At 47.0% G+C, this 285,887-nt stretch overlaps 5 protein-coding genes across 10 annotated transcripts; 4 read left to right on the top strand and 1 right to left on the bottom strand.

Annotated features, from left to right (window-relative positions):
- The first annotated feature begins 5,928 nt into the window (after positions 1 to 5,928).
- On the top strand, positions 5,929 to 54,479 carry Cdc14b (cell division cycle 14B). Of its 2 annotated transcripts, XM_026380490.2 has the most exons (14): positions 5,929 to 6,090; positions 7,363 to 7,453; positions 8,163 to 8,238; positions 10,698 to 10,790; positions 22,146 to 22,222; positions 26,516 to 26,582; positions 29,634 to 29,696; positions 32,424 to 32,511; positions 32,815 to 33,045; positions 38,528 to 38,666; positions 38,818 to 38,983; positions 39,688 to 39,785; positions 49,082 to 49,198; positions 53,841 to 54,479. In XM_026380490.2, exons 1-14 carry the CDS (start codon positions 6,042 to 6,044, stop codon positions 53,875 to 53,877), a joined length of 1,392 nt encoding a protein of 463 aa, XP_026236275.2. In that variant the 5' UTR covers positions 5,929 to 6,041; the 3' UTR covers positions 53,878 to 54,479. The 2 variants fall into 2 exon arrangements, with proteins under 2 accessions (XP_026236275.2, XP_077648391.1); XM_077792265.1 differs by lacking the exons at positions 49,082 to 49,198; positions 53,841 to 54,479 and adding an exon at positions 48,270 to 48,319.
- A 9,078-nt stretch (positions 54,480 to 63,557) lies between these two features.
- Positions 63,558 to 89,982, bottom strand: Habp4 (hyaluronan binding protein 4). Of its 2 annotated transcripts, XM_026380486.2 has the most exons (8): positions 89,534 to 89,982; positions 84,837 to 84,999; positions 77,638 to 77,799; positions 77,355 to 77,423; positions 75,953 to 76,036; positions 68,976 to 69,147; positions 65,987 to 66,169; positions 63,558 to 64,665 (listed from the first exon to the last, which is right to left on the bottom strand). In XM_026380486.2, exons 1-8 carry the CDS (start codon positions 89,880 to 89,882, stop codon positions 64,609 to 64,611), a joined length of 1,239 nt encoding a protein of 412 aa, XP_026236271.2. In that variant the 5' UTR covers positions 89,883 to 89,982; the 3' UTR covers positions 63,558 to 64,608. The 2 variants fall into 2 exon arrangements, with proteins under 2 accessions (XP_026236271.2, XP_026236272.2); XM_026380487.2 differs by lacking the exon at positions 77,355 to 77,423.
- Positions 89,983 to 127,889: 37,907 nt separating this feature from the next.
- Znf367 (zinc finger protein 367) lies at positions 127,890 to 152,421 on the top strand. The gene is made up of 5 exons (XM_026380488.2): positions 127,890 to 128,291; positions 139,538 to 139,688; positions 142,397 to 142,516; positions 147,357 to 147,495; positions 149,998 to 152,421. Exons 1-5 carry the CDS (start codon positions 127,890 to 127,892, stop codon positions 150,218 to 150,220), a joined length of 1,035 nt encoding a protein of 344 aa, XP_026236273.1. The 3' UTR covers positions 150,221 to 152,421.
- Positions 152,422 to 153,752: 1,331 nt separating this feature from the next.
- On the top strand, positions 153,753 to 205,177 carry Slc35d2 (solute carrier family 35 member D2). Of its 4 annotated transcripts, none has more exons than XM_077792237.1 (12): positions 153,753 to 153,898; positions 164,745 to 164,778; positions 167,772 to 167,858; positions 173,859 to 173,926; positions 176,721 to 176,792; positions 177,517 to 177,585; positions 181,045 to 181,147; positions 182,296 to 182,388; positions 189,685 to 189,752; positions 200,879 to 200,957; positions 203,597 to 203,679; positions 204,566 to 205,177. In XM_077792237.1, the coding sequence occupies exons 1-12, from the start codon at positions 153,753 to 153,755 to the stop codon at positions 204,666 to 204,668; spliced, it is 1,005 nt and encodes a 334-aa protein (XP_077648363.1). In that variant the 3' UTR covers positions 204,669 to 205,177. The 4 variants fall into 4 exon arrangements, with proteins under 4 accessions (XP_077648363.1, XP_077648365.1, XP_077648364.1 ...); XM_077792239.1 differs by having other exon boundaries at positions 204,349 to 204,648; XM_077792240.1 differs by lacking the exon at positions 153,753 to 153,898 and adding an exon at positions 164,573 to 164,620.
- A 22,493-nt stretch (positions 205,178 to 227,670) lies between these two features.
- Hsd17b3 (hydroxysteroid 17-beta dehydrogenase 3) lies at positions 227,671 to 258,158 on the top strand. The gene is made up of 11 exons (XM_077792398.1): positions 227,671 to 227,824; positions 230,688 to 230,734; positions 241,167 to 241,242; positions 242,628 to 242,735; positions 244,068 to 244,135; positions 245,799 to 245,834; positions 249,251 to 249,285; positions 250,459 to 250,540; positions 251,432 to 251,497; positions 254,497 to 254,646; positions 258,048 to 258,158. Exons 1-11 carry the CDS (start codon positions 227,671 to 227,673, stop codon positions 258,156 to 258,158), a joined length of 933 nt encoding a protein of 310 aa, XP_077648524.1.
- The last annotated feature ends 27,729 nt before the right edge of the window (positions 258,159 to 285,887 follow it).

The raw sequence follows: 285,887 nt of genomic DNA, 5'->3' as shown, positions 1-285,887 counted from the left end.
GCTAAGTAGACCAATGTCTTGTGAGGATGTCTCGACTCCTCTTTTCCTTCCCTTAGTTCTAGGCCAATGGATTGAGGAGCACAGGTAAACAGACTAACACGTGGATATGGTTTGTGTCTGTGCATTCAGATCTGCAGGCACCTGGAATTACTTTTGCAAACTGTCCCTGGCATACTGGAGGAGTGCAGGACACGTTCCAGATGGTGCATCTGCAAACAGCAGAACCACCCTAAAAAACCATGTCTTTTTGTAAACCTTTATTTCATTGATTTATTTTTATGTGGTGCTGAGGATTGAACCCAGTGCCTCACACATACAAGACAAGCACTGTATTGCTGAGCCACAATCCCAGCCCCTTATTTATTTTTCAATTAAAATAACAACAACAAAAACGTTTTGTAGCTGTAGATGGACGCATGCTTTATTTTATTTGTTTAATGTTTTGTTGTGCTGAGGACTGAACCCAGTGCCCCACACATGCCAGGCAAGCGCTCTGCCTCGAGCCCCAGCCCAGCCCAGCCCTGCACTCTTTTTTTTTGACTCATGAGCTTATTTCATCCCGGGGCGCAGAGCAGGCAGAACCACTCACCAGCGCAAGCAGGAGGTCCAGCAAGGAGCCAGGACGGTTGTACCTGTGTGCTTCTCCTGTGTGTTTCTCACCCCGTCCTCTGCCCGTTCCCGGGGTGCTGCTGGTTGTTTCTCTCTCCCTTCCTATTCTCTGTTACTTCTGAATACCCATCCTTGGTTAGTTTAGACACAAATGTTGCTATCTTCTTTTTAGTCTGGGAGTTACCTTTTAAAACCTGTTTTTTCTCCTAAAAACTTTCAAGCTGTCTTCCCGTATCCAGGTTTTTAACCTGAGATTTTTCTTTTTTCTTCCTGGGGGGCAGGAGGGTATGGCACGAGACCTGGATGGACGTCCTCCCTCCCCCACCCTGCAGTATGGGCAGGGGACTGTCCACACCAGATGTCCAGTACTCTTACCCGGTGGTGGGGGGACGCGTCAGCCCCCTGGGCGATTCCAGGTGTGTGGCTCTAGTTCTGAGCTCCTGTACCATGGCGGCAATGCCAGAACTGCCCAAGTGGTTCTACATTTTAATATTTCAGCAGGACAAGGTCCTGCTTGTGTTGTTTTTCTTCTAGAACAATTTTAGGAGATGTTTGCCAGGTTGCACGGAGAGGCCTGTGGAAGATTGAACTTGCTCCCGGATCAGATCCTGATTTTGATCAGAATCAGTTTGAAGAAAGATCATCATCTTTGAGCTATTGAATCTTCCCATTGATATACTTGCTTTATTTTTTTCTCCACTTAGCCATAAAGAATAGGCACATCTTTTATTTTTTTCTTGCATTTCATGATTGGCTAATACAGGGATGTAGAAAAGCTCCTGGTTTTCTGAGTTGCTCGTTGTTATCTAGAAGCTTTGTAAAACTTTTAGTATATTTGTCCTTAATAGTTTGCCTACAGAATCTCTTGCGTTTTCTAGGGACATAATCACTGTCTGAAAACAAGGTTCGTTTCTTCCTTTCTGATTATCCCTTTTGCTTATGCTGGCGTCAGAAAGCACTTCCAGAAGTCATGAGAGGGATTTTTGTCTTGTTGTTTCTTCTTGTGGCTTCTCCAGTTAGGTGGGAAGTGTGGTGCTTGCTGTGGTTGGAAGATGGTCTTTCCCAGGTGAAGGAGTTGTCTTTTTGCCCTGTTGGTGCTGAATTTCACACTGACACACTGGACTGGGAGTGAGCGTTGGTTTTCTCCTCTTGGCAGTCCTGGGGGGTGGGCCGCATCTCTCCTGTGCTAGACCAGCTCTCTATCACTGCGCCATGCCCCCGCCCAGGTGCTGACTTGAGGCACTCCCTTTTTGTGTGTACTCAGTGATAATCATGTGACTTTCTCCTGTAATCTGTCCGTGTGGATAGACTTTTTGCTTTTTATGACAAGCCACTGGTGAGATTCATTTTCTTTCCAAAGGCAGTTGGTCATTTGTCTATCTTTTCTGAGTTGACGGTTAAGAGCTTTTATGGAGTTTTTTCCCCAATGGGTTGCTGTATTGTAGGCATTTTTATCTGTTGTGATGATTAGCTACTTGCCCCTTATTAGAGAAGACCGCCTTTGTCACAGAGCTGACATACCAGCTCTCTCACATGCTGAGCATTCCTGTGGCCCTGAGGATTGAACCCAGGGATGCTTAGCCACTGAGCCACATCCCCGGCTCTATTTTGTATTTTATTTAGAGACAGGGTCTTGCTAAGTTGCTGAGGCTGGCTTTGAACTTGTGATCCTTCTGCCTCAGCCTCCTGAACCACTGGGATTATAGGTGTGCACCACCGTGCCCGGCAGGAGCCAGGTCTCATGAAGTTGTTTGGATTACTCTTCGCATGAGGGCATGTCTGTGTAGCTGAGACCTGAACACCAGACACTGCGGACTCGAGTCAGTAGCCTGTGTGCAGACTCCAGCCACTTCCCAGCAAGCTGCATGACCTGTACAGGCTGGCACTTGCCTCGGGAAAATGTCAGTGGTCTCTACAGCACCTAGCTCCACACTCTGAGTAGTTGCCTGCTGTCATTGTTTTAATGGGTAACCTCTTTATTTAATCAGTACCTTTGTGCCATTTCTTCCTTTCTGCCCCCTGGCCACTTCTCAAGGACAGCCAGAGCCATGCCCAGTGCCTGCTCCTGAGTGTTCAGATGCCTCCTGCGGTTGGGCCTCTTTTTTTGGTACTGGGTATTGAGCCCAGGGGTACTTGACCACTGAGCCACCTCCCCAGCCCTATTTTGTATTTTATTTAGAGACAGGGTCTCACTGAGTTGTTCTTGCTGAGGCTGGCTTTGAACTCAAGGTCCTCCTGCCTCAGCCTCCCAGGCTGCTGGGATGACAGCGTGCAGTACTGCCCTGCATGTTGGGCCGTGTTTTTCTTTGCCTGCAGTGTGGAATCTCCTTTGCACCTGCCTTGCCTGCCTGCCAAGCCAGCTGTCCCGCCGTCTAGGGAAGCCCTGCTGTCCCCCAGCTGCTCCGCCAGGGCCTGAGCAGTCAGCCCAGATCCAGGGGGACTATGGAGTGTGGCAAGCCAGTGTCTCTTGATCCAGGAAGAGTTCTTTCTGTTCACATGCAAATAAAGTAGTCCCCCCTGATCTGTGTGGTATATTTTTGGACCCCCACCTACCCCATGGACGCCTGAAACAGCAGTGGTACTGAGTCTTATATCCACTATGTCCCACCATTTAAGGGGGCACACAGGTTTACACCAGGATAATAGTGTCAGCTGTGGACCTTTAAGTACAGCTTTGTACAGAGCCCTGTGTCTTAGCTCCAGGTTCCTAACAAATGCCCCTTCAGCAGCACGCTAGTCGCTAGTCTCTGGGGTGGGTTAGTACAGTGCTGGTAACCAGAGAACACTGGCATGAGGTAGAGATGAAGGAACCAAACTCCAGCACTGGACTCTCAGGGAAAACCTCAACCTCACCAAGAATGTTTTCTGGGTTTTTTTTTTTTTTTTAATTGGGTCCTGGGGATTGAACTCAGGGGCACTCAACCACTGAGCCACCTCCCCACCCCTATTTTGTATCTTATTTAGAGACAGGGTCTCTCTGAGTTGCTTAGGACTTCCCTTAAGTGGCTGAGGCTGGCTTTGAATTCGCCATCCTCCTGCCTCAGCCTCCGGAGTTGCTGAATTACAGGCTGTGCCACCACACCCGGCCAATGTTTTTATCCTGATGAAGAGTCAGCTTCGGAAAAACTTGTTGGCTTGCACATTGAACTTTTCAGAATGTGGTCATTTTCATTAGGTAATAATATATGTCACAAAATTAAAAAGCTGTAAAAAGGATGCTATTTCAGACACCAGCTTCCTGTCAACAAGGCATCCTCGAGTACCAGTTTCTTGTGTCTCCTGGAAAGGTTTCACATACAGTTCTCTACTTGCTGAAATGTGTGTAAATGGTAATTAACAGTCTTATTTTGGCAATCTTTCCAGTTTTCATAAACATTTTTGCCAAACTGCCCTTTTGTGGTCCTTCAGGAGGCTGGCCAGATTTCTGTTCCTGCCCACAGGCAGTGTGTGTGGATGCCTGTTTACCCACAACCTTCCTCGCACAGAACACTGTCCAAGTGCCTTTGATTTTTTTGAGGGAAAATATAGTACTTCATAGATTAAATGTGCACTTCTGTCATATTTGCAATCTCATAAAATTGGGCATCTTTGAGGTGAATTTAAAAATTCTTTCCAGTTCTCCTCTTAAAGTTTATGTATTGAATGCCGTGAATACCATTTAAGATTGTGTGTCAAAGTGTGATTAATTTAGCAGTTGATCTCCTGTGGCTTGTAGGTATTCTATTACTTAGAAAAGTCTTAGAACAGCCAGGATCACACGCATACTGTGTGTTTTTTTTTTCCTCCACGTAAGATTAAAATGTGGACATAGGTTTAGAGAGATCTTGAATGGCTGCTGGGAAGGATATCAGAGGTTTTGTTTTTAAATCTTGGTAACAGGTAATTCCTAAGGGCAGGCTTATCTTTAGATCTTGCACAATTTTGAGGCAGTGCCTCCATCCTGCTGGACCCCGGGGGCGGGGCTGTCGTGGCTGCGCAGTGGGGCCTTGGCCTGAGCAGGGGGCGTTTCGTAGGGGCCGGGGGCGGCGTGGCTGCGCAGTGGGGCCTTGGCCTGAGCAGAGTGCGTTGCGCAGGGGGCCTCGTGCCTGCGCAGTGGGGCCTTGGCTGCTGCAGGGGCATCTTCATGGCTGCGCAGCTGGTGTCGTCCTGGCTGCGCAGTGGGTCCTTGGCCACCCAGTGGGGGCTTGGCCGCACAGGGGGCATCGTCATAGCCGTGCAGTGGGGACTTGGCCAGCGAAGGGGGCGTCGTCGTGGCCGCGCGGGGGGCGTCGTGGTCTTGCAGTGGGGCCTTGGCCGTCGCAGGGGGCGTGCTGGCCGCTCAGGGAGGGTCATCCTGGCTGCGCAGCTGGCGTTGTCCAGGCTGCACAGTGGGGCCTTGGGTGCACCACTTGGTCGCACAGGGGGCGCAGTTGCGACCGCTCAGTGTAGGCTTAGTCGCACAGGGGGCGCAGTCTCGACCGCGCAGTGTGGACTTGGTGGCGTAGGGGGCGCAGTCGTGGCCGTGCAGGGGAATCTTGGCGGCACAGGGGGCACAGTCGTGACCTTGCAGGGGGACCTTGGCCTCACAGGGGGTGTCGTCGTGGCCGTGCAGGGGGACCTTGGCCCGCGTAGGGGGAGGCGTCGCGGCCGCGCAGGTGGACCTGGGGCGCGCAGGAGGCATCCTGGCCGTGCCAGACGGCCTTGGCCACTCAGGGGGTGTCGTGGCCCTGCAGGGGGACCTTGGCCCGGTCAGGAGGCATCGTGGTCACGCAGGGGGTCCTTGTGGCTGCGCAGTGGGGCCTTGCGGCTGCGCTTGGGGTCATAGGTGCGCAGGACCGTGTGGCTGCGCTCCCTGCGCACGGGGTGGGTTATGGTTGCCCAGTGGGTTCTTGGCCGCGCAGGGGTGTCATGGTTGCGCAAGGGTGTTAAGCCTGCCCGGGGTGTGCCTTGGCTGCCCACGGGGGTCTCGGCCGTGCACGCGGGTCTGGGCTGCCTCTGGTGCACGCCCAGGACCCTCCCCTCGCGAGCGCCTGCGGGCTGCAGCGCCCCCTGGCCGCGGGGCGGGCGGCTGAGGGCGGCGGACAGGCCCCGGCCTGGAGCCCCGCCGTCCTCGCGCCGCGCCCTGGTGCCCTGGGAGTCCTCCTGGGCCTGCCCCGTGGCGCTCTGGCCCGCGGCCTCTGACGCCGCTGCGCGCAGCAGGCACCCTGTCTGTCCCGCGCGTCGCCGCCCACCCTCGGGGACCTCCTCGGGGACCCAGTTCTGCACTTCCGGGTTGGCCCGCGCCTGTCTGTCATCCCGGGGCGGTGCTGCGCAGCGCGGTGCTGTGCTGGGCGCGGCCCTTTAAACTTTCTGTTTTTAAACTTGGGGGTGTGGTCGCGGCTCCACCTCTCCTCTCTGCTGGCTGTCCCGACCCTCGGGTCCCTCTGTCCCCGCCCTCCAGATGCCCCAGCGTTATGAGCCGCCCGGGCGCAGGGTCCGCTCTGGTGGCCGAGGTGATCCAAGGTGAGGCGGGGGGGGGGGGGCTCTGGGACTGAGGTGGCACTAGGGTAGGCATCTGGGCGCAGGGCTCACTGGTGGCTGAGGTGACAGGGCCGGCGGGAGGGCGCCCCTACATCGGAGGCACGGGCGGTGCCCACGAGCCCTGCACTCGCGGGCACCCTTGGGCTTGGAGAGGTGGGCGTCCAGGGCAGACCCCAGGGTCCGGCTTGGCGAAGCCTCCCAGGTGGACAGGCCCGTGTCCTCCCTGCCCTGCAGCCACCCCACGTCCCGAGCGCAGTCCTGGGTGCTGTGCGGGATCAGAGGTCGCTGGTGGTTGGAAAGGAGTGAGCCTGTCTGTCACCCGCTGCCAGGAATGTGGAGTTGAGTTTATGAGGAAATAAATGTAGCAGTTGGCGTGAGTTGAATCGCAGACCAGGGGGAAAAAAAAAGTTTACCACTGGGGGAAAGGATGCCAGCTGGCGCCCTGTTTCTTGTCTGAAAGTCACACGCGCTTTGAAGGCTGCCTTCATTTTTGCCACGTTTTGAGTGTAAGTATCCCCTAGCACGACTGGAGTTACTACCGCGTGCAGAGGACTTTGAGGACTTGGGCCACCTTTTTTTGGGTGGGGGGAGAAGGGTGAAGCTTCTGAACATAAACATTCTCGTGCCCCATACCCTCTTGTCTGCAGTTAAGAAGCACAAGTTCATCTGTCTCATTATGCAGAAACCTCTCATTTCTTGGGTTTTAATTAATATTAATTTGTCTTATTGTTTAAAAAACACAAAGTAGTGATTCCAAATTAAAAAAAAAAACAGCAATCCCTGCCAACAGTTGGGTAAACATATGGTTTGTTTGGCTGTTTTCTGCTAGCTGCGAACAGTAATTTTGAAAGCATTCTTACCGAAATGACTTTCCAGATGGCTGGAAGCTTGAGCTGAAGCTAGTAGTAAAGCACCAAATGTATGCTGTGCGGTCTTTGTTGAAATGTCTTAGTCCAGGGGAACTCAAGTTTTAGTTCCTTCAGAAGTCAGACCTTATCACTAGATGTGATGTCACTACTGATGAAACTTAGGTTTAAAGGCAATTTTTCCTTTAAAAATTTTGCTTATTCTTATCCATCCACAGTCAGAATATTTTGAAATTATCTTTTGCCACCACTACCATCTGAAACATGCATGGAAAAAAATAAGACTCTTGACTTTATCTGAGGAATAGTTGCACCATGCTATAGGAAACTTTTAAAATTTTATTTTAAATAACTTGAAGGAAGGAACATTGCAATTTTTCCATTTCAGATCGCCTTTGTTTTGCCATTCTCTACAGCAGACCAAAGAGTGCATCAAATGAACATTATTTCAGCATAGATAATGAACTTGAATATGAGAAGTAAGTATTGCTTTTAAAAAGATTTGTAACTTTTTTTTTTTTTTTGAACAATCTAAAGGTATGTTTATTACAAGCAAAGCCCTGGAAACTCACAAAACTGTTGGTTGCTCATTGCAAGATGCTTTTTAAAAAAACAAAAAACTAGTAATAAAATAGACCTTTAAGGAGGGAAATGAAAATGAAAGGCCTTTCCTATATTTAAACCTGTAGATTCAGTATTTAATAGTTTGCACTGCAATGAGACAGTGTATACTAAGTTAAACATGGGTTTCTCCAGTAGAAAATATGAATAGAAGAACAACTTGCTTATTTTGGAAGGTATTTTCATGTTAATTGAGGTTTCAGGGAGGCTGTGACCCCTGTTGTGTGTGTGTGTATGTGTGTGTGTGTGTGTGTGTGTTGTGTGTGTTACTTTGTTGAGGATGGAGCACCAGGGCCTCAAGTGTGCCAGACAGGTGCTCCAGCACTGAGTCACCCCCCAGCCCCCTGGTTGCTTATTTTCAGTAGGCATTGCTTACCGGAACTTGCCTACCACTAGAAGGGGTGCTTTGAATTGTGTGACCTGATCGGTTGGTTTGGTGGATGCACTCTGGTCCTTAATTTGATCTTATACACACACACACACACACACACACACACAAACACAAAGGCATTTGTATTCAGAGTATTTAGAATATACATACATGCTTTTATTTTTTTATTTTTAAAGCTTCTACGCAGATTTCGGACCACTCAATCTGGCAATGGTTTACAGATATTGTTGCAAGATAAATAAGAAACTCAAGGTAAAGTCTTTTTTGTTTAAGATTTGACCTGAGTAATTATTGTTAATTTAGTCTTGGGAAGAAATTAAGGACAACTTCTCTTTTTTTTTTTTAAGGTTTTAAAAAAATTCATAGAGGGTTTGAAAGCATTCTTTCCCTTTAAGAATACCATTTCTTACTGAAATGACTTTTTTTAGGATGTCACTGTAGTGGTGTTTAGGACAAACATTTGTTTGTCTTGTAAAGTCATAGTGCTTATATTTATTTTCTAGAGTTTTGTTGGAACAGTTAAAATTTGGGCCAGCTGATTTAACTTGGGTTGCTGATGCTCAAATACTTGAAAAGTCAAAGTGGAGGTTGGTTAATTCAGTAAGACTCTACTGTCTGACTTAATGGCATGAGAAATTCTTTCCGGGCTTTGGTCATTGTTCTTTCTTTATTGTGATGAGGGATTGCTAGCAAACTAACAGGAAAAATGGGCTCTGCTATCTCTCCTGTCTTAGAATCCCCATTATATAGTACTAGTTGTGACTCTTTGACCTTGTATACTTCATGATTGAGGGGGGCAAAGACAAATGGCATATCACTGAAGATTATTTCTCTTGGCTTAAATTTTGACCTCATTCTTTTAGAAACTTTGCATTATTGGTCAGGCACAATTGGAAAGGTTTATGGTACCACTTGCAAGCAGTAATGCATTGGTTTACTGTATATTGTCTGCATTTGGGAAGCAGGTCTTTTTTAAAGAGTTGTTCAGTGGATTGTCTACCAGGCAACTTTACAAATTTTTTCACTTTCAAATTTTAATTTGCCTTAATTAAAAACGTTTGAGTAAGGAACCCCCTCCCCCCCAAGCATCACCTTGTATTCCTCCTGGGCTCCCTTAAATAGGAATGTGAACATTCCTCTTTTCACTTGCCAGTGGCAGGTATTTTGTTTCCCACAGGGCTGGGAAGCTGAAAATAATTCCTTTTATTTGCCCCTTCTTGTATTTCTTTGCTTTAATTTTGAAAGAGTCACTACTATGCCTAGCTGTCTCTGGACTCTTATCCTTTGGTCTGGGTCAACCAAAACCAATCTCAATTCTTTTTAAAAGTAGTTTACTAGGACGACTTACAATGTGAAGACTGTCCTGTTGTGCTACTAGATGGCTGATGGTTGGTTGGGTTGGTTGGTTTGGCACTGGGGATTGAACCCTGGGCTGCTCTGCTACTGAGCTACCTCCCCAGCTCTTATTTTAAATTTTGAGACAGAGTCTTGCTATGTTGCTGTGGCTGGTCTTGAACTTTTGATCCTCTTGTCTTTGCCTCCCAAGTGGTTGGGATTGCAGGCATGTGCCACTGCCAGGGCTTTGTTTTTTTAATTATCATATATATAATTTTTTTTAAATCAACTTGTGTCTCTTACTCTATGTAAACCAGTAAAGGAAACTGTGTCTGCATTCATCAAGAAAGCGCAGAATATTGAAACACTGGAAAATGGACTTAGAGAAGCCAGGCCAGATACACTCAGCTGAATGTGTCCCTTTCCCTCCTTCCCCCAGTTTCTTTTCCTCGCAGCAGTGAGGTGCAGCGGGGAAGTGCTCCTTTCACCTCTGACTGCCGTTTCTCTCTGTATTAAACTCTGTATTAGACTCTGAGTATGACGTGCATGTTGGGGTGCAGTGCATGCAGACCACGGGTGTGTAGCTCTGCACATGTGCAGACTGAATTCTTTGGGCAAGTGTCTTGAGCAGCAGTTCCAGGACAAAGTCAGCAGCCCCAGAGGAGCCCACTGGAGCCCCCTCCACGGCCCCTCCCAGGATTCCACTCTTCGGGTTCTAGGCGGCATGGAGTATTTTTGCACTGTTCTGTAAACTCTTGTATTTTTGTGTGTGTGTGGTGCTGGGGATTGAACCCAGGGCCTTGTGCATGGGAGGCAAGCACTCTGCCAACTGAGCTACAGCCCCAGCCTCTACCTTTGTGTTTTAACATAGTGGTGCTTGGATTACTTGAAAAAGCGAACAGGAAAGAGAAGTTGTGTGGCAGAGGTGCCGTCTCCTTTGTTGTTGCCTTTTAGACTTTGAGACGTTTGCTTACACACCCACACACATGACCAGTTGTGGACAACGTGGAGACCCGTGGCTGAACATCACAGCCTGGGAACGCCCAGCACTGTGAGCGGCTGTGGCATTCAGATTGAGCACGGTCCTGAGGGTCCTTGGTTTTACGGCCCTGCAGGTCCTCTTGGAAATGAGCCAGCGGTGGGCTGTCAGCCTGGATCAGGACGCGTCTCTGTCCCTTTAGCCTCCTGTTCATCCGTGCTTCAGAACATGCCCTTTGTGGGAAGGTGCCTGGTATCTTTGGGTAGCAGTGTTGGTCTTTCCCACGGCCTTGCTAACGTGTGTGCTTCTCTGGTGAGATTGTGAATTTGTGTTATCACGAAGTGAAGTTTTAGAAAACTCAAAAAGGAAATGCTAACAACTATTTATTTTCACGCAGTCCATTACAATGATAAGGAAGAAAATTATTCATTTTACTGGCTCTGATCAGAGAAAACAAGCTAATGCTGCTTTCCTTGTTGGATGTTATATGGTAAGTACTTCACTAGTTTCCTGACCTATTCATAAAAACGTATACTTCGGTGGTTCTTTAAATCTCGGGTGGAATTTCGAAGTCACTTTTTCTAAGGTTCTGTCTTGGTTTGTTTCTAAAAACAAACCAAGGGCATATATTTTGCTTTTTATAAACCAACCAGCTGGGCCAGGGTTGTGGCTCAGTGGTAGAGCGCTTGCCTGGCATGTGTGAGGCACTGTTCAATCACCAGCACCGCATTAAAAACAAACAAAAAAACCCTAAATAAACAAAACAAAGGTATTAAAAAAAAAAATTGACCTGCTGAAGGAGACGGTGCTTAGGTGGGGGTGGGGAGCCTAGGGAGAGTTTTCTTAAAAATAAAACAGAACACTGGGTAAATGTTGGAAGTGAGTAACTGCTTTTCAAATCTTACTGCTCTTCTCCCTGCCTCCGGGGTGCTGGGGACTGAGCCCAGGCCCCAGGCATCCCAAGCAGGCACCCACCAATCCATCCACCACTCAACGGCGCTTCCAGCCCTCTGCTGTTGCTTTTTTTAAACTACTAGTGGGGAAAAAAATAACCTCTTGGCATAGTTATGGACAGTTTCTTGTCATGTTTGTTCCCAGCTGGGTGTGACTTGGACTGTTCTTGGTTGTGTCTTGGCACACAGAAGCTTTTTTTTTTTTTTTTAAATGATTAATGTGCTCGTATTTAGAAATCCTTCAGGATTTTGCACTTTTGGTTGGTTCTGGGTGATTGGTTAGGACAGCGCCAGGGTAAGCTGATTAGGACATGCACTCCAGTTTGTTCGCCCAGCTCTGCTCAGATCCCAGCCAGAGGATTACAGTTTGGCTGTGACAAGCCTTTGAAGCCCTCCCCGGCTGGAGAAAGGAGGAGGTTGGAGCAGCCCTGATGGTCTCCTAGGAGCAGGAGAGAGTGGAGGAGGAGTGTCGGGTATGAGGTGGCCGGCCCCGGAAGGTAGAGCGCCCAAGCCATCAGCGACACTTTGACTGGTCAAAGTCCAGTGAGCTCTCTGTTGAAGCCTGGTAGAGATGAGTGATGATCCCTATAAATTCACCTGCAGCTCCGATAACCTTTGCTGGAGTCGTGGAGGAATTTTACAGGTGGTAAAGAGTTTTCACAGTCAGCTTGCCTGGCGACGTTAAGACCAAAAACCCAGAGGAAGAATCATTAGGAAGAAAATACTCCGAATGGACTGTCCACTTCATCCTTCCTCTAAACTCCGGGCTTCTGTAGGGATCATGGTCTGTTCATCATTGTATGTGTAAAAAGACTTGACAGGGAGTGGGGAGAGGATGTCCCATGTGTCCTTTTGGATATAAAGCATTCATACTTTATTATTTATCTTAAAACAAAAGAGGTTGGGCTTCAGAAGGTTTAAATAGGGACAGTCATGCCCGGCCTCCGTTAGCCCTTCTGTCGGTTGGTCGGACGGTCGGTGTGCTGTGTATTAGATTCCTTTGTCTTAAGTGCATTTCAAAGTTTTGCCCTTTTCGTGGCCTGGTAAGTGGCTTTCCTAGTTCACCCATCTGGTGGGAGAATCTTTGGTAATTGAAAGCAGAATGAAGCCAAAATTCTTCTGCACCTCTGTGAAAAGAGTAGGAACTCAAAGAGGTTTTTTCCTCTGCAAAAGAATAAGTGTGCCCTATTGTTTCGTGAAATGGGGAACTTGTCTCTATTCTATGGATGTGCCACTGACTGCTTCCTATTTGCTAGATTTTGGGGTCCCAGTGCTTAGCCTTCTCATGCCAAACTAAAGGTGAGATTGGAAATGGAAATGGAAATGCTTTGTAAAGCAAATTCATGATTAAAACACAGTTTGTAAATTTTGAAATTCTGTTTTTGTAAAAAGTAATATCATGCACAAAAACCTATATTTGCACCCTTGAGAATTTTAGGAAGAACCTTTATATTTTATAGAAGCAGGACATATGTATGCAGTCATGTACATGCATGTTATAGGTTTTGTGTTTATAAGCAGTTTTATTGCCTGCTTCTTTTTTTAGTCAGTGATCTGTTCTTTTGTATTAGTACATATTTTATCATCTTTATGCCCAGATTGTATTGGTGTTTTCCATATTGGCCTCAAACGTCCAAATGATCTAATCTGCAACCACATGCATGAGGCTCAGTGCCTTTGCCATCTCTTCTTGATAGGATCCTTTTTTTTTTTTTCTTTTTTAAATACCAGAGATTGAATCCAGGGGCATTTAAGCCACATCCTGAGCCCCTTTCATTTTAATTTTTAAAAGAATTTAAGCTTTACTTTTTCTTCATTTGTTTTTATGTGTTGCTGAGGATGGAACCCAGTGCCTCACCCGTGCCAGTCAAGCGCTCCACCACTGAGCTTCAACCCAGCCCTGCCCCCTTTATTTTTTATGTTGAGACAGGGTCTTGCTAGGTTCCTTAGAGTCCTGCTAAGTTGCTGAGGCTCGCCTTGAATTTGAGATCCTCCTGCCTCAGCCTCCTGAGCTGCTACCGTTACAGATGTGTGCCACCAAGCCTGGCACAATCACTTCTTGATGGCACTGACTTATCAACGGGGCCAGCCTTGGCATCTGGTAGAATGGTCTCTTTGCTTTTTGAGTTTCACTTTTTTTCTTGTGGTTTCTTTTAACTCCACAAAGCTACTCCATTCTGTGTATTTCTTGTGTACTGGAAGTTAAAACAGAGGCTTATCCATTAACAGTAAAGGTTGCACAACATCAGAAAACATGAAATACTTGGATCACTATTAACAATGCTGAAAATGACCACTGGGTTGTGGGTAACCATCCAGCCCCTCAGTGTGTGCCTTTCTCCTGTGACTCACAGCCCCCTACAGGTGGGTTTGGGCATCGTCACATCAGCTCTCAGTCTGGTGTTTTAAACAGCAGTTTATAAAACAGTGATGCTTTGGCCAGCGACGGGCCGTGGCCGCAGGTTGCAGGGCTCAGTGATGTCTTGTGGTGTCAGCACACCCTGTGATGTTTGCACAGTGGTGCAATCACCTGAAGGTGACCCTCAGACCTCATCCCGGGGGTGAGCTGTGCCCCCTGCGCTTGCCCACACCAGGCTCCCCGGGGGCTCGGTGCGTATTCCCCTCGGCTTTGTTGACTCCCTGGCTTTCTTTTAAGGGAGTCAAGCTTTCCTTCTTCCAGTTGGACTGTTGGTCCCCCTACCAAGTGTCCAAATGAACAGGCCGAGTGAACGGTCATTCCCCTCTAATTGCCAGTTTTCAAAGGAAGGAGTTTTGATTGCTGCAGAACAAGAATTTTATGACCTGTTTTAAAATGATCTAAACAAAGGCTGGGTGGGTTTTGAACACATCTGCTAAACATTTTTTACAATGCACAAGAAGGGGCTGGGGCTGGGGCTCAGCGGTAGCGCACTTTCCTGGAATGCATGAGGCACTGGGTTTGATTCTCAGCAATATATATATATATATATATATATATATATATATAAATGTCAATCAACAACTTGTATATATATATATATATATTTTTAAAGATGTGCAAGAAAACATCTCATTAGCTTTTGGGGAGTTGGGGATTTTCTAAATGAATGTGCATCTTTGCTGGGTGGGATTAAACAGTGAGTTTCATGTCCATGAGTTCAGCCAACCGCACATCAGAAAATACCTATTTTAAAATTGCATCTGAAAGGGCTGAGGATGTGGCTCAGTGGGAGAGTGCTTGCCTGGCCAGAAGGCGGCCCTGGGTTCCAGCCCATCGAGACGTGTGCGGAGCACACAGAAGCTCTTTTTTTTCACTGTTCCCTGGATCATAGACTGCAGTAACTATTTAGATAGCATTTGTGTTGTTTTAGGTGCTGAAAGAAAATTTAAACCACATCAGAGGATGTGCATGGGCTGTAGGCAAATACCATGCCTTTTGATATAAGGTTATTTATTTATTTTTTTAATTGAGGGAAGTTCTGGGACCAGTCCTAAGGATCAAGGGAGAGCTACATGATCTTTTGGTTGGCTAAGCCAATGATATACTTACCACATTTGTATTTAGGAATCAAAATTTTGTTGTTGTTGTTTTGGCAGCCATTCAAGAACTGAAGTGATTTAAAAATCACTTCAAGAATTTTTTAAAAAATGAAGCATATATCAGTTACATTAACTTTAAATTGTTAATTTTTTTCTTTTTTTTAAATTGGTGCATTATAGATAATTGTCACTTTATCACAAAGTTTTAGATGTGTACTTTTTAATGGAGGTGGTGTGCTGGGTCTAGTAGTAGGTAGGAACAACGATTTCTAGTTGCAGAAAAACATTTGAGGGGCTGGTGGTGTAGGTCAGTGGTAGAGCATGTGCTACCTACCATGCCCAGGGCCCTCCGTTCAGTCCCCAGCACTGGGAAAAAAGAGAGAGAGAGAGAGAGAGAGAGAGAGAGAGAGTGTGTGTGTGTGTGTGTGTATGTGTATGTGTGTGTATGTGAGAGAGAGAAAAAGAGAGAGAGAGAGAGAGAGAGAGAGAGAGAGAGAGAGAGAGAGAGAGAGAGAGAGATTGAATGATTTGAAAGAGACCGAGGATTGGTAGATGGCGTTTAGTGATTTAGTGAACTGACTTCAGAGAATTCAAGTTTTCCTGCTGTACAACATTACTGAGCTCTTCTACAGATTAAATGTACATTTGAGGGCTAGTCTGGAAAATTAACCACCATTTCTAACATTTTTCTGTGTGTAAAGTAAATGCAAAGCATTCTGAGTAAAAAATATATAACATAAGCAAACTGTTGGCATATAGCTTGCAAATTTGCTGTTTTCTAGTATTTGAGAGATAACTTTGGCAGAGGTAATTATGGTAGTAACGTGTCCGTTTCCCTGGTCAAGTTTTATTTCTATATATATTTTTTAAGTTTTCAGTAGTTTTTATAGCTTTGGAATGACTTGCCGTGTAAACATTTATAGGGATAATGATGATACTAATTAAATTCTAAGAGGATGTTAACTCCGCAGTCTGCAAGTGGAATCCCAGATTGCATCGACTTTGAGATCACCTCAGCAGACAGGCACTCGGGGACCTCATCATTATTCATTGATCATTGTTGGAACCTATGGTCCACTTTTTAAGTGATGTAATTACTTTGGACTTAAAATTGTGGGTGCTGGGGTTAAGGTGGCTGCAGGGGGTGTGGGGAGCCCAGGGGGAGGAGGGGAGGTCAGGAAGCCTGGGGTCAGAATTCAGTTCAGCAGATAGGTCCCCCACACCCATCTGGGGCAGCTGAGACCAGAGGTTGATCGGGTGGGGCACCCAGGGCTTGGCAGGTGTCATCTCTGCAGACCTCCTCCCTGGTGATGGTGAAAGGCGGCAGGGAAGGTCGCCTCTGGGCCACTGGACACGGCTGCCACTGAGAAGCAGAGGCTGCCCCGGAAGAGGCCCCTGGTGCAGGTGTAGGCAGCGGCAGCCGCACTGTTACCTTACTGACCCTTCTCACCTCCAGCTGCCCTGTGCGTGCTGGCGGCTCTGAGAGGTGGCTCTAGGCATTTTGATCCTTGGCTGCAGGTGTGACGAGGCTCAGGACTTCAGGATTCCTGCCTTTTTCAGTGGGGTTTCTTGCCTGTAATAAGGCAGCGGCAAAATGCCCGTGAGGAACAGCCTGAGCAGCCCTTGACAGGAAGGCCACAGCCTGCCCTCTGCACCTGACTCGTGGGGATTCCCACCCGCCCAAGTTCAAAATCGGGAGAGCTCATAAAAAAGGAAATCAAGATTTTTACTTTGTTTTAAAAAATGTCCCCATTCCTCAAAACAGTGCATCCCATGTGCTCTTGTACCCAGGGGCAGTGCACTTACTTTATTAGCTGTGTCCTGCCTCTGTGGACCTGCGCCTGCCACTTCAGACTTACAGTTTCCTTTTTCATACTTTGAGGATCATTACACCGACCCACCAACCCATAGTCTGCCTGAATAAATAAAAGTAGTTTGAGGGCTGGGGCTGGGGCTTGGTGGTAGAGCGCTTGCCTAGCATGTGGGAGGCACGAGGTTCGATTCTCAGCACCGCATATAAATAAACAAATAAAATAAAGATCCAGCAACAACTAATAAAAAATTAAAAAAAAATAATTTGAAAAGTTAAAAAATTTTGAAAGGTAAGATCATCTGATTAACTTTGGGGGAGGTGGCTAGAAATTCTTGAACCTAGGGGCGCTTAACCACTGAGTCACATCCCCAGCCCTTTTTATTTTGGGACAAGGTCTTACTAAGTTGCTGAGGCTAGCCTTGAACTTTCTAGCCTCCTGCCTCCTTAGGATTACAGACGTGCCTCACCACGCCCAGCTCCATCTGATTTTTTAAAATATATTTTTAAAATGTAGATGGACACAATTCCTTCCTTCCTTCCTTTGTGGTGCTGAGGATTGAAACCAGTGCCTCGATGTGTGAGGCAGACGCCCTCCACTGAGCTGCAGCCCCAGCCCCTCCATCTGATTACTTTAAACTGTGGTTTAGGGTGTTTCCCTGCCCGTATTTGTGCAGGAGCTGTGGTTTCTCAAGTGCTCTTTCCCCGCTCACTTTTTTCCTTCCAGCCATTCAGTGTGGACTTCACTGACTCACCAACATTCTGTGATGACGTGGAAAGTGGTTTTTTTTTTTTTTTTTTTTTAAGATCAATCAAATTCTTGGCATAGGAAAGACTGTGTCATTTGGCTGACGTGAAAACAGTTTTAAGGATTTTAAATGCTTGCAAACATTGTGACATTTATCCACAGAGATATTTGGAAATAGCTCACTGGCTTCTCGGGCTGTGTTTGGTGTTGGGGTTTCATGTCTTTTGTCTTTAACTCTGGATGTGAGCTGTGTGATGTTGTGGTTTTAAACTGTACCAGAGGAAGTCCGGGAATGTAGATAGAGCTTTAAATGTCATCTACAGGAATAGAGATAAGAAGCCCAGGCCTGACTGGGTTTTCATCACTTGAGGCCTTGCTCGTCCAAGGTGAACTGATGAGGGATGGAGTTGTGGTCCTTCTCCTCAAGCCAGCGATTGCGTCTGTCCAATGTCAAGTGAGCAGGGCTTTGAAACACGGGCCAGAGGTTCTCTCAGGAGCTCTGGGGCATGCAGACCATGGTTTTAAAAATGGAGGTGATGGAAAGTTCTAGAAATGCTTCCCCCACTTTTTTGGTGAAGAGTTAGGGTCTCACTCTGTGGCCCAGGCTGGCCTTGAACTCCTGGGCTCAGCCTCTGAGCGGCCAGGGCTCTAGGCGTGTGCCACCACACCCAGCTAGCTGTGGTTTTATTCAGCAAAAAAGAACCTTGTTCCAGGACCTGGAAGAACACTGCTGGCTTCTAAAGTACTTTCTGCACAGCATTTGGTTCTTCCTGAAGGATTGCTGTTTGCACCTCACAGAGCTCCTCCTTGTAGGCCCATGTAGCCGTGTCTCTGTGCCTGTCACTTCTGCAGGCTGACAGGGGCGGTGAGCTGCTTTGTCACCTGCCGCCAGCAGACTCCCCGCACACAGGGCACACAGCAGTGTCAGACAGCAGCACAGTTCCCTTGTGCTTCCTCTGGTCAGGGTTCCCAGGAATGGCTTCACCTGCCTGGGTCTGATTCTGGATCTCTCCTGCGCTGCGGTTACCTGGAGGGTCCACTTCTAAGGTGGCTCATTCACAAGCCTGGCAAGGTACTGCCAAGTGTTGGGCACAGGAGTGTCCTCCCAGAGTGACACTCCTGCCCTGTGAGGGATCCAAGTGAGCGAAAGGCATACGTCGGACTGTGGTTCTGCAGGGCCCACTGGAGGAGGGGACTGCACGAGGTAGAAGCACAGGGGTCTTCTTGGCTGTCCTGGAAGCCACTGCCACAGCTGTCACTCTCTTGGTCACCCTTTGTTGCTCCCTGGTGCCCAGCAGTGCTGTGGGATTGGGGTGTGCACTCTGCATACATAGCTTCTGATGAGACAGAAGAATTTGAGAAACGCCTGGTGTCCAAACTGCTAGGACAGTTTCCTAATCTGAGATATTGTGTTACTCTAGGAAGCGTTTAGTAGGGTTCTTTTAACATATGTATCTAGAATAATTTCGCTTGAGAAAGCCTTTTGAATCAGGAGGATGAGTAGGCAAGCAGAAAAGCAGAATTTATAGATTGTTAGCAAATACTCCATTGCTAGTTCTATAAGGAGATTTAGTCTAAATCTGCAGGTTTCTTTTAGTTTGTCTCATTGTACCTTATGTGTGCACTCCCCAACATGGGTTTTATTTTGGGGGGGGGGTGTTTACTCAGGTGTGCTCTGCCTACCTGCTGAGCTATATCCCCATCCCTTTTTATTCTTTTATTTTGAGAGGGGATCTTGCTAAGTTCTTAAGAGTGTGGCCTTGAGGACTTGGGATTCTCTTGCCTCGGCCTCCCAAGTGGCTGGGATTACAGACATGCACCACCATGCCCAACCCCAAGTGGATTTGAAAATTATAGTTTTTCAAAGTTCATCAATAAGAATTTAGGTTCCCTTCATGGGAAAAAATATTACATTGTCCTTGTATTCTTTGAATTTGTGTTCTAAGACTAGCCCACAGTTAGTTAATGTATTAAAATGATTTTTGTTTTGAAAGTTACAAGGAGATTGTATCCCATTGCAGTTTTGGTAATTAAAGCCAAGAACCACAGTCTTGAGTAGGAAGGGTCATCTTAAATTGTTGCTTTATGCAAACTTACATAATTTGAGAGAAGGTCTTAGAAACATAGGAGAATTCTGAAGGGTTTCTCTGGATCCCATTGGGTATATTTAGGTATGTACACATTATTCATCTAACCCTGTTTTCACTGTCATTGGCTTCAAGGTATGAGTGTGTTTTCTAGAGTTATGTATTTGTTCAGGTAATTCCACTATAGAATGAAAAGCAACCATGGACTGAAACCTCTAGGACTCTGAGCCAAAGAAAACCTTTCTGATTTATAAGTTGATTAGCTCCAGCGTTTTCTCACAGTGATAGAAAGCTGACTAACACAGTTGCAATTGGAACAAACGCTGACAGATTTATTTTCCAGGAACAAATGAGAGCTCCATGGCTTCTCCTGCAATGGCCCAAAATAGATATCCCCAGGGGTTCCACCGGGAAATTGGCATTTGTGAAGGAGCCCTTCCATCATATGAGAGCACATTCTGTAGTTTCCTAAGGATCATCAGTGACATTCACGTAAAACCCAGCACTAATACTAAAGCGCCAGCTCTCATCTCCTTCAGTATCGCCACCTCGAGGGCAGGTAGTGGAGCAGTGACAACAGCTGTGTTTGGCGGCGGCTTGATGATAACCAGACTTTAATGTAAAGTCCTTTTTTGTGCAAGTTCACTGAGGAGGGCACCTCCCGGGTTCTGTCCTTTGGTGTTGAGTGGACAGTGAGTTTGCCTTGCAGTGCGATTTGGCACTGTGTGTTTAGAACCCTGTCATTAGCCAAAGCTCTCTGTCTCTGGAAACCTGCTTTAGTGACCACCTTCTGTCCAACTGCCACTGGCTTTTTTTTGGGTGTGTTTTTGGAGGAGATTTAATTTAGATCATTTTCAAGAAATAATTGTAAGCCATTTTTCTGAATGAATAATGATAAAATAGTCAATGGAGTGCTGAAAAGTGGAGAGTAAGTAATGGATGTACAGATAGGTTCATAGGATCATCGGTGATGTCCTTGAGGTTGGTTCATGATAAATGACACTCTGCTGAGTTAGTGTTGTAACTTGGAAATTTGTTTGATATTACATAAGATTGAACAAAGCACTGCTTTATTCTTGGAATTGATCTTCTGTTAGTCATTTTGTGGGTTCGTATGCTGCTCTAGATAGGTAGGTATTAGAATATCCTGTCCATTCGCTAATGATTGGGAAAATGTTTCTTTTATGAGTGTGTGTGTGAGTATGGGTATGTGTGTGTGTGTGAGTGTGTGAGTGTGTGGCAGGCATTGGGGCCGCAAACCCAGGGCCTCATGCATGTGGGCCAGTGCTCTACCGAGTCTGTAGCCACAGCCCCACTGATGAAATGCCGTCTGTAATCTGTCAACTCTTGGGAGTAGTTTTAAGATATGATTTCCCTAGATCTTGCCAGCTCTTAGATTTCTACAAAAATAATTCTTCTAATCAAACAGTATTTTGTATTTTATTTCAACATTTGATGAAATAGTTTAGACTTTCTACCTATTATAAGTGAATTTCAGTTCACCTACGTGAACAGTACATCAGAGTTTGTATATAATGTCTAAATTGGAAGCTAAAAAGAAACCAGCAGATATGGAATGCTTATAATTTGTTTGTAGAAACAGTTGACATGTATAGGGTAAGCAGGAGAGATAAAAAAGGTTTAAGTTGGCTTTTTTAGTCGTTTCTTTTTCACTTTTTTTTGGTGCTGGTGACGAACGCCAAGGCCTGGGAATGCCAAGCACAAGCTCTGTGAGTCACAGCCCCAACCTGGTGACCTTTTTTTTTTTAAATTAGTGAAATGTAAATCGCATCTTCCAAGTCATCTGGATTTTAATCTAATTTTGATAATGATATAGGGCCAAATCTAATGCACTTGTGTCTTTGTCCCCCACATGTGACTTGAAAATGCCCTTCAGTAAGGTTGTGATGTCCCAGGAAGGCTCAGCGGGGTCCTGGAGATGACATTCAGATGGCGGGGTTTCTAGAACAAACATATAACTTGTAAGAAGGAGCAGAAGGAGAGAATTAGAATAGTAAAATCCTTTAGCAGCACTAGAAACAAAAAGACATTGGAACAATGTAAAGTACTGAGAGAAAAGCACTACAGACCAGAAATCCTGTACATGGTCCAGCAATAAATGTCAAAGCCGAAAAATTGGAATTGTAGGAAATGCAAGGAACACCATGAGGGTCAAATGCTAGGGCATACACTGGAGTGCTCTGTCACATGAAAACCGACCCGTGACATAGTTCCAAAGACAAAAGAGGCAAATGGGAGTTTGTGTAATACTGGATCAGCATCTAAATGGAAAGGGCCCAACAAAAATCTTTGTCCTGGGCCGAGGTTCAGTGGTAGAGCCTTGCCGGCTCAGTCCCCAGCTCAGTCCCCAGCCCTGCAAAAATAAGTAAAGGCGGGGCTTGCTTTGGTGGCTCCTCCTTTGGCACCTGCCCCTCCCCTCTCTCCATGGGTCCCTTCTGTGGATGGGGGTGCAGTGAAACCCTCATTCTGTTATTAAAATGGCGCCCTCACTGGCACCCAAGGTCCATATGAAGAGTTCTCAAAGTTCCAAGCCCTCTAGGGCGCAGATTGAAACAGATGAGGAATTCCCAGCCGGGCACCGGGGGCTCAGGTTCCCCGGGAAGTCTGAGAACGCCGCTCAGCCTGTGGCCAGGACTTGTGCACAGCTTTGCCGCCGTGTGTCTTCGCTGAGAAGTAAATTGCCTTTTTCTTCTCTTTTCAAATGTAGGTTATATATTTGGGGAGAACTCCTGAAGATGCCTATAGAATATTAATCTTTGGCGATACATCCTATATCCCTTTCAGGTAAATATAAGAATGATGGGTGGATTTGGTCACTCAGACCCTTCAGGAATCTCTGGGTGGTGTTTCTGAAAGCAGAAGACCTGGTGGGTAGCATCGTAGGGTCTCTGGGTCTCTGCAGTGACACTGTTGACATTTTGAACATCGTAGGGTGTTGAGCAGTGTCCTTGCCTTCTGCTCAGCAGACCTCAGTGACACCCCCACCCAGTGATCAACACCCAAAGGTTTCACGGTTTCCAGTCCCTGCCGGGTGTGCCTGGAAGTGCTGGGGTGGAGGGGAGCCAGGTCTCCTCTTGCCTTGATGGAAAGAGGCTTTGTGATCAGCTGAGGCCCTGAGGGGACAGTGCTCAGCGTTAACACTGGCAGGTGGCTCCTGAGGAGTTGAGCAAGGCGATGAGACTCCCCCGGGACCAGGAGTCGACTCTGTGGGGCTCAGGCGGACGATGGCAGGGTCTTTTCATAAAGCAGTGACATCCTCACCTCAAACTTACCATGAGCTTGTCCTAAAGGTATTTTAAAGAAAAGTTGTTCTTTTTCTTTAAATAAATAAAATTGAATTGTATGAGTTTCTCTACTCATTTATCAAGTTGCTTGATTTAGCTAGATAATCTAAAGCCCTGTATGGTGCTTAACGAGTAGTGAATGTGTGAAATAACTTTGCTTGTTGCACACTTGATTGAGCCATGGTTGCCTTGTTCTTCCATCCACAGATTGGTCGGTTGTTGCGGGTTATTATGCAACCTGGAAGGCCTTTAAACAAAGATCTAAGGTTATGAATCTGATGTTCTTGGGGCTGAGCCTTGGATTGGGTCTCTCTAGCCACAGGCAGTTTCCTCCAGGAACTCTGTGGACGGCCCATGGACTTGACTCCTTGAGGGAGACTTTAGGGACAGTCTTCAGAATCCAGTATTGCATTGGAGGGAAGACTGTATTAGTAATTGAGCAAATTAGAAGACATGGTTTGAACCCTCTGTCCCCAGAGTGTGCCATTCATCTTCAGCCCATAATAAATCAGCAGCCATGTGTTTCAAAAAAAAAAAAAAGAAAAAGAAAAGAAAGAAATGCTGTATTTGTGGTTCCCGAGTCACAGGGCCTTGGGTCACCCTGTTGATAGTTTTTCCCAGTTTACAGCATGAGGGCATGCATTTGAATAAACACAGGTTTGCATAATCTTAAGCAAGGATTGTGACACACTGTTGATGTGAGGAAGGGTCTGTGTTCATACAAGCCCTGAGAACAATAAATGTTGTCCACTGCTATTTCTGTGTGTAAAATCATTGAAATTTGGCACTGAGAAATGAAACCAGTCGTTTCTGGTGTAGGATCACCAGCCAGAAATCCTCTAAACAACCAGACTTAGCTGGAAGCCATTCAGCTTTGTGAAGTTGGAATCTCTTTAGACAAAGATAGCCAGAAACTTGATGCACTTTCTCAAAGTGTGGTCTGAGTAGTGACCCCAGTCTGTGAACTTTCTGTCAGCACCCTGTGCTGAGATAAATAAATTGAGAGTTAGATTTTAGAGACATTTATAGTAATTTAGTAATTTTGGATCTGTGAAAATAAGTAATGGAAGTTTATACATATATATAAATTAGTTTTTTTAAACCCTTCCATTTTTCTAATAATTCGGGTTTATACATATATATGTACATATATTTAGTTGTTGATGGACCCTTATTTTATTTTCTATGTGGTACTGGGAATCGAACCCAGTGCCTCACACATGCTAGGCAAGTGCTCTACCACTGAGCCACAACCCTAGTAATTCAACTAAGTTCACTGCATCATTGTGGGTATGCAATAGGTTATTTATATTTTACATTTATTGTACTTTGCAAAAGGAGCAGCCTATAATGGACTTAAAGTATTAAAATGTGGTGCTTCATCCCATTTTATTGTTCTGTAGGACTTTCTAATTAGAAAGAAGGCCAGTTTGGATTAAGCCTGACAATACTTTGAAAGAGATTAGATCATTTTTATCTTTGCCACTTGAAGGGTAAAGAATCAGTGTAACAAAGTATGGATAACAGCAGCTTTTGCAAGAGTAGCATTCTTTTACAGCAAATAAATTTAATGTTCAGAAGCAATATTTAAATTTAATTGAACCTGTCTCTTCAAGCACTGAGTTTAAAGTGTGCTTCCTTATGTGATTTCTATTGCAATAAATATTTAGCTAAGTAAGAAAATAGTGGGCACCGTTGTGTTTTCTGGTTCCCTCAGGTGCTCCTGTTCCTTGGTGTCCTCGGTACCCCTCTGGGCTCCTGAGCTGGTGTGTGTGTGTGGCAGGGCTGGCACCCAGGGCCTGTGCCCTGTTGGCAAGTGCTCTGCCACTGAGCCACGGGCCGGGGTTTCCTTTCTCTTCTTGGGCTCCGCCTTCTTTTCTGGAGAGATGTGTAGGAGGCTGTCTGTCTGGAGCTCACCTGGGGACATCAGGCAGATGGGGCTTGGGCTCTGCTCTGCTGCTACTTGGTCCATGTACAGCTTTTAAAAACACTCATCCTAAGTGCTCAGTACAGCCCAGTTCTGTGTGGTCTTGAACTACCAAAGGATGCAGAAGGCCGCCACCACCCCCAAGATGCCCTCCTGCTGCCCCTGTCACCTCCCAAGTAGCCTTGGCTGTTCCTTCTGTCACCACCAGCTTGGCTTCCCTTGAACTTCAGTATCTGGAACCCTTGGTCCGTCTCCTGGGAAGCTGGAGGCTGGCCTTTCAAAGGCACCCTGTCAGAGGTGTCACGGGTCTGTCCCCGAGAGGCTGTGGAGGGGGCTGCCATAGCCTCGAGTGCGTGGTTTGTCTTTTGTTCCTTCTTGTGTGTGTGGTTGTGGGGATCGACCCAGGGCCGAGGCGAGTGCTCTACCACAGCCCTGCACCCCCAGCCCCGTCTCCTGTTATTCTTGGATGTTTTGGGGGTCATTTGCAGTTTTTAGTCCTGATTTGAAAGCTGGTATTTTTTAAGCTAGTATTCGGTGTTGCTTTGCCATTTCTGAGCAGCCCCCCCCCCTTGTGGATCGCATCTGTTTTCCCGAGTTTGATAGGTGATGTTGACAAGAGCTGCCCGCCAGGCTCCCGTCCAGGTTCAGAGCTTCTCTTCTGCCTGTTTGAAGAAGGCCGCTTGCTTGGGTGGGAGGAGGCGAGGGAGGCGCCAGTTCAATAATAACAGTTCAATAGTAGAATATTTTAACTGAAAAAGATGTGCTTTCTTTCCCTCACTGTTGGTTTAATATTGTTTCAATCAACAGTCCCTTAAGGTTTGGATAAGAACTAAGAGTTAATGTGTAGGCTGGGTGAATGACACGTGTACCCTGTAATTCCAGCTACTCTAGAGGCTGAGACAGGAGATCACAGGTTTGAGGCCAGCCTCAGCAACTTAGCCCAGATCCTGTCTCAATATAAAAAGGGCTTGGAATGTAGCTCCATGCTAAAGAGAGCCTGGGTTCAATCCCCAATATTGTGGGGGTGGGAGGGATTCAGTTTAATTTTTCAGGTATTTGTGTGAAAACCCAGCCAAGGTGAACAATTAATGATGCCTGTGGGCAGCCTGGTTCCACCTGGGGCCCAGGTGAGAGCTATTCCAGGAGGCCTGGTGTTTGGCCTACCTAGAATGATCACAATCAAATTCTTACCTTTTCTAATTTCAGAAGATTTTATCCTTTAACAGCTCAGGGTAACTCAAAAGCAAGCCAATAGGAGGGTAGCTTATTTTCTTGGGTACAGTCTTAGCCGATGTGAAGAGATGAGTGGTCAGATCACATCTGTGTGGTGGTCGGAGGGAGCTGTCTAGTCAGCTGTCGTGAGCACTTTTCCAGAGTGGAGTGTTCCCACCCAGGGGAGTGGGTGCCTTTGTCCTGTGGTCTTATTGTCCTTCAGAGTCAGAAGAAGCTTCCATTAAATGGTTAAAGTCTGAACATAATGATGGCAACAAAGTGCTTGCGAGTTTTCGCCGATTTTCCAGATACTACCTTGACTTCTCAGTGTGTCTTTCTGCTTGGAGACACATGCACAGACACAAGTGCGTATTTGGACACACATACACATGTGATTCGGCATTCAAACGCAATCTTTTCTGATAATAATTTGATAAGAAAAAATATTCAGATGCCCCTCTCTTTTGTGAGGAGGAGTAGATGTTTCTTGTCTAAATTCAAGAATGAATCCAGGTCTTAAACCAGACGCCACCCAGAGAGGTCACCAGACAGTCAGACGTATTTGATTTTAAATCCTGGTCAGCTTTGTTTTGAGGTGAGTTTGCTGCGGAAAGTGCACTGAGTTAATGTGTTTCCATACTTTGGGAATTTCAGAGATGCTGCCTACGGAAGCTGCAATTTCTACATCACTCTTCTCGACTGTTTTCATGCGGTGAAGAAGGTAAGTGACTCGGAAGTGCTCCCAGGGCTGTGCTAGAAGTGAGGACAGCTCAAGGGTCACCCAGCTTTCTTCCCCAAAGATCCATCTGCTGGAATTTTTTTGCAGGATGTGTCCCCTGTCAGAGGCATTCCATTTTCCAGCTCACATCAGAATGACACCAAACCAGGAGAGTTTGTTCTGGGTGCTGCTGCGCACGATTGGGTACAAGGGCAGGGGTGCAGCTCAGCATTAGAGCATTTGCCAGGCAGGTACAAGCCAGGCCCTGGGTTTGATCCCCAGCAGCCCCAGAACTACAGAGCAAGGGCGGGGGGCAGGGGGTGGAAAGGATATTAAGAGACAGTTTAGGAATTAGGTCCTAGATCCAGAATTCATTTTGAGCATGTTGTAATTTGAAAGAAACATTAAGTAAATAGATGACCAGTTCCAAATTCTCTTTTATTTATGTGTTTTATGTGTCTGAGTCTCACTAATACTACTCTACAAACGTACGTCTATAATACAGTAACTGAAACACAGATTTTGTTTTTCCAGGTGTTCAGTTTTCGGTTCAGCATAGGAATTTGGTTACTCAACTAGTTAAAGACTATGTAAAACTCAGTGGGTCACTGTTACTTCATCAAAATGGTTTTCAGGGCGGGGATGGGGAGTTCAGTGGAAGAGCATGCACTCAGCGTGTGGGAGGCCCTGGGTTCAGTCCTCAGCACCCCAAAGCCCAAACAAAAGACAACTGCTTGCCCAAACTGTCTCAGATAACTTGTGTATTAGGCCGTGTGTGTCTGTGTCCAGGGGACAAGGTCAGATCACAGTGCAAATCAGCAGGGCTGTCACACCACACCTCAGGCCTGCTTATTGGCTGGGGACAGCACAGGCACTGGATCAGTAGCTGCAGACAGAAGAAGCTTCCACCAGAAGCTCAAGTTCTGTGGCGGCTTTTCAGAGGCCGGAGGAACTGGGTTTTGCTTCCTGGTGTAATGAAACAGACTTTCTGGGAATCTGGGCAGAAATTGTGTCTTTAAAGGAGACTAACTGGCCTAAAACCCAGAGTCTGACCGTGGACTCCTTTTCCTGGACTGGGCAGTGACACGTGGGTGTGATCCTGGATTTCAGTCCAGTGACTGGGCAGGTGGAGCTCTTTGTGTAGGTGCCACCAGCCCTGAGCCAGCTCACGGGACCCGGGACCTCAGCCTAGGCAGGTGTTGGCCCAGGGGAAGGGGACATGGAGGCTGAGGGACGACAGCTGCAGATGACAACTTCTCGTTCTGGTTGTGGTCCCTGCCAGCTGGGCCCAGAAATGGCTAACGTAGCAGCCACATCCCCTTCAAGAGGAAGGAAGGGAACGGTTGAGGGCCTGGGACCCGTCCACTCTGACACCGACACCGTCGCAGTTCATTGTTGTTTACTGACTTGGGGGTTGTGTTCCTCGTTTGATCTGTGTTGCACCTGAGCCCAGTTAACTCTGTGCTAGGACGAAGATTCCCTTTTTACCCAATATTTGGTTTTATTCGAGGGCTCACATGTCTGAGTTTCAATTTAAACATTTTTCGTGTGTGGCTGGTTTTGAGGGTTACTGTAGATATGAAATATCATTGTGATTGTGCTTTGATTTTAGTGCTGCTTCTTGTAGGATGACCTTATAAAATTTAAAGGAAGGGACTGGGGAAGGGCCTCGTGGTAGAGTGTCTGCCTAGCCCATGTGGAACCCTGGGTTTGATTCCCTAGCACCACCAAAAAAGAAAAATTCAAAGACAAATAAGAATTGCAAGTAAACTACATTGGGAGAGGGCTGTGCTGGGGGTCGAACCAGGGCCTTGTGTGTACCAACCACTGAGCTTCCCCCGCAGCCCGTAAACCACATTTGACTGTGTCATTCTGTAGGAAAATCTCCAAATATCATGAAGTACATTAAATATATAAATGTCTTAAATTCAAGGAAGGAAAATTCATCATGGATTTGGTCTTGTACCACTTACCCTTGATTTCATTTTCCATGATCAGTAGCAATCTGAAAATATTAAATGGAAAATTCCAGAAATAAATAATGCCTAAATTTCAAATAACTTTTAGTACAGTATATTATAATTGCTCTATCTTATTCTGGGTTATTGTTAAACTTTTATTGTGCCTGATTTATAAATGAAACTTCATCATAGGAACGTTTGTATAAGAAAAAGCACAGCATACTTAGGGCTCATTGATTTTAAGCACCCACTGGGAGTCTTGGGGGACATAGTTCCTGCAAATTACGAGGAGGAAGTGCTGTAACTCTGTTTTATAAAACAAGGACTTTTTGGTGGTTGTTCTACCTCCTTATTTTACATTGATATTTCTGAAGACGGGGTTTACAGGAGTCATCCCTTGTGAACCAGTTGCCGTGGTGTTTAAGAATTCTAGCTCCTGTCCTGTGTGGCTCAGCCATCAATGAGCTGGGCGAACATGCTCTGCGAATCTTGCTTAATGTCCTCTCCTGCTGTGACTCAGCAGGGTCACAGGATAGGACAGAAAATTTTCTTATGAAAAGAATACTTTTTTTTTTTTCCTTAAAACTTTGAATTTTCGTGTTACATCTGGGCTGTTTTAAGTATAGGGAACATTGGTCTCTAATAAGACTTTAAGAATTTGCAAGTGAAGGAGTTGATGGAATGTGTGGGCTCTGTTTGGGGTGGAGCGGCCCATGGTTTCTTTCCTCTTTAGTAGCTACTTAGAGACCTTTTGGGTCGAGCATTGTGTTTTTGCTCTCAACGTCCTAATCTTCCACCATGGTGGGGTTGAGCTAATAGTTGGTTAGGATTACTTTACAGGTATGATTATTTCACTATGTATGGATAGGATCTTTGGTGAATGGAAATATAGACACAAAATTTCCTTAAACGTTGTCATGAGTCATTTCCAGATAGTGGAAGCATTTGAAAGGCATGTCCCCACTTTGTTTGAAAACTGTTCAGTGGACAGAAATCCGAATGTAATAATGCTTTTCTGGGATACCTCTTCGTTATTAGGAAATTGTTTCCTTATTTGCATCTTTGTTCTTAAAAGCTTTCTTTTGGATTTTAGGCAATGCAGTATGGCTTCTTAAATTTCAACACATTTGACCTTGAGGAGTACGAACACTACGAAGTAAGTTTTCAAGAGTAATGTTTTCAGCCCCCTTCGCTCTAGGGTGCTATAAATGACAAACGTAGATATTTAAGGTGCATAATGTTTGCACAGTAGAAGATGATTACCACAAGGTAATCGGCACAGCCATCACTCCCAGTTGGCTTCTCGTGTGTTGGTGAGAACACTCGGGGCTGTGCTCGGCACATTCTCCCATCATATAGTACCTGCTTCGCCAGATCTGCAGAACTTACTCATCTCACTACCCAGAGCCCATGCTCTGATGAAAAACCCCATTTCCCCCCCTGTTTTCAACTCTATTCACCTGTGGTATTTGCAGAAGTAAGTAAAAATCTTATGTTTTGAAAAAAAATTCAGAATGGTTTGTATGTGTAGACTAGCCCTTCATGCCTTCCCCCTTACCCGTCTCTCCAGCCCTGGTTCACAGGGGTATGGCGGGCGGGGGTTAGTGGTTGCAGCATGGAGGAGAGTGCGCCTGTGCATTATTTGTAATATTAAGTTAAAAAATGTTAGCATTGTCTACTCCCATAGACTGACAGAGCGAGACAAAGTTTATGAAGCCCTTGGCATAGGGTGTGAGGAGGTGAGTGGTCACTTCCCATCTAATGACCTCTGAGAAATGTCACTTTTGTTTGTATTAAGTCAGGACACTTGTCTCGCAATCATAGGAAGCAAACACAAGTGGCTTAAGTGAGCAGAGATATTTTACTGGATCCCATCAATTAAAAACATAGGAGTAAGGCCGGGCGCTGTGGTACTTGCCTGTAATTCCAGCAGCTCAGGAGGCTGAGGCAAGAGGACTGCAAGTTCAAAGCCAGCCTCAGCAACTTAGTGAGGTGCTAAGCAACTTAGTGAGACCCTATTTCTAAATAAAATACAAAATAGGGCTGGGGGTGTGGCTCAGTGGTTGAGCACTTCTGAGTTCAATCACTGGCACCCCCCCCAAAAAAAAAAAAAAAAAATCCAGGAGCAGATATTCCTGATGCTCAAGCATGAACCTGTCTAGTGCTCAGACACTTAGAGAAGCTGGACTAAAGCAGGCGCTGTTCCCAGACCAGCCCTTGAGAGCCATCAGGGTGACTGCAGCAGCCTCCACCCACCAGGTCAGCACACTCAGGAGAGAAGAGTGCTGAGTTCCAGCACAGACCTGGGAGTGCGCCCGTCGGCCTGGCCCAGCACCAGCCTGTGCTCCGTGGAGGGGTGTGGAATCTTCTGGCCAGACTTAATTCTCTGGCCTGCCCAGAAGCTGGGGTACTGGGGTCAGCCTTATCAGACAGTCCAAACAAAAATGAAGAAAGTTGGGGGTGTGTGTGTCAGGTAGGCAGAAACCCCACAGGTACCATCTACATTTTTAAAAATAGTATTTTTATTTCTAAAACATTTTAAAATGTTGAGCCTGGTGTATTGACACACGCCTACAATTCCAGTGACTCGGGAGACTAAGGCAGGAGGACCACAAGTTTGAGGCCAGCCTCAGCAACTTAGTGAGACCCTTCTGAAAACATAAGGGCTAGGGACATTGTTGAGCCACAGCCGTAGGGGCTCCAGCAAACTTCCAGCTGATTGGCTCACAGCGGCCCCAGCAAAATGCCGCAGTCTGGCTGGGCACAACTCAGGAGCCACTTATCAAGCAGAAATGAACTTTATTTTTAGAACACACAGGCCACACCACAGAGCTCTTCAGGAATTCCCTCAGAGCCCAACTGCCACCACTGGCTTCTGGTGAGCCTCTCAACCCACCACTCCTCCCTCTCTTGAGGCCATTGGCTGGGTTGCGTGGGCGGGGCCAAAAGAGTCCCCCAATGAGCAGCTCCGTGGTCTGAAAGGGCGGGGAAACAGCCCAATGAGCATCACTGCAGAGGAGCCAATCAGCTGGAAGTTTGCTGGGGCCGCAGTGAGCCAATCAGCTGGAAGTTTGCTGGGGCCCCTTCGGCTGTGGCTCTCAACAGGACATGGCTCAGTGGTAAGCATCCCTGGGTTCAATCCCTAGTACTGGGGCAGGGAGGGAATAAATAAGTAGTTTGGTTTTTAAGGCTCCTTTCTCCTTGTGGGTAATGGGAAAGGTGTGTGCTGAGGCCTCCTTCAGGTGGAAGCACTTGGAGATTCTGGTTCATGTTTTTGGTACCGGGTGGAACCCAGGGGTGTCTAACCCCAACGCACACCCCAGCCCTTTTCATACCTTATATTTAGAGATGTGGCATCACAGAGTTGCTTAGGGCCTCGCTAGGTTGCTGAGGCTGGCTTTGGATTCTCGCTCCTCCTGTCTCAGCCTCCCCAGCTGCTGGGGTTACTCCTACCATGGTTATTTTGAGCCTCAGACCCTCAGATAATGGAGAGGTGGTTCCTCTGGCAGCATTTCATGCGGTCATATGGAATCCTTAAGAATAAGAGATTTGCAATTGATGAATTAGGTTAATAATGATAGTTCTTGCAGTGGTGTACCAAAGATGTAAAAAGCACATTTTAGGACTCACCGAGTTTAACTTTTCTTTATGTCTCTATAACAGTAACTCACCCCAGACTCTGTAGAGTGTATTGGAGTCATGCACTTCCTTTCTGTGCCTATCCCTATAAAATCGAACGTTTACAATAAAACATGTTTTCTCTATCTAGGTAAGCCAAACGCTGGAACACCAGCTGGTGTCCTCCCTCGATGTCGCCCTAGTGAGAAGGGAGGTGGGAGGAGAGAGAGCCCACAAGTGAACTGTGCTGCTCTTCCCTTTGCAGAGAGCAGAAAATGGAGATTTAAACTGGATAATACCAGACCGCTTCGTTGCCTTCTGTGGACCTCACGCAAGATCCAGACTTGAAAGTGGTATGCCGTCCTGTGGGGCCAGTGGATATAAATGTCCCTTCTGTGTTTTCCTTTGAAGAAGACCAGAGAGTTAAACTCAGCTTGACTGAGTTTTTATTATCCAAACACACTTGGTCATTTGAAGTCATCATTCCACTTGGATTTTAACTCGTTTTATTCTGTTTTTTACAGTTAGAATCCAATTGGTATTACTCCCTAGCCCAGATACTGTTCCCAGTGTGCATGTGTGAATGTTACAGGTGAAACTACTGTTCATGGTTTTCTTCCTGCCTTTCACAAGATCTGGTGCATTTCTTTATGTAGGTTACCACCAACATTCTCCTGAGACTTACATTCCATATTTTAAGACTCATAATGTCACTACCATTATTCGTCTGAATAAAAGGATGTATGATGCCAAGCGCTTCACGGATGCTGGGTTCGATCACCACGATCTTTTCTTTGCCGACGGCAGCACCCCAACCGATGCCATTGTCAAAGAGTTTCTGGATATTTGTGAGAATGCCGAGGGTGCCATTGCCGTGCACTGTAAAGGTGGGTTCCAGGGGTGGTTGAGGGTGGCGTGCACGTGAACGCTCGGTTCCATGCCAGGACACATGGCACGGCCTATATTTTTAAAGCAAGGCTTTCAAAACCCTGGATCCATGTGAAAAGTCTAGTAAATTATTTTTATAATGAAAGGCACTCATCTATTTGCCAGATACCCATTGTGTGCCTGTGGTATGGCCAGTTCTGGGAACGCCGGTGAGTACGGCAGATTCTCAGGAGAGGTGGTCTTCATGGAGACCTCTGTGTTTTCCGCAGTTACAACAGTGCCTGGTATATAATGTTTTCCAAATGAATGGCTGTGGGATAATGCAGCATATAAATATGCTAGGATGTACTGAAGTCTTAAGGGATATATTATTGTTAAGAAAAATCCAACATTAGGGAAAAACCCAGCAAACTCTGAACTCCAGAGTTAATCACTGTATTTGTAGTTACAACTATAGCCACAATGTGATAATATCCATGTTCAGTTTCCAGTGAAGAATTCTCATGCATTCAAAGAAAGCAGAAAAGTGTAATCAATTCAAAAGGAAAAATGAGTGAACAGAAACTGTCCCCGAGAAAGACAAGCCATGGGCCTGCTAGACAGGTATTTTAAAACCACTTTTTTAGACGATGCCAAAGAGTAAAAAGAGAATGTGGAACATGTCAAGAAAATGATGCATGAACAAAATGGACATATCAACTTAAAAAAATATAGAAAGCAGGAGGAAACCAGGAAGAAATTCTGGAAATGAAAATTTTATTGGAGGGATTCCAGAGCAGTTTGGGGAAGCAGGTAAAGAGTTAGTGATTATAAAAACAGAAGCATGATGGACGGGCTCAGGAGGTCAAGGGTAGTGTGTTTTCTGTCATGCGGAAGCTAAAGAGGAAGAGGAAAAGGAAAAGAACGGTGCGGGGTATCTCACCAGAATCAAAGGAGGTCGATAAAGGAAAGGGACCGAGGGGAGGGAAGGGACTGCCGAGGAGTGATTTGTTGTGTCTGTGTTGTGTGTGAACGTGGCGCAGCAAGTCCCAGCAGCACGTACAGCTGTGACACAGGAATTAAAAACTGTGGGAAGAAAATAGAACTGTGAAGAGACAATCGATTCCGAGGAAGAGAAGGATAACAGGGAAGAGCCCTGAGCAGAGTCCTTGGGACACAGTCCGGCTGCCCTGCTGTGGGTCCTGGGAGCTCCGGGTGGGGGGGGGGGTGGAGAAGGGACTGCACAGCTGAAAACGTCCCAAACTGATGAAAGACATGAATATGGACATCCAAGGAGCTCAGCCACTCCGAGAGGACAGACTCAGCTGCTCACATGAAGACACACTGTAATCAAATTGCCTAAAGCTGGAGACACAAAGTGCTTTGAAAGCAGCCAGAGAGACAGAGGTTATTCACCGTCTCAGCAGAAACCGTGGAAGCCAGAGGCAGGGGGTTGATAGATCCAGTCAGCCCAGAACCCTAGAGCTTCCCTGTAGTCTGCAAAAGTCCCTAAAAAATGAGGGAGACACTGAGACATCCCCAGGTAATCAAATGCGGGGGGGAGTCGTTACTGCTAGACTTGTACTACAAGAATTGCCCGAGAACATCCTTCAGAAAGCAGAAATGAAAGGACACTAGGCAATAACCTGAAGGCACGGGAAAAATAAATGTCTTTGGTTAAGGTAAATAACGAACAGTTATAAAGCCTAGTCTCACTGCAACTTATGATAACTTGTAAAATTGCTTTTACTGCATCTTTTTTTGGGGGGGTGGTATCTGGTGTTGAACCCAGAAGTACTCTACCGTAACCCCAGCCCTTTTTATTTTTTTACATTGATACAGGGTTTTGCTAGGTTGCACAGGCTGGCCTTGAACTTGCAATCCTCCTGCCTTAGCCTCTTGAGTCACTGGGATTACAGGTGTGCTCCACCGTGCCCGGCTTATTACTATAATTGTTGTAATATAAACATTAGAGTTTGCAAAATAAGCAGTGGAAAAACAAAATAAAATGCAACCAAACTCAGGAGTGGTTCTTTAAAACTTAGCTACGTTGCTAAGCTGCTTGATGGACAGAGATCACGAACGTCAGGAATGGAAGTGGAGACACTACTGGGGTTTCTACAGGAATAACAGGACAATAAGAGAGTCCCCTGAGCAATTCTGGGACAAGCTGGGTAATCCAAATGAAATGGACCCATTCCTAGAAACAGAACCTACCAACCTTGAATCATAATGAGAAAGAAAATCTGAACAGGCCACTAGATCATGAGATGGAGTCAGCAAGCCAATTGTCCCACAGGGCAGCGCTTGCTAAGTCTTCGGGCGAGACCAGAGTTGCCCTAAGACCAGAGCAGACAAAGCTGACGTGAGAAAAGTTGACTAGACCAGTAGCCTTTGCAAACATTGATGGAGAGATTCAGAACAAAGTGCCAGTAAACTGAGTCAGCAGTGTACTGAAGGGATCATCCACCATGAAGTAGTGTTTATCCCAGGGTTACAAAGGTGGGCCAGCGTACAAAGACCAGTACAATACTCTACGTTTACACAAGGAAGGACGGCCCACATGAATGTCCATCAGTGCAGAAAAGACATCTTGGGCTGGGCATAGGTGGTGCATGCCTGTCATCCCAGCATCTCATGAGGCTGAGGCAGGAGGATCATGAGTTCAAAGCCAGCTTCAGCAACTTAGCAAGGCCCTAAGCAATTTAGTGAGACCTTGTCTCTAAATAAAATACAAAAAGAGCTGGGGTGTGGCTCAGTAGGTAAGTGCTCCCCAGTCCAATCCCTGGTATCAAAAAGGAAAAAAAAAAAAAAACATTCTAAGGAAATATTGGTGTCTGAATTACCTGTCAGACTCAAGCAATTGTCTTAAAAATGGCCAGTAAGTTCAAGGAGAATATAGATAATTAAATGAAATCAGGAAAATGATACATGGAAAAAAGATTGGTAAATTTTATGGTAAGTGTTTTAGCTGTACCTTAAAAAGCCACTCAAGCAGACATAATCCAACACTGGTCATTTCGTTTTTAAATTATACGGTGCAGTCAAGCTTATTCTCAGCCAGGGCACTTTTGCCTCCCCCAGGGAACATTTGGCAATGGTACAGAGACATCTGTTTCTTAGTGTTCACAAGTTGGCAAGAGGTGCTTGTTCTGTCTCGCGGGTAGACATCAGGGAGTTGCTAGACTTCCCACAAGGCACAGGATTAGCCACCCCACAGGGCCATTCCCAACGCGGTGGAGGGCCCTGGCTGAGGTCTAGTTAGAACCCGAAGAGGATTTGACGCAGGAGCGCTGGATGAAGACCCTAGGAGGCGGGAAGCGGAGGTGCATTAAGAAGCATGTCTGTCTTGTGGGCTGCTGGGACAGAGCGCCACACCCTGGGTGTCTTAAGTAACAGACCTTATTTTCCCCACAGTTTGGAGGCCTGTGACCCCAGGCAGCCTGAGGTGGTGATGCCCGCAGGGTTGGGCTCTGGCACAGTTTCTGTCCTTGACTTGCTGAGTACTGTCTTCCCTGAGCTTTCTCAGGGCTTCTTGGGTCTTTTCCTTTTCTTGCAAGAAAAGGCCCCTCCCTTCCAACCTCGCTCAACCTTATTTCTCTCCAAATATGATCACTTGAGCAGTTAAGGCCACGTACACTGAGGTAGTGGTGAGTTCAGGTCCTGTGATTCTGCTTTCTGGCCCCTCAAAATCCATGTCTTTGTGGCCTTCACTCACTGAGTCACAGCAGCCCGATGTCTTCGTCCATTTGAACACCTACTCCAAGTCCACAATGTTATCTGGGGCTGGAAGGTAGCTTGGTTGTAGAGCGACTGCTTAGCCCATCCTCTAAATCAGGTTCGAGAGACCCTGGAGGTGAAATCCTCCCTGCGGCAGGTCTCCTCTGCAGCTGTGAGCCTGTGAAATCAAGCAAGCCGTGTGCTTCCACGACGCAGTGGCCGAGGAAGTGTAGGGTGGACACTCCTCTTGCAGAAGGGAGAGGTCAGGAGAGGCCCCCAAGCAAGTCCAAAACTAGCAAAGCAAACACCATTGGATTTTTTTTATTAATATTTTTTAGATGTTAATGAACCTTTGTTTCATTCATTTATTTACATGTGGTGCTGAGAATTGAACCTAGTGCCTCACACATGCTAGGCAAGTGCTCTACCATTCAGCCCCAGCCCCAGCCCCACCATGCTCTCTCTAGAACTTATTAGGGTGGTTTTTCTCTTTTTTTCCTTTCCTCTCAATATGGCTAGCCTGAGAATTTCTGAACCTTTAGTTTCTGGTTCCTTGTTGCTTACCAAGTCCTCTTCACCCATCATTTTGCACTCAACTAGCCATCAAGGAGAAGCCAGGCTGTACCTTTTCGCTTCTTTCACCGATTTCTACTAAATCTCCAGGGTTCTCATTCACAAACACTGCCTTCCGAAAAACACGGGGTTGTGTGCTGCTAATTTGCCACTTAATTACGACTTCCCTCCAGTTTCCAGTAATGCATCCTGCATTCCACCTGAGGTGACCTGGCGTCACCCTCAGCATCCGTATTCCTAGCAACAGTCCTTTCAGGGCCTCCTGGGCTGGTTTTGTTTCCCCCTCCTCTTAGCAGTATTGGCAAATGAGCTAAAGGCCTTGCCCGTGCTAGGGAAGCATCTTCCGCACAGCCACACCCTAGTCCACAGCTTTTTTTAACATGCCTCAAAACTCTAAAGGCCCCTGTAATTCTGACCTTAAAGCCACTTCTGCACGCTGGTGTATTTGTTACAGCAGCATACCTTTTCTGATCCACATAAGTATTAGGATCTTCTAGGGAACAGAAGCAATAGGGGTGTGTGTGTATGTGTGTGAGAAGGAATTGGCTCACGTGAACATGGAGTCTCGTGAATCCCAAATCTGCAGTGCAGACTGGCAGCCACTGTGATTGGGCCCTTGGGTGAAGCGCAGATGCAGCTGGGAGGAGACTTCTCTGGGACATGGGTCTTTTTGTTCCATTCATTCCTTCAGCTGATTGAATGAAGCCCACCCACATTACGCGTGTGCTCCCTGAAAATTCTTCATTTAGATGTTAAATTCACCCAAGCACTCCTTCCCAGCAGACACGGCACACGACATTAGCCATCTCAGGGTGTAATGTCGATCGTCTGGACACGAGGAAAAGAGGGCAGTTGCAGTAGATCTGGGGCTGGGGGCTGGGGCTGTAGCCAGGGCTGTAGCCCATCGGCAGAGTGCTTGTAGGTCCTAATTGGATGCGATTTTAAGGGCAAGACTTGGGTAAGATTCAGGGCCCTGCTTGAGAATCCAGCGACTCTCAGTCTCAGCTACACCTCAAGTTATGGGGGGGATTTTAGAAACTCTGTCCAGCACCAGTCTTTAAAGCTTCCCGAGGTTCCAGTGTATAACCAGCCCTGAGACCCAGTGGTGAGATAAGCAGGATCATGGGAAGTCTTAAAATTATTTTTCACCTGCCCAGAAAATTTTAGAGTTTGCAAGACGAGGTTTCATCCGCTGGTTTGTTTTCCTAGCTGGCCTTGGTCGCACAGGCACTCTGATAGCCTGCTACATCATGAAGCACTACAGGATGACAGCCGCCGAGACCATCGCATGGGTCCGCATCTGTAGACCCGGCTCTGTGATTGGGCCCCAGCAGCAGTTCTTGGTCATGTAAGTAGACAGGAAGCTCTTGTCATTGCTTGGGGACACACACATGTCTGGAGACTGGGGAGTTAGTTTCTAGTAGGGGCAGTCTGGTCGGAAAGTGTCGCTCATGGATCCTTCTGGAAAGCTGTGTTTTGTTGTTGCTTGCATGCTGTAGGAAACAAGCCAGCCTCTGGATAGAAGGGGACTACTTTCGGCAAAAGTTAAGGGGGCAGGAGAACAGAGCACATCGGACAGCGGCTGCCTTCTCCAGACTCCTCTCGGGTGTTGATGACATTTCAATAAATGGTGTGGAGAATCGGGACAAGCAGGAACCTGAACCGGTAACTGAGCGGTCCCCAGCACTGTCCCCAGCACCATCCTCAGCGTGCTATTGTCGGTGCTTTATGTGCTGTTGAGCACCTTGTAGGGCGATGGAGAAAACTAGTCAGAAATCAGAAAGCACATATTATTATTAATAACAAAGCACATATTCTCAATCGAGGGGCCATGGTCACATAGTTCTTCATACGTATAACCCTCGCTAGGAACATTGTCCACACAAGAGCTAAAACAAATTTGTGTGTTGTCCCCAGAATTAAAAATTGGTTTTAGTTCTCTAGATGATCTGGTGGTTCCCTGCCCTGGCCCACCTCTCCCGACTGCTGACTCGGGAACTGGGAGAGGACTCATAGAGGGCTGTGGTACCACCTGTCGTAAGTGGCATGGTGACATTCTATAAAGAATGATTCCCAAACTGAAAACCCATGTGCCACTCCACTGTCCGTAAGCTCTGTCACCAGAGGGCCATCGGGGTTGGTGCCTGTGAACTTGATATGTGGCTCGTTCGATTTTGGAAAGAGAAAAATGTTTTAAAGTTGAGCAGAAACTCGTGTGTGTGTGTGTGTGTGTGTGTGTGTGTGTGTGTGTGAGAGAGAGAGAGAGAGAGAGAGAGAGAGAGAGAGAGAGAGAGAGAGGGGCTGCTATGCTTTTCTGCATTAATAAATGCGACCTGCATGGTTAGCTTGGTGTCTTTGTACTTACACAGTACAGCGATGATGAGGAAATCAGTGGAGTGACACAAGGTGACAGACTCCGGGCCCTGAAAAGCAGAAGACAATCAAAAACTAACACTATCCCGCTCACGTGAGTCTGGTTTCCTTTGCTGTGGTTGGTCCTGCTTAGTGTGGGTGGGTGGTCGCGGCAGAGTCCCCTGCACTCTCCTCCAGCCGTCAGCCGCCAGCCCCTGGTTGCCCTCTGCGGTGGGTGCTGATGGTGGTCAACATCCAGGGCTGCTCGCCTGGGAAGCCCTCGGCCGCCCGCCTGCCCACGTCTTTGTCATAACCCTGGAAGCTGTGCTGGGCCAGGCCAGCCTGTGCTTGGTGGACCACGGTGCTGCCCTCGGGGGACGCCAGCAGAGTTGTGATGACGACTCTTGATGTCCACTACCCACCACAGGTTCCCTGTTCTGCTCCAGTGGAACCGTAGAGTCATCGTGGGAAGTGGGGACTGCAGTGAACTGGTCTAGATGATACTTGGGTAGATTTCCTGTTGGGGAGTTATTTTCAGATTGCTGCAGATACAGCTCGTGAGACTAGGAAGTGCCACCGTGGAGGGTGTGTCCCCGTGTGTCTTCTCTGCACGTCGCCGGCTTGGAGTCAAGCTCACGGCCATCCTGGGCTGTTGGGTGGTGTGGAGGGTCAGATTCCATGGCCATCGTACTTTTCCTAGGTTTTCTCGGCGAGTGTCCCCCTGACTTGGGTCCCTTCCTCCTAGTGACCTCCCTTCACTGTGGGCCAGCAGGTTTCTGGCCTTCGTCACGAGGAGCGCGTCATTTATTTAGGAACATCCTGTAACGTGGTGAGGAGCTGACCGCTTAACAAATCATTGACGTGAGCAGGGACAGGCTTTCTTTTTAATTAGAAGTGGTCCAGTGGTGCCACCCCGTAGATTCAGGTGCTGAGGTCACATTACACAGCAGGCTCCCCAGGAAGGTCTTACACAACCCCAAGCGGAGAATCAGGTCTTCCATCCAGAGTGCCCTGTGAGTGGTGCTGACGTCAGGTAGGCCCCTGCACAGCCGTGCCTTCCGTGGGGTGCGTGTCCTGTGAGTAGATACGTGGAGTGCACTGTGGGATACACTTCAGACTCAAGGCCTTTGATTTGATTTGATTAATTTTTTTTCTTTATTTTTTTGGAACGGGGTTTTGCTGTGTGGCGAGGTGGGCCTTGAACCTCCTGGACTCAAGCCGTCCTCCTCCATGCCTCCACATGCCCAACTCATTAAACTTTTTTGGGGGGAGGGGTACCAGGGATTGAACTCAGGGGCACTCAACCACTGAGCCACGTCCCCAGCCTTTTTTCTATTTTATTTAGAGACAGGGTCTCACTGAGTTGCTTAGCGCCTCACCATGGCTGAGGCTGACTTTGAATTCGCTATCCTCCTGCCTCAGCTTCCCAAGCCGCTGGGATTCATAAGCTTTTTTTTATCTGAGGCCTTAGTACTTGTTTTTGTTTAGAAAATCATCGTCCTGGAATTAGACGTGATGGGGGAGGGTAGGGAGGAGGCCCGAGCAGCCTCTGAGACTCTTCAGTGCCCTTGAGTTCCTGGGGAGCTCCTCATAATGTGACTGTATTTGGGGGGGGGGCTGTATGTAGCTTTAGAGAATCTGCCCACCCAGCAGGCTCCCCTGTTGCAGATGCGCTTAGGCTGCTGACCATCCTGTGACTTGCAGGCTCTAGAAAACTGACGCTTTGGGCTGTGTCCAAAGTTTCTGTTTTGTTCTTTGAGGATCTGCAGCATGGCAGGTGTGGTGGCACATGCCTGTAATCTCAGTGGCGAGGCTTGACTCTGGAGGCTGAGGCAGTAGGATCACAGGCTCAGCAACGTAGTGAGGCCCTAAGCAACTTGTGGCTCAGTGGTTAAGCACCCCTGGGTTTAATCCTTGGTAACAAAACAAAAAAGAAATTGCACTAGCCCTTTATTTCTTAATAGGTCACTGCCCTCAGGGTTAGGATTGGAATTTAGATTCTTCTTCTTTTTCTTTTTCTTTTTTAACATGGTTTAATTTTTATTGATTAGTTTGATTGGTTACCAGGGATTGAACTCAGGGGCAGTGGACCACTGAGCCACCTCCCCAGCCCTATTTTGTATTTTATTTAGAGTCAGGGTCTCCCTGAGTTGCTTAGGGCCTAGTTTTTGCTGAGGCTGGCTTTGAACTCGCGATCCTCCTGTCTCAACCTCCTGAGCCACTGGGATTACAAGTATACACCACTGCACCCGGCTTAGATTCTTCTTGGTAAAGTTTCCATTAAGTAGGGCCCTGTAGGAGATGTCCTTTAGTCGCCCTCTCCACGACCTTCAGGGGTATGTTTTCTAGAGTTCCAATCACTTGGTGCTCAGTTCTGGGAAAGTTGAGATTATAAAATTTGTAAATGGTAAGTTTTCTTTTTCCCCCTTCAGTACTGAGCCACGTCCCCAGCCCTTTTTATTCTTTAATTTTGAGACAGGGCCTGCTAAGTTGCAGAGGCTGGTTGTGGACTTGAGGTCCTCCTGCCTCAGCCTCCTGAGCTGCTGGGATTGCAGGCGTGGGCCAGTGTGCCCAGCTGAAACTGGTGTTCAGATTTTAACTACCCGGGGAACCTGCAGGTGACCCTGGATGTCTTTCTTTTCACCCGGGTACAGGATGGAAAGTCAGCTGGAATGTTTTGGCAAATGATCGTATGGTTACCTGGACTCCCTGCTTGCTGGCTGCGGATATCCAGAGTGAAGGTGGTAGGAAAATAGGTTCTATTCAAAGCCCACTTGAAGGAAGAAACTTGCTGCATCTCTGGAGGCTCTGAGAACCAGGGAATCTCTCAGGGGAGAGGCTACAGGGTGGGGCCAGGGCAGCAGAGCCACGTTAGCCACTGAGAGCAGGCCTGGATGGCGGTCCGCCTTCTCCGCCCTCAGGGTGTGTGGCTCGGCTGGCCTTCCTGGTGCAATGGTAAGAGCAAACCCACCCAAGCAGAGCTGGTGCTGCTGGGGGTCTGCCTTGTAACTGGGACCTGCAGACCAGACCAGACCCACTCCTCCCCTCCCGGCTTAGGAGTTCACAAATTTGTAGTCCACGCTTTAGAAAAATTTGAGCATTTTGTTTTTTCTCTTTAATCTCTTAATTAGTCTAAAGTCCCTGGGGGCTTTTAAATGACACAGTGAATCACCTTCCTGGCCCTTTACTGCCTTTTGGCTTGCCCTCCTCCACTTCTCAGACCCTTTTGCCCTGGGAGAGGTTAGCTTTCTTACCTTTTTTCCCTCCCAGGTCTTTGTTGGTATTTTAGAAATGCCCCACCCCACCCCAGTGTTGAGCCGCAGCCTGGGTGGAGAAATCTAAATTCAAACGCTGTCCCCCAGTTTGGGCTTGACTCAGCTGTTCGTGCCGGGGAGTCACTTTGCCTGGGTACTGGCCCTTAGTCATGTGGACATACCTGCAGGAAGGAACGCTTGGTGAGAAACAGTCCTGGGGACTCTAGGAGAAAGCACGTCAAATAGTGTTCCTTTGACGTTTCCTTTAGAGAGGCCCATATCTGGGGAGCAGTGAGGTTACTAGAAATGGTAAACGGGCCGCTGCCTCAGAACCTGTCCCAGACATGACTTCGGTGGAGATAGAAATCACGCAGCAGGACATTGACCTGCTGGCCAGTAGTTTCTCTGTGGTGATTGAGGGGGTGGCTTTTAAAACTCAGCCAGGCTGCTTGGCTTTCCGTATGCCGAGGGGTTTGCCAGGGTTTCAGGGTAACAGCTGCAGGTGCAGGTGGGGATGGGTGGGGTCTCCGGTGTTCCCAGGTATTCTGTCTCTATGCTAATGTGGTCTTATGTCATCTTAACCCGGAATTATTAAATTCACTGTTTTGCAGGAAGCGCCAACAAAATGACGTAAGTATGACTTGGGACAAGTTAGGTTTTATTTTAGGTTCTCCATTTACTATGGTCCCCTTCCTTGGCACAGAGCTTTTAATGACCACGATGACAAGGTCAAGAGAAGAGGTGGCCAGTGAGGCCAGCCTGGCACTTCTGACTCACTCAGCCCAGTTCTCTGCACACAGCATGCACTCCATAGAACCCTTTGTGTCTGGTCACATGTGTGTCCAGGGGACCTTTGGAAGTGCTCTATTGGAGGGAGCTACTGTCCTTCCAGGTGTGAGGAGGTTCCCAGGACCTGTGGACGAGGAAGCAGCCAGCGCCAGCCATCCTGGCCTGCATGGGGAGGCAGACCAGAGCATACAGTGTGCTGTCTGCTGCCCTGGGTGGGGTGTGGCTCGGGGCCCAGCTGCCCCTGTGCAGTTTGCCCGAACTCCTGGATGAGTGGGCGTCAGAGCTGTGTCCATGGGCAGCTGTGCCTCCTGTGAGCTGGTCAGGTAGTCTAGGCCCAGCTCCCACCGCTGTGGTCCGCTTTATTGTGCATTTAACTGTGAGCGGTCTAGGATCGTGAAGTTACGTCAGTGTGGGCGGTTACTTAACTAGAGACTGAGTCTGACCTTTTGTTCTGTGAGCGGTAGAAAGTGTGGTGGTGCATTTTCAAAGCGCAGCATTTAGCCAGTTGCAGTAGCCTGTCCCTCTTGCTTACCCTGATTCTAAAATGAGCGTAGATTTGCCCGAGCCTCTGGTCAGGGCCGAGGGTAGCTCTGCATCAGGTGGACAGCGGGCAGGGCGCCCGCCTGAGCTCGCCAGCCGGTTGGGGAGCATGCCCTGCCCGCAGAGTCTGGTTCCCTGCAGCCCCTCCTTTTCTCCAACAGTTTCCAGGTGTTGAATCTGTTTTGCTGAAGACGATGTCTCTTCCTCCATGCAGAAGGTTAAAATCCGTTTGGCCCTTTTCGTCCCATTTGCTGCTCCTGCCCGGTCAGGGTGTCTGCGGTTCCCACGAGGCTCGATGGATTAATTTGTTTGTTTCCTACGTGACGACTGTGGCGCCCCCCAGTGAACACCTGTCTTTCCCTTCGCCCCTTTCCAGATGCCCCCTAGCTGTGCTGACCTCGGCCCTGTGTGGTGTGGCCGTCTGGTGGATTGTGTGTGACTACATTCTTCCCGTCCTCCTCTTCTGTCTCGAGGGTCTCAGAGCACAGTAGCCAGCGGGACCCTTTGACAGGTGGCTGCTGTAAGTCCCGCTCCTTCTCCCTGGCTCTCTGCTGGCCTGGGGCGTGGTCTGCCATGCATGCTGTCCTCCATGCCGGCTCTGCTGCTTGGTGGCTGCCCCATTCACAGGTCCTTCCACAGGTTCTTTCCGGTGCCGGGGCTGCTGGCAAGGAGGGAGGGCTTCGCTGCTCCTTTCACGCAGGATCTGAAAAATGACACGCCCTGTTTCTAAGTCGCACTGAACTCTCCCCTGATATTCTGAAATGGCCACTTGTTAGCGCAGCCATTTTCACCTGTTCCTGCTTCCTGTCAGGAGCGTCTCGCTGGGGATCACGGGGGTTCCAGTCGGTCGCCTCTGCTGCCCCCCTCTCGTTCTCTGTACCTTGAGCATGTCCTCACTGACGTGGCAAAAAAAGAATTCTCTCCCTCTGGTCTGCTTCCAGCAGCAGGGTGGTTTTGTGGGCTTGTGGAGCCTGTGACCTGGCCCTGCCATCACACAGTGGCTCTCCAAAGTCTTCCATCTCCTTCCTTCTCCTCTGTAGGAAGCGCAGTGGGCAGAGCTGTTGACCTTGACTTAAAGGACATAGAAGGCAAGAGGCTGGGTGCTTGTGTCTGCATCCCCTCCGGCGTCTCTGGGCTCCGTTCTTGTCCTTTCTCAAAAATAACCAGAATCTCTTCATTCTCCTGAGACCCTTCATCCTTGAAATGAGTGGAGACACTTGCTCTCTGCAGGAGAATGTGGCGAGAAGTGTCGGTGGGACGTCACAGTGAAGACCCCCCCCACTGAATCAAGACCTGTGACCCTGAGGCTGGTCACTCTACATTCTTTATTCTCTAAAATTTTTTCGTTCACTCATATTTCACAAATGCTTTCTGGTCCCAACTTGGAGTTGGAAATTACAAATACTTCCTTCTAGGATCTCTTCCAAAGTCAAATTCCACGGCCGCCAACTCGGGTGCTTTGTGGTTTCAGTGAGTGTTTTCACATGGACAAGAAAGGTTGAAAAATGAAGCAGATTATGCTCTTTGCATCATGAGAAGGAAACCCCTCTGCCTGTCCTTTCTTAGGGCACTTTTTGGAGTGTCCTTCGCTCCTGGCGTCTCTTCACCCTGGCGGTTTCTGGTGTACGTGGTCTTTTGGGTGCGTCTCCTTCCTTCTTTCAGTGAGCTCTGAGGTCCACGTATTCAGGAGCCTGGGCGCTTCCTTGACTTGCTGACTTCAGACTGTCCAGGTGGCCACGGTGCTCCAGTCGGGGAGTTGGTGCTTGGGCACTTCACTCCCAGGGTCCATTGCTGCCGGCTTTTCCCAGCTGGCTCTGAGACACCTGACCCCATGGTCGTCGTTGACGCCTGCCCGTTGCGCCCCACACCCAAGCTCAGTGTCCAGGTTGGCCTTTTAACTGGAGTGCACAGAAGCCAGGAGCTGTCCGTAGTGCAGTGACTGAGCAGGTCCTACCCACGTGGTCAGTGCCTCCCCCTTGCTTGTTTCAGAGGGTCTTTGCTCTGGAAGGTGACCACTCCAGGCCCATTCTGGTCATCATCTGTGGGCAGGTGAAGGAGCCTGGCCTGGTGGGTTGGCCGTGCTGAGAAGCAGTGTCGGGAGCAGCATGTCCTGTTCCTGTGGCAGCCTTGGGTCCTGGGAAAGGTGTCTTAGGGTCCTCGTTCCAGACCCCACCTCAGGGCTGCCCAGGGACAGGTGCGTGGCACCCTCAATGGGCTTCCCTGGCCGTGGAGGTCCAGGCCCTCGCAGGCCTGACAGGCAAGACACTCGGCTTTTCAGCATTTTGCTTTGCTCTGTGCCTTGTGGTGCGGGTGTCCCTGTGCCCACATCTGAGGGTCCTGCGGGCCCAGAAATGCTGCCAAGTGAGGAGTGGACGTGGCCTGAGGCAGAGGGGAATGGGGCTGAGGAACTCCTCAGGGAGGACAGGAGGGAGGAAGATGTGTCCTGAATGTGGCTCCAGAGCCTTCGGCTGGCCTGGGTGTCACCTCTGGGCGCCTCTGGAAGACTTCAGCGCGCGGTGGGGGCTTTCCCACTTCGGTGCCTGCCTGCAGGTGTGCCGAGCACGCGGTACGCGCACAGATGGTGGGTCTCCCCGGTGCAGCGACTGCACCCTGAGCGTCTGCCCTGCTCTTCTTAGTTTCAGTATTCCACAGAAATCGTTATCTACTAGTTCAATATTTCATATCAATTTATGCACATCTTACAGGGAAATAAGTACTTTTTAAAGGCATTTTCTAATCCTAAGAAAGACTTCCCAGCGGATCCCGAGCTTTGTTTTCAGCAGTATTTTAACCTTTCAGTAAAGACGAAGGAGTCAGAGCTCAGGTTTCCTCAGCAGGCAGTGTACAGGCTCTTGGGTGGTTTTTTCCTGTTAATGATTTTACGGCGTGGAAATGTCTAGGCCTTTGGTTATCAGTATCCCTGAGATTTGGGAACAATGAGGCGTGGTATTCAGAGAAGCCAGCAGACCCCCGTTCTCTCCACCTGACAAGTGGCTTGGGGGACTGGTGAGAGTGGCCACCCCGCCGGACCTGGACCTCAGAAGGAGTTAGGAGGTGGCAGTGGAGTTTCATTTTTCCCTTTTCAGTTTTGGCCTCAAACTTGCAATCCTCCTGCCTCAGCTGCCCAAGTAGCTGGGATCGCAGGTGTGCAGGACTGCCTCTGGCTTGTGCTGTTTTTCTTTATGCAGAATCCCGAGTCAGATCCTTCACAGAGACGGGTAAGAGTCTCTTCCTCGCCTTATATCACCAGAGAGAGTTTTAGCAGTCGGCCAGGAGGAGTAGCGTTCGTAGCCCAGTGTGTGGTAACAGTGGTTGGTAATTATTTCAGAATAGCTTGGAGCAAGGATTTTGACATGTGTGCGAGGCAAGGGTGAGGCCATGGCCCTGATCCGATGGCTACGTGTCACAAACGTGTGTCGAAGTGTCACGGTGTACCCCATAAATGTCATGAGCTTGTCCCTGTCCTCGGGAGCGGAGCTCAGAATCCAGGCAGTCCGTGCCTCAAAAACTTGACCACATGAGATCCTGCATGCGGCGTTTCTGTCTTGTTAGATCATTCCCAGGGACGAGACCTTAGGAGAAGCTGGACCAAGCGTTGGCTGATTTATCCAGGGTTTGATTTCTCTGTGAGGTGGAGGGCTTGCTTCAGGGGACTGAGACATCTTACGGGGACGAGGGCAGCCGCCGCCACAGGAGGACCGCCTCCTCTTCCCTGGGGGCTTGAGGCCCCTGGCAGAGACCAGTCCCAGGCTGTGCCGTGTTCAGGAAGACCTGCTGTTTGAGCGATGAGCTGTTCCCATCTTACCGAACATCACTTGTGCTTTGGTTTGGCTGATCCTGCCACAGTCGGGCCCTGGCTTTGGGTGTTAGCTACCGAGGTGGTGGCAAAGGCCCAGGAGGCTCCGGTGGGTCCTAGTGGCTGTTTCACTTTGCAAGCTGGGTCCTGACCAGTTCTCACCCTGAGGCTCAAACAGTGAGAGGAGGAAGCTTTTCCAAGTCAGTGTTTTCCCTTTCAGATGAGTGAACGTTGACACGCATCAGTGAGTGAGAGCTGTTTGGTTTTCCAGTGGTGAACTCAGAAGTGAGGACGTGCCTCTGCAGTCTCGGGTATCTTCACAGTGACAGTTCAGGGAGATGAAAACAAACCCTGTGAGCAGGGCTCTGGGTGGCCGTCACCTCGGCTCTTCTTTCCGATTCTTGCCCTTGCCTCCTGGGCAGTCTGCTATGGCAGGAAGGTTTTGTCTTTTAGAGTTAAGGCAAGTTTCACGACATTTAAAAGATTTCACTCTCATTTTAATGATACACAGAAATTTAGTAAGCAGTTACAATCCAGACAAAACTCAAATTTTGCTTGAAAGTATCTTAAAACTTTGAAATGTTACAGGAAATTATTGATTTGTGTTCATCACATATACTTTGAGCTGTTATCAGTGAGTATTGTGTAGCTATTCCTAAATTTATATTCAAATATTTCAGAATTCGGGGTTTATGACTTGTTTCCATGACTAGAAATCTGAGTCTGTCTTCACAGATTCGTTTGATGGGTTCTTTGGTGTGGGAATCGGTTATCATGCCCGGCATTTGTTCTCCAAAAGCAGAGCACCCTGGTTATCTTTGTTTAACCTTCAAAGGGAAATGAGATGCTTCATCTCAAAAAGGCTTGGTGTTAAAATGTGTTTTGGGGTATTTTTTTGGCAAACGTATTGATAGACAATTTCATCATTCTCTAGAAAATAATTTGCACTGAAGGCGCGAATGCCTTCCTCTGTCAAAGTGTCTGAAAGTCGTTGCGGTGAATATAATCTCATTTTTTTCCAACTGTTTTCAGAGTAATTCTCCAGTCCAGTGTTCAGAGCTGTAGAACACCTGAACCTGACATTTCTGGCAGTGCAGGCATTACTAAAAGAACCACCCGGTCTGCTGCGAGGAAAGGCAGTTTTAAAAGGTGAGAAAAGAATCTTGTTCTTGGGAACCGCTCCCAGCACGGGTTTCCGGATTGCTCTTTTAGGCCCTCGCTCTCAAGATGGCAGGAGACCGCAGAGGGCAGGGTCCCTGCAGTGGGAGAGGACTCACCGGGGGCGTGTGAGGTTCTGGGCGGTTGAATGCAGGCTTTTGTTTCCTTTTGTGGCTCAGGAAATTCTTACCCCTGGAATGTGGGCTGTGGAGAGTTGAGAATGTGGTTGTTCTGAAGAGTTTTTAAATGGAGTTTCCAAAGTGCTGTCACAGCTCCGAGGCGTCTTGCTGTCCGTCTTCTAGAACACTGACCATCTTTCTGTCTGCTAGCTCAACTGTTGGAGCACTGGCTGCAGTTCAGCTGGTGGCCAGTGTCTGCCCGTGCAGAGGCCCTTCCTGACCCGAGGCCTGCCGGTCCTCGTGGCCACGGTCCACATCCAGTGCTGCTCCTGCGTCCTCCGTTTGTGATCCAGTTTTCATCACCTCTTCCTTTAAATATAGGCCCTGACTGGGACGTGGACCTGTCCTAGGACCACACCAGCCACTTGCCACTGTCCCTGTTTACTTATCATGGACCAAAGGCGGACGTTGAATTCTGAAAGGATTCTGAGAACACGTTCTCTCTGAGGGACGCATTAGTAATGTGGTCACAGCTGTCTCAGGCATGCGAGGTGGGGCCCCTGTGCCACTGCCCGGCTCTGGTTTTGTGCTGTGGTCACACAGGTCTCTTACCAGAGACCATTGGCGGCCTGTGGAGAAGCAGAACCAGCCACTCGCGTGTCCAGGTCACGCGTCCGCACGGTCTCCCTGCTTCTCTTCGCTGCTCCCTGGTGGCGCTGGTCGGTCCCTGATGGGTGCCAGGAGCAGCAGACCTGGTCTGGGACTCATGTGCGCTAGTGACCGAAGAAGTGGCTCAGTTCTGACGCCTTTCCTTCATGGCCGACTCCTTTATAAATGTCCACTCCTTACTCGATGTACACGGGAAGGTGACAGTGCCCCTGCTTGAGTGTTTGAGAATTGTCGGGCACTGACTCATGATTTTGGGGGCTTTTAATTTTTCATGAGAAATGTATCAAATATTCACACTGTTTTCTCTGACCAATTCCACTTGACAGGAGGCTTAGAGAATTGCTGGCAGAAGGTCAGATTTGGGTACTCCATCCTCAGCATGATGTCAGAGTGTCATTTATAACAGCAGGGAAGAGGAGATGGCCCAAGCTGACCCATCAGGTCAAAGGAGTTGAGAGGAGTGTTTTTACTTATTGTTGGTTTGGGTGATGCTGGGGATCAACCTAGGGCCTGATCCATGCTGGGCAAAGCTTCGGACATGTTTTTGAAGAAAATCCAGTGACCTGAGTAAATGATCCAGAAGCAAAAGGAAAGGGCCACACAAAAAAAAAACCTGAGATAGTGCCCTGATTTTGTGTATGCACGTTATACTGTAGGAAGAGAGGTGCACAGCCACAGCCACCCTGGCAGATGTACGGATTTCTGTGTCTAGAGAAATAAGACCAGAGGAAAGATGTGTCATGACACTAACGTTCTGATGTATGATTGACACAACAGCTGGGGACTGTGTTTTTCTTCTTTATCTTTTTTTTGGTACCAGAGATTGAACCAGGTGCACTCAGCCACTGAACCACATCTCCAGCCCTTTTTAATATCTTGTTTAGAAACAGGGGCCTCTGAGGCTGGCTTTGAACTCATGATCCTCCTGCCTCAGCCTCCAGAGCCACCAGGATCACGGGCGTGCGCCACCAGGCCGGCTCATTTTCTTATTTTCCAACTTTTCTATGCTAAATGGTAGGAAATGGGAGTGTTTTGATTCTGACACTTTTTAGGTGAGGCAAACCGTCAGAAGTTAAAATGGTAAATCTCAACATGCTCTGAATGGACACCATCCTCCTTAGGTGTAAGCACCGGGCTTCCATCACAGCGTCGCGTTTCTTGGGTACTTAATTCTGATTTTTCTGGGTTGTGCCTTTTTAGGTTGTGGAGGAACAGAGTCCAGTCACAGAGCTGCACGTGCCCAAGCGCTGCCGTGTTCCTTTAAGGAGGGTGGGCCGTGCACCAGTGTCGAGATTTTTTGATGTCACTTGGGTGGTGCTCGTTGCTCAGGAGAGAGGGCTTCTGATGCAGGGAGCCTCCGCAGAGGGCGCTTGGGGGTCCTCGTGGGGAGTTCAGACCCAGTAATCCAGGCTCAGCAGTGAACTGGCCCAGAGCAGGCTCCGGGAATTTGGGGCAGTGTCAGAAACCAAGAAAGACTTCTTTTAGATTTTGAGATGCACTTTCAGAGGGGGCGGTTTAGAGAAGCAAAGGAGTAAGACAGCGAGTGAGTGGGGTTTTCAGGTTCTGTTCAGCCACCTCCTCCCTGGGGTCGGGGTTTCACCTCTGTTCACCTCACCTGTTTTTAGAAGAAAGACAAAGAGACCATTGCAGCGTCCACACTGCTTCTGGGAGCACGGGAGCCAGGGCCGCCGGCCGGGTCATCCTGAGTACTTGTTTTTGGTTGGAGGGTGGCACAGGAACAGAGGTGGCCCTGCTGTGTGGCCTGACTCGGGGAGGAGAAGTGTGGGCTAGACCCGCAAGTCATCCCGGGACGGGGCTGAAGTCTTTTCTTTCAGCACAGTGTCTTAAAATCAGGACCCTTTCCACCTGCGTGCCTTGTCCCCTCCGGGCACAGGCAGACTGCCGTGCCATCCCTCCTGTGTGTAGGTCCTCTGTCTTGCAGGTCCCGCCTCCTCCCTCGACCCCATCTTGGGGCGCAGGAGCTCCAGGGATCCTCTACACATCTGTTCCTCCAGGCTCCAGGATGGGGTGGGGGGGAGGGGCTGTCAGGTGTCACTTCACTCTGAACTGGCTCTCCTCATGGCTCTCCTCATTTGGGCCGTTGGCTGAGGGGGTCTTCAGCCTTGGAGAACTTTTTTCCAAACCTGTTCAGCGAGCTTACTGGGTAGCGGGTGGGGACGGGAATGTTGTGCTAAGTTATTGGGAAAGAGACGCCTCCATGTTTGTCCTGGCAGGTGATCATTCTGTCACGTGTCCCTTTGGACACACCATGCTAAACCTGAGCCACGCGCAATGCAGTGGCCCAGGCACAGCAGACACAGAGGGCGTGTGGCCTGGTGACTGAGAGCAGTGGCCCTCAGTGCCCATGAGACTCTGTGACGCCTCGTTCCCTTTCTCAAGTCCAAAAGCAGAATCGTGGGCTGCTCCTCCCACTTCCGGCTGAGCCAGGGGACCACCTGACATTTCTCTCTTAAGAACTAGAAAGCGCAGTGGAAAATCAGCCTCTTCCTCCCGTTCTTGGGTTCCCCGTGAGCTGTCTGGAGGCGCGTGGTGTACCGTGTCCCTCTGGGGCCTGCTGGCCTGTGCTCCGTCCTGTCTTCACCCCGCTCTCCCACTGAGCGCCCTTTCTGGAAGTCCCTGCCTGTTCTTTTGGGCAGTCTTATTTCTTAACTCTCCATCCCATGTTCCAAGGAATCTCTTGGACAAGTGACTCTCTCATTGCGAGTGGCGTCTTTGGGAACCACCGTTTTGCTCCCCGTGGCCTTGGGCTGCTTTGTTCCCGGTGGTTCCCGTGGTGGGGGGAGGGATGCTGGGGATCCTTCTCCAGCCCCCAGCCCCCGACTGGGGGCTGTGACCTTGGCTTCTTCGACTTCCTCAGTCCTTTTGCCAAGTCCCCCCTGTCCTGCCTGTGGCTGGTCTGGATTCAGAAGTCGCAGACGGAATGCCTTTCTGGTGGCCTGTGGCCACTGGGGTTGATCCCGACCTGCAGGGTCCCAGGGAGTCCTCTCTCCACATGTCTTAAATGCTGCTTCTCTCCCATCTCTCGAACGTGGGTTCACGACCCTTTAAAATTCCAGCTCTTTCCCACTTGCCTCCACCAGGTGACCAGGACCTTTTTACTCTGGGCTCTCGGAAGGGGACGCAGCAGGGGCATCCGAGTGCGGCCTCCTCCAGACAGGGAGCCTTCTTGTGACTCTCGCGTTTGCTTTTCTCTGCAAGTTGTGCCCGAGTTGGAGGAGTGACGAGCGCACATGGGTGGGGCTGGGAGAGGGGGTGAGGATCCAGGAGGGTCCTCATCCAGCAGGACGGGGTCCTTGGGTGTGCTCCACTGCCCTGCTGGGCCATCCCGTCACAGATGTGCCCAGTGGGCCCTGCGGAGCTGGGAATGGCCTGTGGTGCCTGGGACCAGTTGGTGGCCTCTGCAGTAACCTCCTCGTCTTTCCTTCTTTCCGCCTTCCTCGCAGCCGCGTTCCCCAGAGGGAAGGAAGGATAAGGAGAGCGCTGCAGCCAGTGCCCTTGGTGGCAGTATGGTACTCGCCTCGCTCTGCCACCCCTGCCCTCCCATCTCCGTTCATTTTTATTTATTGTTTTTATTTTTTGAATTATTTTTTTTTCAGAATTGAGCCCTTTTCCGCTCGGCCCTCCTCCTCTCTGTCTGTACTTTGTCATTGTGGGGTGCTGTCCCTTCCAAAGCGTCTGTCATTCAAACGCACCTGAAGCCTGCTCTCCTCCGCATGTCGATCCTTTCATTGCGTTGCCTCCCTCGTCCTTGGTAACTGCCTCTGGGACACTTAAAACCTCACGGTAAAACCCTTTTCTTCTTCTTTTTTCTTCTTTCTCCCCAGTCCCTCTCTGTCAAGGACTAAAACAGTCCTGCGTTAAGTTAAAAACCCGTGACCAGAAGTGCCGGAGACTCTGGGAACACAAAACTCCGACAAGACGTAGCACAATTTCTTTGAGAACAAAACAAACTGCAGACGCCTTAGCCGCTTTCCACCCAAGAAGCTCGTTCGGAGAAGGAAAGACCCACCGGCGTCTGGTGCCACTGAGCCCGGGGTGTGGGCGGCGCGCGAAGGGCCCGGCTCTCCTTTCTCTAGCGTTGTCTCGAGTTAAACCACAGAACACTGTTGTAACCCCAGCTCAGGTGTCAGTCGCCGCCTCTGCCGTCCAGAGAGCTGCCCGGTGTGTGTGGCCTATGTCCCCATGACCGCAGTCCCCTTGGCTGCTGGCCTTCAGGAGAGTGGAGCATCTGAGGGTGCACCTTGATGCCTTGGTCTTCTCCTGCCCCGCAGCCCCGCGGCCCCGCAGACGCCTGCGTGGTCCTTTCCACACGGGATGCTGTTCAGTTCCCCGTCCTCCCTTTTCCCTTTGACATACTGTTGTGACGTTCCCTCTGTGAAGTACCCAAGCTGCTTGTCTTCCACCAAAGAGTGCTTTATTACTAGAACCTGTGAAAGCCACACCTGCACACTGTCGCACGCTGTCCCCCCCCCCCCCCCCCCCCGAGGTACTTGGGCCACCTCAGGCTTGCCAGAGAATTTGAATGGAAGCTTTAGAAGACTCGGGAGGAGAAGCTGGTTTCGGAGTTGGAAGGCGATGGTGGGTCCATCCTTCCCGATATCATTTAGGGACTGAAGAAGTGGAAGGCTCTGCGCTCCTGCGTGGCCCAGCCAGGCAGAGTAAAGTAGTGTTTTCCTCTAGACGTGAAGAAACAATCCCGCACGCACACACACGCACGCACACACGCACGCACACACATACCCACACACATGCACACACACACATACCCACACACACATACCCACACACATGCCCACACACATGCCCACACACATGCACACACACATACCCACACACATGCACACACACACATACCCACACACATGCCCACACACATGCACACACACATGCACACATGCACACACACACCCACACACATGCACACACACATGCACACACACACATGCACACACACACATACCCACACACATGCCCACACACATGCACACACACATGCACACATGCACACACACACCCACACACATGCACACACACATGCACACACACACATGCACACACACATGCACACACACATAGTGGGGCTTTGCCCCAGGAAACAGCCATCTCACATTGTGGTGGCTTTAAAAAGAAAACTGTCAACGGGTTTTCAGAGTCTTTCTGAACCGCGTGGGTTTTCCTCCTCAGCCATCGGGCCGAGGCCACCCCCCGGCTGACAGGGTTGCTTGGGGCTTCAGTAGTTGGCAGTGAGCCCCGACCGATGCCTCTGGTCAGGGGGTCCAACAGTAACTGTGCCTTGTCCCCTCACCTCCTGGAGCACCACCGCCGGTGGCTGTGACCGCAGCAGTCACGCAGTTTATCTGCTGCTTAGAAAAACAGGCCCATGATTCAAGAACATTTTGCAAGCACCTTCCCTGAGGAGCGAGCGCTTTTCCTCCGTGGTGGCCACGCTTTCCTGGCTAGTCTGGAGAGGGCGCTGTTGGAAGGCGGCCCCGGGCACCACCTTCCTCCAAAGACCAGATGAATGTATGGGGGCGGGATCCCACGCACAGAGCGGCCTTGCCCATGAGTGGGACGCGGGACGTGGGACAGGATGAAGTCATCGAGAGGTGGCTGTGCCTGTTGCAGGGTTTCTGCCTTGGAGAGCAGCGTGGCCTGGACAGGCACTGAGGGCAAAGGCAGGGTGCCAGTATTTCCACACCCAGTCCTGTCAGGCCAGCTTCTAAACCTTAGGGACTAGGTCACAGGAAAGCAGTGGCTTTCTGTGCCTGGAGGCAGACAGGCCCAGGAGCTGGCTGGGAGGAGGAGCATCCGTGGGCTGAGGCCAGGCTGAGCACGCCAGGAGTGGGCTGCAGTGTCTCAGGGACACCTTGCCAGGGCCACCTCCTCCCCAACTAGCCACATGCCCATCTGAATCGGGCTCTCTCCTGCACCAGAATGAGCATGCATCTACCCACATGCTCCTACCAAGCTGGCCCCTCGTGTGGGCAAGCCAGCTGGGTTTGGGCCAAAGCCTTTGGTGACCACAGTGCTTTCCTCTAAGTCGCCTTCTCGTGTCGGCCTCTCAGCTCTCCAGCTAAAATCGCTATCACTGTGGCTCTTGCCAAACATCCCTGTGTCACTAGCTCACTGAAATGAGTCGGAGGCTGCTTTGGAAGACACATTCCTTGGGGTGCCCGGAGAAGCAGGGCCAGGGCCCAAGAAGGAGCTCATGGAAACCTCACTAAGCTTACGGGGACCCGGGTAGGATCCAGAAGTCTCTGGGTCTGACACTCGAAAAGTTTTTCCTGCTGTGAATAAGAGCAAACCCCGTCCACCTGAAACCACAAAACACCCGCATCTTCTGGGCCTCCAACCTGGGGGTCCTGCTGAAGACCCTGTGGCTGTGGAAGACGAGGCAGTGCTCGTCGGGCTGAGCCACGAGCGAGCCTTAAATAGCTTGGAAAGCACACCCAGCCGCTTCCAGGGAAGGTAAAACTAGAAACACATATTTATAGGTGCCCTTGACTCAGGTCATCAAGAGTCAGGGAGAGACCCTGGGAGCAGTGTCTACACAACTGGGCTCCTGGAAGTGTGGATAGACCCATGGAATGCCAAGACAGACTCGAACCCTGCTCCCTGCAGGGGACAGGCCGTGCCTCGTTCAAAGGTGGCCTTACTTCCCCATCTGCCCCACCCACCCGCTGCCCTGTCCCGGGTGGTTTCTACCTCTTGGCTCAGGCCCAGACTTGTCTCCGAGGTCTTCCCAGTGTCCCCCTGAGGCCCTGGTGCCTGCCCTGGGGCACAGTGTGGGCCTGCAGGCGCTCCGGGTGCCCTGTGCCAGGAGTTCTGGAGCCTTCTCCCCTCTGTCGAGTGGCCCTCTGTGACAGGTGAGCAGTGTGCTTACCTGATGTGTTCTAGAAGGACCCAGCTGCTGCTCGCTCTCCCTGTTATCTTCCCTTAGTGCATTTAAAAAGCAATGCTCATCAAACTTCCACCTTAAAAACATGGGATTTTCCCAACAGTTCTTAGCAACTGAGATGTCCCGGTGAGGCCCCGCTGCTCCTCCATTTCCCCCCGCCTCTAAGTGGAAATACTAGGGACGTGTCTAAAAGACTGGACAGTTCGCCCATACTGTGTAGGACATTACCTCCGTATCACCCGTAGAGAGTACTGCAGTTTTATATTAATTATTTGCAGACTTTTATCTAATGTGCACTCATGTACAGATTATTAAAAGTTTTAAAATGTAACTGATTAATCAGTATTTGAGCAATCATTGTTTTGATTTTTTTATTAAAATGTATATTTCTAATCATATTTTTTAAAGCTGAGAGAACTGGTTGAATGTTTATTTTCCTGACGGTATTTTTAAGATACAGCTTCATAATGGCCTGTAAACTTTGCATATATATGTGGTTTGATACATACTGTTGCATTTGAAAATCTTGTGTATTGGAACTGGTTTTATACGAAACACTGAATAGTGGAAATTGTACAATTACAATCGTGTAATTAAAAGTATTAACCAAAGAGGCTTCTGGTTTCTTCACTTACTGAGCATTCTGTCAGGGTACCCTTCTGTGTTGGTTTGTCAGGGCCACCAAAACAGCTCCACAGTCCAGAATGTCCTCTCTCCCAAGGTCAGGGTGTGGCAGGCTGGGTCTGTCCCGAGGCCACCACCTAGCTGGGCCCTCTCATGGGCCTCCTCTGCCTCCCTGTCCCTGATGTCTCCCTGTCCTCATCTGTAAAAGCCCTCGCCAGCTGGACTCGGTCCTACCCAGTGGCCTCTGTTTCCTTAGCCCCATCTTTCCGCAGCGTCCCCAGACACAGTCAGACCTTAAGGTGCCAAGGGGTGGGCTTGGGGGGACTTAGACTTCCAGGGACACAGGAGTAAGACAAGTGGGGGCTCCCATACAGTCACTGCACACACCCTCCCCTTCCAGGAGACCGGGACATCCGGGGTGTGGGGCACAAGCGGAGGCCCCCCTCATAGGAGCGTCTAGGGCTGGGCAGGAGTGGCCCCGAGCCCCCCACGCCTGACCTGTCACCCGGGATGCCATTTCCCCATTTCCCTCCTCATGGTCCCTCGCTGGGCAGGATCCTAAGACCCAGAGCCTCCACCTCACCCAGCCGGAGCCCACCCGGGACCCCTCATAGAGGTTTTGTCGGAACTTGGCACCCTCCTGAGCCCTGTTCTGCTCCCCAAGGACCTGGGCTTGGCTTCACACTGGGACACAGATTTTCAAAGTGAAAATCACGCAAACCTGTCTCCCTGCCCCTCCAGACTCCCGCACTTTGCTCCCCAGGGTGGGGCAGCAAGTGGCTCTGTCCTCTGTGCAGAGCTCCTTATCTGCTTGTCCCCCTACAGTGTCCCCTGAGGCGTGTCGGGTGTGGCACGCAGCTTCAGATAAATTTGCCGTGAATTTTAGGGAATTGTCTCTAGACGTCAGGCAGAGATGGATTTTGTAGCAGGTTGTGGCGGCTCCGGATCTGTTTTTCCCTTGTGTGTCCATAATGCTGTTATTTTAAAAGAAACAAAATATTTTGACTGGAAGGGGGACGTCCATCCAGCAGAGGTAAGTCTCTTGTGAGTGGTTTGTGCACAGACCAGGCTGGGGCTTGTCAACAGGTGGACGTGCCCCTTGGTGAGGCTCTGTAATTGAGATGGCAAGTCCTGGGTGTGCCACTATTCTGCCACCTTGGGGACCCGTAGTGTGCCTCTGAGCCTCACCTGGCTCACCTGTGGAATTGGCCAGTGAGTGTCCGGTTTGGATTACAGGAAGGGCCTGCCCAGGGCGACTGGCCTCGGCTCTGTCTTCCCCTCCCCAGGCGCCTGTGGGCACTCGCGGGTCACTGGAAGGAGTTCTCCGCCTTTTCCATAGTGTCCTGCGACAGCCTTGTCTGCCTTTTGGCCATGTGGTGGCTGCCCGCCTTCCTGGGGATAGCCCTGTGTGCATCTGTCCTGCGTCCGTCTTTCCTGGGCCAGGCTGGTTCTCTCCTGGGGTGAATTGTGACAGGAGAGGTTTCTGGGTCACAGGCCGGGCATCAGAGCGCAGTTTGACACGGTGGTGAACGTGGGGCGCGGCCCAGACTGAGCGCCAAGCCCCACTCCGCCCACTTGGTAGCCTTGTGGCTGGGCCCTGTCACGCCCCTCCCTGACCTTGCTTCCTCTTGTCTGAAGTGGGTGACATTGTCACTCTGGCAGGCTCTGTGTGGAGAGAGCAGGACGTGGGCCCCAGAGTCGAGGGTGGTGGGCCGCTGTCCTGACCCTCAGCTGTTTCATGATCTGGTTTGGGACACTTTGCGTCCTAAGAGGCGGGCATGGAAGGGCCCTGGCGCCTCTCGGTACCTCCACCAGCTTATTAGAGGAAGTGGGTCCTGGCGGGTGAACCCTTCCCAGCCCCTCCCCCAGCGCCCTCCTCGGGGACACTGGCCCGGGTGGACATGGAGGAGGTCCACCTGCGGCTCACCGGCCACCTCGCCCCCACCGCCTAACTGTGCCTCATCTCTTTGCCAGCAAGTCTGCATGACCGTGACGAGTTCCTGGGTGACGAGTCCTCTGACCATGGCGGAAACCCCAGGTGAGAGGCCCCGTAGGGACAGGCTGCCTGCCACCAAGGTGCTGGCCGTGGCCCTCGGAGTCTCAGAATGGCCACAGGCCATCTTTTCAAACAGAGGTTTTGGGTGGGAAAGAGGGAGGTGGCACGGTGTTGAAAACGCCGTCCCACCCTGGGCGAGTGGCTCTGAAACAGGCCACTTCCCACGCAGGACGGTTCCCTGCGTGGGACTCTGGAAAACGTGGCAGTCGAGGACCCCTGCCTGCCCGGCGCCGCACATCCCCAGCCAGTGGAGAGCGACAGCCCCACCCCTTCCCGGCCGGCTTCACGGGCTGCGCTGTCCCCACCTGGCACCCGCCCGTTGGCTTCCAGTGGAGACCTCACGGTGCCAGGCCGTGATGGCCACAGCAGACGTGCCCGGGCCCTGCCGGAGGGACTTCCCTGCCCCGTTCTGGTCCAGCCCGAGCCCGGTGGGCAGGGGCAGGGCAGAGGAGCCCCTTCACTTACAGAGGGCCCCTGCCTTCCTGTCCTGCCACAGCCTGCACCCGGGGTGGGGCAGCCCGTGCGCCTCTCGTCCCCGGAGGGAGCCCACCCGGGACCCCTGTGCCGGCTGGGTGGCTGCGTGTCCTCAGGAGCCATTCGGTGTCCCCTGGCATCGTGGGGCAGGACAGGAGGGGAGCTGACTGGTGGCCACCCTGGCCCCCTCTCCCTTGGAGCCTTCTGCTGTGGCCAGGAGTGTGGCCAGCCTGAGACCCGTCCCCACCTGCCCTCCCTGAGACGGGCTCCGAGGGACCTTCAGCTCTAACTGTCCCCTCCCTCTCCTCCCAGCGACAGTTGGCTGTCTCGGGCTCTCACCTTCCTGGACCGGCTTTTAATGTGGCTGGGTATCCGCAGGGACTAGACCTCTAGAGACCATCTCCCCGGCCCCGTGCGGCGGTTCCCACTGCAATTGAAGCCTGGGCCCCAGACCTGAGCCTCAGCCTCCACCGCGTCTCTGCCTCCTTCTTCTCTGGGTGGGACCGCAGCCCCGCCTGCTGGAGGTAGCCGGTGGCACGACGGGGTGGGGAGGCCCCTGTCCAGGGGCTTGGCTTCTCCAACCTGCTGACGTGAGGTGCCCCTCTGCCTCCTTAGGACTCTGCCGGTCTCTGAAGGTCGCATTCCACAGGCCCACTGTGGCGTCCCCGGCTGGGCACTGCCGGCCCTGGGGACACTGTTCCTGAGGTGCCTGTGCCTCCCGGGGATCCCCTGTCAACTCACAGGGCTGGGTGTGTCCTGACGGTCACAGAGTCCCCTCCCCCTTACCACAGGGTGTTCCCACCTGAGGCCTTCTGTCCACCTTTCCCTCTTACTGGAAGGTTCTCTGGGGTCCCATTCACTCCCACTCTCCAGAACAACAGGTTCTGCCCAGTTTGCATCCTGAGGGTTCCGGCCTCACCACAGAGACTCCCACACCCTCCTCCCTGGTGCTCTGCTGCACAGGCATCAGCCAGTGTCCCAGAGGGCCCAGCACGGTTGCACAGGTTATTCATCACACAAGTCCAGGGAGTGTCAGGCACACCAAGGTTGACGTGACATGACAGTGTGCAGGGTGACTGCTCTTGAGGAAAGATTTGTCCCTGCCTCAGGATGTGAGCACTCGGTGGGGTTATGTAAAGTTGATGTCACCACATTCTCACATGACAGACGTCCCCCAATTCTCAAATGGCTTTGTGTGTCACAACTCTGGAGTCACCCTTCTGAACTGGGGACATGTTTGCAAAGAAACGATACTGAGGAGGCTGCCGTCTGCTCCGCTGACTGGACCCACTCATCCCGCAGGGGCCTGCTGTGCCCACGGGACTCGTGTTCTGTGTGGTTCCATCAGGGACGTGCCTGACACCTAGAGTCACGGGGAGCCTGTGGCCCAGGCAGGGGTGGGCCCTGAGGCCCTGGAAGGGCAGAGCGTCTGAGCCGACTCCCAGGTGCCTCGCATGTCACCTGTGCAGGAGTCCAGGGAGTGTCCTGTGCCACTCCTGGTCACGCCTAGTGCCACCCTGGACAGGAGGGGAGCTGACTGGTGGGCCGAGGGTGGGCCTGCTGCACCTGGTACCCGCTGGGTGTCACTGGGGGGGGGCAGCCTCCTTTCCAGCCCCCCCACACCCCCGTCCGTTGCTGCCCGGGTCCCAGCAGGGGTGGGGGAGATGGCGTCCTCGCTGGCTACCTGACAGGCTTGTCCCCCAGTGGTCCCTCGGCCACGGGTGCAGGGCAGCAGGCGGGTGGCGGTGGCCCCGAGACCTGGCGTGAGCTCGAGGCGCAGCTCTGTGCTGAGGGTGCCCCCCCCACGGCGGGGTCAGGACAGGGGGCCTGTGGGAGCCTGGGGGTCAGGGGCCAAGGAAGTGTCTGGATGAAGTTGAGGTCCCCAGGAAGCTCCCCACTATCACCGGGGTTTATTTAATTTAGTATTCAAATAGTCCTGCTTGGAGGATCACGGGTTCAAGTCCAGCCTCAGAAACTTAGCAAGGCCCTAAGCCACTCAGTGAGACCCTGTTTCCAAATAGTGTTGAGAAGAGGGGCTGATGGACATGGGGCTCGGGCCAAGCACCCCGGGTTCAATCCCTGGTACAAAAAAAAACCCCAAACCCCCAAATCCCACTCCTGGTTCTCCTCCACACCCTCTTCTACACCAACCCGTCCCGAGCCACAGCACTAGCAGGTCACTTCCGGCCATGCTGGAGAGGACTTGGGGACAGAGCAGGCCCTGGAAGGTGTGGTCCTTGCAAAAGACCCAGGGGACCCCGCAGTGGGTGAGGAAGAGGGCAGATGTGTCCCCGCAGAGGCGGTGGCCACCGGGGAGCACTGTGGGGTGGGCTGCTCCTCTCGGAGGACACTCTGCTCTTTCCCTGTCTGAGCCGCGGCCAGCTCCTCAGCAGCCGGCACCACGGGGATGGGTTCAAGGAAAGATGCCCAGGTCTATGCAAGACCCAGAGTGCCTGAGGGCCTGGCTTGGGTGCAGGGGGGACACCAAGGTGACAGAGCAGCTGGGGTGGGTGTGCGTTTCCCTGGAGGCACTCCTGGCCAGCAGCAGCCTCCAGGTGAAGGCCACCTCTCCCCGGCTGGTGGGTCAGAGTCGCAGCCAGTCTGAGTGGAACACCCTCTGGGGGCTGGGGAGACGGACACTCCTGTTGGGAGTGTCTCAGGGCCTGGCCCCAGCTCTGTCACTAGGGGCAGCCCTGGGACCTCACCCTCCTCCCCTCCCACAGCTGCTGCAGCTGGGGATTCAGCGGGATCAGATTGTCCAGGGGCTGGACAGAACTCAGAGCTGCCCGACACCCACTCTCCCAGAGCGCCTTGGGCCTGGCAGACTGGTTTTCCTGGGTGGGGTCGACCCGCTAGGTGTAAGTCCCCAGCTGGAAAACCGCTCCCGGTGCCCTGCCTCATGCCAATACCCCTTCACCTGCCCCTCTAAGGAGCCTGGCTGGGACTTCCAGCCACAGGGGCCACACTGGACTGTCAGCCAGTGACCTCCTCTGCCCTTGGCTTCTGTCCTGCTGTCCTCTGGACACCCAGCACAAGCTAGAAAGGCCACACACAAAGCCATGTCCCTGTGTCCCGCTCGGTCAGCAAGGCAGCCCTGGGGAGCAAGCAGAAGCCCATTACAGGTGCAGAAGTGGCCAGGCGTCCACTGGCCCTGACCACAGGAATCTCCAGGGTTTGAGGACGCAGCCGCCCAATGTCAGCTCCAGTGCTGTGGCCTGTCAAGGTCATTCACTGCACCAAAGGGAATTTTCTCAGAAGGGATCTTCAAAGTGACAACGTGACCACCTCAGACCTGCTGAGTAATGACACCGCCCTGGCCTGGCGCCAGCTGGGGACTCTGGCCTGACGTCCACTCAGTCCTCACGTAGGTCAGGCCTGCAGCGTCTTCCCCAGAGAAAGATCAGCCAAAAGACCTCAGTGACGGAGACGGCAGGCGGTGCCCGGGCGGACGACCAAAGGACTGCTTCTGCACACGCTTCAGAGGCCACACCAACCTTTATTTGCACCTGGTCCAGTTCAGAGCCACCAGACCCGGGGCCAGCGCTCCAGTTCATCCCAAGCACAGAAGGCTGGACCCCGTCCCCTCTGTGGAGTGGCTCGCCCCACTCCAGCCGCTGTCACCACTGCCCTGCTGGTGCCTGGCGGGCCCTGGGTCTCGGCCACATTCAGGGTGGGACTCCAGCGAGTGCCGAGCCTCTGAGAGGCTCCGGACTTCACCCGAGTGACAGGCCAGCACGGGGTCAGAACAGGAGTGTCTCAGGGCTGCCCGGGGGCGCTGGGCACGCAGCTGCGGGATTCTGACACTGGTTACGAGGGGAGGCTGCGCTCTTCTCTCGCCAGGAAGCCACCTCATTGGTGGGTTACATTACAGGACTTAAGTCGCAAACTCCACGTTCATCCTAAAAAGCCCCCAGACACTAAAGGTCCATGTACAGGTACGCTAAATGAGTGTGTGTGCGACACACGGAAACCACGAGGTAGTTTAAATGACCATTAAAAAACCAATACTGCTATTTGTCACTGAGGGTGACCACTGGCTGCATAATAGCTGTTTAGGTCACTGGTCAAATGAAAACCAGAACTCAGGAGTTTGAGGAGAGTAGGACATTTACAAGTGGACAGTCCACGCGAGGCTGGGACTCTCCCGTGGGTCAAGTTCTGGGTGTCCTGGGACTCGGGGATCTGCCTACACAGCTCACTAAGGAACGACGGGCGGTGTTTACAGCGTGTCTGCTCCCCGCACCCCTGGGGAGCTGGACAGTATGTACACGGTTTACACGTTATTCCCGAACTTCACGTGGGGTCCTTCAATAAAAAAACAGCCTTCTTCACCTTGGGACAGTGCCCGCCTAACCCAACTCGAGCGGGAGTTGCGCACAAGTGTGGGGAGACTCCGCGGCCCGCACCCCAGACCAGAAAAGTGCCAGTCACACGACACGGGAAAGCAACATCTATTGTTCTTAGAGTCTGACTCTTCCCACAGCAAAAGTCTCTTCATAGGTCCTCCAGTGCTGCCCCAGGTGGCCAGGGGACGGCTCCTTCAAGCCAGAGCAGGGAAGTCTTCAGGGTCGTCGGGGTTGGGGGCAACGTCTCGGGTCTAGAGCAGAAGAGAAAGGTCAGGCTGTGTGCCCTCCCACCGTCCCCTGTGGCTGGCACCAGGAGCTCCCATGACAGGAGCAGGCAGTGGGGCCCTGGCACACACCCTGGGGGGCAGAGCCGAGGGGAGGTGGCGGGGTCACCCTGGGCAGGCATCTGATCTTCCCTTGGACACCCTTGCACAGGGTGGGGGTGCCTCCCATTTTCCTGCCAAGTCAGGATCTGGTATGAACTTCATCCAGTCAACATCTGCTACCCGCTAGGCCCACACAGGATGGGCCAGGGCAGCGACTGTTCCCAGGAGCTCACAGCCTTAGGGACAGACACCGGGAAGGCTGAGACCTTCGGTCAGATGCCCTGGAAACTGGGCCCCCATCAGGGACCTCCAGTACAAAGCAGTGGGGCAAGTCTCCCTGAGGTAAGCCTCAGGTGGAGGCTGGACTCTGCCGCTGGACAGGAGCCAAGTGTCTGCTGTTCCCAGAATGGACCTTAACGTGCACCTGGCCTCAAGTTAACCCAAAACAAAAGGCATGTTTTTGCATTTAGAGGGAAAAAAAAAACCCAGGCACTTCTGCGGGGCGGATCCTCGGGTGGCTGCAGGGATTCTGGGGCCCAAGGACGGCTTAGACCAACACCGCTCCAGGCCAGCCACAAGCCTCAACCCTGGGTGTCCGTGTGTGTTCAGAATACACTTAGGACATGCTGAGCGTGTGCGTGGTTCTGTCCACTGGCGAGGCCGATCCGTGGCCACCAGTGAGCTACAACTGCAAATGGACAAAACGCCCAAAGGAAGAAGCTCCTTGGTCCCAGGCCCTGGCTGGTCCAGGAGGAGATGTGGCTTATACTGGAGGAAGGGAGGCTGGACCTCCCTGAGGTCAGCAGGCGGGTCAGCACGCTCAGGCCCGGGAGGACATGCAGAGGGAGGCGCTCCGAGCAGCGGGGAGGAAGTGGGGGCAGAGCCCCCCACAGAGGGCCCTGGAGCTTCCGGGGGCTTCTGCCCAGCCTGACAGCACTGTCCGGTGGTCTGGGGTCAGGCCCGGAGATCTCGGCCTACGCTCGCTGGAGGGAAGGTTCCTACAGGTCACAGAGGACACTGGAGCTCCCTGCAGTGACCAGGGCCAGGGTACAGAGGATCTGCCCCTGACTGACCTCTAGAAGGCTCCATCACCCTCCCAGACGCCCTCCCGTCAGCCACGCTGCCTAGAGGAGAGGCAGCTGCAGAAGTGACACCCTCCAAAGTCACCGCGGCGGGCTCAGCGTGTCCCGGTGCCCTCGCCTCCCTCAGAAGGCCACTGCGGGCTGCAACACAGCCAGACACTCACCACCACCTCTGCTCTGGGTCCGTAGTTCTCCACCCTTCTGATCCTTCCCCGGCCTCCCCGGGTGCTACCTCTGGCTCCGCGCCCAGGACGAGGCAGGTTCCCAAAGTTGATCTCCAGCTGGGACGTGATGTCATTGGCGGCTTTCCGGAACACGTGGGCCTCATCCTCGTCGGCCTTCACCATCTGAAACACACGCCAGCATCTCACATGCACAGCGTCCCCGGGTCCCCTGGCTGGTGTCCAAGGGACAGCGCACCTCCTGTATTCGCCCTGGGAGCTAAGGTGCCACTGTGGGCTGGGAAGAGCCATCCCTGCAGTGTGTCCCTGACCCTGTCTGCAGGACTGGACAAAAGTGGCACTGCTCTGGCTCCTGCTCAGTGAGTCCTGTGCGCGCCACAGTCTCAGGAGTCTCACTCTCTGAACCGTGAGGGTGGTGAGGAGGTGAGGTCTGACGTGACCAACAGCAATCGATAGGAGTGGTTTAAGTGTACTTGGCTGAGGTCAAGGTTTTAATTTCTGCATAGTTTGTTTTATTTGTTCACAAACATTACTTCGATAAATAAGGAAGATATCTATTCCACGAACAGAACTTGATAAGGAAAGTCCCTTCAGGGCTGGGGTTGGGGCTCAGTGGTAGAGCGCTCCCCCAGCACATGCCAGGCCCTGGGTCCCATCCTCAGCGCCACATAAAAATAAAACAAAGGTATTGTGTCCAACGACAACTAAAACAGAAATATTAAAAAAACAAAAACAAAAACAGAAAGTCCCTTCAACATGGGCACTGACTGGACACACTATATGTTAAGAACCACACAACTTACAATGAGAAATTCTGACTCGAAATGTGTGGGAATTTGTGAATAACCAAGTATGGTTACCTGAGCATCGCTACTGGTGCTGCACAAAACCTGCCTTTAGGAACTGCTTTGTTAACACGCTCTACGTTTCTGTCTTTTAAAAGAAACTACAGTAAATCTCCAAATCTGACTTGGCCTCAGTTCATAAGTCAACCCTCCAGGAAGAAGAACGAGCCCTGGACCTGGAGGGACTCTCCAGAGCCCCCGATGCTCCGTGTTCCTGCAGCCTGCCCCAGAATGCACTGGGGTTTCCGCAAGAGCTCTGCTTCCTTGGGGCCACATGTGCATGACAGACTTGAGGTTTTGAAACGGTTGTCTCCTTCAAGGTTTCAGATTAAAACAGTGTAGAGGCTTTGGGTGGATGGACGCCTTTTAAAAAGGGGAAGGCAAGAACAACTTGGGCGGGCGTTCTGCACACCGGGAAGGAGTCAAACGAAAGAGGCAAGTCCTGCCCTCCTAGAAGACATTCCCCATCAGCACCACGGCCACTCGGGGGCTCCTGGTGTGAAGGCCCTCGCCACAGACCGAGGCCAGCTCCGCCTAGGGCCCAGGCCGGCTCCCTGCTGTCGGGCCCTGGCCGAGCCTCCTCCGGGGGCTTCCTCCACAGACCACAGGGTCTTGTCCCAGGCTTCCTGCCTCTCAGGCGCCCAGAACGAGGTAAACTAGCAGCCCATGGCTGGGCTTAGGCTGCTTCGAGAACAGTCTCTGGCTGGAATCTACAAGGCCACACGATGAGCAAGGACCAGAGGGTCGAGGGCCAAGCCGACCCACTGCCCTGATACCCCAGCGGCCTCGGGAGCCAGGCAGATCGGGGGTCGGCGGAGGAGGTCTCTGGTCACCTGAGGCGGCAGCTGCCTGTCTCCCAGCCCCATGGCATCCTTGTTCCAAGTTTTATTTACATGCTCAGGACAAAAAGGACCACGAAAGCAGGCGAAGAGGCAGCCGGCCAGCTCGGGGCCTGCACGGCACCTCCTGGACGTGTCCAGAGGTCTCCAGGAGAGGGGCTGCTCTGGCCTCCTGCTGGAAAAGCCATTTCTGCTGGAAGATCTGGGGCTGACCAACATGGGCAGCGGGGACACTGCATCATGAAGGGCCTCTACAGAAAGCGGTCCCTCCGAGAACACAACCCAAGGAAACGGGAACTGTGATGGTCCAGATCTCAGTGACCCGCACAGGCTCCGAAACCCGCCTGTGGTGCTGCTGGGAGAGGATGGGACCCAAGGGGTGGGGCCCAGTGGGAGGGAGTTGGGCTGCTGGAGGGGACCCTGGGATCCTGGCCCTTCCCGACTCTGTCCCCTGGCCCTCTGTTTCTACCATGATGTTCTGTTTCACCAGAAACCAGAGGGATGGGCTGAACCAGGCCAAGCAACCACAGACTGGAACTCTGGAACCTGGGCCAAGCTTGTCGACTCCCAGTCACAGCGACGGCAAGCTAACACAAACCCACAGCATCTGGAGCTTCTACCGAAAATCAGTGAATGCTATCCAGCAGAGGAAGAGCCTGCTCCTCGCCGTCATCCACACAGGGACCAGGTGACAGATTCTAAATTCTACCACTGGAATGCTTCAGTGTACCCTGAAGGTCAGTAACTTAAAGAGAATGTAATTAGTGACTCGAAGACCAGCTTATCTCTTGGTCAACATCTGTAAACATCCCTAAACACCTGTAAACACCCGTACAACTTCCAGCGTTTGACGAACAGCTCAGTGTCAACCATGCAAACTGGGGCTCGGAACCCAGAGCCTCCCTGGCAGCCCTCCAGGCCACGGTGGCCACTGCCACCCAGGAAAACTCCTGCAGTGTGGTGGTGGGAACAGAGCTGCTGACACCAGGCCCCAGGCTCCCAATGTGGGTCCCAAGGGCAGTGACGCGCAATGCTCATGGGGCAGGGGCAGCGTGGTCTAAGACAACACGGCGGCCACGCTTTGCAGTGGCGTGTCCAGGAGCTGCGCCACCTGGGAGAGGAAAGGTCGGTGGTCAAAGGGTGTGGAGTGCCACACTTCCAGGCGAGCAGAGTGCCACCTGAGTGCCGGGTACCCCAGGCCACCAGGTTGGGTTCCCACCACCACCTGATGACGCCTGGCCACAACGCCCGCCCGTCACAGCAGGAGGAAGCCCAGCGCCTGCTTACGTCATCTCGGTACCGTGACTTGTGGATGACCACGGCCTTGGAAGGAACCGACGATTCTGGCTTCCGAATGTTGAACTCGGGCTTCGGCCTGGTCTGCTCCTGCAGGTTTTTCCACTCGTCTAAGGTCATCTCCTGAACTTGAGTTTCCTCCTCCACCTCCAACTCAGGAACTCTGTGAAGAGGGACAATCGTGGAAGAATCACTGCCGCCGGGACTGAAATGTCTATTTTAGCAAAGAAATAGCTCGGTTTAGTGCACTTTTGTGGATCTCAGGTGTAATTAAGAAACTCCTCTGCGTCGTGGGCTTCCCTGTTTCAGTCCCGTCCTTTCACGTGTGGCTGCAGAGCATCTCGGGATGTGGGGACGGTGGCGTCCCGATGCTAGGATCATGGCACCTCACCACCCGCACTTCCCCTCCTGAAGGCGGACAGACAAAATGAGACCACAGGGAAGAAAACGCAAGAAGACCCGGGAAGAGCAACGGGAAGCCGCGAACGCACACGTCTGAGAATGTTCTCCACTGACACAGGCCTTCCAGTCTACGTCCTCATTCTGGTCACGTCTCTAGTACGCATATCTAGTAGTCTGTCCTGGGAGAGGACAGAGAAGTGCAACCCTCCTTCCAGTTTTTTCTACACAAATTGCCACTATCAGGAATTAGCAAAGGTGACGTCATTATAGAGACTCGGCAGGTGTTAAAAGGTAAATGGCTGCATACGTAAACAGCGTTGTGCCAATAAGTCAAACCAGTGAGATGAAGTAGGCAATTCCCTGAAAGGCACGACATACCAAAGCCTATTCAGCATCCAGGCTCATCAGCCCCATGTCTACTGGAGAAATTTCAATCTACAGCAAAAAACACAGACAAAACCTTCCCATAAAGAAAACTTCAGCTGGGCATGTTGGTGCACACCTGTAATCCCAGCAGTTTGGGAGGTGGAAACAGGAGAATCACAAGTTCAAGACCAGCCTAGGAGGCCCTAAGCAACTTAGTGAGACCTGACTCAAAATTTTTAAAAATTAAATAAAAAAGAACTGGAGATATAGCTCAGTGGTCAAAAAACAAACAAATAAAAAAGCTTCAGATGGCTTCACTTGTGAATTCCAATAAACACTAAGAAGTGCAAATTCCATACAAACCCAGAAAAACAGAAACTTCTGGGCACTCTTCAACTCCCTGTAAGAAGCTAGCATTAACTAGATACCGAAATCAGGAAAACACGCTATTAGAAAGAAAGGCTGTATAGACAGTGTGCTTCACGACGTTTCAGCCAAATTCTAGGTAACCAAACCCAAGGAAACATGGGAAAGAGAGCGACGGGGCTCACTCAGGAATGCAGGACTGACGTGACACTCTGACATCACAGGTCGGGTGTGGCAGTGCCCGCCTAGGAGTCCAGCAACTAGGGAGCTGAGGTGGGAGAACCACTTGAGCCAGGAGTTCAAGGCTGGCCTGGGCAACACAGCGAGACCGTCTCAAAAAAAAAAAAAAAACAACAAAAGAACAAAAACAAAAAACAACAAAAAGCCCCACTAATGAATCAAATCAGCAAGTTTTTTTCTTTTTTGTTTTTGTTTTTTGTGGTGCTGGGGATTGAACTCAGGGTATTATGCCGTAAGGCAAGCACTCTACCAACTGAGCTATAGCCCCAGCCCCTCAAATTAGCAAGTTGTAAAAGAAAACCATTTAATAATCTCAACAGATACAGAAAAAAACACTTTAAAAATTCGACATTTATTCCTAACAAAAACTCCCAGTAAACCAAGTACTATGAAATCTTCTTAATCTTTGTTTGTTTGTTTTTTGGTACCAGGGATTGAACTCAGGGTCACTCGACCACTGAGCCACATCCCCAGCCCTATTTTGTATTTTACTTAGAGACAGGGTCTCTAAATAAAAGTTGCTTAGCACCTCACTGTTGCTGAGGCTGGCTTTGAACTCACGATCCTCCTGTCTCAGCCTCCTGAGCCATTAGGATTGCAGGTGTGCACCACCGTGTCCAGCTAAAATGTCATTTTTTAATGGTCAGCGAAAATGAATGCTTTTCTCCTAAGCTCACTCACAGGCAAAGATGTCTCCTCTCAACATTCCAGTGGGAGTCAATAAGACAAGAGGAGGAAGCAAAAGGCATAAAATCAGAAAGAATATTAACATGGTGTGTGCAGAGAATACAAACATCTACATAGAAAATCCAGTAGGAGCTGCAGATTAGTGGAGAGAATTAATAAGGAGTTAAGCCTGTAGGATACAAAGTTGGTATGCAAAAATCATTTTTAAAAACATGCTAGCAAAAAATAAATGAAAGACATTTAGATCAACAGAAAAGAATTCGGAGCTCAGGAAAAAGCCTCATATTTTGGTCAACTGATCTTTTATATTTTTAAGACCAAGGTGCCAAAGACAATTCAAAGGAGGAAAAATCTGTCCAACAGCAGTGCCAGGACGACTGGACGCCACATGCAAAAGAGGGAGTGGAGCCCTGCCGCCCGCCGTAGAGAGAGCGTGTGAAACTCCGCAGTCCAGGCCCAGGCCTTCCTGACCTGGCGTGAGCAGTGGCTTCCTCCTGTGTCACCAAAAGCACAGGCAAAGAAAAGATTAAGACACCAGCATTATCATTTTAAAATTCTGTGCTGCAAAGGACACCATCAAGAAAGTGAGAAGAAAACCCATGGAATGGGAGAGGAAATCTACAGATCATTTATCTGATAAGGGACTTGATCTAAGATCATCTGACAAAGGATTATGAATTCTAACATAAGACCCAACTAAAAACCAGGCCAGGATCTGAATAGATATTTTTACAAAGAAGATACACAGATAGCCAATAAGATGTGCCACATCATTATCCATCAGAGAAATGCCAATGAGTCAGACCAGGGCCACCCACTAGGACGGCCAGAATCAGAGACACACAAGTGCTGGTGGGAACATGCAAAGATCAGAGCTCAGGCACATCGCAGGGCCTGAGGAATGATGTGGTCACTTTGGGAAACAGAAACTGAAACATAGAGTGAAGCAGTTGAGCCAGAAATCTTACTCTTGAATGTATACCAAGAAAAATCAAAACATGTCCACGTCAAGACATCCCGAGTGTGGCAGCAGCATTGGTCATCAGTCGCCAAAAGTCAGAGAAGACCTCGACGTCTAACAAGGGATGAAGAGATAAGCAAGATACAGTACATTTGTAAAGGTGTCATTTGGCAAGTAAAAGAAACGAAATGCTAACACATGTCACCAGGGCAAGGGAGCCTGCTGCCCTCCAGGAATTAGGGGATGAAAGAAGTCAGGCTGGACAGGCAGGATCACAGTGACCCGAAATGTCCACAGGGGACAAAATAGGACACCAAGCACATCGGGCCAATTCTCAGTGGGTACTGGGACAATGAAATGTCTTGGAACGAGATGGGGTGACAGGTGTGTCACACTGTGGCAGTACATGTCATGAGGACTATGCACTTCAAAAGGTTAAAACAGTAAATTCTGTACGTATTTTACCACCAAGAACAACAAAAACCAATTTTTTAAAGATAATACGCAGAAGAGGAAGAAGTGAGGTGTGATGCCCTGTGACATGCAGAGCCTGACAGCGCCGGGCCACGTGGGGGCCACGTGGGGTCACTCAGGTTGCAGGTGGCTCCGGTCTCAAGAGGCACAGAACCAGCGAACTCCCAAACGGTGGGACACAGGATGCCCGGGTCCAGGGGTGGCCAGAGCTGGCTGGGTGGATGCTAGAGTTTGCCCAGGATGAGGAGGTGACGGGGACCGCTGCACACACACAGCTGTGAGGAAGCACTAAATCATGTATGCAAAATGGCCGTTCATGTTAATTATATTTTACCGCAGTTTAAAAAATACTGGAACACTGAATTACATACAGTGACGGACTTGTATAGTCGGATAATTCTCTCTCATTAAAATTGTTTAAAAGTAAAAAAAGAAGACAGGGAGTGGGGGAGGTCTATCTGCACCTTCACCGAAAGGCTGGCATGCTCAGGGTCCTGCAGCCACCACTGGATGACGACACGAGACACGCAGCTGACATCAGGAAGGACCCTGACCATAGGCCCCAGACGCGCATCTGCAGGACTTCAGTGGCGGTGGAAAACCTCTGTGGCTGCGGCTGCGGCTGCCTGTGAGGTGACAGTAGGAACTGTCTGGTGCCTGGCAGGGTTGTGCATTCACAGATGTCCAGGCCCCACAAGCACACGCCCTCGTCCAACAGGGGACGTGCACTTGGCTCTGCACATTTCATGGTGTGAAGATCTTACATCCAAACGGACCAAAAATACTGACTTTCACACGTCAATGACATGCACTTTGAGCTACGGGGAGGAGAACGGACACCTTCGGTTCACGGTGAAGTGTGCCCCACACAACACACTGATGATGACAGATGAGAGGAACAAGAGAGCCGAGCTGTAAAACTTGGGTAGTAGGAATAGACGGTTCCTGTAAAATGCCTTAAAGTGTGCTGTTCGAGAAGTTTCCTAACAAAATGTAGGAAAGTACGAATTAAAATAGACCTCAAACATAAATTGGCAACAACATGAAAAGCTCTTAAGAAAAGACTCTATGGGAATAGCTCAGCCCACTTAGAGAGGAACTTGATGGAAAAATTATGGTTAATCACGTGCAGACACTAACCAGCCAACAAGGACACAGGGCTGTCTATACACTGGAGCATCTCCCAGATCCGGCAAGGGAGGAGGGGGGGACAGTGTGTGACCACTCAGGAAGTGCAAAGGCAGGCAAGAGCGTGTGTGACACATGCACATTCACACACTCGAAATTGGAATATAAGCTAGGAAAGAACAGGGATAGAAAATAGTCGAAAATACCACGTTTTTCAGACTGAATTTTGGAAACATGTAAATCTTTTACATGATTACCAAATGAAAATCAATCTCTATAATTTGAAAGCAAAATGAATCAAAATTAACTTAAATGTTTGTCAAGCTGGTGATACAGCCATTGACAGGCTATTTCAAATGGCTTTAAATACAAATTTGATGGCTGTCTTGTCCTGAGTGACTTTTCAGCAGCTGTGTTACTGCAGGCAGTGTGGGCTGGAACCCTGAGTTATATACAGTGACTGCTGTGTACGGAGCGGATGCCTGATGGGGTGACACCACGGAGCGCCAAGATCCCCCGTATTTAAAGAAAGGAGAAGCACGTAAGAAAGGTCAGGTAAAGACCCTCCATACTCGATCTGATCGGCAGGTACTGAAGGAACGTGTTTCATCTCACGATGTTTACGTATCTGTCTATTCCAGCTCTGTCCACTGAGCGCCCCAAGGATCATCAGAAGCCTAGGAGTGGCTCCTAATGAAGGCTGCCCTCCTAAAAACGATACACTGATGGCAAATGACCACTGAAAAGGTGCTCAACGTGGTCAGTCATCAGGGACAGGCAAATTAAAACCACAATGGTCAAAAGTTATAAAAGCTGACCCGGCCACGTATTGGCAAGGACACAAAAGAACGAAACTCTCGTTTACTGTCAGTGGGAAAATGATAACGATGCAACCGTGCTGGGAAGAGTTGGGCAGTTTCCCCCGCTGCACCCCCAGGTGTTCATCCAGAAGAAACTAAGGCGGGGCTGGGGCTGGGCTCAGCGGTGGAGCCCCTGCCTAGCACTGAGAGGCCCTGGGTTCCACCCTCAGCACCACATAAAAATAAAGAAAGAAAGCAAAGGTATCCTGTCCATCTACAGCTAACAATAAAAACAAAAAAAGGAACGAAGGCAGACGTCACAAGTGACTTGTCTACACCAACGTCTGCAGTAGCTTTTGTAACAAAGACTGGAAGCAATGCAAACAGCCACCACCTGATCACACAGACAGGTGTGTCTGAGCGACAGCACAGGCTCAGCCACGGGGACTCGGAGGCACAGGCTGGCCACAGGGAAAGACACTGAGAGTGCAGCAGCCGCAGACAAGTCTCAGAGTCCAAGCTGTCCAGACCCACTGACGCAGAATCATGACAACTGCCAACTAATACGCAGTGACAGAGAGCAGAGGGTGGGAGAGGAGTGACGGGAACGCAGGACACTCCAGGAGGATGTATACTTTGGTGTTGATTCAACCAAGTAGTTTTAAAAAAGTTTTTGAGATAATCAGGGAGACTGATGCGCTGCCCTGCTATTAACAGTGTTAAGGAAGCGTCGGAACTTCTGGATGGACTGAGGCCCACCCCCCACATCACGTCCTGAGCGGTCGTGAATGACGTGTGGCATCTTGGGGGTCGAAGTGGAGGGGGAGGAGGCAGGCACGCCCTGGAATGGCTGTGACCTGACAAGGCTTTAAGCAGAACAAATTACAGGGACCTTCCTTACTTGCTTTATATAAATTTTCCCATCATTTTTTATGCAGAGCTAAAAGTAAAGAAATATTAAGCTTCATAAATCTTCATTAGGCAGCTTGTGACAGAACTGAGAAATCAGAACTGGACGCTATAAATTTGGGGATTCTTTCATAACTAAGAAAACCTAATAAAAGTTAATAAATTCCAGAAGGTTCAGTAAGAACAGATTTTGTATTGACACAACACAGGAAACACTTAGTATTAACAGGTTTTTGTCTGAGATTTAGTTCGTATCTAAGAACTGGATCCAAGCAGTACAAGGCACATAAATGCAACCTTGAAGTGACCCAGGCACCTCAAGCAAAGCAGGTGGGACTCAAAGCCTATGCCAGGTGACACCCTCCACAGAGAACCAGCCAGGCCCGCACTGGAGGACACAGCGGTAGGTGCCCTTGAACCTTCTCCTGGTGACTTGCAGGTCCACAAGCCATGCCACGTACGGCAAGATCACCAAGGACAGGCTCCTCAGCCTTGTGCCCTAAAATACACGTGACGACATTCTGTGACTCGCGCTCCCTTGAGTCAATGAACAAGGCCCGCCGGCCGGGATGGGACGAGGCCAGGCTCTCAAGGAAATTGGCCTATGGCCCAAAGGGAGGGGAAGAAGCCCCTACCTGGCTGGAGACTCCTCTTCCGGGAGGCCCTGGGACTCCTGTATCGCCGCCGTCTCCTCCATCGGGGCAGCCAGCTCCGCGTCACTGAAAAACAGCAAGAGCCCTCTGTTCACAGGGTACAGGCACACATCACTCTCTGTATCTGGACAGACGCACATGCTCATGTCCTTTTGCTGGAGAAGCTACACACTCAGGTCTCCACATCCAAACCAAAGAAGGAAAGTCTGAATTGCTTATTCACGTAAATGACTTGCAAAATGGTTAAAGTTCTTTGGCAAAAATGATTTTGTGAATGATCTAAAACTAAAAAAACATAAATTATTAGGAAAAAATATTCAGAACTCTTTTTTTCTTGAATCGGGGATTGAACCTAGGTTTACTTAACCACTGAGCCACCTCCCCAGACCTTTTAATTCTTTATTTAGAGGCAGGGCCTCCCTAAGTTGCTGAGGCTGGCTTGGAACTCGCAATCCTCCTGCCTCAGCTGCTGCACCACTACACGCACTCAAAACTCTCATTTTCCATTTATTAAATGGAGCCATAAGAATTCTGAAACTGTAAGTATTAAATGATTTATTAAACATAAGATTATTCCATACCAAACTATTTGAAAATGCTAACAAGGTGAGACAGACCCCACAAATTGAGCAGGTGTGACTTCAGACAGTCCGTGACAACTGCTCCGGAAACACAGCACTGTGCAACCTGGCTTTCTATGCCATCCCCTCCAGACGCACCCATGAGGGAAAATAGCTTGGGTTTAAATTCACATCTTGTCTGAACATTAATCCTATCTGAGCATTATTTTTAAAGGTCCCAGCAAAAGAAATTTCGCTTTCAGTAAACTGCTATAACTGCATGTCCATTAGAAGTATTTTACAGTCTACAGACAGAACCCAGGTTTTTTTTTTAAATCCTATCTCAGGGAAAAAAGTTTCATGAGGGCTTTAAATACCAATCAAATAAGTATAAAAATAAATAAGTTACATAAGTTGAATTGTAATAATAGATCATTTCAATTTAAATAATTTTTAAATTCTAAGCTCCAAGCAATTATGATCAAGTTTTAAAACCTGTTTTTAAAAATTTGATTATCTTTTACTTTTAAAAAACAAAAAAGGATCCTAAATGAAATGCTGGGGAGGGGCACAGCAGTGGTCTGCTCCTAGAGGCTGCTTCAGGAACCCACAGCTGCATATCACAACCCGGGGGTCCCCTGACATCCAGTGGCCCTAAGGCCCACCAGCAGCTACAGGGCTCAAGGACAACTTTCTCTTTATTCCCTTGGCCACAGAACAAACCAAGAGGACTTCATTCTCAAAGAAAATTTTAAAAAGCAAATAAAGATCCATAAACCCCCATCTAAATGGAGGCTCCCTGAGGGCACACGTCTGCAACTTACCTGGTGTCTCTCCCGGACCCCCAGGTGCGAACTCCACACCCACCTGTGCCGTCTTCAGTTCTGAGAGCCCTGGAGGAAGAAGGAATATCCCCTAAGCTGGAAGCTGGTCTCCAGTCAAGGTCTAAGTCATAGAAGGCTGATTGTAAACGGTGTTCCAGGGTCAGTTTCCCACGAGAACCCACAGAACACTAACAGAAGCAACTGAGTGCTACCACACAGCGCACACACCCACGCTCCACGCTGCCAGGGACGCGCAGGCGAAAGGGCATTTAGGGAGACTCACGTTTTGTCGCTCCCAGCATATCTTTCAAAATCCCGTTTCCCTCTCTGGTCAAGGGGGTCGACAGCTCGGTTCCCAGAACCACCTCTGCCCCTGCTCCGCATGCCCCCTCTTGGACCGCCGCGTCCTCTCGGAGGTCTGTCTCGGTCAAACCTGTCAACTGGTCTGGAAGACATGGGTTCAGTAAAACCTGGAGAACTGGACTGAAGGTCTGAGAAAACAATCCCAGAAGGATACCCTGGCTCTAGTACGCTGGAAAGGACGGTGGCTGGCATAAAATGTCACCCTGTCTTCACTGTGTGCCCACCACACCTGGGGTCCTTCTGAAGACCTCACATGTGGAATTTCACAAGCAAATCTAAGATATACACCTGAAGAGAGTGACGCAGAGCAGGCAGGTGACTGGCTCAAGGTCAAGGTCACGCAGAGCTGCCGAGTGGGGGGTCAGTCCAGACCCCAGACAGGTCTTGAACTCACCTGCGCAGGGCGTCCTGATCCCTAAGGAGACTCTAAGGCTCCGTCCTGTCCCAGTGCTGATCTCTGCTTACTGATTTCATCCAGTAAGACAAATGGCCGACTTTACATCATGCCCTCCCAGATCTCCCTCGCCCACAGCCGGTGGGTGACACTTGGCATGGAGAACACTGACCTGCCATAGGCCGACTTTAACCCTGTCTTGCTTCTCGAACTTCCAAGGTCAGCAGAGACCTGTGTGTTAAACCCGATCATCGTCTCGGTCTGGTCTAACCTCCCTGTGTCATTTCCCTCTGACCTTTCTGGATTCCCTCTCCCAACCTGTCCTTGAAAAAATTGTTTCTTTACATTAGTCACCCAAATGTGGCACCAAGTCCTGCGTTTCTCGGTCCCCCTCCACTTCTCAGTGCAGCCACTTCCAGATCACACCCCACAGTGAGCACAGAAGCTCCAGAGAGCCACCTCCTTGCCCCGGCACTGCTTAGCCACCGCGTGCCACTCCCTTCCCGCTCGCAGCCTCCGTGACTTCACCGATGCCACCGGCCTGTCTCACGTGGGTCTCCCCGATTCCAGGCCACAAGGCCAGCTGCCTCCTGGACATCTCCAGCTGGACATCTCCCACCCGGCAGAGACATGACCTGTGCTGACCCCGGCTCCTGCCACGGTCCCTAACGCACAGGTAAGAGAACCCACGCCACTCCTCCACTCCCTCCTGCCACCCGCCAACACCCGCCCTCCTCCGCCTGACCTGAGGCTCCCGCGGGAAAGGACCACATCTTTTTTGTTGTTATAAAGGTTAATATAAGTTTTTTAATTTTGTTTTTTATTATTAAATGTGGTGTCTTTATTTATTTTTAACTTTTAAATATATTTATTTATTTTTATGTGGTGCTGAGGATCGAACCCAGTGCCTCACACACCCAGTGCCTCACACACCCAGTGCCTCACACACCCAGTGCCTCACACACCCAGTGCCTCACACACCCAGTGCCTCACATGTGCGGGGAAAGCGCTCTACTGCTGAGCTATAACCCCAGCCCCTATTTTTAACATTTTTATACAATTTTTTATCTGTTCTTTTTAGTTACACGTGACGGTAGAGTATGTTTTGACATATCATACTTGCATGGAGTACAACTTCCCATTCTTTTTTTTAATATTCTTTTAGTTATAGATGGACACAATATATTTATTTACTTATTTTTATGTGGTGCTGAGGATGGGACCCAGGGCCTCACACATGCAAGGCGGGGGTTGTACCATTGAGCTCCAGCCCAGCCCAGACTCGCCATTCTTGTGGTTGGACATGAGTGGAGTTTCACTGGTCCTGTACACACATATGAACACAGGAGAGTGGTGTCCGATTCATTCCCCTGTCTTTCTGTTCCCATCCCCCCAAGTTTTAAATTTTTAATTAGAATTTTTAAAACATTTAAAGCAACCACAAACTATTTGTCCTGGCATCAAGCAACCTATTGGTGTTAGTAACTTAAATACCTGCACTAGCCGCCTACCTTCAGGGATAAAATATAACATTAAAAAGCCACTAGAAAGGCTGAAGTTCGGTGGTAGAGAGCTTACCTCGGCCCTGGGTTCAATCCTCAGCATCACATAAAAATGAATAAACAAAATAAAGATATTGTGTTCATCTATAACTAAAAAATTAAAATAAAAAAGCCATTAGAGCCAGGTGCAGTGGCCGACACCTCAGGAAGCTGAAACAGTAGGATCGCAAGTTCAAAGCCAGCCACAGCAACTTAGCAAGATCCTGTCTTAAAAAAACAACTAGAATAAAAAATAAATAAATAAAAAGAGCTGGGGATGTGGCTCAGTGGTTAAGCAACCCTGGGTTCAATCCCCATACCAAAAAAATAAATAAAAGTCACTATATGGTAGTGGGTAAAATAAACAAAACTCACAATTTTCCTTACTCAAAAAGAAGAAGAAACACAGAAGTATCAACTGTTACTTTTATGCCAATCTCTCACAAGAAACAGGATCCTACATCTAACTCTCCCACCCCAAGCCGAATCTTAAATAGAAATCTTTATAAAACCTGATTCTAAACTACAGTCAGTGTCTCAAGAAGGGTTCTCAAACAGTAACAAAAGAAAGTAAAAGTGAATCCTTAGCCAGGAAGTTCAACATGCCAATAAAAAGAAAAAAGTCTACCCCCAAATTAAGAGGAGACGAAGAGCAAAAGCTTACATGGAGAGCATGTGGTGGAATCGGGTCTGACTCACAGACATCCACGTACCATATCAGCACCCCAAACCCTTTAAAATAAGAGTGATCGAGCCGGGTGCAGTGCGCATGCCTATAATCCAAACTGCTCGGGAGGCTAAGGCGGGAGAATCACAAGTTCAAAGCAGACTAAGCAATTTAGCAAGATCACATCTCTAAATAAAAATATGAAAAAGGGCTGGGGATATGTTAAAAAAAAACCTGGATTATCTCAGTTATTTTGTTACAGTAAGGGAAAGCTGGCTAACACACCTAATGAGACATGAGTACCAGTTTTACAGATAAAGAGACTGAAGTTGATGGAGGGTAAATGATCAGTTAGTGTTTAACGGGCACAGGGATTCAGTATGGAAGGTGGAAAAGGCCTGGGATGTACTTAATGCAACAGAATGGCTCGTTGGGGTGGATTTTATGGGTATACTGTACCACATCTCTTTTTCTTAAGCTTATTTAGGGGAGGAAAGGTAGTTAAACATCTGAGTAGTGGCTCTTTCACAATTGGAACTGACTTCAAATGACTAGCAGTAAAGGAAGAGCCAAAATATATCCAGTCAGTGGCAGACACATTTCTTAATAGTCTATATTTTAAGAGTTCAATTAAGTTTATTTGGAGCCTAAGGAAGAATTCCTACTGCATTGGAAACCACAGTTGTACTCCCAGATATTACGTGTGCCATGTGACGGAGCTCAGCTCAGGCGCTCAGACACACTGGGAGTCAGTCCCAGAACTGCTCATGGTGTGACTCCCCAGGGGAAATGCGCTGTCTCCGCAGAATAAAACCGGTGCCACCTGCCACCAGCACATGCACTGCTGAAAATCTGGGTCCTGTTTCCTCATCTACAAATCAAGAGGGCTGACTTTAGATAGACTTTCAAGACTAGCAAGGTTCCAAAATTCTTTTTTGTTTGTTTGTTTTGTTTTAATATTTTTTAGTTGTTGATGGACCTTCATTTTGTTTATTTATATGTGGTGCTGAGAATCGAACCCAGTGTCTCACATGTGTTAGGCAAACACTGTGCCACTGAGCCACAACTCCAGTCCCAAGGTTCCATAATTCTGTCCAATAAACATGTATCATAGAAATTCCAGGTAAGACTAGTTTTCGATATTAAATTAAGAAATCCAACTTTATTATGTTCATGTTTGGAGAAAATGCTGTGAATGCTCTCACCTGACAGGCTAGAGGATGGTGACTTGTCACTTTCAACAGCTCTCCCACCGCACACACATTTTACTTGCCGTCACATGACACAACTGTCCCACCTTGTCCCACCTTGCACTGAAGCATGAGGTGGGTCCTGACCTGGACACGTGACGCCACCTGACAGCCTCTGCTGCAGACACCACGGGGCCCCGACCTCCAGGACTCCATCTAGGGACCTCCTGACGTAGACCCTCCGCTGCTCGCTGGGTTGACGGATTATAAGGCAGAGGCCCGGACGCCGAGCAAAGGTCTAACGCTACGGAAGGTTATATTACACAGCAAGCGCAGAGCAGGGAAAAGTACTGACTCTCTAAGAAGAGAAGGCCGATGTGTCAAGAGGAAAAGAAAGAATATGGAACACTCCACGTACATGATTATCATCTTAACATCAAAGTCCATCAGTACATAGAGAGGAAGTGGGCTGGGGCTGGGGCTCAGTGGTAAAGCACTCGCCTGGCAGTGCCAGGCCCTGGATTCGACCCCCAGCACCACGGTGGCAGGAAAACGGGCTAAAGTGCTAAGAGTAATCATATTAGGTGGCAAAATAAGTGGTTTTAATTCTCTTTATAATTTTCTTTTTTTTTTTTCCTGAATTGTCTAAAGTGACTATTTTTGTTAAAGATCTTATGGACTTTTATTAAGCAGAAGAGTATATTTTAAGAAACCAGGGAACATCTTTTCTGATATCACAGGACTTATGAAAAAATTCAAATTTCCTTGAAAGTAAAATGCCCTGCATATTCCTAATAGGACATACGAGAAGAACACACTATTTCCAAGTTCCTGCCAAAAGTACACAACCTTGTTCCCTGAGAAGCAGCAGACAAACTGGAGTTTTGGGATGTGCTACACAAAGAACTGGCCCACGATCTTTGAAAATACAAAGTTCATAAAAGATAAAGGAAGACTAGGAGCTATTCCAGATTAAAGTCAGTGACACACAATGTACACTCCTGGACCCTGAACCAGAAATATGTTCTCTTTGGCTAAAAGAACCTTGCTAGGAGAATTGGGGAAATTTGAGCAAAGTCTGTAGATTTCATGATTTAGGGCATTAGATCGCAGTACTCATGTATCAATGCTAATGAGTTTGATAACTGTACCATGGGTTTTGGTTTGTTTTTGCAGTGCTGAGACTAGAGCCCAGGGTCCCATGCATGCCAGGCAAGTGCTCTACCACTGAGCCACATCTTCAGCCTCTATGCCATTTTTTAGGAAATATACGTAATTTTAGCCTTTCTCTCAAATGACAAAGGAAAAAACTGTGTGTGTGTGTGTGTGTGTGTGTGTGTGTGTGTGTGTGTATGCGTGCACATATCAATGTGCAAAGAAAGAATGAATTTGGTAAAAAGTTAATATTTGGGAATCTAGATGAAGGGCATATGGGAACTGTTCGTATAATTCTTGCAACATTTGTAAATCTGAAATTATTTTAAAAGAAAGAAAAATCCACGCTCCCACGTCCCACCTTACCTGTGAGTACTAGCTCACTTAGGCATCTTTTCAGGTCACACACAGAGATTTGCTTTATCCTTTTTAAGGGCTACATGCTCTTACCACTGAAAAGGAGGCGGTAAACAGAATAAATCTCTGATGTGAGGGGTAAAAAAAATAAATGTTTCAAAATTAAGTAGCCCAAGAGGTTTTTCATAGACAAGTAGACTGTGGCCATTACACAGCAAATTTGATGTTATCAGCAAAAATTAAAAAGGTCTCAAATCAAGCTTTTCTGTCACTCTCTTCAGCCTGGTGGCCTCCATTGTCTCAGAGTTCTGCATGTGATGCAGGTGATCAGACCTGACAAAGTCACTTCCTGCATGGCCTCTCAGACTGAGCCGCTCTCTGCTGCGCTGTTGTTTGGTGGGTGGGAGGGTATTTTAACAGGCACCTAACTTTTACAAAGCCATGTACTCTGGTTAAAACCAATGGCCAGGATCCTAGATGGAATTAGTCAAGAAGCTGCAAGACTAGGAACAGTGGCTTCCTTGACACTGAACTGAACACTCTTCTGATCAGCCTGCCACGTCCCTGGGTGAGAGTCAGATTCTGTATCTGTGGATTCAACCAACTTCTAATCAAAAATATTCAGGGAATGGTGGCCCACACCTGTAATCCCAGTGGCTGGGAAGGCTGATGCAGGAGGAACTTGAATTCAAAGCCAGCCTCAGCAACTTAGTAAGGCCTTAAGCAACTCAGCAAGACCCTGTCTCTAAATAAAAAATAAAAAGGGTTGGGGATGTGGATAGTAGTAAAGCATTCTTGGATTCAAGCCTCAGTACAAAAAATAATTAAAAATTTAGGGAAAAAGACTGCATCTGTACTGAATAGATACGGGCTTTTTTCCTTGACATTATTCTCTAAAAAATACAGCACAACTATTTACATTGTACTGAACATTATGGGTAATCTAGAGGTGATTTAAAGTATACAAGGGGATGTGTGTAGGTTTTCTGCAAATACCACATCCTTTAATAAAAGCGACTTGACCGTCTAGAGATTTTGGTGTCCTTGGGGACCCAGAAGCCAATCCCTGGGAGATACTGACAGATGAGTGTATTTCCCTTTAAATGTGATGCACTGGTTTTCTCTGTTTTAACCTAAACTCCGTTAGGCACTTTAGGCAGCAAGCACCCACCTTACCAGGACAAGCACAAGATATACATAACTGCCACTAGGTACAGATGGGGCTCAGATGCCTGTGTGCTGCCATCCTTCAGGAATGACCCAAGAGTGCACCTACTACCTCAGAGTGCTCCCGAGAGAAGACACGGGGGTCAGAGATCAGCATTACATGTCATCAGGTTTTCCTTCAAACTTCATCAGGAAAGCCTGTTGACTGCCCCGGGAGCTAGGAATTTGCTTAAATCTGTTTAGCAATGCTAAATCAAAATCGTAATTATACCCCTAGCTCCAAATCAGTCCCGAGCCTAGAACTGTAAAAGAAATTTTAACCAGTTCAACACACTCCCATGTAATTTCATTAGAGTGTTTTTCATAGTTACCAAAACCAGTTTCTGGGGGTGGGGATTAGGCTGGGATTGACCCCAGGACCTCCTTCATGCCAGGCCATTATCCTACCACTGAGCCACCTCCCCAGCCAGCCATTCCCTGAACAATGATAGAAGGTCATCTGTGAGGCCCATGGGAGATTCCCCCAGTGTCACCTGATTGGATTCAATGGCATTGACAAAATAACCCCAGGATGGCCACCACAGAAAGGCCAAGGCGCACGTTCCCTGAGGCCCTTCAGTCCCCACTCTGGGAGGGCGCAGTACGCACTTTTCATCTGTAAACTTCTCGGCTGTGAAGTCCGCCTGCCTCTCTGTCTCGTAGGGTCGATATTCTCTGTAGGGCCTCCGCTCTGCTCTATCAAGCGTCACCTCTGTCCCCCGGCTGTCGTTCCATCCTTGCTGCTCCCCTCTCCTCGGAGCTCGCTTCTGGCCTGCAGCAGAAAATCAAGGCGCACAGTTGAACACAGCGCCCTCCACAGCGCCTGCACCTGCGCGGGAAGTGCAACAGGTACTTCTCATTTTCCTAGAAATCAAGGTCACCCCAAAATCCAGCAAGCCTGAGAAATTTCTATGAACAAAAGGTGCTACTACCACTGCCTAGAGTGGAGCCCACTGGGGGTTGAACCCAGGGCAACTTCACCACTGAGCCACACCACCAGCCCTTTGGTTCTTTATTTTGAGACAGGGTCTTGCTAAGTTGCCCACGTTTTGCTGGTGATGCTCCTGCCTCAGCCTCCCAAGGGGGAGGGATTACAGATGAGCACCTCTGCACCTGGAGACGCTACTGCTGTTTGATAAAACTATACTACTGCTATGAATCATGCTTTCCCTTGTATTCTAGAAAGTATTAGGTAAATAAACCACACAAGCCTCCTTATAATATAGGTATCTCACAGCAACTCTGACACAGCTACTGCTTTGCTTCACTAAATAAACTATATTTCATAAAATCAGCTTTACCAAAACATCATCATAAGCCCCATCCAAAATATTATAGGGGAAATATACTACATTCCAGATTGTACTTTCAGATTTCCAACTGCACAGAGCCAAGGGCAACTACGGTTAATCACAGGCTACTAAGATTTTCATTTTTACATACTTTGGAGTGTTTTCAAAATGAAAACAGATTTTTTCTGCTGACAGGATTTATACAGTTGCCACCACAGCTCTCAAGTATGAGCCCATCTGGTATTTTATCACTCAGGAGCCAGAGAGTTCTCAGAGGGCATCCCTTTTGTGCACTCAAAGTCCAGCTGGCCTGGGGCAGGGACAGGATGCTGGGGTAGCTCTAGTCTTTTCCTCTCTTCCCTCTCCCTTTCTTACCCACCTCTAGTTTTTATGCTTTAAAATTTTTAACCAAAGTCTGCATTTGAAGCCACCTATTACTTGGTAAACACGTTGTGGAGAACTTTGTCACATCGTAGACCACTTTCCAGAACGATCATCTGCTGTGGCATGTATTCAGAAGGTCTTCTCTCAAACACGACGTACAATTTGTATTATGGTGACTTCGATTTTTCTTGGTAGAAATTACCCTTCACATTGATTCTATAGCCATTAAATATTATTCAAATTGATGGGTGTATTTTAACTGAATTCTCATCCCACTTAGATACACACTATAATTCTTGAGAAATATATGCATACACATATTGCATTTTCCACTAACATTCCCTACCTAAATTTTATGGTCTAGACACAAGTAAATATTATCAGATCTTATTTAAAGCAAAAATCATGTCTGTAACATCACTAACACAAAACTGTGCCACTTACTACTTTTTTGGTACCAAGGATTGAACCCAGGAGCATTTAACCACTGAGCCACATCTCGCCACCCCCCAACTTTTGGTATTTTATTTAGAGACACAGTCTTGCTGAGTTGCTTGGGGCCTCGCTAAATTGCTGAGGCTGGCTTTGAACTCATGGATCCTCCTGTCTCAGCCTCCCAGCAGTGCCACCACACCCAGCACAACTTACTACTTTATTTTTCTTAAGTGTAAAAAGTTGCATGACAGATCTAAGTCTAATCAGCTATGGTTTCAATATCCTATTACTAGAAATATTGAATCCAATTTGCATTCTGTAGTGAGGTCACAATCTAAGCTTGTGACATGGTTAGGATATGGGAAAGACACTATCATAAACAAAGCATTAAGCTTTTATTGCAGAAACATACATTATCAAGAGAACAAAATTAGAACAACTATTTGAAATTTAAGAGAGAAAATGTCATTATGAATATCAACTAACAAATCAAAAATGTAAAAGGTCTACCCAGGACCTGACAGACCTCAGCACATTTGTCAACAGCAATACTTTCCCCTAATTTGTTTTAATTTGGCTTCAGATTCCCTATTTGTAACCTGTAGTTTTAAAAAAAGGGGGGGGCTGGGGTTGTGGCTCAGTGGTAGAGCGCTTGCCTGGTGTATGTGAGGCCCTGGATTCAAGTCTCAGCACCCCATAAATATAAAATAAAGGTCCATTTACAACTGAAATAAATTTTATAAAAGAAAGGAAGGAAGAAAAACATCTCCCATCCAACTACAGAAGCATGTGGGTGTTTATTCCACCTACTTTCCACTTTCTCTAAGTTATTTTTTAACTATATCAATAAAATTTGGACTCCACCATCCAAAACTTAAAATATTACATTTATTACACATTTTATGATAGTCTCTTCCAACATTTCTGGATATAAATTGAAAACTGTTCAATACAATTGGTTACTTAATAAGATAATTTACCAATACCCCGAAAACATTCCATTCTCCCTCCAAAATGCAAAGAGGAAAAGATAACCAGCAAACATTTTTTTCCCTACCACTTCGTTCTAAGGGATCAAGAGTGCAACTGCACCTCGCTTGTCTTTCTGTGCTGGATCAGCAGCTTCAAGTAGGTACTGCAAACACTGCAATTCACCAGCCCTTTCCAATAAAAGGCTGGCACATGCACTTTGATTACTTATGTAAACCCAAGCCCATAGGAGAAACAGTCCACAGTGAAATTTACATTAAGATTTACTATAAAATACAGTTGAGCTTTGGCTCAAAGACCATTTTGAAAGGCTAGGAAAAAGCAAAGCTTAAACAGCCTCTTGTGATTCAAGAACAAATTTACTGGGCAAGGTTTAGCCCAAGGGGTTATGCACATCACTAGACCCTCCAGGATACAAAAACCCAATGTTTCTCTAGGATAAATCTTACAACTTTCACAATTTTTTGAAATGTTTCTATTACATGTCAAACCTGTTTGATATTTATACTAAGCATTCCACCTGTAACATTCAAACAAAATTAAAATGTTGAGGGTAGAAAAGCTCAGTTCCTATTAACGCTTGAGAGTGGCTAACACCCACTACAAATTTAGTACACTAACTACATAAATGAAATTAATGAGATGTCTGCTCCTGAAATTACATATTCTTGAAAAATACCTACAATGACAAAATTCCATTCTAACCACAAAATCAACTAAAGATCTTTAATAAAGAGCTCAAAAGCCAGACTGACTAGACTGTGAACAACTGACAGGAAAAAAAGCTATAAGCGTGTGTACTAGATTACAATGTCAAGCGAAAGAAGTAGGTTGCAACCCAGTTTCTAACATTTAAGTTTAGAAAAATATAGAAAACACTGTACATTTTTTGTGTATAAATTTATGCATATAAATGCACAGTGCTAACAGTAGGAAAAATTGGGGTTTCACTTAACCTTACATTTTGAGACTTTGAATTTTTCAAAACAAAAATACATTTGAGCTTTAAAAGGGCTAAAAATCAATATATTAAAAGCACTAACTGCGGTTTCACACTTCTTTTAGCATATTTTCATTTGTTAAAAAATACATTTTAAAAGCATCAGCTTCCTCAATTCTGTTATTCCTATGAATCCAAATGAATTTGAGAAAAACACAGAGCATAATACAAAACGTGCAGTATATTTTGTCTCACTGTTTTGATACGGTCAGACACTGCGGTATCCAATAGCATTTTTTTTTTTTTACAACTTTCAACATCTTTATTGTAGTGACTTGATGATGCTGAAGCACGTTTCTGAACTTAACTTCTCACAAAGGTAAACATCACCTAGTTGCAAGCTCAAAGCCAGTCATTAGACCAGGAGTGTTCTCCTGGGCTGGATGCATAATTGTTATCAGGAATGTGCCAATAAAGCTGACTCTAACTCACTTCCAAACACTCTTTCCTCAGGCCCACTACCTTATTTCAGGAGCACGGAGGACACAGGTGGAGGCCAGCCGACCCAGGCCCTGACGCAGTCCAGGTGAGACCTCGGGCTGCGGACAGCACCACGCGAGCCGCGCGCACTCGCTCCTTCTGATCGGAAGGTTAAATGCGCTTTCCCTAAAGCAGCCTCGCGTCCACCGCGAGTCACACATCCCACCAACACTCCAGGCGGCACTGGAAGACAGCACCGGGCGGCACCTGGACGGCCGCACGAGCACCCGCAGAGGCGCAGAGGCGCAGAGCGCGCGGAGGCCGGGCCCCGCGGCAGCCCGCCACGGTCGCCTGGGGCCCCTCCGTCACAGAGCCGAGCCCGGGCACCGCGCGGCTCCCGTTCCATCCGCGGGGCCGGCGGCGCCCCCTCCTTCCCATCAGGCTTCTCCGCCGCTCCCGACCCGCAACCTGCAGCGGCTGGGCGGACGGCGGCGGAGGTCCTGCCGGCTCCAGCCCCCGGAGTGCCCGGTGCTCGCCCCCCACGCGCCCCAGCAACTTGGCCGGAGTTGCGCAGGCCCAGCTGCAGGATCCGCAGACCCTCTCCGCTCAGGGTCCGGAGAGCGCAGGAGGGACGTGAGCCCGACCCCTCGCCCAGCCTGCCGGCCCCGCGACCCTCACCCCCGCCCAGCTCCGCCCGCGCCCCTTCCCAGGGAACCCGTCTCACAGCGAGGCGATGACCCCTCACTCTCCTTCCTCCCTCGGGCGCCGGGCCGCCGGACGCCTACCGGGCTGCTGCGGGCCACCTCCGGGACTGTCCGGCGGCGCTCCAGCGAGGCTCTTGCGCTCCTTCTGCGACTCCCTGCGACCGCCCGCGCCGGGCCTGTGACCCGAGGCCCCAGCCGGGCTCTTTCCCCCGCGGCCACCGGCGGCCGCCGCCGCTGCCGCCGCCTCGTCGCGCTTCCTGCGCTGCAGCTGCTGCTGGCGCCGGCGCTCGGCCTCGCGCAGGATGTCGAACGGGTCCGACTCGTCGTCCAGCAGCTGATGGAAGCGGTTGGCCACGACGCAGCCGAAGCTCTCTTGCATCGCGGCGCCGGCGGCGGCCGCAGCCACAGGACTCCCCAGGGCGCCCTTCATGCCGCCGCGGCACTGCGGCCCGCCGCGGGCAGCCCACGCGCGCGAGTCTCAGCGAAGCCGGCGGCGAGGACCCATCCCGCTGCTGCCACCGCCCTCCCTGCCCGGCCCGGCCCTACCCTACCCGGCCCGGCCCGGCCCGGCCCTCCGGGCCCCCGCCCGGCGTTGCCGCGGCCCGCCCCGCCCCACCGCCCTCCGACAACCAATCAGCGTGCGATGACACGCCCCCTTCCCGATCCAGTGCGCCCTGACGCCCAATCACCGGCCGGCGGCTGTCGCGTCACGCGACCTCTATGTCCCGCCCCCTCAGACTCGGAAGGGGGCGGGGCCAGGGGCGGAGCCACTAGGGAGACCCGGGGCCGCGGTGCGGGCGGTTCGGACGCCGAGCGGGTCACCGGTACGCGTTTTCTCCGGGACTGGCTCCGTGCTCATTACCAGCCACACGTCGTCGAAGGTGGCTATTCCTTTAGCCGTTTGGCGGCTACGTGTTGAACTCGTACTGTGCGCCGCGTATTGTGTCGGAGGGTCCCACTCCGTGTTTTCCCGGACCTCTGGCTGCAGAGGGAAAGAAGGTGCGCTGGAGAGGAGGCACGGTTCTTCACCGCGCAGGGACCTGTCCTGCTGGAGGCCTTCCCCTGGGAAGTGACGGTGAAGCTGAGAGTGACAGTTAGGGGCCGCAGGGAGGCCAGTGCGGACGGCGGGGAGAGCGGCGGAGTTCAGCCGCGCTGGCCCGGAGTTTGGGCAGGGCCTTACCGGCTCCGTGTCGGAGCGTGGGAAGCTAGTGGGAAGCAGGAGCCATTTGCGTTTGAAAAGGCCTCTAACGTGAAGGAATCCCGTCGGAGGAAGGGGTCAAATGGATGCTGGGAGGCCAGCAGAAGGAGGTTGCTGAAGTCCGGGGAAGAAGTGACGATAACAACTCGGACTAGGGTGATGGCAGCGTAAGTGAAGAGAGTGAGTGGACTCCAGAGCTGTCCGGGAGGTTCTATCAGCCGGCCCTGGCCTCGCGCCTACGTGTAGGGGCGATGGAGAAGAAGGAACAGGGTAGGAGGGCTATTTTTCTGACTTGGGGCTTGGAATGGGAGTACTAGTCACAAAGAAAGTGAACACTGGAAGAGAAAATCGTGAGTTCAGTCCTGGCCATGTTGAGGTTTGTTTGTGTGTGTGTGTGTGTGTGTGTGTGTGTGTGTGTTGAAATATTCAGTTAAGGCCTGGAGCTCAGAATGCTGAATTGGACTTCCTCCAGGAAATCTTGCCCAGGCACAGGTACTCTTGGCTGCCCATGCTAGTCATTCTCTCCCTCTTACATTTTCTAATCTGTTCGGGTATCAGGTGGCTGTAGGCCCCAGGGGAAGTGGGGCTCCTTCCAGCTTCAATCTTGATTAACCTTAAATCATTTATTGTAATTCCATTCCCTTGCCAGTGGCTGAGGAATAGTCTGTGTCACAAATCTGGCAGGACAGAGTAGAGGGGAAATATTCTGGTAAACTTTGTCTTGCACCTAAACAGGGATTAAGAAAGAATCCCTAGGTGGTGCACACCTGTAATCCCAGCAGTGCAGGAGGCAGAGGCAGGAGGATGACAAGTTCGAGGCCAGTCCCAGCAGTTTAGCAAGCCCCTAAGCAATTCAGCAAGTCCCTAAGCAACTTACTGAGACCCTGTTGCAAAACAATAATAAATAAATAAATAAATAAAAAGGACTAGGGATGTAGCTCAGTGGTAAAGTGGCTCTGGTTCAATCCCAAGTGCCAACAAAACAAAACCAAATCTTTCCCACAGCTTCCCCACTTTTGCACTTTGGTCCTTACTGAATGGGGAGGACAAGTTAGTTGCTGCCTCTTGTTGTGACAATTGATGGATAAGCCCTAGGTCCTTGACATTGTTGAGCCACTGACTTGGCTCATTTAGGAACCCCTCTACCTCAGACATCACTATATAAGATGATCAATGCATGAATTGTTGAAGCTATTCTGAGTTGTGTTTTTTTTTTTCTTGTATCCAAAAACAGCCTGTTAGAGCATCTTGCTCAGGTGCTTCTTGACCACTTTTGACTTACCTTCAACAGCAAATGAAAGGAAATTTTTAATCCTAAATATTTCAAGAGTCTGTGTTTTATTCACTTATTCAACTGTCATTCTTAAGGAGATCAAGGATGATTTCTTGTCTCATTTGTTGCAATTTGTATTCTCAGGGCTTGGCACTCTGGCAGCTATACAGTGGGTTCTCAGTAAAATATGTTGAATGACTGAAGATTTCAAGATATTTAGTCATTTCCTTCTTTGAATCAACAGATTTCTACCCAAAAGAATTGAAAGCAGTTATTCAAACAAAAACTTATACTAATATACAAAGACACTGTTCACAATAGCCAGTGAGTGGAAACAACTCAAGTACATCAGCCGATGAATGGATATATAAAATGTGGTACAGCAGATGATTATTTGGCCATCAAAAGGAATGAAGCATTGATGCTACAACATAACAAGCTACAAGAGAAGCATACCTTGAAAACAGTAAGTGAAAGAAGCCAGAAGCAAACGCTGCATATGGTTTCATTTGTAAGAACTGTCCGGAATGGGCAAATACCAGGGGCGAGATACCATCTAGGAGATGTTGGAGAATAACACAGAGTTAAATACAGGGTTTCTTTTAGGGCAATGAAAGTGTTCTGAAAACAGTGGTAATAGTTAACAAAATTGTGACTGTACTATATGCCACTGAATTGTATGCTTTAAAATTGTGAAAAAAATTGGGGTAAACAGATAAAATCCATTAAAGAAAAATGAAAACAAAAAGTGTGTACTTTGGAATTAGATCAGTCCCAGTTGTACCATTAATTAACTCTGTGACCTTGAACATGCTCATTTCTGTGCCTCAGTTTTCTCATCTGTAAAATGGAGACATCATGGTCTCTACCTCTGCGGGTTGTTGTAAAGACTGAGTGGGATAATGCACGTCATTCAGCACAGTGCCTAGAACAGACCAAGTCCTCAGTCAGAGTCATTGTTATCATCATCATTATTAGTATCATCATCATTGTCATCATCTTGAATCAGGCTCAAAAGCAAGTAGAGCCAAGTCTAGAAATTTCCAGATATTCTTAGTGCACCAGCATCACTGCATGTATGCAAGATCACAGTTTGAAAAACATTGCTTCAAGCCAGTGTTGTCATCTTTAAGCAGTCTGCCGCCAAATGACAGCACCATGAAACCATTCCACTTGAGAGGAGGGCATGCATCTTCCCGCTGGGACTCTGGGCCAGCCCACTCCTGACTTCTTTGAGCTTTCTTTCCAGCAGAGCCAACCACTGTAGTTTTCAAGGTGTGTCCTATGACCCTCCATCCTGATTTCCAAATCACGGATGTCCCAAACATTTTAAAGTGCTTAGAGCCACTAACATACAGATAAGTGGTCTCTAGCTGGCATTAGCTAAATCTTTTTTTAAAAGATTTTTTATTTTAGTTGTAGATGGATATAGTATGCTTTTTTTGTTTGTTTATTGATACCAGGGATTGAACTCAGGGTCACTCAACCACTGAGCCACATCTCCAGCCCTATTTTGTATTTTATTTAGAGTCAGGGTTTCACTGAATTGCTAAGTGCCTTGCCTTTGTTAAGGCTGCCTTTGAATTCTTGATCCTCCTGACTCAGCCTCCAGAGGTGCTGGGATTATAGGCATGCACCACCATGCCTGGCTTCTTTATTTTATTTATTTTTATATCTTGCTGAGGATCAAACCCAGTACCTCGCATGTGCTAGACAAGCACTGTAGTACCCAGCTACAACCCCAGGCCTGTCCATGGATTTCTGAAGGAGCTTTTTATTACAGCACATCTAGGGTAATGTATTAAGCACCCTCACATTTTTCATCAACCATTTTCCTACTGAAAGATTGCATCCTTTAGTGCATTTCCGAAATACAACTCTACCATACTAGCACGAGTTGTTCACAACACCACTTTCTAATAATCCAAGGTAAGAAAACAGTCTTTAGTGTAGAAAAATGAAGCACACCAAGAAAAGCAATGAAAGGTGGATGCTGCACAATACTAGCAGCCCTTGTGTGCTTATGGGATGTCTGTGTGTACGACAGTGGTTATTTATTACCACCAGTGGAAATGCAGTGAAGCTTAACCACATACCAACTGTAAATTAATCTGAGTTACTCAATAGAGTAATTACATTAGAAATAATTTAAAATGCACTAAAGTCTTCCACACTCTTAAAATTCACAGAACAAATCAATTTAGAGTTCCAAAGTTTGATTGCTTTCAATAGCATGCAGGGAGCAACACCTAGGTAAAGGCCAAGGAGGAGGGGCTGGGCCAGACTGCACTGAATGCAAGTTTTTTGTTAATTGCCAAAGAACTGCACACCACCTATTAGTTTTGCCACTAAATTACTGCTGTTGATCTTTTCTCCTCTATAAAATTAGAGTGATTAGTCTGGGTGTGGTGGTGCATGCCTATTATCACAGTGACTCGGGAGGCTGGGGCAGGAGGATCATGAGTTCAAAGCCAGCCTTAGCCATGGTGAGGTGCTAAGCAACTCAGTGAGACCCTGTCTCTAAATAAAATACAAAATAAGGATGGGGATGTGGCTCAGGAGTCGAGTGTCCCTGGGTTCAATTCCTGGTACCCCTCCCCAACCCTCCAAATCAGGATGATTATAGTTCATCTTATGTGGTTGAAGAGAAGACGAAAACAAAGAAGTGAATTGAAAAAGTTCAAAAAATGTTTTATTGAATAATTGTTTCTAATTATATGATATATGCAAGAACAAAAATATTTTTCCTAACTCTTAAGGTGTCTGGCTCTGTTGCCCAGACTGACCTCACACTTTCGAATTTAAATGATATCTACTTGGGACACTGAGGCAAGAATAAGACTTCAGGTGCCCAGCAACATACCTTGCCAATTGAGTTGATGAGGACAAGATCGATGAAGTTAATGGATCCTAGTTTAGCTATTCCAAGGTTGATCAATGAATTCAAGTTCAGTTTGTCACAACAGGTGAATAAAGCAAGTACAAAGTCCCAAGGGCAGGCACTGGGGACCATGAACCATTAGTTCACATTTGGGATGCTGCAGGCAACTCCCAGCAAGCTGGAATCCATTTATCATGACCAGACACAGAAGGTCAGAATCAGGAAAGGCCTCTACCCCCACCTGGCACTACCTCCCTCCTGGGTGGTTGAGGTTCTCTCAAACTTTCTTATGACAAAGTGTCACTGTCTAGCATAGTGCTTTGTACTAGCAAAGTGCTCAAAGCAATGACAACATTAGAAGTTTTTATTCTTTCAAATTCCTTCTATTAAAAGGTTGATCCTCAGTTGTAACTTCAATTGAGACCAAATAAAATAATTTGGGATTTAGAACCTGTTAGTCAACGATTCATTATTTTGACAAGTAACAAAAAAACAACTTCGAGGAGGAAAGATTTATTTTGGCTCTGGGTTTCCCGAGTTGGCCAGCTCCGTTGCTGTGGGCCCAGGTGGGACAGCACATCATGGCAGAGGGCCTGGCTGAGGAAAAGTATTTAACTCATGGCAGCAAGAAACAGAGAAAGAGAGGAAGGGGTCGGGTTACGAAATGCCCTTCCCTGCCAGGCATGGTGGTCCACGCCTGTGATCTCAGCCACTCAAGAGGCTGAGGCAGGAGGATCGCAAGTTCAAGGCTAGCCTCAGTAACTTAGCAAGGTCCTAAGCAACTTAGTGAGGCCCTGTATTAATATTATAGATAAAATGGACTGGGGATGTCACTCAGTGGTATCTACCCCAACCCCAGTTCAACCCCAAGTGCCAAAAAGAAAGAAAGAAAAATACCCTCTCCAGGCACACCCCAGTGACCAACTTGCACCAACCATTCCTCACTGTGGACAGTTTCCACCAATTCCCAAGAGTCCTTTCAGCTGTCAGTGAATTAATCCACGGACGAGGCCAGAGCCCTCCCGACTCCACCACTTCCCCCAAAGCCCCACTTCTGGACATGGCTGCATTGGGGACCAGATCTTCAACACATGAGCCTTTGGGAACATTCCAGGTACAAACCCTGACAAGCACTTCTTATTTTCTCATTTATCCTGGATCTCTTTCTGATTGAAGAACAGAAGACCCATCTAGAAGAGGGAAAGCAAAGACCTGTTGGCTCAAGAAGAAAGTCCAAGGGTGAAATTGGCGCGAGTAGATCAGGGATGAATCACAGGGAGAGCTGACCCATCTCTCTGCCTCCTCATTACTCTGCTTTATTTTCATAGGTGTTTGCTTCACTTTTACCAGTTTCTCTCCTCTGATAAGCCCTGTTGTGCCATGAGGAAGCCTTAGTCTGAACCCCAGCAGGAAAAGAGAGGGGGCTTTCCTTTCAAAGCTTGCTGACTCTGACCCATCTTGGGTGACAGGTTCACCATGGAGCCATCGCGGTAGCAAAGGGCATCTGATTCCTTGGTCAGGCAGGCCCAGGTCCCGTCCAGGCAGGAATCTGATTGGAATCAGCCTCCCATGATCCACTGGGACTGGTAGCTGATGTGGGGGCCAGTGGAGTTTCCCTGGGGAAAAGAAGCTTTCTAATAACAACAGGTAGGAAGAGATGCTGGGCAGGTGACCGGAACTCCCCACAGGCTGTGATCTGCACAGACATGTCGATGGTGTGCCCCTTGCGGCCTTGGACGGCATGACCCTGTTATAGTTCCTCCTCCTTTCTCTTCCCTAAGGTCAGAAATCACTAGCTCATTTCTGAATCCCTTGTTTCCCTTCTTCCTGGCTTCATCTGCAGTTCTAGGACAGACACCTTTCATTCAGTAACTATCTGTTGCTTGGATGAACGAGTTTCTTGTTTGTATACGTGTACTCACAGTACATAATTTTGCAGGTGTTAAAAATGAAGTCAAGGGCTGGAGCTGGGGCTCAGCTGTAGCATGCTTGCCTGGCATGGGTGAGGCACTGGCTTCGATTCTCTGTACCACATATAAATAAAGGTGTATCAACAACTAAAAAAACATTTTAAAAAATGAAGTCAAAGTGCAACAGATGAATTGATGAGGAATACAAGTCACCAAATCAAATGGATGCGATACTATTTAATTTTTATGTTTACATTTGCTAGTGATCACAGCTGAATCTTATCATTTACGAGGTGCCAGCCGTCATTCTAAGCATTTGTCTAGCCCGTGACCAGCGCTGGCTTCATGAAAGAAGGTTCGAATTGTGAGAAAACGCTAGGGAGTTTTAAATTAAAGAGACAAGACTCTAATTACCTTTAAAACCAGCTCCAAGACGGCTTCTCCCAGCTCCAGCCTCGAGCCACCAAAAGTGGTAGCGAGAGAGAACACGCCAGGGAGTGGGCTTTTATTGGGAAACAAAAAATTCTGGGGAAAATCCCATCCAATGAAGATTAAGGGGGGGGGGCAGCATCCCAAGGTCAGGGGCGATGATTGGGTCTTTGGGGCAGTGGCCAGACACGCCTCTGCACAGACAAGCCCTCAGACCTGGAGAAGGGTGGGGAAAGCTCTGACACAGCGGTGCCTAAGCGCCTCTCACCCAGCCAGGGAGGTGACTCAAATCACGTGCGAGGATGGCCTCCCACACATTTGCTCTCTGTTTAGTCCTCACACCAACCTGATGACATAGGGGGATGAGTGCCTCTTTAAGTGGGAGATCGCGCTCAGGGACGTAGGCATCCTGGCTTGAGTCATGCTAATACTCACTGTGCTAAGCACTGGGTCTCCTTAAAGACCAATATAAGCCAGGGACAAACGATTTTGTGCACTTTTGACATTAGTTCACAGAAAAGTCCTAAGGGGTGGGGGTTATGTGAGGATCCATAATTATATCACTAATCAAAATCACATGAGGGATCACTTAGGCCCTGGTTGGGGCAGGGGGGTATACTTAGATGTCCCCAAATATCGTTCTGCAGGGTGAAAGCTAAATTGCGTCCATGCTAAGACTGGACTAAGATGTCAAAATAAGGCTGTTCTTCTACTTATATTTCAGAAATGTGTTCCAAAGTAAGCTAACATTGTTTTCCCCTAAGTATGTTCTGTGGGCCAGCAGGTCCCTCCCACCCAGAGCTTGTTAGAAATGCAGAATTTCAGGCCCACGACAACATTTGCACCTTACGACATTCCTAGGAGATGCCTGTGCAGAGGAAAAGTTGAGAAACTCTGAACTAATTAATGTGAAAACAGAGTCAGCCATTGGGTCTGTGGGTGCCATGCGATGGAAGCTTGTTCATCCGTGGCTGAGGCAGGTTACCTCATCTGGTACCTGGAACATTTGAGGTGTTCAGCCAGGGGAGTAGCACATGATTAAAAAGAGTCCAGCCAACCAAGAGGGACAGAGAGTCTTTGGCGGGAGCACAGGCCCATGTGTTCTGGGGCTCCTGGCTATCCTGCCACTTCTCAAGTTGAGAGCTAGAAAAAGCCAAAGCCTAGCAGCCAGTAAGGTAGACAGAACAAACAGAACACCTGGAGCTAGACAGTGAAGGGAAAAGCAAGCCTCCCCAGAACCAGGAGGGAGCAGCTGTTTCCCTCGCTCCCTCTACTGGAAGGGCTTCACCTCCCTCTACTGCCAAAGGAAACTATTTAAAAGGTTCAGATCCTTTTCACAGAGCAGGCAATGAAGGGTGGACTGTCAGGGGATATCTTTTTCTCTTTTGGAGCTTCGGGATGGGCTACGGATTGATCCTAGGGTCTTAAGCATGGTTAAGTGCTCTCCTATTGAGCTACATCCCAGCGCCTCCTGTTTGTGAATTTTATTTGAGACAGGGTCTTGCTAAGTTGCGCAGGCTGGTCTTTGAACTTGTGGTCCTCCTGCCTCAGCCTCCGAGTGGCTGGAATCACAGGAGTGTGCCACCGATATCTCAATAAGGGCACATCACAGTGCATTTTACCACTTTCCTACTAATGGACATCATGGCATGTCCCATTTTTCACCTTTCTCAACAAAACTTCTTAGAACGACCCTGAGCACATGTATTGTCACACTTGAAGGATCATCTCAAGAGAATTTCCAGTTGAGGAAAAGAACATGAAGAGATCTGTGTTCCATTCTTGGGTTAATCAATCAAAGTAAATCTTGGGCTAAAGTCGTCTGGGGAAAATGTGGACATCAGTGGCTGCCTGGATTACTGGAGAGGGCCCAGGGCTTTATTTTTAGGTGGCCTCCGCTGCTTCCTTAATAATCTGCAGAACCAGGACAACTTCTGTTGGAGAAGTCTTCAGAGGCCTGAAGCTTCGTCTCCCATGTGAATGTCATTGAGGCCCAAACTCCTGCCATTCAGGCCTCCGCCAGTGTCACCTCCCCTCCCTCTCACCCAGGGACCATCCTTGCTCTTTGAACTTCTTTATTTGGCACCTGAGGATCCTGTCTTTCTCCTTGGGAGATTAATTTATTTCCTTGGGAATATCTATTGCTAGATAAGACCCAGTATTCAGCCAGGTGTGGTGGCACACACCTGTAATCCCAGTGGCTCAGGAGGCTGAGGCTAGACTCAGCAACTCAGTGAGGCCCTAAGCAACTCAGTGAGACCTTGTCTCAAAATAAAATACAAGCAGGGCTAGTGATGTGGCTCAGTGGTTAAGCGCCCCTGGATTCAATCCCTGGTATCAAAAAAATGACCCAGTATAGTAGATGTTTATAAACAACAACAACAAAAAACCTCTAGGGGGCCCTGTTTTGTGCACAGGAAGTTCGTCTTCCCCTCCCCCATTCCTAGTTCTGATCTAGGAATCTTTCACATTCGCCCTGTACCCTGAAGTATGTTGAAGATCTACCTCAATCCATTAATTAACTGGGCACGAACATTATGCCACGCAAACCTCACAAGAATCCTAAAAGATAACCTTATGACCATTTATATACAAGGAATCTATGGCTAAAAGCTGCCTGCTCGGTCTGAGGTCACAGAGGCAGCAAGCAGTACACTGGAATTTGAGACCGGGTTCCTCAGGTCCAATCTGCAGGAACCACCGTGTTATAGGAAAATACAGAACTTAGGAGAAGGCCCAGTAGGCTTGCTGATCTGTGTTGGCCGAGAGGGCCTCATCATGCCCCGTGATCTCCCAAGGCCCTGAGGAAGTCCCTGTGTGTTCAGGCCCTGCTGGCTGGCCTTGCTGGGGCCCTTGTCCTGGACTCCTGACTCCTCTCTACTGCACCCGGGGCCCCCTCCTAAGCCCTGCCTCCTGAAGGGCAGGGCAGCGGGTGCTCTGAAGGGATGGAGCCTCTCTTCCCAGAGCACCTCTCAGGAGATCCCGCCTTCCCGGGCACCGGCTGCAGGTGTGACACAGAGGCGCAGGACGTGGACGGCCGCCTTCCCTCTGACTACCGGTCCCCAGCAGGAGCTGCCTACCCTTGTGTTGCTTACATGTTTTTATTATTACAGATTTACAGAAAGACACACACACGTGTGTACATACTTATGAAGAACCTCAAACATCATCAAAATATGTAACAAGAAAATCCTCATAGAATGCACCCCAATGATCACTAACAGTTTGACTGTTTATTTATTTATTTTAGTTGTAGATGGACACAATATGTTTATTTTTATTTTATTTACAATTCAACTCTTCAGACGGGGCAGAGAATAATGCGTTTTCTGTTATATCATTTTACTTCCTTTTTTGGTATTTTTTTTTTTTTAGCTGTAGGTGGACACAATACCTTTATTTTATTTTATTTTTATGTGGTGCTGAGGATCGAACCCAGGGCCTCACATATGCTAGGCAAGCACTCTACCACTGAGCTTCAGCCCCAGCCCCTGACATATTATTTTTTTATTAAAACAAAAGTAATGGTGCCGGGTGCAGTGGCACATGCCTGTAATCCCAATGGCTCAGGAGGCCGAGGTGCGAGGACAGCCAGCTCAAATCCGGCATCAGCAAGTTGGCAAGGCCCTAAGCAACTTAGCAAGACCTTGTCTCAACATAAAATATAAAAAAAGGCCTGAGGATGTGGCTCAGTGGTTTAGAGCCCCTGGGCTCAATCCCCAAAACAAACAAAACAAAAAAAACCAAAAACAAACAAAAAAAACCAAATGGACTTTTTTAGAGCAGTTTCTGATTCACAGCAAAACTGAGCAGAAAGCGCAGTTCCCACCCGGGCAGGAGCAGCCTCCACACCACCAACAGCCAGCCCCACAGCCCCAGGGTGGCACCCACACTCACACATGGCCGTGGTCCGTGGTCTCCTTTAGTACTCGCACTTGGTGTCTGGGTTTGGACAGATGTGTGGTAACACCCATCCACCATCACAATGTCACGTACAGTAGCTTCGCTGCCCTAAAAACCCTCTGTGCTGCCCTGTGCGTCCCTGTCTGTACCGGGAACTGTGTTCTGTCACTGTAAGTGACCTTTTCCAGTTTGTCATACAGTTGAGTTCATACACAATGCAGCCTTTTCAGATGGACATTATTTTTATCATTCTTGGAATTTTTTGTCCCTAAGTACACACTGTTATTTGACGAGTATTAATTAATTAGGTAAGGAAAATAGCGAACATATTGTTTAGCAGGCTTGTTCATTTTTGTGTGCTGGGGTGCTCAGGAGTGCTCAACCACTGAGCCACATCCCCAGCCCTTTTTATTGTTTGAGACAGGGCCTTTAAGCTGCCCAGTTAGGCCTTGGACTTCCTGCCTCAACCCACCTGCTGAGCTGCTGGGATCACAGGCGTGCCTCACCATACCCAGACTGTTGAGTAGTTTTCTTAAGCTGACGCTGTGTAAATCTTGGGGTATTTTCTTGTCAGTGTGTATAAGAGATAGTGATGGTAATAGCAGTGGCAGCTAACCCTTGAACATGTACTATGTGCCTTGTACTTTCTGCTGTAGGTGTTCTCCATGTGTGATGTGGGCTGAGCTGGGTCCCCCTAAACTTCATATGCTGAGGCCCTAACCCCCAGGGTTTCAGAGTGCAGGGGGAGGGGGGCCCTTGAAGAGGTGATGACGTCAGTATGGTGACCGGTAATCCATGTGACCGGCGTTCTTGTGAGAGCACGGGAGCGTAGGACAGAGACACACACAAAGCAAAGGTCATGTGAAGACCGGGAGAAGGTGACTGTGCCAGCCACGGCCTCAGGAGAAACAGCCCTGCCCACCCCCATGGAGACCAGCCTCCAAAGTGGGAGGAAATCAGTTCTGATGTTCAAACCTCTTGACTTGGCTCTGGAGTCTCCAGAAGATGAAGATAAATGTGTAACCCGTGTTCTCAGCTCAGCTTCAGTGGGTAGGAACTCTGGTCCCTGTTTCCAGGGAGGAGCCAGGCACGGGAGGTAGAGAACGTCCCAGTGTCTCTTCATGCTGTCACAGCAAGAGAGACTAAGTCCAAGGTCTAGTCCTCGCAGTGCAGCAGGCTGGGCCAGGACATGTGTTCTTCAGAGTCCCTTGGGCGCAGGCTGAGGGAGCGCCATGCCAACAGCTTCCACGTCCCCAGGAGGAGGACCTCGAAGTGGCCTCTGCGGCTTGGCCTGCCCATGGCTCCGCTCAGTCACCCCCATGACCGCGGGTCATACGGCCCCGCGGGTCATACGGTCTCGAGAAGGCGTGTTGAAGCACAGCCCGCCATCCGCCCAGAAGAAGAGAACCAGGTGTGCCATCGTGAACAGCCACGTGGCACCACCGATGCCCATTCTAGATTCTTCTCTGTGCATCTCTTCCCTTACCTGGTGCTCACTGGTGTCCTGCCACTATAAGGAAACGACCATCATGAGCACAAGGCCTTCCCGGGAGTCACTCTAGTGAATCATCAAACCTGAGGGCAGTCGTCGGGAACCCCCGTCTGTAGTCCCTGGTGTTGAAAGGGCCCCTGAAAATCCCCACATTATTGCTGATAGCTAAAGGTGCCTTTGACCTTGAACTCTTGCAAACTCATTGGCTTGGTGTCAGAAGTCTCGGCACACCAGGCTGTCTGGGGGACTGTGCCCTTAACCTTGAGCTGGCCCAACTCACATTTCTTGCCGAGTCTCCAGCTTTACTTTCTGTTTTTTCCCGCTCACTCTTACCCCCATCAGATGCTTCCTAAAGTACTGTGTCCCTTGGACACCCCTGGCTCCTTCACGGCTCAGCGACCTCACACATGCCATTTCTTTTGCTTAACTTGGTCTTCCGGGGCTGCTCAAGGTGACCACTCATCATTCCTGATTATCTGGGAGGTCTCCTTCACCCGAGTTGCTCTTTCCTCCACCGCACGGTATTCCTTAGTCCCTCCTTTCCACCTGCGATTGCGTAGTGCTTTGTACCAGCTTGTGTTGGGGCCTGTTTGGTTACTGTTACCGTCTGGACCTGGAGTGTCCCCTACAGCTCCTGAGTCAGGCAGTGCAGCTGTGTTCAGAGACGAGAGGGTTAGGTCATGAGGCCTCAGTGGTGGATTAATCCACCTGATGGTTTAGCAGTCTGAATGGTGGTGGTAAAAAGGATAGGCAGGTGGGACATGGCAGGAAGTGGGACATGGGGGGCGTGTGGCCTTGGGGACAATAGCTGCCCTTTCTATCTCCTTCTCTGATTCCTGACTGCCATGAGTTGAAAGTTTTCTGCCATGATGTTCTGACCAGACACACAGCCAGCCAACCATGGATTGTATCCTCTGAAATCATGAGCCCAAAGAAATCTTCTTCCTCTAAGTTGTTCTTGACAGAGATTTTGGTCACAGTGATGAAAAGCTGACTAGCGCATTTATCTAACAGGAGCAAATACTCCCTATCAATGCAGAATAAGAAGGTGTTCAACTGATCTTAAAGCTGGCTCACCATGACCACATCCCACCGTACCCATGTGCAGGTGCTCCTTGACTTGCAATGTCTTTACGCCCCCATAAAGTCTTGTAAATTGAAAAATACAAATGCATTGAACACACCCCGCCTACTACAACCATAGCCAAGCCTACATCAAATGTGCTCAGAATGCTCACAACAGCCTACAGTTGGACAGAATCCTGTAACACAAAGCCCATTTTATAAGAAAGTATTAAATATCTCATGCAATTTGTTGAATATAGTACTGAGAGAGAAAACCAGAAGGGTTGTGTGGGTATGCTCTGCATCACCATGAAGTCAAACAATCCTCTCAGACCATCACAAGACGGGGGCCCTCTGTGTATGTGCAGTTCCCACTGTCACTGAGGGACTGCCATGACTCGTGTTAACCAATAGGACATAGTGGACATAATGGGCCAATTAAGAGGGATACCAGCTTCTGCTTCATTTTCTTGGACTTGTCCTTGGCACCCAGCTGCCATGCTGTAAGGAAGCCCAGGCAGCTGTGTGGAGAGACCATGTGGAGAGAGAAAGCCCAGGCTCTCTGGGAGGGAGAAAGGTTTAGAGGTTCCTTCCTGCCTCACTGGAAAACTTCCAGATGACGTCAGCCCCTCCTGCCATCTGTCTGCAACTGCCTGTGACACACAGGACCAGCAAGTCAACCCTGAGAGTCACAGGATAATGACATGGTGGTTGTTTTAAGCCACTGAGGTATGGGTTTGGAGCCCATTAGGTGGGTAAGCCATCCACATAAAAATAGTGGGTATTTCTGGGTATGGTGGCACACACTTGTAAACCCAGTGACTCAGGAAGCTGAGGCAGGAGTATCACAAGTTCCAGGCCAGCCTTAGCAACTTCGTGAGACCTTGTATCAAAAAATAAAAAGGGGTTGGAATGTGGCCCAGCAGGAGAGCACCCCTGGATTCAATCCCCAGTACTCCCCGCCCCCACACACAAATAGCTTGGCTATTCTATTCCCATAGCACAGACAATAATACAAGAGGAAAGGAGATGAACATTCTGAACAAGAAATATGCTCTCCTTATACAAACGGCATCTCAGCTCAACAAATGCTGCTATGGTTTTGCTATGAGCTGTCTTCCAAAAGCTCAGGTGTGAGACCACGCCAGGAAGTTCAGAGGAGAAATGATTGGGTTAGGAGAGCCCTAACCTAATCAGTGCATGAATCCCCTGATGGCATGAGCTCAGTGGTAACTGGAGGCAGGTGGGGGGTGGCTGGGGGAGGGGGTCCCTGGGGCTGTGCTTTTGGGGTGACAGAGCTCTCTCTCCCTCTGCTTCCTGGGGCTGATTTATCACATCCTTCCGCCATGAGGTTCTGCCTCATCTCGGTCCCCGAGGAATGGAGCCAGCCATCTGTGGACCGAGACCTCTGAAACCGCAAGCCCTAAAATGAACTTTTCCTCCACTGCTCTAGTCAGGCCTTCGGGTCCCATTAGCAAATAAGCTGACTAAAACAGACGTTCAGCTGAAAAGGCATCTCTGCTGATTGTTGTTCTCTTGCCAATTAAAATTTCCAAGGCTCTCATGATGTGTAGTTTAATTAGCCCTAGACGTAAAAATCCGATTTATTACATAACAAAAATGAAAGCATCTATGTGAGAAGGTGTAATAGGATGGATAAATAAAATAATATTTTATTTTTGAACAATATTTGACCTTGGTTAGGCAAGGGAAACATAGCAGACTTAACTATTTGTTAGAAATGTTATTTTAGATAAAAGCAGTTGTATAAATACAAAACACCTTTTTTACTAGCTCCCAGATCTGGGGGAAATGCTGAGATCTGTCAGCCATCCTGTGGATCATTTGAGGATGAGGGGATTTGTTTTCTCTTCTACACTTTCAAGAATAACAGGATTCTCTTTCCTACCCCAGGGTCTTTCTACCTACTGTTTGCTCTACTTGGAGCCAAAGCTTCCATAATATGGCTCAATCTCTAAATTCTCTTAGATTCTTCTAGATTCTTCTCAGACATCTCCTTATCAGAGAGACCTACCCTGTCCATCCTATTTAAAGACCCCCCCCATGTCCCATTCTTCCTCCATGTCCATTGTCCACTGTGCATATTCGTGCTTGTTGTCTCTTCCCCTCCACTAGAGGGAGCTCTCTGAGAGCAGAGACCACTTGGTTCATTGCTACATTCTCAGGGCTGACAGCAGACTGGTCCATACTTGGTGCTTAATCAGTGTTTATTGGATGAGTGGAGGTGTGGGTGGAAATCTTTATGAAATGGAAATGTTAAGCAATACAGTGTCCTCAGCGTCAAAGATCATTTCTGTTGTTAGGGCTAAGTCTTTAAAAGTGGCTAGGTTTGCTGGGTGTGGTGGTGCATGCCTGTCATCCTGGTGACTCTGGAGGCTGGGCCAGGAGGATTACAAGTAGACACCAGCCTCAGCAAATTAGGGATGCATTCAGCAACTTAGTGAGACCCCATCTCAAAATAAATAAAAAGGTTTGAGGATGGAGCTCCGTGGTCCACCGCCTGGGGGTTAAATCTCCAGTACAAACAAACGGATGGTTTTCACTTGCATAACGTCCGTGTCCAATATCGCACACTCTGATGAGGCATGCTGCCAAAACCCCTCACTGGACAGGTTCAGGCTTGGGCCAGTTCTGTGGCACAAAATGAAGAGGAAGGAACTTCGAACCAGTGCTAGACTCACCTCATATGGGCCACACAGCTGCAGTGAAGCCATTTCATCTCTTTGAAATCTTTTTCTTTAGTTATAAAGTACAAACACACAGCACCAAGTCTGCCTGTCAGGGATGGTGAGAGGGTCGGATAGAAAACAGAAGTGCTTAAACGCCTAAAGAGCCTCGTGAAAGTGTTAGGAGTTGGGAGCACGTAAAGCAGTCATTGCCCGTCTACTCTGGAGACCTGGTGCAACCTTCGAAGCCTACATCTGAGCTGCTAGAGCGACCTCGGCAGTCCAGGGTGGGGGACAGCAGGTGCATGAAGACACTGCTCACCCTAGGATGCATCGTCTCTACACGGTACCTCAGATGCCCATGGAAGCTTCGAAAAAAATTTGCTGACTCCAGTTGCATCTTGACAGGCTGATGAATATCACAGGGCACTGATGGAGCCACTGACTCCACAGAATCGCCACCTGGAGGTTAGGAACCATCCTGTCTGTGTCTGTGTCCCTTTGGGGCCTTATTCTTTTGCTCATATTCCTTTTTTAAAAAGTCTATCGTCAGGGGTGGCGATGCAAGCTGTGATCCCAGCAGCTCAGGAGGCTGAGGCAGGAGGATCACAAGTTCAAAACCAGCCTCAGCAATTTAGTGAGGCCCTTAGCAACTCAGTGAGACCCTGTCTCTAAATCAAATACAAAAAAGGGCTGGGGATGTGGCTCAGTGGTTAAAGACCTCTGGGTTCCCTGTTGTAATGAATATTTCCACCTTACAATATTCAAATAATATGAAAACATAGCAAAAAAAAAAAAAACCACCAAAACAAAAACCCCCAAAATACAAAAAAGAAAAAAAAACCCAAAATGAAGAAAGTCCTTATCTTGTCTTTATTCCTCATATTAAGCATCTCTTAAAGTACACTCATTTTTTTTAAATTGGTGCTGGGGATTGAACCCAGGGCCTGTGCAAGTGAAGCCAGCACTCTATCAACTGAGCTATATCCCAGCCCCCCTGCCTTTTATTTTTGAGGTAAGGTGCTCATTATGTAGCCCAGGCTGGACTTGAACTTGTCACCCTCCTGCCTCAGCCTCCCAGGTATCTAGGATTACAAGCATGGGGCTACCATTGAGCATGATATTAAGGTGTTTGCCAGTACAGTCAGATGGGGGAAATCACGTACAGGGTTAACAATGGATGAAGAGGATAGAGAACAGTTAAAGATTGTAGAAGACATGATAGAGCACCTAGGAACCCCCAGAAAGTCAATAATAAAGTTAATTTAAACAATAAAAAAATTAAGGACAGGGGCTGGGGTTATGGCTCAGCGGTAGAGCGCTTGCCTCGCACATGCAAGGTCCTGGGTTTGATTCTCAGCACCACATACAAAATAAATAAATAAATAAATAAATAAATAAATAAATAAAAGTCATTGTGTACAACTACAAAGAAATAAATATTTTAAAAAATTAAGGACAGTAGCAGGATATGAAATTAACGTACAAAAATCAATAACCCTTCCACAGATGAGCAAAACCCAGATGGCGCGCTGTTACTGACAATCCCATTTGCTCTAATAGCAAACAAAATTAAGTATTCAGGACCAAGTTCAACAACCAATGAGAAGAAATGCGCACGTGTGGTACATGTACAGTGTGACCTAATGTGGCCTTGGCTGGGGCCATTGGGTTCCACCAACTTCTCATCCCCTGGGAGGAGCGCTCTCCCGGGGTTAGGGAGACCCAGGCGTGCGCAGGCCTGGTGGTGCTCACCCCACGTCTGCTGACGGCCCTTCAGCCAGAGACAGGGACAGGGATGGAGACAAACAGGCTCTGACGTCAGCGCAGGCTGGCTGTGGGGCCTTCCTGTGGTACCTGGTGTCAACTCCAGCTCCACAGTGGGAACAGCCTCCGTGAATAACGGCCTCCCCGGAGCAGCTCAGTGGCACCCTGTCTCAAAGGGGGGCTGGGGGTGTGGCTTAGTGGTTCAGCCCCCTACCTAAATAAAGAAATTAATAAGATTTTTGAACAGTGCAAGAGCTGTATGAGGAAAATGTTAAAATACTGTAAGACAGGAAGAGAACAAATGGGAAGCCATGCCCTGCTCTTAGAATTCTAGAAAGGTGTGAGCTCCCTGATCATTTGTAAATGCATCCCCAAATTCCAACAAGGGACTTTGTAGAGTTAACTAAATGGGTACTGAGGTCACACAGAAAAACAAATCCTGCAGAAATGATGAAGAAAATACCAAAAAAGGGAAACTGTGTGAGACCACTGGCTCTCTGAGATATTAATACCTGTGAGCCACGATAATTGGACCATTTCTCACTCCGGTCAGAGCTGTGTGGTGCTGGTGAACCAACAGGCAAACAGATCAGTGGAAGAGAATATAAAGTTATAAAGAATTAGACCCAAATCCATGTGAATACAGTGCACGACAGGGCGGCCCCTCGAATCACAAGCGTAAAGATGACATAATTAATAAATTTTGACGACAGTTCCATCAACAGCTCGAGGGGAGACATCAGCAGGTTCACCACAGACAAAAAGTCACGATTCCAAGATATAAAGAACTTACAAGTTAAGGGACATCACAATCACCAGATGACCATGACCACAACCAGAGAGGGGACAGGCGTTGGCAGGAATGTGAAGAAATTGGACAGTGCTGGTGGGAATTCAAAATAGCACAGCTTCCCAGGAAAACAGACAGATCCTGAAAATGGTGAACACACAGCTGGAATTCTACTCCTACCCATAACTGAAGGAAAATAGAAAAGATGGCCACGTAAGAGCTCATGTGGATGCTCATAGCACCTGCTGTCAACCCAGCCCCAAAGGGGAGGCTTAAACGTTCATCACCAGGTGAAGGGACAAACAAACATGGTACACAGTGGAATATGATTCATTCATAAAAAGGAATGAAATCTTGGATTACACAATGACACAGGGAAACCCGGAAAACGTGCTAAGGGAAAGGAAAGCCAGTCACAAATTCAAGCTTAGGACATTTCCACAAGGTAACTGATGGATTGTCCTCAAGACTGTCAGAATTGCCGGGCACAGTGGCACTTGCCTGTAATCCCTGCAGCTTGTAGGCTGAGGCAGGAGGATGAGAGTTCAAAGCCAGCCTTAGCAAAAAAGCAACTCAGTGAGACCCTGTCTCTAAATAAAACACAAAATAGGGCTGGGGAGGTGGCTCAGTGGTTGAGTGCCCCTGAGTTTAATCCCTGATTACCACCCCTGCCAAAAAAAAAAACCTGTCAGAATTATGAAAAATAGAGAAACACTGAAAAACTGGTGCCTTTAGTAGGCAACAAAGGACAAATAGTAACGGAATGCTATGTGACATCCTGTGCCGGGTTTCGGAACATTGAAAGAACGTGTGGAAAAATTAGTGGAATTACAATAAGCATGGTAGCTTAGCAAATAATAGAGTACACATGTTAATTTCTCTCTTTTTTTTGGGGGGGGGCGTTGGGGATTGAACCCAAAGGTGCTTAACTACTGAGCCACATCCCCAGCCCTTTTTATATTTATTTAGAGAAAGGGTCTCGGTTATTGCTTAGGGCCTCTTGCTAAATTGCTGAGGCTGGCTTGGAACTCACAATCCTCCCCTCTCAGCCTCCAGAGCTGCTGGGATCACTGGCGTGCACCACCATGCTCAGCTAATTTCTTGGTTCGGGTAGTTGGCTGTGGTAATATTAAAATGGAATTAGGGGAAGACGAGTGAAGGATATAAATGAAACGGCACTACCTTTGCAATTTTTCTGTCAACCCCAAATCATAAAGTTATTCTCTGACACAGGAAGAGAAATAGAATTCAAAACTAAAAATCTGTCCATCCTTACTTACCTTCATTAAATGGCCACAATCATGATGGGTGTCACACTGGAAAGTCTCCAAAGACACAAAGTGTACTACTCACTACCTCGCCGCATGCTTACAACTAGGGCACTCAGGGTACCCGCAGAGCCTAGGTATGATGAAAAGGGAAACTGTCCCAAGAGTCAGTTCAGTGACCTCTTACAGGATTTAGGTGATTCTTGAAAGTTCTGCTCATCAGCCGCCCTAATTAGACTACTTCATCTAAATCTATTTTGGATTTTATTCTAACCAGTCAGATTAGCACGTATAGAGGGACAGCCGAGTCTCTCTGACAGTGGACGTCCCGAATGGCCCTCTGCATCGCAGGGAGCCCTCTAGACGTCGGGGAATTCATCTGCTGGAGTAACTGAGACTTTGTCAACCTCGTGACCATCGTGTGAACTTCCTTCCTAGTTTAGATCCACGTGCAGCTCGCGCTCCGCCCACTTACTCGGAATGTGGCTGAGTCCACGGCGTTTCCACGCAGAGCCCCTTGACTGTGAGGTTAAGCCCTCGAACTTATCTGTCATAGCCGCGCCTGGTGCTGACCTGGAGTCCCAGCCACTGGAGGCTGAGGCAGGAGGATCGCAGATTCAAGGTCAGCCTCAGCAGTTGGTGAGACCCTGTCTCAAAAAAAAAAAAAAAAAAAAAAAAAAGGGCTGCGGATGTGGCTCAGTGGTTAAGCCCCTGGTTGAGTCCCTGGTCCAAAAAAGAAAAAGTCCATTGTACAGTTTGCATCTGGAGCAGCTAGAGGGCCGCCATTAAAGGCACGATCCGCGAGGGGGCTGGGGGCTGGGGGCCGGGGCAGGTGGTGAGGCCTCCTAGGAAGTCCTCAGGTCCTGGGGTATTGCGGGACCCCGGCCTCCTCTTCCACTTCCTAGCCTGTTGGGGACTGGCTCCTCCGAAGCTGTGAGCCAAACAAGCCTCCTCTCCTTCTAAGTTGCTGACCTCCGCTATTTTCTTTTGTACCAAGGATTGAACTCAGGGGCACTAGACCTGAGCCACCTCCCCAGCCCTGTTTTGTATTTTTTTAGAGACAGGGTCTCATGAGTTGCTAAGTACCTCACCGTTGCTGAGGCTGGCTTTGAACTGTGATCCTCCTGCCTCTGCCTCCCTAGCCCCTGGGATTACAGGTGTGCACCACAGCGCAGGCTGGGGATGATCTTACAGTGATCAAAGCCAACCCTCGGAGCCCTCTTATTATAAAATGTCTTCTGTGGAATTGAGTCATCCATCAAGGTATCTCCAGAGGCACGGAGTTGCAGCTGTGCCCTGGAGAACACTTCTGATTATTTATTTTATTTATTTGGTACCAGGATTGAACCCAGGGACATTTAACCACCGAGCCACATTTTTTAATCTTATTTTGAGACAGGATCTCACAAAGTTGTTTAGGGTCTCACTAAGTTGAGGCTGTCCTTGAACTCAGGATCCTCCTGCCTCAGCCTCATGAGCCACTGGGATTCCAGGCGTGGGCCACTGCACCAGGGGAGGCCATTACTTCAATGCTGTTCCCACTGTGGAGCTGGAGTTGACACCAGGTACCACAGGAAGGTCCCCCACAGCCAGCCTGCGCTGACGTCAGAGCCTGTTTGTCTCCATCCCTGTCCCCGTCTCTGGCTGAAGGGCCGTCAGCAGATGTGGGGTGAGCACCACCAGGCCTGCGCACGCCTGGGTCTCCCTAACCCCGGGAGAGCGCTCCTCCCAGGGGATGAGAAGTTGGTGGAACCGAATTGCCCAGCGAAGCCCGGTTAGAGAAGAGCTCCCAGGCAGCTGCAGAGGCAATAGGATTTAAGCTTACTGTTGTTTAATGTCCTGAGGTTTGGGGTTATGACACTGCTATTTGGTACTAGCTAATTGATACACATACCAAGTAACTGCAAGAATGTATAAGAACTTCCTAGTGGACATGGCCAGGACACTCGCCCTTCAGGGCACTCACTGACAACAGAGAGAAGGGGAATGGCGGGAAGAACTGTCTAGAAGGTCCAAATTCTTAAAACCGGTGTGTGGTTACATTACTGTGACAAAATACCCACGTTTATCAACTTAAGAAGAGTTTCAGAGGTTTCAGTCCATGCAATGAGCTGTTGGACCTGTGGCAAGGCATCACACCAGGTCAGGAGCCTGTGGAGCAGGGAAGAGAGAGACAGGAAGGGGCGGGGCTGCCAGTACCTGCTTCAAGGACACACCCCCAAGAACCTCACTTCCTCCCACTAGGCCCCACCTCCTAGAGGCTCCATCCCTCCCAATGGTGCTCAAGCTGGGGACCAAGCCTTCAGCACCTTTGGGAGACATTCCACATTGAACCTGTAGCAACTGGCATGCCAGAGACAGAACTTCAGGATCTGGAGCAAAATTTGAACACTTCTATCCTTGAATCCAGGTAGGAGTCTGCAGATTAAACACGTCCACAAGGGGCTGGGATGAGCTCAGTTGGTACCTGCTTACCTCGAATGCACAAGGCCCTGGGTCCAGTCCCCAGCATCACTAAAAACAAACAAAAAAGCACGTCCACAAGTGCCTAACAAGATAAATGAAAAAAGGTGTGCTCGGGTTTGTTATGGTGAAATTTCAGAACACCAAGGATTCGGAAGGAATCCTAAAGGCCTCGGGAGCAGGAGGGACAAGAACTAGATGGCTTCATACCGCTCATCAGAAAAGCCACATGCTGGACATCACTAGTGCAAAGCTACATTGAAAACAAAACCCTAGTCCCAGCTCAGCTTGCTCTCAGATTCGATAACAAGATCAAGTCTTGTTGAGTGTGAGTTCTCAAGTCACCCTGTACCTCCCGACACAAATCCTCACTGGGGATATAGTCCAACCAGGGGCTTCCTCGACCTTCATAGAGCTCAGATGTGAATACAAATGAAGATTTCCGAATTGTGACCCTTCCGCACCCTCCCTCCTACCCTGGGCTCCATCTCCCAGCTCATCATTCGCACAGGAGTCCCAGCAAGTCCAAGACCCCCACCCCCACCTGGAGCAGCCTCTCACCAGCGGGCCTCAGGTCTAGTGGGAAGTATGGTCCCTCTTGAGAGGTAAGGCCGAGAGAGGAGGGCTGCAGACACCCTGGAAGTGGCCTTGGGACACATGGAAAGGGGATCTGGAATTCCTGGAAGGCAGGGTCATGGGCCTGGGTAGGCCTCTGGTAATCTCTACTCTCTGGGGAGACGCTTGGCTTCGAGAGAAGAAGGGGCCCACAAGAGAGACCCATCTGTCCAGGGGTAGGGGCCACACTAAGTCCAACAAATGGGAATTGAATCCCAAAAAAGTCATAGGCTAAAATAAACCAACCAGGAATAGAGAGGTGTACTGTGGAATGGAGTGGACTCGTGCTCACGGGCTTCCGCGTATAATAATTAGGATGACATCGACAACAGCTCACATTTGCTGAAGACTAACTTTGCACCATGTTCCCTGCTCCAGGTTCTCACACGGTCCCCAAGGGTCCAGGTGTCTAGAGCTTGATCACCAGCCTGTGGTGCTTCTGGGAGGTGGTGGAATCTCTAGGGGGTGGGACTGAATGGGAGGAAATAAGGTCAAGAATGCGGTTGAAGGAAATATTGGGACCCTGGTCCTCTCTCTATGGTTCTTTTTTTTTGGGGGGGGGAGGTACTAGGGATTCAACTCAGGGGCACCCAACCACTGAGGGAGATCCCCAGCCTGATTTTGTATTTATTTAGAGACAGAGTGTCACTGAGTTGCTTAGCACCTCACTTTTGCTGAGGTTTGAACTTTGAATCCTCCAGGCTCAGTCTCCCAAGTCGCTGGGATTACAGGCGGGCACCTGGCTTTCTTTGATTCTTGAAGAGCTTCTCTTGCCTATTTTTCTGCTACAATGTTCTGTCTTGCCACAGGCTCAAAGGCAGCAGACCAAGCTACCATCTGCTGAAACTCCTGAAACTGCGAGTCGAATAAATCTTTCCCCTTTAAATTGATTATCTTTGGGCATTTTGTCACAGTGACGGAAAGCTGACCAATACGTTCTCATGGACTCTGTTTTACTTACAGGGAAACTAAGATTCAGGGAGTGTGAGCTCCGTGCCAAAGCTCACACAGAATGCTGTGCTGCTCTCTGAAAGAGGGAACAGCCTTCAAGTCAGAGGGGAAGGAATGGACCTTTCCATAAACAGTGCTGGCAGTTGCTAGCTACACTAGCTGCGGGAGTTCAACACCATAAAAGACTGCTTCTCTCTCCTCCAGATTGTAAAATGTGCATTCCTGGTTGTCAGGCGACCTCCTGGCAGCAGTGAGTGAGGCATGGAGACTTCTGCCTTAGGAAACTTCCATTTCCAAACTTCTCAGAATACAAGTTCATCTGCACCGGGCAGGAGGGAAGAGAACAGGGGGATGAGGGTGGGAAGTTGGGGTGCACCAGTTCTAGATCAGGACTAATGTTTGTGTCCACATTTCATTGGCATGAACTGACTCACATGGTCACACCGCAAAGGAGGCTGAGAGCGCGAATACCTGAGTCTCGGGGCGTGGTGGGCCGGGGAGGAAGAAATGGCTCCAGGCTGGGAAGGTCCTCCGAGGTAGAGCGCTTGCCTAGTGCGTGCAAGGCCTGGGTTCAATCCCAGCTCCAGGGGTGCCGGGTCAGGGAGAGAAGAAGAAATGGTTTTGTGGGTATTTAGCATTTCCTGCCATAGCTATCCATTTGGACTGGGGGAAAAAAGCTAGAATTGTACTTCATATTAAATTCAAAATGACAAATTATATAAAAATTTAATATGAACTAGTAAGCTAGGGCTGGGGTGTGGTTTATCGGTAGAGTGCTCGCCTAGCATGTGCAAGGCCCTGGGTTTGATCCTCAGCACCACATAAAAGTAAATAAATAAAGGTACTGTGTCTGACTACAACTAAAATAATAATAATAATAATAATAATAATAATAAATTAGTAAGCTAACACCAAACTTCATCATAAAGCATTAGATCAAAAATAAAACATTTTCTTTTAAATTTTGGGTTTAGAAAGACTAAAAATGTCATAGAGCCAAGGAACTATAAAAGAAAAGATTGACAGATTTAACTACATGTAATTTCAAAATATCTGAACAATAAAAGAAACTTCAATATTTTTTGCCTATCCATTTGGCAACAATAGAAAATATTTTTAATGTTCAGTATTAAAGTGAAAGTAAGGAAGTAGGCACTCTTTTTATTATCCTGGTAGGAATGTAAGTCGTCACAGCACTTTAGCAGGGCAACTTGACTCTGTCAGTTAATTTTTTTCTGTAGCTTTCCACACAGTAATTTTTCAACCTAGCAATTTGTTTTGTGCTGGGCACGGCACCCAGGGCCTTGTGCTCTAGACAAGCGCTCTACCACGGAGCTAAATCCCCAGCCCTCAATCTAGAAAGATTTTCCACATGTATAAGAGGTGGAATAACTAAGACTATTCATTGAATTGTTGTTTAAAATATAGAAAAATTTAGGCAATATAAATGTCCACCAAAAACAACATGGGAATAATATTGTTAAGTGGACCATGCTGTTCAGAACATACTGTAGAATACTAGGCAGTGAATAAAAAGGATGAGGCAAAGTTCAGCACACAACATGCAAAGAGCCCCAGGACATTTTTTTTTCTAAATAAAAAAGCAAGTTACGGAGCAAGAGAAATAGTTTGATGTTATTTATAATGTGTATTTTAAAGCCACAAAATAAAAAATTTAAAGGTGAAACAGAAAAAAGCCATAGCATATATCATGCGTTTGTATACACTCGTTTAGAAAGGCCTAAAGAAAGACCCTGCTAAACCTTCTAAGGCCATGTCTGGGGAGGGCTATGGGAAACGGATTTAAAGGAAGCCACTGGTTTTTGCTGTTGGACATCATTGATGAGTCTGAGGATGGGATCTCATGAGCGTGTGGGACTCAGGTAAAACTGAGGAAATGAAGGAGTGACACGGGAGGGGAGGAAAGACCCAGATGCCACGTCTCAAAAGGGAACAGAAGTGTGCAAGGGACACCAGGCTAAGCAGGAGGGCTCGTGGCATGGTTAGCAGACCCCTTGGTGACATGTGCGATAAAGGGAATCCTGAATGGGGTCCCGGTCAGGATTTGGCTCTGAAGTCGGCTGTGCTGCTGGCAGAGGGGCTGGAGTGGGGTCCGGGGCTGGCTCCGTCTTCGTTGTTAGGGTGGGTGCTCAGGAGAAAGCGAGGACTCTCCATGGCAAATGTCACCCACCTGAGTCCCCAGATTTGGAAGGAATAAAATAGTTACCAACCCCTGCTGATGGCGTTGGGTTTCGGAAGCTTGTGTCCTTACCCACCGACTTTGGTAGCCCACCTGAGATGACTCCTTTTGGTGAGGGATGAATAAACAAGTCGGGGCACATGCAGGTGACAAGGGCATCCTAGTTCTCTAGCTAGTTCCCCTCCCGGGAGTCGCTGGTACAGCCGGCTCCCTCTCTCACTCCTGCCCCGCAGCGGGCCCTCCTCTGCTGATCTGATCTGCTGGGCTCTAGCAAGTTCGCTGGGGTCCCTGTAGGGCCCAGGCCTCCCCGTGAGCTCCGCTCACCTGTGTTCTCACCTTTGCCCTCTGGAGGCTCTTGCTGGAACCATTCAGAATTGATCTGTGAGAATCTTCAGACTCTGACATGACCATTTTTCACTTTCTTACAGGTCTCGTTTCTATATGCCAAGTAAAATGTTTACAGCTTCTTCTTACTTCCAGCTCAGCAAAGATTTTTTGGGGGCGTCTGAGGTCACGGTTAGGGTCTTCTCATCCCTAGATGTTTCTTACTTGAGGCATTCCAAGGGTGAGACCCAGCCTTCCGGGTGACTGTGGCACACCAAGAGGATCCAGCCGTGGCCAATAAACACAGGGAAAGATGTCCAACAGCAGGAGACTCCCGGAAAGGCAAACCGAAACCATAGTGAGACAGCACATCACCCCCACTAGGACAGCTGTCATTTTAAAAAGGAACTTGACATGTGTCGGTGCCAGAGCAGATAAACTAGAATGTTCACACGCTGCTGATGGGAATGTAAGGTGGTGCAGCCTCTGTGGAAAGCAGCTTGGCAGGACCTCAGAAACTGAAACATGGGGCTACCACATGACCCATCATTCTTCCCCGAGGCACGCATCCAAGAGAGCTGGAGACATATGCTCACACAAACACTCGGGTGTGAGTGTTGATGGCAGCGTTATTCTAAACAGCCCCAAAGAAGAAACTACCCGAATGCCCGCTGTGTGACGGAGAGTCAGCACAAATCTCCTGTCAAGACCTGGTGTCACAGAGGCAGACTGGCAGGGAAGCATATTACTCCGCTTTCCAAAATACCACCTGTCCTCCTCCAAGACCCATAAAAAGAAGGGAGGTGAGCAAGGGGTGTGATCACTTGGCACATGCCCCCCCCCCACAGACACACATGTGCACACACATGTCCTCCTCCAAGACCCATAAAAAGAAGGGAGGTGAGCAAGGGGTGTGATCACTTGGCACATGCCCACCCCCCCACACACACACGTGCACACACACAATGTTGTTAACAAGAGAACTGGTCTGATTATCAAGTACTAGGTCCTGGACCTGTATAACCTCAGGTCCAGGGTTACATAAAAAACTACATAAAAAACCAAAAATCCAAACCACACTAAAACAAAACAAAAACCAGTGAAACCAAAGAGTAAGGAGAGGAAAGGAAGGAATCCTAAGTTAATATTAAAAGATGAGAAAGCCTATAAGACTCAAGTCTTTAATACGTGGGCCTTCGGGGACATTCAGCATCCCAACTGTACCATATGATCATGTCCTCAATTCAGTCGCCTATTTGGCACTTCAAATGAAATGCTCCAGAATGATTTTCTTTCTGTTTCTTCTCTAATGGCAGCTGCTGTGGTTTGCATAGGGGACCCTTTGAGTCCCATGTGTTGAGGGCTTGGTCCCCAGTCCTCGGTGCTACTGAAAGATGGTGGAACCTTTAAGGGGTAGGGTCTAGCAGGAGAGCTTAGGTCATGGTGTGTGCCTTTGAAGGGGACTGGGGGGCCTGGGTCTCTTTCATATCTGGTAATGAGGTAAACGGTTTGCTCCACCACAAGCTCTCCACCACCATGTGCTGCCCCACCACAGGCCCAAAGCGACAGGGTCAACTCATCATGGACTGGAACTTCCAAAACTGTTTTATAAATTGGTGGCCTCAGGTATTTGGTTCTAGTAACAGAAAACTGACCAACACAGGGGCAGAGGCAGTACCTTGGGATGCTTGTTCATACGAGGGTTCCATCAATGATATGTGCATTTAAAAATTTTTTTTTTAAACGAAAAAGGGTAATTTGGGGTTTTGTTAAGAACAGCTTTGTTGAGGCATGATGTATATCACACAGACTTCTGTTTCAAGTATGAAATTCAGTTTAATAAACTTACACAATTGAATACCACCACTCAATGCAGGTTTTGAGCTTTTCTTTCATCCCCAAAAGATACCTCTGCCCAATCAGAGTTCAATGTTCTTTCGACCTGTAGCCCAAGGCAGCCACTCATTTGTTTTCCTCTCTATAAGGAAAGGATCACTCAGAGTCGCTCTGAGTGTGGAAAGGAGGAATCTACTGCTTCTACCACATTTCAAGGTGATAATGGTTTGATGTGGCACATTATTCCCTATGATTAGTCATGTTGATTGGACAATCTGTCAGATGCTCCTCTTCGATCTAAGATCTGGCTCTATCTCTTATTCTTTTTATTTTAATGATTTTATTTATTTTTATGTAGTGCTGAGGATGGAACCCAGGGCCTTGCACATGCCAGGCGAGCGCTCGACCCCAGCCCTTCTCGCGTATTCTCTACTAGTTATTTCAGACTTTCTTTTTCTCAGGTGGTCACACCTTCTGAGCAGGAAACTCCTCTGGCAGGGTGCTGGCTGCCAGCGACATGAGACCCCAGGGACAGGGGCTCAGGTGTGGTTTTCCCCTTCCACAGCAGAGTTGGGGGTGGGAATGGGCGTAAGCTTGGGTGCTCCAAGTTTCAAGAAGCAATTTAGAGCAGCTGTGGGTCCTTGGAGTTCTGCTGAAGCTTCTCCATGGGAGTGGATGGAGCACACTGCTTGTTCCCTGCGGGTCCAGGCTTACTGCTAGAACTGGGCGAGCATCAGGCAGATCAGCTCAGGACGGTGGAAACACGGGAGGCATTGAGGCCTGGGTTCAGTGACTCTCGGGCACAAGCTGCGGATGTCTTCCTTCCTTCGAAGTGGGAATGGGTCTTTGGGAAGTTCCTGTAGTGAACTCTCCAATCTTTGCTCTCATCCCAATAAAGTAATGAAGAAAATCCCAGAAAAGGAACCAAGACCGTCAAGCGGAAAAGTCATGTTAAGGTATGGAGTAAGGAGGGGAGGAGTGGGCAAGCTCACATTTCCTTGTGGCCATATCCAGATGTGCAGAGTACACAGGCAGGGGGCTCTACCTGGGAGGTCCCTTTGTGGCAAAGCATTGCATGTGGAAAGGAAGCACAAAGCTTGGTGGACTTCTGGGTGTGTGCCACACCAGACCTCCCTATCATACAGCCGTCCAGTTGAAAGCTGACTCTTAATAATGTATTCCAGAAATAAGAGTGTCTTGAACAAGATCCAAGTTTATTTCTCACATAAACGTTATCCAGAACTGAGTGGTTGGGGCAGGTTGTGCTGTTAGATCAAGCTATCAAAGACTTAGATTCCTTTTGTCTTTCAAAATGACTGCTAGATCTGTAGCCATGTTCACCTTACAGGCTAGAAGGGGCAAGAAAAGATTAATGGGCTTTCTTTTAAAAAGGTTCCCTAAAATTCCACCTAAACATGTCACCTTGTTAGAGTCTGTAAAAAAGTCAGGATGGCGCCTGGCATTTTGCCAGAGAAATGTTAGAGTCTGTAAACAAGTCTGGATGGCGCCTGACTTGTTTACAGACTCTAACATTTCCCCCTTTTGTTTAATTTAGATAATTATGGTACATAATGGTTTTTACAGAAACACCATAATTAACCTGCTACAAACAGAAAGGGAGGATACAAAATGCCACAATACCAAGCCAATTGATGGCTCCATGCAAGAAGCCCTTGGACAAATTATACCAGCAATGACACCGTTAGCAAAGATACCCAGTTACAATTTGTTGTAGATTACAGTTTGTTGTCTCAGTCCAGGTAAAGCAGTGTCTCAATAGATTAACTCACAGTCCAGGTAAGTTCTGCAGGCAGCTAGCTTAAATCACAGTCCAGGTAAGTTCACAGTCCAGGTAAGTTCTGTAGGCAGCTAGCTTAAATCACAGTCCAGGTAAGTTCTGCAGGCAGCTAGCTTGATCCGAAGTCTCGTCCGGTTCTCAGCCGAAGTCTCATCAGGTTCTCAGAAACACTGGAAATTCTTTCACCTTCGTTTTCACCGGCACTGGGATGAAGGCAGGAACTCCGAAACGCTGGCTAAAGAAAATCCTGTAGCATTCCAGCAGGCACTAAGAAAACAACCTTCTGAACAATTTAGTACATTATCTCAAGGTTTTTTTACATTTGAAATAAGCCTTAGTAGTGCTCATTACTCATTAGCTTCCAGGTGTGGGAGAACAATTGTAGTTACTGGCCTTGGAAATGATCAAACTTCAGGGATGCTGGCCGTCCTCCACCTGCAGCGTCCCAGGCAGCCCCAGATGGCCCTGGGGAGAATCCGGGACTCAAACTGCTTCAGAGCACAGGGAGCAAGAGCCCATGAGACTGTGCCTCCAGGTCAGGTCTAGATTTGGGCTCGAGGCACTGGAAGAGCCGGCTGCCACCGCTTGGAAAGTCCTTGCTGCGCCATGACCGGCTCGTGCACATGCCAGCCGCTGCCCCGATTCCGATTCACGCACCCTCCGGTAACGAAAAGTATTTAGTAATAGCCTTTTGCTGCAACTTTTTTCCTGATAATCCTTCTTCTTCTGAACTTTTTTCTTCTGACTAGAGTTCCTGGGCTCTTATCAACACATGCCCTAACTATTCTTGGTTCCACTGGGGTGTCTCTTTCCCTTATCAATTTACTTCTCACCCCTTCCATATTTTCATCATAAAGACAATACAATACACTTAGACAAAACAAGACACAAACATACTGTATCAATCTTCTCCATTTTCTCAAAATGCCCATTTTTCCTCTCGACCTATCTAGGGACGAGCAGATTTGCTCCCGTCCTATCTTTGGATGGGCAGCTTGTTTTTTTCGTCACTTACCCCCGAGTGTCCTGGGGCTCCCCGTAACGGGCCACCATCTGCCGCAGCCCGGCTGGCTGGGCAAAATAACCAGGGGGGGACGAGCAACTTGTGTACATTGATACAGCAGGAGTGGGAGCCCTTTATTGTAGGACAGGAACGGTATTTATACATTCCACACAGCTTATCTTAATTAGCATAAACTAGATACATCAGTCAACCAATCAGGAATCTCCACACTTAATGGCTAGCTGGCGTTACTTCACAAACCACTCCCTCTGGCATTTTGCCAGGTGCCATCCAGACTTGTTTACAGACTCTAACATTTCTCTGGCAAAATGCCAGGCGCCATCCTGACTTGTTTACAGACTCTAACATCACCTGGTACCTCCTTGACTGTGACCATATCTAATGTCAAGTGAGGGGGGTAGAAGTACAATTTTAGCTGGATGCAATGCCGTACCAACAGCAGAGCAGTTTTATCATGGGGAGAGAAGGGGCAAATGGATGTTTGGGGAGTCTACAGGGCCACAGGGTCGCTCTAAGTGTGGAAAGGAGGAATCTACTGCTTCCTACCACATTTCAAGGTGGTAAAGGTTTGATATGGCACGTTTATTCCCTCTGATTGGTCATATTGATTACATAAATGAATAGACTACAAAAATTTTAGGGTCTGTTCTTTTTCCAATTTCTTTTTTCTTTTTTGGGGGGGCAAACAGGGATTGAACTCAAGAGTACGGGAACACTGAGCCACCTCCCCAGCCTCCTTTTGTATTTTATTTAGAGACAGGGTCACACTGAGTTGCTTAGTGCCTCACCTTTGCTGAGGCTGGCTTTGAACTCGCGATCCTATTGTCACAGTTTCCTGAGTTGTTGGGATTACAGGTGTGCGCCACTACGCCTGGCTTCTTTTTCCAATTTCTATCAGTCTAAATGATCACCAGTTGTCATCCCTGTTTATGTGTTTGACAAGTTTCACATGCTTCAGTCTCATCTATTCATTTATGAAGTCAGTCGGTGAACTAGCGCATGTTAATTTAGCCTGAATGTGGTACTTTGCTATTTGAAAGCTGCTGGAGAGGATGAAGAAGAGACACAAGACCTAAGTCCATTGAGTTCAGGGACCATCAAATTGGACAAATAAAGTCAAATAATATTTTAATACACATGAAAAGCCTAAGGACGGCAAACTTTTTGACCTATCAATTCTACATAGAAAAATACAATCTGAGAAAATTTTCAAGGGTTCATGAAAAGATTTAACTCTTTGGATGTTCATTAGAGCAAACTAAAACAAATAGCAGTATTTTAAAATTTCAAACAGGATTTATTCAAGAAGTTACTGATTTCTTATGCAACCAAATATAGTCAGGTCACCTAAACTACCAAGAAAGAATAGTAATGACACGTGAATCATGTTCATCATTTGTCATGAAGTAGAAAATACATGGCTTTTGGCATTCTCAGTGCTGTCTACAAGCCGTCTACTCTTTTCTGAGAACTATTCTTTGGATATAAGAAGATTTCAGTCCACCTTTTATTACTGGATGATGTCTGCTGATTGAACCATCCTACTTAAGATGGACCAGTCAAATTCTGTGTTTTAGTAATTTGAAATTGAGATTTGCAAAGACCAGTCTGTTGTTGGTGACATAATTAAGGGATTGAGCAGATGGTTGTGTACTGCTTAGCAATGTATATGGAGAATCAAAGAAATGTGCTTACAAAGAAAAAAGAATGAAGAACACCAACATAGACAGATGAAAGCCAGAAACCATCCATGACAGTGTGGTGCCCAGTTCTAAACCTGATTTTAGAATCCATGAGAAACCTATTTCCTTTTAATAATCCCACCTTTGTCTCTAACCTGGCCTAGCAGGTTCACACTTCCTTGATCTGACCCAACTTAGAGCTCCCATTTGAAACCCAAAGAGCTATTTCTATGAAAAGTAGCAATACAATCCTTGCTCATTAGGAGAGGTTATTCTGGCGTTTGTGGCAGTATTAGCTGCCAGGGAGGTACTTTTAGGGGCAAACTCCTAAAATTAACAGGGAAAAGCTGCTGTCCCTTTAAATGAGGGACAAGTTGTTCTTTTGTTTCAGATAAGACCCTCCAGAGAAAACCACAAGGAACCAGTTAAAACCAGTCAAGGCCTCCCAGCCCCTTTGTAGGTGACCTAGAATAAACTTTACTCATTATAATCTCATCATAAAGCTGAGTTCCCTGCCCATTAGTCCTTCCCCAGTCAGCCATTTTTTTAATATTTACTTTTTAGTTCTAGTTGGACACAATATCTTTATTTTATTTATTTTTATGTGGTGCTGAGAATCAAACCCAGAGCCTCGAATGTGCTAGGTGAGTGCTCTACTGCTGAGCCCCAACCTAGCCCACCTCAGTCAGCCATTTCTTGAACAAGAGACTTATGGAGAAGGATGACCTTGAACTTCATGCTCAGTAAAGTGCTCACTTCTACATGCAACGATGATGTTTCCCCAATAAAATCCTCTTTCTTTAAATTTTTTTTTTTGGTTGTAGATGGACACACTATTTTTATTTATTTTTTAAAATGTGGTGCTGTGGATAGAACCCAGGGCCTCACACATGCTAGGCAAGCACACTACCACTGAGCTACAACCTCAGACCTCCCCTTACTTTGTGTGGGTAGAGGCAGTGCTTTGGAAATTATCTCAAGTGCTCTTCCTTTCTGCTGCAAATAATAAACCTTATTGCACTGTTTTATCTCCCTGTAAATAATACACCTTATTTAACTCTCTTCACCATTGCACTTGGTTACAGCATACGTGGCAAACTGACGCGGAAAGTGATTCTGTATTCATCTTGGCTTGATGAAACTTCCATAGGCAAAGTTCTCAGAACATATGTATATTTGGCGGTGCTGGGGATTGAACCCAGGGCCTTGTGCAAGCACTCTACCAACTGACATATAACCCCAGCCCCTCAGAAAATATTTTGAAGAAGCACTTTGGATGAAAACTATCTGATTGGTCTACACAGATATTTCCCTGCTGTTAGAGTTAAAAATCTCATTGGAAGCTCATGAGAAATCATTTCTGTCTAGATTTCTTTGTAAGAGGAACTCAAAATTGAATCTGCTGCCAAGTAGAATATAGCAGATATTAATTTGGAGAAATTCTAAGGTAAAATATCTTCTTGTTAATTTCTAAATCAGCGACAAAGTATTTTATTCCATTTTTATCACCATTTGTAAAGCTGTTTTATTTGCAGTTTTAGCTGTAATAGCAAATTATTTAAAAGAATTTATGTAAAGGGTCCCTACTTATTATGATAGTTTCAAGTGCATTTTTTTTTTTTTGGCACCAGGGATTGAACCCAGGGGCTCTTAACCACTGAGCCACATCTCCAGACCCTTTTTAGATTTTATATAGAGACAGGGTCTCGCTGAGGCCTTAAGTTGTTGAAGCTGGCTTTGAACTCACGATCTTCTTGCTTCAGCCTTCCAAACTGCTGGGATAACAGATTTGTACCACTTTGCCCAGCTCAAGTACTCTTATTGATATTACATGTTTAAGGTGAAAAAAAATCTTGCTCTGTTCTAGTACTTGGAAAGACTACTGTAATAATAAGTACCCTGAGATGGGTTTTAATATTCTGCAGAGTTAGTGTTCATATGGGCTATTGATTATATTTGGGGAAGAACAAAGACATCACGAATACTACCCACACTTTTCAGGTAGCTTCCTAGTTGCAAGAAAGTGGAGCCAAACAGGCAAAGATCTTGCATGACCTCAGCTCTAATCCTGGAATCACCCTCAGTCCAGTTCACACTTTCCTGGCATGCCTTTCATCTCTGGTGGCAGAGAGTGAAGTGGGGTTGCCAGGATACTGCTGATGAAGGGCAATTTTTAGAAGCATTAAGTCAGTGTCCTGCACTCTGGGCACATTGTGAATGTTAAACAGTAACCATTGGATGGTGTTTATTCTGGCTCTTGCTTTAACTTAAGTGTCCATGATGGGTATCACTTTTTTCTTTCCACTCCTTTCAAATATTAGATGGTTTGTATTTTCTTTCCAATGGATTCAGAAGAATATGGTACAATTATGAGACAGCAAATCATAAACACAAAATGAATATTTACTTAATTAATGGAGAAGAATTGAACTTTCAGCTCTCTAGATCTCTTATTAAAGTATCAAATTGGATTTGCCTCTAAAACTTGAGAAAATTTTGAAACATGGGATGGGACTCAGAAATCCATGTAGCCTGTTTATCAGCCCTTTCCTCTGTGTGCTTGGTAGTCTGAGATATAATCCTAAAGCTGTTTTCAGAGCCATCTTGAGGGATTTATTATTGAGTTATGTTCTTGGACAAGCCTCAAGTTTCCTCATTTGTAAGATGGTAATAATATTTAACTCAGAATCATAGAGCAGAATTTAAGGGAAGTGACCACACATATTGTGTATCAGTAGATAGAAGCTATGATCCCATTAGGCCTCTGGGAAATGGAGTTATGTGCTGTTTTATTTCTTGAAAAGATACTTTTTCTTGGGTCAAAGTTATACAGATACAAAGCACTATACGTTGTATCTTTTAAAATCTTTCCCTTCTGTTCCCCAGCCACTTAAAAATTTCCCTCCATGGGTCTGGAGATATGGCTCAGTGGTAGAGCACTTGCCTAGCATGTGTGAGGCACTGGGTTTGATTCTCAGCACCACATATAAAATAAAGGTTCTTTCACAGCTAAACAATATTTAAAAAAATTGTCTCCATGAAGTCAACCAAGATATTTCTTGTGTATCTTTCCAGATGTCTTTTGTGTATCTAAAAGAAAAAGTATATTTTCCCCACTTTTAAAAAATTTTCATAAATAGTATCATGCTATTGCCTATTTTGCCTTCCTTTTAAGCTTGAAAATTGTCCATTTCAGTAGTTTCCTTATTTATTGGTACTGGGGATTGAACCCAGGGGCGCTTAACCAGCACTTTTTCGTTTTTTTGAAACAGGGTCTCACTAAGTTGCTTAAGGGTCGCTAATTTGCTGGGGCTGGCCTTGAACTTGGGATCCTTCTGCCTCAGTCTCCCCAGCCCCTGGGATCACAGATGAGCACCACTGGGCACGGTTTCTCCTTTTAAACAAGAGTGGCTAAGTCGGGCAGGGCTGTGACAGCGAGGGGAGCGAGCCACCGCTACCGTGCAGTTGTGCTCCGATGACCGGTTCCAGCCCTGAACCGTGCTGTTGTGCTCCGATGACCGGTTCCAGCCCTGAACCAGGGGTATTCGCTCATTCAGCCAACAAATGGCCCCGGGGACGCGGCACCGAACAGGAGGCTGGGCGTCCTGTGCTAACCGTGCGAGCCCTCGCTGGCCCTGGGCTCTCCAGATGGCCCTTCTTACGGTGTGGGCAGGGCCGGCCCCCGAGGCGGGCGCGTCCGCGCAGAACGAGGACCAGGGCAGGGGGAGGCCGGCTGGCGGCTGCTCCGCGCGCGGCAGAGAGGGAGGACCCTCCAGCTGGCGGTGTGCCCGCCAGGATGCCAGGGCCGACACCTGCTGGGTCTGTGCCGGCGGCGCGGTGGCGGCCGCGAGGACTCGGGGACCCCGGCCTGAGTGCGTTCTTCCAGGGACGCGGAGCCGCGCTCACAGCCAGCTCCGCGAGTCAGGGACGCTAACAGGCTGGCGCGCGGGGAGCGCAACTGGGCAGAGAACTCGACGGAAAACCCTAGCGTCTCCGGTGCCTGCTAGGAGGTGGTGTCGCGGGAGGGGCAGGACCGCGGGACCCGGGTGGCTGGAGCCGAGGGCGGGGCGGGCGGCGCTGCCCAGCCCTTTAAACTTCTGTGCGCGGGAAACGCGGCCCAACAGACACGGGCGGGCGAGGCCGAGCGGGGCGGGGCGGGGCGGGGCGCGCGCCGCGGCCGACCAACGACCGCCCTCGGCCCCGCCCCTTTCCAAGGCCTGGCCAATCAGTAGCTCCCTTAAATCCTCCCCGGCCCGCCCCCGCGTCCAGGTCCAGGCCGACCCGCGGAGGGCGGTGGGGCGGGGCTCTTGGCGGGCGTGTGTGGGCGGGTGCCGACGTCGAGCGCGCCCACGGAGTTTCGAACGCTGTTGGCCCTCGAGGCAGAAAAAATATGAGCGCGGCAGCCAATGGCGAGGCAGTAGGGACCCGCGCGCAGGTCCGGCCCCGCCCCGTTCCGCTAGAAAGAAGCCCGAGTCGGGCATTGGCTCGAGCGGCCTGTCACTCGCCGCGGCGGCCAGCGGGCAGGCGCCTAGCGGTGGCTGGTTCCGCCCAGGCGCGAAATGTAACGCGGGAAAAGCCCAAGCGGGGACCGCGGCGCAGGTTGTTATTTTCGGGGCTCGGCATCGCGCGTCCTGCTTTCCTGTCACCGCAAGACCAGGCCGCCCGTCGCTTCTCGCCGCCGCTACCTGCATTCGGGATTACAGAGAGCGGAGGGCGGCGTGGCCGGGCCGGGTCCAGCCTTCCTGCCCGGACGGGCCCGCCGCGCCGCTCCGCTCCTCCGAGTGCGCCTGCCATGAGCCGGCGGGCCTGAGCCGGCGTCGCGGAGCAGCGCGGGCGGGCGAGCGAGGGCCGGACCGGGTCGAGAGCGCGGCGCGGCCGGCGATGATCCGCGGCGGGGAGGCGCCGATGGCAGAGCACCCGCCGCCGCCGCCGCCCGTCGTCTTCTGCCACGAGTCCCCGAAGCGGGTGCTGGTGTCGGTCATCCGGACGACCCCCATCAAGCCCGTGTGCGGCGGCGGGGGCGAGCCGGAGCCGCCGCCGCCGCTCGTGCCCACCAGCCCCGGCTTCAGCGACTTCATGGTGTACCCGTGGCGCTGGGGCGAGAACGCACACAACGTGACGCTCAGCCCGGGGGCTGCGGGAGCCGCCTCGGCCGCTCCGCCTGCCGCCGCCGAGCGCCCGGGGCCTCGGGGCCGGGGCGCGCCCCCGCCCGCCGCCTCCGCCGCCGCCTCGGGGGGCGAGGACGAGGAGGAGGCGAGCAGCCCGGACGGCGGCCCCCTCAAGGTGAGCGCGGGGCCGCGGCCCGTTAACGGCGCGCCGGCTGCCGGCTGCCCCGCGGATGGGCGGGGCGGGGCCGGGCCGAGTGGCAACGCGGGGTCCTCTGGCCGCGGCGGGGGCGGCGGCTGACAGGCCCTGACGTCACTGCCGCGCGCCAAAACCCGCCCGCGGGGGGGCAGGGTCACGTGGGCGGCCGGCGGCGGGGTCCCGCGGCGCCCCGCCGGCAGGTGCGGCGCGCTCCGGGCGCGTCGGACGCCGGGTTAGCGGTCGCCGCGTCCTCCGGCCCGGAGCGATGCGCCGGGGGGCGGGAAGGAGCGCAGCGCGCGGTTACTGCGCTGTCACTGATGTCGCCGCGCCCTGCCAGAGGTGTCCTGCGGAGACGACCGGGTCCGGGAGGGGACTTCGGGGCATCCTCCCAGCGGAAGTGGAGCCCTTGCTGCCTTTCATCCATCCAGCCTGTTGCTCTCTGGGAAGCTCACTGGACAGTGGTACACTGGGCGCTGACCGCTAGTGGCTCGCTGTCACCGTAGCGCTGGAGGTGTGCCCGCCTGGTGCGCACCTACATCCTGCAGACCAGCCAGTGGAGGCTGGAGGATGGTGGATGACCTCCCGAGCACACGACCAAGCTGCGGGACATGGCCAGGGTTCTGGGGCCCTGGTCTTGCTGCCTTTCTGTGGCCGTGCCTTCCTTCCTAGACCCCGAGCGCTGGCAGGGCGGCCTTTCCTACCTAGTGGACTGTGCGACTTGAAGGCCTTCCATTCTGTCGGTGCTCAATAAAGGCGCTCCCTAAATATTAGCATGATGAGTAGACGGTGCTGATACTATTATGATACCATAAAAGGTTGATACCAGATTCCATTTATCTCTGTATGAGATAAGTAATTTGCTGAAGAGGTAAATCACCGAGTGGATACGGTGAATCTGTTGGCAGATACCTTATTTACAAATTGAAACAAGTTTGGTCATCACATGAGAAGCAAGAATCCCGAAACTATCGTTTTGGCTGAGGAAATTAATACAATTTGTTACTGCTCACATTGTTATTAAAAAAACTACAAAGTTATAAGAACGGTGCTTTGATATTTTAAATCTCGAGACTACACTTCAGTAGAAATTTGAAAGAGTAGAAATGCTAGTAGTGGGGGATATTAATGAAGGGGACTGTTACTGTTGGCTGACTCTAGGTAGGTAGCCCTAATAAGGTGGCTGGGATCCACCCATCTTAGATATTTTTAGGCATGTAGGCATATTTTTATACTAACATATTTGCATGTTTTAATCCTTTAAAATACACATTTGATTCTATTATATAGTTAAGAGAAAGGCATAGATGTCTGAATGTTTGTGGAGGATTATTTATTATTCAGTAATTAATTTTGCATTATCCAAGATTAGTATTGTCATAGATAAATGAATTAACTTTTTGGTCTGAAACAGACTGTCACGGAAACCTTTTATAAAAGTCGTTAACAAAATGCCTAGGTTTGAATTTTATACATTGTCCACCTTTTATCCAGAGGTAAAATATATTGGAAGTTATGAAGAACATGTAGAAGTGAAAAGGCTGTTTTATAGTTCTCTTTGTTCCTTTCTTACACAATCTTCCATATTTTAACTTTTATAAATTATTTGATAAGCTGATTTTATATTGCTCCTTTATTGATGAAGCAATCCAAATTCAACTCAAAAATTCATTTAACTTCCCCAATTTAAGAAAGATGGGTCTGGTGTATACCTAGTTTGATTTGTGGTCAGCAAATTGGACTAAAGACAGGAAATCCTGACCCCTTTTACTTTGTTTTGCTTCTCTAAATTACTCAGTAGTGATTGAGTCAGTTCACTTTTTGGGAAGATGGGTGACACTGTTTTTGCAATATAGCCAGTGCTGGGAACATGCTCTCTCCAACCGAGCAGAATGCTACTCCGAGGCACTAGCAGCTGTGGACTTGAGAGCATTTGTGCTCATTTAATGTCTGTCTGTTGCCTCTGCTCCCAGGGGAGGTGTTTACATCTGAGTTCTGAACACCCAATGTCTGCTTTTCTTGCTCTTTTGTTTTTTCTTGCTAGACACTGCCTCTCTTGCCTGGGAAAAGAACATCCTTCATCTGCCAACTTATTTCTCATCATGAGATTGCTTAGCACTGTTGGTATATAATTATATATTAATGTTATCTTCTAAGTTGTAGAATTCTGGGAGGGAAGAGGCAGGTATAACTTCCCTCTGCTGCCTCAGCTTGTGCTTCTGCCCTCAACTAGGATGACATTCATGATGTTACAGCTCCACCATGAGACTGGAGGGACATAGTTTCTCAGATACCATCCATCCCTCAAGACCTGCCACTGTCCATCCTTCATCCCCCCTTCTATATCCAAACATCTAGACTGTAGTCTTACAAACAGTTGATTGTTACACAGTAATTTTTGATCACTCCATGTTAAATCTAATATGTTAGCATAGCAGCATCATTTATTGTCTGCCATGAAGTAAGCACTTCATAATGTTAACAACAAACTGCTAGGCTCTGTTGAACAGTCTGAATTACAATTCATTTAATCCTGCCTACTTGATAAGGAAGGAGAAATTAAAGAAGAATCACCAAGCTTGTTAAGATTATATGGTAGGTGGCAGAACTGATGGGGACTTTCCCTTGTTTTAATCCCTGTACCATATTGCTCATGAATATATCACCTATAAGCTGACTATAGTGACTTATTATTAAAAAATAATAAGCCTATGTAAGTAGACTTCTGAAATACTATTTATAGCTCATCTCTATCAGTTCAGATGTTTTAGGTAAAGGTATATAATGATTGGATGAATTGGAATTGAGACTTGGAAAATTGTGAAGATAGGTTGAAGTGGGAGATAAGAGTTAGGAAGCAGATATGCAGAAAATTTGGATCTAGATGTGGAAGTAAGGGAAGTAGGATCAATTACACTTTCTCATCAAGGTACACATGCCTCCCTCTAAGACCTGTTTTTCTTTCCCTTCTAGGTTGTTTTCTCCCTTTATTTGGATTTTATTTATATAAGATTGTGTCAAGGACTTTTAGGTCTTTTAGTCATCACGTGACTAAACACTTTCAAAATCACTAACCTGCCTTCTGGAGTTATTGCAATTCTGTTCTTCAATTACATTTACTAAAGTATGTAACAATTTTGGGCAATGGAATCATTTTCCTTCTTAGAATTTCATGCTAGTGTTGCTTTTTTCATTTGACTCATCAACAGGCTCCACAAATAATCTCCCTTGGCTGTGGATGAGTTCCTGTCATTGCCACAACATACCCAGAAACATGTTTTTATTGTATTGTCACAGCCAGAATGAAAAATGGTTCTCTTTCATATTACTTATTTTAATTTCTGTTGCTAAAAGATGCTCTTTATTCATTTATTTAGGCCATCAGATGGTTAATTTCCCTTATTATTTTCTCAGGTAAAAGAATATTTTTAGTGAACCCTTACCTGTATATGGCCAACGTTGTGTATATTTTACTTCTCATTTGGAAAATGTGGACATTTGCTTGTGGAGGAAACAATGTTCCTTAAAAGTTGCTAGAAAACAGCTCTATGGTTAACTTTGTCTCCCTCCCTGTTAGACATGCTTGTCTTTTTATTAAAGCTAGAAGCAGAGATAATAATAGCTAAATTTAAACTTAAGTTTTTGGTATTAATGAATCAGTTGATTCAAATTGTAGTAGAGTAAATGTTTTTATGTATTTGAAAATATTAGAATCCTTCCATGCTGGGCGCAGTAGTGCACGCCTATAATCCCAGCGGCTTAGGAGGCTGAGGCAGGAGGATAGCAAGTTCAAAGCCAGCCTCAGCAACTTAGTGAGGTGCTTAGCAACTCAGTGAAACCCCATCACTAAATAAAATATAAGAATGGGCTAGGGATGTGGCTCAGTGGTTAAGTGCCCCTGAGTTCAATCCCTGGTTTAAAAAAAAAAAAATCCTTTTATGGCAAAGGAGTTGTATCACTCAGGTTTTTAATTAACTGGATTTCAAGTTCATTTCTTAAGAGCCTCACCTATTATTTGTTTATCTGTCTTATAGTTGTTATTATTTTGCTCTCCCCACCACCGCCACCCCTACTTTCAAACCCAGGGCCTGAAAAGCATGCTAGACAAGCACCCTATGACCGAGCTACGTTCTCAGTTCCTATTTTATGTTTTTTTAAGCAAGATTTGCCAGATGTGGTGGCACATGCCTGTAATCCCAGTGGCTCAGAAGGCTGAGGAGGAGGATCACAGGTTTGAAGCCAGTATCAACAATTTAGCCAGGCTGTAAGCAACCCAGTGAGAGCCTGTCTCAAAATAAAAAGGGATGGGGATGTGGCTTGGTGGTTAAGCGCCCCTGGGTTCAGTCCCTGATATATATATGACCAGCAACAATGCATATGACTATCATGGCTCAATAAATGATGGCAGTAGATTCTCTGATTTTACTCCTGCTTGATCTCTCTATTGGTGGCTCTGGGTTAACAAGCAAGCAAGACTAGAGCTAAATGTGGCTAGTTGAAGATCGTAACCAAAAAAGGTTAAAGAATCTGATAACCACCAATAATTTCCCAAAGTTGATTTGCTAAGGTGGACAAGTAGGTCAAGTATCATGCCAATTCCTAGCCTCATTATAACTGGATACTTGTGAGGATTAATTAAGATTGGGGAAAGACCTCTATTATATACCTCTTACTGCAGTCTTAGTGTCAATGAAGAATTGATGAGCTCTTTGTTCCATCAACAATAGTTATTATTAATGGCATGCATGAATCACTTAGTAGGCTAAAGCAGGTTGTAGAATGCAACCTCGAAATCTCAGTCTCAGACTCAGCATGACTCTTGGTATATGTCTGTGATGGCTAATACACATGTATTCCACGTCCTGTTCATTCTAGGTCCTAGAAGAAATCCCCTACCTGGGGTAGATGGGTCTCAAGACAGGGAATAGAGATGGTAGAACCAAGTGATGTTTTCCAAAGGTTTTGCTCAGAAGTCGCACATGTTGTTTTCACTCACATTTTACTGACCAGCAAGTGATATGGCCAGTTGTTCTCTAGACCTACAGTGAGAGGGGTGAATATTTTTACAATATTAAAATTGTGATAATGTGTCTTCTCCCATTCTTTTAAAAAAAATTGTGGTAAAACCCAAAACATTTATCACTTGGACCATTTTAAGTATCCAGTACATTAGTGCCAACTACATGCAAGATCTCCAGCATTTAATAATCTTACAAAACTGAAACTTCGTTTACATTGAACTTACCTTTTCTTGCTCCCCTCAGTCCCTGACAACTACCATTTTACTTTTTGTTTCTAAGAATTTGATTACTTCAGATACCTCATATAAATGGAAGTATGCAAAATGTGTCTTTCTGTGACTAGCTTGTTTCACTTGGCCTAATGTCCTTAAAGTCCATCCATGCTATGGCATGATAGGATCCCCCCTATTTTTTTTTTTAAGAGAGAGAGAGAATTTTATTTATTTATTTAATTTTCGGCGGGCACAACATCTTTCTTTGTATGTGGTGCTGAGGATGGAACCCACGTCACACACATGCCAGGTGAGCGCTCTACCGCTTGAGCCACATCCCCAGCCCCGATAGGATCCCTTTTTAAAGGTGGAGTAACATCCCACTTTATAATCCGTTCATACCACATTTTCTTTATCCATTTATCAGTCAGTAGATATTTGAGTTCTCACCATATCTTGGGTATTGTGAATACTGGTACAAAGGACACAGGTACACAAATATCTCTTTGAGATCCTGTTTTCAATTCTTTTGGATATGTAGTGTTCTCACATTATTAATTATTTAAAAAATAAAGAACTATTGAGAACTAATGAAAATTTATTCTACCAACAGAAAACATCTTTTCAATTATCAATATTTTGGGGGGTTTCTGTTTAATACAGAGTCCATATCTAAAGACCAAATGAAAATATAGGTAAGGATTTCATTAACTCTTAAACACTTTGTTGACTTTTAGAACAAAAATAGTAAATAAATGTATAACCAGTTAGGATTTCCATGGTATAAGATTAAAATCAGGTCATTAACTTGTACTGAAAGTAAATTTTAAAATCTAAGGATTTTTAATGCATAGGTTATCCTAGAATGTAAGGATTGAGCTTTTCAAAGTGAAATTTGCTGTAACTTATTAGGCTTCATGTTTAAGCTGATATTTAAGTTTTTGGAAGTCTTCATTCAGGGTTTTATATTAAAAGCAGTAAAAGCTCCAGCTGTGATGGTACACACCTGTAATCCCAGCAGCTGTGGTAGGGATGCAGTAGGATCACCAGTTTGAGACTCCCCTTAGCAATTAAGTGAGACCCTGCCTCAAAAGTAAAAAGGGCTGGGGATGCTGGTCAGTGGTTGAGTGCCTTGTGGGTTAAAAATAAATAAATAAATAAATAAATAAATAAGAAAATAAAAACAAATTCCCTGTTACCAAAAAAAAAAAAAAAAAATTATTTTGCATGTAGTTGTACATGATGCTTTTTTAAAAATATATGTTTTTCCTTTAACTGGCATGTTAAAAGTTAACTTACCTGGGAAATAAAAAAAATTTTTAAATGTTTACTTTATAGTAGTTTTAAATATATAGAAAATGTGGGCTGGGATTGTGGCCTGGTGGTAGAGCACTTGCCTAGCATGTGTGAGGTACCAGGTTCGATTCTTAGCACCACATAAATACATAAATGTATTTTGAATGTATTGTGTCCATCTACAACTAAAAATATTTAAAAAGATATATAGAAAATGTTCCCAGGAACTGCACCCTTTCCCCTGTTGCCAACGTGTTACATTAGGGTGGTACTTTAATTACAATAAAAGAACAATATTGATGTTATTAACTGAGGTCCATGGTATATTCAGATTTTAATTGTTTTTAAATTAAGGTGAAATTTTACAGCATTAACTATTAAAAATGTACAGTTCAGTGACATTTACTATATTCAATGTTGTGCAGAGTTTCAAAACATTTATCACTTCAAAGAAAGCTATCCATTAAACAGTGAGTCTCCATCCCCCACTGAACATGCAGATTACCTTTTCCCTTTAAGCAGAAAAGGGTGCTGGAGTTTTAATTGGGATTGTATTAAATCTATAAGCTCACTTTAGGTAGCATCAATATTAAGTCTTCCAATCCTGAATTAAGTTTTGATGTGTTTTCATTTCCATCTGTGTCAAAATATTTTCTTTTCCATTGTGATTTCTCTTTGATCCACTGGCTGATTAAGTGTATTTTTTAAATTCTCACTTATTTGTTTCTGTTTTCCTCCTGTTGACTTATAGTTTCATTCTATGTAGTCAGAGAAGATAGTGTGTATACTTTCAGTCTTTTAAATTTGTTGAGGATTGTTTTGTGGCCCAACATGGTCTGTTCTGGAAAATATTTCTTGTGGATCTTCTGCTTAGTTACCTTATATACTATATGAGGTTTTTGAAGTTTCTGGATAATTTTGATCTCTCCTTAACTGTGCCAATTTTTGTTTCATATATTTTTTGGGAACTGTTGTTTTTGTGTATATATTTATAAATTGTATCTTTTTCTATCCTTTTGTTTATAATCTACTTGTGGTTTTTAATCTAATGTGAAACTCTTTTTGGACAGCATATAGCTGGGTCATTAAAAAAATACATTTCTGTCAATCTCTGCTTTTTTTTTTTTTTTTTTTTTAAAGAGAGAGTGAGAGAGGAGAGAGAGAGAGAGAGAGAGAGAGAGAGAGAGAGAGAGAGAGAGAGAAGAGAGAGAGAGAGAGAGAGAATTTTTTAATATTTATTTTTTTTAGTTCTCGGCGGACACAACATCTTTGTTGGTATGTGGTGCTGAGGATCGAACCCGGGCCGCACGCATTCCAGGAGAGCGCGCTACCGCTTGAGCCACATCCCCAGCCCCAATCTCTGCTTTTTAATTGAGAGTTTAACCAGTTCATTTTTGAAGTAATTACTGATGAAGAAGGACTTCTGCCATCTTATTTGATTTTTATGGCTTATGTTTGTTTTATTTGTTTCTCCATTAATGCCTTATGTGCTCAATTGACTTTTTTTTTTAATGTAGTGTACTGTTTTAATTCCTTCCTTCCTTTCTTTTTTTTTTTTTAATTTGTTAATGGTTACCCTGAGAATTTTTATTAACCTTTTAAACTTATGATAATCTATTTTGAATCAATATGATTATAGCTTCAATAGTATACAAACGCTCTACTCCTATACTGCTTTGTCCATACCCCCTTACATTGTCACAAATTACATCTTTAGCTGGGGGTGGCAGCACAGCCTCCTCTAATTCCAGCGACTAGGAAGTCTGAGACAGGAAGATTGCAAGTTCAAAGCCAGCTTCAGCAACTTAGTGAGGCCCTAAGCAATTTAATGATACCCTGTCTCAAAAAAATTAAAAGGGCTGGGGATGTGGCTCAGTGGTTAAGCTGAGTTCAATCCCTGGTACACACACATACACACACACACACACACACACACAGATTAAATTATATCTTTATACATTGAGATCCTATTAACATGGATGTATAATTATTGTTTTTTAAGTATGACATATGCCTTTTATAAAGAAAAGTAAAAAGGAGTTAAAAGCTAAAAATACAATAATTCTGGCTTTTATATTTACATTGTTACTCATCTCAGGCTGTGAATTATTATCTAGTATCATTACATTAAAAAAAAATTTGTGTAGTTGTAGATGGACACAATGCCTTTATTTTGTTTATTTTTATGTGGTGCTGAGGATTAAACCCAGTTCCTCAGGCATGCTAGGCAAGCGCTCTGCCTCTGAGCTACAGTCACAGCCCTTGGCATCATTTCATTTTTACCTAAAGAACTCCCTTTATCTCTTGTAAGGCAGCTGTGCTAGCAATGAATTTTTATTTTACTGGGAATGGCTTTAATTTCTTTTTTTCTTTTTTCTTTTTTTTTTTTTTTGGTGCTGATGATTGAACTCAGGGGCACTTGACCACTGAGCCACATCCCCAGCCCTTTTTTGTATTTTATTTAAAGACAGGGTTTCACTGAATTGCTTAGCACCTCACTTTTGCCGAGGCTGGCTTTGAACTTGTGAGCCACCTGGCTCAGCCTCCCGGGCTGCTGGGATTCAGGTGCTCCCAGCTTAATTTCATTTTTTGAAGGATAGTTTTGCTGGATATAGAATTATTCATTTTTCTTCTTTTAGTGTCTTAAATGTGTCATTTCACTGCTTTCCTAGGAAATCAGCATTAATCTCACTTGGGACCCCTTTGTGCATGACAAGTCACTTCTCTCTCCCTGCTTTCAAGAGTCTGTCTTCTGACAGTATGATTCAGTGTGTCTCACTGTGGATCTCTTGTGTTTATCTTTTGAGCTTCTCAGATGTTTAGATTTGTGTCTTACCAGATTTGGGACATTTTCAGGCACTATTCCTTCAAACATTCATTTTGTCCTTTTCTCTTACCTCTAGCACTCCATTTATGTATATATTGGCATCCTCGATGGTGTCTTACATTGTCTTATGTTCTTTTTATTTTTCTTCATTCTTATTTTTCTTCTGTTCTTCAGAATGGATAATTGCAGCTAGCATTTTCAAATTTACTGATTCTTCTGCCAGCTCCACTGTGCCATATAAACCCTTTAGTGGATTTTTTTCACTTTAATTTTTTAGTTTTCAGCTCCATAATATCTATTTGGTTCCTTTTGATAATTCCTATCTCATTATTGGCATTCCTTTTCTTTTCTTTTTTCTTTTTCTTTTTTTGTTTTTGTAGTTGCAAATGGACAGCATACCTTCATTTTATTTGTTTATTTTTGTGTGGTGCTGAGGATGGAATCCTCACGCATACTGCGCTCCACCTCTGTGCCACAACCCAAGCCCTGTTGGCATTCTTTTTGTTGAGAGATTGTTCTGGTTTCTTTTCAGTCTTTGTTCATGGTTTCTTTTAGCTCACTGAGCTTATTTGACAGTTGATTTGAAGTCTTTCTCTGTTAAGTCTAATGTATGTGCTTCTTCTTGGTCTGTTTCTGTTAATTTCTCTTGCATATGTACCATACTTTATTTCTTAGCATGTTTTGTAACATTTGTTAAAAATATCTGAATGTGGTAACTCTGGAACTCACATTCTTCCTCCTCATTGATTGCTTTTATTGTGTGTTGTGGGTTGTGGTTGTTTAGTGATTTTTCTGAACTAGTTTTCTAAACTTTGTATTCATTGTTGCATTCTCTAAGCTGTGTTACTTTAGCATGTAGCCAGCTAGTATTTTGAGAGAGATTTCCTTGAATGCCTAGAGCTCCTCTCCCCTCTTTCTCCCATTCCCTACAAAAGGAAAAGAAATGCAGAATAGCTTTGTGTTGGACCTCCCTCTTTCCCTCCCTCCCTCCCTCCCAGAGCCTTGCTGGACAAGTATTCTACCACTGAGCTTCATCCATAGCTCACACTGAAAAATGTGCTTCATTTCCTGCTTGTGCTGAGCCTGATAATCAGTCAGAAGTGAAATGTTAGGGTCTATACAGTTTTTTGTTTTTTGTTTTTTTTTTTTTAAAGCATGCTTCTGACACATGCCCTGGGTGCTTGGGTCATTTTCTGGATTCCCAATACCTGAGTACTTTTCAATGCCCTAATTTTCCAAAGAAACTCTCTCCCAGCTTTTTCTCCCAGGCTTTTCATGGGTTTGAAGTCTCTTGCTCCAGATGGCAGTAGGTTATTATTTGTCTTAAGGTTTTTGAGAAGTGCCCTCTGAATAGCCAATTTTCTGCCCCAAGAGAGTTCCAAGAACAAAGTTCCAGAACAAAGACAGTTCCAGAACAAAAACAAATGTCTTACCATCAGTCCATAGGGTCCCCCATGGAGGTCAAATCAGACAGTTTTTTCAGAAGAAGGTATTCTCTGCTCCCTTTGGAAGCAGGGATTAAGTTCCTACACTGAGCTTTCAGCCTGTGGTCTGCAGGACCACCTCTGGGGAAGGGAGAAAGAAAGGGCAAGTACAAGTGCTACGCAGCTTTCCTCCTGTTTTAAGTGGGCATTTTCTTGACTTAGTGTTTACCAAGTTGCTGTAAATTTCTATTTCTGGGCTTGTGACAAAGGTGATTGAGATAGTTTTTCCTGGATTTTTCCAGTGATCTGTAGCGGATGGCCTGTTGGAGCCACCTACTTCACCATTTTTGCTAATATCACACAAGAAAGATTGATATCTTTTATGATACATGACTTTACTGAGTAGAGTTCAAGAAATTTTAATAAGGTTTATACAAATTGTCTACAGGATGGAATCCGACGTGGTAGACCCAGAGCAGATACTGTCCGGGATTTAATAAATGAAGGAGAACATTCCTCGAGCAGGATCCGATGTAACATCTGTAACAGGGTGTTTCCAAGGGAGAAGTCGCTCCAGGCTCACAAAAGAACTCACACAGGTGAGCTGAACACATTTTAGAGAATGCTGGAAGTAATTCTTAACTGGAAAACTGATCCAGTGTTTGTGCTTATAAAGTGTTTGTAGTTACTTTACATTACTAGTATCATTTATGAAGTTTTTAAAAATAGGCACTGTGTAGTCAGTTTCCTGTAGATGGGAAGTGGTGTTTTTAAGAACACTGGTTCCGTGTAACTATTAAAGTTACAGTAATTTAAATGTCACAGTCATATTTTATTAAATTTGGTTCTTCCTTCTGAATTTTACTTAATATTATCTTTGAAATTGTTAATTTTTAGGCCAAATACTAAAACAGCAATGGTCAATATTTTAATAGAATTTGTAGAGTTTTTTCAGTTTGACCTAACCATTAACTCTATGGTGAACTGATTTTTCTTCTTTCTTTTTTTGAAATAAATGGTAAGTAGGTATCCCCAAGATTCTCATACATCTTTATTTGTACATAGAACTTATACACTTACATTTTAAATACCGTGTACAGAGCCAAAAAAATAATTTATCGAGGGTCCTATTCTTTCTAGAAAGTTGGCCTCATAGGAATGATTTACCTTATAGTTCATCTAATAATTTAAAGACGAGGAAGCTGAAGTGTCAAAAACCCAATTGCCACTGGTTTATAGACTGTCATTATCTTAAGTACAGAGTGGTGTTGCCCAATACTGCAGTTGCTAGCACATGCGACTGTTGGGCACTTGAAATGTGAGCAGTCTGAATTGAGATGGTAGGTAAGGATACACTTCGTATGAAAAAAGAGGAATAAATAATCCAGAAATTCATTTTTAGGTGTTGAAATGAAATATTTTAGAGAAACTGGATTAAGTAAAACATTAATTTCACCTGTTTCTTTTTATCTTGTCTAAAGTGGCTTCTATAGGCAGTTCAAAATATGTCTATTGGGCTGTTCTGGTCTAAAATTGGCCTTGTCATCCTCGGTCCTTTATTTTTCCCATTATGGTGATTGTTTGTTTCATATTTTTTTATGTTTGTTGAAGAGATATATTTTAATATGATAAGGTTTTCTTCATTAAATCCCTGAAAAATGGGTAAAGTGATAATTTTGCATCATTATAAGATGGCTAGGGGAATTTAGATTCCATTAGTAAAAACTTACTTAATGAAATAGTTACTTTTGAGAATTTTTATGTACATATTTTTTAACTTTATTAGTTTGAAATATACCTAAAAACCTGGTTTGCAAGTCATAGAATGCTTGCTGCCAGTGTGGGTAAGAGTGAAGACTCTGTAGCCTCGTGAGGAGAGGCCCAAGGCCCAGTCCTGACTTGCCCTGCTCTGCTGGGTGTCACCTGACGCTTCGCCCGGAAGCTAAGACCCACATGCCTGACAAGTAGTTAAGCTCTAATAGCGTGTACTTTGCAAAAAGTTTTTCTCTTCCTATTTTAAATAATGCCCCTGCCTCCTGTGTTTTATTAAGATACATCCAACTATCATGACCACTTAGTATCTCTCTATATAATGAAAAATTTAGGGGACGATCTGTTATTGTTCTGAGGTTAAGAAGAACCAGTGTGTAATATGTTGGTTAAATGATCTTTTTTTTTCAAGAAATAACAATTGTAATTAAGATTGAACAATTATTTTTTGGTACTGGGGACTAAACCCAGGAGTGCTTAGCCACTGAACCATATCCCCAGTCCTTTTTATTTTTAATTTTGAGACAGGATCTTGCTCTTGCTCAGTTGCTTAGGGCCTTGCTAAGTTTTGGAGGCTGCCTTCAAACTTGTCATCCTCTTGCCTCAGCCTCCTGAATTGCTGGGATTACAGGTGTGCACAGCTGTGCCTGGCTTAAACAACATTTTTGAGCACTTTGTGTGAGCCTAGCATTGGGTTATTTATAGGAATTTAAATGAAGTATAAGGTGGTATGAATTTTTGGAAGAAGGCTTTTATGATACATAAACAACACAGGACATAAAGTTCATGAAGGCATACAAAGTTCAAGGATTTGGAAGCCAAGGCAGGTAGGAAGAGTGATTGAGAGCCCACAGGATTGGGAAGATTTTGGGGCTGGGAATATAGGATTTTCGAGGATTAGCACAAGGTGAGGAGGAATTGCCTCCTGACTGAATGATTCTCCAGAAGGGAAGTCAGGATTCAACCCTGTCCCTCACCTGTGGCCAGTGAGGTTGGTGAGGCTGCTACAGTGCAGATATTAGGATACCACTGAATAGTCAGCAGGCAATTTTTAGTTGTCCGAGGCTGGGGGTGATTTATGGGTTGTGGGTATCAAAAAAGTAGAGTTCCATGACAGCTAGTCTGGTATCCTGTGCAGGGAAGTGTCTAGAGGCCACTAGCAGACTGCTGGAGGGTCTTTTCTGGACCAGTGGGGGATGCCAGCCTGAGCAGGGAAAATACCCCTGGGAAGCAGTAGTGGGAGACATCGTAAAGAATCAGTAAGAGCTAGTGACTGGACTATGGGGCTAAAAGTATGGGATAGATAAGCTGAAGTGGTAACTTCAAGGACTTGAACTTGGGTTCCCAAAAGCTCAAGACCTAAGGAAACACTGTGCTCCCCAGAGGAGACCTGCTGATACCATCTAAGTGCTTGCTGGTCTGCGTGGGCTATGACCTGTGTTTTATTGTAGGCTGGAGTCATGATCTGCATACACCAGGTTGATTTTTCTCTGACTTCCTCTTCTCACTCACTGCCTCATGTAATATATTCTCTTAGGTGAGAGGCCCTATCTGTGTGACTACCCAGACTGTGGGAAAGCCTTTGTTCAAAGTGGACAGCTCAAAACACATCAGCGTCTTCATACTGGAGAGAAGCCTTTTGTTTGTTCGGAAAATGGTATGGTGTTAGAAATTAAATTTATAGAATAGATACTAGTTAAAATATGTTTTACCTCTGCTTTTTGGAGGGAGAGATTTTTTCTCCTTTTACAATTTATTTTTCATTGGTGCACTATAATGATACCTCACAGATGGCTTATTATGCCGTATTTGTACATGCATGTACTTCGCTCAGTGTCCTTCCCCAGGACTTGCTCTACTCTATTAATTCCCTTCTATTATTTTAATTAGTGCATTCCATATATGTACCACAAGATTTATTGTGGTATAACAGTACATGGGCACAGCTAAATTTGGTAGATTTTTTTCCCTAGTACTTTTCCATGTCTTCCCTTTCTCCCTCCCTCTTGAACCCCTTCCTCTATTTCACTGGTCTCCCATTTCCTTTGGTGAGATTCCTTCTTCTTTTTGAATTCCTTTCCCCTCCATCCCCCAACCTCACACCACCCACTTCCACATATGAGAGAAAACATTTGACCTTTAACTTTCTGGCTTATTTCACTTAGCATGATATTCTCCAGCTCCATCCATTCACCATTTAATTTCATTCTCCTTTATGATTGAGTAGAACTCCATTGGGTGCAAATATAGACATTTACTTTATTCATTTGTGTGTTCAGAGGCACCTAGGTAGGTTTTATAAACTTGGCTATTGTGAATTGTGCAGCTATAATTATTGATATTCATGTATCACTATAATATACTGATTTTAGTTTGTTTGGATAAATACCAAGGACTGGGATAGCTGGATCACATGGTGGTTCCATTCCTAGTTTTTTGAGGAATTTCCATACTGCTTTCCAAAATTTGCAGTCCTATTAACAATGTATAAATGTACCTTCCCTGCTCCCTGTTTTCAAAATAGTTCCTCTGGATTTCAGAAATGTCTGTTGGTTTGGACCTTCTGTCTTCTTTTGGTTAGTTTTGCTAAGGGTTTACCAGTCTTGTTTATCTTTTCAAAGAACCAACTTTTATTTCCATTTTATTAATTTGTTTGTGATCTTAATTATTTCCTGTCTTCTACTGGTTTTGTAATTAGTTTGTTCCTGCTGTAAGACCTCAAGATGTAGCATTAGATTGTTTATTTGGGAGTCTCTCTGTTTTTTTAATGTAGGCAGTTAATGCTATAAGCTTTCCTCTTGGAACTGCCTTTATGGTGTCTCAGATTTTGATGTGTTGTTATCACTATTGTTTGATTCCAGGAATTTTTAAGATTTTTCCTCATTTCTTCTATGATCCATTCCTCATTCAAAAAAAAAATGTTGTTCAATCTCCAGATGTTTATGTGGTTTCTGTAATATTTATTGCTGTTCATTTCTAATTTTATTCCATTTTTATTTGATAAGATGCAAGGGATTATATGTATATACATTTTCCCCCCTTGGTTTTGTGTTAAGATTTGCTTCTTGATCTTTAATATGGCCTATTTTGGAGAAGATTATATGAGCTTCTGAGAAGAAAGTGAATTTAGCTGTTGTTGGATGAAGTATTCTGTCTCTTAGGTCCATTTGAATTTATAGTATTATTTAGGTCAGAAGTGTCTATTTTATGCCTGGATGACTTGTCTATTGGTGAGAGGGATGTATTGCCGTCCTCTGTTATTATTGTTTTGGGGTTTATCTGAAACCTAATGTCAAGAGGTGTTAGATTGTTCCTTTTACCAGTATTTAGTGGCCTTGCTGCTGCTGATTTTCGCTTGAAATCACTTTGTTGAATATGACAATAGCTATTCCTGCTTGTTTTTGGACTCAATTTGCTTGGAATGTCTTTTTCTACTTATTTTCATGCTGTGGATGCCTGCCTATAAGTCTCTTACAAACAGCATGTTTTTTTTTTTTTTTTTAATATTTTTAGTTTTAGATAGATAGATGCCTTTATTTACTTATTTTTATGAGCTGCTACGGATGGAACCCAGAGCCTCACATGTGCTAGGCAAGCATTCTACCACTGGGCTACAACCCCAGCCCCCTGGGTCTTTTTTTTTAATCCACTCTGCAGTCTCTGTCTTTCAGAGAGTTGAGACCATTTATATTCAATTATTATGGAGATATATTTATTGTTGCATCCCATTTTGATTTGTTTCATATATTTAATTCGGTTTTAGTTTTCTTTTGCTTAATTGCTCTTCTAATGAGCTTCATGTATTTGGGAGTTCTCTAGTTTGTTTTTAAGTATTTCCTGTGGTAGTGGCTTAGTGGCTCATGATTTTTTTCAGTTTATCCTTATCTTGGAATATTTTTATTTCCCTATAATTCTCAATGCTCACTTTGCTGGATATAGCAATCTTGGTAATTGTTTTCCATCGAGTTTAGATTATTATCTCATTACGTGCCCTTCTGGATTTTATTTCTTTATATTTACTTATTTGCCCTTCTGGATTTTAGCGTCTGAGCTGAGAAGTTGGAAGTAAACCTTATTGTTTTATCTCTAAATGTGACCTGATGTTTTTTCTCTTGTGACTTAATATTCTATCCTTGTTTTTTCTGTTTGGAATTTTGATTATGATGTATCTTAGAGATTCTTTTTGATTTTATTTATTTGGGATTCTAGATGCCTCTTATATAGGGATGTCACTTTCATTCCTAGGGTTTAGAAAATTTCCTGCTATTATTTCACTGAAAAGGTTTCTAATGCCATTAGTCTGTGTCTACTCTCTCTTCAGTTCCAGTGTCTCTTAATATTGTTCCCGAGTTCTTGTGTACTCTAATCATGGTCTCCCCATTTTCTTTTTCTTAACCACTTACTGAGTATTAAAGTTCATATACCCTGTCTTTGAGGTTTGAAGTCCTGTTTTCCTTTTTTTTTTTTTTCTGATACCAGGGATTGAACCTAGGTATGCTTAAACACTGAGCCACATCCCCAGCTCTTTTTTATTTTTATTTTGAGACAGGTTCTCACTAAATTGCTGAGGCTGGCTTTGAACTTGTGGTCCTCCTGCCTTGGCCTCCCAAGTTGCTGGGATTACAGGCATGTGCCACTATGCCTGGCTGATGTTCTGTTTTCTATGTAATCCAACTTTTTAAAAAATATACCTTTATTTCTTTGTTTATTTATTTTATTTATTTATTATGCTGAGGATCGAACCCAGTGCCTCACACATGCAAGGCAAGTGCTCTACCACTGAGCCACAACCCCAGCACCGTAATCCAACTTTTATGATACTTTCAAGTGAATTTTTAATTTTATTGTATCTTTCACTTCCGGGTATTCTGATTAGTTTCTGTTCAGAATCTGTAGCTTTTTACTGAAATTGTATTTCATTTTCTATATGTGCTCTCTTAATTCATTCCTTAGGTCTTTTAATAATCAATTTTTTATAGTCTTTCTCTGGAATTTCATTCTTTCAATATCTGTGGGTTCCTTAGGGAATTGTAAATTTAAGGGGGAGACTGTTTACTCAAGTTCTCAGAGGTCTTAGACTGGCATGTTTTGATGGAGTCTTCTTCCATCAAGGATTCTTTGGTGAGTGGTTGTCCTGTGCTGTTGTTGTATATTAGCTTCAACATACAGGCTCAGTGTTATCCAAGTGCGAAGTTCAAGCTCCAGTGCCTCTCTATTTGCCACTGTAGAGCTGCTGATTTAGGTCATTCTTGGAGAGCTGCTCAACTCTGTGGATTCCTCTGAGCCTCCATATTGGAGGCTTTCTCTGTTTTGCTGTGGGAACAAATGTCCATGAGTGGAACCTTAGGCCCCTCCCTCCCCAGGTGGTTCCTGTGTGGGGTCTGCTTGTCGATTTGGGATTTTTTTTGTCTCCCTTACTCTGTGTTGAAGTACTGTGGAAGTTTGAGCAGGGTTTGTGTGTGTGGAGCAAGGTCCACTGTCTCTTGAATGGGTTGTGGCTAAGCTCAGCAGCAGAGTCTATGGAGAAATTTTTTAAATTTATTTTTTATTTTTTTAATATTTATTTTTTAGTTGTAGTTGGACCCAGTACATTTATTTTATTTATTTATTTTTATGTGGTGCTGAGGATTGAATCCAGGGCCTTGCACATGCTAGGTGAGCGGTCTACCACTGAGCCACAACCCCAGCCCTATGGAGAAATTTTTGACATAAATTTTTTAAAACATTATAAAGCTTTTTTTGTTAATTGTGACCCATGCTGAAAATCTTGGAAATGACTGATTTTTAAATAAAGTATTCTTTACAGATGAAAACCTTAAAAGGCAATTAAAAATACCACATTTAGTTGTAGGGAGTAGAAAAACTTTAAAAGTAAGTGTAGAGCTTGCCTTTATGTTGGTTTTAAATTCTTTAACTATTACGTGAAGAAAGCATATTTTCTTACATAATTTTTTAATCACAATTTTTAAAGATTTTTTTCTTATGCACATTTTTATGGTTATATTTGAAATTCAGCATGGTTCTACCCTATTGCTATAACTGTAGTTTTACATAGTATACTATAGTTTTATGCACAATGATGACCTCAGGGTTACACATCCAATATCTATTTGACCAGTTTTTAAAATTTGCTTGTCACTAGCAAAGTTGAGGGAATGTTTTATACTTATAGCTTTGAGCATCTCTTGAGATGTTTCCTGTGATAGACTCCAAGAATGGAATTCTCAGCTCTGAGATGTTCAGTGTTTATGACTTGCATTTCTTGTGGGATGTGGCACGTGTACATGGCGATGACTAAGTTGTATCTGAGCTGTCTTCCTGTCCCCCCACTGGCATTGCTAAGACCATTCAGAGGCTTGTTTGGTTCTAGTCTGTTGAAGCTCACCGTCTTCATTTAATTAAAGGTAACCTTGCTTGGATACCAATGAGGTGGAACATTTTCAATATGTCTGTTGGATGTCCAGGTTCTAACAAGTGGTTCCCTTGGTGTTTTAAAGGCTGCCTGAGCAGATTCACTCATGCAAACCGCCACTGTCCAAAGCACCCTTATGCCAGACTGAAGCGAGAGGAGCCTACGGACACACTGAGCAAGCACCAGGCTGCAGACAACAAGGCTGCTGCCGAGTGGCTGGCAAAGTAAGGCATCCATGCTTAGTCCCTGGGAGTGGGCCTGTTGGGCTTAGGTCTGGGTTAGAGAATGTTCTTATTTCAAATGTTGCTTCTGTACATCTTATGAAATAACTTGAAATAGCTCCCAAAACAAACAGGCTTGGACCCATTTAATAGATGCTTATATAACACACTATTTTCCCTTTCAAAGCATCCATCACACATTTGTTTATTGCCTACTTTCCCTGCTGGACTAGAAGGTCCATGAGGACAGGAATGTTTGTCTTGTCCCTGGGGTGTCCTTAGGGCCTACCACAGTTTATGGATGTTAATCAGTAGTTGAATGGATAAACTGCATGTTTTGTGAGGATAAATCATATAAGAATCAAATAGTGGAATCTGAAAATACAATTTGATTACTCAAATGCAGAGAAATTTTCTATTTAAATGTGATATCCCTGAGGCCCTTAAACTAAAATTTTCCATCACTTCCTCCCTTCCCTTATTAGTCCATTTTCTCTTACTATAACAAAATACCTGAGACTGGCTATTTTAAATGAAAGAGGTTTATTTAGTGGACATGTTGGAGGTTGAAAATTCAAGGTGAGGCAGCCCCATCTGTTTGTTCTTGGTGAGGGCTCCATGGCAGATGGAATCATAACAGTGGAAACACCTGTGGCCAGATAGGAAGCCAGAGAGATTCAGGAGCCAAGTTCTTTGTTTTTATAACAATCCACTCTCTTAGGGGACTAACTCAGGTCCTGCGAGAGAGCTATATTAATACCTTCTAAGGCAGCAAATCCATGGCCTAATTACCTTGTATTGGGTCTCAGCTCTTAAAACTTACTTCTTCTACCTCTCAACATCACCATACTGTCCCACACATGAAACCTTTTGGGGTATCTACTCAAACCATAGCACTCTTCTTTCTCCTGATTCTAATTTTTCCCAAGCCAGAAACTTACTGGTCTTCGGTGTCTGTCCTATCAGTGACTCTGCCTCCTGGCTAGCTCAAGTTTAGCTACTTGAACTCTCACAATCCATTCTCTGTTCTGTTATCAGAGGGAGGTCTCTAAAATGCCAATATTACCCTCAGGCTAAAGCCTAAACCTCCAGGGGCATTTAAAGCCCTTTAGGACCTGGTTCCTGCTGACCTAGTTTCTAAACTTCCTAGTCGTCCTTCAGGTCACACTGAAGTCATTGCATTTCCTATATACCTCTTATAGGTATTACCAGTACTTTCCTAGATTGAGTAGTCTAGATTTTCTGAAATCTGGTAATTACTTTTTGTATGTGATTTTCAAACAGCTTTGTTGTTGTATAATTGACATATAACAAATTGTATATAATTGAAATGTTCAACTTGATACATCTTGACATATGTCTACACCTGAGACCATCACCAGAGTCCAGATGATGGACTTGAACATTACTTCCCAGTTTCCTCAAGCCCCTCTGTAACTCCCCCACCCTAGCCCCCAAACACTGACCTACTGTCACTTCTGGTTTGCATTTTCTAGAATTTTATACAAATGTAGTCAGCGTATGTCCTGTTCATCTGGCTTCTGACTTAAGTATTCTGAGATGGATCCACACTGAGTGTGTCAGCAGTTCATTCCTTTTGTTGCTGACTAGTAATCCATTGTGTGGATACATCTTAACTTGTGTATTCATTTGCCTGTTGACATTTTGGGTTGTTTCTAGCTGTTACAGATAAAGTTATTATGAACACTAATACACAAGACTTTGTGTGGACATTTTTGTATAAAATGGTGCTGTCATTTAAATATCAATTTTCTCTTGTGAATATCAGTCATTCATATAGTTGAATAAGGGTAGTATTGTTAAGTTTTTGAAACTGTATGTTACAGATATTAATCCTTCTGTCATATTTTCGAAATTTAATATTTTACATAGTCAATTCTGTCAGAAGTGGCCATCCTTCTGTGGACTATTTTTTTGGTACTTTTTTGGTACTGGGGATTGAACCCAGTACTCTTTTAAGTTGCTGAGGCTGACTTCAAACTTTATCCTCCTGCTTCAGTCTCCCAAGTTGCAGGGATTATAGGTGGGTGCTACTGCTCTCAGCTAGATAGGTTTCTAATGACTTTCCCCCTAATATTTCTGTATTACTCTAGTCCATTTCTCATGAGATTTAAGGCAGTTTTTTTTGGTGTGTTTTTTATCTCTATTATTAGATCAAATCCAGGAACTTATACAGGCTAGGCAGGTGCTCTACCACTCAGCTACATACCCAGCTCGAGAGCAGCTGTGGTTTAATGGTAAAAACTCATGATTAGAGAGTCCAGCATAAAATCTGGAACTGCCAGGTTTTGATTACAGAAGCATGAGCCAGAGTCATCACTTCTTTCTGAGTTATTTTCCCTTTGTAAATGGAAAGTATATATGTGAACTCACTTTAGAACTGGAACACAGAAAAGCAATACTGTGTTAAAGAACTTTGTTTAACCAGAAGTAACTCTTGGGAATTTGTCAACCACAGAGCTGACGTGCCTGCTCTTTACCCAGGTACTGGGAGACGAGAGAGCAGCGCGCCCCTGCCCTGAAGGGCAAGCTGGCTCAGAAGGCTGACCAGGAGCAGCAGGACCCTCTGGAGTTCCTCCAGTCTGATGAGGAGGACGATGAGAAGAGTGGCGCCCAGCGCCGGCTGCAGGAACAGCGGGAGCGCCTGCACGGGGCCCTGGCCCTCATCGAGCTGGCCAACCTGACGGGGGCACCGCTCCGCCAGTAGCCTGCACAGACTCTCCACTGTACAGAAGTACTGCCCATGTACTTACAAAGTAGATCCTTGGGCATAAGCTAAGCACCTTATTTGCTTATCATAGGCTGCTATTCTGTAGAAATTCATGAAGAATGTCATTGCCCCAGAGTATGGGGTGAGAGAGAATTGCACTTTTTTTATATGGAAATGGATTGGATGTAAAGTTTAAAATATTTTGTAAATATGGACTGCACAGTACAGGGTAGAAAACTACATATTGTGGGAAGCTAGATTTTGCAAGTTTAATGCATTCATTGGAAGCAGTTCTCACGGGAAGCACTTTCTGAATAAGACACTTGTGAAAAAAACAGAATGGTACAAATAGCCAAAGAAGGTTGAAAGAGACTATTTATAAGATCATTTTTAACAATGTATATTAATATGTTTTACAATACTGTAAACACTGAAGCAAGAAAGTATGAAATATGTAAGATATATATTTTAAATTACAAAATAGCGTGTCCAATAAGGCTTGAGAAATGGGAAGCTGACTATTTGGGATGATGTTCTAAGTTATGGACTTGGAAGAAAACAGATATTTGAGGATCTTGGTAAGATGCACAGTAGTTCATAATTTTCAAAATTGGAGTAAAATCAGTCTTATTCTTATCTTTCTGGGGCTTTCTAACTCACTATAATGTTTAAGTTTGAGAAGCACTTGTCATTCCTAGCATGTTAACTGGGGAACTTTTGCACATTTCACATTTGCTGAAATTGAGTGATTAATCTTGCAAAGTCTAGGTAACATGGTAATTGGTAATTTTTTTTTTAATATACAATGGGCCCTGTAATGAGATTTGGCACTTGGATTTTTATTAATAAAAGGGACATCTACAGGGTTGTTTTGTAGTGAAATGTTTTAGATCTTTTGTTAGCAAACACTAAATTTTAGTTGTACTGCTTTTTAGGATTATTAGCAAGTGGAAGCCTCCGTATTTATATTTTCAGTGCATAAAGCCACCTTCTTGCTTTACTTCAGAATAACATGCCAAGCTATTTTGTGTTCACTAAATTTAGCTATGAGTTAAACACTGCAGAAAATATTAGCTACTCAAATATGTAGGCTTCTGGACTAGTTTTAAACTGCAAGTGTGTTAACTTGTGTGGTGGTTTTTTTCCAAGTAGATGAAGTTATTAAACACCACTTTATGTACTGAAGCATGAACAGGAAAATCAAGAGCTGAGCAGTCCACCTCCTTTACATAGGCAAAAACCTCCATCGTTTTAGCTTTTGTTTTGGGCTGAACTAAATGACATGCATAGCATGGTAATTTACAGATTGCTTAATTGGAGTGAACCTCAAGAGTAGTAGAGGGAAAGATGGGCTCTTCAGCACCTTTTTTTTCTTGAGTTGAAGTGCAGTTCACACCTTATCCAGAAGGTAGGCTTCTTTATCCAAACATCCTAGTGTGTGGCAGTGCCCAGGTCACAGCCTTGGGAAGGGGAGGTCTGTAAATGTCTTGAGGAGGAGCGAAGTGTGAAAGAAAAATGATAGTTACCAATAATGTGTATGATGAGGACATACTTTAAAAATGTAATTCCTCTGTACAGTAAATTACAAATCTTTAGGGAGTTTTTTTTTGTAATAAGAGAATTTATATTTGTAATGGTCTAAGAATTTTGTTTGTAATCTGGTATATAGAATTTTAACTTGGAGCACTTACAAGCATGGTCAGAGACCATAGCATCTGAATTTTCTTGGTTTAGGTTTCAACATTTACTCTAGAATTTTTCCTTTCAAATATGATTTATATGAACTGTAAAGCAACACTCATTAGTCTTGAAATTTAAAATCTGATAAACTTATCTGAGAAGGAAAGGCAGTACAAATTTTAAAAATACAAATACTTGCCAACTCACAGATAATAAGATTTAAGGGCTTCAAAAAAAGTAGGGGTTTTTATTTGTTTGTTTCTCCAGTCAGCTTTTGTCAACCACAGTAGTTATATTCACAAACATTTTTTATTTGTATAATTGGAATTGTTTAAGAAATTATTACAGCTCTAGAAACAGTTCAGAGATTTTTTTTTGATATAAGCTATATCCTTGGAAATACATTGGCATCTAAAATTTGAGGTGTGTTTAGACTGCTTTTTGTTTTAAAAATGTGGTTTACATTCAAACTTTTGAAGTGTTTTATGCTTCACGTGGCTAAGTTGTAGTTTGGCAGATTTAACAGCATATGAATACACATGCTGTAATTTTAAAAGATGCTTTGAATAAAATTTTATTTTAATTTAAAGCTTAAAGAGTATATGGTTATCCTTGAAGTTTTAATAATTTTTCCTCATAAATATAACCACAATATACAAGTCTTAAAAACTAGAAACATGATCAACAACTCTACATTTTTCCATCGAAAGTGTTTGGGTGCATTTTATATTACATTCCAGTTCTGTCCCAGGCATCTTTTTTGCATAGCTGTAACAATTGTTCTGTCATTTATACAGTTAGGCTTCGAGAATTTAACTGAAAATTGTTAGGTTTCCTCTACCACTGAACTACACATCTCCAGTCCTTTTCTTTATCTTGAGATAGTCTCCCCAGGTTGCTGAGGCTGGCCTTGAGCTTGCTACAGCCTCAGCCTCCGCCTCCGGAGTCGCTGGGATTACAGGCCTGTACCACGGCTTTGTGTGTGTGTGTTTGTGTGTGAGTATGTGTGTGTGTGTGTGGTTCTGGGGATTGAACCCAGAGCCTTGTGCATGCGAGGCAAGCGTTCTACCAACTGAGCTGCTAATCTTTAGCATTTCCAAAAATCTAAACTTTCACAGGTTTTTAAAGTTAACTATTTAGAATGAAAACATGGGACGCTCAGAGCTAGAACAGGTAGGCTGGCTAGCATGACCAGTTCTGGGAGGATTTCCTTCAGTTAACTAGAACCTCTGATGTGCAATCGCTTTCCTCTTGGGAAAGAAACAGCCCCAGGTGGGGACAGAACCCACCACCAAGTGCGTGCGTGCGCAGAGGCAGGAAGTGCTGAGTCTCCATCTCCCTCCTCCCTACCACCTGCCAAAGGCCCTAGGGCCCCCACAGACACCTGCCCACCAGGCACTGAAGCCTTGTTCGTGATGGCCCTGAGCTGGAAACCCGTGTCCCACGGCGAATGGAACGACATGTGGCCAGCCTTCCGGGTGGCGTCCGTTTACGTGGGGTTCTAGAGAAGCCAGTGAGCGCGCGGAATGGGAGCCAAGTGGGGGCTTCCAGGGCCCAGGCAGCGGGGGCGACGCTGTGAGCCGCCCAAGCCGGGCCGGTGCCTTCGGATGCTCGCGAGTCACGCCGCACAGGTGCTGCAGGAGGGGCCCCGACGCCGGGGCTCACGGAGCGCTGTCCCCGCGCCGCCGGGGCCGGGCCGGGCGGGCGGGCAGCGCGGGGGCTCCGCGGGCGGGCGAGGCCTGGCGCCCGGCTGGGCCTGGCGGGCGGGACGCGCCGCGGCTCCTCCTGTTCCTGCCGCGCCCTCCCCTTGGCGCCGCCGGCCGGGCGGGCCGAGCCGGGTCCGCGGGCCATGACGGCGGGCGGCCGGGCCGAGGGCGCGGAGCCCGACGCGGCGCGGCCGGCCTCGCGGGGCGCCCGGGTGCTGTCGGCGCTCTTCTACGGCGCCTGCTCCTTCCTCCTGGTGCTGGTCAACAAGGCGCTGCTGACCGCCTACGGGTGAGGCCGGCGGGTCCGCGAGGCGCCGCGGCGGGCGGGCGGGCGGGAGGGCGGGGGGACCCCGCGCAGGGACCGGCCTTCTCCCGCCCGAGGTCGCCGCCCAGCGGAGGGGCCGCTCGCCGTCTCGGGACGGGCCCGCCCGGTGCTGCGGGAGCCCGGGAGCCCGGGAGCGGAGGCCCGCGCTGCCCACAGCCGCGAGCAGGTCTGCGGGAGCCGGGAGACCCGTCCCTGTCCCTGTCCCCGTCCTGAGATGGGCGCCCAGTGCCGACCTCTCCTTCCCGCCAGCACGTTCCTGGAAACAGGGAAACCACCAGGAGTCGGCGTGATGTCGCTTTGGGGATTGGTGTGAAGTTAACCCGCACATCTGTGCGCCCTGAGCCCTCTGCGAGCACCCGCGTCCCGCGTGACTCGGCTGGCGGCGGCCGCTGTCCGAAAGGGCTGTGGACTTAAACCTCGGACCAGGGCCAGTCAGCAGTTCGCTCAGATGATACCAAGGTTAATGACGACCCGGGGCTTGGCACGGCTTGTCCCAAGTGGAGTCTGTAAACTATCCTGTGCTTTGAGAATTTAAGGTTAAAAAAAATGCCTAAAGAGACCTAAGAGCCCCTTGGGCTTTCTTGTTTTAAAGTTGGGAAAACCAAGGCCCCTGAGCTCCCAGGTTGTGCCTCCAACAGATATTTACTGAGCAATATCTCAAAGTAAACAAGCAGCTTTGAGAATAAACCAGGCGATTTCAGACATGACCCCAGAGGTTGGTGCTGGGATGTCCCGAGCAGAGGGGGCAGCAAGTGCAGTGTGCAGAAGTGGCCATGAACTTGATCGGCTGCTGCGGGAGGCAGGAGAAGGCCACCAGGGCCAGGAGTGAGGGACTGCGGCCAGGTCTGTTGAGTAATGTTAACGTGCACCTGCACCAGGCTCCGCGCCAGGCCCCGGAGTGGAAGTGAACCTCAGGTGCAGGTCGCTGATCTCCCATGGAGCTGAGATCCCACTGGACCCACAATAAACTGTACCTTTCTAAGATGTCAGATGTGGCCAGGGTTCTGGAGAAGAAAATACTGCAGAAAGTCAGTTAGGGAGTGTGGGGGAATTTGTGGTTTTGAGTGTGTCTGGAGGCTTCCTAGGTAGGTGTGATGGATGAAATCATTGGCTGCTGGAGCTCCAGAGGTGACCTTTAGCCTAGACCTCAGTGGAGTGAGGTCGCTGCTCTGGGAGGTGGGGGAAGAACATCTGAGGGGGATGGTTAGGCAGACAGTGTAGGATGCTGCCTGTGCATGAGATGGGAGACCGGAGAGTGTCAAGCAGAGCAGTCTTAGTCACTCAGGCTGCCACATTCACACCAGATACTGGGGGACCAGGGTGAAGAGGGAGATAGTGATAGTTTTAATTTTAGTCTAAATACAGGTGGGGGTTCCTTTAACCTTGGAATGACATGGTATAATTTGTGTGATAAAAAGGGTTACAAGCTGCAGGGGGTGATCCCCTGATCAGGGGAGGAAGCTGTGTTGCAGTGTCCTAGGTGGACGTGGGGGGGGACAGCTGACTGGAGGGGAGGGATAGAGGTAGGGTACCTTTGGGTGACCCTGTGGCTGTCTTTTATTTTGGTGGTCTTGTGATACAGCCCTGGCCTAGTTGTAGATATTCTTTACCAGGCCTTGTGCTACTTAGCTTTCTGTCTCTGTGACAAAATACTTGAGACTAAATAATTTGGAGGAGGAAAGATTTATTTTGGCTCACAGTTTCAGTCCAGGGTCACCTGGCCATTGTTTCTGGGCCTGTGATGAGCAGAGCATCATGGTGAGGAGCCTGTTGTGGACAAAGCTGCCCACCTCATGCTGACCAGGAAGCAGAGAGTTTCCTTTATGACAGAGCCTTTCCCCAAACCCATTGCATCTGACCCTGTGAATGGATGGGTCCACGGATGGGCTCAGAGCCCTCCTGACCCACCAGGCACCTCTCAAAGGCCCCACCTCTGACCACTGCTGCACTGGGGACTGGGCCTTAGCTTCTGGGGAACATTTCAGATCCACATCCCAACAGGCTGTGTGCTGCAGGTTGCTCCCTGGTGTCCACAGAAAACACCAACCCTGCCTCAAGGAAATTGAAACAACCTAAACCTAGATCATTTCACACACAGAGTGCAAGCTAAGGAAGGATAAAAGAAATCTCCACATCTACAAGATTGAAACAAGAGAATGTTGTTGACAGGCTTCATTGAGAGTGGTCAGGACTTAGGTCAAAGGAAGGCTGGGAATAAGTCCCCACCTGTGTCCTGGCCTGAGTGGGTGCTGACTGGCCAAGGGGTTAGTGCTTCTAGAAACACAGTCCTCTTATTGGAAGGAGGGGCCTGTAAACCCTGGTCAATGCTTTGAAGATGCAGGACAACATTCCACCAGAAAGAATCGTGATGAGGCATTCATGCTGCAGCCTTTTCACACTTTAAAACATTGAGAGCCAGGGCTGGGACCCTTGCTCAGGGGTAGAGCATTTGCCCAGCATCGCTAAGACAGCAGGTTCCATTCCCAGCACTACAAAAAAGTAAGCAAATAGAGTTTTTGCCCCAGGAAGGCGAGAGCCCTTGTAACCTTTGTAAGTAAACATTTTTCACATTTCTGTAATGCAATATGTTATACAGTGGGAGAGCTCTGTTCAAACAACATAGTTCTCTTCTTTCAAAATGCTCGAGACACATGTTTTTGAGGGGAGGAAGGCTGTGGTGATTTGTTTCAACAATAAATGGTGGAAATCTGATCCGAGCACGAGCTATTTGAGGAGAGAATCTTGTGTGGAGGACAGAAGGAAGGACCTTTTGCTAGTTCCCTCATTCACAGAGTTGTGGGAATGTAGTTTCGGGGATTCCCCCCCCCATTTTGGGCAGATAGATTCCAATTAGGGTACAGAACTGATGGGTGTCCCTAGTTATTAGTTTTAGTTCATGTCATGCTAGATTTATCTGGCTGGAAAAAGTGGCTTTGGAAGGATGTGAACTATGAGACCCTGATGGGACTCGGAAAAAAGCAAGGTCACCTGAGAGTCCGTGGCCAGTGGTTATGCTCATGCTTCTTTGGTATCAGGTTCTTGAGGATCACGCAGGTGATTTATAATTGCAGTTGTGTTTTTTTTTCCCCTCTATTTTTAATGCTATTGTCTGTGCCATGAGAGAATTCACTCATGATACTTACTAAAACACATGGAACTTAATTGTACTCAGTCTGTTAGGTACGTGTCCCCCAGCAACTCATGTGTGAGACCTTGCAAGAAGGTTTAGAAGTGAGATAGTTGGGTTATGAATTCATCTGAGTGGTATCCTGGGTGGTACTTGTAGGCAGGTAGGGGGTGGCTGGAGGAGGTGGGTCCCCGGGGGCTTGCCTTTGGGGTATATATTTTGTCAAATTGTTGAGCAGAGCTCTCTCTGCTTCCAGGTGCCACGTTCCTCCTCCACACTCTTCCGCCATGATGTTCTGCTCCTGAGGAATGGAGTTGGCCATCAATGGACCGAGACCTCTGAAACACAAGCCCCCCGATACACTTTTCTTCTTCTAAAATTGTTCTTATTAGGCCTTTTAGTCACAGCAGTGGGAAAGCTGACTGAAACACAGTCTAACAAATATTTGCTCAGTATTTGCTGTGTTTACTTCATGATTCACCGCAGGGTTTTGATCCCCTTTAACCCAGTGGCTTCCAAACCCGTTTGGGTGCCTGAATCACTTGGAGAGGTTTTTATAAAAGTTATTGACTGGGAGTCTCCAGCTGTGGGAATTTACAGGGCTATGTTAAAAAGCAAAAACCAACACCTGATTTTCTCTTAATTGGGTAAAAACCTGGTTCTTTCCTGGAGACGCTGCCCACTTCTGCCCACCCAGGAGAAGCTGGATCTCTGACACCCAGAGGGGGAGCCGCCATTGGAGGTGGATCCCCTTGGCTCCCCATGGCTCATGGTCTGTTGAGACTGGATTGTCCACTGCCTTTTGTCCCCTCTGTGGTAGCTCCTGAGTGCCTTCTGGTGACCCATCCCAGAATCTTCTTGCTCTCTACCTGGACCCTGGTCAGCCTCCCCCAGACTTCAGAATCCAGGTGCTGACCCATTCTGGCCTCATCCCCAGCACTCCCCGCAGCTGCTCCCAGAACCCTGCCTTCTCCAGGTCATCTGCTGCAGGTGTCCCCTCCTGACCCTGCTGTGCCTCCTCCTGCCTCATTTCTTGCCCTATCTGTCTCTCCTGGTGTCACTTCTCTGGTCCCTCTGGGAACTGCTCTTGGAGGGGCGAGGGAGCATCCCTTCTCTCTGTCCGTGGATGTCCTTGTCACCTACCCTCCTCCTTTAACGCTGGAGTGGCTCCGAGTGTCCTGGGGGGAAAGCCACATCTGTGTTGGCGGGTTCCACTTTAGATTGTGACCACAGCCCTCGATGGGACGTCCTGATGACCTGCAGATTGCTTTTCTTGTCTTAGAATGACTCTTTTGTGCATCCTGATTCATGTGGAAACCCACCATGCGCCTCCCCTCCTCCCTTCTCCTCTGACACTTCATTGAGAAAACAGAAACTGGCAGATGAGACCCCTCCGTCTCCTTCCTGCTGAAGTGTGGCCTTGTCTTCCTTGGGGGGAAGGTCGAGCCCCCTCCTCCACTCCTCCCTTTCTCCTCTGTGCTGGTGGCTCCCCTTCTACCAGCTTGAGAACATGCTCCTCGCACACCCATCCCCCTGACCCCACGCCTGCCTCGGGCCTCCCGGCCTTTCAGAGTCAGACTCTTGAAAGACTCGTGTCCACTCTGCCTCCACTTCATCCACTCCTACAAGAATTCAGTTCAGAACTTCCAGAGAGCTGGACGCAGTGGTATGTGTCCATGACCCCAATGGAGCAGAGGCAGATAATAATGATCCATATTCCTACAATCTGGAATAAATATATTGAAATATCTTTCTTCTTCTTTTTTTTTTTTTTTTTTTTTTTTTTAAGGAAAGCCATTCTGGGCCTGGGGAGTGTAGCTCAGTGGTAGAGCATTTCCCTAGCATGTTGAAGGTCCTGGGTTCCATCTCTGTATTGAAGGACAAAAAAGTCATTCTGTTATCATCTTTATAAGAAATTAAAAGAAATATTAAGTTGAAATTTTAAAAATTTATTATGATTAATATTAGGCAATAATTTCAGACGTCTTTTTAGATGGATGAATGTACATATAGATACAGAGATGGAGACGGGGACACTTAGATTGCGCGCGCGTGCGTGTGTGTGTGTGTGTGTGTGTGTGTCTGTGTGTGTGGTGTCTGGTGATGGAACCCCAGTCCTCTTGCATGCTAGGCAAGCACTATACTGCTGACCTGTAGCCCAGCCCTTGAATTTCTTTTGATAAGAATAGATCTATGTTACAGATGTTACTTGTTTGCTCATTTATTTCTAAATTGTTTTCTTTAATCCAAAAAAGAATCGGAAAAAATCAGCTTTTATTTAATTATTTAGCTGTTTGTAGGATGACCAGGTCTTTTCCTTTTGTTATGAGAAGTTTCAAGCATAAGGAAACATAGAAAGCAAAGTACAATGGACTTGGCCCTAGAGCAAAGTACTCCCTCCCCCGAGACCACTGAAGGCAGGTTGCAGGCCTGGGGATGTGTACTGTCCTCTCCCCTACCCGTGGACGCTCTACACTGTACCATTTTCACAAGTACAACCCTGTCCTAAAATAATCTAACACCTCATCTACAAGCATCCTATTTGTCTCCAGATGTTTCCTTGGCTTTCTTTTTTGGGGGGGGTACCAGGGATTGAACTCAGGGGCGCTTGACCACTGAGCCACACATCCCCGGCCGTATTTTGTATTATATTTAGAGACAGGGTCTCACTGAGTTACTAAGCACCTCGCCATTGCTGAGGCTGGTTTTGAACTTACGAAACTCCTGCCTCAGCCTCTCAAGCCGCTGGGATATCAGGCATGCACCACTGTACCCAGCTTGTTTTCATGGATTTTTTAAAAACCACTTGAAACAAAAGGCTTATGCAAAGCATGTAGTTATGTCTTTTCAGTTTATTTTAATCTGAAAAGGTCTCCAACACCACCTCATTTTTCATATGGTCTTGGAAAAAAATCAGGTCGGTTGTTTGGTAAAATATCTCACATTATGGAACATGAATTATGTTTCGAAGTCTCGGTCCACTTACTTTTCTTTGATCCTTTGAAAGTTAAGTTGGAGGCTTGATTTCATTCCATGCAAACATTTTTGGCAGGAGGACGTCACAGCCCACCCTGTGGACTTCAGATCACATCCTATCAGAGGTCAGCCCACCACTGTTCATGTGGGTTGTATTTGAAGGGTTATCTCAGTCGGGGATCTCAAGTGGACTGTGAAATTTTCTTTTCTTTTCCATCTTTTTTTTTAGAGGAAGAAAAGTTTATTTTGGCTCATGGTTTCAGAGATTTAGTCTGTGGTTGGTCAAGTCCGTACCTCTGGGCCCAAAGTGATGAAGAATGTCACAGCAGAAGGGCATAGTGAAGGAAAGCAGCTCAGGACATAGCAATAGAAAGCAGAGAGAGAGAGAGAGAGAGAGAGAGAGAGAGAGAGAGAGAGAGAGAGAGAAGAGACCCCCCTAGGGCACGCCCCCATGACCTACCTCCTCTACTCAGTTCCCACTTGCCGACAGGTACCACCCAGTTAATCCATATCAATGCATTAGTCCATTGATTAGGTTACAACTCACAATCCAACCATTCTGCCTCTGAACAATTCTTGCATTGCCTCACACAGAAGCTTTTGGGGATACCTCATACCTAAGTTGAAATATTCTGTCCTAGCCCCCAAAGGCATATGCCAATCTCACTATTCAAAATATATTTAATCCATTTCCAAGAATCCCTATAGTCTTAAGAGTTCCAGCATTACCTAAAAGTCTAAGTCCAAAATCTCCTTGAGGCTCAAGGCAAACTCTCAGTATGAGCCCCTCTGAAAATCAAAAGCAAGTTACATATATCCAATATGTGACAGAGTAAAAGTTTCCACTCCAATAAGGGAGCAATAAGGGCACAGAGAGGAAGGATGGAACCAAAACAAGACCCAACGCCTCCCCAGGCAGACACGTCCATGTCCGGTGTCTGGGGCACCTGGCACCATGATATTCTATCCCAAGGACTTGTGTAGTTCTGCCCCATGGCTTTGCTGGTCGCAGCCTGCATGGCCTCTCTCTTGGCTCGTTTCTGCTCCATTCCTTCAGCTTTTCTCAGCAGACATGCTGACGTGCCACGTTACGGGCATCTCTTGATCTCGGGGGTCTCCACTGTGACTTTGACTTCCTCTTACTTCTTCAAGCATTGCTTGCTCAGGGGCGGCCTGAAGGGCCCTGACTGCCCTGCACTTTGCCTGGACTGATCTCTAACTTCGGCATCTTGCAATCCTGCAGAACCAGCACCACATGGTTGATGCGAAGGTCTGCTACCATCTCAAGAAGTAGTCAAGTCTCCTGGGACCATGGCTATAGATAGCAGCCTGTGTGCAAGCAGGTTCCCCAATGGTCTCTTCTCAATGGAATTTTTACTTTTACACTCCTGAGCCTGACATGTGTGTGATCTTGTCCATTCTTGAGATGCCCTCAAGCCACTTTTCCTATTACCTCTGGATAAAGTATTTAGTATCTCCCTAGTGGCTGTAATGTCTTTAACAACCACAACTTCCCTAGCCCCAGATTTACTCTCACTTTTCTGGATAAACTGCAAGTTTTTCAAGTCTTTCTGTTCTGCTTTCTGCTCTTAATTATCATCATAGTAAACTTATCTAAAAACTGCCAACACTATCCAGGCCACTACCTGACTGCTGTGCTGCCTTGAAATTTCTTCCACCAGATTAAGTAGTCTGTCACCTTTAAATTCAGCCTCACAGAAAGTCTCAGGACATGGGCAAAATGTTGACAATTTTTTTTTTTGCCTGAATATGACATGAATGACCCCTAGTCCAATTTCCAATAGAATCTTTCTCTTCTGAAATCTCATGAGCTCAGTCGTTACTGTCCACAGCCCTATCAACACTCTGGTCTTTTGAGTTTACACCAGAATTGTCCATTTTTAAACTCCACTTACAACAATCTAAAACTTTTCCAGCTTGCATCTCTCAACTTTTCAAAATTGCTCTCACAAATTCCAAAAAGCTTCAAAAGCTCTGAACCACATGATCAGGTGAGTCACAGCAACTACCCTACTTCTCCATACCAATTTCCATTTTAATCATTTGTTGCTATTGTTGTTGCTGTGACCAAAAGACTTGCCAAGAACAAACTAGTTTATTTGGGGCTCCTAGTTTTAAAGGTCTCAGTCTGTAAATGGCTGACTCCATTGTTCTGGACTTGAGATGAGGCAGAATATCATGATGGAAGGAAATGACAGAGGAAAGGATCTCAGGACACGGCCCCCAGGAGAGAGCTCATGTGTGAAATTTTACTTTAACTGCATTCAATGGAGAAATGAGAAATTGCAGTTCAATTCAAACAGAACTGTTGATTTTCAAATATTTTTATCCCTAAGTGTTTGTAGGGGATTGATTCAGGACTCCCAAGCATACCTTATTCCCAGATGCTCAGGTCCTGACATAAAATGTGGCAGTATTTGCATATAACCTATACATATCTTCCTGTATACTGTAAATCACCTCCAGATTACTTAGAATATCTAATACAATGTACATGCTGTGTAAATAGTTGTTATACTGTATCATTTAGGGAATAATGACAAGGAAAACAGTGTGTGCATATTTGGTGCAGATTCGTTTTTTTTTCCTGAAAATATTTCATCCACAAAATATTTGATGGGGAAATCAGAGGTATGGATTGTTGAGCACGCTTTCCCAGATTTTCTGAAATTCCTTGTGCTTTTAGACACGAAGATTCAATATGTATTTTTCCCTTCATGATAAGAAGACTAACTTCTCATTTACCTTTGAATGATCTTCTCTCTTACTGAGTTCTTTTCACTAGGCCCAGCAATTAGCCCTGGCTGGCCATGTCCGCCTGTCTCCCCTGCCTGCTAACTTTGCAGAGTGTGTCTTTTTCCCGGGCGTGCACTGTGACTCTGCGGGAGCTGGCCGTCGTTTCCAGCAGTGGCTGTCGGGTTCCTGGTGTTGTGTAGGTGTTTCTTCACGTGGCAGTCTGGCTGATTGGTCCTTACCTGGATTCCTGAGGTCTCAGTCCCTCTTTTCATCTCCTTTGGCTGTTTTAGGTTTCAGGGTTGTGCTCTTGCTTACTTATTCTTACTAAGGAGTCTATAGCCTGGGGGGACTAGGAAGTGTCCTCATCCCCAGGTTGAGTTTTGTCCTAGCTGGGCTCTTTGTCCATCTTCTCAGTTTTGTTGTTTTTACTGTTTTACCGCCTGCTACTCTTGCTCTGTGCTGCAGGCTTGTCCTCTGGGATGCTAGGAAGTGTCCTGGAGGATGTTCCTGGGACACAGGCACAGGCAGAGGGAGAAGCTGGGTGGTGGCCTAGTCACAGGAAGGCCTGATCTCAAGGGCTCTGCACTGGGATGGCTCTGCAGGGTTGTCTGGAATTGGGGTGAGGCCCCGGCTTTGGATCCCTGCATAGACTGTGAAAGAACCATCAAGGCTTGCCATCGGAGAAAATGCCTGTTTATTGAGGAACAGCTCTGCATATTTATAGGGCCAGGGCCAGGGGTGGTCTGACAGTTGGCATGGGGTGCTTTTTGATTGGTGGGTAAGGATCAGGTGAGCCAGCAGGGCTAGTCTGATTGGTGGGTAAGGATCAGGTGAGCCAGCAGGGCTAGTCTGATTGGTGGGTAGGGATCATGTGAGCCAGCAGGGCTCACCATTGGATGGCTCTTCTTGGATGGGGAAGTTAGTCTTTGGAGCTGGGGTGACTCCCAGCAGACTGGCTGTTGGAACACAGGTCGCTTGGGGGTGGGAGGGGTGGGGTGCTTTTGACAGGAGCTTTCTTCACCATCCAAGGAATGAGTGCTTCTGTCTGGAAGTGGATCCTGGTGGCACTACCGGCTTCTGCTGGAGTTCACTTTACTCTCACGGTGGTTCTGTTCAGCCATTCCTTCCATTTTCTCTGATGGGGTAGATGGGTGCCCTGCTCTTTACTGACCCTGCCTGATTCAGGTGTGTTTTCTCTTTGAACCGATCGAGGACCAAGTGTTTTGGGGAGATCTTAGCTTTCTTAGTGCTCTGAGAGAATGTCTGGGAGCCAGAGAAAGTGGATGGGCCAGTTCAGGTAGTGAGCTGCCCTTTAAGTATGGAGTGAGGTAGGGACCAGGCTCAACCCCCAAATGTCACACGATCTCATTTATTATAAATGAATCCTGACAGCTAGTGGAGTCACACCTACAACTTTGTTCTTTTTCAAGGTGGAAAAAGATTGTCTTTGCTGTTTGCCTGTCTATTCGGTTTCAGGATCAACCTGTCAGTTTCCTGTTGGTGTTATGACTGAGGTTGCATTGATTCTATAGACCAGTTGGTAGGTAACGGACCTCACTATGATGTTGAGTTTCCAACCTGTGGCCTTTACTTAGATCTTTAGTTTTTTTTTTTTTTTAAATATCATCTTAATGCTTCTCTCTGTAGAGGTCTTCTTGTAATCAGTGCCCTTTCTAAAGTTATTTTTATTAATTTGAATAATTTATCATCAGACTATTCTAGATTTTCTACATAAACATTAATATCGGCTGTTTTACATACAAGGGTAAAAGAAAGTTTCCAAGTTGAACAATGATCAGTTAATAAATGAAAGAAAAATGAAAAAAGTGAGTAAATCTGGTATTGTTTCCATTGTCTAAGCTTTTTTAGTAATTCTTGTCACTATGTTTTCTATTTTGTCTTCACATTTTTCTGATGCTAAACTGATTTATTATTCTGTGTTTCTTGTAGTTTCCCATCACCAATTGTTCTTGGAATTGGTCAGGTAAGTGAAAAAAATAAATCGGCCTCTTAACAGGTCATTGGTGTACATGATGATATTTTAAGTGCTTTTGCTTAAGATTATAGTTTAACAATTTATATAGCTGGTGTGAGGCCAAAGGATCATGGGATTATTGGTGAGACTACATGAAATATTGACACAAATTTTCTTTTTTTCCCCTACAGCATTGGTTCTTATATATGTGGTCCCTGCATCAGTGTCATGTAGGAAACTTTAAAAGAAAATCCTTTTTTTTTGAACCCAGGGGGACATAACCACTGAGCCCCCCCCTTTTTTTTTTAGAGAGAGAGAGAGAGAGAGAATTTTTTTTTAATATTTATTTTTTTTTTTAGCTTTTGGCAGACACAACATCTTTGTTTGTATGTGGTGCTGAGGATCGAACCTGGGCCGCGCACACATGCCAGGCGAGCGGTGCTACCGCTTGAGCCACATCCCCAGCCACCCCAGCCCTTTTTATTTTTATTTTGAAACACGGTCTTGGTAGTTGCTTAAGGCCTCCCCAAGTCGCCTAGGGCCCTGCTAAGTTGCTGAGGCAGGCTTTGCACTTGTGATCCTCCTGTCTCAGCCTCCCAAGCTGCATGCCTGGCAGGAAATTTTTTTAAAATATAAATTATTAATGTCTATTAATTGTACCAACTTGTGGGATTCACTAGAATTTTTTGTATATGCATATATCATGCATTGATCATTTTATTTATTCTACAATTAGGAATAATTGTATTTGTGGGAAAAGCAACTCCTGATTTTAAGTTCATAATTGGATTTGATTACTCTAAAGCAGGGGCTGGAAGACTCTAGGCCTCCAAGATCTGGTGGGTGTCAAATGAGAGTGGTCTGGGGCCCGGGATGGACAGGGGCAATGCTCGTCCAGCCTGTAGTGGGCACGGGATACCAGGTGGAGTCGCTTTTGGGGGTTGGGGGGTAGGGGAGATGTGGTGGGGCCACCATAACCTATTCTCAGACTTTGGGGGGTTTTTTAAGAGAAAGAAGGAATTTGAATTTTTACATCACATCTCCAAACTCACAAATGCTGGCAGTGGGTTCAAATTTTTATTAACTATGGGCCAAACAAAACACATTTACAATTTTCTTCCTCCAGTGTGTGATTTTTCCTCTCAAGTGCCAGCATGGCCTTTGATGAGCTTTCAAACTAGTCTGTTTGGTTCTTTTTAAAATTCCCCATTAACGTGACTTTGTGGCCTGTAACTATTTTGGCCATATTTTCAGTAGAGAAGCAACAACAGGCAACAAAGATTGATTGATTGTTTTGATTTTGCTTGAATTTAAAGGGGGAAAAATCCTTAAAATTATGGAAATTATATTTGTTAATTAAATTTTTGATTGTGAATCAGGAAAGCCCGTCACTTATATGAATAAACATTATTCCAGTTAAACGTCTTGCTAATTAGTAACTGTGCAGCATAATTTTAGGGATAAAAATTATCATAAGAAAATGATATATTTCCTTACAGCCAAAAACATTTGACTAAAATATAAGTTGTAGAAAAAAAGCACTTTAAAAAAAGATCAGTGAGTATGTAGTAGAGCCTTGGATAATCCCCAAATTAAAAAAAAAATCCAATGTTTTTTAGCCCATTAGTTTATGCTCAAGTATATATGCCGTTCTGATTTGTAGCTTGTTATGGGAAGAGACTATTAGACCTGGGGGAAAAAAAACACATGTGTGGGCCTGAGGGTGCACGCCCGTAATCCCAGCTTTTGGGGAGGATTACAAGTTAGAGGCCAGCTGGGGCAATTTAGCAAGATCCCATCTCAAAATGAAAAATAAGAAGGGCTGGGATGGTGCTCAGCAAGCTCAGGGCCCTGGTTCAACCTCCAGGACCACCACCAAAAAAAAGTCTGAATTGCATATTTAACTATTAATTTCTTCAAGAAATATGAAGTGAAACAAAAATATGAAGTCTAATTATAATTCAGAGTGTGTGTGTGTGAGTTACACAAATCTATGAAAGTATTATTTATAAACTTCTTAGGATCAAGATTTTGGGGCTGGGGTTGTGCCTCCGTGGCAGAGCGCTTGCCTTGCACATGTGAGGCCCTGGGTTCGATCCTTGGGTCCACCTAAAAATAAATAAATAAAATAAAGGTATTGTTTCCATCTACAACAACAAAAAATTTTAAAAAAACCTTTGAATTACAGTCATGTTGAAGCATTTCTTAAATTTTTGCAACCTAATATAAAGAAAATGGAATAAGTTTTAAAATTTGCATAGAAAAATGATAATAAAAGTTTTATAAATTTTTTCTTTTATCTCAAAATAACAATATGGAAGGTTTACAATTACATGTGTTCCATATTTACAGGATGTGAATGAGATATTTTTGCTATGCCAACTAGCCTGAGGAGAAAAAGAAACCCATTAAATTTTTTTTCCTGTTCATTTGTTCTAAGTTTTTCTTCTGTATTATAGAAAAAATAGGATTTTTTTTAAAAAGTAGTGTTTAAGTGTGTAACTCTCCTAAATTTTTTTTTTTTCCCTCTCTCCCCTTAACTGGCCTGTATTGGGGGAAGATGCATGTGCATAGATATGGGAAATGTGGTCCAGGATCAATGTGTGGCCTCCAAAACTGTGGTCAGTGTCAGGGACAACATACCCTTTCTCCATTGTCACTGTTCCTGGGTCTCTGAGAGTGTGTGTGTGTGTGTGTGTGTGTGTGTGTGTGTGTGTGTGAGAGAGAGAGAGAGAGAGAGAGAGAGAGAGAGAGAGAGAGAGAGACTGACTCCATGTGGGACATTTTGCTGTAGTCTGGTGGAATCTGTCTAGTAGCAAGACAAGCAGTTTTAGCATTCTGTGAAATGGTTATTTATTTACTTATTCTTCCTGGAACCTGGAGAGTGAATTTTTTTTGTGTTTTTTTTTTTTTTTTTTTTTGTATGTTTTCTTCTGATAATGTCATTGTACCTCAAGCAGTCTTTCCAAGAGTTTTGCTAAAGTTTCTCTTCTTTCCTTTAGATGGCAGCCACCATCATGATACTGTATGTTTCCAAGCTCAATAACATAATTAATTTCCCTGATTTTGACAAGAAAATTCCTGTAAAGGTAGGTGATGGAAGCAGTAATGGAAGATGTGAAAATAATTTAGAATTATAAATTGACCTGAGAGAGCAGCCTGGTTCTATGCACCCTGTTTAGACCAGGTGGAAAGGTCTTAATAAAGATATGCACCCTTCAGTTGTCCATTTAGGTAATGCAGTAACGGTTAAAGTATGTGTTTAGCCCCTAACATTAATACTATGTATCTTCTGAAACAACCAAATTCTAAACCAGGAATTGGCAAACTGTTTTGGTTATGGGCTGGATCATTTTTATTGCAACTGCAGGCAGCTCTAGATGATATGCAAATGAGTTGGTGCAGTGGTGTCCCAATAAAACTTTATTTATACATACAAGAGGCTGGACTTGGCCCTTGGTTCTAGTCTACTGTTCCCTGTTCTCAGTTGTAGACCCTGTTGATAGAAACTATGAGTGGAATGGAGAATACAGCTGGATAAATGTTGAAAAAAAAAAAAGGAGATTTTTTTTTCCATGTGGAATTGGAATCATGAGGTCCACCATTTCTTCTGGGATTATGAAATAAACACACTTTAATTGAACAGTTGCAGAGTGCCAGACATTAGGTGGGCATTTAGTTCCACAGGCAATTAATTCCATATGTCAGGTGACATTAAATGACGATGACAGCATTTGGCTTTGAGGAGATATAATCAGATAGCAGTCCCTTGAGGTTGGATGGCATGTGGTTAGTTTACTCCTGTGTCTCTAAGGTCTGAGACAAGCCGGCATCCTTGATACCGGGTTAGTCACCAGATAGCACATGGTTATGACAGCGGTGATCAGGGGTTTCTGCAAAAGGAGAAAAATAAAATGTTAAGGCACAGGATATAGATCAGCCTAACCAGCATGAATGAAACTAGAGTGTCGTTGGCTTGCTTGTACTTATTCTATGATGCAGTATAAAGCTTAAATATTTTCAGAATTAAAAGTTGTTTTCATACATGTACTATACACAGAGAATAAGTCATCATGCTTGAATAGATAATTGAGTGAATAATTACCCTTGAGAATGATTACTTAGCTCATGAAGTGGAACTGCAAATTACCCACTATTCTGAATGTTATAAGTAATAACTGTGTGAGTGTGTGTGTGTGTGTGTGTGTGTGTGAGTGTGTGTGTGTTGTTAGGGAGGGAGCCAGGGCCTTTAGCATGCCACGCAAAAGCTTACCACTGAGACACATCCCCAGGCACATAGTAACTTGCTTTCTTTGTAAAATTTTATACATTCCCTAAATCCTATAGTCTAATTTTACCTGTTTTTGCCCTTTATGTAAAGGGAATCAAACTCTCTATATTTTTTAGTACCTTACTTTTTTTCACTTGATATTGTGATTAGATTTATCCATGCTGTATCTTCTATTTTCATTTACTTATCTTTTCTATTGTTTGTGATAATTTGAGCTATTTCCAGTTTAGGGGCTAGGAAAAACAAAAAGTACTTCTCTGAACATGCTTCGGGTCGAAACTCAGTGAACATGTGTTAGTCAGCTAATGCTACTAAAACGAAATGCCACAGACTGGGTGGCTTAAACAGCAGAAATGTATTTTCTCACCGGGAAATCCAAGAAGAAGATGCTGGCAGGGTTAATTTCTGGTTCAGTCTCACTTTTTAGCTTGCAGAGAGCTGCCTTCTCTCTCGGCCTTATGTGGCCTTTCCTCTGTGTGTGTGTGTGCCCGCGGTTGCTGTCTATTCATTTGTTATTAGGACACCAGTCCTATTGGATAGAAGCCCCCCCATATGACCTTGATCGTCATGGCCCTGTTTCAGTGCTGTCACTTTGGAGGGGACTGCAGGTTCTGGTCATAAGGGCACGTATGCACCAGTTTCTCTGTGTGTACATCAAGGAGTGCCATTGCTGGCTCCTCCCGGTGTCTTTAAATATGGCCGATGGGGTCAGACTGCTTTCCAGAGAGGCACCAGCTCACACCCTGATGTTGCCAGTCTTTGGTTTGCTAATTGTTTTAGATTCTGCTGATCTGGTGGAATTTAATCTGCGTGTCCCTGTTCTCTGAGGAGGCTGAGCACCCTTTCATTGTTCAGTGGCCACTGAGTGTCCTCTTTGGTAAAGGGCTCTGCAAGACTTTTGTCCATTTTCCTCTTGAGCTTGTTTTTTTCTGATTGGTGTATGTGTTTCAAAAAATATCGAGGAGAATTCTCTCAGTTGTGTACGATACTCTAGGATGCATTTTTCCTCTCTGTGCCTTGTATTTTTATTTTGTTAATCATGCATCTTAATGAAGAGGAGTTGTTAATTTTAATGCTGTTCAGTTTTATCAGTCTTTTTGATTAATCATTAATTTTCTTACTTAGGAAATCCTTCCCTACCCTCATCAGAATCACAAGGTTCTTTTTAAAATTTTTTTTTTTTTTTAGATAAGAGGCATGTGGTTTTTCAGAGTTAGGTTTTTAACGCATTTGGGACTGGTTTTTGCATATGGTGTGAGGTGAAGGTCCAGTTCCATCCCCCACCTGTGGATACTCAGTTGTCACAGATTATTGAAGAATGTGCCCTCTCTGTTGTGTCATTTGTATCACAGCACCATTGATCACATGGGAATGGGTCTGTTTCTGGACCGCCTTTGCTCTTTCCGTTGTCTGTGTTTTCTGCACCATCATCACACTTTCTTAATTACTGTAGCTTTTGGAAAGTGTTGATATCCAGGAGAACAAGGCTTCCCGTCCTGTTCTTGGCCCTTTGCATTTCTAGATGATATAGGAAACACACACATCTTTAAAAATATGTTATTTGGCAAGTTAGAGGTACATACTATATAATAACTTTTCTCTACTGTTTTGGAATTGAAAAATGTGGAATATTAATCATGATTTATTGTAGCTTCCTTTGGGTTTTATGTAAACAACAAAAATTACAGTTTTATTTCAACCTTCTAATTTTTATTTCTTTTACTTGCTTTACTATATAGAATTTGTTAATAGGAATGGTAACAATGGGCTTCTTTGATCTCAAAGGGAAAGCTTTTACTAGTTCATCAATAAGTGGGGTTTTTGGTAGATACTTTCCACTTATTTTGACTTTATAACTTAGTGACTCAAACAATAGTCATTGTATTATCTCTCCTAGTAATTAAAGAGTTTCATAAAGGCTCAATTGGGCAGTTCTGGTTTAGGGCTCCCATATAGTTGTAGACAGACAGTGGCTAGAACTGAATTAATTAAGGAATTGGTTAGTGCAGCTGGAGGCTGGTCATTCAATCTCTCTTACTGTTATCTCCTAGTTTCACCTTATGGTCACCAGTGTAAGCTAGTTGGGCTTCCTTACAAGATGGTGGGCAAGGGGTTAAGAATGTTTATCTGGAGGCCACAGGCCTTAAGGGTGACGGTTCTGGCAAGCAAGACCCCAACTGCATTGCCTTTTATGATCTGTTCTCATAGGTCACATGTCATCTGTATTAGTCATAACAGTTACACCCAAGTTTAAGAAGGGACGTAAGCTCTACCTCTGGATGGAAGGGATTCCACTGCAACTATAAATCAATTTGAGCAGGATTGACATCTTTAAAGTATGGAATCTGGCTCACATTTTGAGGGGAAGAGAGGGGACATGGGGATAAAAAATATGGTGGGATGATATGGACATCATTACCCTAAGTGCATGTATGAAGACCCAAATGGTATGACTCTACTTCATATACAACCAGAGATAGGAAAAACTGTGCTCTCTCTCTATATATAATATGAATTGTAAGTATTCTGCTGTCATATATAACAAATTAGAATAAAAAAAGAAAGTTCTGTCAAATAGCTTTCAACTATTAAAAATGTAATTATTTTTATATGAGAAAAAAAAAGAAGAGCACTCACTGTCACCTGTGAGAGTGTGGGCTTGACTTTTTTCTTGGCTTTTCTGTCAGGGTTTTTAGAATTGTTTTCATTTTTTTAAAAATTTTGAGTCTATATCACTAGCTGCTTAAAATTTTAAATTGGTAAATCTTCCTGGTGAATAAAAGTGTCTAATAATATGAAGTGGGTAGAACTTTTCTGTTCCTGCTCTTTTAGTGTAGGTACCTTGGAATTTCTAATATATTTTTATCTCCTCTTTTTTAAAAAAATAAATATCTATTTATATCTATCCATATATTTACTGCTTCCTTTTCTATTTTTTGTGCATCTCACACTTTGCTTTTTCTTACTGATCGAGTGCTTCCTGTGAATTTACGTTAGTGATGATCTGCTCCGGTGGATTACCATGGTTTTCATTGGTCTGTGTTAAATGGGTTAAGTTTGGCCTGAAGCTGCTTCTGTATATATTTTAAGTTTGGCCTAAATATTTCTTTGTATATAGTGACCTATAAACTAACTTGGTGTGTAAGTGGACTGTAACCTCTCTTGTAATAAGGAGCTGAGTCTCAAGCAATTACAAGTGGACAAAGGTTCAGAGCATCCAAATAGGACAGCTGGGAGCTGTAACCAGTTGAGCTGTAACCAACTGGCCCGTCGCTGGGCCTCACTGCCATCTTCCACGTGGGGCCTGCGCCACGGTGGGGCCCGGCATTCTGAACCGTCTTTGGTCTGGATGACTTCCCAATTCTAAAATTGAAATAAAGCCAATTAAGAGCTACAAAACTAGATTTGTTGTAATTCTTTTAACATCTGGAGAAGTCTAAATTTCACCTTTGTTTTTTGAAAGGGGAAGAATTCCAGCATGGCTCAACAGTGGAGATAGAATTCTGCCGCCCTCTGGCTGACCTTGTGTCTCTGGGTTCTGTTTTTCCTTTTATCTTTGGCCAAGGGGTTCCTCTCTGTCTTTTCAGCTCTTTTATGAAGATTTTAAATTATTTAATCTAGCATTATAAAAAAAATCGTTCTCAGCCAGGAATTTTAGCATAAATAATCTAACTTACTGTTACCAGAACCTAGAAGTCAGTATTGTTTTTATTTCTAATTATAAATGGAAATGAGATTCACAGGTCCTTTTCGATAGCCAGATCCTCTAGGTTGTGATCCTGCCAGCTTTGTTCTTGTTGAGTAATTTGTAGGCTGTTAGCCAGAATTTTAACTAGTAAAGGGGAACTTTCTAGATCCATGATCCCATCTTCCTTAAATTCTCTTTCTTGGTCAAATCTGCTCATAAAATTTTATAACTATTTTTGGTAGATGGCAGTATTGCAAAACCTTTCAAAGCATATCTTATCTGAGTGGCGTGCTTAAGGTCCTATTAGCAGAAAAAGCAATGTTGGCCTCACCTTGATAGCTGTGGACTATTAGATCAGTTAATAAGTGCTGAGTTATCAAAGGATCTTATGAAAGGATACTTTCTTTTCCGGGTTCAAGACTAGGTCTTACATTCTGTTGGTTTCTCCATTATATTTGATATAGTATTTCTCTTGATAGTCGGAAAATAGCTTAGGAGCTCAGTTCGTGGTGAACCCAATTCAAATACAAAGGTTACCCTGTTTGACCTTAGTAGATGTTTAATCACTGTAGACCTTTAAAACAGATAAAGTAACTCCAAAGTAATGTGGCCAGCATGCACCCTGAAAGGGTCACTAACCTGGTGACCTTTCAGTAAGAGACAGGAGGCTATGCCTTGGTCCAGAGTAGTAAATACAGGCACAGATAGAATCGGCACACCTTATCTCTGGCCTTTGTAACCACAAAGTACAGATAGCCATCTTCAACTCACCAGTCCAACCTGGGTCTCCCTGCAAGAGAGTTCCTTGTTCACATCCTTTAGGTAAATATTCTGTTAAAATGGGCAAGGTCAAGAGTTCAGTTTCTTTACCTTGTCTCCCCTGGCCCACCCCAGATAACGATGTCACTGCTCTCCTATCTACTGAGAAACACACAGAGAAACCCCTGACTATATTTTAGATTCTGGAAAACCCACCATTGAGCAGACAAAGGAACCTACATGATTTGCCTGCTGCTCAAAATGAGTGTTACCATTTTTATATGCAGAGGAAGACATACTGTTGGATTTCTAACCAATTTTCTTTCTGTCTCTTTCTAATTTTATTTGAAGCTGTTCCCTTTGCCTCTCCTCTACGTCGGAAACCACCTCAGTGGATTATCAGGCACAAGTAAATTAAGGTACGGAGAGGGAGAGGGGTGGTGGGGTGCTGACTCACCCATCTTCTTCCAGTGGTTGCAAAACTAAGTTTGATTTTGCAGGAAGCCCTGGTTCCCTTGGGCCACATAGAGAAGGCAATGCTACTTAGTAATTTTAGAAAGGAAGCTGTAGTTTTGAGTTGAATTGGCCAATTTTTGGGGAATGTTTTTATTTTAATATTTACTTTTTAGTTTTTTTTTTAGGTGGACACAGTATCTTTATTTTATTTTTATGTGGTGCTGAGGATTGAACCCAGTGCCTCGCGCATGCCAGGCGAGCATGCTACCACTTGAGCCACATCCCCAGCCCCTTTGGGAATGTTAAAAAGCTTATATTCATATATTTACATTTTCAGTGTAGAACATGAGCTCTGTAGACATCAAGCTAAAGAAGCCCTGATTGATCTGGGTAGATTTGTTTATGTGAATATGGTTGTGTATAACTTTTGGTTTCATATAAAAGCAGGAACGTTTTGTCGGGTTTGGTCGGGGAATAAACAACAGACACATTCAGTTGTGGACCGTCTGCTTCTCACATTCCCACTGCATTGATTTCAGCATCCCTTGATTACTTTTGCTAAAAAATCCAACGTAAAAGCCTCGCACGGTGGCGCACACCTGTAATCCCAGCAGCTCAGGAGGCTGAGGCAGGAGGATGCTGAGTTCAAAGCCAGTCTCAGCAATTTAGCAAGGCCCTAAGCAATTTAGCGAGACTCTGTCTCAAAAAGAAAAAAAAGAAAGGGTTGGGGATGTGGCTCAGTGGTTAAGCGCCCCTGGGTTCAATCCTGGTACCAAAACAAAAACAAAACAAAAAAAGCACTGTAAAAAAGTGAAAATGAGGGCTGGGAAAGACAAAGCCATCTGATAACCAGAAAGTGTGGTGTGACATGTGTAGTCTCGTTGAACACACACGAAGGGAGACCCAAGGACGAGAAGAGAAGTCTGCAAAGGTGACAGAAACAGAGGGGCATTTGTGCAGGAGGGTGGAGGAAGGTGGGAGGAGGCCGGAGGAGGCCCCGGTGGTGCTGCCTTCACCCCCAGGTGGAGCAGCCCCTGTGAAGGTCTCTGGGGATTCGCGCTTCCTTCTGGGGACAGAGCAGTCACCTTGCCCTAATTGCCTCACATCTTAGCTTCCTGTGCTCCAGTCTCTGGTTGCTGATGATTTGCAAAAGTCTATCCTTTCCTGTAGGACCCCTCCCTCCCTCCCTCCCTCCCTCCCTCCCTCCCTTCCTTCCTTCCTTCCTTCCCTCCTTCCTTCCTTCCCAGGGATAGAACTCAGGGCCACTCAACCACCAGGCCACATCCGCAGCCCTTTTTTGTATTTTATTTAGAGACAGGGTCTCACTGAGTTACTTAGGCCTCACTAATTTGCTGAGGCTGGTTTTGAATTTATGATCCTCCTGTCTCAGCCTCCCAAGCTGATGGGATTATAGGCATTGCCCACATGCCCTGACCTCTTTTATTTTTTATTTTCAGACAGGGTCTCACTGAATTGCTTAGAGCCTTGCTAAGTTGCTGAGGCTGGCTTTGAACTCGCAATCCTCCTGCCTCCGCCTCCTGAGCTGCAAAAGTCACATTTTAAGGGTAGAGATCAGTTACATTAAGTATATTCACAGTGTTGTGCAGTTGCAGCTTCGATCTGTTCCCCGAACGTTTTCATCATCCCATGATGAAACTCTGTTGATGAAACTGTAATTCCTTCTTTCCCTCATCCCCTAGCTCCTGGTTATCTCTGTTCTACTTTCTGTCTCTCTGAATTTGCTGTCCTTCGTTGGGATCACACAATATCTGTCCTTTTCTGGTGTGCTTATTCACATAGAGTGACATTTCCAAGGTTCATCCATGTGGTAGCACATATTGGAATTTCATTCCTTTTGAAGACTGAATAATCCTCCACTGCATATACATCTGTGTCATTTCAGCAACCATTTGTGAAAGCTTTTGATTTTGATGAGGTCCAATTTATCTATTTTTTTATTTTTTCTGTTATCAATTTACTGATGTGTTCTTTTGTGATTTTATTATTGTATTTGAGAAGATTTTGCTTGACCCGAGGTCATAAAGATCTGCTATGCTTTCTTCTAAGAGTCTTATAGTTTTAGTTCCTATATTCAGGCCCTTGATGCATTTTGAAGTAATTTTTAGTGTATGGTGTGAGGTAGGACTCGGATTCCGTTCTTTTGCACGTGGCTGTGTGTTTGACCCAGCCAACCTTTCAGACCTTGGCGGAAAGCACTGTTCTTTCCTTTTCTGTCGTATTATCTTGGTACAATTTCCACTGTATTGGAAATTGGCTGGCCATAGTTATAGAGAATTGTTTCTTGACCCTTAATTCTGTTTCATTGATAACGTATGTAAACCAGTCGGAAGCAGATTGTGTGGCCTGGAAGGCAGTGCTGATGGCTGGGTCATCACAGCCTTGTGGGGAGTTTTGAAATGGGAAGGTGCCTTGTTCCTGTTCCACCTCCAGGATCCCTTGAGCTTCCATGTGAATTTTGGAATCTGCTTGTCCGTTTCTCCAAAGGAAAAGGAAAAGGAAGCCAGTTGAGACCTTCTTGGGATCTGTGTTGAGTCTGCATGTGAAAGGGGCATGAAATTCTTTCATCTGTTTGCTTTTATTACTCAGCATGATTTATTAAAGGTCGACAGGAGAATTCAGGTTGATGTATTTAAGTTGACAAATGAATGGGCTTAATGAAAAGTGGAAAACCTGTTTAAAGCAACAAGGAGAGCCGGCCCTGGGAGCCTGACGCCTGCCCGCCCCTCTTCCCCACAGCCTGCCCATGTTCACGGTGCTCAGGAAGTTCACCATTCCGCTCACCCTGCTCCTGGAGACCGTCGTCCTCGGGTGCGTGACTTCTGTCTTTCCCCCGCTCCTCCCCGTGTTCCCTGTCCCCTGCAGTATTTTTACGCGGCAGATTCTAGCCATCCAGCCCTCTTTCCAAGTGGCTGACTTAAATTTTTCATTTTACATTAGACAAATAACACATGTTCATGGTAGAAAATTATAAAGGGAAAATCGACCGCCCTCACACAGTTAGAGGTCCGGGGAGGCAGAGGGCATAGAGAAGGAGGGTGGTCCGTGGAGGACAGGGGGGCGGGATATCAGGGAAACCAGTTCTGATGCAGTGACTGTGATAGAACATCAGAATGAATTCATTTTTATAACGTTGGTATAAAAGTTTCTCATGAGGATATTCAAGCTGGCATTCAAAAGGGCACTTTTTAATTTTGTTGTGAAGGTTATCTGGATGAAATTTAGTGGATGGTTCAGTGTGTTAAGCCTTAGTATTGAATTTTATCTTGACCTTCCAATGCTCCATCCACGTCCCTGCAAACGGCACCTAGCAGCAGGCTCGCCCTTGTGACCAGAGATACCAGTTTATAATTAAATTAAGAAAACGGTCTAAGAAATAATTTTGGTCTGAATTATAAACACTTTAGAACTTTTTCTACATGAAGCATTGTCAGATTTGGGGGGTAAATCGGCTAATACCTCGGTTCAGTTTGTTTCAAAAACAGAATCCACATTTACCCCGCCCCCTCCTCTCCTGCTTATTCATTTTCCACAGGAAACAGTACTCGTTGGGCATCGTGGCCAGTGTCTTTGCCATCATCCTGGGCGCTTTCATAGCAGCTGGGTAAGACTCTTTCTTTGTGCCTCTGACAATAGGCCCAGCCCCTCCTCAGTTTCTCATTTTCCACCTGGCTGCAGTTGAATCGACCAGCTCGGAGGCAAAGCTGTTGAGGTCAGTGGAATCCCCATGCTGTCCTGTGAGTGTTCCTGTGAGTGTCCCACGGGCTCCCTCAGTGGCCAGGATATTTCTGAGCATGAATACAGCAAGCATCGCCGGACATTAGCATTAGCACAGCCATTTTCTCTTTCACAGAAAAGTAGTAACTGCTTAATTTTATTACCAAATGTCTTCAATTGAAAAATTTTACTTGCACTGTTCTTAGGTATCTGATGAAAAATGACAGATTTGGGTTGGGGGCCGTGTAGCTCGGTGGTCGAGCGTGTGCTTAGCCTACATGAGGCCCTGGATTCAATTTCCAGCATCAGAAAATCCCAGAACAGATTTATGAAGCCCTTTAGTGTTGTTTTATCATCCTTAGAGGTATCATGAAGTGTTTTGGGCTGTGGGCCAACACTGTTGGAGTATGACGACCCCAGGGGTAGAATGCTGTCATTTAACCGTGTTGTATGTTTGGGGCACAAGCCAATGGTTACGTTAATTGTTAATATGCAAAAGCAGGAATGAGGAGTCTAAATTTGCATTTGCAAGTGTATAGAATACTCAGATTCCTGTCTTTTTTGGAGGGGGGGTGTGGGCACTGGGGATTGAACTCAGGAGCACCTGACCACTGAACCCCCTCCCTAGCCCTATTTTGTATTTTATTTAGAGACAGGGTCTCATTGAGTTGCTTAGCACCTTGCTTTTGCTGAGGCTGGCTTTGAACTCTTGATCCTCCTGCCTCAGCTTCCCGAGTCACTGGGATTACAGGTGTGTGCCTGGCTTCCTGTCTTTTATAGTATGGTGCCTAATGTATGCCTGCAGTTAAATTTCCTGGGTTCTAAGCTGTTTCTAATTTCTCTGGGCACCAGTTTCCTCATGTGCAAAGTAAAGTAAAGCTTTTGTCCAGAAGTTCCAAGTGTCACCTCCTCCTCCTCCATTCTTTTTTTCAAAGCAAGTCACATGGCCAGAAAAAAATTGAAGTAGAATCGTCTTCAGATGACTCTACATGACAACAATGAATCTGCTCTGATTATATAGCAAGTAAATCACTCCCACTTCTGTGCACTTAGTACTGGCCTAAATGACTGATGGGTAAGACACCTGAGACCAGGTCACCCTGCCGGGTGTGGGAACATGGCTGTCGGGAACCCCTGGCCCCCCAACATGGGGAGGCTGAGGACTCTGGGAATTTCCTTCAGCCCCTCCAGACCTCTTCTCCCCATGCCTCTAGACTCCTGACTTTTCCTCCTTATCCAGCTGTTAACAGAGACACTTTAGACAAATTTAGCAGAGTGTATTGGAGCAAAGGAACAGTCTGGAAATTCTGTAACTCTCAGAGCCAGCGTAGACTCAGAGAGCTCCGTCCAGCAGTGCACCAGGCAGCCTTATGGACGGACAATGGAAGTGAGGCACAGAGGCAGCTGGACTGAGCCTTCGCCTTATCCGAGCACGGTCTCAAGAGTTGACTGCCTGCACTGACTCAAGCCTGGTGGTGGCCTGAGACTCAGCTGTGTGTTGTCAAACCTCGGCTTTCAGTCAGTCAGTCTAGGTACTAAGCTAGCTTGTGGTGCATGGTGTGAGGACTCTCCTTGGGAGACGTCCTCAAGCCAAAGTCAGATGAGTTTCTTTGTGCAGTGCTGGGGATGGACGTGGGGACGCATGCGCACTAAGCAGGTGCTCCACCACTGAGCTGCACCCCAGCCTCCGTTTGTTTTAACATAACTCTGCTGTGTTGTGGAGCGCAGACGCTTCTCCATGATGAGTCAGGCGTGAGTGGGCAAGAGATGTAAAGACCCTTACTTGGAGGAAAATCCCCTTTCTGTGATGGAACTGGAGAATTCTGATGTATGATAATAACCTGAAAGCGATGTGCATTCCCACAAAGATATTTGTAGGTGGTAATACCAGTGGAAGTCTCAAGCAAAAATGTGATTTAATTGGCATGCAGATTTTGATGCAGTTTTGGCCTCTCTATTGTGTTCCCTTTGGTTGGAGATGATCTTATTTCGATGTTGCGGGGGAGTCCAAATACGCCACCACACAATATGCCACCTTGGGATGAAGGTTATTTTGAGCTAAAGGCAACTGGGAATCAGCGGAGGCCTCGGAGTCAGGCATAAATGTCTTTGTGGAGGTGGCCCCTTCTGCCCCGGAGAGAGGAGGAGGGCAGCTCTTCCCACTGAAGAGAGAGCCGGGCAGCCCCGAAATGAATCCACACCTCAAACCCCAGCAACCTTTCTCCTCCGTTATTCCCCTTGCATATTTCCTAGTCACTTCCCACAATTTATTTGTCCCTTGATGTCCAACCCTCTATCCTTTGTTAAAATGTCATGTGAGTCCCCCTGTCAAGCTGTTTCTTTGGGGTTTACTCTTCTGTGAACTCCTGTGCATGTAAAATTCGAATAAGGTTTGTGTTCCTTTTTTTTCCTGTTGATCTGTCTTTTGTCAATTAGTCAGACCCAGCTGGCTGTGGTGGCCACACCTCTAGGAGACTGAGGCAGGAGGATTGCTTGAGGCTAGGAGTGGGAGGCTAGCTGGGCAACTTAGTGAAATCCTGTCAATCCATTCATCCATCTGTCCATAATATGTTAATTCCCACATTCCTACATTCATTCATTCACAGGCCCCCAGGTACTGAACCTAACAGGATAGAGGGAAAGTTTATCTTCCCTGGAAGTTGATAGTTGTGAATTCTGACAAGGGTCTGGTATTGTCTATAAGGATGAAGTGCAAGTGTGTGAATCCCATCATATATCAATTACTGTTCTCTAACACCTATGTCATATCCCCCAAACATTTTTATATTGGCATTATTTTTTTTAAAAGATTGTTTCAAAAACCACAGGAATAGGATGGCTTGGGAAGAGTTTTGTAGACCCTGGGGGTGTCTGCCTTGCCCTTTAGATGGACAGGGCACTGTTTGGCAGCAGATGGAGGTATCCCGTCCTCATAGGGCCCTCTTACCCAGTCCCTCCCCTGCTGTCCCACAAGGGCTGCACCCTGGGGATGGCCCTGTTCACAGCAATAAGCAGAGCCATTGGTGGGTCTCCCCTTAGGAGAGTCAGGGTTCCCCGTTATCACGCTGACTTCCAGAGAGCAAGACAGGGCTTGCAGGGGGATGGGTACAGTCCCTGGGTCATAAGCTCTGTGTAATTAAGTTGAAGCCACCCGATTGGCTGGTTTTCTTTTTGTCTGGAGGCAAAATTAACCTTTCTCCAGCAGTGAAGGGAAAATATGCCGTATAAGCGTTGCTAGGTTGTTACTGGGGTTGGATGTGGGTTTGATTAGGAAAAGCAGGCAGGCTTTGAGGCCAAGGGAGGAGGAGTTCCTGAATAACCCCCCTGTCTTTTGTTCTCCTACCAGGTCTGACCTTGCTTTTAACCTGGAAGGCTACGCCATTGTATTCCTAAATGATATCTTCACGGCAGCAAATGGAGTCTATACCAAGCAGAAAATGGACCCAAAGGTACCGGGTCTTCCCTCCTGTGGCTTTAGGCTTTACCATCTGCCCCCAAGAAGATGCGAAAAATGGAAAAATGGATTTCTACAGTTGGCACATAGTTTATGTAATACGATTGATCAATCACTCATTTCATCCTAATTATCTTATCTGTGTATGTTCTTGTTACTCTTAGTCTTGGAAAATTTGGGGTGAAAATTAGATAGGAGGGGAGAAGTTGTCACAGTCCCAATGTACAGACAACAGCAGAGCACATCATGGCTCCGTCAGCTCGGTCACCAGTGACCACGGCAAAGTCCGGGGCGGGACACTTGTTTGGAGAGTGTGGAGTCTGCGGGTGGGACAGACCCCGCTCTCCCTGGCCATGGTGACTTTGAACCTCAGCTTCTCCAACCTCAGCTTCCTCACCCATGACACGAGTAGCCTGGACAGGATCCCTGGTGGTCCTCCAGCAGGACCTGCCTCCTCTGATCCCCAGGGGCCGGCCCGGAGCTCTCTGGCCTGGGTCTGCCGCAGTGGGGGCCCCAGCTGTTCCAGGAAGCTGTGGAGGATGAGCCGGCCATATGGCTCTTTGTTCCTGGTTCTTTGTGTAGAAGGAGGGAGTTCTCCCTGACAGGCCTTTTTTTTTTTTTTTAATCTGTATGGCCATTTGTTTCTTTTATTGGTGGCGGTTTTACAAAAACATGTTTGTTGCCTTTTGAAAAACCACAATAGGTCAGCCTTGTTGGTGGAGAGGTGGTGTGGCCTCTCCTGTGGAAGTGAATACACCAGGGCTCTTCTTCAGTGCAGACGGCAGATGTTTTAAAGGAGCTGTTTATGTTAACAGTTTTCATCTCCTTTACTGTGTTCCAGATTTCTTTAAAACAAAAAGAAAAGCTCACAGAGTCAGAATGTCCAAGGGGGTGGAAACTTGGCCTCCTTTTCATTTCATCCATTTTGTCTGTAGTTTTTGGTGTAAAATAAATATTTATTCTGAAACCAAAATACAATTGAAATGAAGCATTTTCTGTTGGGAATTTGTTATAAAATATTCCAGTAGAGAGTCGGTGAGAATACATGTTCTAACGTTGTGTAGATTCGTAGTTGAATGAATAGCTCCAGGAAATTTAATGCTTGTATTCTGAAATTCAGTGGGGTTTTCTTTGTTTTTGTAGGAACTAGGGAAATATGGGGTGCTTTTCTATAATGCCTGCTTCATGATCATTCCAACTCTTATTATTAGTGTCTCCACCGGAGACCTTCAGCAGGTAAGTGGATAAAATGGTCAATACAACTTTCCTTAGCCATCTTTTAAAATTTCAATATTTAACATTTGGTACTCACTGAAATAAAATGCATACATGTATATCTTATATATAGTATATAGGATCACACACACACACACACACACACACACACACCTCAGATCCCTATGTATATAGAATTACCAGGAAGGTACATAAAATGTTATGTCTGGGAGCTGGGCATGGTGTCATGTACCCTGGTCCCAGATACTCTGGAGGCTGAGGTGGGAAGAATAGTTCAAGACCAGCCTGGGCAACAGAATGAGACTCCATTTCAAAAAGAAAATCAAAAGCTATTTGAGGGCTGTGGTTGTAGCTCAGTGGTAGGCACTGGGTCCATCCTCAGCACCACATTAAAAAAGAAAAAGGTGTTTGATGTGCCTGATATTTAACACCCTTAGACACATGGAGGCAGCAGGATCTTGTTGACAAGAACTCAGGACTTGCAAATTTTTGGAAAACAACAATCAAAATCTGAGTCTGAGTCCCACTGTCCTTCTTTGTTGATGTGGGGACCCTGGGAAAATTACTTCCTTGGGAAAGAAATTTTGATAGTTTAAAAATGGGTTTCTTTGTTATTTTTATTATAGACATTTTGAAACATTTGCAAAGTAGGGAGAATAATTCCATGAACTGTCCTCTCTCGGTCCCTAGCTTCTTGGCATTTCGTTGTGCTGATTTTATCTGTTCCCATCCAGCCTCACCTCTTCCCGCTTCTGCAGTATTTTAAAAGAGACCCCAGACATCGTACCATTTGTACATCTAAACATTCCAGGGTCTACCTTTGGCTGTTGGAAAGGTATTGTTCTTTCTGAATTTGCCCTGCTTAACTTAGCCAATGCTTATTCATGAAAGACAGATAAGATGGTCAATTAGGCCCAATATCTCTGTCTACTCTCAAATGTAAAGCTTCCCGAGTGCCAACTGCAACACCACGAATGGAAAATTCCACACCTGAATCGTTTGTGGTGGGTCACAGTAAAAATGTAGGCACACTAAAAATAATGAATAAAATTACCTTCAGGCTACATGTGATCACGGTATATAAAACACATGTGAGTTTCATGTTCAGACCTGGGTTCCATTCCCAAGATGTCTTATTATTTTTTTCACCCATTACATATTTAAAATAAAAAAAGAAATCTGAAGCACTTCTGGTCCCAAGCATTGCAGATGAGGGATACTCAGCCAGCCTTAAGGTGTCAGGCCCAGTGGGAGGGAGAGGAGGACAGGTCTGCCAGGGAATGACCACTCCCCATGTTAAGGTTCATCATGACGGCTTCCAGGGATACACGCCCCGACTCCTCTAAGTTGAAAGCCCCACAGCTTCTATGATTTTTTTTTTTTTTTTTGGTACTAGGGAATGAACCCAGGGTTGTTTAACCACTGAGCCACATCCCAGCCTTTTTATAGTTTATTTGGAAACAGGGTCTTGTTGAGTTGCTCAGGACCTCGCCAAGTTGCTGAGGCTGGCTCTGAACCTGTGATCCTCGTGCCTCAGCCTCCCAGGCCTGCTGCTGGGATGACAGGCGTGCACCACCGTGCTTGGGCAGCTTCTATGAATTTTGCCTGTATTGAGAGGTGATGTTTAAGTTCATGTAGGAAATGGGGGGTGAGGGGAAAATCCCATCAGGTTGCCTCTGCTCACTGTCCCCCTTCTGGCCAGGTGTTAACCCTCCCTTTGCTGGACTGGGTGGCTGGTTCAGGGGGCTTCTGAGAGGACAGTTCTTCTATTGTAACAATGAGCACAGTCATCGAAGTTGATCGTATTTGCAGCCCTTTCAGGCTCTGAAGGATTTGGGGCTGCAGGACTTCTGGGGTAGAAGGCCGGGCTCATTGCTCTTCCTTCAGCTACACAGTTCTTCCCCCAGAAGCTGGAAGCCACAGAAGGGCCCAGTAGCCAAATCCCCAGGGGTGAACAGCCGTGTCCATGTATTTATATCAAAACCTGCCAACAGGCATCCGTTTTGATAAAGAGCTCTCTGTCTCAGGTTAGCAGGGACACTGTGTGAACCCGGGACTCACGGTGAGTTCAGTGTTGGAAGACGGAGCGAGCTCCTCCCCCCAGCACCTCTCCAGCAGACGCAATGTCTGAAAACACAATATTTATTTTTTACCTGTCATTAGTCCATTTTAAACCAAGTTGGTGTCAGCGACCTTACACAAAATTATGAGTCTCAACAAAGTGGCCCTAGTGGTGTGTCTATTTCATTATTATAGAATAGAAATGAGTTGTTCTGTTGAATCACTGGAAGTTATCTGTTCTGGAATTCTGGTGTCTTGTAGCTGTTTCAGAGATATATTTAATTCTAGGAATGAAAATGTACACACTTGAGTTGGGGATATGGCTCAGTGGTAAAAGGCTTGCCTGGGTTTGATCCTTGCATGGGAAAAAAAAAGTTTAGAAATTCTTACACACTCCTAGAATGCCTACTCGGGACTAAGAGCATATTTTCCTGTAGGAGCACTATGATGAGTGACAAAAGAAATATTAGGAACTTATGGGTAAAACGGCCTGGGAATACAGCTTATAATACCACTTCTGTAGGAACGTGTATTCCCACATCCAAATCATTGACTTCTAAACTTGTAGCCTGGGGTTTTCGGAAGCTGCCACAGGCTTGCAATGATTATGCGCCATTCTCCTATTTTCTCGTGTGATAGTTAATATTTATTGAGGAACTGTTATATATCTGTGTGTTTCAAAGCATCGTTCATGAACTATCTCATGACATTCCTAGAACCATCCTGGGGAGAGGAAGTACTGCTGTGAATCCCATTTTATAGCAAGGAATTTAGGGCTTAGTGTTTAAGAAACTTCCAAGAACCGCAGGCGATGGATAGATCCAGGCCCTCTGGCCCTAGAAACACAGTCTTTGCTGTATGTAACGGCAGTTATTTTGTTTGGATAGAGAAACTGTTCATGTTTCTTTCCTTCCCATGTAAAAACTATAATAACCCTTGTATCTTATAGAGTGCAAGAGGCCTAACATATTCAAATAGTCTTTGTCTTTTATTTGTCATTAAATTCGAGTCATTAATTGATTTTGAGATGAGGTCTTGCTGTGTTGCCCAGACTGGTCTCAAACTCCTGGACTCAAATGACCCTCCTGCTTCAGCCTCCCCAGAAGCTGGGACTTCGGGTGTGGGCCTCCGCAGCTGGCTAGTCCCCATCTAAACGTGGTTTGATTTTTGTACTTGGCAGTAATGTAAAATGAGGCTCATTCAGGAGGAGCCATACTTCATTTTGTGTTTTGTTCTTCTGTGCGAGCGCTGGTGTGGTATGAACCTCTGTCCAGATGCCACGGCTGCCAGGCAGCCACACACGTGATCACACACACAGATCAGGGTTTGCTCAGCTGATACCGCCCAACTGTGGGCTCCGGGTGAGTGCAGGTAGGCCAGGCTCAGCTCTGACTTTCAGTAGGTCAGTGTATCAGTGCATTTTTGCCTTATGACATATTCAACTGATGGTGGTGGGTTGGAAAGTGACCCTATGGGTGAGTCAAGGAGCATCTGAAATTTGTTAAATCCTGACATTCAGGAAGAATATCCTCCTTCTCTTCTCCGTGTGTTGGAGAACCCCAGTGTTGACCCCATCTTTCCTCTTCCCTTTGACAGACTCTGAAGATTTCAAACAGAACTTCCCTTCCCCACCTTAGTGCTTAGTTTTTACTAAAATTCCAAATGGATCAAAGAGTTCGATTTATAAGCTTACTATTAATAAAAATTATAAGAGAAATGGAAGACATTTATAACCAGAAGAGAAGCTCAGTGGTAGAGTGCTTGCGCCTATCCTTAGAACTACATAAAAATAAACAATAAAAATAAAGGCATTGTGTTCATCTACAACTACAAGCAAGGGGGGGGTTCTCTAAAATGACAAATATTTTTAAACTTTTAATTCATGTAAAAAGTTAAAGTAAAAAATGTGACTATATTTTAATTTTAAAATATCTGATAAGATATTTTATTTAATTTTAAAATATCTGATAAGAGATGCTGGAAGATGCAGGATATGTACCATAATCAGGATGCAAAAACATGAGCAACTTTGTAGAAGAGCATGGTGAGTGCTCTTTGTTTGTTGAATCAGGTAAAGCTTGGGAATTTGTGAGCATCTGGGAGCCTACAATAGAAAGCTCCTCCTTCTCGGCCACATCTGGGTTAACTGTACTGAGACTGAAGGATGGGCTAGAACAAAGGTTCACTCTTCTTTTTAATGATAGGAAAAATAGGTTGAGTCCTTTTTCCTGGTGGACTGGGAGCAGGAAAGAGGGAGAAGGAGAGGTAGTGGCAAACTTGCTGGTGACTCACCACCCTGGCAATTCAGTCGGGACTCTGGATTCACATCCTTGGCAGGTCTTTTAACAGCACCTTGGTTTTACCTCTGAACAGTGAGGTCGGAGATGACAGCTCCTCTTGTTGACATATCAGGCCCTTGGAAAATACTCAGTGGGTGAACTTTGCTTAGCCATGAATCCCTGCAGTAGGTCCCAAGTACATCTAGTGTATTGTAGTTGATGAATGAGGGTAACAATATAAAAAACCCCCAAGTGCACCATGAAGAAGATGGTTCCTCCTGAATGAGCCTCACTTTCACATCATTGCAAAGTACCAAAATCAAACCACGTTAAGACAGGGACGAGCCGGGTACGGAGGCCCACACTTGAAGTCCCAGCTTCTCGGGAGGCTGAAGCAGGAGGGTCATTTGAGCCCAGGAGTCTGAGACCAGTCTGGGTAACACAGCAAGACCTCATCTCAAAATTAATTAATGACTCGAATTTAATGAAAAATAAAAGACAAAGACTATTTGAATATGTTAGGCCTCTTGCACTCTATAAGATATAAGGGTTATTATAGTTTTTACATGTGAAGGAAATACTCCAACATACTTGGACTGCAACAGTAAGTCTAAAGGAAGAACTACTTTATTATTACTCACCTTTAATTATTTCCTGTTTTATTATGCTAGATTATTTCTCAAAATGCCACTAGTACAGCATTATTATTATGATGATGTTATTTTTGTGTACTGGGCATTGAACCCAGGGCTTCATGGGTGCTAGACACATGTTGTACCATGGACCTACTTTCCCAGTCCTTTATTTACTTACTTTTGTGATGCCGGAGATCAAACCCAGGGCCTCAGCCGGGCCTGGTGGTGCACACCTTTAGTCCTAGCAGCTCGGGAGGATTGCAAGTTCAAAGCTAGCCTCAGCAACTTAGGTACTAAAACAATTTAGTGAGACCCTGTCTCAAAATAAAATTCAAAAAGTGCTGGGGTGTTGTTCAGTGGTTAAGGCTCATGGGTTTAATCCCTGTTACCAAAACAAAAACAACAACCCAAAACCCCCAGGGCCTCATGCATGCTAGGCAAGCACCCTACCAGTGAGCCGCATCCCCAGCCCCTTATTTTTATTTTCTTTTGAGACAGGATCTTGTTAAGTTGCCCAGGCTGGCCTTGAATTTATTATCCTCCTGCCTTAGCCTCCCAAGTAGCTGGGATTAAAGGCATGTGCCTCCTTGCCCAGTTATAACTAAAGAAGCAATACTGGGGCTGGGGCTGGGGCTCAGTGGTGGAGCACTTGCTTAGCAAGTATGAGGCATTGGGTTTGATTCTCAGCATCACATATAAATAAGTAAATAAAGGTCCATCAGCAACTAATAAAAAATATATTTTTTTAAAAAAGAAACAAAGCTAAAATTTGTAAAAACTAAATTGGGTGAAGAGTAAATGTACCCAGAGCTTCACCCATGCTAAGCACGAACTTTACCACTGAGCTACACCCAGGCTCCCAAAGTATGCATTAAAAAGTTTTGTTTTTTAATGATGGAAATTTGAAGCACATATAGACGCATAGAGAATAATAAACAAACCCCATGTGCCCATCCCCTGTTTCAACAATTATCAACGTTTAATGTCTATCTTTTCTTTTTGTTTTTATTAAAACATCTTTATGGTGCATTATAATTGAACATGATCGAGATTCCTTGTTACGTATTCCTACAGGCACACAGTACAACAATGTAACTTGGCTAATTCTCTCCCCAGTATTTTCTCTCTCCTTTGTTCCCTCCTTCCTCTAGTTCCTTTCCTCCATTCTACTGGTCTCTCTTCTTCTTCTTTTTTTTTTTATGAGATACCTCCTTTTCTACCCTTTTTCTACCTAGCTTCCACATAGGACCCTTGACTTTCTGAGTTTTTGTGTATCTTTTTGTTAGGAGACGGGGCAGAGTATTACTAATGAGTCAGTGTCAGCAAAGTGTGCAAGGCTGTATGAATTGGAGGAGAGAATTCCCTTTTAATTGTTTAAAAATTTGAATAACAATTTGAAAACATATTTAAATAGTTTTAAATGATTCAGTTGCTAAAACTTGGCTAGCAAAGTATTGCTTAGTAGAAAGAGAATAGAACTTTGATCTAAGCATGTTATTGAGCACGTTGCTTCAGTGGTCTTGAGTCGCCTTAAAATCAGTTTTGAGCCGGATGCAGTGGTGCATCTCAGTATCGTGGGAGGCTGATGCAGGAGGATCACATGTTCAAAGCCAGCCCCAGCAAATTTGGGAAGTCCTGAGCAACTTAGCAAGACCCTGCCTCAAAATAAAAATGAAAGGGGCTGAGAATGTGGCTCAGTGGTTAAGTGCTCCTGGGTTCAATACCTGCTACCAAAAAAAAAGGAGGAGGAGGAGGAAGGGGAGGGGGAGGGGAAGGAGAGAGAGGGGGAGGGGAGAAGGAGGGGGAGAGGGGGGAAGGAGAGGGGGATGGGGCGGAAATAAATCAGTTTTGGATGCAGGCAAGAGAAAAATCATAATACTCCTTTTTATTGTTACCTGTCATTTCTACATGGTTTATTTAAACTTGTCTATCATATTCTTCACCTTCCATTATTTGATTGCTATGTAAATAGCAAATACTAGCTCATTTGTCCATGATGTAAATTCTTGAAAACAGTCTGTGAACTTGAACTTTCCTTGCCAATGTTACTGATTTTTTTGAGCTTGTCACCTTCGAAGTTCAACTTCACTTCATCTTCACATCAGCCTGTGCAGGAAGGTTTTTTCCCCCCGGATTTCCCATTTTGTACAATGAACTTGAGATTTGGGGAGGGAAGTAAATTTGTCCATTGTCACATAACTTGTGTGACCTAGGACTTTTAAAATTGGATTTTGATTTTGGAAAGATGGTTTTTGTACCCAGACTCACAGATTTGAACTGCAATGTCATTAATCTAATCACTCGTTTCTTTTTAATAATAGGCTACTGAGTTCAACCAGTGGAAGAATGTCCTGTTTGTCCTGCAGTTTCTTCTTTCCTGTTTTTTGGGGTAAGAAACCATAGATAAGAAGAAGTATTGGTCAGTGGTCTCTTGACAAGTCCAATATCGTCTCTCCTGATCTGTCCAAGTCCCTTTGTCCAGGTTTATCTATGTTTCTCCACAAAGTCCATTCTGCTCCCCATTTCCACAGGCTTTGCATTTGCAGATTCAATGAAAAGTGCATAGAAAATACTCGAAAAGAATTAAGTCTATACTGAGCCTGACCAACTTTTAATTTTTGTCATTATTTTCTAGGCAATTCAGTTTAATACGTATTCACATTGAGTTTGCATTGTCTTAGGCATTATTAGTGGCCTAGAGATATTTTAAAGTACAGAAGGATGGGCACAGGTTTTATAACAGCGTTGCACCATTTTCCGTAAGGGACTTAGCATCTGTGGATATGGGTGTCCACGGGAGTCCTGGAACCAATGCCCTGTGGATATAAGGGATCCTACAGAAAAGGGGTTGACCTTGATCCAGGACACTGAGAGCTCAGCCAAGAGGTTAGAAGCAAGCACAAAACTGTTTTGACTTTGAAAGTGATGCTAATATCACATTCTACTCCAGAACATGACATTGCCTATTGATTTTTGAAAGTTCATCTGAAAAGAAAAGTCAGCTGACATCTAGAGTTCAGTGCCAGGTTTTTGTCTTTGTCACCATGACCTCAGTTGCCCAAGATTCATTCCTCACATAAATATATAGCAATGACAACCTTTTCCCCTAGTGCTGTACTTGCAGTATTCAGGGAAGTTTCTGAGGAGAGATGTCCAGGCTGCACAGTCGTTCAATAATTAAGGTTTTGTTATTGAAATATCTTTATCTGTTGAGAGCTCTTGTGCCCTTTTTGATCTTCTAAAAACTTGGAAAATTCCTTTGCATGAGTAGTAAAATAAATTATTAGTAAATAATTCAAATAGGGCAAAATAATAAACAGGAAACATCAGCTGTACCCCTTCTTTCCCTCTCTAGCACTGCAGTTTTCCTCTTGAGAGAAGTAAGCCAGGCTCCACTAGTACGCAGGAATCCAAGTCTTAACCCATATTGAAAGGGTCTTTCAATTACTGTCTCAGGGATTACTCATCAAAAGATTTTTTCCTATGGGAAAAAGATGAATATACTCCTTTTCGTTATGTGTAAATGGACTAAGACAATTCATGATTTCTTTGGTCAGCATTTTAATTCTCAAACTTGACTGTAATTACCTCTAGTATAGTTGTATGAGAAGCGTTCATGTGTATCTTCCAATCATTAATTCTCTCTTTAACTGTGTCTAATTTAATGTTTATCCTGTTATTTAAATTTTAAAGTATCTTATATTCTATTTATACAAGTGCCACAGATTTTTTTCTAACTTATCTATTCATTCCTAACATTCTTTCACTAGTCTTTGTGATTATACCTTTTATTTCTTGAGTGTTACACACATAGTTATTTTATATTCTGTGTTTGATGATTCCAATATCTGGAGTTCTGGGTTGGGTCTTCTCCTCCCCGTTTTTTAATTAGTGCATTATAGTTGTACATACTGATGGGATTTGTTCTTATCTGTTCATGTACACACAACACAATATTACAATATAACAATATAATTTGGCCAATATCACCTCCCAGCATTTCCCCTCCCTCACCGCCTCCTGCCCCTTACTCTCTTTCCTCTTTGATTTTCATGAGGCCTACTCCCCATCTATCTTTTTTTTCCTCTCTAGCTTCTGCATATGAGAGAAAACATGACCCTTAACCTTCTGAGTTTGACTTATAATGGTCTCTAGTCCTACCCATGTTCCTGCAAATGACATACTTTTGTCTTTCTTTATGGCTGAATAAAACTCCATTGTGCATACCACGCATCCACTGATGGGCACCTAAGTTGGATCCATGGTTTGGCTATTGTGAATTGTGCTGCTTTGAACATGGTCATGCATGTCTCACTATAGTATGCTGACTTTAATTCTTCAGGATAAATACTGAGGAGTGGTCTAGCTGGCTCATATGGTAGATCCATGCCTAGACTTTTGAGTAACCTCCATACCAATTTCCATAGTGGTTGTACTAATTTATAGTATCACCAACTTCTTTATATACTCTCCAATATTTCTTATTATTTATAGTTTTGATGACTGCTATTTTGACTGGTATGAGATGAAATCTCAGTGCAGTTTTTAGATTTGTATCTCCCTAATTGCTAATGATGTTGAACACTTTTTCATATATTTGTTGGCCATTTATATTTCCTATTTTGATAGGTGACTATTAAATTTGCCCATTTATTTGATTTTTTGGTGTAAATTTTCTTTATATATTCTAGATATTAATCTTCTGTCAGAAGAGTAGCTAGCAAAGAATTTCTCCCATTCTGTAGATTCTCTCTTCACATTTTAAATTGTTTTCTTTGCTGTACAGAAGCTTTTTAATTTGATGCCATCCCATTTATTAACTTGGCATTATTTCCTGAGTTTTAGGGGTCCTATTGAGAAATTTGTTGCCTGTGCCTATATGTTGGAATGTTGATCCTATATTTTATTCTAGGAGTTGCAGAGTTTCTGATCTAATTTCTAGGTCTTTGATTCATTTTGAGCTGACTTTTCTGTAGGGTGAGAAATAATGGTCTAGTTTCATTCATCTCCATGGGGATAACCAGTTTTCCCAGTGCCATTTGTTGGAAAAGCTGTCTGTTCTCCAGTGTATGTTTTTGCCATCTTTGTCAAGGATCAGATGAATGAAGGTGTCTGGATTTATCTCTTAGCTTCTATTCTGCACCATTATTCTCTGTCTGTTTTTAGGCCAGTACCATGTAGTTTTTGTTACCGTAGCTCTGTAGTATAATTTCAAGTCAGGGATTGTGATGCCTCCAGCATTGCTTTTTTGGTTTAGAATGGCTTTGGCCATTTTGAGTCTTTTATTCTTCCAAATGAGATTTAGGACTATTTTTTTCCTAGTTCTGTGAAGACTGTCTTAGGTATTTTGATGGGGAATTGTATTGAATTTGCATATTGCCTGTGGTGATACGGCCATGTTAATAATATTAATTCTGCCTATCCACAAACATGGGAGGGCTTTCCATCTTCTTGTGTCTTCTTCAATTTATTTTTTCTGTGTTTTATAGTTTTCATTGTAGAGGTCTTTCACCTCCTTGGTTAGATTTACTCCTAGGTTTTTTGTTTGTTTGTTTGTTTGGTTGTTGTTGTTTTTTTTTTGAGACTATTATAAATGGAATTGTTTTCCTGGTTTCTTTCTTTCTCAGCAGATTCATTGCTGGTGTTTAGGAAAGCTATTGATTTTTGTATGTTGATTTTGTAACCTGCTACTTTGCCAAAATTGTTTGTTATTTCTAGCAGTCTTTTGGTGTAGTTCTTTGGGTCTTCTAGGTATATTTTCCTTTTTTCATATCTTTTATTCCCTTGTCTTGCCTGACTGCTGGGGCTAGAATTTCTAGCACTATGTTAAATAGGAGTGGTAACGGGGACATCCTTGTCTTGACCTGATTTTAGAGGAAATGCTATCAGTGTTCTCCCATTTACTAGGAGGTCTGCTGTGGGTTTTCTGTATGTCGTCTTTATGATGTTATGTAGGGTCCTTTTATCCCTAGTTTCTTCAGTGTTTTTATTATGAATGGGTTTCAAATTTTGTCAAAGGCCTTTTTTGCAACTATTGAGATTACTAAGTGATCCTTGTCCTGAATTCTGTTAATGTGAAGAGTTATATTTATTGATCTGTGTATGTTAAACCACCCTTGCATCTATGGAATAAAACTAACTGAGCCGTGGCATATACTTTTAATATGTTGTTGAACTCAATTTGCTAACATATTATTAAGAATTTTTGCATCCAAGTACCTCAGGGATATTGGTCTCTAGTTTTTCTTTCCTTGATGTGACTTTGTCTGGTTTTGTGTGAGTGTGATACTGGCTTCACAGAATAAATTTCCAATACCTTCAGTTCTTAGGAAACTCAGTATGAGTTTTCGTCTTAGGTAACTGTCATTGTTGTTTGCTTTCCTGTGTTTGGTGACCTGCAATTGTGAGCATATTGCTTTATCTTAATCAGTCCTGTGTCCTGAAATTGGGAACTTTAGAAACTTTCCTACAGGGACAAGCTGATTTGGCTTCTTCTGGTAGCCAGGGGTTGCCTTGGACTTGCCTGAGTCCACCATGTTTGAGGGCCTGGCTCTGTGGCCCTCCCCACCTGGCTTTGGACCTGGTGTCAGGTCCCAGATGGAGCTGTTCCACCATGGTCCCCACCGTAAGGTTGCCATCTTGTTCCTACCGTCTGCTTTACAATGAGGTGACTCTTTCAAGACCGACAATATCTTAATGAATGTGTCCTTTCCAGACATTGCCTTTCTGTAGTGGGAAGGTCCTTAGGTACTTAGCCATTGCTGGAGGCATCAGTTGAATTAAATATCTGTAGATGTCTCTTGTTGATGGAGAACATTTAACCTAGAGAGGAAAACAAAAAAGCCACATTTGTGAGCCACCCTTTGTCAAGCCATCTCCCTCTCTGTGTTTTTCCTCTTTGAAAATAAAACAAAACAAACAGACAAACCAAAACACCCGAGTCATACACATCAACTCAGCCCAGCTTCTTTCCCTGCGAGGATTCAGTCTTTCTCATTTCATCATAAACGTGATAAGAATCCGCTTTTGTTGTCTGCCTGGCCCTTTACCACCCAATCACAGCATGTTAATCAGCTTTTCGTGGCTGGGACCAAAATACCCAACAAGGACAACTTAGAGGAGGAGAAATGTACTTGGGTCTCAGAGGTTCAGTCCATGGGGGCGCATTGCTCAGGACCCAGGGTGAAGCAGAACATCATGGCGGAAGGTGGTGGAGGAGGACCTCTGCTCGTTTCATGGCAGCGAGGAAGCCGGGTGGGGGGAAGCTGACCCCTCCAGGCCATGCCCCTGTGACCCACCTCCTCCAGCCACACCTCAGCTGCCTACAGTGACCACTCAGTCCAGTCAGACTGGAGGCTGATGAGGTCCCAGTTCTCACGATCCAATCATCTCACCTCTGAAAATCCTGCGTTAACTCGGGAGCTTTCGGGGACACTCAGATCCAAACCCTGACACAGGGCATGAAGCAATCAAGAGGTGAACCTCAGAAGTCAGCCCCCTCAGTGGTAATGTGGTGGCAGCCCCTGCTTTGAGCTGTCAATCAAGGGCTTGTCCCTCAGGGGCTAGACTCTGTGCCCGAGACCATGCGTTTCCTCCCGTTTACTAAAGGGCTTCTTAGAAAACAAGTAGACTCTGGTCGATTTATGATCAGTCGTCAATATCCATGAATGTCACCAAGGTAAAGGTATTGTGAACAAGTCAGGGAACATGATAAAATCATCAGCAATTTAGCTTCCTCCCAACTCTAAGGATAAAAACTAAGGAGAAGCCAGTTTTTGAAGTGGGTCTTAAGGGGACACTCAGGTCCTGGTGCCATCCCACACTTAAGGACCTGAATTGTGGACTCAGATGACCTGGGTTTGAACTCTAGCTTTACCACTTATTATGAGCTGTGGGTTCTTGGGCAAGTTATATATAAACTCTCCAAGCCTCAGTTGTCTTATCTTTAAATGAGAACAATGAGCTAAAGTAACTGATTTATAGGAATGAAGCTATATGAATTGAGTGATTTAATAGTATAGAGAACATGCTAAACACATAGAATATGTGCAATAAGAAATGCTGTTGTTTTGTTTTTTGTACTGGGATTGAGCCCAGGGAGCTTAACTACTGAGACACATCCCCAGCCCTTTATATATTTTATTTAGAGAGAGGGTCTCGCTGAGTTGCTTAGGGCCTCACTGAGTTGCTAAAGCTGGCTTTGAGCTTGCGATTCTCCTGCCTCAGCCTCCTGAGCTAGATCATCTGTTCTTGGAGGCAGCCTGTTGAGCCTGGTATCCTCTGCAGCCAGGCAGATTTGGCTCTCCCTATATACAGCCCGTGGTTTCAAACGTTTTTCTTCTTTTATGTACACTTTACCTCTCATGGTTACCTTTTAACTCTGGAAGTGCTGTGGAAGGACGCTTTGATTCTGGCCTGGTGGATTTTTCAGAATCCTACTTCCTTGCAGATTCTCAAAGGACACCCCCGTGGGCTGAAGTATCTGCATTTCCAAAGCCCTGGAAGCCATTGCAAGCTTTGACCACATCCTTGTGTTTGGGGACTGGCCCTGGACATGGGCAGTCCTTTCTTTCCTGATGGATGCTCATCGGGCATCTCAGGGTTAGTCACAGGCACATCCAGTGCGGGACTCCCTGAGATCCGGGCTCAGCGTCTGGTTCATCTCACTGCTTCGAAGTGTGCATGTCAAACTTGCCTTCCTCAATAACCAACCCTCTGTTCTCAGTTGAGAATATAATTAAGAAATTATTACACTCTTTAAAAAAGTATGCTAAGAATTGCTGAAATGGTAGAAGGATGGATGTTTGATTTCCTTTCGATTTGTGGTAGGGGACTCAGTATTAGGAAACAGCACTCTATGTGATCAGGCAGAGGACTCAGTATTAGGAAACAGCACTCTGTGCCACCAGGGGTTTGTAAGTATAGCATATGGAGTTACCTGGAGTGAAGCTACTTCAGGAAGGTGAACTGGATTATAGGAGGCAAGATGGTTTAGTGCTAAGGTAAAATACAGAATGGGATTTAGGTCGACAGACTAGATGTTTGAGAAGCTAGCTCCGCAGGTCTTTTTGATCTTGCTGAGAAATTACAGCTTCCAGTTCGTTTCTTCCAGTGGCTGGCACTGTCCCCTGGGCCCCAAGAGGATTATCCTAATTGGTTTCTGCCCCAGAGGCAGGCCCTTTGATTCTATTGAAGCAGTAATGGATTCCTTAATTGAAACCCCAAAGTATCAGATTTTGCCTATTCACAGCCCCCCAAATGCCCTATTGCTGTATTTTCAACTCATTCTTCTGAAGGGGTAGGAACAGGAGAAAGTTGGATCCTGCTGGTTTCCCGGTCAGGGGGCTAACGGAACCTGTCCTGGGTGTGAATGTTTCCATCTCATGTCTGGGAAGATGTTAGTGGAAGATCTGAGCTTCAGAAAGATGCTTCATGTGCATGACCTTGTGCATCTGGCATGTGACAAGGTCCTGAGTTGGATACAGCTCTTCCCAGAGACGAGGAAGCCGGGATTACTTGAAATTCTTTGAAATCTAGAATTAAAACAGAAAATGTGCCTTGGTCCTGGGTGGAAAAAAACAGACTCACACTGAGCTCCTCCTACTGTCCCCTCACCACACAGGTCACGCCTGTGACCTCTTAGGGTGTAAGAGGAAGCCATCGATTCTGCAGTGGACGCCAGCCGGTGTCCCCTGATTGACTTCAGTTCTGACAAGTTGAAGACTCCGTCCCCAAGATCTCTCCCACTTCCAAACCAGCAGCAAGCCCAGGCCTTCCAACTGGCTAAAATTGGGGTTCTCACCACCCCCTCCTTGAGTTTGAGGAATTTGCTAGAATGTCTCCCAGAATTCAGGGAAACTCTGCGGACTGACCAGCTTATTTTAAAGGATGCAAATAAACAGCTGGACAGACTAGATGGACACACAGGGGAGGCCCTTCCGGAAGGGCCCCCAGTGCAGGAGCTCCCACCCATCGCTGTGCAGCTGGGGGGTGGCCAGGTGGGCGAGTCTGTTCTTGGTCTCCTTCTGTGAGCCTCCATGAGCTCCGCTGGGCAGAAGCCCTGTGACTCCTGTCCTTTTGGATTCTTACCATGACTTCAGTTGTGGACATCCGTAACCCTGTAGAAATGGGCCTGGGCAGAGGGCAGAATCTAGTGCTGATAGGGCAGCTAGGAAACCCAGCAAGGTACAGGCTCCTCTTGGCCTCTGTGCAGCCCGCCTTCCTCCTAGACATGGGGCAGGGCCTTGGTGGCCATCTCCAGGACAGGAAAGTGCGGGGAAGATTAGAGTACATGGCCTGTCCTGGGAAGACAGAGGCTAGTGCCCGTGGCCAACGCTGAGGAGGGAGCTCTGCACCCGAAACCTTGGATGAAAACATAGGTGTTTTCATCCAAGGTTGGTAGGAGGCATGTAGAAGTGATCTTTTATTATCTGAACACTTGCGTGGAATTTCTGTGTGTGCTGGTGCATGAAAGGTAACCAGTAACAGTAAGCGAGGTCATGTGAGTTGTCCGTGACTGGCGTGGTCGGGCCAGATTAACCTCGGGTAAATCAGTTATTTTTCAGGTCACTTTTAGAAGCAGGAAGAAGCCTTTGGGTTTCCACCTGGGCACCCTACTCCTGGGGGCCCCATAAGCCACAACACCTAGCTGGCAGTTATTACCAGAAAAACTGTGCATAATAATGTGCCATCATTCTTCAAATGTACACAGATAATATTATGTTTTAAAGTGGAAAAAAATTAGAATTCAGCAGTGTTTTAAAATATCTTTGCATTTTGTTAATCTAAAAATCAAAACTGCTGACATGGAGGTTGATGTTTTTGATGTTACAAGTGGTGTGGTTTCTTTTGTGTGGAGTTAACAGAGGCTCTTTTAGTTCGAAGCTTTGGTCTTATCCAACGTGCAGTGCAAGTACTTACTTGCATATAGAAATAGACGGTTTCTTTAAAAATAATTGCTATGTTCTACTTTGATCCTAGTGGTGTAGCGCCTCCCTCTCTGGGGACATCTAGTGGCCATGGTGTGAAATGCAGCCTGTCTGGCTGGAAGCCTTCCGTCACTAAGACGGCTGTCAGAGAGGGATCCCCTTCCTCTAGCCACCCCCACTCCTGGTAGATGGGTACTGGGATCTTAGATCCCACCCACAGGTCCTGATTGCACACCGAGTTGCTTTCATTAAGGTGCAGTTGGTCTCCTGTGTCGCATGATTGGAACTTCAGAATGGGGATTTTAAAGCCAAGGTTAAAAACAAGGGCATTCATGATTTTCCTTGGTTGAAGGCCGTGCTCAAGTTTCAGAAGGCTGCAGGAAGCAGCCGGCCTGTCCTCTCTGACTGGACATGTCTTATTTTTCTGGACTCTGAGTCCCTCCAGGGCTGATGCTGTGGATTAGCTTCTTCAAGACCAAGGTGCATCTGCACTCGGTGACGCCACATTGACTTTTTAAATCTTTTCATTTTAGGCTTGCGTAGGATTATTGCAGTTCTCTAAACTAATGTTGAATTCATTGAATTGTAACAATTCTAAAACATAGGTTTCTCTGAATCTTCCAAGTTTATCGTCTAAATACACTGCTCGTAAAGTTAGAAATTTTTCTAGAACGGTAAAGACATCAGCTTCCATTATTTGATTCACGGTTTATTAACTCAAGTTTAACTGATTTACATCTACTAAACATTTTACTGTGAATTCGTTCCATTCTCAACTTAGTGAACCCCCCACCATTTAAAAAGTTTTAAACTGCATTTACAATTGTGATCTGCTGGGTTTTTCCTGACTACCCCAACCCCTGGGGCTGGCTGTCAGAGCTAATAGGTTTCTTTATGCACTTAGGCAGTTCTTTGAAATCTAATAAAGCAAACTTGGAAATGTGGCCAGTTTTTCATTATTGTCCTGCTGGGGACAGAACCCAGGGACTGGGGTGTGCCTGGCAAGTAGTGCTCTTCCCAATGAGCTACATCCCCAGTCTGTCCGTCAGTTTTTAAAGCGAACATTCGAATGCTGTGTACAGGTTTACTCAGACTCTTATTCCTTTCAAATGAAAACTGCAAGTCGCATATCAGTTACACGTTTCAAATGAAAACCACAGAGGTCTCGAACTTGCCCACTTGTTCTATTTCCTAATAACCCGCGTACACATTCCTCTGAAGGTCAGACTTCAGGTTTGTGGTTTACTCCTCCTGTAAGTTTTGATGGGCTTTAGCTCTGATATTTTTCCCTCTACCATTCCTAGTAGAAAACACACTCAGGTCCAGCGGGGTTCCAGCCTTGAATGTCTGTGACGCTGATTCTGGTGGTAACAAGCAGCAGGCTGAGCCTGGCACTTAAGACTGGCAGGAAGAACTTACCTGCCCCAGGTGCATCAGCTCTTTCTTGGAATCAAACTCACTTTGCTCTGTTAGTAGGGGACCCAAGCTCCTACCTTTCACCTGGGGTTTATCTTTACAACCCCACACATCTTATGCATTCCATGTACATTTCAAATTTCACTTGGCCAGTTTTCTTTTTTGGGTACCGAGTATTGAACTCAGGGGCACTGGACCACTGAGTCACATCCCAGCCCTATTTTTTTTTTTTTTTTTAAGAGACAGGGTCTCACTGAGTTGCTTAGTGCCTCAAAGTTGCTGAGGCTGGCTGTGAACTCACAGTTCTTCTGTCTCAGCTTCCCGAGCCACTGGGATTACAGGCATGCGCCACCACACCTGGCCACTCAGCCAGTTTCAATATTAATCCCTTCAACATTTAACCATGTGATGTGGGTGAGTGGAATTTTGCACCCCACTTAGGTCCTGGCTAATTTCCTTCAGTACCTGGTAAGAATCAACTCACTTCTTTACCTCTGTCTGGATTCGACCTTTTTTTTTTTTTTTTTTTTCCCTGTGTATATATGTTTTCCTGTCTGGCACTTAGTCACAATTCTGCAGTCATTTTACTGACAAGTAAGTGCCAGTACTTACTGGCAGTGGTAAGTGCTTGAATCAACTTTGGTAAGAGGGTACAGGAATACCATGGCAGGTGGAATCTATTAATTCCAATCTTCTTTGCCTAAAGCCAGCACTCGCTCGGCTGGTTTTCTCTTCTAACACCCACATCCTCAGTGTGGCTGCACACATGAGAATCACCCGCGGAACTTTCCTATCACCTCAAGCCGGTGGAATGGGGGCCTCTGCTGGGCATTGAGGTGTGCGTGCAAAGAGCAGCAGGTGGTTCCGAATCCACCCGAGGGTCCACACCTCTGGGGTAACGTAGCCGCTGAGCGAGAGATTCAGGTGGTTTTTAAACTCTCCTTTCCATGTTGTGGAAAGACTATTGGAAAATGCGTGGAGGACATGAGAACGACACCAGGTTAGGAGTGTGGCTGAGGCTCAGCTGGGCCACTTTCCTGGGATACGGATGTCCTTGGTGGAGGTGTCTTAGGGCGTGGGTTGTACGACCTTGGTACTTGTCCCTCCCTTCTCTGCCTGTGGCCCCCAGCACGCCCAGGCACAAGCTCAGCTGTTGCTTTCTGTGACTCAGGTTCCTCCTGATGTACTCCACGGTTCTGTGCAGCTATTACAACTCAGCCCTGACCACGGCGGTGGTTGGTGCCATCAAGGTGAGTGCAGGGGCCTTGCAGTGAACAGCTGCGGCCGGGTGGGGTGGGGTGGGGGTGGGGAGCGGGGCTAAGTCCAAACCACACATGGAAGCTGAGCTTGGTTTTGCTGCTGTCGAGGGCTAGTGAGAAGGGCTCCTTGTGCCATTTGCATCTGGGTCTGGGTGACCCCGTCTCACTCCCTCTAATCCCCTAATGCATCCAACAGAGGGAGGATTTGCTAATTTAGAAAGGAAAACAAATTATTAATTGTAAGTTGGGGGTGAGTGGGGAGGGGGCGACTGGGGCAGTGAAGGAGAAGGTGGAGGAACAAATACAAACCCCTGTGATCACCTGTGAGCTACAGTGTAGTTTTCTGGAAGAACTGGCTACTCAGAAGGGGACCCTGGGAAGGACGATTTTCAGCCAGGTCTGTGCTCAGTTGTAGTTGTGGATCAGCCTCTGTGTGTGTGTGTGTGTGTGTGTGTGTGTGTGTGCGCGCGCGCGCACACGAGTGCATTTGAACACACACGGGAATGAACAGGGCTGGAGTTTCTGAATTCCCTTCTGCAGGTTCTTGGTTTTCTATTCACTCAACTTCCTGGAGTGAGGGGCAGTAGACCTGTCTGTCGGCTGCCCAAGGTCTCCTACATACAGTGGACAGAGTGCTGCTTGGAATTTATTAGATGCCTCTACTCTGTTCAGTTTTAGGTTCAATATGACTAAAATTCATCGCTCAAAAGATGGGATGTGGCAAGCTGATTACAATTCAACTCTTCAGACAGGGGCAGAGAATAATGCAGTTTTCTGTTATTATATCATATTTCACTTCCTTTCTTTTTTTGTATTTTTTTAGTTGTAGGTGGACACGATACCTTTATTTTATTTTTATGTGGTGCTGAGAATCGAACCCAGTGCCTCACGTGTGCCAGGCAGGTGCTCTATTTCTTTATAAAACCACCTGTGATGCTTTTTAATTCACTTATTGGATATTCATGAAAAATTACTCTCTTCAAAACTCTATGGAGGGGCTGGGGATGTGGCTCAAGCGGTGGCGCGCTCGCCTGGCATGCGTGCGGCCCGGGTTCGATCCTCAGCACCACATGCCAACGGGGATGTTGTGTCCGCCGAGAACTAAAAAATAAATATTAAAAAAAAAAATTCTCTCTCTCTATCTCTCTCTCTCCTCTCTCACTCTCTCTTTTTTTTTTTTTATTTTATTTTTTTTATTGGTCGTTCATAACACTACATGGTTCTTAATACATCATATTACACGGTTTGATTCAAGTGGATTATGAACTCCCGCTTTTACCCCATATACAGATTGCTGTATCACACCAGTTTCCCTTCCATTAATTGACATATTGCCTTTCTAGTGCCTGATGTATTCTGCTGTCTGTCCTATTCTCTACTGTCCCCCCTCCCCTCCCCTCCCCTCCCCTCCCCTCCCCTCCCCTTTTCTCTCTCTACCCCTTCTACTGTACATCCTTTCTTCCATTTGTATTATCTTGTCTTACCCCTCCTTTCCTCTTATATGACATTTTGTATAACCCTGAGGATCGCCTTCCATTTCCATGCACTTTCCCTTCTCACTCCCTTTCCCTCCCACCTCTTATCCCTGTTTAATGTAAATCTTCTTCTCAAGCTCTTCGTCCCTACCCTGTCCTTGTTTACTCCCCTTATATCAAAGGAGTCATTTGGTATTTGTTTTTTAAAGATTGACTAGCTTCACTTAGCATAATCTGCTCTAATGCCATCCATTTCCCTCCAAACTCTATGATTTTGTCATTTTTTAATGCAGAATAATACTCCATAGTATATAAATGCCACATTTTTTTTATCCATTCATCTATTGAAGGGCATCTAGGCTGGTTCCACAGTCTTGCTATCGTGAATTGAGCTGCTATGAACATCGATGTAGCAGTGTCCCTGTAGCATGCTCTTGTTAGGGCTTTAGGGAATAGACCGAGAAGGGGAATAGCTGGGTCGAATGGCGGTTCCATTCCCAGCTTTCCGAGAAATCTCCATACTGCTTTCCAAATTGGCTGCACCAATTTGCAGTCCCACCAGCAATGAACAAGAGTGCCCTTTTCCCCGCATCCTCTCCAGCACTTACTGTTGTTTGACTTCCTAATGGCTGCCAGTCTTACTGGAGTGAGATGGTATCTTAGGGTAGTTTTGATTTGCATTTCTCTGACTGCTAGTGATGGTGAGCATTTTTTCATGTACTTGTTGATTGATTGTATGTCCTCCTCTGAGAAGTGTCTGTTCAGGTCCTTGGCCCATTTATTGATTGGGTTATTTGTTATCTTATTGTCTAATTTTTTGAGTTCTTTGTATATTCTGGTAATTAGGGCTCTATCTGAAGTGTGTGGAGTAAAGATTTGTTCCCAGGATGTAGGCTCCCTGTTTATCTCTCTTATTGTTTCTTTTGCTGAGAAAAAACTTTTTAGTTTGAGTAAGTCCCATTTGTTGATTCTGTTTGTTAACTCTAGCGCTATGGGTGTCCTATTGAGGAATTTGGAGCCCGATCCCACTCACTCTCTCTTTAAAAAAAAAAAAACTCTATGGAAAGTCGACTGCCTTGCTTCAGGTTTTTCCTGTTCTATGTATCCCCCACCCCATCCTTCGCTTGGAATGACAGATTCTCTCTCCTCTTGCAGAACGTGTCTGTCGCCTACATTGGAATGTTGGTTGGTGGAGACTACATTTTCTCCCTATTGAACTTTATAGGGTTAAATATTTGGTGAGTGATATTTCTAAATGAACTTATTTCAATAAAATCACATTTTTAAAGATTGATATGTAATAAGCAAAAGAGCCAAGAGAGGTGTTACATTTTAAGCCAGCAAGTATTACAACATGACAGTTTCTAGACTGGTTTTACTTGAATCATTCAGTTTCTCTCTGGTTTTCCTCCTCCTCCTCCTCCTCCTCCTCCTCCTCCTCCTTCTTCTTCTTCTCTCTCTCTCTCTCTCTCTCTCCCCCTCCCCCTCTCTCTCCCCCTCTCCCCCTCCCTCTCCCCTGCTGATCAGACCCAGAACCTCCTTCACGGGGCAGACAAATGCTCTACCACTGAGCTATACCCCCCATCCCCAGTTCCTCTATTTTTATGATGTAATCCCTTGTGTGGATTCACGGGGACATATGTCGTAAAAATTCACCTGGCCAGGATCTGAATTTGATTCACGTGTCCTCCTAAGTGACCTGTCTTCCTCCTGCCCCGTGGCTTCATGAGCTTGTGCCTTCAAAGTGTCGTACTTCACAAGGTGCTGTGAGAGTTTACTAGCTGCCTTTGAAGGGTATTTTGGGCCAGGCACGGGGGCTGTTGGCTTAGGATAATGGAACGTAGGGAATGTAGTTTATTTATTAAAAAAAAACCAACATATATTTTGTTTCTGATGTTCTCTGTCAGATCAGACCCCCGACCCCCCACTCCCTGCTACCAAAGATTTGTAAATAAGAGGAGAAATTCTCATCAAGGAATCCACAAACTCAAGGAAGCCCCCCCTCGCCCCCCAGATCCGAGTAAAGTCCTCCAAATCAAGCTCACTCTGTCTGTAAGAGTGTCAGCGACCGCTGGTGCAGCACCTTGGTTTCCCAGCTTTCAGTATTCACTGTTTCTCCTCCAGCATGGCGGGTGGCCTGAGGTACTCCTTCCTGACACTCAGCGGCCAGTTGAGACCTAAACAGCCCGTGGATGAAGAAAGCACCCCCCTGGATTTGAAGCCCTAGAGTCTGGGGCAGGATGCAGACTGGGGGCCCGGGGAGGGCATTCCTAGCAGGGCAGCGAGACCAGAAGTTTCCTGCGGGGACGTCCACCCGTGGTCAAAGGGCACCCACAGGAACGTCTGCAAAATGCAAAGACCGCTACCTCAACGCACTGCGCCTGGAGCCCTGGAGCCCTGGAGCTCTGCACAGAACCTGAGCAGCTGGCAGCGGGCCGCGCAGACCGGCCAGTGAGACTTGTGCAGGGACACCAGCGCTCCTCACGGGTCGGCTGCCCTTCCCTGCCCTGGGTCTTGGAGGGCCGGAGGGCGACACTCAGTGGTGACTTTCCTTACCAGCACCTTTGCCTTAATTTCAAGGGTCAGTGAGACCTTTTTTTTTTCCCTCTTAGTTTAAGCAAATCTACTTTAATAAAACTACCCGATGAACTGCCAGGAAAATCGTTAGCTTTGATTGAAGCTGTGCTGGGGTCTTTTCCATCTTATCAAAATAAAATAAAAAGCCATTTCTATGTATGTGTCCTGCTGTGATCTTATTGTAGACAGAAAACGGCCGTTTTCTCACCACGTAGAAGACTCTGTCTTGAAAGGGACAGTGGGGGCCTCCTTTTAGGATGCACATTTGGGAAAATGACAGAGTAACTCAGTGGGGAAACAGGCTCAGGGTCTGACCCGTCAGTATGGAAGTGCTTTTCTGCCTGCTTCTTCACATCCCCCTCCAGGTTTGTTCAAGGGACTTTGAAATTCGGACCAGGTGGGCTTTAAGCAAAGGGGTCTCTCCTCCCAGGCTCCCTACCACCCAGACGGCTGGAGTATGGGAAGGCACCCTGAATGGATAGTGTCACCTTTACCCTCTCCATCAGAACACGGGCTGTTCCCATCGTAGTGATGCAGGTGTGGGGACAGGAGACTTTCTCCCTCCCTCTCTAAAGGTTTATGTTGTTGCCCCAAATGATCTGGAAATAGAGCAACAGGAGAAAGGCAGGCACGCTTACTGATGCTCATGTGTGTGGCAGCCCCACAGGGCATGGACCTCAAGGGCCAGGTGGTTCAAGTTCAGTCCCCCCTCACGGGGAGAGGGAAGTGAGTGTAGCAGTTGGAGGGTAGTAGACTCTCAGGGGAGGTGATCCAGCCAGTCCACTTCTGGGCATTTGGCCATGAAAGCACGATCCTTGAAAGCAAGGTCTCCATGAGGTGTCCCTTCAGCCGGGCTCACAGCAGTATCACTCACAAGAGCCAAAACGTGGAAGCAAACCAAGTGTCCGTCAACAGGCGAATGGCTGTGCAGAACGCAGTCTGCAGGTACGGTCCATTCCATCTTAAAGAGGAAGGGAATTCTGACAGGTGCTCCCCCACGGATGAACCTCGAGGGTATTTCGCTAAGTGAGATAAGCCGTCTAAAGCAGTCAAATTCCCAGAGACACACCTGTAGGACGCAGGTTGCCCGAGCAGAGGGAAGGGAAGTGGGGAGTTGTTTGACAGGTGTAGGGTTTCCCTTGTGCAAAATGAAGAAGTTCTGGAAATCGGTGGCACAGCAACATAAATGTAACTGATACTAGTTAATTTTGGGGAGGGAGGAGAAACTGACACTGAGCTGCTTTCCCTCATGTCTACACCACTTTGTGACTTATTTACCTTTTTAAAAATATTTTTAGTTGTAGTTGGACACAATAACTTTATTTATTCATTTTTAATGTGGTGCTGGGGATGGAACCCAGGGCCCCGTAGGTGGGAGGCGAGTGCTCTCCCACATTGCTGCAGCCCTGGACTGACCCCTCTATACTCTCACCCACGAGGCTCTGATTTCTTCACATCCTTGATAATGAGGTATTTTCTATTTTATGTTTCATCTTGTTGGGTTTTGGTTACGATGATCCTAAGAGGAAAGATGCCTGTTTTTGATTTGCAATTCCCTGATTCACAGTGATGTGGAACATCTTTTTTTCACATGTTTTCTGGCCACTGTGATCTTAAGAGGAATGTCGGTTCAAGTCCTGTGCTCACTTCTTAATCGTGCTGTTTGGTTGCTGTTGAGTTGTAGGAGTTCTTTATTCTTTCTGTTTACTTTTTTTTTTTTATAAAGAGAGAGAGAGAGAGAGAGAGAGAGAGAGAGAGAGAGAGAGAGAGAATTTTCCAACATTTATTTTCTAGTTCTCGGCGGACACAACATCTTTGTTGGTATGTGGTGCTGAGGATCGAACCCGGGCCGCACGCATGCCAGGCGAGCGCACTACCGCTTGAGCCACATCCCCAGCCCCTTTCTGTTTACTTTTAAAAGGTGTTTAGAGCATGACTTTGGGGCTTCCCAACTGTTGACATTACTGCCTTTTGTTTCATCAACAGAGACCAAAAGTGCTGAGAAAAAACAAAGAAACGTTAACTTTTGCCTTATTGCATGAGTGTGTGTGTGTGTGTGTGTGTGTGTGTGTGTATATTTTACCTCTGATTTCTTTTAAAATATTTTTTAGTTTTAGGTGGACACAATATCTTTATTTTACATTTATGTGGTGCTGAGGATCGAACCCAGTGCCTCATGCATGCCAGGCGAGCGCTCTACCACTGAGCCACAATCCCAGCCCTCTAATTTTTATTCTTGGAATTTTTTTCATATTGTTTTTACCGGTGCATTGCGCTAGTTCATGGTGGTGGGATTTGCTGTGACACTTTCATACCTGCTCCCATACAGCAACATGACTTGGCCCATGTCACTCCCCAGTCTTTCCCCTTGGAAGGAGATGGTCTAGTTTGACTTTGCTGCCTCTTTCCACATGTGGCCAGTAGGGGGCACCCTAAGAGCAGCACAGCAGCTCCGCAGCTGGGTTGAAATCGAGATTTTTTTTCCCCTATATCTTAAAGAACCAGGTTTCCAAGAGGTGGGGTTGAAGGGAGCTTTTGAATTAAAGTTTGTTGGATGCTCAGAGGTGGTTCTAGAAGAGATCTGTGAGCCTCAGGAGGCTGAAGAAGAAATGTTGCCTGATGACCTAGGTCTCTGAAAAAAAAATTTTTTTTCTTTAAGAGAGAGAGAGAGAGAGAGAGAGAGAGAGAGAGAGAGAGAGAGAGAGAGAGAGAGAGAGAGAGAGAGAATTTTTGTTTAATATTTATTTTTCTGTTTTCGGCGGACACAACATCTTTGTATGTGGTGCTGAGGATCGAACCCGGGCCACATGCACGCTGGGCAAGCACATTACCGCTTGAGCCACATCCCCAGCCCCCAATTTTTTTCTTACTAAAAACATAAAAACAGCTCTTAGATGGGACAAAGAAAGTTAATTTCCTTGATATTTTGTGTACTTCTGGCTATTGTATTGCTAATTACACACCTTTTGTGGACTTGGACTTGTCTCTGCTGTTTTAATTTTTTTCTATGACAATATCTTAAGCTCAGGGCTCTGGAGCTTTTAGACAACCAAAGTCGCTGAAAAACAGAAGAGTCATTTTAAATATATTTTCAGTACCTTAAGGAAAATAGCAAATGTAATTTTGTCAATAATTTCTAAGTCTTCAGTTGCTTATTTTGTTTTGAATTGTCATTTCTACTTTCACAGTCAGTTGTCTGGGCTCTGAGTCTTTGTCTCCTGTGGATGGACATGGGTATCTGCACATACATTCTGGGTGCTAGAACTTGACAAGGGTCAGAAACTTACCTGATTGTTAGCTGCTGCTTTGTGGTAGCTTTTAGTAACCAGGGTGCCCAGGAGCTCAGAACCTCTATCTAAGTTCTCCTTCTGTTGTCAGTTACTAAAGCATATAGAAAAGGAAAGCATACCTCTGTAGCATTCAGTCAGGAAGCCCTGAGACATTCCTGGAGGTGTTAAGGGTATGCTAGTCAGCTTTCCATTACTGTGACAAAACACCTGAGATAAATAACTTGCAAAGAGGAAGGGTTTATTTTGGCTCATGGTTTCATGGTTGCTTGATTCTGTTGCCTTCTTAGCTCTGTGGCTGGGCAGAACATCATGGGGGAGAGTAGAGAGTGGAGCAAAGCTGCTCACCTCATGGCAGCTGGTGAGCAAAGAGACAGGAAGGGGCTGGGGCCCAGTATCCTCCTCAAGGACACCCCTCCCAAGACCTAACTTCCTCCCCCTAGGCCCCACCTCCTAAAGGTTCCCCACCTCCCAAAGCACCACAGGCTGGTGACCAGGCTTTCAACCCTGGGCCTTTGGACACACTTATCCAAACTATAGCAAAGGGTCAGGAAAGGTGTGCACTCTGGCCCTCGCCTCCACTCCAGTGAAAGTCTTGCCTCCCTTGAGGATTCTTCCACAGCAGCAGCACCGTGAACTGGAGGCTCCCTGAGAACACAGACTCTGGGTGCACTCACCGAATTGGCATCTGCACCTGAGCCCAGGTGGTGGGAGGGTGCTCTGTCCCAAGCTGTTTGTCCAGACTGTACTTTAGCAGTAGAGGGTCTTAACTTGGGATTCCATGGGTGGAATTTAGTGGGGAAAGAACACATCTTGATTTTCTCTCCTTTAACCAAAATGTAGCATTTCTTCCCAGTTGAACGTAGCAACGCCATAGTAGAATAGAAGTGCTTGTGACTTTATTACCAAATAGAATTCAAGACATTTTTATGTCAAGTTATAGTTTGATTTGTTTTTTTAACAAACAAGCCATTTATACCCTCCTGGTAGTTATTAGACTCCCATTACTTTTTGTTATTCAACATGTTTATAAAGAAGCCTATTTTTGCTTTTGGTGTGCACCTGTCACCCCAGTTACTTGAGAGGCTGAGACAAGGGGATCACAGATTTGAGACCAATGTGTCAACTTAGTAAGACCCTTTCTCAAAATAAAATTTGGGAAAGAAGGGAGCTTAGCTCAGTGGTCAAGCCCTTGCCTAGCATGCCGGAGGCCCTGGGTTTGATTCCCAGCACCACAGGAAGCAAAACTAACAACAACAAAAAAAACCCAGCATATTTTTAGTATAAAAACTTTAAGAAATATTGTGACAACTTTTGGAGGTAATTTGTTTCCTTTATAATTCTGTATACTTTATTTAAAGAATTTGAAAACATTATTCAAAGAAAGAAGCCATCAATGGGCTACCATTGTGGTTACTGGCTGCCTTAGATGGATAAAGAAAATTCCAGATTAACATGTTGGGTCAGGGGTTATGTGCCCCTGGGTTCAATCCTCAGTACCCCCACCCCCCCAAAAAAAAAGCCTAGGGAAAGGTCGAATGGCAGTGTGAAGAGATCTTTACAGTGAAATAAATAAATGAAGCTGGTGAAAACTAATTTTTTTAAACTTTCATTTTATTTATTTATTTATAGAATTTCAATATTTATTTTTCAGTTTTCAGTGGACACAACATCTTTGTTTTTGGTATGTGGTGCTGAGGATCGAACCCAGGGCCTTGCACGTACCAGGCGAGTGCTCTACTGCTGAGCCACAACCCCAGCCTGGTGAAAACTATTCTAAAAGGCACTTAAAGTTTCTTGAAATTGTAAGGCCATAAGGCAAATGAAGAAACACTGATTCAAGAACACCAAATAAAACTTGGTGAGAACAGTCTGAATCTATGGCATTGGGACTTGACCAGTTCCCTGTGTCTCCAAAGGTCCTGCAGCTCAGCCTGGGGCATGTTCCACTCCAGGTGAGTGTGGCCCAGAGGACGGGGCTTATTCTGTTCCAGTCAAGGGTCACCTTACCTGAGTGGGAGGGTCAGGACGCCAGACTTTCTCATCTCCTCTAAATTTCTCATCTCCTCTAAATTTCTCATCTCCTTTTCCAAGCCCTTACCCACATGGAGGAGCAGGTCAGAGTTTGCCCAGGGGAAGGGGCAGTCTGCACAGAACTGAATCTTGCTCCAGCATTGTCTGACCTTTGACCTCTGTGTCTTGGACTATCAGGCCTAACAGCGTTTCTATTTACCTGGGGACTTGGGTCACCTTGAATGGTCTAGAAATGTGATTTTGGATGGAGGGTGGTCGAATCTGAGTCGGGGCTAACCACCAGCAATGTGGTTCAGGGAGGGGGTTCAGGTGATGTCTGGGGGTGCAGGATGCTGAGGACACCCAGGTGGGCCTATAGAGTGAAGTCCCCGAAGCACCCTGCACACGGAGGCTCAGGGGTCCCCAGGCTGGTATTCTCTAGGTACACTGTCACGTGGTGCTGGCTCCCATCTGGTCCTTACCCAGAGTCTGCCCTGAGCTTTTCTTCCCTCGGCTGATTTTAATCTGTGTCCTTTCTGTCAACTGTGTCCACAAATGCAGCAGCTCCCTGTGGGGTCTGTGAGTCTTCCTAGCAAAGGATCCAGACAGACTGGTTTGGGGAGCGGCTCAGACTCGCAGCTGGTTTCAGAAGGGAGGGGGCTGCCTGGAGGGCCTCCGCCTCAGGTGTCTCAGTTCTCCGCAGGAGAAGGGAAGAGGGGGGACTGCAATTGAAACAGACGTATAAAAACTCCTGAAAGCAACCACCTTCTCGATGAAGAGCAACGAGCTGAATCACAGGCCAACTAGTTTGCCGGGAAGAACCCGGAAAAGCTGCAGCTGAGATGCAATCTTCAAAAGCTGGCCTCCGAAACGACCCCATCAGAACTTAACTGGACCCCATCAGGCCAGGAGCCATCAGAGCCTCAGAGCACTGTCAAACACCACGGCACAGGCGCTGCCAACCGGAGCCCAAGGGGAGGGGACAACTTCAAATGAAAATCAGGGACATTGACAATCCAAGCCCCGTGAAACCCAGACACCGTGGGGTGGGGTGAACATGTGCCTCCAGAGGACTCACCCTCAGAGGGACGACACCAAAGGGGAGCCAGACTGCATCTGCGCAGCCCAGGACCCAGCTAGGACACAAACCACAAGCGACAGACGTGAGCCCCAGGCAGCAGGGAGGAGAACCCGTGTCCAGAGTTGCCATATTATCTAAGATGGCAATTTAAAAAAAAAAAAATACAAGACATTCAAAGAAACAGCGTGGGTCATAAAAGTGTGACATAAAAGCAGGCAGCAGACCTAGTATTTGAGAAGGACCAGATATCATATTTAAAGACAGGACTTCCAAGTCGTCATTGTAAATAGGTTCAAAGGACTGAAGGACACAGGATTCAAGAAGTCCATGAAGTCTGAAGACCATGTCTCATCAAATAATTCAATCAAGAGGAAGTATTAAAAAGGACCCAGAGGATATTCTGGAGTTGGCAAATGCAGAACCAAAATCAAACACTGATTAGAGAGGCTCCACCGTAGACGTGAACTCCCAGAAGAGGGGATCAGGGAACTCCAAGAGAAATCAGTAATCATTCAGTCCCAAGAACCGAGAAAACGAAGAAAGATGAACAAAGAAAGCACTACCCGGAGAGGGAAAAAGAGAAACGGGCAGAATAAATTCCAAAGAAACATGAGCAGAAACTTCTCAGACTGGACGAAGACGGTCTCAGCTCAGAAGCAAGATGGCAGCCAGGATCCTCTGACGGTGGTTCCCCACCGACACACCAGGTTGGGCTTCTAGTCATCCGCCAAAACACCTTCACAAGAGCCAAGGAAATCAGGTGAGAGACCAAAGTGCCTGCTCATTTTTTTTTCTTTTCTATTACAAAACAAAAGGACACACTGAAGGAGGCAGGAAGGAAAGAACCGCCATGTCATCCCTTCCCAAATTCTGAACAGACCAGAATGGAGGAGCTCCCTCTCCCTTGGTGGGGACATGCAGAATGAAGTCCAGGCCTCAGGGTTGAAACCTCGTTCCAGGCCCAGGACGATGAAACCCAGGGCCGGGCAGAGCCCACACCCCTACCTCCAGGCCAATCAATGCCTGTGGACCGAGTCACTGGAACTCGGCTCGGCCAGGTGCTGGCTATGTCCATCGAGTGGGGAGCCAGACTCCACCCACGGGGTGGCATGAGAGTGAGCATAGGGTTTTGTCTTGGAGTTCAATGCCAGACCCACTGCAGTGAGACCCAGCAACCAGGAGAAGCTGAAGGCCCCCTACACAAGCCAGAGCCCACTGATGGAGCCTAGAGCCCATCCAGCATCAGGTAGAGATTGTGCATCGGTGAGACAGACTCTAGTTTGGGCCCACATCAGGCCCACCCGTCCTGCTCCTGGGACTGTGTAGGCCCCTGCAGCTCTGAGACTCAGGCATAACCCCGCTTATGATCATCAGCCAAGGGACTATCTCCACCCCACCCTGCCCACCTTGGCCTTGGGCAGTACAGCCGCTGCCAGGCCAGTGCATACAGACAGGGATCTAGAATTGCTGCGTGCCAGAGAGAGACCTGCACTCCAGTGGGATGGCCTCACCTGGGCCTGCATCACTGCCCGCTGAAGGCCCTGGCGTACCCCAAGACCCTGCAAGTCCCTGTGGCTGTGAACATTCAGCACGGCCAACTTCATGTCAGCCTTGGTGGCCCAGGGTCTGCCTTCACCAGCACTGCCCTGACCTTAGGCAGCACAGTGTGGCATAAGGCCTTATTTGCTGGGGTAGGAAGGAATAGTAAGCAAAAGACTTTGTTCTGGAACCTAAATCTGGGTTGGTGACACCCAATACTGGGCAGGCCCCAGAGCCTCCTCTCTAGACCTGGCTGCAGAGGAGTCTCTGGGACAGCTCCAGGGCCAGATGAAGCCCGTTCTATTGGACTTCTAGTCTAGCTAGTGCCATGTGTGGCTGGTTTTAGCAGCTTGGGCTGTGAGTCCACTTCCGTGATGGGCAGTCCACAAAAGCCCTTGTCCCCAAGGGGTGGAGCAGTGGCCCTGGTGGGCTGGAGCATGCCCTGGTCATGTGGAGTCCATCAGGCTGGCATGGGCCTGAGGCACATTGTGGCAGCCCAGCCTGGGCCCAATGTGAACACTCTCCACACTCTTCACTCTGAACCTCTGAGCATCCACCATCTGCCCGTCTCAACCCCTGGGAAGCTGGGATTGCAGGTGGGCATGAGAAAATGGAAACAGGGCAGATCCGAACGGAAGTTCAGACTCAAGCCTCGACCAATTGCATTAGTGCTTTTCCAAATCCCGATTAGCATAAATCTCAACCAATAGCGTTGACCCCAGTACTGTATGAACCCCTAGACTAGCATACTCAGACGGCAACACCTCTTGGGTCCCCTCTTGCCCTGTGGAAGTTCTGTTTCTATTCAGACTTGAATAAATCCTACTCCTACACTCACTCATCCTCATCTGTCTATTTCCATTTTCGTATTCACGAAACAAGAACCTGGGAGGAAACTGGTGGTGAGCTTCTGGAGTCTGCTGCAGGCCTGGGGGGCACAGCTTGCCATTAGGAACTGCATCATGCCACTCCACGGTTTGCCAGCTGCGACCCTCAGAGCTGACACCGGCTGCATCCCCTGCCTTGGTTAGCTGCTCACACTACAGTAGGCTTCCTCGGCTGCAGAGGCCTGCAGCTCACACAGAGCCCACCCACCAGCAGAAGTAGAGTCTAGTTTCATCTCAGACTCTGGTTTCACCACCTCAGTGTTGTGCTGGTCTTGGTGCGCCGTGGGTTCAGGGTAAGATTCAGCTTGGTGGCATTGGTGGACATGTGTGACACAGGAGCCCCGGGATGTTCCAACTATGGTCACTGACCCTAGACAAATTAGTAAAATTAGAAATGAAAAAGGAGATATCTTCAGAGACATCTCTGAAACCCAGAGGGTCATTGGGGACTACTTTAAAATATTTCAATAACTTGGAAAATTTAAGAGAAATGGATAATTTGTAGATACATTACAATCGACCAAAATTGAATCAAGAGGATATAGAGAACGGACTGGTAATAAGCAATGAGATGGAAGCAGTAATAACAACAAAGAAAAGGACCAGATGGATTCCAAGCCAAATTCTATCAGACTTTAAGAGAAGAACTAATTCCAAAGCTTACCAAATTATTCCACAGAATAGAAAGTGAGGGAACATTGCTCAGATCATTCTATGAAGCCAGCATCTCGAATATCAAAACCAGATAAAGACTCATTAAGGAAATAAAATTACAGGCCAATATCTCTAATGAACATAAATGCGGAAATCCCTAATAAAATATCATCAATTCTTACCCGAAAACACATTAAGAAGATTGTACATCATGAGCAAATTGGTTTCATTCCAGGAATTCAAGGATGGTTCAACATAGGCAAATCAGTAAACCTGATTCATCACATAAGAAGAATTAAAGACAGAATTATCATCGTCTCAATAGATGCAGAAAGAACCTCTGAAAAATTCAACACCATTTCATCTTAAAAACACTGAAGGGATTAGGGATAGAAAGAGCATATCTAAACTTCATTAAGGTTCTGTATGACAAAACCAAGGCCAACATCCTAGTGAAAGCATTTGCTTTAAAATTCGGAGCAAGACCAGATTCTACACTCACTGTGCCTCTTCAATACACTACTTGAGATTTTAGCCAGACCAATTAGGCAAGCGAAGGGAATAAAAGGGACACAAAGAGTCACGTCATCTCTATTTTCAGATGTTATGATCTCATACTTGAAAGATTTTTAAACAACACAAAAAATTCAATCAGAAGATGTCTAGAACTAACTTAGCAGCAAATCTAGTGAAGTCACAGAATACAAAAATCAATGGCTGTCCTGTACAGCAATAATAAATCTGCTGAAAAAGAAATCAGGAAAACATGGGAGAAGCTCTTTGCTAGCTAGTCCCCTGACAGAGGTTTTATATCTAGAATATATAAAGAACACAAAAAGCCTAATACCCCAAACCAAATAACCCCTTTCATAAATGGGCAAGTGACCTAGATAGACATTTCACAAAAGAAGAAATACAAATGGCCAACAGATGTATGAAAAAATGTTCAACATCTTTAGGAATCAGGGAAATGCAAATCAAAACTATGGTGAGATTTGATCTCACCCCAGTCAGAATAGCAGTCATTGAAAATACAAAAAAAAAAAAAAATACTAAATGCTGGTGAGGATGTGAGGAAAGAAGAAACACGCTTACACTGTTGGCAGAATTGTAAATTAGTAGAATCACCACCGAGTACACACTTCTCAAAAGACTAGCAAGGTAACGATCATATGAGCCTGCTGTACCACTTCTTACATTTATCCAAAAGAATTAAAGTCAGCATACTATAGCCATACATGCATTCCGCATCTACAACAGCACGATCTGCAGTAGCAAAATTATGATGACTCTTATTCTTTAGTACTGACATCGTAAGCAAAAGACTGTGTTCTGGAACCTCAGACTGGGTTGGTGACACCTACTGAGGGGCAGACACCTTCTCCAGGGATGTCACAGTGCAGCTGGCTAGGGTGGTTCTCATTCAGGGAGTCGCCTCTGGTTCCAGGGGTGGTCTGCAGCCTCCTGACCAACTTGTTCCTTGGTGAGCATGAACAGCAGAGGGTGGGGAGCGGGTGGAACAGACCTCTGCAAGTAACCATGACGTCGTCTTCCCCAGCCTGCAATCCTCAGTTAATGAGCATTTCCAACATGAAGAAGAATGAATCACCCTGAAGGAAGAGAGAGGGGAAGGTGAGCTGCCCTTGCTACATACAGTCTTGTTACTAACTGGCTTCTTACCAAGTCTAGCATAGAAGACACTGATTTTTTAAAAATTTTTTGTAGTTGTAGATGGACAGCCTGCCTTTATTTTATTTGTTTATTTTTAAGTGGTGCTGAGGATCGAACCCAGTGCCTCACATGTGCTAGGCAAGAGCTCTGCCACTGAGCTGCAGCCGCAGCCCCTGATTTCTTTTGAAAATGGTTTAAAACACATTTTTACTCATTTACATTTTGGGTACCAGGGATTGAGCCCAGGGGTGCTTTAACCACTGAGCCACATCCTTAGCCCTTTTCATTTTATTTTTTTTATTTATTTGGAGACAGGAAGTTGCTAAGTTGCTGAGGCTGGCTTTGAACTTGTGATTCTCCTGCCTCAGCCTCCTGAGCTGCTGGGATTGCAGCTGTGTACCCCCAGGCTGGCTAATTTTTTTTTTAAGTGGTGCTTGGAATTGAACCCAGTGCCTTACACATGCCAGGCAAGCACTCTACCACTTAGCCACATTCCCAATAAAACTGTGATTCTTAAAGTGGAATTTATGTCTGTGAACCATTTCTAAAAAAATCTAAATTGAGTAGAAGAGGACCTGGTAAATAGGGAGTGTTCAAGACGTAATTGTTGACTACAGATCTGAATGAACTATATAATCCAGGGGCAAGCTGAATGATGGTCTCATTTGCTTTTCTCCAATCCATTTTCCCTAATGTACTTCCATAAAATGTAAATGAAGCTGAAGTTCTCTCTTCCAGGTAAATTAAACAAAAATTTAACTTGGAATGTTCACAAGAGTCTGTTCAGCTGGGTGTGGGTCTCTGTTCTCTCCCTCCCTGTCCCTCCACATTCTCACCTCTGGTGTGAGAAAGCATGGAGTTGAGCAAGGTAGGGTTTGGTTTGCTTATAGGTTGTTTCCTGGAAGAGTGCATATCCAGGACAATTTGGGGACTTGAGGTGACAGGTAAAACCAGGCATGGTGAGCTGAAAGGAGGCCAACATGGCCTTGGAAGGTAATAGGAAGGAGCAACAAAGAAGTTCCATCATCCTTTGGTATCCACAGGGCAAGTGAACTAGATAGACATTTCACAAAAGAAGAAATACAAATGGCTAACAAATGTATGAAAAAATGTTCAACATCTTTAGTAATCAGGGATTCATTCTAGGACCCCGGGGGACACCCAAATCCAAGGAGACACATGTCCTTTTATAAAATGGCATAGTATCTGCATATAACTGGTGCACAGCCTCCTGTATACCACCTTAAATCATCTCTAGAGTACTTACAATACCTGATCCAGTATAAATGCTATGTAAGTAGTTGTTATATTGTTTAGAAATAATGACAGGAAAAAAAATCTGCACATGTTCAGTTCAGGTGCCATTTTGGGGAATGTTTTGATTCGTGGTTGGTTGGCTCTGTGAATGCAGGATCCCCAGTAGACAGAGACACCTGTATTTACCCCACCTCCTGTATTCCCAGGGTGTTCTTGATCAGCTGCTAAAGAGGGGGCCCTTTGGGGTAGCAGTCTGAGCTTGCACACTCTTCCTCCCAGGTTTCCTTAATCATGATCACATTTGCAGGCTAACAACACTGTCAGTGACAACTTCCATTTCTTTACTCCCTGTTGTAGGAAACACAAAATTGTGGGAGTTGATGCCTCCATTCTCTTCTCCCGCTGGTTTCCGGCTCTCCTTCTTTTCAGGGCTGGGGAGGGAACCCAGGGCTTTCCACATGCTGAGCAGGTGCCTGCCCTGTGCTACTCCTCAGCCCAGTCTCCCAGCTCTTTCCACCCAAGTATCCCTTAGGTGTTGCTCCCACCGTTGAAGGCTTTGAAAAGTTAAAGAACAATAAAATTAGACTCAGAAGCATTATAAAGTATTATGATGTGCTTTTTGGACTTTATCAAAACGGTGTGCCTGCCCATCGGAGCGTCTCGTCTGCATGAGAGGAACGTTGCCCACCAACCGACTGGATTGAATTCTAGACCCAAGCCAGGAGAATGGGTGCATCTTTCTTGGCCTTTGTGGCTTTGAGTTGGAAAACTGTGCTGGAAGTTTGGCTTTGGGGGGGATCCTAAAAATAACTGGAGGGTGGCCAGTATTCTGGTTCTCAGGAACTCGCCAGCAGTTCAGGTCTTTAGTTTGGGACAGTTCCTCTAGATTGAGTTTTTCATGCGTTTCTGTCTCAGTGCAGGGCTTTGGCTTTGAGAGTGGGAGGTGGATGAGGTGACCATGGCTACAGTGGAGGTGATGGCCCAGAGCTTGTGCATTTCGTCTAGAAGACAGACTGCGGGATTGGCGACAACTGGACCACTGGACTCTCCCAGCCGTGACATTGTTCTCCTGTTGGGACAATGTAGGGAGGCCGTGGCTGTGTGATGGTGGCTTCTGGAATCCCATGGTGACCTGGGTGGACATCCTGCCTCTGCCAATTTAAAAAAGCCATTGTAATGAGGTATTATTTAAATAAATGGCCAATTCTAAGTGTACGATTTAATGATTTTTTGGGGTGTATGTGTGTAAATTCAGAGAGGTGGGCAACCTTCACCACAACCCAATTTTAGGACATGGCCACCGTGGCCCAAAGACCTCTCCCACCCACGTGCAGTCAGTTCTCATCCCCAGAGCCAGCCCTGGGCAACCGCTAACCTGCTTTGTATAAAGACACTTCAGTTTACTGTACCGCCACAGAGGCGTGAAGGCAAACATGGGTTTCATTGTATCCTTATGAGTACCAAGAACAACTTCCAGTTTTATTTACTCCTTTATGTGTCTGTAGTATTTTATTCATCCAGTTGACATTTCTCATAACACAGGAGGTCCCCTATTCCACTCATTTGCACACTAATTGGCTTTTCGCTTTCTTTCACTTCCAGATGTCCTTTGATCTTAGAGTTGGTGCATTGTGTCTTGAATCTGGCCCCTGCTTGGGGCCCATATCTGCCTAGGTTTACCTGACTTACTATGGGTGTATCTATACCTGCCTCCGTCCCTCCCAACCTGTGATGGAGAGAGGCTCCTTGGGGAACCTGGTTGTGTGAGTCAGCTGTCCATCACTATAGCAAAGGCCTGACATAATCAACTTGCAAAGAAAAAAGGTTTATTTTGGCTCACAAGTTTTGGAGGTCTCAGTCCATGATTGGTTGGCGTGCTGCTTTGGGCCTGGTGGGAATGTGATGGAGCAAAACCATTCATATCATCACCAGATGTCAAAGGAGGGAAAAGAGGCTGGGGTCCCCAATCCCACTGACCCAGGCGCTCCCCACTAGGACACATTTCTTATTTATTTATTTATTTTTGTGGTGTTGGGGTGAAACCCAGGGCCTTCTGCGCGGTAGGCCAGAGCTCCACCACTGAGCTACCACCCATGCCAGGGCTTCGCTTCTTAAAATCTCCACCACCTCCCAGTGGTGCCCACCTGGAAATCAAGCCTCCGACGGCATGCCTTTGGGGGCGCTCAGCACCCACGCCATGGCTTGGAGATGGAGTCCTGCTCATGGTTCCCTCGGCCTCCGTTCTTCCCCATGACCACCAAACGCGTGGTCTGGGAGTTTGTCGCTTTCTAGGCCAGACTGGTCATTTTAATAGAAGCAATTTTAATACAGACTGAGAAATGTCGCATTAAAGCCTGGATTTTTGGTATCACCTAAAAGAAAAAAAAATCACCATTTATCACATGGTCTAGAATCTCCACAGGACTGAGGCCGGCTGGGGCGGAGGTGCAGCGATGGCCTCCTTTGGGTCCCCCTGTGCTCTGCTCTCCGTGTCCCCGATGCCCAGGCTCAGAGTCACTCTCCACCATCCAGTGTACTTCTTATAGTAGAGTCAGAAAGACAATAAAAGCTGATCCAGAGAGCTAAGGAGAGCGGAAGAGAATGCGTGTGACTGTGGAGGTGACGATTGTGCCTACTGTGTGTCCATACTGAGGGGGCTCCGTGTGACTGTGGAGGTGACAATTGTACCTACTGTGTGTCCGTACTGAAGGGGGCTCCGCGTAGGTCTGTTTCATGGATCCGTGTTGCACCTGCCGACCTTGACTGCAGGTCAGGAGGTTGCCATCCTTTCCAGAAGGCCATGGACAGTGGCCAGATGCATGCCAAGGAGAGATTTTTAACTACGTTTTATTGAACTCCAACGATGAAAGTTTCACATGGGGTTGATGTTCATCCAGCTGCATTTCTTGAGGAGGGAAGAAAACATCTGTTGCCGTGTCTGGCAGAATCACGTGTATCCCCCGTGAAGGTGTAATTTTAATTTTATTGATTAAGGTCCTCTTGCGCCAGCTCGGGTTGCTGTAACAAAACCCCATAGCCTGGGTGGCTGGAATGACACATTTTCTTCTCTCATAGTTCTGGAGCTGGAAAGTCCAAGATCCAGGTGCTGGCCCATTTGGTTCCTCATTCGGGTCCTCTTTCTGGCTTGAAGATGGCTGTCTTCTTGCTCTGTCTTCATGTGATAGAGGGAGGAAGGAAGGAGGAGCTCGAGAGAGGGAGAAGGAGGGAGAGGGCAGGGGAGAGGAGAGATCATGTGTGTCTTCTTTCAAGGGCACTAACCCATCACGAGGGGCCCAACCTCAGGACCTAATCGCTCCATCTGCAAATACCAACTCATTGAGGGGGAGAGCTTCAACATAACAAATTTAGGGGGAGCAAGGACACAATTCCATCCATAGTGTCTTGTGCGTAGTGAAGTACAAACTTATCTAAAAGCTTTGCTTGTGATTTGTCTGTTATATGGGACTGGATATGTTTTTTGGTGTTGACAAGTGAAGATGGAGAAATCTTGGTGTGAGACCCAAGGGTGCAAGTGAGTTGCTCCTTCCGACCCTGGTAATAGGGAAGTCTAAGCTACCCATCCCCCACACCAAATTGCTGCAGGATAAAATTTACTTAAAATCCAGATATAATTTAACTTAGAAATATGTACAGTGAGATGAGTTTTGAGGAGGGTATACCCTATGAATGCAAAGTCACCAAGTACAGAGCATCTCCATCCACATGGGAAACATCCTCAAGATCTCCAATCTCTGCCCCTTTATCAGGCAACCCGTGTTCTGATTTGTTTTGCTGAAGATCAGATCTGCCTGCACGTGTTCGTAGTGGGTACATGTGGTAGGCAGCTTCTAAAACAGCGCTCAGTGATCCTGCTTCCTCACTTTCTAACCCTAACCCCAACCCTATGGGTGTGGGCTGGACCTGGAAATTTGCTTCTAAGGCATAGAATACAGCACAAGGGAGGAGATGACCCTTCCAAGGTTAGGTTAATGTGAGGGGGGAGCGTTTGTCTTTCCCCTCTCTTTCTCTCACTCTTCTCACCTGTCTGTTGGGATGAAGGTGACCGCCATTTTGTGAGCTACTCTATGAAGAGGCCTACACTGCTCGGAATACCTGGGGAGGAATTTGCTCCAAGCCAGAAACATCCCAGAGAGCTTTGAGGAGCTCTTGCCCCTGTTGAACTTTAAGAGACCTCGGCCCTGGCTCCACCTTTACCATCACCTGTGGAAGACTTGGGGCCAGAGACCAGCTGGTCTGTGGGTTGGGTTGCCAACCCCCAGAAGCCATGAGATAATAAATGGCTTTCTCTTAAGCCATGACGTTTGGGGTTGATTTGTTATACAACCTAGATAATGAAAGCAGTACTTTTCTGTGTTTGGCTTTGTTGGGCACCCGAAAACAAGACTCCCTAAACATGGCGCTTTGGTGTGCCAATTCCTCCAAATAGGGAATTTAGAAAAGCAGCAGTTACCGGGAGAGCCTTTCTCTGAAGTTCTCCTACGGATCTAGAGGTCAGATTCTCCAGAAGATAGTTGATCTCTGGGAATCCCTTCCCCAGATATTTCATCAACTGGAAGAGACTGAAACCTATGGCAAGAAGGAAGACCAAGAAGAAAGAGTTGGCCCTGTGTCCGGAGCCCAGACAGACCTTGTCACAGATTATCACCATTTTCCAGTTCATCCACCTCCCCTGAAAATCATTCACTCTTCCTTGAACCTGCCTGCTCCCCCTCCTTCCCTGGGAGAGGGCCTATGAGCTTCCAAATCCCACTGGGTTATTGGGGATCCCCTTCCTGGGATGCCCGCAGGCACATGATAGACCTGGTGCCTCGTTTCCTGTTAAGTTTCTAGCAAACATTTCCAGCATGAGGGAAAGTGGTAACCCAGAGAGACGAGGAGGCACCCAGCCACGGCAGATCCACGGTTGCCCAGGGGGTGAATGGAGCTTTGGTGCTGCTGATGGTGTGGAGGCAGAAGCTGAGGCCAGGAAGAGGCCACTGTAAGAACCTCCCTCCACGGGCCTGAGCCCCAAGGGCTTTCATACTCTCAGGCTAAGAGCGATCCAGAAGAGACACGGGTTGTAAGGAAATGGCACGGAGCCGCAGGTGGAGGGGGCCCTGCAGGAAGCCAGCTGTGGGTCTGTCCACCCAGGCCGGCATGCTGTCTTGGGCAGACCAAATTCACTTCCCCAGAGTTGGAAGAAGAGAGAGAAGGAAGGAAGGAAAGAAGGAAAGAAGAACCCAGGCCTTCAAGCCACAAATTGAGTTTGAATTGGGTCCAAACTGGTGGTTCATCTGGGCACCAGGGAAGAGAGCACCCTGGGTGAGAGCCAGAAGAGCCAGGAGACCACGGCAGAAAGACCCCAGGTACTGGATCATACGACGCAGATTAGGATTCAACTGTGCTAAATAAAGGAAAGTCAAAAGTAATGGATCTCCCTGGAAGAAACACCATCCTCTAAAACTCTAAAAAAAGAGCCAGTTTTGAAAAGGCAGGAAAAGAACCTTCAGCCATAAAATTAAGACCATTTCTGGATGGAGCAGTGACCAGGCACAACTGAAGAGAGAATTAGTGAACACGGACCTGATAGTGAAATGAGGAGGCCTCAAGCCAAGGTCAACAACAACAACAACAACAACAACAAACGAGAAATACAGGTTGAGCACCTCTAATGCAAAACTCCCAAACCAGAAATGCTTCCAAATTCTCAAATTTCTGAGGGTGGATAGGAAACCACAAGTGGTAAGTTCCACCCCTGACTCTGTGTGACTGGTGGCAGTCTAACCGCAGTGTGCTAAGGAGTTCTGGGTAGTTATTTCAGGCTTTGCATAGAATATCTGAAATATAGGTGGACTTCATGTTTACACTTGGGTCCCCTCCCCAAGATATATGGTTCTGTACATGCAAATTTTCCAAAATCTGAAAGAAAAAGAAAAATGGGTCCCAAGCATTTTTGGATCATCAATACTTAAACTGTGCACAGAAGGAAATAGCAAAAACCACCCAGAAAAATGGCCAGGGGAAAGGAAAAAGAAAATAGCACAGAGAAAAAATACAAACAGCCCTTAGACCTACGGGAATATCTTCAACTCCACTAATAAAATAATTTAAGCCGAATGAGGTGGCACACACCTGTAGCCCCAGCTACTCAGGGGTGGAGGCCCGAGGACCTGAAGCCTGAAGCTGGCCTGAGAAACTCTCTTAAAAACAATGATAATAAAAAGAATGGGGTGTTAGAGCACCCCTGGGTTCAATCTCCAGTATCACAGGGGCCGGATGGGGAGGAAGAATTTAAAATCAAAATAACATCGTATGCTGTTTCTCACCTTGTAGAAAACCCCCAAAGCTTCACACCATACTCTATTGCCATAGATTACCCTCCTCTATTGTTTGGAAGAATTCAAAATTCAGCCTGATTGCAGCTCAGGAGAAAGTTTGTTTTTTTAAGTTGCTTCTTTAAGTTGCTTTCTGACCAGACACAACGAGTTCTCTTCTTATTTGGTTCCTGGATCCTGTCTGACCTTTAGCCCAACAGAGAAACATCTTTCAGACATTTACAATCTGAGTGCAAGTCAGCTGAGAGGAAGCAGCACAGAGAGGGGTCCCAGGCCAGGACAGCTGCTCTTCACGGTCCTCAGAGAGAAGCGGCATTTCTACCCGTGAAACCTGCAGCCCTTCATGAACTCTCTCACCTCTAAATATTTCTAAACTTCTGCAACAACGATTACCTCTGCCACTGTTTATTTTGAAGCATGATTAAGATAATCAGTATAAATTGATATAAATTAAATGGAAGCATAATTGTGTCCTAAAAGCACTAATTTTAAGTCCAGCGCATATTGGCAAATGAATTCACCCATGTGTGACCATCAACATAACCAACTTATAGAAAGTCTCCGTCACCCCAAGAAGTTCCTTTGGCCACTTTCTCGGGCCTCCATTATTTTGTTTCCCATCACCCGACCTGTTTTGCGTGTTCTAGAATTTTACTTAAATAGGAGCATAAAGGGAGCATTCTTTATTGTCTGGCTTTATCCACTTAGCATAAGGTTCTGGGTATTTGTGCAGTTGTGTGCACTGGTAGTTGATGTTTTGGCTGAGTAGTGTTCCTAGTTTGCTAACTAAACTATAAGTCACATTCTATTTGGTTTACTCATCCACCTGTTCATAAATATTTGGCTCATTCTTTATTCGGGGCCTTTATAAGTAAAGTTGCTGTGAATATTCATGTGCAACAAAAAGTTCAACAGGAAGGAAAATTGGACATATTTGAATATTTAGCTTAAGGACATAAGAAGTTACCTTCTGGCCCAGCAGTTTTCCTCCCAGGGGGACTGCACAAAGCCACTGATCATAGCACTATTTGTATTAGCAAAAGACTGGGGACCATCAAAGAGTATGCATAGGGGTGTCCATGAGTATGGTGCATCTTCATTAGAGTCCTACGAGGCTGTAAAAATAACCAAAAGGAAAGAAGAAATCTATATCTACTGGGAGGCAATTACAGAATCTGTTGTTAGGTAAAAAGCATCAAGGTGCAGAAAAGAATGTGGTGCTGGAGTTCATTAAAAAAAAAAAAATACAGGGGCTGGGGTTGTGTGGCTCAGGGGCAGAGCGCTTGCCTAGCACGTGGGAGGCACTGAGTTCCATCCTCAGCACCACATATAAACAAATAAAGGTCCATCAACAACTAATGAAATATCTTTAAAAAATACAGACAAGTAGTAAAAATTTGTATGTACTTGTGTGTGTGTGTGTGTGTGTATTACACATAATGACTCGTCTGTATTCATAGAGATGTGTATGCATATGAATGTGTGTTCTTAGAAATATGAATGTGTGTGTTCACAAATGGATGAATAATAAAAACTGAATAAAAGTTTGAGGTTACCTTCAGAGAGAGGAAGCAATGGGAACAGAGGGCATTAAGATCAACTCAAGACTTTTCTCAATGCATCTTCCTTTGTAAATTTGACTTTGAAACTATGTAGATGTTCCTCACATTTATAAAAGAAAATTAAATCACAAAGAATCAAAAAGATACCATTTCTTAAAAAAATAAAAGAAACATCAGCATATATACCCCAGACATAAAAACAAACGTGATGTTAGGAGTCAAGATGATCGGTGTCAGAGAAAGCCGATCTGAATACAGAATCAAGTATATAAGTAAAACTCATATAATCCTAAATTCTATTGACTCATGAAGTATATTCACTTAAAAAAAAAAGGTTCTCCTAGTTTTGTCCCAGAAAGACTTATAAATAGTGACAGATTCAGTAACAGCTAACAGGTGTTCAAACGGAGGTATCAAGTCGGTATGCTAGTTTGGATGTCAGCCAGGGTGACTAGCTGAAGTGATGAATTTGAATTTCCTCAGCATGTGGCAAGTCCATAAGGTCAAGAGATCAGAGGACATCACCAAAGGAGTGAGCGAATAAAAGAGCAGAGGGTCAAGGGCTGACTCACGGGACCTGCTGGTGTCATGTCCTTGAACCTCCAGAATCGCGAACTAAATAAACCTGTTTTCTTTACAAATTATCCAGCCTCAGGCATTTTGCTCTAGCAACCTGAAACAGATGAAGACCGTCACAAAGAAGAATTAAATCATGGCATTCACTGGTAAATGGGTGGAAATAGAGACCATCGTGCTAAGTGAAATAAGTCAGATGCAGAAAGTCGAGGGCCAGATGTCTTGACCACCCACCATCTCCATCAGCCTCTGGCCAGCCATCTCCCCGCAGCAGGCCTTGACTTTGGGAGGAATAATCCCATTGGCCCCTGCAGCGGCTTCCTGCCCTCAGCCTAAATTTCAAACTCCTCACCACGAGGGCCTGGCTGCTCCCCTCCTCTGTCTCCCAGACTGCAATCGGAGCTCCAAGACAGAGACCCTGCTTCATTACTGTTATGTCCCCAGGGCCTTGAACAGGGGCCACCATCTGTAGGCAGTCGGCACCTACTTGTTGAATAAACCAATGAGTGACTTGATCTGGCATCCTTTTTGGTTTCTGTATTACCCAGTTTTTCATTACTATAACAAAATATTGGAGGCAGGCTAACTTTATAAAGAAAAGAGGCTTATTTAGATCAAAGTTTTGGAGACTGAAAGTCCAACCAGCATGGTGTAGGCTCTGGTGAGGGCCCCCTGGGCTGCACAACTGTATGGTGGGTTACAACAGAGCAGCAGCCACGGCTTGAAACAGGAACTCAGAGAGATTCAAGGGTTGGGGTCAGGCATTTATGACCACTTGTTCTTGAGAGGACTCTCTAGGTGGTCAGTATTCCCCTCCGAGGGCAAACCCCTCTGCCTAAGGACCTAGGGACCTCCCGCGAGGCCTTACCTAAAGTTCCATTGCTTCTCACGTCTCCATGCTGGGGACAACGCTTCCAACACAGAGTCGTTGTGAGAACAAACCATAGCAGTTCCCGAACCCAGAACTCTGGGCTGCCCTTTCTTCAATGTCTTGTTTACCTTCACGTCCACTTTTTATTTATTTATTTATTTAAAAATTTGTACTTTTATTTTTAGAAGTTGAAGTTGGTATATCTTAGCTGACAGGAGCTTATGTAATAAAATCAAATTTAGTAGAATAAATTAAGGAGTAAATTAAAATTAGCTTTTTTTCTCACAAATTAATTTGCATTTTTTTCTTTTTCTTTTTCTTTTTTTTGTTCAAAACATTACATAGTTCTTGACATATGATCATATTTCACACTTTGATTCAAGTGGGTTATGAACTCCCCTTTTTACCCCGTATACAGATTGCAGAATCACGTCGGTTACACATCCACTGATTTACATATTGCCATACTAGTGTCTGTTCATGTCCACTTTTTAAATTTTTATTTTTTAAACCAGGGGCACTTGAACCTGGAGCCACATCCCCAGCCCTTTTTAAAATTTTTTTATTTTGAGACAGGGTCTCCCTAAGTTGCTGAGGGCCTCACTAAGTCACCGAGGCTGGCTTTGCATGTGTGACCCTCCTCCCTCAGCCTCCTGAGTCACTGGAATTACAGGCAGGGCCACCAGCTTCCCCAAGGTAACAAAGCCCAACAGTGATCTGAAGATATTACACAGAAGACTTCATTCATTCAAAAGCCCGTGAATCAGAGGTTGTGTAAGGATGTTACTTTAATCTAAATGTCCCAGAGTTAATGGAATGCACCCAGTGACTCCCAGAAGGAGGTCTGCCGTCCCCTAGGGGGCCCCACCCCAGGAGGGGCCAGGGCCAGGCTGGAGACAGCACCTGCGGCCATACAGTCATGGGGGAGGCTCTGGAACAGTTCTTCATTCTCCTCGGGCTGCTGGTGTGCCTGGCCGGCCTGGCAAAGTGCGTGAGATTCTGCAAATGCGTTTTACTGAGCTTCCGGAAAGTTCTGCCAAGGTCTTTCTTGCAGTCGATGGGACAGTGGGCAGGTAAGGGGAACTGTCCATCTCTCATTTATTTTATTATTCCTGCTTATTCCTATTTATGTCCCCAAAGATATAGTGCCTCTTTTCTCATAGGTATATCTCCATCCTTTGGGAATTTCAGTTAAATCTAATTTAATCGGGAAGTCTAGAAAGCATAAGTGAAATCAGAATTGTCTAAAAAGCAAGATGTGGTAGAGTGCTCCTCAACTCCTGCTGTGCACCTGTCCCCCCAACGTCACCCCCGGGTTTTCTTCTTAGTGTGATGATCTCTCTCTGATGACACAATTAATAAACAAAGGCAGAAACTTCTGTATCCACATCTCTGTAGATTCCTAGACCCTAGGTTCTACCCATTTTGCTAAGGGGTATCTCAAAATTCTGAAATACAAATAATGTTAATTTACTTCATTAGAAAATGAGACTGGCCAGGCCCCCGATGAAGTGAGGGTATTGCCAAATCAAGGCCGCGGAGAGCTGTGTTCTCAAGATGTCAGATGTGGCACCTGGGCCTGGTCCTCACTGATCACAGTGCTGTCTGTCGCCCCGTGGGATTTGTCTGGTGGAAACACCAGGGGATTTTAGCCCCTGACCGGGTTAAGGTGAAGACCATGAGGTCACGGCTTTAGCATCTCCTTGAAGGAAATGCTAAGGTCTTTAGAAATATCATCCAGGGCTGGGGCTGGGGCTCAGAGGTAGAGCGCTCGTGGAGCATGTGTGAGGCCCTGGGTTCGAGCCTCAGCACCACATAAAAATGAATAAATAAAAATAAAGGTATTAAACAAAACAAAACAAAAAAACCTCTAAAAAAAGAAATATCTTCCAGGCTAAATAGGAAAGACTGTAACACCGTTATGGGGCTTTCAGAGAAAAACACAGAATACCCAGTTAAAATGGAGTTTCAGATAAACAAGTTCTGATTTTTTAATATATTGCAATCCAAATATTGCACAGAATGCATTATACTAAAATATTGTTTGTTGTTTACCTGAAATTCAAGTTAACGGAGCATCCTGTATCCTTCTTTGCTAAACCTGGCAACCTTACAAACATAGCAATGGAAATTTAAAAACATTACCACATGGAACGTTGTTTACAACGACAAGTGGATTCATACCCCATGCTGCCTGCGTGGTGTGGGTGTGTGTGTGTGTGTGTTTGTGCGTGTGCACACACGTCTTCCCTGGGAGGGCATGCTGTCTCCAGTGAACTCACCAAGTGCTGAGGCCTGGATATTCTGGATCCAAACGCCCTGCTCCACACAGACTCAATGCTCACACGCTGGGTGGACTCAGGACTCTGCTCAGCCCCTGCCCCCTGATGTAGGATGCAGCCCCCCCCCAAAAAGTTCAAATGGACTAGAGAATTAGACCACTTGTGGACTCAAGGTGTAAAACCTAACTTTTAATTTTTTATTTTTGGCACTGGAGATTGAAACCAGGGGAGCTTTAACCACTGGGCCACATCCCCAGTCCTTTTAAAAAAAAATTAATTTGGGAGAGGGCCTCAGTGAGTTGCTTAGGGCCTTGCTAAGTTGCTGAGGCTGGCCTTGAACCTGCCATCCTTCTGCCTCAGCCTCCCAAGCTGCTGGGATGACAGGTGTGTGCCACCACATCTGGCCAGCCTCACCTGTTTTTATGAGTAAGAGGGAATAGAGTTATTGCCACCAAGAGTAGAATGTTGCTGAGGCATAGGACATTATCTCTAAGAAGACAATCCCAAACCGGCTCAGTGGTACACACCCGTGGACTTCAAGGAGGACAAGTGGGGACAACAGGAAAACCCATCACTAGAGACAGAAGTTTTCAACTTTACAGATGAGAGTACCCTGAGCTCCAAGCTTGAGTTCCTTAATCATTTCCCTGGTATATCTGTATAGGCTTGTGGTCCCAAAGTCAGGTAGCATGAGTTCAGATTCTTTGGTCTTCAGTTTTAGCAGTGAGACCTTGATCAAATGAAGAACTTTCCTCTTTTGGAGCTTCCTCAACGATGAACAGAGGATCGTGACACCTTCTGGGTTTGTTTTGAGCATGCAATGAAGTCACACACCTGTGACACTCAGAACAGTACATGCAGAAAGCGATCATGATCACCATCCTCATACCTGTCATCACCTTAACTACGCGGGTGATGGTGAAGATTCCCCGCAGCGGGTGGGGGAAGGCAAGATGTACAATAACCTTGAGCGAGTACCTTGGCCTTGAAATGTTGGTGTCAAGGTCATTCACGGGTGTGTGTGTACTTAATGCAGTGAATGTCCAAATTGGGACATTCCCGTGAATGAGGCTGATTCTGGACCTCATCACCAACAGCTCTGCCATGCTGGAGACCACAGGACTACAAGACCTACTGGTCGTATGCTAATAGAAAGTTCTACGGAGTGCAAATTCTCCAAGTTCCTTCAGGCCACCGCATTCCCTCTGTGCATTTCTATATTCTCCTCTTTGCTAGGTCCCTTATCTTCCACAGGCTGCCCTGTGGGGTGGGGATGGAGGCGGGGTGGAAGCACTGGGCATGGGAGTGATTACAGGGCGCACTGCTTGCCCTTGACCACGTGTCGTCCAATGTTTCAATCCTCAGGTCTGGATACATTGTTTCCTGGCTGAGGCTCTCTGCACATTTCACAGTACATTTCTCCTTGCCTCACCAGGTCCTTAAACAACACAACAGCAAAGAAACAAACCCGACCCTCAAAGCAACTCGCCCTTCCCCTGGAGGGTTCGTAGGGGTTGGCAAGGGGCTGGAAATTTGGAGCAGTGTGGAGCCAGGCCGCTGTGGGCATTGAGTATCCTAGACCCCGGCTGGCCAGACAGGGTAGCCCAGGAGAAGGAGGAACGTATACAGATGAATCCTCTGTTCCCTTTTGCAGTGGTCACCGGAGCAGGAGATGGGATTGGGAAAGCATACTCACTGGAGGTAAGGGGCTTCTACCATTTTTTTTTTCCTTTGGGACAGAGTTTTGCTGGGTTGCCAGGCTGACCTTGAACTCCAGGGCTCAAGCAATCTGCTGGGGAGTGCCTGGGACCGTGGGTGTGTGTACCACTGAGCCGGTTTGGGATTGTCTTCTTAGAGACAATGTCCCCGTACACAACACATCGTGTGACACCCCCCTCAAACACTAGTTCTCCGCATATATAAAAGCAAGAGACATTCACTTAAGAAGGAACATTTCTATAGAAGACTAAAAAAATCATAATCTTATCCCCTGGACACTTTCTTTAAAATAACAAATAAACAAACCACCCCCCCCCCAAAAAAAAATGAATACAGCCGTATTCAAAGGTGACAGTTCCTTCACCTAAGAATTATTTTAGGAATTTATGGGACATTGCTATTTTCCAATGTAACCGTGTCACAGCATTTATGTAGTGTATAAACTTAGGAACAATTTAATGCTGGGCATGGTGGGGCACACCTGTAATCCCAGCAGCTCTGGAGGAGGCTGAGGCAGGAGGATTGTGAGTTCAAAGCCAGCCTCAGCAATTTAGCAAAATGCCCTAAGCAACTCAGTGAGCCCCTGTCTGTAAATAAAATAATAATAAAAAGAGGGCTGGGCATGTGGTTCAGTGGTCAAGCATCCCTGAGTTCAATCCCTGATACCAAGGGCGGTGGGGGGGGGAACAGGAAGAAAAAGAAAAAAAGAAACACAAAAAATTTTAAAAATTATAAATACTCCCTTTTTATTTATGTTCACATACAGCTTTGGAAAATATTGCTTTAGTGATGATTTGTGTGGGCAAGTTGTACTCCTTATAACTTTCATTTCAATAGGTTAATATGCATTACAAAATATCATGTGAAAAGAGCATCTGGTAGAGCTGAGAGCCTTGGGAAGGTGGTTAGCATCTTTGGGTGTGTTGCTCTATGCTTGCTTTTTTTGCAGATAGATAGACTTTTTTTTTGTTTGTTTTTGTTTTATTTTTTTAGGTGCTAGGGAGGGAACTCAGGGACCTGCAGGGATCTAGGCCAGGGCTCTACCTCTGAGCTACACCCTCTGCTCAGGGGGTAGATTTTTTAAAAACATGCGCTCATAGCCAGTGTTATTTCATATACTACTATTATTGCAGATTCTACATTTTCATTAATTATTGTTTTCTATAATTACTATTCCTATAATCACTGTAATTTCCTATAATTATTACCCATTTTGTTTCTTCCTCATTCTGTTATGCTGACTTCTAGAACAATGGAAGAAACAGAAAGAATCCTGAAATCTTTATAAAAGGAAGTCTGATAAAAAAAATCAATAGCCTCTTAAAAATACGATGAAAGATGTTTTCATTCACAATAGAAAAACAAACAACACTAGAAACAAACAAAATAAAATTACAAGTCTTTTAAAAAGAACACTATAAGACTCTGTTGAGAAAGATGAGAGATTCTGAGTAAGGGAGAAAAAAATACCACCTCTTTAAATAGAAGGATATTGAAAACCTTGCAATTTTCCTCAAGTTTGGCTCAAATCCCAGATTACACATGCCATTATTTTTTAAGTGTTATTTTTGGTTGTTAGCATTTTCTTATGTCAAAAACATAGTTTTTTTAAGTGGGAGCATAATTTTCTATCGAATGGATGGATACTCTATAATTTCACATTCACTTACAAATTTTCTTCATTTTAGACAGAATTGGGAACATGCTTGTGAATAAATCATACACTTTTACGCTCATCTCCAATTGTTTTAAGAGCTCATTTCCTCGCAGTGCACTCGGTGGCTTGGAGATTTTGAACATCTTTAAGCCTCTGTGCTTTCCGCTGAAGTTATGGTCATTTAACTTGTGAAAAAGGCCTGGTACTAGCTCAGGCTGTTACATCAAGTCACTGGACGCCAGTGGCTTAGCCGACACTGAAGTTCACAGTTGTGGAGGCTGGGACATGCAGAGCCTCGGCTGTTCTGGTGGCCGGTGAGCCCTCTTCCTGGTTTGCAGGTGGTGGCCTTCCCCAGGAGAGCAGAGACAGAGGAACACGCTCTCTGTCTTCTCTAAGGACTCTGGTCCCAAGACGAGCTTCCCACCCTCGTGACCTAAGACCTCGCCTCTGAATAGGATCCTGTCCAGGGTCGGGATTTCAACGCAGGATGTTTCTGGAGGGACACAAACATTCAGTGCCTATGAAAAGTGACACTCCCAGGAGTGTCATGCCCCCCAGAGATGGCATCTTAACTAAGCCCTGCTGTGAGAAGTGACGGGTGTCTTAGAGGCACTGGATAGACACTTGGGGATGTTGGCAAACCAAACCGCGCCCCTGATGAGAGTTCCCTGTGCTGGACTCAGGCACCTGCCCCTATTTCCCCTGATGGTGGAACCCGGTGACCTTCTCTCTCGAGTCTGCTTCTTTGAAGGTGAAGAGCGCCTCCTTGTTCTCACCTGGGACCTGCTCAGGCCAGTAGTGGCTGACCCTCCACAGACGGGCTGTGTATTTGGGTGCTGAGGTTGGAGGGATGCTTCGGCACCTCCTCTCCAAAGCCAAGTGTCTTCCACCCCCCAGGTCAGAGGGAAAGCCGTCCTGTGGTCTGCACGAATCCTGTGTGCTACCGTTTGGAATCTGAATGTCCCCAAAGGCCCCCGTCCCCTGCCTGTGGTGCTCTTGGGTGGTGGCAGAACCTTCAAGTAGGTTCTGGTGGAAGGAAACACTCTGACCTTCTCTTCACTCCCCAGTGTCTGGGTCTCTTCTTCATTCCTGAAGGGTCCTTTCTCGGGACACAGGCTCCGTAGCTGACTGTCCTTTTCCGCCAGCATATGGTCCCTCCCCTGGCCTCTGGGATTTCTTAGGACAGACCTACAGTGCCTTCCCTTCCAGAGACGGGGTCGCTTCTTGCTGTGTCAAGAGCTTTCGTGGGTCGGCAGTTTAGTGAGGATGTTTCTTGCCGTCGGGTTTCTTGGCTTTACCCTGTTCCCTGGGTCTTCTGAATCTTTGCTGGAATGTTCTGTGGTTTTCGCGTGTTCACAATGGCTTGGTTGAAGAATTTTTAATGCTTCAAAATCTGGTCAGATAATTCTAAAATCTGTGTTATCTCAACATTGTCACCTGATGATCTTCTTTTCCCTTCTGAACTAGACTTTTTAAAAACTTTTTGCATGATCAGTGACTGTTCTGTGAACCTTGGGCATTTTGGGTTTTGTGTTGAGACTGGATCTCATCTGAATCTGCCTGCACTGGCCTGCGCTGACGTTTCTTCAGTGTGGGGAGGAGTGGGTTCCATTTTTCTCCCTGCCCGGTACGGTGCTGCCTCCTTGCTCCTGCTGGTTGGGATGTGTGTGTGTGGGGTCCTGGCTCCCTCCTAGGTCTCTGCTGGTACCACTCTGGCAGAAGGGGCAGGAATGCCTCTTTTGCTGTTCCCCACAAAGTCTCCAGGGATATTTGGGGGGATGGCCTCATGACCACTGTGTGTGGCTGACCATGAGCTCTGCTCTGTTATCATCCCAGGGGAAGAGAGAGAGGAGGGGAGTGAAGGGTTGGGTATTTGTAAGTCCTTTTTCCATTGCTGTACTCAAATACTTGAGGCTGGGTTCTGGATAAAGAAAAGAGGTTTATTTGGAGGCTGAAAGTCCAAACTTGGGTGGCCTTCTTGGTTCAGCTCTGGGGGATAAACCCCCAGATGAGCCTCTGGGGGACAAACCACACACAGACCACAGCATGTGACACTGGGTGGTGGTGGCGATGGCTCTCGTCACACGGTCCCCAGGGTGGGAGTCTCCTCTTCCTCTCAGCCTGCTGGCAGGGGTGGGGCTGGGGCTGTGGTTTCCCCAAGGTGTCTGCTGGGGGGAGAGCAATGCTGTCTACACATTTTCTGTTTTGCTAGGATTTCCCTTTTCTTGTCCTTTGGATAGAGAGAGCAGACTTTTCTTGAGATTTCTATTTTATTTTTTTTTACATTTGCACTTGTTGGCATCTCTGGTCTTCTGGCTTCTCCAGCAATAAATCCAAACTATGGGAAGCAAAGAGGAAGCCCAGGGACCCCCCACGGTCCTGTTCTGCAGAGTCTCTTGTTATCCGGGTTGTCAAGTTGCATGTGAGAGAAGGGGTAAGGGAAGGTCTTCTGGTCCGTCTCCCTGGAAGCCTGCTCCATGCTGCCTCTTGGTTTAGTCTGTGTGCACACTTGGAGTCAGGCACTTGGAGCCCTGCTGGGAGCAGGTGGGAACAGGCAGGTGGGTGCCCACGCTGCTCTCCCGCCACGTCCCCTCCCTCCGCACCTGAACCCCAGGCCTTTCTCTGTCCCCGGCCACACAGAGGCAGCCCTGTCTTTCCTGGCCTTGCCACCCCCCGGCGTCCACCAGCCACACCTGCCTGACCCAGGCCCCAGAGCAGCAGAGAGCGCGAGGCCCTTCAGCAGGCCACGCCATGGCTGCTCAGGAGGGCGGCGGTGGGCCGTGGGAAGCCGGGGCTCAGCTCCGCCTCTGCAGCCTGTCAGCCCCAACCTGGGCAGCAAGATGGAGTCCTGCTCCCGCAGACAAAGGGAACAATGGCCGCCCAGACAGCCAGCCTCTGGCCCCTCCTGGCCCAGACCACTTCACCAGGGGCTCTGGGGCTCTTGAGAGGAGGTGGCGGGCCACCAGGCAGAGAGCACCCTTTGTGCTGGAAATGCAAATCGTTTTCCACTTAGTGGGGGCTTCCCCTGGACGCTGACCCAGTGCACGGGAGACAAAGGCGCCTGATTCCGCTCCACCCTTTACACGGATCCCAGCCCTTAAAATTAAAATGGAGCGGCCACATCTCGTGGTTTTCATTTGCATTTCCTGGGGGGAGGATGAAGTTATGACACATGTATTTCGAATCCATAGAGATGGAAAGAAGAGACCAAGAATAAAAAGAGCCACCATTGGGGCTGGGAATGTGGCTCAGGTGGTAGCGCGCTCGCCTGGCATGCGTGCGGCCCGGGTTCGATCCTCAGCACCACATACCAACAAAGATGTTGTGTCCGCCGAGAACTAAGAAATAAATAAATAAATATTTAAAAAAAAAAAAAAAAAAGAGCCACCATCTCTTTGCCCAGATAAATCATGTTAAGGATCATAGAGGTGCAGCCTAGAGTTAGAAAACCGGAGCATTTGGAAATGCACAGAAAGAGAAATACACCCTGTCCCCTGTCCCACCCTGACCTGGGTCTCTCTGCGAAGGTGATAGAATTAGCGGGAGTTTCCTTCAGGAAATGGAAAGAGAAACCATCCCTTTTAGTGAAACTACAGAGAATCTTGACTCCTGGGGCAAGGGGACACCCCCAAGGGAGAGCGTGGGTGCCCTCAGAGAGGACAGGGACAGTGAGCCTCTCCCGAGCTCCAGTTTTATTGGGGATCCCACAGAAGCCTCCAGAGAGTCCCTCCCAGGTCCACTGTCAGCCTGGGCCCAGGTGACCTGTCATGGCAGTGGGGACTGGAGAGTCTGATGTTACCCTGCCGTCCATCCAAAGTCCAGAGGTGGACGTGGGCAGGAATCTCTGGAAACTGGAGCTCACACCCAGGTGCGTCCTCTGCAGTCAGGCTGCTGTCCAGGGGGATGTGCCTATAAAGACCGGAGGCCATCACCAGGCTGGATGTGCGTGTCTTTTTCGCGGACCGCTTGTCAGCACGAAAGCTTGTAAGTTCTACCTTTTGTCACTCTGATGCGTGATGGCCTGTCTTCTTGGCTATTCATGCCCAGAGAGTGCCAGAACCAAATCACATGCTGAAAGGTGGCCTGGCTTCGTCCCTCCACCTCTGGACACTTGGGGGGCATCTGGGAAGGCTCCCCCAGCTCCCATGGCTGAGGGCCGTCCTCGTTCTTCTCAAGGTCCTGCCCTGGCAGCTCCAGGTGAGGGACAGAGTCGGCCTAGAGTCACCGGCTAGCTCTGTCTGTGCCAACGCGGGGGAAACAGCCGTCAGCTCTTGGGACCCCCATCTGAGTCCTTTGCCGTGTGGGACGACATCTCAGGCCAGTGAGAGTCCCCTTGATGTCTAAACGGCTCCAGCTGCTCTCCGCTGGCCCCTTCATGTGGCCTTCCATGGAGACAGCAGCTTTCCATTGTTTTCCGGTTCCTCTGGATTCATCTTGTTCCTGGGCTGCCTGGCTTCCACCCTGGAATTTCTGACCCAGGCTGGGGCTGTCGTGAGCCCGTGACAGTGTGCCATGGCTCTGAGAGGCAGAGAGAAAGGGACAGTCACCCAAGAGTGCACAGCATTCATAGAAACCCTCCAGAGGCACAAAAAATAATAGAGTCCTGTGTCCCTGGTCACCCAGCGTCCTTGAAGCTGTCCTTGTTATGCCTTACATTTCTGTTCCCTCACCCCACAAATGTAAACACCGTCGTGAACGCTGTGTTACTAACTTCCTTGCTTTTTAATAGGACAATTTTATTACATACATGTGCTCCCTTAAACAACACATGGGTTGGGTTGTTTGTTTTGAACCTCATGTAAATTGAGTCATATGCATTTTTACAGTCTATACTGGTCGAAACTATGCTTTTGAAATCCATTCATGCTGATGTGTGTAGAACACGGTCCACTCATTTTCAGTGCTGTGTAGTATCCCACAATCATGACACTATAGTATTTCAATGTGTCCAGCGTTAGTTTTTCTTTCCTCTGTTGGCAGATATTGAAGTTGTTCCCTTTTTTTTTTTTTTGGTATGAACAGGTCTGTCTCCCAGGCACAGATGTGGAGACCACACCACAGTCAGATCTGATCTGATCATTACATACTGTGTATATGTACTGATCCATCACACTGTAAAATTGCTGGGATTCAATTTAAAAAATTTATATTATAAAGCAAAAAAAAAAATTTTGTCAGTTCTCAGTGGACCCTATTCCTGGTTGAGATTTCAGATCTTGCCTATCTATTTTCCAGCAAGCAAGAGTTTAGGGGTTGGATTCTGTCTTCGCTGTCACCTTTCCTGTGGATTTGTTTGTCTAGAAAAGAATCCTTTCCCATGGTTTGGTAAGGACTTTAGGGGGTAGCAAAACTGGCTGTGTACGCACTCTCCCCTCTCCTTCTCTGTAGTGTAGATCCAGGCTGTGTCTCTAATCACACCCGACATTGATTCCCCACCACTTTGCTGGAGACCTGTCAGTCTTACCATCGATCCCAACAGCCAGCTTTCCAAACCACAGGGTCTTCTGCAGGGTTCACACGGCCCACTCACCAGCTGTGGTGTTCCTGAGGTTTACCCAGTCCACATCCCTGTCAAATGTCTGTGTGCTGCATCCAACAATTCCTGCAAGACAAAAGAACATCTCCCACTGCGAGGGTGTGTCTGTCACCTCTCACATAGACCCTTCCACACAAGCCATTCACTTAGGCAATCCAGGGTTGGAGACCTTATATCTTCCTGAGGAATTCAACCTTTCACGAGTTTTAGTTCTAGGAGTGCTTACTTGCTTAACACCCATTTTGATTAATATTAATAAAGCTGTGCCTTTTTCTCTTTGGTTTTTACTTGCTGCTTGTCTTACTTTGTCTCTGCAGCTACGTTGGGTAATCGTGGATGATAAACACGTGTTTCCCAGATCTGGGGAAGGCCAAGATCAAGGCACAGCAGATCTGGGGGCTCCTGGGGCCCCTTCTCTGCTACCGAGATGGCGGCTCTGGCTGGTCCTTGCCCAGTGAAGAGCAGAACCAGGCTGCTCTCTGAAGCCTGTCCTGTAAGGGCATCGATCAGGACCTAATCACTTCCTGAAAGGTCTTAATACCATCAAATCCCAGCGTAGGCATTTTGGAGAGATACACATGTAGATAGCTTAACTATATTATGTCGTTCACACGTGTGTATGTTTTATATACACATGAACATGTATGTCTATATCTGTGTACACACACGCACACAGACACACACACTGATGATCTAGGTCCCCGAGTCACTGTGTGCAGGGGCTACCCTGAGGTGTCACGTTGCTTACAGGAGATGCTGTGTGACACCGTAGCCCTGTCTGTCCTGGTCAGCCTATTAGTCATATAAGGGGGAAAAATAACACTGGAAATTAAGGGAATGGAAAAATTAAAATAAGATAGGCTACTGTAACAACTCCACAGACATGCCAATACATGTTACTTGGTTAAATCTACCCGTCGGTAACCGAGACTCAGGTGAAGCTAAGAAAACAAAACCCAATGTTGAAGGAAGGTGGAAAAATGGAGGAGTGGGAAAAAGTCAACTTGGAAAGTGCAAACCAGAAAAGAGGACTAGGAGCCATGTCCAAACCCGACAAGATGTAGCTCAGGACAAGGAGTGGTGAAGGAGGAAAATCACATTGATAAAACTCAGGTCACTGGTATCGAACTTCTTCTATTCCTGCCAATATCATGTCGAAATATAAATATGATATCAATATAAACAGAATCTAGACAAAATAGAAATGATTGAAAAATGCACCACACGGTGGGAGATCACCATGTCTTTTTCAGAAATGGAAATATGAAGAAATGTAAAGTACAACCAGGGTTGTAAGGTCGCAGGACTCTCGGGACCCAGGAGGCCTGTCCCCTGTTCAGGTCCGTCACTAACCTGCTCACTGCGGTTCCTTCTCGGCCTCCTCGGGGCCTGTGGCCTCTGACCCCTCTTAGGTGAAGAAGGTCCTGTGCTTTGCTTCCAGATACAAGTGTGGTTCCAATTCCATGGGGACCAGTATCCAGGCTCTATCAGTCCCCGGCATGTTGGACACCTGACCCACGCCATGCCTACTCCTTTCCCCTGCCTCAGAGGCCACCAAAATAGATAAATAAATAAATAAAATAACACAGGATAAAAATGGTATCCTGGTAATTCACACATGCTCAGCCACACTGATAATTGAAAAAAAAAAACACCCAGAAATTAAAACAATGAAGGGCTACATCAGGTTGAAAAAGGTGTGAACATCAAATAGATATCAATGAGACCGTGGAGAGACGGCCATGATCATGCTGTCGATGACACAGTGTGAAGGGAGGGCGGTTGGACAATAGTATTCAAATTTGACAAGCACGTAGCCTGTGATGTGGCGATTCCACCCGTCCACTCCAGGAATCAATGTCTACAGACACGCCAAGAGGGCTTCTTCTGTAGTGATACTGGCAATAGGAAACTTTGAAAATAACCGAGGTGCTCAGCGAAAGGGGAACTACAGAACACTAGGGAGCAATGAGGAAAGAGTCACGTGGTCCTTCAGGGCCCAGGGTGGAGATGGATACAGCCCCAGAGACAAGACTCATCATTCAGGGAACGTTGCAAGACCATAGTTAAGATGTCAGTTATGGAGGATTTGGAGACATTGATCCCCCCAAGCCAACTTTCACTCCTAACTGTACCTATACATGCCACAGGTGCAGGGAAGTCGGAGCAGGATCCATACCGCACCGGAGGCAGAGGAGCCATGTGGGGAGATGGGACTAGGGGACATTGGGACTCTTTTTGCCTTGGTGTTGTTTGGATCTTTTACAACGAGAATGTAGCTCTGTGATTAACAATGCAGTTTGCTAATTAAAATAGAAAAAGATGTAAATGTTAAGGCTCCAACTCCAGAGATGTTTTACTTGGATGGTTTTGGTGGGAATGGTTGGTTCTTGACGGCTCCCCAGGTGGTCCTGACACCTGGACCTGAAGAGAGCACAAGAGGGTCCTGGGGTCCACATAGTCAACTCTATAACTCGGCTCCTTCCGTGTTTTGGGGAACACACAATTCTTTATTAAAATCACAGCTAAGAAACATTGTTTTAAATTGTGGGGCGCTGGCCTAGGCCCTGCTACCGGATGCAGCTGTCCCTGGGTGCCTGAGCAGGACTGGTGACCCTGCGGACACCAAACACCACGATGCTCAGATCTTTTATACAAGACGGCACAGTACTTTGTCTGAGATCTATACACATCCTCTGAGCATTTTAAATCATCTCCAGGTTACTGAAATGGTTTTTTAAATACGTATATGATTTAAGGAAAAATGACGCGGGAAAGAGGTCTGTACATGTTCAGTACAGACATGATTATTTTCTCCCCAATATTTCCAACCTGTGATTGGTCGACTCCACGGATGTGGAATCCCAGAATCTGGAGACCTGGGTATAGTGTATGGTCCCTGAAATGATGAGTTCCTATGCGCAGCGAACCCTGCGTGTTCCAGGCGTTGGGCCTGCAGAAGAAAAGCATTTATGGTAGTTCCTGGTACAAATGTCACATGTGACAAAGCATCGGTTACTATGACGATGCCGCTGACAGCCCTGTCCAGGGGACCGTGCTGCCCGTCACTCAAACCCTTTGTGCCTTCTGCATGGTGAAACCTGGAGAAACAAGTACCGCAGCCTACAACCCAGAGAGACAGCTGGGGACCAGTCCACCTGGCCAGCAAGCCTCCTGCCCCCACTGATTAACATCTTCATCCTTCCCCTCCCACCCCCCAGTTGGCAAAATGTGGACTCAACGTGGTGCTTATCAGCCGGACCCTGGAGAAACTGCAAGTCCTTGCCAGGGAGATTGGTGAGTGATGCCCCAAACAAGGGAGGTGCTCCTGGAGCCCCCCAGCCCAGCCCGCCCTGTCCTGCCTGTGGATTCCCAATCGGCGTCTGCAGCCTGGGGTGGCCTTGGTGCCAGGGAGAACCCAGTTTATGAGGTGAAGCTCAAGGTTGAAGGCGCAGGCTCCAGCTCACCATGGATTCGTGGGCTGGGGGAGGCAGGCAGAGGCTCAGGCACAAGTAGGTCCACCATCTTCTCTGACCCAGGGGCTTCATGCTTAGAACGACGTCTGCTCTTGCAGAGGTCTCAGCTGCTTGGTAGCTTCTGCGGTTCTTTTCAAAAGCAGGATCAGTGTTAGGGCCTTCCTGTGTCTCTGCCTTGCTCCTTGCAGGAGGGTGAGTGAGAAGGTTTCCTGGTGCTCATCAGAGTTTTTAAAAGAAGATCTGATCAAGGGTTGCCATGTATGGTTGCGAGAGTTGTACACCGTACAACCCACAAAGGCAGCTCTTATGCCATAATGTTTTATTAAGATGATTTGCTTAGAAGTATCATGAGTTAATATCGACCATATATTTCCCTTGGGGTGTTTGAACTTTAGCACTCGTTAATTTATTAATGAATAAGCTTTCTAATGCCAAGGGATGGGTCTTCGATTGTGAAGGTTTGTGAGGGCCGTGGCAGGCTGTCTGGGATTGGCCATATTTGTCTGGGGAGGTTTGGGATGGGGTGGACGTGGGAGGTGGGGCTGTGCAGTCACTCCCAGAAGGCTCAGTGACCTTAAACTGTTGAATTCTGCTTTTGTTCTGCGTCTGCCGATTAGAAGTAACTTTTGCTCGGACCCAGATACTCTTGAGGGCTTTCCTCACAGTGGTAAACTGTGCTTTTCATCATCCTTTTGAAAAGCAAGCAGTGTCTTCAAGAAAATCCCATTTCCCCAAACTGTGCCTCAGGCTGGCTCCTCGGCACAGTGGGCCTCACTCCCTCCCAAGGGAAAGGGATCTCACCAGGGACTGGCTGAAGTGTCTGAGGCTCTGTCCTCCGCCCGAAGACCCCTGGCACAAGGCACGCTGACAGAGCAGTGGACAGGGCGCTGAGCGTGGTGCCAGCAGAGTGTGGCTGCCTGGGGCCAGATGCTGGCTTCCCTGAGCCTCGGCCTGCGGTGGCACCTGGGGACAGGGCTGACTTCCTGCGGGAGGGAGATTAAGACAGGACATGGCTCAGGCAAGGGCTCCAGTGCTGGACAGATGGGGGCTGGTGGGACCCTGCGGAGAGGACCTGACCCTGAGCAGAGGCCGCATCAGATCTGGCTTTGGCTGCTTAGGGACCGTAGGAGGGTCCCCGGAACTTCAAGGTCCAGAGAGGGACTTGCCCGCTTGTTCCTTAAACATCCCACCTTGGCCCTAACGCAGAGCGGACCACGGGGAGCCGTGTGAGGGTGATCCAAGCAGATTTTACCAAAGATGACATCTATGAGTCGATCAAAGAAGAACTGAAAGGCTTAGAAGTTGGAATTTTAGGTGAGTGCATTGCAAAATGCCAAGCTTGGGATGCGCAGTGAAAATGACCATATTTGATGACGCTCAGGTATTTCTTGGTAGCTTAAACCTAACCCACGACTGTATTTTAAGCTGCAGCATGAAAGTGATTATTCTGCAGCCATCACAGGATTCAAAAATTAATATATGGTCGAGGGACGTGTCCGACTTCCATATTCTGACCTTCCAAACTAGATTTTTTAATATGAAAGTGAATTTTCTTTCACAGACCTGACGTTGATGTTTGATAGCAAAAAAACAATCCCAGAAACACTGACCTGAAGGAATTCGGTCAGCAAACAGACGCAGGAGGTGTCGTCCACACAGCAGAGCCAGTGTGGTGGTTGGAGAGCTCACATCTTTTGCTTTCAGAACACAAGACAGTATTTTTCTGTAATTATTTATAGAGAAGATATCTTCTAGCCACATGCCAAGTGCAATATTTGTGCTGTACATAGAAGAAAGTAAGATTTGGTTTCTAAACTTCCTGCTGAATTTAAAAGATAATTACATTTTCACAAGTAAAAATGGGAAGCATATCATTGCAGAAAAGTTGGAAAGGATTGGAAGACTTAGGCACATAAAAGAAATATGAATTTCTTTCTTTTTTTTTCTTTCTTCTCCTTCTTCTTTTTTCCTGGGCTGAACCCAGGGTGCTCTACCACGGAGCCACAATCCTACATCTTTTTATTTTTTATTTAGAGACAAGGTCTCACTAAGTTGCTCTGGGCCTTGCTAAATGGCGGAGGCTGGCTTTGAACTTGTGATCCTTCAGCCTCAGCCTCCTGAGTTATTGGGATGACAGGCATGGGCCCCTGCACCCAGCTATGAATTTCTTAAAATCCCCCAAATCCAAGATAGCATCTTGTTGTGCATTCTTCCCAACCTATATACATATTTTCAAAACTGGGATCATATGTACATGCATTTTGTAACATGAAAAAAAAAAATCCACTTGTATCACAAATATCTTCCCGTGTCTATAAAATTCTCAGCAGCCATAGTTTTTTTTAAAATTTTTTTTATTGGTTCCTTTTAGTTACACATGACAGTAGAGTGTCTTTTGACATGTCACACCGACACAGGGCCTCACCTCGCATCTTGTGGTAGCAGCCATGGTTTTTAGTGACTGGGCTGCAGACCGACCTGCCCTGGTCTGGTTCGCGGGCCTCCTGTTACGGACGCCGTGTTTTCTGCCATCTGTTTCCTGACTGCTGTCAAATCCTGTTGCATTGAACAACGTTGTATGTGGATATTTCTGTCCAGGTTTCTTCAGGCTCTTCTGACCCATTCTTGTCTTGTGTCTTTGGTCAGTCAACAACGTGGGGATGCTTCCAAACCTTCTCCCGAGCCGTTTCCTCAGTGTGCCGGATGAGATCCAGGTGGGCCGTGTTCTGGGTGGGGTTTCTTCCCTCCCAGGTACACAGGGAACACGATGAGCACAGGTGACTATGTGCCGCTGGACGATCATTCTTTGGAGGCTCTGTGTCCTGCTTTATAGAAGAGTAATTCTGCCCAACAAATTCAGGGACAGTATGATGTACCTGGGAGCTAGTCCACTCTTTGGCTCTAGTCTGTTTCCCTAAATAATAAGATTTATTCAACTTTCAGTGCGAGGGGTGTACAGCCATCCTCGGTATCTAAGGGGGACTGGTTCCAGGGCCCCCTGGAATATCAAAATCCATGGAGGGTGTGGAATTTGCATACAACCTGCACAAATCATCCAGTATGCTCTAAGACTTCCCTTATAATGCCCAATAAAATACAAATGTCCTGCACATAGTCGTTATACTATATTGCTTAGGAAATAAGGACAAGAAAAAGTCTGTATGTATTCAGTACGGGTGCAATTATTTTTTTAATATTTATTTTTTAGTTGTAGTTGGTTGGACACAGTACCTTTATTTTATTTATTATTTTTATGTGGTGCTGAGGATTGACCCCAGGACCTGGCACGTGCTAGGTGAGTGCTCTACCCCTGAGCCACAACCCCAGCCCCAGGTGCAATTTTTAAAAAAACAATTTTGATCCATAGCTGACGGGGAGCCTGTGAACGTGGAGGATGGATTGTGTCTGACTCAGACTCTGGTTGGAGGTGCTGTACGCTCAGTGATCTCGGCTCAGACCCACGGCTGCCGGTGTGGTCAGGGGTAAATGTTCTGCATGGAACAGTCCTCAAAGGCAGGCCGTTGGCCATTCTCATGGCCCTGAGATGTGAAGTCATGGGGTGTGCCAGTAGCTCAAGGGGGTGTGCCTTTGCACGCCTGTAATCCCACCCCTACACTATGCCTCTGCACACCTGTAATCCCAGCATCCTGGAGGCTGAGGCAGGAGGAACACGAATTCAAAGCCAGCCTCAGCAACTTAGCAAGGCCCTAAGCAGTTCAGTGAGACCCTGTCTCTAAATAAAATATTAAACAAAAGGGCTGGGGATGTGGCGGAGTGGTTAAGTGCCCTGGGTTCAATCTCCCTGGTACCAAAAGAGAGTATTGCGTCACATGTTGTTGCTGGCCCAGGAAAAGATCCAAATTCAAAGTGTGTTTTCTACCACACAGGTGTTGGTTTTGCACCTGTGAAGGTGAACCATCCTGAGTCAGGAATCCTCGGTATCTTACTGTGAAAAAATTTATTCCTCCTAATTTTTCCAGGAGACTCTTAATTGATTTCTATCTGGGCTGGGTGTGGTGGTGCACACCTGTCATCCCAGCTACTCGGGAGGCTAAGGCGGGAGGATCTACAAATTTGAGACCAGCCTCTAAGAAATCAAAAGGGCTGGGATGCGGCTCCGTGGTAGAGAGCCCTGGGTTCAATCCTGGTTACACTCCCTCCCCAGCCCCAAGCCACATCTGGGTAGAATCGTCGAGTGAATGTCAGATGTTACTGGATTCTGGGGCTCCCTGGCTGGACGGCAGTCAGGAGCCTCATATGAAGGCTGAGGTAGAGGCTCCCACTGGCCGTTGTCCTTTGCCCACTGGAGCCCTGAACCCTTCCTGGGACGGTTTCCCTGCTGGTCGGCTGATGTGTGGTTGTGATTTCTTATTTCAGAGCCTCATCCAGTGCAACGTCACCTCCGTGGTCAAGGTACGTGGTGCCCCTGTGCTAATTGAACCGTGGTGGCTGTTGGAATTCGGAAGTGCAGGGGAAGTGTCCCCCGGCCCCAAGGGGGAGGACGGCCTGAGACACAACCTGGAGACTGTCTCGGCCACGGCTCTCTCTCTCCAGTATCTGCAGCCTGTTTCCACATTGAGTTTGGTCACGCCTGAGGCCTGTGATGCTGGGACTTGTTCAGAATTCCAGGGACATTTAAAAAGTTTAAACGCTTTCTCTGATTCGAGGCTTTGTAAATAGAATAAAGTTCACTCTGTTGGGGGAAATGCCAGAGGGCTTGACTTAGGCTTCCTGGACTTTTGTGGTTCAATGTGTATTTATTGAGTTGAAGTTCAAGGTCATTCATCCCATTGTCTTCTCTTCCCCAAGGTTTTGCTTTCCCAGGGGTGCTTAACCACTGAGCCACACGCCCAATCTTTTTGTTTCATTTTGAGACAGGGTCTTGTTGAGTTGCTGAGGGCCTCGATAAGTTGCAGAGGCTGACCTTGAACCTGCCTCAGCGTCTGAGCTGCTGAAGTTATAGGCGTGTGTCACCAGGCCAGGCTGGAAATTCTGTATTTTGAGGGAGAAAGAGAGAGGGAAGGCACATTCACATTGCTTTTGCCACAGTGTGCTATTATAATTGTTCTGTCTTGTCACAGGGGCTGTTAATCTCTTACCAGGCCTAGTTTATAAACTAAACTTTACCGTGGCGCATGGAGGGGTAGTTCTACCCTTGATTTCAGGCTTCCACTGAGGGTCTTAGAGGGTCTCCCCACAGGTCAGTGGAGACGACTGGATTCCGACCCCAGCGAGGCTGCTGATTGGTCGGTCAGCACTGGGCAGGTTACCTAGCCCCTTGAGCCCCAGATTCTGCCCCTATTACTAAAGCGTGCTGGAGCAAGCCCTTAGGCGCAGTTTGCCCGGAGGCCATTGCCTCTTCAGCTGCATTCTCAATTTAGGTGACTCCCCCAAAGCTACCCTATTCTGTGCCTTTGCATGAAAAAGAAAGAGGCGCCCCTCTTGGGACAGACAGTTTAGAGAAAGGTTCCTCTTAAGAATGGACGCAGTCTCAGGCCACGTGACTTGGTGGGTAGATGATGCTTTTTTTTTTTTTGGTACTGGGGAGATTGAACCCAGAGATGCCTAGCCACTGAGGACACCCCCAGCCCTTTTTATATTTTATTTAGAGACAGGGTCTCACTGAGTTGCTTTGGACCTTGCCGAGTTGCTGAGGCTGGCTTTGAACTTGTGATCCTCCCACCTCAGCCTCCCGAGGTGCTGGGATGACAGGCGCGCTCTCTGGTGCCCGGCCAGATGGTGCTTTTTTGTGAATACGATGTCTCCCCTTCCTCTGAGGGGTAGAGTTCCCTCCCTCTACTGTAGCTAGCCAGTCAGCCCTGTGCTTTCAACCTGTAATCCCCGGGCAGCTGAGCACCTTGCTCAGTATACAAAGTGGACAACTGCACAAGGCGTCCTGGTGACCGTTCTGGAAGAGCAGGGGAGCTGCAGCGATGAATGAGGTCTGATCCCTGATTTCAAGAGCTGGGACCCTGGATGGAGAACAGGGAAGCTCAATGTCACTAGTCCAAATGCCGAGTATTGACAACGAGGGTGCTCAGCCATGGGGTCACTGTCAGCAGAAAGAGGGGCGATGGAAGCCGATCAGACACACACAGAGATCGTTTTTGGGAGGATAAGTGGGGCGACTGCAGTTATTTGCAGTGCTGCTTGTTTTCGTCAGCATGCTGGAATTTTATAGTTTCCTGCTCCGTCATTACTGAGCACACACGTTCTTTTCATGCTGAGCAATTGATGGCCGTGGGCAGCTCTCTGCTGATGTCAGTTTTAAGTTTTATGTGTCCAGCGTTGTCTGCAGCCTTACCACTAGACCCTCCCACACTATTTTACACACTGATCTTTCCATCTTGGGCTGTTTGATCATTTGGGTTTCCCCAAATGGATGTGACAACCTTCTGATTCCTTTAGCAGAGAAATGCTTTGATTTGTTTTCAAAAAAATTGTTTTATTTACTGACAGACACTAAGTTCCCTGAGTAACAAAGGCAAGGAATGAAAGGTTAGCGTCTCAAGATGCCAGGCCCTCATTGGCCTCGCTGGTTGGAAGCATGGCCGGTGTTGCCTAACGACTTCAAAGATGCCATCTGAAACCCGTCAAGCTCCCTCTCGGTCAAGGACAGGGCCAGGGGAATGAGTTGGAGGGCAGGGGAGTGGGTGTGCGTTTGGGGACAAGGCTGCCTCTCCAGTTGGGACTATTCACCCAGCAAGGTGGGGAGCTTGTATGGGAGACTTTGGGGGTGGGCTTGTGTGTCCAGCAGGACTTAATGTTTCCGAAGAAGCTGAGAATCAGGGAGGGTGCAGGACACCCCAATACCCATTTCCTTCTCTCACCTGCCTCCAAACCCCACATTTCAGTGTCAGTCCAGGGTGGTCTAGAGAGTTCTGCTGCCCCCTCCCCATGGGCCCCTGTAGGGAAGACATTATACGGAGGGTCTCTGAGACAGGGGTGGGGGCCTGGCCTAGGGGACAGGAGCAGTGTCAAGAGACAGTCCAGCTGCTGCAGGGCTCTGGATAGCACAGAGATATTGGCCAAAATATGCTGCTGATTCCCAGGTCCTTGATTTCTGTCCCTCTTCTTCCACTGGAATCCTTTCTGTCTCAGACCTGCTTCAAGGACAAAGCCTGATTTCAGTACAGTTGCACTTTGGAGAACATTTTAGTCCATGGGCAGCCTCTTTCTTATTTTTATTTTTATTTTTTTGTAGCAGGGATTGAACCCAGGGCACTTAAGCACTGAGCCACATCCTTAGCCCTTTTAATTATTTATTTAGAGACAGGGTCTTGCTAGTTGCTTAGAGCCTCTCTAAATTGCTGAGGCTGGCTTTGAACTTGGGATCCTCCTGCCTCAGCCTCCCAAATACACTAGGATTACAGGTGTGTGCCGCCACACCCAGGTTTCTTTTTTAATTCTTAAAATGTGTGCCTTGTAATTATTTAGTAAAAAGCATTATTTATTTATTATTTTGCATTACTGGAGATTGAACCTAGGTACTCATGCTAGGCAAGTGCACCACCACTGAGCCACATCCCCAGCTCTTTTAAATTTTTTGGTTTTGAGACAGGACCTCACCAGGTGGCTTAGGGTCTTACTAAATTGGCTGAGGCTGACCTCCAACTTGCTATCCTCCTGCCTCAGCCTCCTGAGTAGCTGGGATGACAGGTGTGCACTACTGTACCTGGCAAAAAAACTTCTTTAATCAACATGTAGGCTTAGAACAAGCAGGGAAGACCTTTCCAGGGGTGGCGGGTTGGCATGGGGAAGGGACTTCTCCAGCGTCTTGTAATTTGCTCCTTCCTTGGTCAGGGCCTAACTGTGGCCTTCTCTTCCAGATGACACAGCTCGTTCTGAAACCCATGGAAGCAAGGTAAAGGTCACTGCTGGAAAACTGTGGAGTCACATGGCCTTCCCGCCCTGGTGGTCAACCCACCTGGGGACGTGGGGACAGCGTTCAACCTGCTGCTGCCTTAACCAGAGATAAAGACCAGGATGAGAAGACTCGGAGGTTTTGGGGGAAAAGTAACATTCTGGGCCAGGCAGCTCCTCAGACAGACTCGCACTTGGAAGGCCAAGTGTGACACAGGGGAGGGAGGGAGGCAGCAGCGGTGTCAGCACACCTTGGATTAAACAAAATTAACTCATAAAAGAAGCCAGTTGGGCCTGGGGCCAAGAGCGTGTCTTTGTTAATATGAATTTCAGCTTTGGTCAGAATGAAGACTCTGATACATGGGTAAAAATCTCCACTGTATCAGTTCCTTCATTTATTGTGAGTTTATATCATCCTGTCTCTATACCTGTTGGGGGGCTGGTTTTTCCTCAGATCCTAAAATTAAAAGCAAATGGTTGATAGGTTTATCTTTCCTAGAGGGGGCTCTAACTTGTAGTTTTGTGCCCCCCACCCCAGTGCACCTTACTGGGAAGGACTGAGGATGTTGAATTTCAAAAAGACAAGCAAGGTCCCTGGAGACTTGTGCAGAGCTGATGCACTATCAAATTCTACCAGAGGGGCTGGGGTTGTGGATCAGCAGTAGTGCACTTTACTTAGCATGTGCAAGGCACTGGGCTCAATCCTCGGCACCACATAAAAATAAATAAATAAAATAAAGGTATTGTGTCCAACCACAACTAACTAACTAACTAACTAAATAATTCTGCTGGAGATGGGATTCCACTATATGACACGTGACCTGTCTTGGGGTGACTTTCTGGGCCCAGAGCTCGTGTGGTTATACTTAGGGTGGAAGGTCCCTGCCCCTGAGTCTTGTCTGAGCAGGGTTGGCTGTCTGTACTTTGACATGGAGACCCTTGTCCTAGCAGATCCTTTTTTTCCAGTAAAAAAGCCTTTAATGTCACTCGGCTGCCGAGTGACACCACTGTGTGGTGTCCTCCTCAAGAACTTAGGGGAAGTTCAGCTCCTGTTCTTGGCAGCAGAGCTCTGGGCAGCCGTGGGAGTCTGGAGTTGGAGGTGCTCACAGGAGACCCTTCCACTGAGGTGGGATCAAGCTGCAAAGTAATGGAACCTTGCTTCTTTGCCTTTTAGGAGGAGGGGGCTCATCTTGAACATTTCTTCTGGGGTAGCGCTCTGCCCATGGCCTCTGTACACTCTTTACTCGGCTTCCAAGGTGAGTGATCAGCTGTCCGCGCCTCTCCCTTCTTCTGCTGGGGAGCGGGGGTGTCCCAGTTGGTGCTCTGCTTGGGATGCTCTGGCCGGTTGATGGAGCGTTACCTGGAGGCAGTCTCAGAGGTACAGGGTGAGCTAGCCAATGGGGAGTCTGTATGCAAATTATAAAGACACGCCCCCTCTGCGCAGCCAGCCCAGGGGCTGAGCCCAAGGGCCTCCTAGACCGGGGGTCCTGGCTCACTTCCCACTGACCCCGGTGACTTCCTAGCCCTGGTCACAAAAACAGCCCTGGGATAGGACGTGCCTTCCCAGGAAGAGCATCCGCAGGAATTTAATCGGTTTACAGTGGCCCTGGAAATATATTCACACTAAACAGCCTCAGGGATATATTATCCTAAAATACACATTCATGTTCCCGATGCTCTCAGGGCCTCTTCCGAGGTCAGGGGATGAAGTGCACGTGCCGGTCATGACAAGTCACTGCAGTTTCCTCTACTTTCTCCTCCCCTGCCCTAAATTTGTCCAGGTATAATTGATAAATAAAATCGGCGTATGATCTACAGCCTGGGGCATATGCTTTGATGAGTGCACAGAGTGTGACATGATTGTTAGCGTAACCTTGACCTCATGTACTTATTGTTCTGCGGGGAGAACACTGAAGATCTACTCTCTTAGCAACTTTCAAGTATATAATACGCTGTGTTGTACAACAGATCTCTGAAATCTTTATCCTACGGAATGAAAATTCCTGCCCTTGGACCCACATCTCCTCCAGGCAGGCTGTATCTCTGCAGCATAGCGTCTCTGTGGGGCCCCTTGAAATCCGAGCAAGTTGGTTATAAACAGAGGGGACAAGCCCTGGAACCTTACGTGATTCCTTTTCTTACTACAGGCTTTTGTGTGCACATTTTCCAAGGCACTGCAAGCGGAATACAGAGCAAAAGGAATCATCATCCAGGTGAAGTAGAGAGCTGTCGTCCTTGGGAGAGGAAGTTCTGGCCCTCTGTGGGGCAGGGGCCACTACTCCTGCAGGACTGGCTGTGCATATGCAGCCAGTTGGGAGGTGGACTGGGTAGATGCTATGGGGGTTCCTGTGATGTTGCTGGAGCAGCTGCAGCCACTGTGATCCCACTTGCTGCTGTGGTTTCTGCTGCCCTCACTTGTGCCCCGGGTACTGGGGAAGGAAATGAGGCAGGGATGTGGTTGCTCAAAAACGCTGTGGCCCCCCTTGCCACCTCATGCTGCGTCAGAACAGAAATGGGGCTCTGGTCTGACCACCGTTTCTTCTCTGACTCAGATTCACAAGGTGAGCTCACATGGGAGGAACTGTGGAGACGGAACAAGGGAAAGCTGGGTACCTGGTCTGCTAGGGGGCAGGGGAGGGTCTTCCCCCAGGGGCTGCTGATCTGTGATGGACCCCAGAGACCCTTCACTCCGGTCTCGGGCAGGGAGGGAAGGGCCGTCCTGGAGATCCCCTGCCTCCACCTCAACAGGGCTGGGTGGCCGCTGCCCTCTGCAGACCGAATGAGTGACATTCTGAGGTGCCTATGACCTACACGAGCTTGGTTCAGAGTTCAGGGATTTCTAGAACCTAAACACACAGAGGTGTTTACTTTGTGTTGTTTTGTTGTTGTTGTCCGGGAAGAGGTTGGGTGACATCATCATGGCTGCACCCAGTGGTTTTAGATGAAGTTCCCGAGGTGGGAGCATGTCAGCAAACCAGGAATGGAATAAAGCTCATGACCCAGGCGATGTGTCGATGGTAGGAATTTGGACAAACACAACATTTTCCTGGCCATAGTGCGTGATTGTGACTGCAGTGTCCCTGTACCACAGTCCCCTTCTCTGCCCTGTGAGCCCGTCTCACCATGGGGGGGGTCTTTCTCCCCCACCTGGGGCTGTCCACTCTGACTCCCAGTGGGGCTGCCACTTCCCTTTGCAACAGAGCTTCTCCACTCTGGCTAAGTTTGCCGCAGTCAAGAACAACCCCTGAAATCTCCATTCTGCATTATGCTCCCCACTTACTGGGAACCGGCAGAAGGCACAGCTCATTGTATTAATGATGGGCAGCTGCCATCTTGAATGCTGTCATTTGACCCATCAGAGTTGATGTAGCCTGGATTCTACAAGATCTTGCTTTGGCAATTAAGTGCTGTGGCCCGGAAGTGACACGTGGCATTTCTGCTCACACCTTACTGGCCAGATCCCGTAACATGATCTTACTCCAGGAGGTTCAATTCCAGCATGTGTCTGGGAGGAGAAAGAAGAGAAATCCTTGGTGACGTCTTTTGTTTGGCACTGGGGATTGAATCCAGAGGTCTTTAACCACTGAGCCACATCCCCAGCCCTTTTTTTGTATTTTATTTAGAGACAGGGTCTCAGTGAGTTGCTTGGGGCCTTGCTAAGTTGCTGAGGCTGGCTTTGAACTTGCGATCGATCCCCCTGCCTCAGCCTCCCGAGCTGCTGGGATTCCAGGCACGCGCCACTGTGCCCAGCCTTGGTCATTTCTAAACATGAACGATTGCCCTAGCCACCTGCTGCTCCTTAGCTACGTGACACTCAGCATCAACTTGATCTTGATTCTCGTGGACCAGAGGTACTGCAGCTGCCCCAGCTGGGTTCAACAAGGCAAGGGAGTGGGAGGAGATGGGGTGGGAGAAAGGTGCGTTTTCCCTGATGCAAACCCCAGAGCTGTCCTCCTAGCAAGTGTGAGAAGGCAAAAGAGCTGTGATCTTTCAAAACCCACAGGCTTCTCTAGGGTTGGTGCTCAATAAATGTGTGTCAAATCAGTGTGGACCTGTGTACCACAGGCGTGGGTTTAAATCCGACCCCTGTTCTGCTCTTACCACCTGTGCAAGTCTTAGCTCACTTAAAATCTGAGAGCCTCAGTTTCCCATCCATCAACAGGTTTATAATAGCGCCCGATTTCTCTGGATTAATCACGAGGATCTAATGACTAAGTAAATGTGCAAGTTTAACCGTATTTACTGAGCTCCTCTTTTGTACGCCTTTCCGTACCAAACTCACTGTAGGAATGAAAACACTTTCTACTATTTCCCTATCTGAAGTCTGGGTTTGACAGTGCTCCTGATATTTCCCAAAGAGGAACATTTTGAGGTCCCTGGATGAAAAGTGTCAAATTAATCACAGCATTGATTTCCATAAGAACCAATTCAATTGGATGGGTGGACACATAATCATGTTCAGTTATAAAACAAGGTGATTTCAGATGGGATGAGAAGGAAAATAAAACTGGGAACACTAGCCTGGATTTTTTTCCTTCTAAAGATGCCAGGGTCTCTGATTCTGGGGGGAAGTCACAAAACCCCAGATTGGGTCCTCACGCCAGGAGCAACGGCTGTGGACTCCAGGGCGCACACTTTACTCTTCTTACTTCGAGAGGAGAGATCATGACATTCGTGCAGATCATGGTGCCAAAGTGGGGTGTGGGAGTGGGAATCCAACATGCTTTAAGTTCTTCAACTTTGGTTACACGGAATAGAAATGATCTTCTGAGATGAATATCTCATATTTCTGACGAAATAGCCAACATCCAGTTCAATTTGAATTTCAGAGGAGTACGAATGATATTTTGCAGTAAGTGTGTCCCATGCCACGCGTACATGATCACGCTGAAGTTTATTGGTTGTCGGCCTGGACTTTAGCGTTTCCTGTGTTTTCACTTGCTGAGTCCACTCTGTTCTCTAAGAGCTCCTGTCCCCTCTCGGTCACCCTGTGTGCTGCAGCAGGAATTTGAGCCACGTAGCATTGTGTGATGACAGCTCATGGGAAGTCAACCTTCCTGGTTCCCAGCTTTGTGCTGGTTCTACACCTTTTATATTTAAGGATCCTAAACTGTTTATGGGAAGAGAAAAGTTGGGAGATGGTGGGTGGTAAAGGGGGTGTGGACGGAGCCTTCTGGGTCATGCACGCTTCTGTCTTTATCTCACCCTGTAGGTGCTGACCCCCTACGCGGTTTCCACCCCGATGACCAAGCATCTGAATACCAACATGGTCACCAAGAGGGCCGATGAGTTTGTTAGAGAATCACTGAATTACATCACGGTGGGAGATGAGACCTGTGGCTGCCTGGCCCATGAAGTCTTGGTAACCCACTACTTCTTCTCTCCTTGAAACCAGACAGGAGGGAGGTGCGGGGTGTGGCTGGTCTTCCTTGCTGTTGGGACACTCAGCCCTTCTCTCTCATGGCACCCACATGAGGCCAATGGCTGTGCTGCCACATGGTCACAGCCAGTGAACGGGAGTCTGTGGCGAGGAGGGGACAGGCTGGAGGCCTGGCTGCTCAGTCCTCGGGGAGCCCAAAGCTCCTTGGACGCCTCGCTTTTCCCCTTGGGATGGAAGAGTCTCCCAGGAGCTCTTGGGTAAAAAGGACCAGGACTCCCGGAGCTTCCACACGGGGGCTGCTCTCTTCCTCGGCTCTCTGTTCTAGTCCACACGGAACTCTCAGCCCTCCAGGGCAAAGAGAGGAGGGCCTTTGTGACTTGCATCATTGGCCGATGTCCGTGGTATAAATATCCCACCGTGACTATCAAGCACGTGAACGGAGGAGACGTGCACACCGTCAGCCCCTGTGAGCGTGCACGCCTCAGTCCAGCCTGCCTCGAACCCCGTACGATATGAAAATGAGGTTCATGGCATGTGGCACTGGGGTGCTTTCCATTTCTGGGCTGCAAGACCAACATAAAAAGCCAAAGGAGACTGAGCATTGCGACTGATACTGAAACACACGTGCACACACACACACACACACACACACTCACATAGACTCACACGTGCACACACACACAGATTCACACACACTCACACCCACACACTCTCACACACACTCACACCCACACACTCACACACATTCACACACACACTCTCTCACACACACAGAGCCAATGTAGCTTTGTTTCCAGCCTCATCCAATTTTGGATGGACCCTGTCCACTGCCCATCATCTGTCCATTTTCTCCTCTGCTCATGGCTCTTCTGTCTCGGCATGGTTATTAGTGTCCTGTGTCTCCGCCTCTTTCCTCCACCTTCTTCTCGTCCCCGTCCCCTCTATCGCTATCAGCTTTTCATGGATGCCAGGGGCTTCATGGCCCCACGCACCGTGTCCCCCATCACGTTCCTCCTGGGACACACAGAGACTTTGGCAGGAGATACTGAACTTTCTTAACGCATTGCTTGCCTTTTCCCGCGGAACCCTGGCACTGTGCAGAATCACCAATTTAACCCACGCTACACAAGGGACATTTGGAAAGAATGTTTAAGGGAAGAAAGAATTTTCAGGCCCTGGTTTGTCTTTTGAACCCTGCAAGGGGTCCACAAGGGGCATTGCCGGCCAGTTCCTGAGTGGTAATGATTTATGTCGGGGGCAGGTGGGCAAAGCGTGTTTCCTCCATCTTGCAGAATAAAGTCCTGCTTCCTGATGTCAAAAAAAAAAAAATGTCATTGATGTCATTGGTCTGGTCTTCCTCTAGGTCTCCATTTGGCTGCAGGGAAACTAGTCAGATGCCAGTGAGTTTGGACCCGGTTTCATCTGATCACAGAAACCGGCTGTTCAGGAAGCGATCACACAGAGAAAAATGTTGTGTGTACTTGGGAGCCTCCTTTCTGGCTGCCTTTCTTACTAAAATGACGTTGCAGAGAGGAGTCCTGGGATTCAGGCTGGTCTTAAAGTGGGTGTTGAAGGCTTGACCAGGGCCTCCCAGCTACCGAGGGCCGTAGACCCCTGAATCTCTGTCACTTCTGTTGTCCATCTGCGGCTTTGGCTCACAGAGACCCTCAGGCCTGCATTCTGCATCGGCACAATGTGGGAAAAAGCAAGCGGTTGTGTTAAGAGGTCACTAATAACCACCCAGCACTCACCTCACCCTGCTGACATAATTTTTGGGGGTTGTTCCTCAGCAGACTGGGTAACTTCTCCTTGGTCCTTGGTGTCAAACTTCCTGATTTATCACACTTCTCTGTTTTTACCCCGATTTCTCTAGCCCCCAGGGTAAGCCCAGAGGCCACACATAGGGAAGGGCACATTCTTACCACTTCTTCTTAATCTCCTCCCACACCCACCGTCTCCAAGGCAGGAAAGGTGTAGACCTCCTGCACGTGTCCCTGGTGCCACCACCTGCCGGCCTCCAGGGTTAGCCATCTCCAGAGGGTGTGACATCCCTCCACCTTCTGAACTCTGTGGTCTCAGTCCTCCAGGACATCCTAACGGGGCTCCATCGCATCTGGAAAATGTGTCCTGGGGACCATCACGTGTGATGCTGTTGCTACACGTCTTGCTGCGTGGGCCGGTCCTATATTGTCAAAAGTGGAATGTTTTCCTGGCCATTCTCTTTGGATTTCTTAGGGAACAGATTCTAATCTCTTAGGCAGACGGATGCCTGGCATAGGCTAGGAAAGAGAAAGTTTTGTGCCCGGAGAAGCAGGAGAGGAATGAAAATATGTTAATCGTTAAGATCAGTTGGCCCTTGTTAGGATTTAGGAAGATTATCGAATCTAAAGAGATGGGTAATTGCACTGAATCAACAGTAAACAGCAGCCTTTCTTTTACCAAGAGGCAAGGCAAAGATGGCATCCCGTGTACCCAGGGGGAGGTTAAGGCAGGCACCAGGCCAGTCTATGTCAAGGTGGCGGCTCCGGGTGCTACCTGGCCCTCATCATCTCGGGAGATCATGCTTTATGGATTCCCTTTTACAATTCAAGAAAACTGAAGCTCAGAGATGAGTCCGCTGGCCCCAGGACCCCCAGCGGGCAGCGGTACTGCTGGACGTAGGTCCACTTGTGCCCGATGGGGCAGACTTTCTAGTTCCTTCTACATGTCCCCCTCCAGCTCAGGAGGGGATAGACAAAAGAAGGAGACCAGGAGGGATTGTTTTGGAACATTTTCAAGGGGCCTGGAATTTTAATTAATACATTCATTTTTTTCATGGCTGAACTCACTAATCCAAAACATTTAGTTCAAGACAAAAGCTAATGGGAGGGCTTGATTTTGCTGTGAGACCAAAAAGCTCTAATTGGGAGAAAGTTCTAGAGGAAGGCGTTGGGTGGATTCAGTGATGTGGCCAGTGGAAGAGTTCAGCTTGGCTTCTCAGAAGCCGTCTTCACACGGTTGCTCTGGGAGGCACACAGGTCCCAGGAGCTGGGCTGCCTGAAGTCCTGCTGTGTGGGGAGTGGGTGGGCCCAGGGGCGCTGGACTAGCGAGAGCATCCTGGGGGCAGACGTGGCTCCCGGGTTCAGGCCTTCACGTAGGGCTTCCTCTCCTGGTAAGAGCAAAGCCCCTTGGCTACTTGCTTAGTATCAGCTGACGGGCAGCATTTCTGATCCTGGGAATCTCCTTTTAATAGAACCGAGGTCTTGTCCCAAGACCCTAAAATTTCAGAACTTCAATAGTTAGAAAAAACATTTCTTGAAGTCCGTGACTCTAAGTGGAGGGGTTTGGTTTTTAATTTCTGGCTCCCTCTTCTCCAGACGCTCACGGTTTTCTGTCTGTTAAAGGCCAGCTTTCTCAGCCTCATCCCCGCCTGGGCCTTCTACAGCCGCGCCTTCCAGAGGTTCCTGCTGACCCGCTACACGGATTACCTGCGGCAGAACGTCAGCACCAGGTAGTCCCGGACGCCCAGGACCCAGGCGCCCTTGGCTGGCCTGCAGGGACCAGAGGAGCTGGCCGCCTGCCCCACCGGAGCAGGAGGAGCAGGGACTCAGAGGACACGCTGGTGTGGGGCCCTAGAACTCCAGTCTGGAGGCCTTTGGGAAAACCGTGGCCTAAAAACACGTGTTGTAAAGGGGTTTCTGGGGTTTTATGTGTAAGGAGGGGAGGGGGGTGTGTGGATGTCACTGGAGAAGGGTCTCAGGGGGCTTCTTAAATAAACACAGTGAGAAGAAACCTCTGATTCTTGGAATATTGGAAACAATTATACCGAGTAAATGACTTTGACAGCAAGGTACAAAAATCAGAGATCAAAAGAATATCTGAGGTCACTCCACTTTTTCAGGACTTCTGTTGTCTTGGAGGATTCACAATTTCTGAAACTGGGTTCCTCGGAGACCCAGGAAATGGGATAGGGGAAAGCACAGGGCAACGGCTGCATCAGGCCACTTTCTGGCCCCCCAGCCCCCATTTCGACCCATGGGGCACCGGCTTTATCTTCCATATTAATACTCGGGTTTCTATGGAAGACGGCGTGTGTGAAAACAAAAACAGAATATGTTCCTAAAAATAGTTTAAAAGTAATCAATGCAAGAATCACCGACCATAGAAATGGGGTACTGGCTGTAGGGGTGCTGGGGACATCTGGGTGTGTCGGCACTAGGGCTGGGATCACCTGAAGGATTGTGCCTTGACACATTCTGTGACTGAGGGGTGGTTAGTGGGGACCCCAGCTGGGCTGCCAGATGCAGCAGCTCTCTGTGGCCCAGGTGGCCGGGTCCTAAGCACGTGCCTCCCAGACAGAACCAGGAGGGTGCCAGCATGGGGGGTCATATCACGAGGAGCCCTCCCAGATTCTGCAGGAGGGGACCCCAAACCTCCTTCTCCATGGAAGGGGTATCACATATGTAATGGGGGGGCCTGGTGGAGGAAGCTGGGTCCCGGCCCCCTTTGGAAAATGGAATGTGCCACGCTGGTTAATTTTTGCCTAAGTGTTTGTCCTCACATATGAACTTTGATGAATGACTTGGTCTTCCCATTAGTGATAAAGTCACTTATAAAACATAGGCCTCGGTTTTCTGGAACTTCATCTCAAGCCCTGGTGAATCTGTGGTTTGGGAAGAGCCTCCATGTGCAGGAGTTAGGGTGCTTCGCTTATGCAACCCGGGGCCAGCCCTGAGAGCCAAGCCTGGGAGATTCTGAAGAGCCTCTTAAGAGCCTTTAAAGAGAGAATTCCTTTGTAGGTCCTTTAACTTGGATCTTAAATGTCCCCTGAAAGTCCTCTGTTGGGTCTCCGGTTGGTGGCTCCGTTGGGAGGTGGCAGAACCTTTAGGGTGTGGATCCCTGTAGAAGGAGGTTGGTCCCAGCCACAGTAGAAGGAGAAGATGGGACCCCTCCCACCTCTTCCCTTTCTCTCTCTGCTTCCCGGCCACCAGGAGGGGACTGTGCTTTACCATATGCTCTGCACCACGATGTTCTGTCTCACCAAAGTGACTGCACCCTGTGACGCGGCCAGCCAAGATCCATCTTTCCTCCTTTTAAATTGATTTTTCTCACACGTTCGGTCACAGCAACGAAAAGCTGACTGACACCACAGCAGAAGCCCCCAGACAGGAACGCTCTGTGTTTTCAGACCTTTATCCCCATCACCCTCCTGTGAGGTGAAGGCCGACACGTGTTGAGCGCTGATCCCAGTCAGGGACTACATGGAGCCCCTGGCAACCTGAGAAATAGGTGCCGTTACTGCTGCTTGTGGTTTACAGAGGAGGAAATGGAGACCCACAAAGGTTGAGTGAGGTGTGCAGATCTGCCTTCGCAGCGGGGGGCAGCGGGGGGATCTGGATGGGGTCTTCTCCTCTCCGTCCCCACTCTCCTAGGCAAACACCTGCCGTGGCACCTGTCCCGGCTGAAGGTGTTTCTCTGTCATCAGTGGCAAAGGATGAACACTCTGCCCTGCCGTGGCTAAGTGTCCCCAGGTGCTGTGCGTTGGGGGCTTGTTCTCACCTGGGGCACCTGGGGAGGAGGTGGAGCCTCAGGAGGTGGGCCTGGAGGAGGAAGTTGGGTCACGGGGGGTGTGCCCTAGAAGGGCCCGGGTCGCTGTTCCTTCCCCTCTCCCTCTGCTGTCCTCCTCTGTCACTGCCTGCTCTCACCATGATGCTCTGCCCCCTCACAGGCCCAACGCAATGGGGTCTGGTGGCTGTGACGGAAGCCTCTAAATCTGTGAGCCAAAATGAACCTTCCGTCCTCCTCAGTTGACATCTCAGGTGTTTTGTCACAGTCAGGGAAGGTGGGCACACCCCCAGCTCCAGCTCCCTTGTCTTCACGTGTCACGGAGACGTGGGGAGGAACAGGCTTCTGCAGCCAGGCCCACCTTCTGCATCTCACCACCCACCACCTTCCAAACTCACCACAGACTGAGAACCACTCAGGCAGAGGAGGCTGGCAGAGGAGGCTGGCAGGCGTGGCTGGCCTTCACTTCCTTAGCAGAGGACTGGGCTCTTGTTTCTCGCCATGGAGGCCGAGGTCTCCCAGGGAGTGGCCTGGGAAGCTGCCGCCGGGAGAGACATCCTTCTGGCCTTCCATCCGGGCGGCCTCCCAGGAGGCCAGAGGCTGGGGAGTCCCTCAGACCATGCTGGGAGCCAGAAAACGAGGTGAGGAGGGGTCCCTGGCTGCTGAGGCTGGGCAGTTCCTGGGGGATCCCGCTTTTCCTGCTCCGTGGATGGGAACCAGAGTGGCCCCTTCAAGGCCTCCTGAAGCCAGAGCTTGCCAGAGACAGCAGAAGGCGGCCATCCTGGGGCCAGCACGGTCTTCATCAGGCTGGTCTGCTCCTGAGGCCCAGAAGGGTGGGCCTTACTGTCCTGGATCCACTGTGCCAGGGGGTGGGGGTGGGGCAGCGGGCGACTCGCTGATGCCCCCTAATGGTGCGGGGAGGCACTGTCGGCCATTCCTGCCTCATCCTGCAGAAAAAAAATTAGAACGCACAGACTTGGGGGAAGAAACCCTTCATTTTTTTCCCTCCAGTTCTTTGGAATGTGTGTTGTTTTCCGGTTTCATCCATGCTGTCGCGTGCGGTAGTACCCAATTCCACTGTGTTATTATTTTCATATTCCATTGTATGACGTCCTTGTTTTCTTTATTAATTCATCAGTTGATGGACATTTAGGCTGGTTCCACTTTTCGGATCCCTTGGGTCAGGTGGATGTGGACATTTTTGTACAAGTTTGTGCACAGAAGGGTGTTTTTGTTTCTCTTGGGTGTGTAGCTGGGATCGCGGGGTTGTGTGGCTCTCTGTTGAAGTTTTTGAGGCACTGGGGACCGTTTCCCACCAGCAGGGAGGGGCTCCAGTTCCCCACATCCTAACCGGAGCTGGTTATCTCTCTGTCTGACCGTAGCTGTCCTAGTGGGTGTGAAATGGGGTCTCGCTGTGTCTCGACCTGGATCTCCCGTGGCTGATGATGGTGAGCACCTCTCCTGCCCTGGGTGGCCGTTTGTGTATCTCCTTTAGGGAAATGTGCACCCAGATCCTTGGTCCGTTTGGGAAGCGAGCTTGTCTTTGGCTAATGTGGGCGCCTCTTTCCGTGGCTACGGATTCCTGGGTGAAACGTCCCCCGGTTGTTAAAGTTCCTCACGCTTTCTGCCACACGGTTTCTGGAAGAGCTCTGTAAGTGCAACCGCGTCTTCAGCGGTGCTTCTCGAATGGTGGCCGGGGTGGGGGTCAGATGGTGCCCCAGGAGGCATTTTGCAAGGTCTGGACACATTTTTGGTTGCCACACCTCGAGGAAATAGAATGCCCTTGGTAGACGCCAGGGATGCTTTTGAAAATGTTCTGCAAAGTACAGGAGAGCCTCTTCCTTCCCCCGGCCCAGAATCAACTGTCCCCAAATATCCATTGGTGAGAAACTTCAATCTGAAATGGACCAGGCGCCTGTCCATATATTCTCATTCTCCTCCATCCCCTCTTGGTTTTAGGCTTATGTTAAATCTTGCCTGATCAAGGGATTAACCATTATCCTTTTAAATTATTCACCTTTGGTCCAGATGTCGCCTGTCACTAAAATCTAGTGTGATGGGTCCCATCCACTCCCAGGAGTATTCGTCAAAGCCCACCAAGTGTGACGTATTGCTGGACCCGTAGCAGGATACTGAAAGCCAACGAGGCATTAATGAACCAGATGTCATGATAGCAATCAGTTCCTACTATTTATAACAGCTAATGTGTTATATATACATAGGTACATTCAGTCTTCACTGCACACAGTGGAGCAGGTAGTGTATTAGGCTCAAGTTCACGACTAGTGTATCAGGTTTAAGTTCATTAGGTAATTGTGTAATAGAGACTCCAACAATAGCTTCAACAAGGAAGGCACATAAAAATCTCTAAGTTAGCAGTCTGGGGTCGCCATGCCATATCTCTTTCATGAAGTTTTGAAATGCCAGGTAAACCTCTGCTCCATTTCTCTCATGTCCAAAATGGCCCCTGCATCTCCAGCCATCATGTCCACATCCAGGCAGCAAGATGGGAAAGAAGGAGGATGAGAGAGAAGCAAGCAGTAGGTGCCAGTGTGGACTTGGGGAAGGTTCCTAGGAGCGGTCATGCGATGCATGCTTTAACCTCTCCCAAGTTGAACTTGGTCCTTTGGCCAAACCCAGCGGCCATGAAGGCTGACCTCCTGTGACACCATTCACCCATCCCGACACTTCTATTATTGAATAAAGTGGGGACAGATATCAGAGACAACAGTAATCGGCACAATCTTTGAATCTGCAGAAGCTTGAGGGCACTGACTTCCTGTAGAAAGGTGGACAATGCCATACCTGAGACTTGACTCTCAAGTTTGTATGCTTTTCTGCCGGAGCACCTGCCCGTCACAGGATGACTTAATCAGAACCAAGACAAGAATCCATTAGGAAACCGTGTAGGTATTTGGGAACTGTTAGAACAGGTGTCCCAGAGCAGATGTCCCCTGGTGCTGGCTGTGGCTTTCAGAGCTCAGCTCTGCTGACCCCACTCCAGGGCACAGTTCAGACCCTCTGGAGACAGCACCTGGGAACGTGTGCAGCAGAGACCCTCGTGGCAGCAGAGAGTGGTCAGTCATCAGAAGATTGGGTAAGGCCGGGAATCACAGGAGGCAGGGAACAAATTCCTTAGACATTGTCCCTTAAACGTCCTTGTGGGAAATTCCAGATACAGGCAAACGTACCAGACACAAGACACCCCGTGTCTCATCACCCGGGTTTATCCGTGCCCAGCCTTCGTCCATTCTCATTTTATCTGCAGCTGCATCCTTCTCCCCACCCTCCACTGGACCTTCTAAGTCCTATTTTCTTTAGGTAAAATCTATACATATTTAAATACAGAGGGAGTGGGATCCACAGTCCTGTCAAGATACCAAACATTTCCATGACCCCCGGAAGCTTCTGGAATCATCCCCCCGGGGATTAATGGTGTCTGTACTGGAGTTTTCTCTAAGTGAAATCATACGTACGGTCTGGGATCTCTCTGGTCTGGCTTCTTTTACCAAGCCTCATGTCGGCTCTGTCTCCGCGTCATTGCATTGGGTATTATTTCATGCAGGAATATGTTCCAATTTGTTCACCCCTTTTCCTGTTGATGGACATTTGGTTTTTCAGCGTGGGGGACATGAATAGTGCTGCTACGAACATTTCTGCCTGAGTATTTTTGCGGACATATGTTTTCATTTCTCCTGGGTTTATACTCGGGAGTGGATTTGCTGGGTCAAAGGGTGGGTGTATTAAACATTTTATTTTAACTTAAAACATACAAAACTATATTATTTTGCCAATCTTTTGATGTGGGGCCAAGCCCTTTCCTCCAAGTAGGAGCCTGCTGATTGGAATGGCAGCTTGTCTTTCTTCCGTAAATCACCCATGGTAGCAATATCAACTTGGATGTCTTTAAAGTGGTCAGAGAACTTAACGACACTTAAAAGCTATTGGCATGCAGAACCCTTTTGGATTTTCAAAAATCCCCTCAATGATATTTTACAGTTATCTTGCCCCCACTTACTTCTGTCACAGTAACTTTTATTTTTTTGCTCTTTGGGATGGTTGTAGTGTGACTCCTGGAAGTCATGTGTGGGAACCTTGACCTCCAGAGTTCTGGTATTTGGAGGTGAGACCTATGGGAGGTGATTGGGTCTCTCTCTCTCTCTCTCTCTCTCTCTCTATATATATATATATATATATATATATATATATATACACACACACACACACATAAATAATTTGGGAGGGTGTACTAGGGATTGAACTCAGGGGCACTCAACAACTGAGCCACATTCCTAACAATCCCCCCATTTTTTTTTTTTTTGTATTTTATTTAGAGACAAGGTCTCACTGAGTTGCTTATTGCCTCCCCATTGCTGAGGCTGGCTTTGAACTCACCATCCTCCTGCTTCAGCCTCCTGGGCAGCTGGGATTACAGGCATGCACCACCGTGCCCGGCTGGTTTATATATTTTTAATTTGGTTGTGTATTTATAACAATGAACAGAACTGACTGTGGCAGGCTGGGGAACAACACAATGCCTCTTCATATGCACATAACTTCATTGGTAGGAGGAAACAAGCGGATACCTGGCAGACAGTGGCTTTCTATTGGGTGGCAAGCGTTTGGTAAGGTGTTGACTCCGATCTGCAGTCAGTGTGCTTTTGAGAGGGCACACAAGAGTGTGCCTTGTTCTGGTTACTGCTGCAGGGCAAGAGTCATCCTTAGCAGCTTCAAGCAACTATGGAGCTCAGGGTTTCTGCACACCCTGCTTGGACAGGGAGTGGTGGAGAGACTCGCATCTGCTTCCAGGTGTGTGGAACCTTGGCTGGAAGCCTGAGTGGACGGAGGTGACCATGGCCAGGGACTGGGAGGGCCTGAAGGTCTCTTTTCCTGCATCCTTCAATTGAAGGAAATTGTTGCCTGAAGCTATGATTAGAAGCCTCTCCTCTGTGTGCCTTGGGCTGTGTTACACACATGAATGTCCCAGTAAATTTTTAGTAACAGCCTTTTTTTTTTTTTTTTACCTAGGGTAGAGTTATTTCTATTGATTTCAAGTGGAGGATAAAGAACATGTCTTCATGCCATCCATGGGCCTTCTTTGATGAAGTGTCTGCTCAAGTCTTTTGCCTAATTAATTTATTAGGTACTGGGGATCGAACCCAGGGGTGCTGAACCACTGAGCCACATGCTCAGCCCTTTTTACGTTTTGAGCCAGGGCCTCACTAAGTTGCTGAGGCTGGCTTTGAACTTGCAATCCTCCTACCTCAGCCTCCTGAGCCACTGGGATTACAGGTGTGTGCCACCAGGCCTGGCTACTCATTTTATAAATTGGATTTTTTTCTTAGTGCAGAGTTTAGAGAGTTCTGGGTGCATCTGCAATTAAATCTTTTGTCAGTTTTCAAATCTTTTGCTTGTCTTCTTATCCTTTAAACAGAGCCTTGGGCAGAGAAACATTTTAAATTTGGATGAAATAGAATTGATTAATATTTTCTTTCGTAGATTGTGGTTTTGGTGACATATTCACAAATTCTGTGCTTAATCCTGGGTCATAAACACTTTCTCTTATATTTTTCTCTTAAAGTTTTATATATTTTTATTTAGATCTATGATCCACTGTTTTTCTTTTTCTTTTCTTCCTTCCTTCCTTCCTTCCTTCCTTCCTTCCTTCCTTCCTTCCTTCCTTCCTTCCTTCCTTCCTTCTTTCTTTCTTTCTTTCTTTCTTTCTTTCTTTCTTTCTTTCTTTCTTTCTTTCTTTCTTTTTAACCCAGGGCTTTGTGCGTGCAAGGCAAGCACTCTACTGACTGAGCTGTATTCCCAGCCCTAGTTATTTATTTATTTATTTTAAGAGAGAGAGAATTTTTTTAATATTTATTTTTTAGTTTTCGGCCGACACAACATCTTTGTTGGTATGTGGTGCTGAGGATCGAACCCGGGCCGCACGCATGCCAGGCGAGTGCGCTACCGCTTGAGCCACATCCCCAGCCCAGCCCTAGTTATTTTTTAAAATATGTAAAGTTTATGTTGGAGTTAATGTCTAATTTTTCAAATACTGTTTGTTGAAAAGACTATCTCTTTCTATTGAGTTGTATTACATTAAAAAAAAAATCAGTTGGCCATCCCTGTGTGGGTCTATTTCTGAATCTCTAATTCTGTTTTCTTGATTTGTGTCTATGGCTCTGTCAATACCATATTATCTCAGTAGTGTAAGTGTAGTAATTCTTAAAAATAGGTGATACAATTCTTCCAATTATGTTCTTTCTCAAAATTGTTTTTGCGACTTAGTTATTTTGCTTTTCCATCTAAAATTTAGGTTTAGTTTGTCTATGTCTTCAAAGAATCCTGATAGGATTTTGTGAAAAGCCTGTAGATCAATTTGAGATTTGACATTTTTACTATGTTGAGTCCTAACAATCCATGAACATGATGTGTCTCTCTATTTATTTATCTCTTCTTTGATTTCTTTTGTAGTTTTCAACACACATCTTTATGAATGAATGTTTTGTTAGATTTATGCCCAATTTCTTTCCTCCCTCCCTTATTTTCATTTCTTTTCCTTGCCTTTCTCAGAAGTTATAAATATATTGTTTTTAGTTTCAATTTCCAATTGTTCTTTGATAGTTTCCAGAAATACAATTAATTTTTCTGTGCAGACTTTGTATTTTTTGGTTTAGCTAAATCCATTAGTCCTGAGGGTTCCTCCTCCTCTTCCTCCTCCTCCTTCTTTTGTAGATTCCTTGAAATATTTTATATAGATAGTCATCTGAAAAGAAGGAGAGTTTTATATCTTCTTTTTCTCAATCTGCATGCCTTTTATTTCTTTTTCTTGCCTTATTGCACTGGCTAGGGTTTCCAGTATGTTGAACAGGTGTTGAACAGGTGTGATTAGACCAGGAATTCTTGCTTAGTTTCCTACCTTAGGGGAAGCACTCAGCCTTTAACAAGTGGTTAGAGACTGATATTATATAGCTGTAGGTCTATAATATCACTTTTAATGGCTGCATAATAATCTGGTGTATTTAGCTAACGTCCCAATTGGACATTTAGGTTGTTCCCCCTTTTTTTTTCAGTAAATGTCTTTACAACACATTCTCTATGCACATCACAATCTTCACCATCAGTTTCACCTCCACTTCTGGATCATTCTTATCAGTATCCAAACAAGGTCTAGTGTGTACCAATAAAACAATAGTCCTTCGTGGTCATCATGCAGCTGCTGTGTCCCCTCTGTTCCCCTTCATGAAGCTTCTAGAAGGAGTTTTCCTGTATTACTGTCCCTGCTTCCTCTCTTCACTGGCCTCCTCATTCACGCCAATCAGCGTCGACTCTCGCCTTTCCATGGAGACGGCGCTGGTTGTGGTCAGAAGCAAACCTTATGTTGCCAGTCCACTGGTCACTAACTGGTTCTTATTTTGGCCACTGGCTTTGTGTGACTTCCTGATGCCACACCCTGGTTTCCTTGAACCTGACCCCATCTGCTCGCTCGTCCCCTACCAGCCCTGGCCTCAGGGTTGGGTTAGCCAAGGGAAACGAACTTAGAGGTTTTTCATTTGTTTCTATCCTACAGCAGTTTAAATAGCAAAGACCTTTCCAATTCCTGGAGGGTGTGAAATAACTTGCTTCTAAAACTGCCTGGGCTGGCATATATTTTAGAGATGATTCTTAATGAATGCAGTTTATTCCACAGCTCTAGACTCAGAATCTCTCTCTCTGTATTTTTCTTTTTCTTTTCTTTTCAGTTCTTTGCCTGTTGGACAGTGGCTTAAATCTTGTCCACATTTACTGGGCCTTCTTCTTTCCAAGTTATTCTATTCCAAGTTATTCTATTCCAGTTTGGCCTAGAGAAGGACATTCTCTTAGGGGAGTGAGGCTGTCGGTGATGTCCCTCTGGGATTCTATGCCACACAGAAAGTGGGAGGGGAGGAGAGGAAAGCTTGAAGCAACTCAGCTTTTAGCAATAAAACTTTCCTAAATCACTAGGGAATTTCAACCCAGAGTCCAAACCCCAGTTTTTAAAAATATTGAAGCTGCAAATCTGTTTGGACAAGTAATGTAAAAATTGAACTTTTCTTTTTCTTTTAAAAATATACAAATCTACAGGAACAAATACTCGTGTGAGCCCAAATCATGATCTAAACCACAGATGTCGAACTTGTAAAATCCTGGGGAAAAATGGAGCAACTGTTTGGAAGGAACCCCGGGAGAAAAGAATTTCCAGGATGGTGCTGGAGAGACCCGGCCAGGAGGGCTTCCCGGGGCGCTGGTTGGGGGGAAGCTCTGTGGACCTCTCTCTACTCAGGGGCGAAACCTGGCTTGACATCCAGGCCAGCAGCCCCGCTCACTGGCCGCTGTGGGCAGCCTCCTCCCAGCCTCTTCCCGTGCCCTCTTCAGGGATGCCAAGGCTGCCTGCCTGTGGGTTACCCCGGGTGCTTCTGGGGCTTCCAGGGAGAGAAGGAGAGAATATTCTTCCCTGACTCCACACGTCTGTTGCCTAGGCCGGGTGTGAGTTAATGCAGAGCTGAGGGAAGGCCAGGCTTTTCATTAGCACTCCATAAATCCTAGCAGTTATGATTACTAGTTAAGTACTTGTACCTGGTTTTATGAAGTCTCCAGTGGGAAACAACACAAATCTCAGTTCCCCGGGGCTCCTCCCCTCCCTATCAGCCACGGGGGTTCGAACTCAGGCTTGGAGTCGGGCCTGACCATCCTCATGATCTACCGTCCCTCCCCCCGGCAGGCACCGAGACCCCGGGACTCGGCTCTGCTTTGCCTGGACAGCAGGAAGGGCTTCTCAAGATCTCTTCCAGAGACCACCCCTGTGAGCCGCTGCACCACATCCAGACAGATGCGCGAGGGGCTTGTGCATCCCTTCACTGACCTGGTTCATCTGGTCCTGTAATGGAGGACAGTGTTGGGGTTGGAAACCTTCCCTTGGAAGGCAAATCTACACTGATTTGTAGGGTCTGCACCTTCTCCCTGTCAGGCACTAGGCTTGGGATTCATTCTACAACCTTCCATGTCAAGGGCTAAGGAACAGACTTGACCGATGCTTGAGTCATCCCAGGCTGCCCTGATGAGATACCGTGATGGGGTGGCTCAGGCGCTAGAAGTTATGCTCTCAGCTCGGGAGCCTGCAGGGCCAGGTCCCAGGTGTCGGCAGGCAGCGGGGGGCCTCTCCTAGGCCTCCCCACCTTGGCTTGCAGATGGATGTCCTGGAATGGCCTTCTGTCTGTGCACGTCCCTGTGTCCAGCTGAACTCTCCTCCTCCTCCTCCTCCTCCTCCTCCTTTTCTCTTTTCACAATAGAGCAATGTCCAGGAACAAACATTCCTGTGAGCCCAAATCATGATTCAGATCATGGATGTTGAACTTGCAAAAGTCTGGGGAAAATGGAACAACCGTTTGGGGGTACCCAGGAGAAAAGATTTGCCAGGGTGGCTTTGAAGAGGCACTGCCGAGAGGGATTCTAGAGTAAAATTTGCTTCTCTCTCCAACAGGTTCAGCCCAGGGATTTGAAGATTTTTTTTTTTTTTAATTTAAACAGCTTTACAGGGGATAACACTGACATAGTGACATACAATAAGCTCGCACCTGTTAAAATCATATCATTTTGTTTTATATATATATATATAGTTGTAGATGGACACAATACATTTATTTATTTATGTGGTGCTGAGGATCGGACCTAGGGCCTCATGCATTCTAGATGCTCTGCCACTGAGCCACAACCCCAGCCCTTATTTTGGGGTTTTGAAGCTATCCTCTCAATCAATCACAAGGAAGACAATATTGACCACCATCCACTGTCCTAAATTTCCACCTGCCCTTTGTAATCCCTCTCTCTTGCCCCATCCCAAGCCATGGAACCAGTCATCTGCTTCTGTCACTGCAGATTCATTAATATTTCCTAGAAATTTATATCATGGACAATTATACAGCACATACTCTTTTTGATCTGGCTTCTTTTATTCAACATAATTATCTGGAGATTCACTCAGTTGTTGCATATACCAATAGTTTATTATTTTTAAATCCTGCACCGTGTTCCATGGACTGGCTGAACCACAATGGATCCATTCCCCTGCTGGTGGACAATTTGGGGTTATTACAAGCAGAAGCTGGAACCAACATTCGTGTTCGAGTTCTTTGGACAGATTTCATGTCTCTTGGGTAAATAGCTAGGAGAAGAATATCTGGGTTAAATGATAGGTCATTTTTTTGAATTTTTTTGAGAAGCTGCCAGGTGGTTTTCCAAAGTGGTTACACCAATTTATATTCCCACCCACAGTGTGTGAGAGGTCAGTTGCGTCACATCTCGAAGGACCTGAATTTTTAAATAACCACCCCATGACAGTGGGCCACAGGCCCCGCGCAGTTTGAGGCTGTTCTTGACCATACTGATCTGGGCAATGCTCCCGGGGACCTGGATCAGCGGGCGGAGGCCCCAGTGGGGTGGTGGGGGTTGGACATGCAGGCAGTGCCTCTGTCTGAAATACGACACAACCTCACAGGCACAGGAGCCACGAGGGGACTCCAAGGCCCTCTTTCCTCTTCCTCTCTGCCAGCTGAAGCCATGACCTGGCAGACTGTGCTGAATTCCCTTCTCTTTCTCAAACTTCGCATCACTGGGTCCCTCTTTCATAAGATGCAGTGAAATGGTATCGGGTTTAAAGTTGGGCACATGCGAGTTTTAAAGATCATTTCGTTTCTTTCCCTGTTTCATTTCTGCACGACGAGGTGAGAGGGTGCAGTGGCAAGGCTGTGGGGGATCAGGCGCCGATTATGCACCTGGCTTATCTCACCTAAGCGCAGGGACAGAGGGTCACCTGAACAGGACGCTGTGTTCCCCCAACACATGCTCATGAACCTATGCTGGGTGGAGCAATGCAAGCGACCCCGTTGGCCTCGTGCTCTGCCTTAGGACTTTATTGGATTTGCTATTTAGGGGCCAGGAGAGTGAGGCTTGGCCCCCCTGGGAGCCCCTGTCTGGCAGATCTGAACTACTTCAGAAGCTGTATGATTCTGCTGACTCTGTATGTGTGGGGTGGGGAGGAAGGGAGAGGGATAGAGAGAGACAGAGGGAGGGAGGGAGGAAGGGAGGGAGGGAGGGAGAGAGAGAGAGAGAAAAGTGTTAAAGAAAGAATGGGATCTGAGAAAGTGGTCTGGAGGATTCTCTGGCAGGGCCAGGGCACATGGAAGGTGTGTGTGGGGGGGGGCCCTGTCTGGTTCAGAGGAGGCTGAGAAGCATCTGTTTTCAGCCTGTCTCCTGAGCTCCCTGGTGTGTTTGAGAACCACCTGCAAATGTTCTAGTACCAGATGTCTCTCCACCAGGGGTGGCTGGCAGCTAGGGAGCCTAGGGGCTCACTGTGGACCTGCCACTCTGCCACCTGGAAGGAGCCTCTTATCCCCAGGCTTGCCGACCTTCTGCCAGGGGTGGCCCAGAGGCATCTCACAAGGTCACAGGGCTCTGTAACTCCCATGTTCAAGGACATACACACGTAGTTGCCCTGGGGGTCAAGTTCACAGGGCCAGCATGTCAGAAGAGGTGGGGTCTCCGCCTTCCCCACCTTCCAGCTGGGCCTTTGGCCCTTGTCACTTCATGGCGATTCCGGACAGATTCTGCAAAGAGGCACATGCATGTTTTAGGCAAAAAATACTATTTCCCTGGTCTCGGGTGTGGCCCATCCACAGACTGTCAGTCAGCCCAGGGCCTAGCTCCAAAAGATGACCAGGGCTGATGACATGTCTCTTAGAGGGTACACGGATGGGAGTGGAGAGACAGGCTGGTGGCCATGTTTGGTGACCATGGGACCATGAAAGCTACTTTGAATTTAGACAAGATGAGCTGGAAACCATGCACAGGGTGCCAGTGACCAGGAGCAGAGAGGACTGTGCATGAGGTGGGAAAGGCCGCTTGGGAGAGACAGAGAAGCCCAGGCAGGAGGGGAGCTGGGACCCCTCAGAGCTAGGTCTGGGCTTAGTTGCAGGACAGAGGCTGTCCTTGGATACCCCCCAGTGTCCCCTGCAGGCTGCGGTACCTGCTCCACCCTGACCTTGAGCCAGTGGAGGTGGGGTGGGAGGCTCCTTACAACCCACATACCCTGTGTGAGGAGCAAGAGGTGGGCAGCTGTGCTGGAGAGCATTACTAGGGCTGTGTTTTGAATAAAATCCCTTGGAAAGAGGACAATCGTGATCGTGTGTGTGTGTGTGTGTGTGCATGTGTGTGCATGCACAGCATGTAAGCCCTTGGTCACACTCACCACCCCTGTGAGCTTTACATAGTCCTCTGTATAAACAACACAGGTTTTAATTATTTTCCCGACTTTGAAGTGAGAACAGAATTTCAGCAACTTGCCCAGAGTTCCAGGGCCACACTTTACAACCTGTGGCTACTAACTCCGAGACATCTGGAACGTTCTCCCTGCCAGCCAGGGTGGAGCCGATGCTCACGGACCGATCTTTAGCCACCATGGAGGAAAGCAGTGATTACCCTTTCATCTCACATCCCTTTACGAGGGGACGTGGTGAAATGAGGGGCCCTGATCCCGGTCCTAGCGAGCTGCCGAGCGGACTGACTCGAACCACCGCAAGGGGGCAGTGTGCCCACGCGCCAGCGCCCCGCGCTCCGCGGAAGACGTCCAGGGTCAGCGGGGTCCGCGACATGGACAAGGTTTGAGTCGTTGGTAGGGGTGTGTGTGTGTGTGGTGTGTTATGTTGGGGGGCTGTATAAAGACCGCTTCTCCCCAAAATTAAAGTCGGGGAGAGAGCACCTTCTTGCATCTGTTGAGATCGCGGTGTCATTCTGCTTCTATGAAACCCTGCGCACCGCAGACTGGGGTCCCGATTCCAGACACAAGACTTGACTGGGCAGTTGTTTCGAAGTGACATTGGTGTTCCTCAGTGTCCGTGGAGGACTGGTTCCAGCACACCTCGTCTACACCCCCTATCCGCCCCACCCCCCATCATCAAGTTCCTTCTACAAAATGGTGTGGGGTTTGCAGATTCCCAATGCACATCCCGGTACTTAAATCCTCTCTAGATGACACACCTAGGGCCATGCAAATGCTATTCAAATAGTTGTTATGGTATATTGTTTAGGAAATTATGGCAAGGGGGAGGGGGAGTCTGTTTCTGCTCTATGCTGACACTTTCCCCTGAATATTTTTGATCCTTGGTTAAGTCTGCGGAGGGGAGCGCATGGATGTAGGGGCGGCGAGGGGGGAGATAACGAACTGTACTTCCCTGGGAAGACTAGTCAGTGTGGCCAACCTGGCCAGGAATCGCTGTCATGGCCATTCCAAAAAGAGAATCTGGCCGGTGGAATTGGTCTTTTGCCTCCAAGAGGTTAGTGTCAAAGGCTGGCCCAGCCCACCAGGCACCGCCCAAATGCCGGCTTTCCGAGGTCCACTGTGCTGCGGATTTGCTGAGAAACTCAGATGCAGGCCACTAGTTGTTTTCATAGCTTATCTTTTCACTGAGTGATGCTGAGATTTTGTTCCATTTCCTGAATCAGAAGGCAGAGGAGGTTCAGCCTTCAACCCTGTAAACCTGAAGGAGGCTTTGGCCATGACCTCCTACCTCTCTGGGGAGGGGCGCAGGCAGTGCCCTCACTCCGGTGGACACCCGGCGGAGCGGCAGCTCAGACCTCAGCTGCTGAGCTGCAGCCCTCTGCTTGGAAGATAGGCAGGTCTTCTGGTTTGTGTCTGGCTGAGCTCTGGGAGCGCTGCCCCCTTCCAGCGAGCTGGGGGGCCGTGCTGACCTGGAGCTCTTATCAGCACTTATCTTTCGGCAAAGCTGGGAGAGGCTGGGCCTGGTGTCTGGGACTCCTGACAGCTTAGAAGGGCAGGAGGGCTCTGCTTTGGTTCCTTTTTCTTCCAGGGCTGTTGGAAGCTCTGCTGACAGCAGAAATCTATCCCATTGATAGCACAAGCTATGGCTATAGACACCTTCTCTTTCTTAATAATAATAATAAAAAAACCTGATTCTAGAGTTAATGCCCATTTTATTTTTTAACTTTTTATTCTGAAATAATCTGGACCTTCTGAAAACAGAACACGAATTATACAAAGAATTACTGTTTTTCCTGCTCCCAGACTAATGTCCCCCTTTCTCTAAATGCTTTGATCTCTATTTCCTAAAAATAAACCACATTCTAAGCTGGGAGAAAGCCCTCAGATACAGCAGTGGGAAGCTGGAGCTGGCCACCGTCAGCAAGTGGTCAGCAAGTCCAGGGGGATGGACCTCCTCAATGCCTCCTTGAACACTCATTTTTGCTCCCTGAAAATCCATTGTCCACACAGTCCCCAAAACGATTTTTTAAAACTGTCATTCAGACTCATCATTCCTTGGCCTGAAACTCTCTACCAGCTTGTCTGTGGGATCAAGGTCAAGTTCAATGTTTCTTCCTGGTCTTCCAGCCCCTGTCAGATCTGGCTGTACTTTCAATGCTAGAAGCTTGGGAGTGTTTGGATACCACTGAATGGAGAAGGAAAAGAAATGTAATTGTGCTGGTGCGCCAATCACTGAGCCATGTTTTCACACCTATAACTTTATTTAAAATGACATTGTGTTCTCCTGCGGTCCCCCCAGCCCCACTCAACCCCCATCAAGCGTACTGGCCTCCTGTATGTTTCTTGGAATTGTTAAGCTTATGCCCACCTTGGGGCCTTTTGTACCTACTTACTGCACTACTTGGAATGCTCCTGGTTCCCATGCCAGGTGGCAGCCACTGGTTGTCATTCAGGTCTTGGGTCAAAGGTTAGTGACCCTAGCAAAGCCCTCTTTCCTGACCACCCCGTGTTGTGTTGGATCTTCTTCCACATTATGGTCTTCTTTCTTTTAAAACAACTATCACTTTATGGAATGTTCTTGTTTCCTTAGTGGCTACTTTGTGATTGTCCCCACTCCTGACCAGATGCACCTCTGTAAGAGTAGGGGTCTTAACTGTCTCTTCTGCCCGATTCCCAGGTCCCCAGCACAAAACCTGGAACATAGTCAATAAAAAAGGGAAGATGATTGAACTTACAAACTTATTAGAGAAGCAAGCCTCTGTGGATGTCACCTGAATCTCCAGTGGGTGGTGCTGGTCTGAAGGACATCTTGTCTACGGATTGGCGTTTGCCTAGAAGCAGGGCTGACAGGACAGGTGATCTGGGCAAGAGTGATGTTAATAGAAATAAGATGCACATGGCTTTGGGCCAGGGTTTTGGGTACCTGAGTCAGGTTGCAAGTGGGACAGAAACCCACTCAACCTGGCCCAGGGAAGAAAGATCAAAGCCTTCACTTGCATTTGTGAGAGATGTCCGGGTACTGCCTCCTGGAAACTGGGTCCTGGAGATCAAAGGATGTTTTCAGGAATCCTCTCTTTCTCCCTCCAACTCTTTTTTTTTTTTTTTTAAATTTCTATTTTTTCTTTTTGGATGCTGGAGGCTGAACCCAGGGCCTCATGCTTGCTAAGTGTATGCTCTACTCTTTAACTCTTAACCCTGTTTTTTATTTATTTTCCCCTAAGACATTTTTGCAAGTAGTGACAAAATTGCTCCTAACCTAGATCTTTACTGACTGGGAAACCCTAAAGGAAAAGCTACTTAGCTCTGATTGGCCTGGCTTGGGCCCCACTCCCACCCCTGGACCAATCACTGTGGCTAGAAGAAGCCGCCTGCTTCCTGGGGGAACCCTGGGTCACTGTGCCCACCTGTAGGGCAGGTGGGAGCTGAGGTTCACTGCTGTATCCATGAACCATGGGAAAGGGTGACTGCCTAGTGTAAGAATGGAGGGTGAGTCCCAGAACAGGGAAGAGGGATGTGGGTCCCCAGTGCAGGGCAGTGTCACAGAGACGGATCAGGAGCTCAGGCTGGATAGAAAGTCAGCATCAAGAGAGGAGCAGGGCCACGTGGGGAGGCTCAAACCCTTGTAGGGTGGAAAGTCGGGTGGGTGGCGGGAGATGGTGGTGGGTGGTCAAAGTGATGGTGAAGTTGTAGGACTGGAGAAAAAGGAGGGACTGTCAGCTGGATCTCGAGTTTGGACACTGTTGTTGAAGTGGAGACGGATTATTTAGAAAACAGTGTAAAGATCTTGAAGCAAAAGGAAATAGCGTTAATCACCATTAACCAAACTGCTCCCATTTTGCAGGAAGTGCAGTAGCATTGGTGGAAAGAACTTGCAGAGACTGATTCTGAGAGGATCATGAGCTGTGAGTGGTTGATGCTCTGCTTCAGGTCTGGGGTCTCTGCAGAGCCGGCCAGGTGGGCTGGTTATTCAGAGCGAAGCAGAAGGGCGTTGGTAGTTGGAAACACAGTTGTCCTTCAGTATCTTCTGGGAATGGGTTCCAGGACCCCCACAGATGCCAAAATCCTTGGGTACTTAAGTCCTTATATAAGGATGGGGGGGGTGCTTCCTCCGGGAACTCTGTGTGCACCCTGCTCCCCCAGGCCAGTCTCCATCTGGAATGCTGTGAACCAGATTCCCAGCTGGAGGTCGCTGGGTTTTGGCTGCGAATACCCAGGAGGGCTGCCTCGCAGATGCAACTTTTCTTGGATGGGTTTCCTTTCCCCTGCTCTGAAGCCGCTTTTCTTTGCAGTCCCTGGGGGGGGGGGCACCTTCTGGGTCACACTTTCATATTAGATTTCCCATCTTGGGTGGTCCCTAGGTATCTTCTTCTTCCCTAATGCTGCAGGAGGCTGTAAAAATTGAAGCTCAAATGTGCCAAGTTCAGCAAACACCCCTAGGGCAAGAGAGCTTCAAATCACAGCAAACTCTAGGTTTCTGGCTTCATTTAGTCTTGGCCTGATAATTATCAGGGTTTAAAAAAAAATTTTTTTTTAAATGCTTTTAGCAGGTTAAAATTTTTTTTTCCAGCTTTTTAGCTGTCTTGGGTGGGAAGCTTGGTTTAAATCTTAACCAACCTTTACACTAGGAGTCTCAAAAACTCCACCTTGAGGCCTACATGCTGGTCACCTTTTACCCCAGGGTCCTGCACCTTATTGGTCACTCGGGCATTAACTAGGAGGCAAAGCTATGTGGCTGTAAGTGGTTTTCTCTGCCCTCCACCTCTGGCTGCCTCTCCTGGTGACCCATGAGCTGGACCATCTACGTGTCCAGCAGTTTGGGGTGCATGATAGGCTGCTGATGTTTGGGGTGAAGCTAGTTGTGGGAAACAGAGTTTTCTTTTGCTTCTATATGTTTCCCTGGGACATCTGAAGTGGTCTGTCTCCAAGCAGAAGGGCTTCTACTCTTAGACAAAGCCTAAGAAGGACAATGTTCTTTTCCTGGGGCGTGAAACAGACTTTAAACAAAGGACTTGTACTCCAAGCCCCCTGCCCCAACCCCTTGTCTCCAATACTGGGGATTGAATTCAGGGCCTTGTGCATATTTGGCAAGTACTCTACCACTGAGCTGAGTCCCCAGCGCCGTATTCCAAGGTGAAGATTCTATATAGCATGTTTCCCTCAACCTAACTTTAATCAGATTTAAAGAACTTGCCCAGCCCATATCCCCAGAAGACTGGATTTTAGTTACTGTTACTGTTATGTGCTTGTTGCAATTGCTCCCGGGGTTATCAGGGTTTTGTATAATGTGTGTATGCAGAAGTGTGCATTTGCACTGCCGGGTCGGTTACAGTTGGTGGAGAACTGACCACCCGACTCGTCATCCTAGCCCCTGCTTAGACAAATTATTTAGACCGTGGTGGATGCCGAATGGAGTGTAGGACTCAGAACCTCTCTACCACTTGCTGGCTGATATTTGGACAGTTCATTTCACTTCTCTGTAAACCAGAGTAATAATGTGTCACTGTGTTGCTGAGGCATCTGAGGCATTAGGACTCAGTGCTCTGCACGGTTGCCATCCCGAGGGACCTCATTTCCCTCTGTATCAGCCTCTGCTGTGTTAGGCTGCCTGTTCTGAGCTCAGGCAGGGGAGGCTGGGAGGTGGCCTTGGGGTCACAAGGCCTGTAGTGTGGTAGGTTGCCTTCAGCATCTTCAAAACAGGAGATTTGGCAGTACGGCCTCTCCAAGTGTCATTTAACCCTCAGGAAAGACACGGGCAATAAGAAGACAACAATACCTTGCATTTGTACACCATCATCCCTCATAATTGGAAGGTTCCAGGACCCCCCAAGGATACCAAAGTCTGCAGATGCTCAAGCGCCTTATATGAAATGACATAGTCGGTGCATATAACCACCCCCACATCTCCTGTGTATTTTTAAATCATCTCTAGATTGCTTATAATTAATACCAAACACAATGTAAATACAAGGTAAATAGTTGCTGTACTATATTGTTTAGAGAATAACAAGAGAAAAGTCATGCAGGAATTTAGCACAGACACAAACAACCATCTAGGCCAAGTCGGAAGGACCCAAAGGAGACTCGAGACGTAGGTGAACATCTTTGGAAACGAGTTCCTAGTTAACCTGTAAAGGAAGAAATGTGTGAACAAATAAATAAGATGAGAATACATTTTCAAGCCAGAGGTGCCCAAAGAATTTGAGAATATAAAAAAATGTTCTGAGCTAAACCAATCCTTGAATGCGTCCCTGAGATAGTGGGATCTGAGGTCAAATCAATAGAAAATAAAGAAAGCCACGTGAGCAAGAAAAGTTGGAAATCAGTGTGACATTTGCTGGAATGAAAGGTCTGTGTGAATGAATCGTGGGAGACGTAGGCAGGTGAGGAGGATCTGAATGAAGTTTCCCAGACCCCTGGGAAACCAGCGTCCTCTCTCCAGGAGGCTGGAAGTTGGAGGCTGAGCGTGGAGCCCGCGCAGTGCAGGAGAGAAGTCGGGCGCAGGGTCAGGGATGGGAGGGGGTGGTGGACGTCTCACGGTGACCGGTGGACTCGTCGCCCTCGCCCCTGGAACATGGGAAGGGAAACACGGTCCTGGCACACGGCTGAGGGATTCTTCTCATGGGAAACTCAATGGCCCTAGAGACTTTGACACTGAGGTTTAAGGAGTCGACTTGTCGTCTGATGGCTGTCAGAGGAGCTCCGCCAGGCGAGAAGCTGGGCCCCTGCACAGAGCTTTCAATCCGACTCCCAGCACTTAAATCTTAAAAATGAGCAAATAGCCCTGGATTACCAGACAGTGAAGGGGCACCATTAACTTGACGGAGACAGAATAAAAGGGGCTTAGAGGGATAGAAAATGGACAGAATACATAAAAACTTAAAAAAAAAAAACCCTAAAGATAAAGTAGCCTATTGCATCTGTAGATTATGAAGAGGACCCTTTAAAAGCCACCGACCGGATCATAAGAAGAGCCTTTGAAACTTCAAGAAAAAAGCAAAATAAAAATGTCAGTAGAAAAGTCAAAATGAAAAAAAAAAAGGAAATGTTCCAAATGAAGGAAAGGAAAAAAAAAGAAAGATGGGAAAAATAAAATAAAATGTAAGAAACTTGAGACGGTCAATTGAGGGTATCTAAATATGAAGAATTCAAAACGGAACCAGACAAAAAGAGGAAAAATAAAAGATTAAAGAAAAAAACTCATCAGAATTTATTCATGAATTTTTAGATCTGCACCCTTCAGTGTGGTAGCCGTTAGCCCTTATGGCTAAGTAGATGGAGATGAGCTGAAATGAAAAGGTCAGTTCCTCTGTCACCCTAGCCACATTTCAAGTGCTCAGGAGCTACATGTGGCCAGTGAACGCCACTTTGAACAAGTGGATCTCAGCATGTCCACCACTGCAGGAAGTCCTGCCGGACAGTTCCAGACTCAACGTGCCCTTCATGCACCCAGAATGATGAATGAAAGCCACTCCCTGTTACCATGGAATTTCAAATTCACTTTTTTATTTGAAATTTTTTTTCTTAAATTAGGAATTTTGAATATTTCACTGTAAAATTTCAAATTCCAGACATCAAAGTTACTGTGCGGTTTGAATGTGTCCCCCTAACATCCAGGTGTTAGAGAGTTAATTCCCAAGCTCACATACCCATGGTATTGGAACGTAGGGCTTTTGGAGGGAAATAGAATTAGATGAGGAGATGAGGGTAAGGTCCCCAGGATGGCATTAGTGGCTTTATAAGAAGAGCAGGAGAACTAGTAGGTGGCTGTGTCTTACCATGCAGTTCCCTCCACTGTGATTGTGTGTGTGCGTGTGTGTGCAGGCACGTGCGCGTGCCCCTCCATGATGAGGATTGAACCCAGGGGCTCTTAACCACTCAGCCACATCCTTGGCCCTTTTTATTTTTTATTTTGAGACAGGGTCTCTCTGAGCTGCTTAGGGCCTGGCTGAGTTGCTGGGGCTGGTCTTGAACTTGCGATCCTCCTGCCTTAGCCTCCTGAGAAGCTGGGATCACAGGTGTGTGCCACCACACCCAGGCTTCAGCATGTGTTGATGCAACAAGAAGGCCCTTGCCAAATGCCGGAGGTGTGTGCTTGGGTTTCCCAGACACCAGGACTATGAGCCAAACAACTCTTCTTTATAAATCACCCAGTTCCAGGCGTTTTGTCATAACAACAGAACATGGGCCAAGATAAAAAAAACAATATCCTATAAGCTTCTAGAAAGAGAAGGAAAAGCATTGATACACAATGGAATGATAAAGAATATAATGTTGATATTCCCCATAACATCCCTAGGAGCTGGAAGGTGGTTAAATAATACCTTTAAATATTAGAGGATGGGGCTGGGCCTGGAGCTCAGGGGTAGAGCACTTGCCCAGCACATGTGAGGTGCTGGGTTTGATTCTCAGCATCACATAAAAATAAATAAATACAAGACAGAGATGATCTATTTAAAAACAGTTATAGGCAAATTGATTTTCAATCCAGGTTTCTATACCCAGCCAAACTATGCATCAAATGTGGGGACAAAATGAAGTCATTTTCAAACTTGCAAGAACTGAAAAACTTACTATTATTGAACTCTTAGAAAGTTAAGGTAGGATGTGTTCTAGTAAAATTTCAAGGTTTACCCAGAACGGGCAAGAGATGACTTCTTAAATACGGTATTTGTTATCTGGGCAGGTGGAGGCCTGAGCCAGATATGTATGTTGGAGGCTCCAGGAAGAGACTCCAAGGAACAGAGAAGCAAAATTTAGAGGCCTTGGCTGAAAGGGGATCTCCATGACATTCCTGAGCCATAAATCCAAATGCTGACGGGTCCATTCCCCAAGGAGTTCACCGTGTTACATAATCGTGGTTGTTGGGCCCTGTTACCGTGTGCCAGGCCTGCTTTACGGAGTATCTAATTTAATCCTCACATTGACCCTGGTAAGGTCAGCCAGGGGCCGCGGGCTCCCACCCATGGGTCTCTCAGAGAGCACCTGAGGGCCCGGGGACAGGAGGAGTGGGGGCAGGAATTGAGGACTCTCGGAGGCTCCCGCCTGGCAAGGTGAGCATTGTCTTGTTCTAGAGCCATTGGCGCCCCCACGGGCCTTCCTAGCTTCTGCCACAGAATGTCATGGCAAGGGGTGTTGAGGGTCCCCCACCTCCTGAGTGGGTGTCTGGAGCACGCTGGAGCTGTCCCTGCCACGTGGCGGAAGGGACGTTTACCATTTGACACCAGCTGCCACGCATGGTCATGGGATCGGCACACATGTGGCCCAGTTCACGCCACTCCAACCTGTTAGCTGGAGCTAAGCGGCTCACGGGTCTCAGAGCCTCTGTCGGATGGGGGTAAGCCCACCCCCCGCCAGGGTCACTGAGCACCGTGGGCCTCGCACTTTGGTCTAAAGAGCCAACGCAGGCATCTCGCTGGAAGGCTCACTAGAAAGAGGCTGAGCTGCAGCCATCGCATTGGAAATGTCCCGGAACCCAAGGGAGCCCTCTGGCCACGCGCAGATCTGGGTGTTCTCCGCAGGGGTCCCAGGGCCTGCAGGTAGATCTCACGCTGGAGGAACTCCGTGATGATCTTGGAATGGATTCACAGGAGCAGAATTCTTTTTCTTCTTCTTCTTTTTTTTTCCCATTAACTAAAATAGATGCTATGGTTAAAATTTGATTTTTATCCATCCAGCTTTAGAGAGATTAGATCAAATACCAAGATGGGAGTGTTAAGAGTTTGATTAAAAAAAAATAAATAAAAAGAGCCCACACACGTGCAAAGCAGAGCTCTTGGAACACACGGTGCCCACCCCCTCACCTGGCCTGCAGCCTCCAGCTCGCCTACCCTTACGAGATGGTGTCATGGGTGGGGGGGGTTGGGGAAACAATCAGAGCCCCCATCTCGGTGGTTTAGGAAGAAGGGCCCATGCCTCACTCCCCGCCGGGCTTCGTGACAGGTCGTCCACTGCTCTGCTCCCTGGTGGCTCCGTCCTGGGCCAGCTACTCACCCAGAGGGGGCATCTGACACTTCTGCCCACGTTCCAGGGCTCAACGTGAGCCACTTTCTCTAGCCTGAGTTCAGTGGGAAGGGGACAGAGTCCTTCTTGGGAGAAGGTCCCGGCAGGGAGGGTTACCTGGATATCTGGGGTTGGTACTGAACAAAGCGTCTCCTTGTCTGGCCTGAAAGGAGGGGATGAGCTCTCTCTATCCATGGACGGGCTCAGGAAGGAGTCTCTGGTGGATCATTTCAGTGCAGGAGGTGCCTGGCAACTGGGGCGATACTGTTGTCTGACGGATCCCAGGGGCAGGGACAATGTGGGGAGAAGATTTTCTCTCGGTCTCGCCCTCGTCTTTGAAGGCCCAGCTGCATATCAAAGTCCCAGCTCAGGCCCAGGCCTGCCCTTGGGCCCAGCCACACGCTCCTCCTGGGCCCCGGGGAGTCCCCCTGCCCCCCACTGCAAACCCTGGGTGGCCCGGCCCTCCCGAGGCCTCTCCCTCAGGAGAGCAGAGGCCCCTCATCCCATCTGGATCCCAGAGCCCGTCCGTCTTGGCTGGGGCCGCTCAGGGTGTCAGTCAAACTGAAGAATCTTCTTTTAATTCTGAATCACCGCGTAGGGCTGGCGGGCTCCCCCCGCCTGACAGATGGCGAGCACATGCCTGAGGGCCCAGCTCTGCCCATCCATCTCTCTCGGCTGCTTTCAGCACCTCCTTCCAGCCCGGCTCCTCTCTAGCCCGGTTCGTGATTGTGCTGCAGAGACTCTTTCTGGGGCTGGGGGTGTGGGAGAGAGTTTTGTTTTCAGGGGAGGGTCAGGAAGTCCGGGTGCTGGTATCCGTGCTGTCAGATGCTCAGCTCTGGCCACATCTCCTGACCAGAGCTGCCTGGTCCTCTGCCTGATGAGCCTCGTGGCAGCTCCCGTGTGGGCAGAGGGGCCCGGAGATGGCCCCAGCGACTGGGAACCTTTTGGGTTTGTAGGATTGCCCCTTCCCCATCCTTGAGAGGCTTTTCCTCAACTTTGGGATTTCAAAACCCATCTTTTATAACACGCCTGGAAGTAACTCAAAGCAAACTGGAAAAGGCAGCTTGTCAAAACTCCCAGTGAGGGGACTTGAAGACCTATTGGGTACAGGGAAAGGTGGCCGTGGGGGACAGGGAGCTTAGCTGTCCGCAGGACTCCCACGCAGGGTCTCAGTGTCCTTGCTGCTCATAGCTGGGTCTGGAAGACCATCGCCGACTGACAACTTGTGGATTTCCACGTCCACCCCTGATCTCTGCCCATATCTCCTGCTTCATTTGCCCACAGCCAACCGCCTTCTGGAAGTTTCCACTGGGGTATCTCGTGAGCATCTCAAACTTCCCACACCCCAAACCAAACAACTCAAGAATTTTACTATGAAATTTGCTTCTCTGCCAATCTCAGCCAATGTCACCACCCTCTCCCGGTTGCCCCCAGCGGGGACCAAGGAGTGAATCTTATTTTCCCCCCTCTTCTCTCGCTCCTCCATCCACACTTGACCTCACCCATCTGATCCGCCTGCAGATTCTTTCTAAATTGCCCGTAACATGTATCTGGAGTCTGTTTGCTTCTCTTTGCCCCCATGGTCACACTTTCCCTCCATGGTCCCTCACTTCGTCCCTGGACTGTTCCAGTGACCCTCACTTCCACTCTCATCCCTCATCCCGATTCATTCTCTACATGGCGGCCATGGGGATTCTCCAACCCAGACCAGGCCATGGCAGTGCTGGGGGTGAAACCCTTTGGTGACTAGGAGCCGGTTTCTTCTCTTCACCAGCAGGAGCTGATTCCTGAAGGTGCCAGTCAGTTTTCTGTGGCTGTGACAAGACACCTGAGGAAATCAACTTAGCAGAAGGAAAGACCTATTTCAGCTCATGGGTGCAGGGGCTTCAGTGCCTGAAGGCCTGGCGCGACTGCCTCTGGGCCTGTCAGGAGGGAAACCTCACGGCAGAGAGCACATAGTGGAGGTGGCCAGGAAGGAAGGGAGAGAAGGGGAGAGGCCAGGCTCCAAATCACCTCCAATGATCTAACCTCCTCCTCCAATGCCACTCCCAAAGGTTCTGCCCCTCCTGACCGTGCCACGGGCTGGTGACGAGGCTCTTTGAGCATCTGGACTTTTGGGGGGACACTTAGCTCAACCCTGAGGCCACCTCTGGCTCCTGCCCTCACTGACCTGCCAGGCCCTCTTGCACTCCCCCCTCCAGCCCCACGGAAGGAAATGCTTTCATCTCGCCCGACTCTTGTGAGCCCTGCGCCTTGGCCTGTCCCCATGGCCTGACCCTGCTCACTTGGGGCTCCTTAACCAACTCGTCGCGGTCACTCGGGACCCGCTCCAAAGTCCGTTCTGGGGGAAGGCGGACTGATGATCCAGGGGGGTATAAAAAGGCCGTGTGCTGGGCACGGCTGGGCCTTAGTTGGCCAGGTCCCAGTGAGAAACGCTGAGTCCCGTGGACCATTTGGAAAGGGGGCGGGTGGCCAACAGAGGGCAGCGTAACAGGGGCTCCGGTCAGGTGGGAGGTGGGAATCGGCTCCTGTGTCACGGTCATCTGAGAACCTGGCTCTGCGGCTGGAGGCTGGAGGCCGTGTGGTGACAAGGGCTTTTCTCCTTTGGAACCCCTCCCCGGCTCGGGGGTCGCTTCCCCAGGGCCTGGCATCTCCAGTGGAGGTGACTGTCGGGGACTGTTTCGCATTTCACATCTGTGGCTCCTGCCGCCTGGCAGCCTCCCTGGCCTGGGCCTGGGGGCAGGTTGGCTGCAGTTGAGCAGCTCTGGTGTCCCGCACATGTGCCTGGAGAAGAGGCTCTGGCAGAGCAGAAAGTGGCTAAGTCCTCCAAAGAGGAGTGGCGAGATTCCCCACCGAGGAGCGCAGGGCGACTGGGGAGCCGGGCTCTCCGGGGGACCCTGGGCGGAACACCCCGAGGCCATCTGTCCCACATCACAGCCAAGTACAAATCCTTCCAGAAAATGGTGTGAATAACTGCTTGCCCAAAATAGTCACGATGGGGGAGCCACCCGAGGCCCGGGCCAGCCCTCCATGTGCTTTCTCACACAGTGTGAGAAGCTCGGAGGAAGCCGGTTTTCCCGCTGTTGACCGACACGGAGTTTTGTGATTTTCCTCGGGGGAACGGTGCGTCTCCCCGGCTCCGTGCATTCAGTGCCCCTGGGTTTTGGTTGGTTCCCCCTCTGGAGCACTGACCTGCAAGCTTCTCCAGGTGAATGCAGAGGCAAAGGTCTGATTTTATTTTCTCCCTTAGGTTGGATCCATCTACCAGGGAGGTGTTTCGTGGTTCTAGATTCTTCCTTCACTACTGAACACGTACAGCTGTGTTTGGTGGGGAATGAAAGGAAATGGTGATTTTTGCAAAGTAGACCCGATGTCAGGGTGGATTAAGAGAAAT

Source organism: Urocitellus parryii, chromosome 13 (genome assembly GCF_045843805.1).
Source record: "Urocitellus parryii isolate mUroPar1 chromosome 13, mUroPar1.hap1, whole genome shotgun sequence".
NCBI lineage: Eukaryota > Metazoa > Chordata > Mammalia > Rodentia > Sciuridae > Urocitellus > Urocitellus parryii.
The sequence above is the reverse complement of the archived record's forward strand: the minus strand, read 5'-3'. Positions and strand labels throughout refer to the sequence as shown.

Coding starts and splice junctions, on each gene's coding strand:
- Cdc14b (XM_026380490.2), top strand. CDS start 6,042: ATGAGCCGCCCGGGCGCAGGGTCCGCTCTGGTGGCCGAGGTGATCCAA. Junction 22,223..26,515: donor ACATCCTATATCCCTTTCAG/GTAAATATAAGA, acceptor TGGGAATTTCAG/AGATGCTGCCTACGGAAGCT. Junction 33,046..38,527: donor CATTGCCGTGCACTGTAAAG/GTGGGTTCCAGG, acceptor TTGTTTTCCTAG/CTGGCCTTGGTCGCACAGGC.
- Habp4 (XM_026380486.2), bottom strand. CDS start 89,882: ATGAAGGGCGCCCTGGGGAGTCCTGTGGCTGCGGCCGCCGCCGGCGCC. Junction 76,037..77,354: donor GGGTCCGGGAGAGACACCAG/GTAAGTTGCAGA, acceptor GCTGTTTTTCAG/TGACGCGGAGCTGGCTGCCC. Junction 64,666..65,986: donor GACCCAGAGCAGAGGTGGTG/GTGAGTGTCTGG, acceptor CTTCTGCTCTAG/ACCCGAGACGTTGCCCCCAA.
- Znf367 (XM_026380488.2), top strand. CDS start 127,890: ATGATCCGCGGCGGGGAGGCGCCGATGGCAGAGCACCCGCCGCCGCCG. Junction 139,689..142,396: donor TCACAAAAGAACTCACACAG/GTGAGCTGAACA, acceptor ATATTCTCTTAG/GTGAGAGGCCCTATCTGTGT. Junction 142,517..147,356: donor TTTTGTTTGTTCGGAAAATG/GTATGGTGTTAG, acceptor GGTGTTTTAAAG/GCTGCCTGAGCAGATTCACT.
- Slc35d2 (XM_077792237.1), top strand. CDS start 153,753: ATGACGGCGGGCGGCCGGGCCGAGGGCGCGGAGCCCGACGCGGCGCGG. Junction 167,859..173,858: donor ACAAGAAAATTCCTGTAAAG/GTAGGTGATGGA, acceptor TTTTATTTGAAG/CTGTTCCCTTTGCCTCTCCT. Junction 200,958..203,596: donor CGGTGGTTGGTGCCATCAAG/GTGAGTGCAGGG, acceptor CTCCTCTTGCAG/AACGTGTCTGTCGCCTACAT.
- Hsd17b3 (XM_077792398.1), top strand. CDS start 227,671: ATGGGGGAGGCTCTGGAACAGTTCTTCATTCTCCTCGGGCTGCTGGTG. Junction 242,736..244,067: donor CTTAGAAGTTGGAATTTTAG/GTGAGTGCATTG, acceptor GTCTTTGGTCAG/TCAACAACGTGGGGATGCTT. Junction 249,286..250,458: donor CTGAAACCCATGGAAGCAAG/GTAAAGGTCACT, acceptor TTTGCCTTTTAG/GAGGAGGGGGCTCATCTTGA.